This window comes from Chiloscyllium plagiosum, unplaced genomic scaffold (assembly GCF_037043375.1).
Source record: "Chiloscyllium plagiosum isolate Xiang-an unplaced genomic scaffold, Cpla_swu_hap1 HiC_scaffold_19, whole genome shotgun sequence".
NCBI classification, from domain to species: domain Eukaryota; kingdom Metazoa; phylum Chordata; class Chondrichthyes; order Orectolobiformes; family Hemiscylliidae; genus Chiloscyllium; species Chiloscyllium plagiosum.
The window spans coordinates 59,777,232-60,065,589 of record NW_028270157.1 but is presented as its reverse complement, the minus strand read 5'-3'; the positions used below and the strand labels follow the sequence as shown (position 1 = coordinate 60,065,589).

Genomic DNA, 288,358 nt, shown 5'->3' with positions numbered 1-288,358 from the left:
GATCAGTAGCCCAACTACAAAAGGACAGGATCAAAAGGACCGGATTCAATGTGCACATGACAAGTATGCTATGTTGAAAGATGCTCCTGATGATTTTTATTTTAACAGTAGTAGAGTCTGAAATTTAAGAAGCAATCTTCTGATTCGGCATCACTGGTGGGCAGCCTGACCCACTGGGAATGAACGTTAAAAATATACAAGTTTTTGTGCTCAACCTTATCTAAAAACCAAGCACTTGAGTCTCAAATATGTGTCCCCACACAGAACAAAGTCAACAGAGCACTGCGAGAGTGGAAAACTGATTTTTCCTTCTCCAAAGAGAACCTATCACTTGTGAATTGATTCTGTTGTAAATCATTTTCTATATTTTTTTAACGCTTAGTGCAGGAAAATCATAACATAGGCCATTCAGTCCAAAAGGACAACCGAGACCAACTAGCAATCCTTACCCATATTCCTGCTTTTTCAAGAACTATTGTCTAATTCTTTTTCAGGAACTGGGATAAAGTCTAGCAGGCAGTGCATTCCAAATCCTAACTACTCACTTCACAAAAGAAAACTTTGCCAAATAAACCAGAAGCGACAGGAGAGACAATTATTTTATATCTGTGTACTTCACCTTTCGAGAAGGGTTTATATTTATTTACTCCATTTAAGCTCTTCATAATTTTAAACACTCTATCGAGGCTCCTCTTAGCATAAGGAAAACCATCTCAGTTCTTCCAGTCAATCCATGTAACTGAAATCCCAACTCCTTGAAATCATCTGGTAAATCTCTTCTGTGGCCTTTCCATGCTTTGGCAAGACTCTTTGCCTTTTGTTCTCTCTCACTGGCACTGACTGGCATGCTTTGATCTGAGAGAGATTATGGTAATGCAGCCACAGGACTACGAGGAAGTCAGATGAGATCATCATTTTGTTTGATGATTGGGCAAACTAGTTCAAAAGGCAAACGTCTGCCACAAATGCCACACATGGAGTGGTCCCCTGTCTCTCCGGAATGATCTCTCTGATGCCTTGTCTTCAGGGCTGGCTTCTGAAACTTCTAAAACTTCTGGTGTTTCTGAAGCCACATGTTGTTGGAATGATGGATGCCATCCACAGCTGATGTCCCCCATCTGCATCGGTTGTTAATTAGAGTTAGCCACATGATGATTGATGTTGCAGGTTCAAATGTCCCTTTTGATAACAACCTTGCACCATGGAATTGTGAGCATTGCTGATCTCTTTCCACAGGCTACCTCTCCATATAGTATAACCTTGCTCATGCAACTATCTTCCATCCTGTCCTTCTGGCCAAGTCAACAAAGCCTTCATTGCTTGATTTAGCATCAGGTTTCCTAACATGCATGCTTTCAGTGACTTGTCTTTCCATTTAATTCCATGGATGCATCCTAGCCACTGAAAATGGGGGTTATTGATCCTTTTTCTCTTGGTAGATTTTCCAACCTTCACTTGCCATAAAGTGATGTGTAATGGCACAGACCTTAGAGATCATTGATTCTGTGGGTCACTTTATTAATTATCCATGCCCCATTTGTTGGTTGGCCAACATGTTGACAGCTTCTTTTCTGATGCATGTGTTGAGGTCTTTGTCACTGTAAATCCAAGGCAGCAGGAATCACTTTGTCTCCAGTGATTGTCGATAAGTCTGATCACAGATGAAAATAAAACACATTTGTCCTAATGCTGGTTTTCTCAACACAGATGGTGAGGGAAACATGGCATGGGGGCAAACAAACCAGGAGCTGGTCTTCTCTCTGGGCAAATAGTGATGCATCATCAGCATCCTGGTGTTCTCTGATCTGTACATGCCACATTCCTGTCTTGGCTCTTAGTCTTGATAACTTGAGGCATTTGCCATCTATCTTATGTGGAGGAACCCACCCTCTGTGTCTGCAGGGGAAGCTTACGCCAAGAGGAATCGAAATGAAACGGAGTAGTGGCTAAGACACAGCTCTAGTTCATCTCATTCTTGATCTCAAGACAGTCCAAGGTGGACCTGTCAAAGTAGTGCTGTACATGTTATCATGGAAGGACCATGTGAGACAGTGGAGCCTGGGAGGCTGTTGATTTTCTTGGTACCTGGTTGAGACCCAACCTGATCACTGGTCATAGAATCATAGAGCTGTACAGCATGGACACAAACCCTTCGGTCCAACTCAACCACATATCCTAAATAAATCTAGTCCCATTTGTCAGCATTTGGCCCATATCCCTCTAAACGTTTCCTATTCATATAAAGTCATCCAGATACCTTTAAAATGCTGTAATTGTACCAGCCTCCACCACTTCCTCTGGCAGCTCGTTCCATACCTGCACCATCCGCTGTGTAAAAATGTTGCCCCTGAGGTCCCTTTTAAATCTTTACCCTCCCACCCTAAACCAATACCGTCTAGTTCTGAACTCCTCTACCCTGGAGAAAAGATCCTAGCTATTCACCCTATCCATGCCCCTCATGAATTTATAAACCTCTTTAAGGGTGACCCCTCAGCCTCTTATGCTCCAGGGAAAACAGCCCCAGCTGATTCAACCTCTCCCTATAGCTCAAATCCTGGCAACATCCTTGAGTCTTTTCTGAACCCTTTCAAGTTTCACAACATTGTTCATAGTGCAGGGAGACGAGAATTGCATGCGGTATTTCAAAAGTGGCCTAACCAATGATCTGTACAGCTGCAACATGACCTTCCAACTCCTGTACTGAATGCTCTGAACAGTAAATGAAAGCATACCAAATGCCTTCTTCACTACCCTATCTATCTGCGATTCCACTTTCAAAGAATTATGAACCTGCACTCCAAAGTATCTGTTCAGCAACACTCCCGAAGACCTTACCATTAAGTGTATAACTCCTGCCCTGATTTGCCTTTTTGAAATGCAGCATCTCACATTTACCTCACTGGTAAAATCCTTTCAAGGTCCAATAAACAATGTGTAGAGTCTGTTTGCTAATCCCTGCCCTTCTGTTGCAGCTAACATAGGGAGCAGATTATATCTCTCATGAATCTGCCTACCTGAAACCACATTATGGTATCTGCTGTTGGCTAGTCAATGGAGTTTCATTACAATGATGAAGGGAGTAATGCTGAGGAGTCGTAGCCTTTTGGTCTGCCAGCATCTATTTACCAGGTCTACAGATCCATGTGCTTTATTGACAGCTTCATTACCTATTCTCTGCAACCTTCGAACATTTGTTGGCCTGGTGGCTCACAGCAGCAAAGTCCCAGGTTCAATTGCTTTATGCCCGATGAAGGGCTTTTGCCCGAAACGTCGATTTCGCTGCTCCTTGAATGCTGCCTGAACTGCTGTGCTCTTCCAGCACCACTAATCCAGAATCTGGTTTCCAGCATCTGCAGTCATTGTTTTTACCTCAATTCCAGCCTTGGGCAACTGTCTGTATGGAGTTTGCACATCTCCCTGTGTCTGTGTGGGTTTCCTTGTGCAGGCCAGGTGAATTGGCCATGCTAAATTACCCATGGCGTTAGCTGCATTAGTCAGAGGGAAATGGGTCTGGGTGGGTTACTCTTCAGAGGGTCGGTATGGACTTGTTCGGCCGAAGAGCCTGTTTCCACACTGTACAGAATCTAACCTAATTTGTGTCAAAAGTACGCTGGGTTATTTCACTTCCTTTAAATTGTACCATACAGAAACATTAACAGAAAATTTTCTGTAGGCCAGCTCATTGTTCCAAACCTACTTCCCATATAATTTAAATAAATTCTCTTTACCAACATGACCATTACTTTCTGTTACAACAAAGGTTATCAAGAGGAGCATCCAACCTCAGGCCCTGTCAGATATATAAGTGACACAATTTTTTTTAAAAAATCATGAGTCAGTGTTCATTACATTGAAAATAAATTTTGCCAGTTACTGTCCATATCTTCAATGATTGAAGCTTCTTTGAAAAATCTTTTACAAAACCACAAGGCTACGATACTAATCACAATGCTGCAAGTCAGTAAGAAGGAATAGTTTAATGAGATTACTTATTCTACTTAATCAAGCCTTTCACTAATTTGGAAAATATTACTTCAGCACACTTGGGAGCATAGTATACAATTCTAAATTTAAACTTGGCACATTCGGCCTTGGGCCATAATCAATCCCGAGGGCACTATTCGAGAGAGAGGCATATTCTGGAAGCACAGTTTTACACATTCCTCAATCTTTCCAACTGCCCCAAGATAATATTATCCACTGGTCCTTTTTGTCCAGGTAAGTGACTCAGTCAAACCATTCCCTTACACCTGCAAGAGGATAACTTATGGTGAAACAGGAGCAAATGTTTATAATTTACAAGAATTTCCTCATAATAATAAAGAATATGAAAAATACAGAAGCGCAAAGAGGCCATTTTCCCGAACCTACCACCACCCCATCCTCGCACATTCACAGCACTCCCCCAGCCCTTTGCCAATTTTCTCCTCCCATAAATTGCAGAATTTTCTGGGTGAACCCAGTATTTTTAAGGAGGCCCAGCAGGAGACCTTAATAGGATGGGAGGCAGAAATTCAGTTTCCTAACTGTGAGTTGGTGTTTTTCTATTAAGTTCTCAGGCTGTCTGCTTTCCGAACCATCAAGGTCCTGTTCTACATTATAATGTCATGTACACTCAAATGCACCAGTCTCCAGGAATTATGTTCACGGGTGCAATCTTGTTAACTAAAACTAGGAAACGTCTGTCTCCGTGAATCTGACTATATGTGGACCTGCAAAATACTTCTCCCAACAGATTGCCCCTTGATAAGCAAGCCATTTCCCTTTGCAGAGCCTTACAATGTTGGGGTCATTAGCACAGATTGCCTGAAGGTGCTGGGTATTTGATTCAGAGGGGCTGGGGCGTGCGCAAAAACTGGGAGGAGCATATTGTCAAGGTGAGTAAGAAGCTGGTCATCAGTTCTAAGGGTCTCTCTCTGTTGTTGTACATGAAACAAGTCTGGCTCAATCCCCAAACCTGTGCCATTGCAGTCACTCAACCCGTCTTCCACTTCATCTGGAGGTCCAAGTGGACTGTGCCCATCGGGATGCCATGTATAAAGCTCTGGAAAAAGTGGGGGGGAAGACGTTCCCAATTCTGCCCTCATCCTGATGGCCACCTTTGCATGTGGCTGCATCAAGCTTTGTGCAGAATCTCGATACACAAACACCAAGTGTCACTATGTACCGAGATTAGATTAGATTCCTGACAGTATGGAAACCGATTCTACCTGTCTCCAGTGTTACAAAGGATGGGGCTGGCCTTGTTGCAGAATGCTTCAAGTAGTTGCACCATCCAATATGCTCAGGGAAAAACTTGCAAAAGAGAACACTTTTGACTCTAAGTCCATCAGGAAATGGTCAGCACATAGCCTCCTCAATACCCTGAGGGGAAAGGAGAGGGTGGATCATGTCGGGATGTTCCATGAACAGACTATCAAAGTCTTTTGGCAGAATACCTCATCGCCAGGTCTTGCCAACAAGCACCAAGTTATCGACTGGCTGGTAGTGAGAACCTCTGAGATCCTTCATGTATGCCCAGATTCTCACTGCCATTGCACACTGCCCTCGAAGTGACTTTTTTTATTCATTCACTGGATGAGGGTGTCGCTGACTAGGCCAGCATTTATTGCCCATCCCTAATTGCCCAGAGGGCAGATAAGAGTCAACCATATTGCTGTGGGTCTGGAGTCACATGTAGACCAGACCAGGTGAGAATGACATTTCCTTCCCTAATGGGCATTATTGAACAAGATGGGTTTCTCCGCCAATCGACAATGGATTCATGGTCATCATTAGACTCCTAATTCTGGATTTTTTTGTAAATTGAATTCAAATTCCACCATCTGCCACAGCAAGATTTAAACCGGGGGACGAGAACATTGCTGGGTCTTCAAACATGTGACTCCAGATCCACAGCAATGTGGTTGACTCTTGTCTGGGGATAGTGTGAGGCCGCTGGTGGTGCATGGCTTGTTGGGACTGTGTCCTCTTGGAGTCAGGTTGCTTGTGAATGCGGCCCAAAGTGGGTGGTAAACTCCATCTAAGGCTAAATACTGGCACGAGGCCGATAGTCAACAAGTACCGTAAGGGAAAATTGAAAAGGACTGTGGTTACTCTTAACTGCCCTCTGGACAATTAGGGATGGGCAATAAATGCTGGGCTAACCAGTGATGCTCTCATCCCATCAACAAATTTTAATAAAAAAACAGTGGAGGGAAGAGAGTTGCCTCAAGCTTGCAACGTGACGTTAGGTCCTAAGTTCTATTTCTGCTGTAGACTGTGGGATTTGCCCTGTTTTATACACACTCCACAGGGTAAAAGCTAGTCAATTCATTGTCCGAAACAAAGTGAATTCCACTAACCGAAAAGAAAACAATGGCTGGTTGTAAGATGACAAATTGTTTTAACTTTTGAAGACTGCATCCAAACTGTTCACAGCGAAAGCAGGAGTCTCAGCCAGATGTCTGTCTGACAATCCCATTCAAGTGTGTAGGACAAAAGACTTCCCAAACCAAGGGGTATTAGGCATTTACCGATCAACATGACGGGCTAGCTAAATATCTGCTGCTTCCCGATTGTTTGGGTGCGTACCTGTGGAATTCACTCTCATATTAACCAACTTTCACCTCGTGTTGTTGTGTCACCATAGTCTTACTAGACCATAGGGGCTGCTCTCTCATTAGAGACAGGAGCAACTGGTGGTGATTTCACCTGAGGGCCACACCAAGCCTCAGACAAGGGAAGAGGTTGAGAAGGAGTCCTTCATGGTAACCTCAAACCAAGTGATGGGAATTGAACCCACACTGTTAATATCACATCATTCTGTAAACCAACAATCCAGCCAACTGAGCGAGGCCAATTTCACCTCAGTGTTTTGTAAAAGCTTTAGAAGTTCAACGTCGGAGGCTGTGGGGTGACCTTATAAAATCATGAGGGGATGTGGATAGGGTGAACAGCCAATGTCTTTTCCTCCAGGTAGGGGAGTCCAAAACTAGAGAGCATAGGTTTAAGGTGAGAGGGATCTGAGGGGCAACTCTTTCACGCAGAGGGTGGGGAGTGTATAGGATGAGCTGCCAAAGGAAGTGGAGAAGCTGATACAATTACAACATTTAAAAGGCATCTGGATGGGTATATGAATAGAAGGGGTTTAGAGGGATATGGGCCAAAGGCTGGCAAGTGGGACTAGATTAATTTAGGATATCTGGTCTGCATGGACAAGCTGGACTGAAGGGTCTGTTTCTATGCTGTATAACTCTGACTCCATTTAGAAAAGTAATCTTCCTGCAAGTCCATATTGTGTAACCCTCACTGTGAAAATTACATCGCAGGGTTTCTTTAAAATATTAATAACATAGAAGCCACTAAAACGTAACTGGCTGTAATAAAACGAAACAAGTGTGATAATATGGATTGTATCATTGCCACCTCAGTTACACAACCAGTGTCCTGTGCTGAACTGTTTTTAAGTAAATCTGAATTAACAGAGAGAGGTAACTTTTATTTGAGACGCTTACAAGATTTTTAAATCCGTCAATGTAGGAAGTTTTTGGAGATAATGCAATTGGCAGCTTGGAATGTTGCTTGGGTCTGAAAGACACCAATTCCACTCCCCCCTTCCCACCCTGGCCCCAGGGACATGCGCCAAGGGGTAGGCTGCAGTATCTCTGGCAAAAGTATTTAAAATGTGAGCTTTGGCCTTGTAAAATTCACCAGGCCCAGATCAGAATCTATTAAAATCAGCAGGTGACCCCCACCCCATACCTCTGCCAGTGTACACGACCTGCTGCAGAGAAACACCTAGGCTGCATTAAGTAAAGAGCAGAGTTCTAAACCACTCACAATCATCAGAAATTCAACACGTCGAAATCAAGATGTTCAGCAGATAATTGCAATTCTGAAATATATCTAAGAAAAAGATCTACTCTGTCGTTACATTGTATTGTTATCTGCACTGCTGCAGAGAAGTTCATCAGTGAATAGAGTCTCATGAAGCGTCATTGATGTGAAACATTAACTCTATTTCTCTCTCTCCTCTGGCAGCGGCAGAGTAGGTTCATCACGGGGCTCCCCCTTTCCGTCCACTTCTCTTTTATTCCATTTTCTCATTCTTCCATTTTTAAAGTTCTTCCAGGTTTTTTTTAAGCTTACCTTGTGGAGAGCGCGGTGGTGACAGCATCAAAGTGTTGCAAGCAGCTGAGGGATAAGAGTGGTGTGGGACGGCCAGTGGGTCAGGGCAGAATGGGACAGCCAGTGGTCAGTAGGACAGGGCAGTGTGGGATGGCCTTTGGTCAGTGAGAGAGAGCAGAGTGGGACGGCCAGTGGTCAGTGAGACAGGGCAGTGTGCGACGGTCAGTGGGAGAGAGCAGAGTGGGACGGCCAGTGGTCAGTGAGACAGGGCAGTGTGGGACGGTCAGTAGGAGAGAGCAGAGTGGGATGGCTAGTGGTCAATGGAACAGGGCAGTGTGGGATGGTCAGTGAGACAGGGCAGAGTGGAACGGCTAGCGATCATTGGGACAGGGAAGAGTGGGACAGAGAAGAGCGGGACTGTCAGTGGGACAGGGCAGAGTGGGACAACCAGCGGTCAGTGGGACAGGGTAGAGTGGGATGGCCAGTGGTCAGTGAGAAAGGGCAGAGCAGGGTGGCCCACAGTCAGTGGGACAGGGCAGAGCAGACAGCGGCTGGTCAGTGGGACAGGGCAGAGTGAGGTGGTCAGTGGGACAGGGCAGAGAGGGATGGCCAGCGGTCAGTGGGACAGGGCAGAGCAGACGGTGGGTGGTCAGTGGGACAGGACAGAGCGGGACTGTAAGTGTGAAAGGACAGTGTGAGTTGGCCAGTGATCAGTGGGACAGGCCAGAGCAGGGTGGCCAGTGGTCAGTGAGACAGGGCAGTGTGGAATGGCCATTGGTCAATGGGACAGGGCAGTGTGGGACAGCGACAGGACAGTTTGGGATGGCCAGTGGTCAGTGGGAGAGGGCAGAGCGGAACGGCCAGCGGGACAAGGGAGGGCAGATGGCCAGTGGTCAGTGGGACAGGGGAGAGAGGGATGGCCAGCAGGTGGTCAGTGGGACAGGGCAGAGCGGGATTGCCAGTGGTCAGTGGGACAGGGCAGAGTGGGAACACCAGTGGTGAGTGGGACAGGGCAGGAAGTGATCAGCAGGTCCAGAAGAGAGTGGAGCCAGCGATCAGTGGACAAGGCCCTGTGCAGTCAGCCTGTCACAAATGGTGGTCGTTGGACTGGGCCCAGTGCAGTCAACCTGTCACAGATAGCAGTCAGTGGTCAGGGCCCAGTGTGGTCAGCCCGTCACAGACGGTGGTCAGTGGACAGGGCATGGTGCGGTTAGTGGACTGGGCCTGGTGTGGTGAGTGGACTGGGCCAGGTGCAGTAAGCCTGTCACAGATGGCGGTCAGTGGACTGGGCCCGGTGCATTCAGCTGGTCACAGATGGTGGTCAGTGGACTGTGCCCAGTGTGGTCAGCCTGTCACAGATGGCGGTCAGTCATCTGGGCCTGGTGCAGTCAGTGGACTGAGCCTGATATGGTCAGCCCGTCACAGATGGTGGTCAGTGGACTGGACTTGGAGCAGTCAGTGGACTGGGCCCAGTGCAGTTAGCCCGTCACAGATGACTGTCAGTGGACTGGGCCTGGTGTGATCATCGTGTCACAGATGGCGGTCTGTGGACTGGGTCCGGTGCGGTCAGCCTGTCACAGAAGGTGGTCAGTGGTCTGGGTCCAGTGTGGTCAGCCTGTCACAGATGGTGGTCAGTGGACTAGGCCCGGTGCAGTCAGCCTGTCACAGATGGCGGTCAGTGGACTGGGCCCAGTGTAATCAGCCTGTCACAGATAGCGGTCAGTGGACTGGGCCCAGTGCGGTCAGCCTGTCACAGATGGCAGTCTGTGGACTGGGCCCAGTGCGGTCAGCCTGTCACAAGTGACAGTTATTGGACTGGGCCCGGTGCAATCAGCCTGTCACAGATGGCGGTCAGCGGACTGGGCCCGGTGCAATCAGCCTGTCACAGATGGCGGTCAGCGGACTGGGCCCAGTGCAATCAGCCTGTCACAGATGGCGGTCAGCGGACTGGGCCCAGTGCAATCAGCCTGTCACAGATGGCGGTCAGCGGACTGGGCCCAGTGCAATCAGCCTGTCACAGATGGCGGTCAGTGGACTGGGCCCAGTGCGATCAGCCTGTCACAGATCGTGTTTTTTTTTTCTTTTGGCTTATTTATTTCCACCCGCACCCATGTTGTGTGTGCAGGTGTGAGACACAAGGACAAGTTTGCCAAAGGAGAACAGAATTGAGACTATTCTCGGTTTTGTTTGTTGGTTAGATTGTTTTCAAGCGCAGACCGCTCAAAAGCAGTCGGACTGTGAGAATGCACCCGTGTGTTGAGATGCAATACCGCAAGCGAAATGTTGAGCTGCGATCCTATTAATGCATGAAAGCGCCCAGCGAGAAGCTCGAACCCACGACCTTGAAATTAAAAGTCGCATGCTTTACAGACTGAGCCAGCCAGGGCCCAGATGGCGGTCTGTGGACTGGGCCCGGTGCGATCAGCCTGTCACAGATGGCGGTCAGTGGTGTGTGAGCCAGGCTGGGGTCAGACCAGCGTGGTGGAAAGCCCTCAGATTGGAGCCTTTGCAGGCTACAGAAGGGCTGCAGTGTTTATCTTTCAACTTCATTTCTTTATTTCCCTCAATTATATTATGAAGAACTGTAATGTAGCACTTTTAGCTTTTTTCTTGATATCTCTATTTTTGCACCTAGGATTTGCAACCTAATAGGTACTTTGTACCTAAGATGGGTCCTAGTGTGGTGACATTATGCACATTTCACTGTACTCCTGTACTTTTGGTCTGGAGTACATATGATACATATGATAATAAAACCTAATTGTCATCCTGTTTGCCATTTTAGACATGGCAAGCCTTAACAACAAACATTGCTCAAGGTTGAATATGAATATATCATTACACGTCTACAGGACAGATCCTGTACCCCATCCTGATGGGAACATCTGACTGTGGCCTCATTGATGCAAAACATGAGGGGTACAAGACATGCCATCTGGAAGGTAAACATTACATTGGCTCTTCATTGCCTTTTATTGTTGCTCTGAAGTGATTAACAAGGCGCTTTATGAAGGATCTGAGGGACAGATTTACTGCACATTTTTAGCAACAGAACACAGTAGACGGGCAGAAAATGATCGGTTTTCCTTTTTCCTTATGGAGCAGAAGATCAAGAGCTTTTTGTTTTGCTGGGTGATTTAACATGTGCCCAGATGCAGTGTTGGCAATAATTGAACAGCAATATAAATTCAATGAGTGATTTAACTTGTGGCATAGAAGAGCAGCCTGCATTAGCTGACCAATGTGGGTTTCTTGTAAAATGGTGTAGCCTCCATGGCCTTGAGGTTAGGCCATGGGTAAATGAATACATCGCTCTTGTCCACAACTCATTTCTCTGCTGCTCGCTTTAAACAAATAAACGCATCCACTGAAGTCAAAATGGAAAGCAATATCGGGCATATAATCCTCAAATGCTGTCCTTCACTTAGGAAAGCCATATATTTCTGCAGGTACAATCAGCGTTTGCTATCTCATGTGCAGCCATGTGAGACCGATCCAATGGCTTTCCTGTGCTCGAGCAGCCCCAGCTTAAACAAAACGAGTGAAGGCCTCTCAATAAACGGTCAAGTTCAAGTGGTCAGTCAAGGTGAGTATTCAAAAATCAAGACTGTCTACTTGGGAATCCACTTGAGCCGTCAGACCACCCAAAGTTTTTTTTATTCAAAATATAAAACACCACATTCCTGGTGTGCAGTAAAGAAGTTTAATCAATACTGTTAAATGATGCAGAGCAAACCAGTTTTGAAGTGCAATAAACGCTAGGGTAAATCTAACAAAGTTTACAGAGCTCGGCGGATACATTCACAACAGCAGCTTGCTGGATTCATACTGGTTTACTGAAACTAGCCCACTATCGACCCTACGAAGGAGATAAAGGCCGAGACTAAAATGAGCGGTAGATCATCAAGGAAAATAATCTGATGCAGCTGAAAGGTCTCCTGTGCAAAAGGTATTGTGCAAGAAATACTGAATGCTTGCAAAATTTAGCCAAGAGCCAATTTCAGGGAGATTTAGGGCTGGTTTCTCTCCATGAGCTCCAGCAAGGTCTGTCCCACTATTTCACTTCATTAACTATGCCTCATGTACCCACAGTGCTGCTCTCATGCCACCTTGTGCTCAGCAGAGGTGGAAGTATTAGCCACTGACAAGACCTTCAGAGGTTTACAACGCTATTTTACAAAATATTTAAGGTGCAGCTGCACTGCAGGTCAAACTGCAATAGTCCCGGTGTGCAAGTACCATTGCCAACAGAGGCTAGTTCGCATGGGTATGTGCTTGAGTATCCTGGTGAGTGGGCTGGTGCAGAGGAAGGCTGCTGTTTTCCCTCCGGATTGCCAGAGGAGATTCCATTGGCCTCGTTCAAACTTTCCACCTGGCTCAGTTCCATCTCCACCTCTGAAAGAGTGCAGAGCCATGCAGAAATAGAGTCAATGACCTTCTCCCCACTACAGTAGTAAGTGCTATTTGCTTCTCTCTTACCTCAACTCACCCTATCTCTGCCTCTGCACCAACCTGCCACCAGGCTCATGTCCTCACTATTGCATGCAGCTCAGTGGCTCTCACACACGCTATTCCCCAGAACTACCAATATTTTTTGCCCACTGAGCTTCCTATCCTCACACCTCACCTCCACCTGCACCAGCACTAGGAGCAGGGCCAGCCACTCTCATCTCACTCAGTCCCTTCCCCCTCTTGTTCCATTAGAAACTGGCCCACAGTAGGGCGGGGAGGGTATTCAATTGCTCACGTCCTCTCAGGAGGTAAACCCTGTGTTAGCAGGAGGAGAGAGATCTGTGTCTGACCAACGAAGTATGCCAACATTGCCAAGTGCTGCACTGCCCTCCTGTTACCATCACTGTGAATTATTCTTCCCATGTCCAAGTTTCTGCCTCTACTTCACAACTCACTCCCTCTCTTGTCTTCTGAAGCCTCACAGAGAAGTCCCGCATCACAACCAACTCTTCCTCCATCTTCGAGGAAGACATACATCCCTCGAACTGTTCCCTGTAGCCTCCACCAGCTTCAACGTGAGACCTTAGTGAATACTTGAGTTAGATCGGAATCAGGAGACCACTCTGGTGAGCATTTCACTGCCACATCTCTGCGTCTGGCTGAGGAAGAAATGCGGCTGGGTCATTGCCAGTGGGCACGCACCTGGTCACTGACAATGCAGGAGAGGACCCCTGTGGTATTGCCCATTAATAACTTCATTCAGGCAGATTGTTGGACACCGTCAGTAAGGTTGGAGGTGGACATGTGTTTGTGTGTGTGTACGTGTGTCTCTGGCTGTCTCCAGGGGCATGCTGGGAGATGCAAGGGTGAGCCAAAGATCCAACAGAATTCTCATTGGCTGCTGGTGATGGCAGCACCCCCCAGTGGCAGGGTGCCACAAAGAACCTTGTCCTCACTCCTGGCACCTCACACGGAGACAGGGTGGTACCAGGAGGTGCCTGCCCTGGATGAGGTACCACATTTGGCACCTCCGCCCAGAAATCTCCTCTCTGAAGTGCAGGGCTTCTCCATCCTACCTTTGTCCCTCAGTCCTATAGGAGTGTCAGAGAACTGTTCAATTATGAATAAAGCTCATATGTGGATCTTGTGAAATTAACACACACTCATTTACTTCATGATATTGTGGGAAGAGTAATTGATCGCTCATATACAGAATGGGCACTCTGTACAGATGAGTGTCAGCTCTCTTCCTCGAATTCCAGGCATATTCAGTTCTTACAGGGTTACAAGAGATCAATGTTAATTACTGGACAATACAGTTCTGATAACAGTAGATAGTTTGACATTATTGAAATAAGCAAAGTCAATGCTGCAAGGCTAGCAGTATAGGTTAGTAAAGCAATCGCAACAGGAGGTTAGCTAATCTAAAGGCACTGATACAGTAATGGGTACCGTCCTGTTCACAATAGTTCCATAGGGCAGTGGTCATCCATATTGAGTACCCTGGTGCCGTTTAGTCTGGGAGAGCTTTGTGTTGGCTGGGCTCCTGTGGAGACAGAGAGCCTTCGGGGCTTCTGGAGGTGCAGTGCCATTGTGAGGTAGAGAATCCTATTATTGGGTCATTTAAGACAGCCATTCCTAATGAAAGGAACATGTTTCGGTAATGGCTCATTTACTGTCAGTTCCTGAGTGTGGCTAATTTGAAGTACCAATGGCATTGTGGGTAGGCCCTCTTTTTAGCTATAGACAAACAAGGTTTCTGTAAGCAAGTGGTCTGTAGACAAAATGGTTTTTCCTTCTCCCACAGGGGGTCCGAGCTAAGGAGGGCGACACGACATTCTCAGCAAGTCTGAACCTTCTAGCCGCTACAGTCAAAACTGTATCCAAACTCCCAACAGGCTCCCCCCATTGTATCTGCAGACCTCAAAACATAGTGAAAGGGGAAGGAAAATGAAAACCATCTGATTACCTCAAAGTAAATACCATATTTGTGAACATATTTATACTTTATATAACCACCTGTTTGACTGTCGTTTTGGCTATAAAAATGAACCGAGAAAGGCCAACATTCATTTGCATCATGCTATGATAAAGCTCCTTCTGAGGGAGAGCTACTGTTTCCCCCCATTGCAGCATAAGACCTAGTTAGAATTGAAAGTGGTAACCTCAAAATGCTATGAATCCTTTCTAACAGTTGTTAACTTTAACTTCAGACAGGGTTAGTACAGTAAACCCTCTGTATCCGCAAGTTCACGACTCACAAATTTGCCTATTCCTGGGCAAACCCATGCATCTGCAAATTTAACCTATTTTTAATGAGTTCCACACTCTCGAATTTCATCACTCACAGGGGTTCTAAGAAACAGAACCATCGCACCTACAGAGGGAGGAGAGTACATTGTGTGGTAGTAAGGATAGCTAGCCTCTCGACCATTATTTTTGTTGTTACAGCTAACTCACACAGCTGGATATTGCAAAGTGAGCATCTATTTACAAATGTGATAAGGTATTTACAGTGAAGTGCTGGCTATGTACTCGCATAAAGGTTTTCTTCTGCCATTCCCTCCCACTATGTCCCCGTGCAGTCCAAGGGTCTGCAGCTGGGGTGGACGAAGCCCACCTGTAAAGTGGAGGCTGCTGGCCTCTGAGTGCAGGGTGGTCAACCCGGACAGAATGGAAAGCTAGAAGGCCCAGGTATCCTCAGTGTTTCCTGCCCAGATACGGGTTCACCCTCCTCACCATGAACCCTTGCCAGGGGTAAGAGATTCTAGGTGGGGTTGTGGTGGGTGGGGGGGTCAGTCACCTCTGGGATGGTCTGATGGGAGAATTCTAGTGACCTGTATATAGTTTATTCAGCTGGGTAGCAACTGGCACTGCCGTGTCTCCTTATGAGGAAGGGGCACTTTGAATGGAGTCAAGATTACATGTCCCTCTGTGACCGTGTGGATATTGCTGAGCATCAGTGATTGTAGGGATTGGCTGCAGGTCTGGAGGAGTGTTCAGTAGATGCTGAGTGCACTGGCAGTGGCACATAGACAGACAGAGAGAGAGAGAGAGAGAGAGAAAGACGCACACGAGACCTGTCCCCGGACACAGCCTGCTAGAGACTGCAGAATGCAACCTTTCCAATGCTTCCCCTGAAGGAAATCTGGCTCCTTCCTCAAGTGGACATGGGCCTGATGGTCATGATGGACTGTGTAGATGCTGCTTGTGCCGACAGGAAGTGAAAGAGAATGAGTTGCAAACTAAAAGGGTAGAAGCTTGGGGATATTTTCACTGTGGGGGTAATGGGAGGGCAGTGCAGCACTTGACAATAAACCTTACTCAGTCGGGACATGAGGGTCTTGGATCCCGCATGAATGGTTACACTCCTCCCCCACTAGTGCAAATATTCTCTACATGGAGCAGGTCAAGAGACATAAGTCAGGCACCCTACCACCCATCTTAGCTCGCTCCATTCACTTGAGGGATATTTTCTCCTGGAATGAGACAAAGGGAGGGACTGAGTGAGACAAAAGTGGCTGAAACAGCTATTAGTGCTGGTACAGGTGGGCTAAAGGTGGTAAAGGAGTGAGTAGGCAGCACAGAGGACATGTGGTGTCAATGATCTGGGTGGGTGAAAGTGAGCGAGTAAGTGAAGATGCTGTATACAATTATGAGAGTGCTAGACCTTAATGGAATGATTGTGCAGGAAGTAGCAGAGAGAACATTACCTTTGCCAAGTGCAGATGGTCATTGACCTTCACCCCACAATGCTGGGTGTTCCACCAGACCACGTAGATCTCGCTGAGCTGGGGAACAATCTCACAGCAGGCTGGCATGGACTCTGGTGGTGTGGTCTCCTCTGGTTCTGAGGGAAGAGGACAACCCTCCTGTACACAAGTCCGTGCACTGTGACTCCATGTTCTTGTCAGCAAAGCAGAGCACCAAATTCTCTCCACCCATTATATATCTGGAGTAATTCTCATGAGCCGTGCAGGGCAACTCCTGCTGGTCAGCGCTTGACTGGGGGTATGGCAGGACACTAAAGATGGCACTGGTACCAAGGATTCTGAGAGATCCCAACAAAGTGAAGGGTCTGTTTCCTTGCTGTACATCTCTATGACTATACCTCCTAAGTAGAAGGATTCAAAGACTGAGGTATCGTAGAGGTGTGATGTGTGGGTATCGAGACCAGTTTCAGAAAATTGCACATGGCCTCACAGAAAAAGGTCTTCTATGACACTTGGCTAATTTCTGGCAAATCTCAAACTTTGGAATTTCCTGAGTAGCATTAATCTCTCAATCAATATCTAAAACAAATTATCTTCATTCCTTTTTTTTAAAATTCATTCACGGGATGAGGACATCGACATCTAGGCTGCCATTCATTGCCCATCCCAAATTTCCCAGAGGGCAGTTATGAGTCAACTACATTGCTGTGGGTCTGGAGTCATATGTAGGATGGCATTTCCCGTCCCTAAAGGACATTAGTGAACCAGATGGGTTTTTCCTGACAATCAACAAAGGTTTCATGGTCCTAATTACAGATTTTTCTTCGAAAATTGAATTCAATTCCACCATCTGCAGTGGTGGGATTCAAACCCGGGTCCCCAGAACATTTTCTCTGGACTAACGATCCAGTGATAATACCAATTGGCCGTCACCTCCCCTTGCTGTACGTGGTTATCTGCTGTGTGAAAATTGGCTGTTGTGTTCCCTGTATTTTGAATGAAAAATCACTTTTGATAGCTTTTATGTCCCAAGGTTGTGAAAGGTGCTTGCTAAATGCAAATGTTCTTGTTTTTAAAAGAAATATTGAAGAATTGGAATGGAATAGTGTGGGGCTGATCAACCAAGAATTTATTTCAGGGGTGTTTACGTCGGGAAAGGTGTGTGAAGGCTAAATTAAGGATTTATTTCTCTCCCAGTACACATTTGCAATATTCAAGAAACAAAAGATTGCTTCATTCATTATAACCTCAATGAAACTTTTGTTTTAAAAGTTGGAGTACAATCTGTGCACATTCTTTAACTGGCAAAGTTATGGGACTTGTTAGCAAGTGCAGCTGAACTAGATCTAATTGTGTTTGCTGGATATCCAAGGGCATAGAAGGAACTGGGGGCAGGATAGAAAGAGGTAATTGAATGGAAGAAAGCTCATGTGGAACATAGACCTCGATAGGAGAGATGAGTGAAACAGCCCGCTTCTGCAGTGTATGTTCTACAGACTTCAAAGTAAAACATACCAAAGCCCAGTGAATGAATAAATTATGGTCAAAATACAGTAATATGTTTAAGAACTGAAGCAGTGAGTAAAAATAACCATTTTAAACTTGAAAAAGCGCTAACACTGGGTGCCTTAAAATTACTTCACAGAATTTGCTATTCCTACACAAAAATAGAAACTGCTGGCAGAACTCAGCCAGTATCATCGGGGAGAAAGCAGAGTTAATGTTTTGAGTCTGGTGACTCTTCATCAGAACTGAAATGATCTGTACTAGTTATAATCCAAGAAACCCAAACCATACCAACTGTGGCCGAACAGGATAGACATGATACAATTGAATCAGCCAAGATCTCCATTAACTGCCATTCAATCTCCACAAAGAACAAGATATTCCTCATGGTCTACACATTGAAATTCTTGACAAAGATGGTGAAGATGTTCTCAAGTTTGTACTTTGGTCAGAACCAGTTGCAATTGGCTACTAGAGTCATAGAGTCATAGAGATGTACAGCTCGGAAACAGACCCTTTGCTCTAACTCGTCCATACTGACCAGATACCCCAACCCAATCTAGTCCCACCTGCCAGCACCTGGCCCATATCCCTCCAAACCTTTCTTATTCATATACCCATCCAGATGCCTTTTAAAGATACTGCTCAAGTTACAGAAGGATATGCAATAAGTAGAGAGTGCGATTTAAAAATACAAGTACTTGAATACCAACAAAAAAATCTGAACATACACCAGCCTTTGACCCAAGGACGTAAATCTCATACAACATCTTACCCCAGGATCACTTGAAGCATTACATGCTACTAAAAGCATGCTGCTGATTGTGATTGTTACTAGCCCAGGTACTTATTGCCTGTGGATGTTATGTTTATATATAGTTGTAGCAAACATCTTTTAGATTCTTCAATGTCCATGTCCTGTTTCTTATGTTACAGGAGACTACATAAACATTGCCACATCAAGTGAAACACCTTGCCAGATACAAATGCAAACTCACATCAAAGGTCTCTTTTAATAAAAGCCTTTCTGAGTTTTCAGAAACGTGCTCCACTTTCAACCCCCAACTCTTTACTACATCCTGCCCCACCCAACAATATAAAATCTAACCAATTGCAATAACTGCCGAGTTTTTAAATCAGGGGTTTTGGCTGTTTAACCATTAAATGAAGCCACTTAGTAGCTGGGCATACCATAAGGTTACAGAACACTGGTTTCACCCGTAACAGAAGTTGACTGCATTTTCATGTTACATAAAAGTATGGCATAATGTTACATACCACTGCAAATGACGTGAATGTAAACTAATTGGACCTCCATCCGACCAACGTGAAGAATGGGAAACATTGCTTTGAAAAGTCAAGAGACCTTTCCATGAAGAAATAGATAAATATTTGAACAGTAAAGGAATTAAAGATTATGGTGAGTGGGTGGGTAAGTGGAGCTGACTCAATGAAAAAGTCAGCCATGATCTTATTAAATGGCGGAGCAGGCTCAATGGGCCAGATGGCCTACTCCTGCTCTGAGTTATTGTGTTTGTCAGCCAAAAACGGCAGAACAGGAGATCACAAGAAATTTCATGTAAAGTTCTTGATCCTACACAACTCCTTCATTCTAAGCTTATTGAGGAAAGTCATTACTTCACAGGGGTTAAATGCACACATTTTGTTTTGGAGGTCAGGGTAGTTGGGTATATTTTACCAGAGATTAAGTGTGGTATTAGACTGTAATGCTACCCCTCAAAATTGATTTCACTGAGAACATCAAACTCTAATTGCATTTAATCCACAATTTTTCAATGGTTCCACTGAATATATGCTTACATGGTTCATATTTCCAGTTCATTGGGTTTATGGCAGCTGCTTGATTTATGAGATAAAAACACGAGCCAAGTCAGAATAATCATTTAATTTGAAATGCTAATGTAAAAGCCATGCTTTATTTTATACACACACATACACACACACATGCACCATTATGTAGATGTCCAAGTTCTTTGAATGTCTTCGATAAATAACATTAAAAGATAAAATTGCAGAGAACAAAGAAGTTGGAGAATGAGAAAATAAGGAAGAAAGCAAGCAATGAAAACAGGGAGCAAGTTTAAGGAAAGAATCTCAAAACTTATTAAAGGGTAAAATTATTCTACTTATAGGTCAGTAAAAAGATGTGGAACCCTTCAAGATATGAAGGTTATTGAGTTATTATAGGATAAGCAAAAATCCTCAGAGATACTTAAAAGGACTTCACTTCACAAAAGGGAATGATGCTCTGAAGGAATTAGTTAAAAGGGAAATGAGAGATAATGGTTTCAATTTCACAATCAGCAGTGATAAAATGGTGTTCACAACTAATCTCAAAGAATGTCAAGTACAAATATCTACCAATCTCTGTGGTGCAGCTGTCTTCTTTCCCAACGTCAATCAATGTCCCTTCAAATTTTCGAGCAGGATTTGACAGGGTGGGTACAAGAAGGATGTTCCTGAAGACTGGATAGTTTAGAACACACCGGATTGAGTCCAGTTCAGAATCTAAGGAATAAGGGGTATGTCTTTTAGGACAGAGATGAGGAGAAATTTCTTCACCCAGAGAGTGGTGAGCCCGTGGAATTCTCTGCCATATGAAATCTGCTAAAACATTGAAGAATTTCAAGAAAAAAATTGGATATAATTCTTAGGATGTAAGGATCAGAAGATATAGGGAGAAAGCAGGAACAGATTACTGAGTTGGATGGGCAGCCATTATTATAGTGAATGATGGAGAAGACTTGAAGGGCCGCATGGTCTACTCCTGCTCCTATATTCTATATTTGTATGCGTCTGGAAAAAGTCAAGGGGATCACCAAACATCCAACAACACAGATGCCAGCAGTTGTGGTAGGCAGACTAATGATTCATTCTCATAAAGAGCAAACCGGAAAGTAACATATACTGACCATCTTTCAGTTTTTGATTAATTTTATGGACAATGAAATAAATGATTGGGTGAAAGACACTGAAGATTAAGGAAGAAACTGAATTTTCACAAACTGGGTTTCAACATATTTTAAAAATGTGACATTTATCATAACGGAAAAAATATATGATTTGGAGGTGCTGGTGTTGGACTGGGGTGTACAAAGTTAAAAATCACACAACACCAGGTTATTAACCAACAGATTTATTTGGAAGCACTAGCTTTCAGAGCACTGCTCCTTCAGGTGGTTGTGGAGTATAAGATCGTAGGACACAGAATTTATAGCAAAGGTTTACAGGGTGATGTAACTGAAATTATATATTGAAAAAGACCTGGATTGTTTGTTAAGGCTCTCATCTTTTAGAATAGGTGTGTTGGTTTCAATTTTTTCATATACAAATTCCAGAACTTTCTTAAAGTTACATTCTCAAGTGAACTTTAACAATAGGTGCCATGTTGGCCAAGATAATGCATTGAAGGTGTGAGGTGCCCTGTGTGAGGCTGTCTGTGCCCCAATGTTCAGACTGATTTTAATCTAAAAACGGGATTTACAGAATCTTACATGGATTCATGCAGGTTTTGAACAAAATAAAATGCAATTCTGTAAGTACAAATTAACCCCACAAACTTATACGTGTGTGTGTACGCGCGTGCGCCGCATGTGGATGTGTTTGTGCAGGGGGGAATATGAGTGTCAGTAAGAGAATGTGTGTACGTATATGTGTGTGAGTGTAAAGGGGTATATGTCTGTGAGTGAGAGACAGCTTGTGTATGAGAGAGAGCGTGAGTGTGTAGGTCTGTAAGAGTGTGTATGTGTGTATATATATCTGTGTGTGTGTGCGTGTGTAGTGCAGTGGGGTCGCCTATAGTGTGACATGAACACAAGGTCCCGGTTGAGGCCATCCCCATGCTATCAGCCTCTGCCAGAGGGATTTTTCAGCAATAATTGTGAATTTAGTACACCATTTAACTTTAACACTTAGTTCAATGAGCACAACTTCTTCCAATGTCCTTACAAGAATCCTAGCGATGAGGATAAACTTTCACCAGTTCAATGATTTATATTTGATTATTACTTGGAGTGGCTTTAATAGTGTACTCTAATGAAAGTTGATTATAATGGTAGCAATTTCTAAATTTCTACAGTTAAATGCACATGACGAGATTCCAGGAATTACTGAGAGCTTCCCATTTGTAATGAAGGCTAAGTTTAAAGTTTTGCCATCATCACTACTGCAAAATCCAGGTTGCTCTAATAAATAAAAGTGGATATAAAATATCCCTGGGCACTACGCAACGAAGAGCATTCCTGGTATTTTGGTTAATTTTTACATCTCAACCAACAACTAAAACAGATTAACTCGTCATTTGTTCTTTCTGATTTTGGGAATTTGATTTGCATTTAGATTATAATAGTGACTATACTTCATGGGTATTTCATTGGCTATAAAATACTTTGGAATGTCTAATAAATACAAATTTGTCGTCACTTTTCTTTCCCCAAATTTGCCAAGCACATTGGCTGTTGAAAAGAGAGCTGAAAATGTGTTGCTGGAAAAGCGCAGCAGGTCAGGCAGCATCCAAGGAACAGGAGAATCGACATTTCGGGCATAAGCCCTTCTTCAGGAATGAGGAAAGTGTGTCCAGCAGGCTAAGATAAAAGGTAGGGAGGAGGGACTTGGGGGAGGGGCGTTGGAAATGCGACAGGTGGAAGGAGGTTAAGGTGAGGGTGATAGGCCGGAGTGGGGGTGGGGGCGGAGAAGAAGATTGCAGGTTAGGAAGGCGGTGCTGAGTTCGAGGGATTTGACTGAGACAAGGTGGGGGGAGGGGAAATGAGGAAACTGAGAAATCTGAGTTCATCCCTTGTGGTTGGAAGATGAGGCGCTCTTCCTCCAACCGTCGTGTTGCTATGGTCTGGCGATGGAGGAGTCCAAGGACCTGCATGTCCTTGGTGGAGTGGGAGGGGGAGTTGAAGTGTTGAGCCACAGGGTGGTTGGGTTGGTTGGTCCGGGTGTCCCAGAGGTGTTCTCTGAAACATTCCGCAAGTAGGCGGCCTGTCTCCCCAATATAGAGGAGGCCACATCGGGTGCAGCGGATGCAATAAATGATGTGTGTGGAGGTGCAGGTGAATTTGTGGCGGATATGGAAGGATCCCTTGGGGCCTTGGAGGGAAGTAAGGGGGGAGGTGTGGGCGCAAGTTTTGCATTTCTTGTGGTTGCAGGGGAAGGTGCCGGGAGTGGAGGTTGGGTTGGTGCCGAGTGTGGACCTGACGAGGGAGTCATGGAGGGAGTGGTCTTTCCGGAACGCTAATAGGGGAGGGGAGGGAAATATATCCCTGGTGGTGGGGTCCGTTTGGAGGTGGCGGAAATGACAGCGGATGATACGCTGTATATGGAGGTTGGTGGGGTGGTAGGTGAGGACCAGTGGGGTTCTGTCCTGGTGGCGGTTGGAGGGGCGGGGCTCAAGGGCGGAGGAGCGAGAAGTGGAGGAGATGCGGTGGAGGGCATCGTCGACCACATCTGGGGGAAATTGCGGTCTTTGAAGAAGGAGGCCATCTGGGTTGTTCGGTATTGGAACTGGTCCTCCTGGGAGCAGATGCGGTGAAGTCAAAGGAATTGGGAATATGGGATGGCATTTTTACAGGGGGCAGGGTGGGAGGAGGGGTAGTCTAGGTAGGTGTGGGAGTCGGTCGGTTTATAGTAAATGTCCGTGTTGATTCGGTCGCCTGAGATAGAAATGGAAAGGTCTAGGAAGGGGAGGGAGGAGTCTGAGACAGTCCAGGTGAATTTGAGGTCAGGGTGGAAGGTGTTGATAAAGTGGATGAACTGTTCAACTCCTCGTGGGAGCACGAGGCAGCACCGATACAGTCATCGATGTAGTGGAGGAAAAGGTGGAGGGTGATGCCAGTGTAGCTGCGGAAGATGGACTATTCCACATATCCTATGAAGAGGCAGGCATAGCTGGGGCCCATGCAAGTGCCCATGGCTACTCCTTTGGTTTGGAGGAAGTGGGAGGATTGGAAAGAGAAGTTGTTCAGGGTGAGGACCGTTTCAGTCAGTCGAAGGAGCGTGTCAGTGGAAGGGTACTGGTTGGTATGGCTGGAAGGGTACTGGTTGGTATGGCGGGAAAGGAAGAAGCAGAGGGCTTTGAGTCCTCCGTGATGGGGGATGGAGGTGTATAGGGACTGGATGTCCATGGTGAAGATAAGGCGTTGGGGATCGGGGAAGCGAAATTCATGGAGGAGGTTGAAAAGAGAATCCAGTCAAAATGTTGGTATTATGACGCAAGTGATAAAATGTATCCAGGTAACTTTGAAGAAAGCTTCAAACATCAAGTTAAAATATAGGAAGAAGATGGGAAATCTTCCAGATCAATGCATCTGTTGTGCTTAAAGACAGCAACCTTGCTGCAAACAGAGCAGTTTTGATGATGATACGATTAATAAATCAAATATGAAACATTGTTCTGCCCGTTCCTTACTTTCTACTTTCCATGGGACTACCTCTGTTTCTCAAATAACTCCTGGAATCACTTGCCCTCTATATAATGTCTGAGTCTGAATATTAGTTCACCTGTATTTTATACTGACCTGACTCTTTCTACAATTCAACTTTATTAAAGGAATATAGGAACAGGAAGAGGCCATTCAGCCCCTCAAGCCTGTTCTTACATTCAATGGGATCATAGCTGATTTGTGGCCCTCTGTGGGAGATGCTGGCCTAGTGGTATTATTGCTGGACTGTTAATCCAGACACCCCAATAATGTTCTGGGGACCATGGTAGATGGTGGGATTAGAATTTAATTAAAAATAATTCTGGAATTAAGAGTGTAATGAGGATCACGAATCCATTGCCGATTGTCGGAAAAACCAATCTGGTTCACTAACGTTTTAAGGTAAGAAACTACCATCCTTACCTGGTCAGGCCTACATGTTACTCCAGACAACAGCAATGTGGTTGACTCTTAACTGCCCACTGGGTAATTATGGATGGACAATAAATACTGGTGCAATGCCCTCATCCTGTGAATGGATTTAAAAAAACTCCAATATTACCAATTCATCTACCTTGGATTTTAAATTAACAACTGACCTGGCTTCAGCTGCCATTTGAGGAAGAGAGCTCCAAATCTCTACCACTCTTTCCATATACAAGTGCTTCCTAACATCTCTCCTGAACAGTCTGGTCCTAACTTTTGGATTGTACCCAGAGTTCTCGAATCTCTAACGTATTATCTTTATCTCCCCTGTCTTTTCCTGTTTATATCTGAATACTTCAATTAGATCATCCCTTAACCTTCTAAATTCCAGTAGAATCAGGATTATTCTGTATAACATCTCTTAATAATTTAACCCCTGAAATTCAGGTATCATTCTTGTAAACCTCCATTATACTCCCTCCAAGGTGAATACATCCTCTCTAAGGTCTGGTCCCCAGACCCTCTCACTGCACTCCAAGCGACACCTAGCCAACTGATTTACATTTCAAACCTCTAGACATAAAGACCAGAATTCCTTTATCCTTCTTGATTATTTTTACACATGCTAATGGCATTTTAAAGATCTATCCAACCATGATACCACTAATTTAGTGTATGACTTTTCCTTATGATCTGCCCTTTATCCTCAGTTTGAAATTAGGACCTATCTATTCGAATTTCTACTGTAAATAAGGAGTGTAAATTTACTGAGCCAATCTTTCAGGCTTCTTGGTCCTCATTCTGCTCCTTTATTTTCCACTTGCAGTACAGGATTCTTTTGTGTTCTGCAGCCTGGCTTATCAATGACATTTCTTAATGTCCAGAATGGTTGTGCCCTATAAGGATAAATAGAATGGCATTGGACTCAGCACATTCAAGACTCTAGATAATTTTGTATGGCTTTGCTGGGCCTTTGCTATAACAGAGATTGAATCTGTGAAGCTACTTATGCTGAGACTTACGTACATTTTGTTATGACCACGTGAAGACGGGTAAATTTCAGCACACAGCTATATCAACTTTCAATTAAAACATTGTACTAGTCAAATTTAAGGAATTAATTACAAGGCTTTCTTTCTGGGTGAAAGAATGGGACATTTAATCACTTGCTAACCCTAAGGAAAATAACATAACACAACAGCAAACATATGTGCAAACACAGGTATAATGTTTAAAAAGGGAGAAGGGTGTCTAGTACAAAAATAAAATAAAGAACTCAGACTTAAAAGATTGTTATAGGCTTTGAATTGTGAGGATTGAGGAAAAGAGATGGAGAGAGAGGCAGAGATAGAGATCCTTCCAGGATCGAACTTCATTCATTTATTCAATGAATCAAATTTCATTCATTCGTTCAATGAATCAAGGTTCATTCATTATTTCACTTATTAATTTGTTTTCTTTCTAATATGGTTCAATTGTCTATTCCCAAGTCTGACTCTATTTTCTTTCCATATTTCCAAATTCTCATACAAATGCAAATTAACACAAGAGAAATTAACACAGGAGAAGCAAGTTTCTTGATGCCTGACTCACTTGGCTGGTTTTGGTATGTTTAGATAAAATGGCAATTTCAGTTCAGAGAACTTTGTTTATTCCACTGACCATAATCTCTGGTCATGTGATCACTGCAACTACTGCAGTCCCACATTTCCTTTCCACTTTAAAACCGTTTTAGTTAGTAAATGTCTCAGGCACTAAAATCAAATGATTATATTGAAAATTGGTAGTTAAAATGTTACCACTACCAGAACAATACATTGTTATGAGAACAGCCCTGAACTCTTTAACCTCTGCTGTGAGCTGCATCCCATGCATGTACTAGAAACAGCTTTTTCAATTTACTGGCGGATTCTCTGGACCATCACTCAATACATCTGGCAGCGTGCTGCTCAGGCTATACTGCTCTATGTTCTATAAGCGAACGTGCAATCCATTAACTCCAGTATGCCTTCATTTGGTATTGCTGCCCTTGAGTTTTAGCTACTTTTTGCTGTATCCTGCAGATCTTCCTAACAATGCACTTTTAGAATGTAGTTATCTACATTAAAAAAAAGTCACATTCTCTGCACTGTTTCAGGGTTCATAGTCTAATAAAGTTAAAGAATGTCTAGGTAGCTGATATAAACATACATATATAATTGATTAATAAAATAGACAGCACAGAAACAGGTTATTCAGCCTAACTGGTCTACAATCGACAAATGTAATGCTACCACATATATTTCATCCAAGCAAAACAGCATTATTTTCAATTTCTTTCTCTTTTATGTGGCTTGATTGAGTTCCATATTTATCATGCTCAACTCACGTACTGGTTATTCAGTTGGCTGGGCAGCTGGTTTGCGATGCAGACGCACGCCACCATCCTGGGTTTAGTTCCCATACCAGCTGAGGTTAATGTGAAGACCAAGCCTTATCAACCTCGTCTTAATTGCGATGAGCCTCAGATTCAACTCACTGCCAGTCATCTGTCTCTAATGAGCGAGCAGCCTGCAGTCTTCTATGGGTTATGGCAGCTTTTCACTTCAAGCTCCACATTCCGAATTCTCCTTAGGTTATTCACAGCTACCTCAAACTTCTGGACCCAAATTATTTTCTTTCCCACAAGTGGAACCAGGTTCCAAACCTCCATCAAAATGTTATAGGTTTTCATGAATAAAGAAGAAGACTATTTGCAAATATAAGAAGATATCAATGAACTTTCAAAATGGTGTTTAAATCCATCCAATATAATATATCCACAAGACCCTTCACAAGCCTATATTTGATTATCCCCCAATCTGTTCAATCTTTGCCCCTCAGTTCTGATATAATTTGGAGATGCTGGTATTGGACTGGGGTGTACAAAGTTAAAAATCACACAACACCAGGTTATAGTCCAACAGGTTTAATTGGAAGCACTAGCTTTCAGAGCACTGCTCCTTCATCAAGTGGCCTGGTGAAGGATCCGCAGTCAGAAAGCTTAGTGATTCCAATTAAACCTATTGGACTATAACCTGGTGTTGTGTGATTTTTAGTTTTGATATATTCCTTGTAAGTAAAATATTGTGTACCTCTCCACTGTCTCAATATCCTTTTCATGTCCTCAAAACATTTCAGAAAATCTGGAAGAGTCTGCATGGATTCATGAAGCATTAAGCATGCCTGACAAACCTCAGAGTTCATTGAAGAGCTGACAAAGGTGGTGGACAGAAGTATGTCAACGGAAACTGTTTATAAGGACATCCAGATGACTTATTAAAGTCCCACACAAGAAACTGTCAGCTAAGGTGGGAAGCCTAAGGACTTGAGGGCAAATTACTGACCCCTTGTTGGATTGATTGGATTATCCTTGGGCAAGGCCAGCCCACTCTGAAGCATGATTGACATGTTTAGATCCTATCTGTTGATATTCCCATTGAGGGTGAGCCTATTTAATGGGAAAGTTAATACAACGCAATTTATCAGGTTATGGAGGTAGGTACACAGGTTCCCTTCGGTATGCTGCAAATATTGTCTAATCAACCTGCTCAGGCACATTATTACATACCTCTGTAGCAGGTGGGACTTGAACCCAGGCCTCTTGGCTTCGAGGTAGGGTTACTAACATTGCACCACAAGAACCTCTCCATGCTGCATGTCAAACAAGGACATAAGGTGCAAACCAGAGACTGATTGTATTGAACAGCCAATGGGTGGACATTTTAGATAAATATAATCTTGAGGTATGTGCTGAGAAAGGAGGTTAGATACATACAGAGAGTTTAATGGTAATATTCCATTTCCAAAAAGGCTGATGATAAGTGGAGAACGTTTGGGCTAGTAAAGCTAAGGAGTGGTGCATCTCTGAGGTGGAACGTGTGTACCTCATATTACTTATGCTGACAATTGCTTCCCACTTAAAAACAATAATTCCTCCTATAGGACTGGAAGAGATTTGCAAACTAACCTTGAGGTACACTTGTGGTTATGTCATCATCCATCTCCACTCCCATTCTTTGATAGCCCTCAAGTCGGAAAGACACTTTTATATTTATTGAAAAGAATCCCAACATTTATCTCAATTCAGATACTTCAAAGGTTTGTTTCCATGAAGTTTCTCAAACCGATTAGAAACTTACACAGTATTGTTAGAAAGACTCAGCAGAAATCATCCTAGCTTTTTATTTATAGTTTAAATCAAGCTTAAACTCGCCAAGTAGTGAACATTGTAGAGACATCCACCAGAGTTCCAGCAGCAGACAATGACTGGGTCTTTCCATGCTGCCATAATTTCCATAGTACAATGCACTGCTGCCATCTACTGTGCAGATTCCAAAAAAAATCTTCAAAATAAATTGTGTCAATGACAAAAATATGTACAAAGGCAGAAATCTCTATGTAAGGTCAAACATTGAATAACAGAAGCTGCACTTTATCATACCACAAGCAAACTAGATTGCCATACAAATACTGTGAGTACAAGAGGCGAGGAATTCTGTGCACCTCTCTCCCCACAGCCTCTCCATCACCTCCAAGGCACAAATCAGGAGTGTGATGGAATAATCTCCACTGACCTGGACAAGTTATGTTCATTAGAATTACACAGCCATTTCTTCAAAGTCTCTGGGACAAAATCCTGGAATTCCCTTCCAAACAACACCACAGATTTCCCTACCTCCCAATGACTGTAGTGACTCACAAGGCAGGTTACCATCACCTTCTCCAGAGCAATTAGGAATGGGCACAAAATTCTGGCTCAGCCAACATTACCCACCTCCCATGAACAAATTGAACAACACTGAATAAAATGTTCCATTTCGACTTGTGTTTGGCAGAGGGAGATGTCGGGATCCACAACTCTCATAGAAACATGAGAAATAGGTGGAGAGTAGGCCAATTGATCCTTTGACTCTGTTTTGCCACGCCATAAGGTTTGGTTGATCATCCAACTCAGTGCCCATTTCCAATTTCCTCACCCCTTCCCCATGCCCTTTGATCCCTTTAGCCCTCATAACTATATCTAATTCCTTCTTGAAAACATTTAGTGTATTGGCCCCAACCACTTTCTGTGGCAGAGAATTCTGCGGGATCAGCACTTTCTGGTGAAGAAATTTCTCCTCATTTCAAACAGAAATGGCTACCCTGCATCCTTCAACTGTCACCCTCTTGGTTCTCTATAGATGTGGTCTGTCTGAATGCTCACCTCAGAAGAAAAAGGCTGGATATTGGAAACAAAATGCTAGAAATAAACAGCCCAACATCCATCAATAAGAATAAGTAAAGTCAAATTAACGCGTCAGGTGTTGCAGAATTATTTGATAAGGTTACAGTTGTGCTACGTTTAGCTTTTACCTTAATCATTATATTGGCACAGTGGTTAGCACTGCTGCCTTACAGCATTTGGGACCTGGGTTCAATTCTAACCTTGGGTGCCGGTTTGTGTGCAGTTTGTACATTCTTCCCTGTGCCTGCGTGGGTTTTTGTCAGATGCTCTGGTTTCCTCCCACAGTTCAAAGATGTGCAGATTAGATGGATTGTCCATGCTAAATTGCTCATAGTGTCCAGGGATATGCAGGCAAGGTGGATTAGCCATGGGGAATGTATGTTACAGGTCTGGGTCTGGGTGGGATATTCTATGGGGTGGGGGGGGGTCAGTGCCGACTTGATGGGCCGAATGGCCTCTCCGCTGGGTAGGGATTCTATGAAATGGAAGGACAACAGCTCGATGTATCTGCATCAGAAAGTCCCAGGTTCAAATCCTATATCGAAGTTTGAGCCTAGAATTCAGGCTGACAACTCCCTGCAATACTGATGATCTCAGTATTGTAACACCATTAGTCAGCTGAGGTATTAAGTGAGGTGTCACCTACTGCACCAAAGGATGTTGTGAAGATCATGCCTCCTTCAACCAATGCAATCGAATAAACTCATTTATCGTTGCTGATTGAGAACCATCACAGGTGCACTGCACAGCTGCCATTTTTAGAGTCATAGAGATGTACAGTACGGAAAAGACCCTTCAGTCCAACCCGTCCATGCCGACCAGATATCCCAACCCAATCTAGTCCCACCTGCCAACACCTGGCCCATATCCCTCCAAACCCTTCCTATTCATATACCCAGTCAGATGCCTTTTAAATGTTGCAATTGTACCAGCCTCCACCACTTCATCTGGCAGCCCATTCTACACGCGCACCACCCTCTGTATGAAAATGTTGCCCCGTATGTCTCTTTTATATCTTTCCCCTCTCACTCTAAACCAATGCCCTCTAGTTCTGGACTTCCCCACCCCAGGGAAAAGGCCTTGTCTATTTACCCTATCCATGCCCCTCATGATTGTATAAACTTCTATAAGGTCACCCCTCAGCCTCTGACACTCTAGGGAAATCAGCCCTCGCTCTGACCAATAAAGGAAAGCATACCAAAGGCCTTCTTCACTATCCTATCTACCTGCGACTCTACTTTCAAGGAGCTCTGAACCTGCACTCCAAGGTCTCTTTGTTCAGCAACACTTCTGAGGACCTTACCATTAAGTGTATAAGTCCTGCTAAGATTTGCTTTCCCAAAATGCAGCACCTCCCATTTATCTGAACTAAATTCCATCTGCCACTTCTCAGCCCATTGGCCCATCTGATCTAGATCCTGTTGTAATCCAAGGTAACCTTCATCGCTGTCCACTACACCTCCAATTTTGGTGTCATCTGCAAACTTGCTAGCATTTTTACTTATGCAAAGTTTCCTTTATTTTAAGTAAACAATTGTGTGAAGCATTTCCCTGTTAATGTTTGGAGTTTTGATGAAAATAAAAGTATTACTTTTCAATAAATTCATTCAATTGATGAAAAGCAGAACTAAACTGAATATTTTTGTCAGAGATGTAACTGTAGGCTCAGATAAAGACTTAAAGCTGCTGCAACAGCTTCTGGATTTTTCTTTAAATTCCCATCACTAGGCCATCACCTCAATTTGAAGCGATGGCCTAGTGGCATTATCGCAGATTATTAATCCAGAGACCTTGGTAATGTGCTGGGGATGCAGGATTCACACCTGGCAGATTGTGGAATTCAATATAAATTAAGAGTCTAATGATGGCTATTGTTGATGGTAATGATGACGATGCCTGTCAGGAAAACCCCATCTAGTTCACTCATGTCCTTTGGGGAAGGAAACTGTTGTCCTTACCTGGTCTGGCCTACATGTGACTCCAGACCCACAGCAATGGGATCGACTCTTAACTGCCCTCTGGGCTGGCCAGCTACACCCACATCCTCTCAATGCATTAAAAAAAACACATCAGCCAAATCTTGCTTGTTTTAATAATAAGCAAAATGAAGTTTTCGACAGTGGAGCACGAGAAAGTGAATTTAAAAATCATGTTATTAGTACAGATGTAATCATTACAAAAATAAATGCTGTAAATCAGGGAGATGAGAGGGAGAGAGGAATGATTTGGAGATGCTGGTGTTGGACTGGGGTGTACAAAGTTAAAAATCACACAACACCAGGATATAGTCCAACAGGTTTAATTGGAAGCACTAGCTTTCGGAGCGCTGCTCTTTCATCAGGTGGAACTTAGTGCACTTACGATCACTAGGGGAGCGATACTGAACAAACTGATCAAGCTTCATGTTGACAGGTCCCAGGGATTGATGGACTCCATCAAAAAGTTGGCTAATGGGCGAACTGATGCATTGGTTTTAATTTTCCAAAGCTTTCCCCACTCTGGGAAGGTTCTGTCACTCCAGAAAACATCAAATATAACTCCGCTATTCTCGAAGGGAGGGAGGCAGAAATAAGAACATCTATTTGTCAGAGGGAAGGAGTCAAATCAATCATTTTAAGGAAATTATTGTTTGCATTTAGAAAAACTCAGGGTGATCAGCATGAGAAAAGGAAATCATTAAAATATTGAATTTAAAAAAGCTTTAGGAGTTGTTTGAATGGATAAAGATGAGTCCAGTAATGTAATGAATTGATGGGGTGGATAATCAGAGAGGTTTGTTTTCCCAGAGTGGAAAGATCAATTACATGAGGGTACAGGTTCAAGGTGAGAGGGGAAAAGTTTAGAGGAGAAGTGTGGGGAATTTTTTCACCCAGAGGTATTACGACATGGGGTAAACACTACACCCCCACCCCTCTCCCCCAACCCCCGACCCGTTCATTAGCAACACAGAAAAGATTTATCAGGTGGTATAATCTGTGAAAATTCAAGAGGCCAAGAACAATTTAAAGTAAAAATTAACAACTTTATTTCTTAAAGTATAACAGAGAATACTAAGCTAACAACTATTCACAACTCCCTCCTTTAACCTATCTTTTACTTTCCCTTCTATAATACTTGTCCGATAAAACCCCCGAGTAAGATTTACCAAAACTTCAGATTTCAAAACCAGGCAGCAGTCAAATCTTCCCTTTGTATCTTCCTCTGTAGATTCTCTTCTTCTTAGGGATTTCCGTTTCATAGGTCATTGACTGATTAAGGTACCTTTAAGAGAGCTGTGTTTCGGGCAGTCTGTACATGCTGGTGGCTTGGCAGTTCTCCCTCAACTGTTCTAGTTTTCCCCGTCTTATACCCCAAAGCATCAGATTGTGTCATTGGCTTTTACTATTGTCAATACACTCAATTCAAACTTGATTGGAGTTTGGTATTTTTTGGTGTATAATTTAAACTACTTGGCCTAATTTGAATTTGTTTTTGTCTCCAGGCAACCAGCTACCCTAGCTGCCGGACCAAAAGGTTACATTGTATCATGTTCAGAACTCTTGGTGCGGTTTGGTAGTTCTGCTAGCTTTTAACTTTCTTAAAGGTACAGTACTTCATATTAGAGGGTGATGGGTGCCTGGAACACACTGCCAGTGGTGGTGGTGGTGGGAGCAGATGCATTAGTAAAGTTTAAAGCATATCTTGATAGACACATGAATGGGAAGTGAACAGCAGGACAGAAACTTCATAGAACATAGAACATTATAGCACAGGACAGACCCTTCAGCTTTTGATGTTGTGCCAACCTGTGGAACCAATCTGAAGCCCATCTATCCCACACTATTTCATTTTCATCCATATGTTTATCATACGGGCAATAAGTAGTTTGTCTAAATAAGGAATAGGAATCAGAGCAGGCTTGATGGGCCAAAGGGCCTGTTCCCATGTTGCATTGTATTGTTGTATCTTGACAAATTAACATATTACAGATTATTTGCAAAATGGGAGCTTATGGTGTAGGGGATAACATACTTATATTGCCTGAGATTGAAGGGCTGGTAGAATATAGAGTTTGTGTAAATGGGTATTGTTCTGATCAGCAGAATTGCACTCGTAGGTCTACAGGGGCCTCAATCTTTTGCAATTTATATCAATAACTTGGATAAGGCTGACTGAAGGGGAGTGAAGGCACGGTAACTAAATTTGCCGATGCCACAAAGATAGGCAGGACAGTATGTTATGAATAGAACATGAAGAGGTTGCAGTCAGATACAGATTGGCTGTGAGTGGACAAAGATCTGGCAAATGGAGCATAAGAATGAAGTTGACCGCTCTGACAGGAAGAAGAACAAAAAAGCAAAATATTACTTAAAGAGAGAACCATTGCAGAATTCTGAGGTGCTGAAGGATCCAAGTGTGAGAAAGTGCATGAGTGACAAAAGGTTAATATAAAAACAGAAAGTGCTCAAGAAACTCAGCAGGTATGGCAGCATCTATGGAGAGAGAGAAAGTGTTAACATTTTGAGTATGCTATGACTCATTGTTTGGAATCCCTACAAAGAATTAGTATGAGAGTACAGCAAGGGTGGTTACTGGAATTCTTTCCTTTGTTAGCAGAGAAATGAGTAAGAAAGTAAAGATGTTCTGCTTCAGTCATACAGGGTATTGGTGAATATTGTGTGAAGCTTTGGTCTCCTTGTTTAAGGAAGGATGCAAATACGTTGGAGATGGTTCAGAGGAGATTCGCTAAATTGATATTTGAAAATAAGCATGTTGTCTTAAGATGGAAGGTTGAAAAGACCAGGCTTAATTTAACTGGAATTTAGTGACCTAATTGAAGTATGTAAGATCCTGAATGGTCTTGACAAGATGGAAGTGGAAAGAACGTTTCCTCTTGTGGGAATTAGGAAGCATGTTTGAAATTTAGCAATTGCCCTTTTTGAATGAAGACGCAGAGAGGTTTATTCTCAGAGACTATGGATCTCTGCCTCAGGAACTGGTGGAGACAGGTTTGCTGAATATTTCTCAGACAGAGATGGATAGGTTCTTGTTGGATAGGGACATCAAAGGTCATTGTGGGTAGAGAAGAATATGGAATTCTAAACACAAAAAAATCAATGTCTTATTGACGGTGGAACAAGCTCAAAGAGTCCAATGATCTACTTCTGTCCTAACCTTTATGTTCATATATTCTTCCTTTTACCGCCCATGTTTCAACAGCTGATGAAGTCCTCATACTAATCAAGAGCAAACAGTATCTCCATACAATGCTCATCAGATAACTGCTATGATCCTCATGATTGGTCACCAAAGGTAATCAAATTTAATACCTATACAAGTATCCAAGACCAATAGAATCTCTCATTTATAACCTTACAAACTATTTCAAAAGAATGATTTGATGATGAGTGGGTCTCACCTTCAGTAGTTCATTCGAAGAAATTTCAAAGATTTATCAATTCACATTGTGTTCAAAGCAAATATTTACAGGGAACTAACAGGAAAGAACTACCAGGACATATATCTAAGATTCTGCCACTGGATAGAGATGTTGTTTTCACCATATGAACCTAGTCAGTCAGTACATGGCTTCTGCTGTTCCTCAATGTGGAATTGGGGTTCCACAGCATTATTCATTTCTGATAATTGTGTGACTGGGGTCAGTGCACTCCCAACAATGACATCTCTTCCATGGTCTGCGACAGATTCCATTCATTTTCTCTTCCTGGTCTTTATCCATGTGGCTAAGAAGGAACATCGTCAGTCAGCATGGTCAATTTTCAGTTACGTCCCAGCGACACCCCAGATTTAGTTCTGCCATATCGCTTTTGATCTCAATTAACTGCACTTCCACCCATAAATATTAACCCCAGTACAACCTTAACCTCATTTCCTTGGTCAACCTGACCTCAGTATTATACATGGATGGCCAGTGTTGCTTGAAGTGATGTGACAGCCAGCTTCTGTCTGAAATAATTTCAACAAAGATTCTTCACAGAATCCCAAAACTTGCAGATTTTTCAACTGAGCTGCTGCAGACAGAAATCCAACAACTGAGGAAAGAGACTTTTGGCATCACTGCAATTAAGTCCATAAGGGGATTGATCCTGGTGCGATATAGGAGGAGGCACAATTGGCAAGGAGTGCTACTTCAACATATGCTGTTCAATTCTGAAGTGTTTCACTGGTCTTTCCAGGGCAGCTTTGGAGAGTTGCACCTTGTGCAACGCATTGTGCTTCATCCTATGTACAGCATACAAATACATATACTGTATACAACACAAAAGAAGGGAATAGGAGGAGGACTTGATTATTTGATCCTTCAAGCTTACTCCACTGTTCAATACAAATGTGGCTGACTTGCTACCTTAAACCCCCCCACCCTGTAAGATTCCTTGTCTTATTAATTTCCAAATCTTCCCAGCCCCTAGACAAAGCAGGTATTGACCAGAAAGTCGATAAAATCATGCAAGATGGTCGGTGAGGAATTTCTCAATGTCAAGATCAAAAGATGCATTTTGTAACGAAGTGTCAAATGGTGAGATGACATTCTCAGTAGTGAGTAACGTGAGGTCTATTTGCATGCATTGAATCATAGAATCCCGACAGTGTGGAAACAGGCCATTTGGCCCAAGAAGTCCACACCGACCGTCTGAAGAACATCCCACCAAACCCATTTCCCGACATTTCCCCTGACTCATGCACCTAACCTACACATCCTGAACACTATGGGCAATTTAACATGGCCAATTCACCTAAACTGCTCAGACTGATAATTACCCAACTTCACCTCATTGATGTGCAATTTCCCATTCTCCCATCTGCTAAATAGAACCTAGATGGTGACAATTCCGGAGATGGTAGTCAGTGTGATTACTTGGTGAATCCAGCTCGCTGCTGGTTCCTCTGACCTTTCACATCAGTCACCGACAATCCATGGGTAGTGACCACATGCATAGACCTTGGCATGACCGCTCCTTAATTGCACAACTCGATTTGATTCATAAGTTGGTTTTGTACTTGAACGCTGTACCTTAAAGCTCACTGGCACTTGTCATTGGAATACTGCTGCCAGGACACTATGTGCATAGGGAGGTTCAGCTAACTCATGCATTCCACCAGAGTGCATCTCAGGGCTCCTTACGTGTGCTTTTTATGCTTATTCACTTTGCACCTGCTTCAAAGTTCACAGCTTGCCTTTCTCGCTTTGCCTCCTCGGCCAAAACAGACTAACGGTCTTTCTGTCTTGCTTGCCAGCAGTGGTCAGTGCAAAAGGGAGTGGACGTGTTGCTGTAAAGCAGTGAGCTACAGCAATCTCACTCCAGTGTTGTGAACCAGCAGCATACACAGCAAACACACTGCATGTGCCTCAAACAAATGGCCATGACTCAGACTTTAAAGTGTAGGAGCCCTCAGTCCAGTTAGAGCAGAGTGGTTGTGTCAGATTCCAGCCCAGGGGCTTGGGCACAATCAGTCGAGTGCCTGGGGAGATCAGGGTCAGGGATCAGTACCTCTACAGTCAGGGCTATGGGGTCACATTCTGCCCTGTTGGTCCAGTTCAAACAGACAAAGGAGGTATGGGAAGTCAATTGGGGAGTTGCACAGAGATCAGTCAAGGGTCTGGTCAGTCATCAGTCAGTATTGCCTCTTCAAATGTGTTGAAGGGATAGGGGTCTATCTATTAAAAGTCAAGTGGCTGGACAGGGGTTTTTTAAGAGACCAGGAACAAAGTTGGGAAACTCGACTGTTGGCATGAGAGGCAGCATGCTGAGATTTGGATGGGATAAAGATTGCGAGGAAGAGGATACAGCATTGGAGGGAAGGGGATATTACAGGAGTAAGGTGATTGACAGTCAGCAACACCCTGCTTTCAATGAGGGGAACACTCGGGGGTCTCCAAACCAGGTATGTTGATTAGATATGTGACAGCCAGGGGTACAGAGGTGTTGTGTGTAAAGTGAATAGATTGGGTGGGAAATAGGGAAGTTCAAAGCTGACGGGGTCAACAGGGAAGGCTACTGAGAACAGAATGTATACAATTGTGTGTTTCATGATGGTAAGAGGAAGAAATGAATGGAGGATTGGCTAACTAATAGAATACCAAGGGTTTATTTAAAGGGGGCATTTTCAGGATGACAATCTTTAACTGGGGTGTCCACATGAATCTGTGCTGGGGGAACAATTATTTACAATATATTTTGATGTCTTGGATGAGGAAAATGCATGGACTAGACCAAGCTCACAGATGACACAAAAATAGATGGGAAGGTAAGTGGTGAGGATGACACAAGGAGTTTAGAGAAGGATATTGACAGGTTAATTGAGTTGGCAAAAAACATGTTAGATAGAACATAAAGTGTGAAGATACGAGGTCATGCACTTTGGAGGAAGAATAGAGAAGTTAAATGTTATTTAAAAGGAGAATGACAGAAAGCTACAGCCCTAGAGGAATTTGAGAGTCCTCAGGCATTAAAGTCAAAAAAACCAGCATATAGGTTCAATAGGTAATAGGGAAGGCTATTGAGATGTTGGTGTTTACTTCAAAGGGGATGGAGTATAAAAGTAGGGAGGTCTTCCTAAAAATGTACGAGACACTACTCAGATCACGGCTGGAATACTGTCAACAGTTTTGGGCACCTTCGAAAAAATATTCTGGCATTGGAGGCAGCAGTGCAGACCAGGTTCACGAGACCCATCCTGAGTTGGACAGGATGCATTTTGAGGAGAGGTTGGGTCGGTTGAGTCTGTTCTTATTGAAGTTTAGGAGGATCAGAGGCGACCTTATTGAAACATTCAAGATGTTTAGGGTACTTGACAGCTTACAGCAGGAAGGTTGTATTACCCTTTTAAGGAGAGTCTAGGAACAAAGGGCACAGTAGACATCACCCAATGAGGAGGCATTCCTTCTCTCAGAATCTATTCAATCTGTGCAATTTTTTTTACTACAGTGGTCAAACCTTTTCAAGGCCATGATAGACAGATTTTTAATAAGCAAGTTAAGGTTTATAGGGAAAAGTGGATTAAAGATTATCAGTTCTGCCAAATTCACAGACTGGTGGATCCAATGGGCTGAATGGCCTACATTTGCTCCCACATCATGGTCTTAGCCTGAGACTCGGTGCACAAAGCATGATTGTTGTTTCCTGCTATCATACTAGCAGTAACAATAGTGCAATGGAGCTGAAAACAGCTGTGACCACAGCTGGAATGGACCGGGCAAGTGTGCACTGCTGTGAGGGCGGAGGCTCCAGTTTTAAATGATTTGGTGCCCATTAAATAGCAACAGCATCATGCAGACACCCAGATACCACACCTCCAGGACAATGCGGTACGTCAGCATTAACCTACAATCTGGAGGCAAGTCGTGGCCAAACATGGACCAGTTTAGGCTGAAAGGCCTGTCTCCATGCGGTAGGACTCTATAACTCTATAACATCCTTCTCCCTGCACCAGACACAACCTTCCCTTGCCCCTCATACAGATCTGCCACTCCTGCCTGTTGCCGATCCCAGTACCTGCTTGTGCTACAACCCAACACCCTCACACCATCCCTGCAGAGTGTACACACCCCTTCAAACACCAGACCTGATATCTCCCAACCACCCCAAACTCGACTCATTACTCCGTAACAGATTCAGCCCATTGGGTGTGCTCCACCTTGGCGCATATGTTTCACAAACCCATTCCTCTGTCTTCTCCCCATAACCCTTGATCTTCGTATTGCTCATTCCAACACACCTTACCCCCGGAACTCTACCACCCCTCTCCCCCTAACCATCTGACACCCTGCATTTCTGACAGCCCTGTTTCAGATAAACCTTACATATTTACCCTTTGACAGCACCATCAACGTGGCTGTGTGGGATTCCGAAGCTGGGAATTATGGAATGCAGAAGCTCTCTGAGATAAGAAAGGGGATGTAATTTGCCTTCTCCCGCCCCTCCCCCAAATGTTCTACACTGTGAGGGATGGGCAAATTGGATGTACCACTTCTCATCTTTAAAGGAGCATCGATTGGAATCTCCCATCAGAAATACTGAGCTCTTTCTTTTCATAAACACGATTGCTACTGTTTAGAAAGTCCAGCCCGATATTCCTGATCCCAGGCCCTGTGCATCGTTCAAAGGAGTCCAATGAATAGCTCAAATACCTCTGTGTAAGATGAAGAAAAAGAATGGCTGCTGATAGTTATCCAGACTGTGACACTCAGATTTATGTTACAGCTTAGCTATAGTCCAAGATGTACAACAAAGGCAATAATCAAATACAGTTAGTCCTCATTTTATACTGCCCACTATTAAATTTGATTTGTCATTTTAATTTTTGGTACATTTCTTCAAATTGCATTGGCATTTCCAGGTTTAGAAATGGCCTCTCAGTATTGCCTCACTCCCACCCCTCGCCTTGTCTCCTGCACGGCCTTCCCCCCCCGCCCCCCCCATCCTTGTCTCCCACACAGCTTCCCCTCCCATCCCCCCACCTTGCCTCCTGCACAGCCTAGAATAGAGTGGTGCTGTAAAAGCACAGCAGGTCAGGCAGCAGCCGAGGAGCAGGAAAATCAATGTTTTAGGCAAAAGCCCTTCATCAGGAATGAGGCTGTAAGCCGAGGAGGTGGAGAGATAAATGGGAAGTGGGGTGGCGCTGGGGGGAAGATAGCTGAGAGTGTGATAGGTACGTAGAGGAGGGTGGAGCAGATAGGTGGGAAAGAAGATTGACAGGACAGGTCCTGATGAAGGGCTCCTGCCTGAAACATCGATTCTCCTGCTCCTCGGCTGCCTGCCTGACCTGCTGTGCTTTTCCAGCACCACTCTAATCATCCTCTGCATATCCCTGCTCTTGTATACAATTCCAGAGTCCACCTACACAGTGTGCAAGAGTGGGACAGTGACATGGGAATGTTTCCCAGTATAATGACAACAGCAGACCTTTAAAAAAGGTGTCTGCTGACAGCAACAACATTAGCTCTTTGAAACAGTAGGTGGAGTACACCCGACCTAGAGAAGGACATGGGCACATTTTCTCTATGTGCATTGCTTTAGGCATGACAGAGATAGTTACTTCAAAGTGATTATGCAACAGGTTTCCAAGAACACAGAGGTATGGCTGGCCCTCAGAATATTCTGAAAAACCAACAAATTTTGGAGCTTTGCCACAATTTTGAAGCTCTTCTCTCCCATTACCTGTTGAAATGAAAACTTCACGTTCTAAAACATTGAGCTGTTGCACCTATTTCTCCCTGCTCTCCCTTTCCCTCCCCAAAAGTGACTCTCTCCATTCGAAATATCGCAAGGACCTGGTTCTAGGAATGTGGTTTTACAACTGGTACCTCTCTCCCCCATTTACATTTAAATCTGGTTTTGGATTCATGAACTGTAGCTGACTGAATGTCTATGTGGTCAAAACTTCTGTCAAACCTATAATTCTAAGTACTGCCAACAGTGAGAGGATTGAGTGTTTAAATGTGTAAGAACTTCTCCAGTAGAATTCCATCACCATCATGTTCATTTCCATTTTAAAAGTATTTATAGAGCTTAAGCTCCTCAGGGTCACCAATCTGTGCTATCTTTTGTATTTCACAGACAAAATGTATTTCATTTAAAAGCCAATAGAATCATAGAATCTCTACTGCACGGAAACAGGCCATTTGCCCTTTTGAGTCCACACTGACCTGCCGAAGAGTCTCCTGCCCAGACCCATCCCCTACCCGTAACCCTGGATTAGCAAGTCCACCTAGCCTACACATCCCTGGGCAAGTCCACCTAGCCTACACTATGGGCAATTTAGCATGGCCAATCCACCAAACTTGCACAACTTTGGACTGTGGGAAGGAACTGGGACACCTGGAGGAAACCCACACAGACACAGGGAGAATGTGCAAACTCCACAGGGTGGCACGGTGGCTCAGCACCAGAGTCCTAGGTTCAATTCCAGCCTCAGGCAACTGTCTGTGTGGAGTTTGCACATTCCCCCCCATATCTGCGTGGGTTTCCTCTGGAGGCTCCAGTTTCCTCCCACAATCCAAAGATGTGCAGGCCAAGTGAATTGGTCATGCAAAATTGCCTGTAGGTTAGTCAGAGGGAAATGAGTCTGGGTGGATTACTCTTCGGAGGGTCGGTGTGGACTTGTTGGGCCGAAGGGCCTGTTTCCACACTGTAGGGAATCTAATCCACACATACATTTGCCCGAGGTGGGGAAGTGAACCCAGGAACCTGGCGCTGTGAGGCAGCAGTGCTAACCATTGAGCCATCATGCAACCCCTATGTTTGATAAATAATTGTACACTTGCAATTTCATAATGAATTATCTTTTGTTTAAGACTGGAAGATACAGCTTTCAAACACAGTAACAGTTAGTTTAAAACATTTAGTATATGGAATTCACAGCAATCTTCAGCCAGAATTACCAAGTGAATGATCTATCTCTGTCTCCTCCAGTGGTCACCAGTATTACAGATATCAGTCTTTAGCCAATTCGATTCACTCAAGAAATGGTTGGAGGCACTGAATAGTGCAAAGGTTATAAGCCCTGACAATGTTCCAGCAATAGCACTGACGACCAGTGCTCCACAAATTCCTGCTCCCCTAGCCAAACTGTATCAGTAGAGTTGGAAATGTGTTGCTGGAGAAGCGCAGCAGGTCAGGCAGCATCTAGGGAACAGGAGAATCGACGTTTCGGGCATTAGCCCTTCTTCAGGAAGAAGGGCTAATGCCCGAAACGTCGATTCTCCTGTTCCCTAGATGCTGCCTGACCTGCTGCGCTTCTCCAGCAACACATTTCCATCTCTGATCTCCAGCATCTGCAGACCTCATTTTCTCTTCAAAGATCTGTACCAGTAGAGTTACAACTTTGGCATCTACCCAGCAATGTGGAAAATTGCCCAGGTAGGTCCTGTACACAAAAAGGACAAATCCAAACTGGCTGATTACCTCCCCATCAGTCTATACTTGATCTTCAATAAAGTAATGGAAGGTGTCATCAACAGTGCTATCAAGCAGCAACTGCTCAGCAATAACCTGCGCAGTGATGCCCAGTTTGGGTTCCGCAAAGGTCCCTCAGCTCTTGATCTCATTACAGCTTTGGTTCAAAAATGGACAAAAGAGCTGAATTCCAGAGGTGAGGCGAGTGTAACAGCTCTAAACATCAAGGCTGCATTTGACAGAGTGTGGCATCAAGGAACCCTGGCAAAACTAGAATCAATGGGTATCAGGGTGAACTCTCTGTTGGCTGGAGTCATACTTGACACATAGGAAGGTGGTTATGGCTACTGAAGATCAGTCATCTCAGCTCCAGGACATCCTACTGCAAGAGTTCCTCAGGGTAGTGCCCTCAGGCCAACTATCTTCAGCTGCTTCATCAATGACCGTCCCTCCATCATAATGTCAGAAGTGGGGATAGTTGCTGATGATCGCACAATGTTCAGCATCATTCGCGATTCCTCAGATGCTGAAGCAGTCCATGTCCAAATGCAATAAGACCAGGACAATATCCAGGCTTGAGCTGACAAGTGGCAAGTAACGTTCATGCCATATAAATGGCAGGCAATGCCCATCCACCATCTACAAGTGATGGAATGCTCCCCATGTATTTGGATGAGTGCTCAAGAAAGTGGACACCATCCAGACAAAGCAGCCTGCTTGATAGGCACCATCATCTACAAGCATTCATTCCCTCCACAATGGACAGTCAGTAGCAGCACTATTCACAAAATGCCCTGCAAAAAAATCATCAAACGTCCTTAGACAGCACCTTCCACACCCTTGACCACTTCCATCTTGAAGGACAAAGGCAGCAGATACATGGGAACGCCATCACCTGAAAGGTCCCCTTCAACCCACTCACCATTCTGATTTGGAACTAGATCATTGTTCGTTCCTTCATTGTCACTGGTCAAAATCCTCTAATGGCATTGTGGATCAACCCACGCTACATGGACTGAAGCTCATCACCACCTTCTCAAGGGCAACTAGAGACGGGTAATAAATGCTGGCAAGCCAGCGATGCCCACAAGTGAATGAGAAAAAAATGCATTTATCTTTGATTAATCTCAGATAAAGTGTTAATAAAGACAAACAATTGCAATTTTTACCTACTATTCCCTCTTAAACATACACACCATGTAGTTCCTTTGGAGGCTGGCTTTGCAGAAGTGTATGGATGGACCAACCACTTTAATAAAATCAAGAGAAGACAAGTAATTCACTTCACCAAGGTGGATTTGCAAGCTCTTTATGTGAACTCTGGCAACAATTTTTGATTCCAAAAATGATAAAACTTCTGTAAAAAACAAAAGCTGCACAACACATTTCAACTTCAAAAAAGAACATTTAAAGTAATTAAAAACCTCACCTCCTCTAAGTATCTTCTGGTTTCACAGACTCATCAGTAAACTGAAAGGAGGTAATTATAGCTGTGCTCACACTTAACGAATTTAAACTTCTGGATGTGAAGAATTGAACTGACTCTTAAGAATGAAGGGTTAGGTTATGGACCCATCAGTATAGTGAAGTCAGACACAATCAAGATTTTCTTTAAAAAGGATACTGAGGAAACACGCAAAAAGAATGGTGCAGGGTTACGGTGAAAGGGCGTGGGAATGTAATTAGTTGAACTGGTCTATCAGAGAGCTAAAAATCACACAACTGGCCATAATCCAACAGACTTATTTGGAAGTACAAGTTTTCAGAGTGTTGCTCCATCCCTGATGAAGGAGCAGCGCTCCAAAAGCTAGTGCTTCCAAATAAACCTGTTGGACTATAACCTGGTATTGTGTGATTTTTAAACTTTGTCCACCCCAGTCCAACACTGACACCTCCTCCAAATCATGTCAGAGAGCTGACACGGACAGAGGAGCCAAGTGACCTCCTGTTGTGCTATACCTGTTCGAATGATTCTGACTTAAGCTGCCTCCCAATCCAGGTCCTAGAATCAGGCTGCATTGACACCACTGTCACTGCAAATAAAAAGTTTCTATTGATGCTACAGTGGCAGCACCTTGGTGACACACACTCCATAGTGGGTTATTTGTTAGTTGGTTGTTAGTATTCATTGACTTTGCAGAGTGCTTGGATGACCGAATTATCTTTGAAGTCTTCCTGCGAAAAACTAGTTCTTAAAACAAAATACAAGTTTTATGGTCTGCTAATTCTATGAATTAAGAATATAGAGCAAAAGGACACCTTAAATTTCAGGAGTAGGTAACACAGGCCATTCCTACTTTATAGTGTGAAAATCTGTCAGTATTCTGGATATCTTTGGTCTCTCTGAACCATATGTTAGATTAGCCAAGGCTTGTAACTGTCTCTGGGATGAAACTTAAAATAAATTCACACTAGGAACAACTAAAGGACTAAGATTCCATGCCTAAAATGTAGCTTTAATAAGCTCCCTCAACTTGGCTTGCCTCATTTGCAAACTTAGCCATTGCTTAGGGCTTTCTGCCTCTGCTTTTCTTGCTATCTGTCTTCCTTTAGTTTTGCGCCATTTATAGGAGACAAGGTGGAACTTTTTTAGACCCTGTCTAAAAAATGGGACAAGCAGCAGATACAATATTCCTCTTTTGATTGGCCCCACATTTCTGGAAGAAGGTTTCCAACCCCCTCACATCTGGAGCTGTTGTCACCACAATTCCTCTAACCACTGCCACTCTCCCACTTTGATGAACCAAATCAATCTGTGACAGCTTCCTCTCTATGAACATGTGAATACTTCGTTTTTTTCAGAATGGCTTTCACAAATAAACAAATATCCAAAAAGCTTTCCACCTCCCCCCTCCCCCCCCCCCCCCCCCCACCCCCCGGCGACAATATGGAAATTTGGCAGACTGTGACTAAAGTCAATATATCATAACAATAAATCGAAAAAGAATTACACATTGCATTTCATGATTTCTCTCAAACATATTGTTGCATAGCATGACGAATTCAGACTGAAGGACACAGAAAGAGAGTCTCTCATTTCCTGAGGCTGTTTGGAGTCATCAGTTGCAAAGACGCAGCCTTCTTGTGCAAATGGCATTTCCTTGTCCTCTAACCACCGAAACACTAGTTGCTGAGGTTGTGCTAGGAGGCGCCGGTAGCATCCAGGTATGTTCAGTTGCAATGCAGGGATTCTAAACTTGCATCCCTGTAGTCCATCCCTAGCCAAAGTTTCCTGATACCATAATGCAAGTTTATTGCATGGATACTGGACACTGTTACCAGGCATTGGAAGAACGACCTTTAATTTAAAAAAAAGCCATATTACATTCCAATTTAACCAACTATCATTAAAGAATTCATGCTTAAAAGTAGCAGAGGGAGAAAGCAGGTTAGTAACTGTTTAAAAAATAATTTTAAAATAAAATATTGGAAGATAGTATTTGAATTTGTATTTGTTGTATTTTTTTCCGTATCTTTAATTGTACATGGGTAATTTCCATATTAGCCATGAAGACCCAAAATGCTTCAGAGGTAATTCATTGATTTTGAAATGTAGTCGATATTTCACTGGCAAACGCAGCAGCCTACTGGAGTACAGTAAGTTCCCCACAAACAACACAGAGGTTAACAGCCAGTTAAGGAATAACCAACAAGTAGGACGACTGCAAAATTCCCCCTCACATCTCTAAATAATGCCGGATCCTTTCAGGATTACCTGAGAGGATAGATGGGGCTCAAATCTCAACATGGACCAGTGTAGATTAATGTCTTTAAGTCCTGAAATGTGATTTAAAACTCTCAACCTCCTGACTAGAGAGAGAGGAGGGAGGAAGTACAATCACTGGGATAAGGTTCATGCCAAAGTTGATTTTTTTAAAAACTAAGTCAAGGAAATGTGGAGCTAAAAGGCAGCTCCATATATGTTCAGCTACATGTTATATTTTTTTCAAATCCTAAACAGGTATTTCTCATATTTTCCTAGTATCCAGTCAGCAACACCTTCAATAGTCACCTTCAATGGTGAGCAAAGTTGCATTTCTTCTGTAAAATACAGTGAACACCTTCAAAAATCACTCCTATATACTGCTCTTGGAGAAAATAATGAAGGGATGAGTTGGTGAAGACTGAATAAGGGAATTGGCCTTACTTGGTTAATTGTGTAAATGTTTGACTTCAGATCTTCAGCTGTCACAACGTGCACCTGCTGAGAGAAAATAAAAAAAAGTGCAGCACATTTTAATTTGCAAATCTCCAGGAAAATTAAACAGAAAAATACTGATTGGTTTTACTCAACAATGCCGCAGCAGATACTGAAAGATTGAATGTTATTCGCAAACAGTTTTCAGGGAAAGAAATACCAAATTAAACCAAAATACCATGAACCTAAAGTCAATTCCAACGTAAATTGCGGTATTCTTTAACTTAATTCACAGTTGGTGTGTGTAACTTGTGCAACTTGTGGACCTGGACTTAATAACTAAGTGCACACTCCACCAAAAAGTATGATTTGTGATCCTGCAGCAAAATTAACATGAACATTTTCCAAAGTACAAATTCATCCTGCGGTGTGACTGCCACTCGAGAGATCTTAAGGATTATTTACAGCCATTGTATAACAGAAAACTGCTCAGATATGCTGGTAGTTGTACGCTCTCTTCAGTTATAAGTGTCACAACAACTCTTCATTACAAATCAAATTCTAAAAAAAAATGTTTCAAATCCCATACAGGTACAGGCAGTATGCTCTTCATCTTTCAAAACAAATGTGCAGATAAAATCATGTCTCAAGGGTTAACTTAAGTTGCATCTTTGAAATGCTTTTTACAAGCTCAGAACAGACAACTGCTGAGGTGTTGGCAACGTTACAATATAGTTAATTTGTGGACAGTAGGAATAGTTTGGACAGTCCCTTGAGCTGGCTCTGCCATTTAATAAAAACATGGAACATTTTGTAGCAATTACAAGATACTGAAAAACCACCTCGCACCTCCCTCCCAACATCCACATCCACATCCACACCCCCACCACCCCTTCCTTCCATCCCTTAATTCACTTGGTGTCCAAGAGGCCAGTTCTGGTCACCCTGTTACAGGAGGTTTATTATTAAGGGGAGAGTTCAGAAGAGATTTACCAGGACGTTGCCGGGAATGGAGTTTGAGTTGTAAGGAGAGGCTGGAACCTTTTTCACTGGAGCGTAGGAAGGTAACCTTACAGAGATTTAAGATTGTGAGGGGTATAGATGTGGTGAATGGTAGGCGTCTTTTCCCTAGGGAGGGAATTTCAAGACAAGGAGGCACATTTTTAGGGTGAGAGGAGAAAGATTTAAAAGAAATATGAGGGGCTTTTTTTTTTAACACAGAGTGTGATTCGTGTGTGGAATGAACTTCCAGAGGAAGTGGCGGATATGGGTACAGTTACAACATTTAAAAATACACGAATAGGAAAGGTTTGGAAGGATACGGGTGAAACACAGGCATGTGGAACTAGCTTATTTTGGGATTATGGGCAGAATGGACAGGTTCGACCGAAGGGTCTATTTCCGTGCTATATGACTCTATGCCACAAATTAATGAATCAATAATATGATTGCTAAATTGAAGGATTGTTACTGACTACAAGGAAAAATCTCCTCCTCTTCTTTGAAAAGTACCACAGAATCATTTGCATTGGCCTGGTAAAGATAAATTAGGCCTTAAATAAGTTATGAACAATTTGACAGAGCAGGATATCCTTCCTATCAAAAACAACACAGGAAGGTGCTGTGTCCCTGCTGTGTGCTAAAAATTAAATCATTGTCTGGTAGCATTTGACTTGAAAAGGAAAGCTGATGAATGCTGAATTCTTCAATTGTAGTCTAGTCCCAGCCAACATTTGCCGCTTGCTTCCCACTCATTAAGACAAGGCTCTCTGTGTATCTGCTATTAATGCAAGCTTGTATCATTCTCCTGTAACTGCTCCACTGTAAAGACATATCCAGGCAGACTTCCTGCTTAGACATGGTAGCAGACATTGCGAGTGCGTTTTGGAAAATCACACAGTTAGAGTCAACGATTCCTTTGTCTCTTAAAATTTAGGTCGGATGTGATTAATTGCTTGCATTGCTTATAAATACTGGCAGCACCATGCAGAAACTCTCTCATGCAGGGCAATGGGTTAGCGAGTTAGAGATTTCAGAAGATGTTTCCAACAGAGCCACTTGAACTCATGCAAGGATTTAATCCACAGCTGATTCAACAACAACTTGCATTCACATAGTGCCTTGAAATTAGTTAAATGCCCTAGGTTCCTTCACAGCAAAGGGCGATAGATATTAGGATGATTCTAATCATCATCTGGATTTGCAGCTACTTGCAATCTAGATTTCTGTTCTTTAATGTGAAACTGCAGCGGGTCAAGGGGAGGCAATAGCCCAATGGTATTATCACTAGATTATTAATCCAGAGCACCAGGTAATGTTCTGGGGACATGGGTTCAAATCCCACCATAGCTTATGTCTAATGGTGACCACGAAACAATTAACAGGAAAAACCCCATCTGGTTCACTAATGCCCTTTAGGGAAGGAAACTGCCATCCTCACTTGGTCTGGCCCAGGCCCAGGCCTAGACCAATATGCTTGACTCTTAATTAAGGAGAGGCAATAAATGCAGACCCAGTGACACCCACATCCCATGAATAAATATAAAAAGACAACATTTCACCAACGCCTTCTCAAAGGTGTTTATGGACAGGCAATAAATGCTGACCAGTCAGCCATGCCCATGTCCTATTAGTTAATTAAAAGAAGGATGTGTGACAAACCTATCAGAAGGATATTGTGAAACTTGAAAGGGTTCAGAAAAGATTTACAAGGATGTTGCCAGGGTTGGAGGATTGGAGCTAAAAGGAGAGGTTGAATAGACTGGGGCTGTTTTCCCTGGAGCATCAGAGGCTGAGGGGTGACCTTATAAAGGTTTATAAAATCATGAAGGGCATGGATAGGATAAATAGACAAGTCTTTTCCGTCGGATGGGGGAGTCCAGAACTAGAGGGTGAGAGGGGAAAGAATATAAAGGAGATCTAAGGGGTAACGTTTTCATGCAGAGGGTGGTACATGTATGGAATGAGTTGCCAGAGGAAGTGGCGGAGGCTGGTACAATGGCAACATTTAAGAGGCATTTGGATGGGTGTATGAATAGGAAGGGTTTGGAGGGATATGGGCCATGTGCTGGCAGATGGGACTAGATTGGGTTGGGATATCTGGTCGGCATGGATAGGTTGGACCGAAGGGTCTGTTTCCATACTGTACATCTCTATGACTCTAAGTGCCAATACCATCTCGCTTCTTAGTATCAATCTGCTTAAGAACATCACAGTCCATCTTCTCGAATTCTGTACTTGAATTCTCCTTCTCCCAATAAAGACAGATGTGAAGTGTACATTTAACATGCTACCAATGTCCTCCACTCTCATGTGCAGTTTGCATCCTTGGTCCCCAGTTGGCCCCACTTTACCCCTGGTTATTCTCTTCCCCTTGATATACTTTAGAATACCTTGGGAGATTCTCCCTAATTTTGCCCACCAGTATTTTCTCATGGCCCCTCTTTGCTCTCCTAATTGCTTTCTCGAGTTCCCCTCTGCACTCCCTATACTCCTCCGAGTCCCCTGCTTTGCTCCCTCTGTTTTGCGTCCCTCTTTTCCTTTTGATCCAATCCCGAATATTCCTAGACATCTAGGGTTCACTGGGCTTGTTGCGGCGACATGTCGTTCTCATGGGAACATGTTGGGCCCACATTCCTCCAGTACCTTTTTAAACATCACGCCCCTCCAGAGTTCTGCTGTAGAATTACCTTCAAGTAGCTGTTCCCAGTCTACTTTGGCCAGATCCTGTCTTATTTTTAATAAAATTTGCCTTACCTCAATCCAAAACCCTTTTCTGCAGACCATATTTATCCTTTTCCATACCAAACTTAAAAAGTATGGTGCTATAGTCACTTTCACTAAAATGCTCCCCATTGAAACCTCAAGCACCTGTCTGGCTTCATTCCCCAAAAATAGGTACAGCACTGTGCCATCTCTTATAGATCATATCCAATACTGACATAAATAGCTCTCCTGAATATATTTCAGAAAATCTACATCCTCTATTATTATTCCAATTAATATTGGGGTGGTTGAAATCCCCCTAATATAATTGACCTATTTATTACTCTTTCATCATTTACATTATAATTGTGACTGTACTGAGGGACCTATAATACTCTCCAAACAGTGTGACTGCCCCCATTTTCTTCCTAGGTTCTACCCACAAAGCCTCATTTGACCACCTTCCAAGGTATCACTCCTCCTTGCTGCAGTAACTGACCACCTAACTAATGCAACACCACCTACACTTTTGCACTCCTCCCACTTCCAACCCACCTGTCTTTCCTAAAGAGTCTTTCCCCCAGAACACTAAGTTGCAAGTCTTGTCTCTCCCACGACCACGTGAAGGGTCAGGATGTGGCCAGATGAGGCAGGCATGGCAGTTCCCTTCGTTAGAGGATATGAATAAATTAGATGGGACTTTTCCTACAATAGACAATAGTTGCTCTTTTTATTCCACATATTTGTTGAATTCAAATTCCACTATCTGCAGTGAACCCAGAACATTACCTGGGTCTCTGGACTAATAATCTATGTGATAATACCACAAGGGTCAGAGATGGCCTACAAGAATAAAGGAGGAATCCAGATAAGTAAAGTAATAGTTATCCTTGATCAGTGGGACGTGACAATGATAGAAAATCTAACATTGCATATCAGAGGAGGAAGCATGAACAAATTTACTTCCAAACGTAACCTGTTGTAGGAAATTTGATTTGCATCAGGAATAATTGGTAACCCCACATCTCCTCAGGAAATATCAGTGTTGCTGCTTTCCAATGACAGCTATGAGTCTGTGTACATATTCTTGGTGAAGTGGGTGCAATCATTTGAAATGCACTGATTTTGACCAAGCTTGGTTCGAAACTAAAAGGTAAACTGATTTGACCACAAGAACTCAGTTCAAAGTCCTAACTCCTCTCCTCAGAGACCACTAGAATCCAGCGTCATAGTTGAGCTTTTCTGTGAGACATAGCGGATGAATATAGATAAGAAACCCCAACATCAGCAACTAAAATGCATCCCGTTCCAACTCCAATTCATCTACATACAGCCAGACATAGACTTTAAGATGATCAAACTGTTGCAGTAAGAGGCAATGTGAACAGGTCACATTTGGTTTGCATCACCACATCCAATTCAGCTCAGTGCACTAATGTAATGCAGGAGAGGTTAGATTTGAACACTTTCATTGTCTGGCTTGTCTAAAGTGCCAAGGAAATTTGAAAAGGCAAAACCATTTATTTTGTAACATGTTTGTTTTCACTGCTAGGGACAGAATCTGGCATCTCTCACAATGAAGATTAGAATATTTTCTGAACTGATGGAAATAAACACATTGCAAACAATAGGGAAAGGTCGACACTGATGCTCAATGGGAATCATTTCAATATAACACAGAAAAAGAGAAAATTAGATGTTTGCAGTTTCTTAAAGCAGTATGTGTTTCCTTCAATATCTCCTGCAATATATTTGTGGTAGAGTGCAGCAAACAACAAGAACTTATCAAAATAAAAGCCCGGCACTAATTTGAAACCAAAATCAATTTTAAAACTTACAGCATTTTCCTGATTCAATGGATCCCACTCGAGATTATCACAGGCAACTAAGTCTCCCTCTACAACCTTCAAGTCATAAGTCCTCAAGCGAAAAGAGGCAGCTCTATTCCAGACCTTACTGCAATACGAGTGGACGTAAAGTACACGCATGGAGTGTGGTAAACTAAGCCAGGCCCGGGCACAACCCTCCTGATTGTTGCCGTAGCGGTTTAATGCACGCAACATCATTCGCTCTCTTGTTTTGTACTCTGGCATCAGAGCAAGTGTCCCCTTGGCATCCTCTGCAGAAGAGAAAACAGTATTGATATGATGTAGAAGATCTTACAGTGGCACAGTACAGTCCAATGGTGTTTAAACCTTTGCATGAGAAGCCCCTACAAATGTTGACACATCCCTGGGGAACCCCTGTGCTAACTTCCAAGACAGCGTCAGCTGACTGAAGCCAAACAGGAAGCCAAGGCTATTTTGGAATTAAAGTCTGTGAGTCTTTATTTTGCATTTTGCAAGCACAAGCTAATGGCCTGCATAAATAACGGAAAGTAATCCATTGAACACTTTGACTCTGTAGAGCTGATGTTAATTCAATACAAGTTCTTACTTACAACTAACAATCCATAAACATAGCCAGAGTACATGGATTTAAATGTAATTGACAAAAAAAAATGTTTTTTAAGATTTGGAGATGTCGGTGTTGGATTGGGGTGTACAAAGTTAAAAATCATACAACACCAGGTTGTAGTCCAACAGGTTTAATTGGAAGCACACTAGCTTTCTGGTGTTGAATGGTTTTTAAGGTTTTGTTAAATGCAGTGAGGTGATGATCTGTACTGCATCACTTAACAAAAGGTGAAAGTAGATTCACTAATAAACTTAAAAATATTTTAATGAATATATGTTTGAAAGAGAACAATTTGCAGGAATATGGAAAAATGGGTCTAAATGGATGTTCTCTAAAAAGAGCTGATACAAGCACAGTAAGTTGAATGGCATCTGCCATTATTTAAGGTTCCATACAGAATATATTTGATATCAGACTGTTTGTTTAATGAAAGCAACTTACAATCAAAATAAGTTAAACAAAAAATAAAAGAGTGCTGATTGTGGAAACAGAACCTTACCAGTCTGAATAAAATGTCTCTTGGCCTGATTGACAGGGTCATCTCCTTCTTCTGCTGTAAAGACTAAATGCACGGCCTCCACCTAAATAGAATACATATGTAAAAGATCTGTCTGGAATTTTATAATTCATAACTCTCACAACAATAGCATTAGCACTTATAATCGCACCTCTAACGTAGCAAAACGTCATAAAGTGCTGCTCAGGACCATAAGATGATGTGAGCTAGAGAAGGTATTAGGACAGATAGTCAAACACTTGAACAAAGAGTTTAAAGGAATATTTGAAGAAGAGAGGGAGTTAGAGGTGATGAGATTTATTGAGAGTTTCAGAGCTTGGTGTTCGGGCAGCTGAAGGCCCAGTGGAGAAATGAAAGTCAAGAATGGGCAAGAGGTGAGTTGGAGGAGTACAGCGATCTTACAGCATCCAAGGGCTCCAGGCAACTGTACAGGCCAAAGAGAGGCTTTGAAACAAAAGTAGAAAATTTAAAATTGAAGTGTTGCTACACCAGGAACCAGTGTAGGTCCACGTACACAGGTGTGACGGGTGAAGGGAGCTTGAGATAAGTTTTGCCAAGGCAGAGTCAGGCAAATAATCATTTAGCCCTTAGGTGTTTAACCTTCATAAAGGACAAATTGCCACAAAGACTCAGGTAGCCCTTAACTTAGACCCAAAATGGTATCCAGGTAATGTTCGACAGGGTCTTGGCAATCATCATTAATGTTATATAACTTTAAACTAAACCAATTATGAGCAGCCTTCTCCTAAATTAATTTTATGACCAACTAATTAGCAACATATACACAAAAATATATTAAGAATTCAGCAGGCCTTCAACATCCTTGTCATTTTCTCAAGTTCCATTCTGAACCACAAGAGGTCACCGAAAGGAAAAAGACTGAATCTACACCTTACACAGTAAACTGAAGTAAGACCATAGCACGCAGGAGCAGAATTAGACTATTCAGCCCATTGAGACTGCTCCCTCAGAGAGGGGAAGGAAAATCACAGACCACTTTTTTCTTAAAAAAAAGGCAAATTTTGCAATATGAGTGAATTATCTTCATTGTAGACTTTTAAACTTCTCATTCCCAATGGAACCTAATGTTCCAACTAGCTGCTGTGTTTGCCTACATTGGCACAGTCACTGTAGTACTTCACGGTTTGTGAAGCTCTGTGTGGGGTGTCCTTGCTCACAAAAGCCAATGTATAATTAACCTTTCCTTAAGATTCATGCCAGCCACCAGCTTCTCAATCCAACAGTCAGTGTGTTAAAATGGAAAATGCATCATTTTCCACTGGCAGAGGAGGTTTGTCGACACTAATCAAACATTGCCTCCACTAAAGTGGTATTCATTCCCAAAAAACAAGAGCAAAATAATGTAGGTACTGGAAATTTAAAAGAAATCACCAGATATCAGAACTGAAGAAATTTGGAAACCCTATTACATTTCTAAGTTTCCTCAAGTCTGATGGAAGGTCAAACATTAACTCTAGTTTTTCTCCACACTGTCTGGCTAAGTGCATCCAATATTTCCTGTTCTTTCTGGTGTTTATTTGACAGACAGATGAAAAATAACACAGACAGCAATTTTGAATGACAGAACAAACGTCTAACGCAAAATGATTTTCGAGGAAAGAGTTCATCGATGTCAACTTAAGGAATTCTGAATCTGAATGCTCTCAGTATTCACTTTTGATAAATCTACTTCATCAGGCTTTTTCAACCTCTATACTTGAGATTAAAATGTATTTGCAGCAAACACCATTCCTGCAGAAAATATATTGATTTTTAAGGTAGCATTTACAGGACAGAAATATGCCCTTCATTACACAGTTCCATTCTTGTGGATGCATATCCTAGGAATGTCCACCCAATCCTGTCAGCATAACCCTCCATTACCTTCTCCTGCATGTGTTCATCCACTTTCCCCTTACATGCATCATTTGAATTGCATTTTTAACCTTACAAACGTTTGGCAATAAAACAATGTAATGAATATTCCATTCTTGATTCTGCATAGTCACTGATAAAATATCAACTGATCACATGGCAGTATCACTCACAGGTTAAATGCAGTTCTAGGCTAGCTGCACACTTATGATGACTCAACAAAGAGTTGAGAAAGCATAAAATTTCAAGCTGAGAGCCCTGAAGCAAACCACAATCTGCACAGCAGGTGCAAAGTCTGGCATTTTAAGGAACACACTCAGCATTATTTGTTCCTGACCTAAGTACACGTACAGGTGATTAAACGCTTAACATGGAAAGGGGCCTTACCAATTTTCCCTTGAGAAGCGCCAAACCAATCTGATCTGCCTGGACATTTTGTCCCAGACCAAAACGCTGAGGTCCATAGTAGTTCACAAATCCTTTCTCCTGTGGTTGAAAGAATCAAATATACTTATTTGATCAGAAAGGCAGTGCAGACTTTAAAAATGGCGTTCTAGGCACTAATGCAACACTACCAGCTCAAAGACAAAATTTCTATTGGTAATAACCTGGCGTAAGAATGAGGAATAAATGGACACTTTGGAGTGTCTTCGCCAAGAAATTTAACTAAAGCCAGCTATAATGATTTAGCATCCTCACTTTAATCTGAAGATAATGGGGCAATAGAGTTTTTTTGCCAATAATTTATGTTTGAGCAGATGCTAATGGACACTACACTACCTAATTGAGGTGTGATTATGCCTATCTCAGGGAAGTATAGACTGCAGCATAATCACCTTGAGTTTATAATGTCACAATCACACTAATCCCTGGGAAACTGCACACTCAAAATCAGATACCATTGTTTAGTCGGGATTAACAGCCGATCAGGGAGAACAGTCTTGCTGCTCTATTATTTTATAGTGGAAGAACCTACCATGTACAGTATAAATCAGCAGCACGGTGGTTAGCATTGCTGCCTCACAGCGGCGGTTTTGGTTCTAGTCTCAGGTGAATGTCAGAGTGGAGTTTGCACATTTTCCCCATTTGTCTGCACGCGTTTCCTCTGGGTGCTCCGGTTTCTTCCCACAGTCGAAAGATGTGAGGTTAGGTGGATAGGCCATGTAAATTGTCTGTAGTGTCCAGAGACATGCAGGCTAGTGCACCAGTCATGAGAAATGCAAGGTTACAGGGAATAGGTGAGGGGGGTGGGTCTGGGTGGGATGTCTTCAGACGGTCAGTGTAGACTCAAAGGACCGAATGGCCTGCTTCCACACTGTGAGAATCCTATGATAAATACTGCTTGGCCGTAGAGATCACAAACGTTATTAAAAGGTGAGACAAAGTTAGAGCTTTGTTTTCGACAAGGTTCCACATGGGAGACTGGTTAGCAAGGTTAGATCTCATGGCATATGGGGAGAACCAGCCAACTGGATACAGAACTCACTCAAAGGTAGAAGACAGAGGGTGGTGGTGGAGGGTTATTTTTCAGACTGGGGGCCTGTGACCAGTGGAGTGCAAGAAGGATCGGTGCTGGGTCCACTACTTTTCATCATTTATATAAATGATTTGGATGTGAGCATAAGAGGTATGGTTAGTAAGTTTGCAGATGACACCAAAATTGGAGGTGTAGTGGACAGCGAAGAAGGTTACCTCAGATTACAACGGGATCTTGATCAGATGGGCCAATGGGCTGAGGAGTGGCAGATGGAGTTTAATTTAGATAAATGCAAGGTGCTGCATGTTGGGAAAACATATCTCAGCAGGACATATACACTTAATGGTAAGGTCCTAGGGAGTGTTGCTGAACAAAGAGACCTTGGAGTGCAGGTCCATAGCTCCTTGAAAGTGGAGTCGCAGGTAGATAGGATAGTGAAGAAGGCGTTTGGTAGGATTTCTTTTATTGGTCAGAGTATTGAGTACAGGAGTTGGGAGGTCATGTTGCGGCTGTACAGGACATTGATTAGGGGCCATTTTTGGAATATTGCATGCAATTCTGGTATCCTCCCTATTGCAAAGATGTTGTGAAACATGAAAGGGTTCAGAAAAGATTACAAGGTTGTTGCCAGGGTTGGAGGATTTGAGCTGTAGGGAGAGGCTGAACAGGCTGGGGTTGTTTTCCCTGGAGCATCGGAGGCTGAGGGGTGACCTTATAGAAGTTTACAAAATCATGAGGGGCATGGTTAGGATAAATAGACAAAGTCTTTTCCCTGGGGTCGAAGAGTCCAGAACTAGAGGGCATAGGTTTAGGTGAGAGAACAAAGATATAAAAGAGACCTAAGGGGCAACTTTTTCACGCAGAGGCTGGTACGTGTATGGAATGAGCTGCCAGAGGAAGTGGTGGAGGCTGGAACAATTGCAACATTTAAAAGGCAGTTAGATGGGTATATGAATAGGAAGGGTTTGGAGGGATATGGGCTGAGTGCTGGCAGATGGGACTAGATTGGGTTGGGATATCTGGTCGGCATGGACTGGTTGGACCAATGGGTCTGTTTCTGTGCTGTACATCTCTATGACTCTATGACAATTACAACATTTAAAAGACATCTGGATGGGTATATGAATAGGAAGCGTTTGGAAGGATATGGGCCAAGTGCTGGGAAATGGGACTAGATTAGGTTAGGATATCCAGTTGGCACACACAAGTTGGACCGAAGGGTCTGTTTCTTGACTCTTTTTGCAGTCATCAGGACTTGGAAGCCAGAAACCGAACTTGGAAAAGAGACACCAATTTATCCAGCATGAGAAGTGTGTGCTGATTGGTTGCACATGGAGATGTAGCAGGAACTGTCAATCTTAGTTCCCAGATCAGACAGGTGGACTCTGATTTGTCAGAATGTTGTCATGGGAATGCAGCAGAGATTGACAGTCTCCCTGACTCCATGTGATGCAACAAAAACAGAAGGTGCTGTCAAAATGGAGCAGAATTGATGACGGGTCACCAGACTCAAAAGGTTAACTCTGCTTTCTTCTCTGCTGAGTTTCTCCAACAATTTTGGTTTTGGTTTCAGATCACCAGCATCTGCTGTTGTTTGTTTTATTGGTGCAACAGTGTATCTAAGAAGCTACATATATTAATACTCAGCAGCCTGTTTTATGGAGACAAATAAAATTCACACATACACTGCATGCTTTTCATTGTAAAGAAAATGGGTCTCGGCGACTACCATTTACTGTTGTATTTCCATGAGAACACAACCCTGACGAATCAGAGTCTACCGGTCTGATTTGAGATCCAAGATTGACAGGTTCGTGCTGCATCACCATGCCAACCATGGTCCAATCAATCAACACTCACTTCTCACACTATATAAATTGGTGTCAGTTTCTCCAGGTCTGATTTCTTGCTTCCTTGTCCTGATAAGGGCAAAACTACAAGCTTTCACTTTAAGTTTGCTTTTAGCAATGTACAAGTACAGTCCCAATGCAATTTTCAGCCCATCATGGAGCATTTCGCAATACATTGATAGCTATGACAGACTCACTTATCATTTTGCAATGTAACTCAAACTGTCTGAAGATGACAGAGGAAGTATTTTGCACCACACCTGTAATGGAGGATCAGTTCTCCAGGCAGAACGAAAGTTAAAGTTCAAATAACGAGTCAAATTATTCTTAATTTCCAGTAATTTCCTGCTGTCCACTGCTGACTCGGCATGGACTGGTTGGACCAATGGGTCTGTTTCTCTATGACTCTATGACAATTACAACATTTAAAAGACATCTGGATGGGTATATGAATAGGAAGGGTTTGGAGGGATATGGGCCAAGTGCTGGGAAATGGGACTAGATTAGGTTAGGATATCCAGTTGGCACACACAAGTTGGACCGAAGGGTCTGTTTCTTGACTCTTTTTGCAGTCATCAGGACTTGGAAACCAGAAACCGAACTTGGAAAAGAGACACCAATTTATCCAGCATGAGAAGTGTGTGCTGATTGGTTGCACATGGAGATGTAGCAGGAACTGTCAATCTTAGTTCCCAGATCAGACAGGTGGACTCTGATTTGTCAGAATGTTGTCATGGGAATGCAGCAGAGATTGACAGTCTCCCTGACTCCATGTGATGCAACAAAAACAGAAGGTGCTGTCAAAACGGAGGAGAATTGATGACGGGTCACCAGATGCATGTGACACTCTTCATTTCCTCCTTGGCAAACAATCACTTGGTCAAATCTTTAGAGTGTATGATGCAACAACACTGGTTAAAACTCAATGCTTTCAGGGACTTCACCTTGACATTCTCAATTGCTTCCAACACTCGAGAAGTAAGACTGCTGTCAGGGTCATCTTCTTGGTGCTTGCTGACGTTTCTGATGATAATACTGAAATGGTTTCCTTTCAGCTGGCCCACCCGTAAGTGCTTAGTTGCACGGCGCAGGTTATACACTTTCAGGCCTTTGCTCTGGATTGATAATTGCTTTGCTTTTAACCTTGATGGGGAAACAAATTGGTACGGCTGATCATCTCAAAACACAAGCATTTCATTTTATTCCCTCACAATCTACAGATCTAAACTAAAACGCAAGTGAAGGTTTGGAGTTTCACAAATTAAGGTCAGTCGTTTTTGGTTTGGACCTCCTTATCATTTGACAAAAAAAGATGTGAAAGGGTTTGCAGCTTTCAATGCTATGAGGAGGGGAAGGAGAGGAACCAGAGATTTGGACCCACGTAACAACACTGTTTGTTGCAGCCTTGTGAGAGCCAAGGCTGCCATTATAACCCAGATTTTTAAAGGGAGGAGATAAGAGTTTTGCAGACACCCTGACTGTCACCTTCTAACCTTCTTGTGACTGCACCTCTATTGATACAAGACAAAAGATCAAAACCTGGAGAGAGTTATAAACCAGTTGGTGCAACATCTGACAGCAGGAAATTACTGGAAATTAAGAATAATTTGACTCGTTATTTGAAAGACCTTCAACAATTAATGTAAAACATGCACTGTATATAGAAAATCAGTCTTTTACCACAGATGGGAGTGTGCCCTTTTCTACAACTTTGACACAGAATTCATGACAATGTCATGGGGCAAAGTCCATCTGGTCCTCACACCAAACTGTAGTAAGGAACACAGGCTGGTACACATGGAGGCAATGGGGATCTTGCCCACTGGTTGCGGGCTAATACACGACCCCTCAGATTACCCCTTTTAGGGAAGGCATGCCAATGTGAGTGCCAATGTCCACCAGCCAACAGCATACTGCAGTAAAAGGAATAATGTTTCTGAAAGAGTTAGTGTGGTAAACTGCATTCAGCTTCGCCAAATCTAATGTTATCATATAACCTTGGGTGAGGAAAAGAACAGTCTAGCTCAAATTCCCAATGGAGGCCGATGTGCCTTCACTGTCTCCTAGTTAGTCTTAAAGAGCCAATGTAACCTGTACCTATTGCTATCATGCAATAAACCATCTTTGTCAAGGCAAGTACCTCTTCTCATTAAGACTCACCAGTTAATCCTCTACCACAGTTACCCAAAGAAAGCCTTAAAACCCTTTCAGAAAGAAGGATCAGCAGAGACTGGGGTGCATCACGACCCTTAATAATGACATTTTGATTTAATGTTGACAAGTTTCCTATGACATCTTGATGTATAATTCCAGTGCCCCGCTAGGGGCAGTCGAAACTGTTAGCATTCATTTAAAAAGGGTAAGGAGGATTAGTAGCTGCACTCTAGCACAACCATTCCACAGCATATTCAGTAGGGTCTTCATCAGGATCAAAGACCCTGGCTACAGAAGTCTGGCCTACCGAAAGTTGCTGGCCACTGAGAGGGCAGTACCTCTTCTGGACTTGATGTTGTCATCTGTTGCTGGCACTACACCAGCCTGAGGCCTGGATTGAGGAGAAGTCTGGGAACGGGATGGGAAGGTGGTCAAAGGGAAGGAGCTAAAGGGGATGTATGACAGTATGGGTTTTGGGGGCAGGCGAGATCTCAGTGGTCTTCATCTTTCATGATGCCCAGGTTCTTTGATCAGGTACTGGATGGATTTGAACAAGAGACCCCCTACTGTACAATAACTCCCTGCTGTTATTAAACCCTGGTTTAATAACAGCAGTGCTAGGATAAGGCCCTTAAGTAGGCCTCAATGCCCAGTGGAAGATTTTGCTCATGGGTGGACCCAGCATGCACTCCACAGGATGGAAGTGAGAAGGTGGCAGTGTCCACACATATCACCTTCCCAGAGGAATAAATGCCCTCCCCACCACCACAGGGAAGAGCAATAAGTTTTGCCTGTAGTTTCAGGACCTGTTTAGTGATATATTACCTTCAAAAGAGAAGTATCTAAACATTCAGAGACAATGCAAATACATAATTCTCTAAATGTTCAATTTCAAATCTGGGATTAATTTCCAAGGGACTCATTATCCAGTAACATTCCACCACCATGAATATCCATGGCCATTTCACAGCCTTAGTCTTTGGGCAATGACTACCTCAAGTGGTCCCCAGTGATAATCCAATCTGAATTCCTGCAAACCCAAGGCTGAGCTAAGGTCATTCAAATACTACCTGTGCTTATTTCCCCTTATCGAAAAGCCTGCTAATGATAGTTACAAGTTCAAAAGTGACGGGAAAACAATGAATACAAACAGAGATGCTCCCGGGTCAAATTCTCAAAGATTCAGGCACCTTCTTGCATGGACTCTGAATTTCTTTTTAGGATACTTGTACGGTTGAATAAATGGCAGATACCTACATTGCAGAATCATTTGAAACAAGCTCCTCAGCATATAATGCCATCCATAAGAAATAGGAACAGAAGTAGTACATTGAACCTGCTCCACCATTCAATAGGTTCATGGCTGATCCGACATTCCTCAGACCTACATTCGTCAGGCCTCCAGTCTGTAAAACAACCCTCCACCACCACCCTCTGTCTTCTACCATTGAGCCAGTTCTGTATCCAAATGGCTAGTCCTCCCTGTATTCCATGAGATCTAACCTTGTTAACCAGTCTCCCATGGGTAACCTTGTCAAATGCCTTACTGAAGTCTTAACTCTGTTTCGCTCTCCACAGATGCTGCCATACTGCCATTCCCTATAACCCTTGATCCCCCGGCTGGTCAAGAATCTATCTCAGCCTTTAATATACACAAGGACTCTGCCCTGTACCTCTCTGCAGTAAGGAACTCGAAAGACTCACAATCCTCAGAGCACAGATTTGTGCTCATCTCAGTCTTAGATTGGCACCCCTTTATTCTTAGACAATGCCTGTTGGTCCTAATCTCTTCATGAGTGGAGAAATCCGCTCAGCATTCGCCCTGTCGAGCCCCTTAAAAATCCTGCATGTTTCAATGAGATAGAGTCATAGAGATGCACAGCATTGGAAACAGACCCTTCAGTCCAACTCATCCATGTCGACCAATTATCCCAAACCAATCTAGTCCCACCTGCCAGCACTCAGCCAATCCCTCCAAACCCTTCCTATTCATATATCCATCCAGATGCCTTTTAACTATTGCAATTGTACTAGCCTCCACCACATCCTCTGGCAGCTCACTCCATACACATACCACTCTCTGCGAGAAAAAGTTGTCCCTTAGGTCTCTTTTATATTTTTTCCCCTCTTGCCCTAAACCTATGCCCTCTAGTTCCTGGACTCCAACCCAGGGAAAAGACTTTGTCTATTTATCCTATCCATGCCCCTCATGATTTTATAAAGTAATTAAGTTCATCCCTCAGCCCCCGATGCTCCAGGGAAAACAGCCCCAGCCTATTCAACCTCTTCCTATAGCTTAAATCCTCCAACCCTGGCAACATCCTTGTAACTCTTTTCTGAACCTTTTCAAGTTTCACAACATCCTTCCGATAGGAAGGAGAACAGATTTGCACGCAATATTCCAGAAGTGGCCTAACCAATGTCCTGTACAGCCGCAACATGACCTCCCAACTCCTGTACTTATTACTCGGACCAATAAAGGAAAGCATACCAAACGCCTTCTTCACTATCCTATCTACCTGCGACTCCACTTTCAAGGAGCTATGAACCTGCACTCCAAGGTCTCTTTGTTCAGCAACACTACCCAGGGCCTTACCATTAAGCGTACACATCCTGCTAAGAGTTGCTTTCCCAAAATGCAGCACCTCACATTTATCAAAATTAAACTCCATCTGGCACTTCTCAGCCCATTGGCCTATCTGATCAAGATCTCATTGTAATTGGAGGTAACCTTCTTCGCTGTCCACTACACCTCCAATTTTGGTGTCATCTGCAAACTTACCAACTATGCCTCCTATGTTCACATCCAAATCATTTATATAAATGACAAAAGGTAGTGGACCCAGCACCAATCCTTATGGCGCTCCACTGGTCACAGGCCTCCAGTCTGTAAAACAACCCTCCACCACCACCCTCTGTCTTCTACCATTGAGCCAGTTCTGTATCCAAATGGCTAGTTCTCCCTGTATTCCATGAGATCTAACCTTGTTAACCAGTCTCCCATGGGTAACCTTGTCAAATGCCTTACTGAAGTCTTAACTCTGTTTCGCTCTCCACAGATGCTGCCATACTGCTGAGTTTATCAGCATTCTCTGTGTTTGTTTCACATTTCCACCGTTTTGCTTTTATTAAAAGGATTTGGATGATACATAAGATGTGACTCATCAATGCAGGAAATCCTTGAAGAAGACAGAAATAAAAAGAATTATTTTGGGCATCTAATGTGGGTTGGCTATATTTTTCACTCACTAGTTATGAATGAGGAGAGGTTATTACATTACATAATGACATATATTTTGGACAACTAACAAGGATCCTCCGCCTCAGTTAGTCCATGGCCACACCCCTCAGTGTCTGTAAGTCCTTATAGTCCCAGTCCTCCATGAACTCAACATTGTTGTTGCCAATGCCTCCTTCACTGGTTGTGACAATTCTTTTCCCAATGCTGCTGTTTCTTCATTTCCAATGTTTACGCAGCTTCCCCTTGAAGGAGTTCATTCTTCACCTCATAGCACGTTCCACATTCTGACTTCATGCATAAAAACATTTCTCCTGAACTCTGCATTCTTATCATCATTTCTCTCGAACTCCCAACAGGATTTATTTGTGACATTTTCTTGGGTTTAAACATTACTGGATTTTTAAGAAAAAAAAATCATGGAGCAACAAAACGACCCAGAGTTTGATACCACCTTTGTGTGTAGGTTGAAAGGTCAATGAGAGGATTCTTAAAATGGCAAGGAAAGGTTGGGTGGTTGGGGGGATGGGGTAGTGGGGTAGTGGTAGGGTGAACCTGGTCACCATCGTCCTACTACCAAGTTACCCCTCCATTCGAGAGAGATGACTGATGGTGGTCTAACCTGAGGGTCACCATGCCTCAGAGACTGATAAGGAGAGTTCTTCATGGTAAGCTCAGCCAACCATACTACTATGTCACCAATGGAGAATTTGGAGAGTGGCAATTGAGGCCCTCATGGCCAATTACGGTTTGTCTCTGGTGTCTGGCCAACCATAAAACCATAAGATATAGGAGCAGAGTTAGGCCATCCTGCCCATTGCAGGGGTCTGCTCGTCATTCAATCATGGCTATTATGTTTCTCACACCCATTCTTCTGCCTTCTCCCTATAAACCTTGATCCCCTTACTAATCAAGAATCTATCTATCTATCTATCTATCTATCTATCTATCTATCTATCTATCTATCTATCTATCACTGTATTAAATATACTCAGTGATTTGGCCTCCACAGCCTTCTGAGGCAATAAGTTCAATAGATTCACCAGTCTCTGGTTGAAGAAATTCCTGTTATCTCAGTTCTGAAGGGTCATGCCTTCACTCAAAGGCAGTGCTGTGGGGTCCTAGTCCATCCTAGTAGTGGAATCATCTTTTCCACCTCTACTCTAGTCAGGGAATATAGGAGTTGAGGTTGTACAGGACATTGGTGAGGTCTCTTCTGGAATACTGTGTCCAGTTCTGGTCGCCCAGTTATAGGAAGGATATTATTAAGCTGGAGAGGGTTCAGAAGATACTTACTAGGATGTTACTGGGAATTGAGCCATTGGGTTATAAGGAGAAGTTGGATAGGCTGGGATATCTTTCACAGCAGGTCAGGTAGCATCAAAGGAGAAGGAGAATCGACGTTTCGGGCATAAGCCCTTTTTCAGGAATTTATAAAATCGTGAGGGGTATAGATAAGGTGGATAACAGGTGTCTTTTCTCTAGGGTGGGGAATTTCAAGTCTGGGGAATACTCTTAAAGTGAGAGGAGAAAGATATTAAAAAGATATGAGGGGCAATTTTTTTCACAGCGTGGTTTGCCTGTAGAATGAACTTCCAGAGGAAGTAGCAGTGCGGGTACAGTTACAATGTTTAAAAGACATTTAGATATGTACATGAATAGGAAAAAAATGTTTGGAGTGATATGGGCCAAGTACAGGCAGTTTAGTTTGGGATTATGATCGGCATGGACTGGTTGGACCGAAGGGTCTGTTTCTGGGTTTTATGACTCTATTGAAATGTTTACATTGGTGGTATTTTAGACATCCTCTGCAGTGGACTGCTTTGTTGTACGATGCCTTTCTCAATCACAAAGAGAATTGGCAATAAATGCAGCTTTGCTATTGAAAACTGACAATCCAAGAATGAACCGAGAAAACAATATAACTCGGAACTTACTTGTTAATTGTCACATTCTTTACCACCATCGATTGGGAAGTAATAGCTTTCTTGTCCTTGATGCCTGCATAACTGAAATCTGATGCCACCACGTCAAGCTCTGACGCCAGGCAAGCAATAGCTTCCAGGGTTTCCATGTTCACCTTACATAAGGTAAATGCTAGAGGGAAGTAAAGATTCCTGAGTCTTATCTTCATTATTTATAACACACAACCATATCAATTTTAACTATAATTTCTGTTTAACAACCGCAACACTTCTCCTGGGTACCTTGACATTTATAAAATAATAAATTTTATTGGATGAATGAATAGTTCCATTATTTACTGGTCAGTGACTGGGCTTAGGCGCCTTTGACCACTGCCTGTGCTAACCCGGACACAATTTTTGTTCCTAACCACTGGACATTAAATTCATTGGCTGCTATCTCAATTATAGATACCCAAGTCCTTTAACTACATTACAATCTGCAGAAAATGAAGCATATTTGCAAAGTGCCTTATCCACAGCGAAGCTGTGAAAGGCATGCTCTTTCTTTAGCAGTGTTAGTTAAAGACTCACACTTAGAAAATTGAAGTGAATAAATTTTCTTCTTGTGTAAATACCTTCATTGTTCTATTGAATACTATAGTATTGTTTTAAAACTGGTGCATCCGAAGCTGATATAGCCCTCAGTATAGCATTCGGTTCAGTTCTAATCCTTAGACCAGAAACCTTACATTTCATATCCTTAAGAATTAAACCTTTCTTTACTTCTCATGCATTTGCTCCAAACTTCCATAACATATTTCAAGTAATTCTTTGACATTAAATGTTTTCTAAATAAATAAATCACAAAATAAAAAAATCAAAGAAAATTCAATACCTGTGTAAGTTGTCTGGCAATCGTTGGCAGTTCGTTTCCTGCCTGATGTGATTTTGTCTCTAAATCTCACAGTAATCACTGCAGCCCTCTCACTGCTGCCATCTTGCTCCAAAAAACTCTTTGTTTCCACCAGTTTTCCAAAGTACTTGCTAACAAAATGATGGATGACCTTCCGTTGCTCCTTATTCCTACTGGGCTGAAATGTGAACTTGGAACGTCTATCTTTTGCATCTAAGAAACCAAAGAACCCATTGGCTTCTTCATCAGATACTAGTTGGCAGAGTTCTGAATACTGAGGGTCAAGCCTGACCTCAATCTCACCGCAGCTGGTAACAGTCTTTAGAAAAGGAAATTTCTGCCGTACAGCCAAATGAATGGCTGCTCGTTGAGATTTGTCTTCAAAGGTTCCAAGTAAAAGCCTAGCTATGTCTTCTGTCCCCTCCTGTTTAGCGTCCTTACTTTCTTTAACCGAGAAGGCAAATTTTTCCAGATTTTCTGACAGTGAGCTACCCAAAAGCAAATCCAACACATCTCCCTGGGTTTGCACTGAAGGAGAGTTACCTGCAGATTCAGGTAAATTGCTGTCAGCAGTCTGGTTAATCTTGCCTAGTGCGACATTGGCATTCTTCGACTTGTCAAAGATTGGCAAACCGGAAAATGTTTCCGGCGCTTTTTCCGGTTTCTTCAGTCTCTTCTTCTGTGTCGGACGGGGCTTTTCTTGCTCACTTTCAATGTCATCAGAATCCTGGGCGCTATCAGCTCCAATGTCACTGACTAGCTGCCCATGCGTATTGATCTCAGTCACCACAAAGTCGCTGGCAGAATTCTTAATTGTGCCACTGAAGCCAGTGTGATCACTGACCCAGCACGGGGGCAACACATCCATAACACTCTCCGCACACTCTTATTGGTAGCTTGAATGAAAAACAAAAATCACCGGTTTGAATATCAGCAAATTATACACCTGCGGAAATGGAAAGATGACCAAAAATGATTCAAGAACAATTGAAATCTGGAAAGGAGATGGTTAAGAAGATACTCTAGTTATACTGTACACGTGTTCCCTGAGGTTTTGAGTACTGTGGGTAGCTCCTATAAATATTCTAAACCAATCATGATTCTCCAGCCAATAAAAGTGTGGGCAGGTACTTTGAGCTAGCAATTCCTCTTTTGTCGTTTTCATACATTTGTAACATAATATTAGTTGTCACTTTATCTTCAGAGAACTACCACGGACTCAATAGGCCAAATGGCTTCTCTTTCACTAAAATGACTTTATAACACTTCAGATATCAGCTTATGCTCTGACTGAATAGCAATAACAGTAAAATCTACCAACATTTACGAACAATGTTCACTCCCTACTGCAAAGTGATGCATGAAAGATCGATTGTCACAATTTTTGATGCAAGTGAGGGTGCCTTTCCTTTAAATAGACCTCTTCATGTGAGCTGCCAGAGGAAGTGGTGGAGGCTAGTACAATTGCAACATTTAAGAGGCATTTGGATGGGTATATGAATAGGAAGGGTTTGGAGGGATATGGGCCGGGTGCTGGCAGGTGGGACTAGATTGGGTTGGGCTATCTGGTCGGCACGGACGGGTTGGACCGAAGGGTCTGTTTCCATGCTGTACATCTCTATGACTCTATGAAAGCTACAAGAGTCAATCAGTTTTAAAAAACACATTTTCCTTTGAGTCATAGATTCCCTACAGTGTGAAAACAGGCCATTTGGCCCAACAAGTCCACACCGATCCTCTGAAGCATAATCCCCCCCAGACCCCATTCCACTACACTTCCCCAAACTAATGCACCTAACCCACACATCGCTGAACACTATGGACAATTTAGCTTGGCAAATTCACCTAACCTACACATCTTTGGATTATGGGAGGAAACCAGAGCACCTGGAGGAAACCCACACAGACACGGGGAGAATGTGCAAAAGCTGTACAGAGAGTTACCGAGGGTGGAATTGAACCAGGGTCTCTAGTACGGTGAGGCAACAGTGCTAAGCACTGAGCCACAGTGCTGCCCTCAGTGTGGTTCAAATCTCTACTCCAGGGTCTTTCATTAAAATAATTATTAAAACAATTTCCCATATATCGCCCACTTATAAATAGAAATATAAACACAGAATTAATATTTTTTAAAAAGTATCCCCCAGTTAATTCATGTTCATATTCATTTGCTACAATTGATCTCACCAGGGCCTATCACCAGTTGTTTTTGATCGGTTCAGAAGGGTCATAGTGTCATAGAATTCTTACAGCACAGAGAAAGGCCCTTCAGCCCATTGTCAGTGCTGGGCAATTATCTATTTATTTTAACCCTATTTTTCAACACTTGGTCTATAGCTTTGTATACTAAAGCATTTCAGGTGCTCATTTGGGGATTTTGAGTCTGAATCGAAGATCAGGATGTTCCTGAAAATCAACACTCTAAGAAAGTGGCTCTAGAAATAATGGATGCATTGGTGTCATCGTCCAGGATTCAACAAACTCTGGAAGAGTCCCCGCAGATTGGAGGGTATCAAATGTCATTCCAATATTCAAAAAGGGAGTTAGAGAGAAACCGAGGAATTATAGACCAGTGAGTCTAACATCAGTATTGGGGAAAATTCTCAAATCCATTAGCAAGGACTTTCTGGCAGAGCATTTCTGGCAGAGCAGGATCAGTCAGAGTTTCCGTGGATTTATGAAGGGGAAATCATGCTTGACAAATCTATTGGAATTTTATGAAGATGTAACTAGTAGAATTGACAAGGGGGAGCCAGTCGATGTGGTATATTTGGACGTTCAGAAAGCATTTGACAAAGTCCCATATAAGAGATTATAGTACAAGATTAAAGCACATGGGGTTGGGAAGTGTATTGAGATGAATAGAAAACTGATCAGCAGAGAGGAAACAATTTCAAATTGGCAGGCAGTAACTCGTGAGGTACCACTGGGATCAGTGCTGGGACCCCAGCTATTCACAATATATATTCATGATTTGGATGAGGGAACAAAATGTAACATCTCAAAGTTTGCAGATGATACCACGTTGGGTGGGAGGGTGAACTGTGACAAGATGCAGAGATCCTTCAGCATGACCTGGACAGGTTGGGTGATTATGGGCAAATCAATGGCAGATGCAGTATAATTTGGAAGCAAAAACAAGAAGGAAGATAAGCAAGCAGGTGATAAAGAAGGCAAGAGATTTCAAGTCCAAGAGCTCGGATGGGTTGTTGCAGTTATACAGGGCCAAGGTGAGGCCACAACGAGAATATTGTGTATAGTTTTGGTCTCCTTTTCTGAGGAAGGATACTCTTGCTCAGCGAAGGTTTACGTGGCTGATACCAGACATGGCAGGACTGATGTATAAGGAGAGATTGACTCGGTTTGGATTGTTTTCACTGGAGTTCAGATGAATGATGGGTAAATCTCAGAGACTTATAAAATTTTAACAGGACCAGACAGGGTAGATGCAGCGGTGGGGGGGGGGGGGGGGGTGTTCATGGTGGTGGGTGTGTCTAGAACCAGGGCTCACATTCTGAGGATTCTGGGTGGACCATTTAGGATGGAGATGAAGAGTCATTTGTTCACCCAAAGAGTGGTGAGCCTGTGGAATTCATTACCACAGGAAGTAGTTGATGCCAAAACATTGAATGTATTCAAGAGGTGGCAAGATATAGCACTTGGGACGAATGGGACCAAAGGTTATGGGGAGACAGCAAGATTAGGCGATTGACTTGGACTATGACCATGATGAATTGCGGAGCAGACTTTAAGGGCCGAAGGGCCTCCTCCTGCTCCTATCTTCTATGATTAAGTGAGAATTAACTCCAACATGAAATTATATTCAGAGGTACAGGATCACTTCAAAGAGTCAAATATTTAGTAGCACAGGACATACAGGTAAAAATACGATTCTTCTGCCTGTTGGGCAAGTCACAGATTGAGCAGACCTAGCAATCGCAAATATATTTTCGCCGGCACCTTTTTCTCCCCTCTGCATTGGGGTAGTGCCCCTTTAAATCCAGGCGCCTCTGCCTTTCCGCTTCCTTCTGGGCTCTCCGCTTTTTTAGCGGCGGCTGCTCTGAGCCCGGGAGGGGGCCTCGACGCAAAGTTTTACTGCAAATGCCATTCGTGGCCAGGAATGTGCGGCTGCACAATTTGCAATGCGCGGTGAAGCGAACAGCGCAATAAAAAAACACCAAAATGCAAAAGGAAAAGCACGTTTTTGTTTTCAGTGCAAACGGGCACGATCAGAACAGGAGCTTGGTGTTACCTCTCTGTAGGATGCTTGCCCCCCTCTGCGAGCTGGTGCTCACACCCCTGGTTGGAGATAGAGGCTCAATGCAGAGCTTAGAGCTTCATGCGAGGGCGTTAAAGTGCCCTCCCTTCCTTCAATGTCACTCCCAAGATCATTGCTCTTAAAGGCAACGTTCCCCCATTGAGCCAACCCTGAGCAGCATTGTCGCTGACTCTTCCGGGATGCTTAACTTCTAAAGCATAATTTTTATTTTATAACTGATGTCCGGATTGATTGATTTTTGGGAGAAAAAAAGACAAAATTCATTGGTGGGATTTGGGTGTTGCTGGCCAGAGGGTCGTTACGTGTTGTTGTGGGTCTGGAGTCACATTTGGCCAGACCAGGTCCCCCTTCGCTAAAGGGCATTAGAGAACCCAGACGGGTTTTGACGACAATCGAAGGTCACTATTAGGACAGCTTTTTAATTCCCGTTTTAATTGAAGATCAAATTTCGCCCTCTTGCTGTGGCAGGATTTGTCCCCAGAACAGTCATCTGGGCTCCTGGATTACCATTTTGGTGACAGCTTGAAGGAAAATCCAATAAAACTTGCGAATGGTGGTCTGACTTGTATATCTCAAACTGTAGCTCCTGTTCAACCAGTATATCACATTTCCAAGTATTGCTGTTTCTTTTTGGCCACAAGGAATACCACAACTCCACCATCTCCCCAGATCTCTGATCTTCACTTTACTCTGCAGGGTTGGCAGATAGTATATGGCATTTGACGTTATATAAAGTTGTGAGAAGGCTTCACATTAAAATCGAGGAAGAGTTGACACCAAGTTAGTTGGGATATTATGGGTAAAAGGCATTGAAGTCATAGAGCTGTACAGTATGGAAACAAACCCTTTGGTCCAACTCATCCGTGCCAATCAGAAATCCTAAATTAATCTAGTCCCATTTGCCAGCATTTGGCCCCTATCCCTCTCAACCCTTCCTATATATATACCCATCCAGATGCCATTTAAATGTTGGAATTGTACCAGCTTCCACCACTTCCTCTGGCAGCTCATTCAATATACACACCATCCCCTGCGTGAAAAAATTGCCCCTTAGGTCCCTTTTAAATCTTTCCCCTTGCACCTTAAACTTACGTACTCTAATTTCAGACGCCCCTACCCCAGGAAAAAGACCTTGGCTATTCATCCTACCATGCCTGTCTTGATTTTATAACCTTCTGTAAGGTCACCCCTCAGCCTCCGTCGCTCAGTAGAAAACAGCACTAACCTATTTACCCTCTCCTTCTAGCTCAAACCATCCAACCCTGGCAACACTCTTGTAAATCTTTTCTAAACCCTTTCAAGTTTCACAAAATCCTTTGTATAGCAAGGAGATCCAAAAGTGACCTGAGTGTACAGTCTGCCATGATTCTGTTAAATGATAGAGCAGGATGAATGACCATTCCTATTCATAAGATGTTAAAAGAGATTTTTGTTTAGACTAGGGTTTGTCATGAAGACTTTTGAGCAGCATCTTAAGAGAGATACAGACCTGTCAATGAGTTTCTCTTTCTCTGCAAACCTTTGCCATTTTACTGCTGCTTATCTGACTAAGGACATGTGGTGTTTTTGTAATTTTAATATAAATTCTACATTAAATGTATCTATTTAATGTAAGTTCTGTATAAAGACAGCTTGTTTGCAGCAATAACCGGGGTAGTCTGAGAGAGCTCTTAGGAGTGAGAACTGGCACCGCTACTCTGCTAATTGTTTTAAACCTTAGCTCAAGCCTGGTTTGCAGGTATCTATGTTATAGTGTAATATAGATAAATAAAGGTAATTATTTAAACTGTAAGAGTTTTATATTCCAGACTACCATATAGTATAATCTCTGGGACAAAACAAGACAAGCTGACAGTTCAAATCCATTAGGGATTCTCTGAACAGTCTCAAATAGGTACTTTAACAAGAGTTCAACAGGTTTATTTGGTTAAAAATCACACACCAGGTTATAGACCAACAGGTTTATTTGGAAGCACTAGCTTTCAGAACACCGCTCCAGCATCACAACCACTTGATGAAGGAGCAGTGCTCCAAAAACTAGTGCTTCCAAATAAACCTGTTGGACTATAACCTGGTGTTGTGTGATTTTTAACTTTGTACACCCCAGTCCAACACCGGTTCCTCCACATTATATGTTTTGCAAACAAAGCTGACTGCCTCTAAAATGGAGATTCCACCCGCTCTGGTGAACTGGACTGGGCTGCTGGCTTCAGTTCACTGAACTCTGTGGACAGGTGCACTCAAGATCTTCTTGGTATGAATGTGGATCTCACACGGAGTGTTCTCCAGCCGAGGCTTCACTGAGGGAGTGACTGCCGGGTGTCCCTTCTTATATCCCCTTTCTGAACCCTTCTGGAATGTTCTCTGACATCAGCCAATGGTGCCACAGTGTTCAGTGAGTTTAGGCCCGGTTCATCCTTGGTGTACCCATCCCCTTGCCAAGATATGACTGCTCCATGATGGCTGAAACTGGGGATACACAAACATAATGTCTCTCCCTATTGTTCTGGCTGAGTATCTCTTAATGAGTCACAGGTCATAACAACTCTCCCATTGTTAATGTCAATCACCTCTGTTCAATATAATAGACAGGTCTCCCCACCTCCACCTCAATTCTATTTTGATTTAATCCCTATCCTCCCCCTTCAATTTTTTCACTTAAGCCCATTGCACTTGTCAGGTTTGGCTTGTTACTGCTTCACTGACTGCAGTGGTGTTCCCCTGATGGTGGAAAAATTGAATAACATTTTTTGCTCAGTGGTGTCTTTACTGAATCATATACACAGGTGCTGTACAGGTAGTGTAAATGAAAAAAAAATATAGGGGCTTCAGAATCTCCTCACTTCTGGGAATTAAAGAAAGGACAGGTCTGCAGGTGACATCAAAATTGGAGGTGTAGTGGACAGCTAAGAAAGTTACAGATTACAACGGGATCTTGACCAGATGGTCCAATGGGCGAGAAGTGACAGATGGAGTTTAATTCAGATAAATACGAGGTGCTGCATTTTGGGAAAGCAAATCTTAGCAGGATTTATACACTTAATGGTAAGTTCTAAGGAGTGTTGCTGAACAAAGAGACTTTGGAGTGCAGGTTCATAGCTCCTTGAAAGTAGAGTCGCAGGTAGGTAGGACAGTGAAGAAGACGTTTGGTATGCTTTCCTTTATTGGTCAGAGTATTGAGTACAGGAGTTGGGGGGTCTTGTTGCAACTATACAGGACATTGGTTAGGCCACTGTTGGAGTATTGCATGCAATCCTGGTCACTTTCCTATCGGAAAGATGTTATGAAAAATGAAAGGGTTCAAAAAAGATTTTCAAGGATATTGCCAGGGTTGGAGGATTTGAGATATAGGGAGAGGCTGAAAAGGCTAGGCTCCCTGGAGTGTCGGAGGCTGAGGGGTGACCTTATAGAGGTTTACAAAATCATGAGGGGCATGGATAGGATAAATACACAAAGTTTTTTCCCTGAGGTGTCAGAGTCGAGAACTAGAGGGCATAGGTTTTGTGTGAGGGGAAAAATCTAAAAGACACGTAAGGGGCAACTTTTTCATGCTGAGGGTGATACGTGTATGGAATGAGCTGCCAGAGGAAATGGTGGCGGCTGGTACAATTGCAACATTTAAAAGGCATCTGGATGGGTATCTGAATAGGAAGGGTTTGGAGGGAATTGGGTTGGGTGCTGGCAGGTGGGACTCGATTGGGTTGGGATATCTGGTCGGCATAAATGAGTTGGACCGGAGGGTCTGTTTCCGTGCTGCACATCTCTATGACTCTATGATTCTATGGTCTAGTCCTTGTCTGCTTTTGGCCTGTGGTAACTTTGGCCTTCTTGCATTCCATCAGGCCTTACTTTACTTGCAGAAACTGTTTCATTAATTTTATGTTGGGCCTAGTTGAGTTGGCCACTTGGCCGCACTGAGATTCCACCAGAATCATCATCTACCTCACACTGGCCAAAGAAAGATTGGAATCTGCCTGCTACATTGTTTGCCTGTATCCATTCTGCACCTGTGTATGATTTGTTTTTTTATTCATCTGCATGTTGGGCCAGAACATATTGACCATCCATAATGACTTGTTTGAGTCATTTGACCAGCAGATGGACTATGGTCTCAATCTCCTGAGAGGAGATGGTGTGGTGCTTGCTGGAGTGGATGAGGCAAGAGACCTCTCAGGCCTGGCACTCAAAGATTTCATTGATGAACGAGTTGATGACACTCTTGACAAAGAGGGAGATGCTGGTGTCCATGTGGACCTGCTTCAGGTAAGGCCACACCTGGAGTACTGTGCAGTTTTGGTCTCCTTACTTGAGAGAGGTTTTACTGGCACTGAAGGGGGTTCACAAGGTTGATTCCAGAGTTGAGAGGGTTGGCTTATGAGGAGAGATTGAGTAGACTGGCATTGGAATTTAGAAGAATGAGGAGGCATCTTCTGGAAACATTTAAAATGATTAAGGGAATAGATAAGATAGAAGCAGGGAGGTTGTTTCCACTGCTGGGTGGAACCAGATCTAGGGGGTGTGGTCTCAAAATAAGGGGGAGTCGATTTAGGACTGAGCTGAGGAGGAAAGTCTTCACCCAAAGGATTGTGAATCTGGCAAGTGAAGTAGTTGATGCTACCCCATTGAATGTTTTTAAAGGTAATGATAGATTTTTGAACAGTAAAGGAATTAAGAGTTATGGTGAGCAGTCAGATAAGTGAAGGTGAGTCAGCCATGATCTTATTGAATGGTGGAGAAGGCTCAACCGGCCAAATGGCCTCGTCCTGCTCCTAGTTCTTACTTTCAGCACCTTGTAGATATAGATGATGCTGTCTTTCTTCCCGTTGTCCTTGTGCTTCTTCTTACCTTCGACATGCTTCTTGGTTCCTGCTTTCTCTGGACCTTTTTTGGGGGCCATGCCCATGGTCACCACTTCAGGCACATTGTGGATGAAGGTGGAGATATCCATCCCTAATTACCCTGGAGAAGGTAAATGCTACCTCCTTGAACCGCTGCAGTCCTTTGGGTGATGACACACTGTTAGGGAATTCTGGGATTTTGACACAGTGCCAGTGAAGGAACAGTGATATAGTTCCAAATCAGAATGGTGTGTTACTTGCAGGTGACCCATGTGTTGTCTGTTACCGTCCTACTAGGCGGTATGCCATCATGTGCTGGCATCTGCAGGCTACAGAGGGAGATGGTGGGTATGGCTCACAGTGCAGATTGGAACAAAATGGGCACAAGCTTTTTCTGTTAACTGGCGGTAAGTGTCAGAGGTCAGAGAGAGATGAAAAAAACGCATTGAATGGGAAGGCTCATGAAGTATTTTGTAGTGGTCGTAAGTCACAGTATATAAAACCAACATTTTTAGCTGAGTTTTCTTCTCCCTGTAACTGGCCTGGGTTAATGGCTGCTATCTTGGTAAAGAAGGGAATATTTGAGTTTATCGCCATTGGTAAAGATGGCAAAGACGGATAGGGGGAAATCAATGAATGTAGCATCTTCAGATTTCAAAAAGCCTTTAATATGCTGCTGCACAAGAGGTTATTACACAAATTAGAGATGGAGGTAATGTATTAACTTGATTGTGCATGGTATAACTGACAGATAGAGGGAATAAACAGGATAGTTTCAGGATGGTGATCGATAAAATACAGAATGGCAAGGATTATTACTTGAGCCTCAGGTATTTACAATCTATATTCATGACTTAGATAAGATGGCCGAGTGTAACTTTGCAAGCAATTCAATGTTAGATGGGAAAGTAAACAAGGAACAGGACACAAAGAGATTGCAGAGAGATATTGTGATCTTGCAAATTGGGCAAAAACATGACAGGTGGACGTGGCATTGTGTACATTATCCACTTGAGCAAGAATGATATTTCAAAACATAGAATTTTTTTTGATTGATGAAAGATTGGGAAAGGATTGCATTCAGATGGACTGGGACCACCTTGTACGTGAATGTCCAATGGTTAAGATGCAGGTACAAAGAATAATTAAGGCAGCAAACAGTTGTATTGGCATGCTTGGGAAAATGGTGCAGGAAGGTGTGTGTTAAGGTTCCTGGGACAGTGGTAACTGTATAAGCTGCACATGAGCAGAGCTGGGATTGAGTTCCTGCATGGTGTTTTGCTCATGCTGTCAGTGACAGTGATGCTGTTGATGGACCACCAGGAAGTATTTGACACAATGCCACAGCACAGGCTCTGTGAGCAAAGGTCATGATAGAAAGTAGCAACATGGGTGCAAAATTGAGTGATTGATAGCAAGCAGCATAACAATCAATTTTTATTCTAGGTGAAAATTGGTGGTGAAAGAAATACCCATTATACAGAGAATGCATTCACAGTCAAAGTTTGAATAAATTTATTGAGTGGAGAATATATACCAATTTCTTTGCACAATGTGCACAATGACTTAATTTCTGGCCGAGTGACAGTGAGAGTTGTTCATAAATTACCCAATTTGTTCCGAGAGAATGATTTGGCTCCAGTCGTAATCAGACAGAGTCCGAGTGAGGGTAATTACAGGACAGTTACAGGACCAAGTTCCACTTATTCTTCCATCATGTGTGGTGACTAGAGCAATAGCTGAACAAAGTCCATCACTAGAGATCAGTGATGCCATAAACAGATATTAGAGTAACTGAGGAGATAGAGAAAACTGAAAGGAAGTGTAATCCAAAATACCAGTTATAGTCCAACAGGTTTATTTGGTAGCACTAGCTTTCAGAGCACTGCTCCTTCATCAGGTGGTTGTGAAGTATAAGATCATAAGACACAGAATTTATAGCAAAAGTTTACAATGTGATGCAACTGAAACGATATATTGAAAAAGACCTGGATTGTTTGTTAAGTCTCTCACTTTTTAGAACGGTCATGTTGGTTTCAGTTCTTTCATATGAAAAACCCAGAATTTTTTTTAAAAGTTACATTCTCAAATGAACTTTAACAATAGGTGCCATGTCAGCTCAGATAAAGCACTGAAGGTGTGAGGCTAATGTCTGTCTGCCTGTATTCCAATGTTCAGACTGGTTCTATTTCTAAACAAGAAATTTACAGAATCTTATGTGGATCCCTGCTGTTTTTGAGCAACATAAAATGTAATTCTGCAAGTAAAAATTCATCCCACAAACTTATATATACGTGTGTGTGTGTGGGGGGGGGGAGGCGGTGGGAGGTGGAGTGTGAGTGTGAGAGAATGTGTGCGTGCGTAGGAGTGTAAAGTGGTATAGGTCTGTGAGAAGGTGCATGTGTGGGTGTGACTGTGAGGGGGTGTGTATGTGTGAGCATAGGAGAGAGTGCTTGTGCGTGAGAGATGGTCTGCGTGAGTATATGGGTCTGCAGGAAAATGTGTGCATGAGTGTGTAGTGCGACACAAACCCAAGGTCCTGGTTGAGGCCATCCCCATGTGTACCGAAATTGGCTATCAGCCTCTGCTCAGCCTGTCCCAAAGTCCACCTTGAAGGATGGTCCCCTAAAGTTTTGAGGCAGAGGGTGAATTTATGCTTGCAGAATTACATTGTATTTTGCTCAAAAACTGAATGAATCCATGTAAGACAATGTAAATCCCTGTTTTAGAAATAGAATCAGTCTGACCATTGGAACACAGACAGATGGATTTTAGCCTCATACTTTCAATGCATTAACAATAGGGTGCCGTTCAGTCAGCTCAAATAAAGTTCACTTGAGAATGTAACTTTAAAAGTAATTCTGTGATTTACATATGAAAGAACAGAAACCAACATGGTCATTCTAAAAGATGAGAGACTTAACAATTCAGGTCTTCTTCAATATATCATTTCAGTTACATCACACTGTAAACTTTTGCTATAAATTCTGTGTCTTATGATCTTTTACTCCACAACCACTTGATGAAGGAACACCATCCTGAAAGCTAGTGCTTCCAAATAAACTGTTGGACTATAGCCCGTTGAGAGATTTTTTTTTTACTTTGTACACCACAATCCAACACCAGCGCCTCCAAATTATAATTCAAAATAAGTCTTATTTAATGGAGGCTGAATAGGCAGAAGATGTTTTGGTGTGAAGTACAGGAGTGCAGGTACAACATGGAATCAAGGAGGCTAATGGAATGCTCTCTCTCATTAAGAGGGGAATGAAGCAGACAAGTAAGGCTGTTATGCTTCAGTTTTACAGGACATTTGAGAGATCAAATCTTAAAAATTGTGTGCGGTCTTGGTCTCCTTATTTAAGGGAGGCTGTAAGTACATTGGGAGGTGGTGCAGAGGAGCGTTATGATATTGATACCTGGAATGAACAGGTTATCTTCATATGATAAGGCCGGACTTGCTTCTATTGGAATTTGGAAGAGCAAGAGATGCATTATTTGAAGTGTACATGGTGGCTATAGAAAAGCAGCTTCCTCTATGGTTCAGACCAGAACTAGGGAGTATGGATTTAAAATCAGGGGTCATCCTTTACTGACAGAGATTAAGAGATTTTTATCTCTGAGTTTTGCGAAATTTGGAACTCCGGTTCAAAAGATGGCAGTGTTGGAGTCATTTTAAAGGTAGAAGTAGATAAATGCTTAAGCAGGGGAATCAAGGAATATCGGTTGGGGGTGGGGGGAGGAATTTGAAATGCAGACAGATCAGCCAAGATTTTATTAAATGGAGGAACTGGAGAGGCCTATTTCTGCTCTGATTTCATATAAGCAAATCCCCCTAAATGCTATAAGCTAAATAAGCAGAGCAAAATGAAGTCTTTATCTAAAAAGAAAGACAACTGGAGGGGACAGAACAGACATTTGCAAAATGTAGAATGCATGCTTTAAATAGTCTAGCTACTAAAAAAACATTCCAACAATCAGAAACTGCCTTGACAGCTGGCTATGCTGTGCGTTTAGTTTTGACTAACACAGCTAGCACCTGGGATCAGTACCATTAATTAAAATTCACTGAAATTATTAAGAGAAAAACAGCCAGCGACTCAGGAAACTTTGCAAAGTTCAATTTTGCAACTGGTTCCTGCAGGGCACCTTACCCAGCACAGAGGCTTTTAGCAGGTACAAAGGAAGTGAATCAACAGAGGACCTCGTGGAATGTAGAAAATGCAAGTACGAACTTAAGAAAGCATTTTAGAGGGCAAAGAGGAGACATGAAAAATAGCAGATGGGTAATATTTGGGAGAATCCCATGATACTGTATCAAGGGATCAAGGGGGCAATCTGTGCGTGCAGCTGGATGACAATGGTAGGGTGTTAAATGAGTATTTCACGTTTTCATTCTGGAGTGAATGATGTAGGTACAGAATTTGAGGAGAGGGGCTGTGAGGTTCTTGAGCAGTTTGACAGAGGGAGTGAGGTGGTATTGGAGGTTTTGGCGGGCTGAGAAGTAGAAAGTCTCCCAGGTCTCATCTATTGTGTCCATTGCTCTCGATGTGGTCTCCTCCACATCAGGAGACAGGATGCCAATTTGCAGAACATTTCAGGGAACATCTCTGGGACGCACACACCAAACCACCTCACCACCCTGTGGCTGACCAATTCAAATCCCACTCCCCCAAGGACACGCAAGACCTGGGCGGCGTCCACCGCCAAATCCAAGCCACCCGACAACTGGAGGAAGAACACCTCATCTTCCAACTTGGGACCCTCCAACCACATGGAAGCAACATCAATTTCACCAGTTTCCGCATCTCCCCTCCCCTCCCCTCACCTCAGATCCAATCCCCTCTTGACATGTCCATCTTCCTTCCCAGCTATCCACTCTACCCTCCCCATCAACCTATCATAATCACCTCCACCTGCATCTACCTCTTGCCTTCCCAGCTACTCTCCCCACCCCCCCACGCACACACCTGATGAAGGGCTTCTGTCTGAAATGTCGATTCTCCTGCTCCTCAAATGCTGCCTGACCTGCTGTGCTTTTCTAGCACCACTTTTCAACTCTGATCTCCAGCATCTGCAGTCCTCACTTTCTCCCTGAAAGAGCTTTCTTGCCTAATCTTTGAAATAAGCCTAATCCCCTTTGCAGCTTTTGAGCTATAGTCCTACAGGTTACATCACTTAAGGTGCATATGAAAGGAATTTTATGTATCGAGGGTTTCTGCCTTTCCCACCCTTTCAAGCAGCACATCGATTTTGCTGCTCGTCGGATGCTGCCTGAATTGCTGTGCTCTTCCAACACCACTGATCCAGAATCTGGTTTCCAGCATCTGCAGTCATCGTTTTTACCTCATCCATTACATGATGGCTGATAAAAAACATTTCTCCCTAGTCCCCCCCCTCTAATGCTTCTGGCAATCATGTCAAATTCATCATCCAAGTTATCAGTCTTTCTGCTGGAGAAAATAAAAGGTTTCACATCTCTCTTATCCAGGGATCTCCATTTTGTACATTAGGTAAGCCTTCCCTTTTTCAATAGCAAATCTCAGCTATGACTAAGTTAGATAGGCTAAAAATTTCCAATCTAGGAGAAAGTGAGGACTGCAGATGCTGGAGTGGTTAGGTGGAGTGGCAATGCTAAATTGCCCAGTAGTGTTGAAAATGTGTTGCTGGAAAAGCGCAGCAGGTCAGGCAGCATCCAAGGAGCAAGAGAATCGGCGTTTCGGGCATGAGCCCTTCTTCAGGAATGGGGAAAGTGTGCCAAGCAGGCTAAGATAAAAGGTAGGGAGGAGGGACTTGGGGGAGGGGCGTTGGAAATGCGATAGGTGGAAGGAGGTCAGGGTGAGGGTGATAGGCCGAAGTGGGGGTGGGGGAGGAGAGGTTAGGAAGGTGGTGCTGAGTTTGAGGGATGGGACTGAGACAAGGTGGGGGGAGGGGAAATGAGGAAACTGGAGAAATCGGAGTTCATCCTTTGTGGTTGGAGGGTTCCTAGGCGGAAGATGAGGCGCTCTTCCTCCAGCCGTCATGTTGCTATGGTCTGGCGATGGAGGAGCCCAAGGATCTGCATGTCCTTGGTGGGAGGGGGAGTTGAAGTGGTGAGCCACGGGGTGGTTGGGTTGGTTGGTCCGGGTGTCCCAGAGGTGTTCTCTGAAACGTTCCGCAAGTAGGCGGCCTGTCTCCCCAATATAGAGGAGGCCACATCGGGTGCAGCGGATGCAATAAATGATGTGTGTGGAAGTGTAGGTGAATTTGTGGCAGATATGGAAGTATCCCTTGGGGCCTTGGAGGGAAGTAAGGGGGGAGGTGTGGCCGCAAGTTTTGCATTTCTTGCGGTTGCAGGGGAAGGTGCCGGGAGTGGAGGTTGGGTTGGTGGGGGGTGTGGACCTGACAAGGGAGTCACGGAGGGAGTGGTCTTTTCGGAACGCTGATAGGGGAGGGGAGGGAAATATATCCCTGGTGGTGGGGTCCGTTTAGAGGTGGCGGAAATGACGATGGATGATATGATGTATATGGAGACTGGGTGGGGGTGGTAGGTGAGGACCAGTGGGGTTCTGTCCTGGTGGCGATTGGAGGCGCGGGGCTCAAGGGCGGAGGAGTGGGAAGTGGAGGAGATGCGGTGGAGAGCATCGTCGATCATGTCTGGGGGGAAATTGCGGTCTTTGAAGGAGGCCATCTGGGTTGTTCAGTATTGGAACTGGTCCTCCTGGGAGCAGATGCGGCGGAAATGAAGGAATTGGGAAAATGGGATGGCGTTTTTACAGGGGGCAGGATGGAAGGAGATGTGATCTAGGTAGCTGTGGGAGTCGGTCGGGTTATAGTAAATATCCGTGTTGATTCGGTCGCCCGAGATAAAAATGGAGAGGTCTAGGAAGGGGAGGGAGGAGTCTGAGACGGTCCAAGAAAATTTGAGGTCGGGGTGGAAGGTGTTGGTAAAGGGGATGAACTGTTCAACCTCCTCGTGGGAGCACGAGGCAGCACCGATACAGTCATCGATGTAGTGGAGGAAAAGGTGGGGGGTGGGGCCAGTGTAGTTGCGGAAGATGGATTGTTCCACATATCCTACGAAGAGGCAGGCATAGCTGGGGCCCATGCGGGTGCCCATGGCTACTCCTTTGGTTTGGAGGAAGTGGGAGGTTTGGAAAGAGAAGCTGTTCAGGGTGAGGAGCAGTTCAGTCAGTCGAAGGAGGGTGTCAGTGGAAGGGTACCGGTTGGTACGGCGGGAAAGGAAGCAGGGGGCTTTGAGTCCTTCGTGATGGGGGATAGAGGTGTACAGGGACTGGATATCCATGGTGAAGATAAGGCGTTGGAGATTGGGGAAGCGAAAATCATGGAGGTGGTGGAGGTTGTGGGTGGTGTCCCGAACGTAGGTGGGGAGTTCTTGGACTAAGGGGGACAGGACCCTGTCGAGGTATGCAGAGATGAGTTCGGTGGGGCAGGAGCAGGAGCAGGCTGAGACAATGGGTCGGCCGGGACAGTCAGGTTTGTGGATTTTGGGCAGGAGGTAGAAACGGGCGGTGCGGGGTTGTGGGACTATGAGGTTGGAGGTCCCAGCAACATCTTTGTCAGTCTCTTTTCTAGTCCCCTTATCAATTCATATCATTCCTGTAATCAGAACTGTACCCAATACTCTATCTAGTGCTTTATACAGTTCTAATGTGGCCTCCCTGCTCTTATATTCTGTGCAAAATATCCCATTTTATTGCTTAAATCACCTTACGTACCTGTCCGCTGACATGAAATTCACTGTGCATCGCCCTCGCCTCTTTGCCCTCCCAAAATACCTCTCACTTCTTTGGTTTGAACCTTTGTCACCCACCTTCCCACTCCATTGATATCACCCTAGCTATGCATTCTTCTTCCTCAAGCCTGTCTCAAATTTGTGTTATTTATGAAGCCCCCTACAGTTAAGCAATTGACGTATATCTGAAAAGTAAGGAACTTAGCAACACGTTCTGTCCATGGAGGAGAAAATACATGTCAGTGGCAAAGTCAGTGTATGTTTGAATGCTAAAGGTTATAGTAAAGCACACAGAAATTTCAAATTTATTTATTTTTCTCTATATTACAGTCTTAATTTGAATTCCATTTGAGCTCCATTTTTAAAACTCATTACAATGTAAAGGAGGCCAAATTGTACACATTTCTTCTAATCTTTTACAATGCATAAAAGCAGAAAACTTCTGACTTAGAAAATGAGTGGAAAATTCCATGCCCCTTCCAGATAACACAAGTGAACGTTTTGTTTTACCTCTATTTACATTTGCCTTCTGTATGGAGATGGTTTCTAAATATTTCATCAATATTCACAGTTAAACAGTTGCTTGCTCGCAATCACACGAGAAAGTGGCAAACCTAACATTTTGTACACAGGGGCTGGAGACTTTTTAAAGTAAACAGAATCAAGCAAAGAAGCAATCACACTTTACATTGAAGAGCTTGTGTTAGCATCATTACAAAAGTGCATAGTGGCCTTTGTTGTAATTTGTCTGCACAGGATTTTCTCAACAGCCAATTCTAAAATGGTCTGGACAATTATTCACATAATGGAAAAGAAAGGTAATTGGTCCTGAATAAAGTTCTTCCACAGAGAATTACTGCTCAGTCTGCCTTCTCTTACACTTCAATTGATATTACACACCAAGGTTCAAATTGGAACATTGAGGCCTTTGGATTTCTGTCATTAGATTTTTGCACTTTTTGTTTGGTAACTTATTAATATTATCTGTTGCTGCATATGTATTTAAAAAAGACATTTCCTGTATGAATTGATTCCCCCTCATGTTAGATAACAAATCTCTTGCAGACATTTGGACCAGTGTTCTCCAGGAATGTCAAATGTTAATTCTAAACACAGAAAATGTTGACAATCGCTCTACTAAAACTGATGAGCTTTGCTTAACATGGCAAGGTACTAACTATAAAGGCTGTACTTCATTGTAAAAGCAACACAAAATTGCTGTATTGGTGGTCAGCATCAAAATGTATCTTTTTTTAAATTGCTTCCATACCCACAAGGTTATTTAAAAAAACATACAAAAAAATTCAAATAAATAAATAATCCCAAACATGACCTTTTATGTATCACAATCTAAATTCACTCATTTAGGAAAGTGTAACCAGAATTTACAACAATGAAAAGATTTTTTAAAAATTTAAAGCTAGTACTCTGGGTTCTTTTGCAAGTATTAAGAATTAGAGGATCATCTACTTTAGTAACAATAAGTTATTATAATTTCTATTGATTGGTTGATGACAGTCATTTCCTAATACTGCTGTAAGACTTAGGTTTTAACCCATTAACTTTCCAAGAACAATTTCAAGTACAAAGAAATGTGGGCAATATAATTCATTGGCCATGATGCATTGTATTTTCGCAGACTAGAGAACTGCAACAGAAATAATGACTGAAATTCAGCCTCTGAGAAACATAATAGACAGCTAATTTCTGATTAATTTTACTCCCATTCATTTTAATTTGTCTGAAACAAATTTCTGAGTGAACCAATCTTAAAACTTCAAGCAGACTTGTGACAAACCAGCTGAACACAATATTTGTTACAAATTCTTCATTCAAAGATAGATGCCAGATTCAGATACTAGAAGATTCAGCAGATTCTTTGTTTTAAACAAAATTTAAGCCAAAGCCTTACTGGACCAACTCCAAGCACTTTAAGAAAAATAGCTTAACTCCCATTCCCGAGCCAAGATACTAAGTTTCCAATTAAATCCATAATTTTAGAATAAAATTGGCTTTGAGAAATAGACAACACAAAACAAAGAAAATCATAAACTCAAAATATAATATTTTCACTGTCGAGTAGATGGCTTTTAGTCCTTTTTCTGGGGAATACATCCTTCCATTTCTAAAACTTCAGGCCAGCCTTCATATTTATTTGTATTTTTATTATTCTTTATGATCTGTAAGTGGAAAAGATCCACATTAGAACCAGAATGCAAACCAATGATTGAAACTATCACGTGTGCATATCTGCTAATCTGCTTTTTCAAAATGGAATTCGGGTTTGATTTGAGTGAATTTAAAAAAGTTGCCATTCTTCATGTGAATCTGTAAAGTGCAAACAATCAGTTAACTTGTGAGAACAAAGTCATCAATCTGATCCTAACACAGCTCTTACTGAACACTTATAGGGATTCAGTGGGGATAGATGAAATGTAACCAGGCACACAATTGCACGCAATACTTCTCGGTCAACAGAGGTGGAACATAGAAACATTGTTGGAGCAGTGGAAGGTATCAAATGTAGTGCTGGTCAGAGATTAAATCCAGGAAGCATATGTTGTTGTGTGGCTTACTTCCTTACCAGGCATTTACCTGCTGAGCTGAAACATCATTTGCGATCAGAGGTTTATTCCCAATCAATTACTTACCTCAAAATATTAATGTGCTGTCTTTCTGATCAGCATGAAAGGTGAGCAAAGGTTATGCTACTCTTGAGTTTAACACTTCACTGTGTTTCAAAATTAAAAGTGTACAAACATGTTCAGTGTTCACCTAAAAGACATGCACTGATCTCTTTGTTGACAGCCTTTATTTAGCAGAGAGGGATTCAAGTGGGAGTGTGTTTAATCTCCTTCTTTATACCATAAAGGAAAACCACCTTAAAATATTCCAAATTGTACTCGCATGTAAACAGGTCTTGCTCTTGTGCAGTCTCTTCACGAATGTGAATTCAATTAAAAGTACATACATAACACTCTGCTAAGTGCAGATATAAATATTGAAGAAAACTCCCAACAAAACCTTTTTTTTCTTTATTCTAACTATACAGTCTGTAATTTATTTCTCCAACAGCACAACAAACCAACACGGGGCACGATTTAGTGCAGCCACCAGGAAACTGCCACTGCAGAAAACTCAGCTTATTAAACAAAATAACATGTCTCATTGAACTTATAGATTAAGGGAAACAGCACAGAATTTAAGTGATCAGTTTTTTTTTTAAAAAAGGAAAGCAAAGACACTCCTTTTACCTGCTCAAAAGGACTCTTTGATTGAATCCCTTTTGCACCAACAAAAATCCAGTTGTCTCTGAAGGCAAGATTTGAGATGGAGGAACTTCCCAAGTCACTGACAAGTTTCCGTGCTTCATCGTTAAGTCTGCAGCAAAAAAAAACTCCTTTAAAATCAAGTGAACACAATTTGCTTTTGACGGAGTTAATTTAGGTCTACTGAGCACAAACGCTTAGTTCAAAAGCAGGTTAATGTGATTACAAGAATGTTTACTCCCTCCTCCCCAACCAAGGGCAAATCATCTGCCGAATCATCAAGGTACAGCATCAACACCCAACACTGGGAGATTTGGGGTGATGTTTAATACAAACTGCTACTGAACTGCAAAAGTTTATGTCTTTATGGAAAAATGTACACAGGTACTATTTAGGAGCTACACAGGAACCATTTTTTCCTTTGGAAAAAACTCCTGAAAAATAAACATGAAACCTTTACCACATAGAAACAAGAGGAACAGATGCAAAGAAGCACCCCCACCACCTGCAGTGTCCCCTCCAAGTCACACACACAATCCGGACTTGAAACCATATTATCATTGCTTCGCTGTTAGTAGGTCAAATTCCAGGCATGCCTTTCCTAACGGGTGTCCTATCACAAGAATGACAGCAGTTCAAGAAGGCAGCTCAGCATAATCTCAAGGGCAAGAGAATGGACAATAAATACTTGTTTAGAAAGTGAAACCCTTATTTCTTGATATAAAGAAAAAATGTAGACAAAATGCCGAACAGAGAACCACAATAGTGGAATTAATTTTAAAGCTTTGTGCCTTTGCATAATATTGGGATTCTAAAATCCCTACAGAGTGGAAGCAGGCCATTCAGCCCATTGAGTCCACATCGACCCTTCCATATCTGCCCCTACCCCAATCCTTGAAACCCTGCATTTCCCATAGCTAACCTACCTAGCCTCCACATCCCTGGACACTATGGGAAATGTAGCATGGCCAATCCACCGAACCTGCCCATCTTTGGACTGAGAGAGGAAGCCTAGACAGTCATGGGGAGAACCAAGGGTGGAATCGAACCTGGGTCCTGGTGCTGAGAGACAGCAGTGCTAACCACTAAGTCACTGTGCCACCCCAAATTATCCTTGTAATTATGCCTCTTCTATTTGAAGATGAATTTCAAATTTTTGTTTAATACTCATTCACTGGATTAGGGCATCGCTGGATAACCAGCATTTATTGCCAATCCCAGCAGGCAGTTAAGAGTCAACCACATTGCTGTGGGTCTGGAGTCACATGAAGGTCAGACCAGGTAAGGACAGCAGTTTCCTTCTCCAAAAGGACATTAATGAACCAGATGGGTTTTTCCAACAATCGACAATGGATTCCTGATCATCACAGGCTCTTGATTCCAGAATTTATTGAATTCAAATTCCACCATCTGTTGTGGCAGGATTTGAACCCAGGTCCCTAGTATCTGGGTTAAAAGTCCAGTGATAATATCACTAGGCCATTGCCTCCCATATACAGTATTTAAGCTAAATTTGTCTTGACTATTATTTAAACATATGGTGGAGGGGTTTCTCCCTTTCGCACATGGTCAAAAATGATTGTCTGGGTGGACAGCACAGGAGAAATGTCAGGCAAGGCTCTCAGTGTGGGATTGTTGCAAGCTAGATCATTACACAAAGGCCAGGAGAAAAACATTTGCAGTCGCCTCTTTTAAATCACTTCTTGACCAAGAGTAAACACCTCTGCTGCTGCGCAATCTTTAAACTTATTTCCCATTGCAATTTCTTCCTTTACCCCTTCCACCATAAATAAAGTGCAGATTTACAATACCCACAATATTCCTGATGTATATACTTATGCCTCATCTAAGACTGACTTATCCATTTGATTTTTAGAGTTTGTAAATCTTCATATCACAAAGGCCATTTACAAAATTTAAACATACATTATATAATTTGTGGATGCATTTTAACAATGGAGATATTTTTTCATGGAAACTATAGCTCCAAGTAATAGGAGTGAGAGAGAGAGACAGACACACACAGACATAGTGAGAGAGAGAGACACACAAAGTGAGAGAGAGAGAGAGAGAGAGAGAGAGAGAGACACACACAGAGTGAGAGAGAGACACACACAGAGTGAGAGAGAGAGACACACAGAGTGAGAGAGAGACACACAGAGTGACACACACACACACACACACACACACACACAGTGTGAGAGAGAATGTTTGGAAAATGGTTGATTTGACAAGATATTTTTCACAGCAGGTCAGCATTAAATTAAACTACTGACTAAACTGACAAACACATTAATTAATAAAGGAATAGGTAATCACTAACTTGGTTGCACTATCATCATAGGTAGCCATAAGCACTACTGTTCCATCCTGCAAGGTCTTCAGGAAATCAATGAAAGGTTTCACATCTGTGAGAAGAAAAAAATGATACACAGATCAGCATTCACTTTCTCTACATTTACCCATACGGATCCAAATATTTATCTATAATTTGAAGTACAGCATTTAAAGCAAACCATATTCATGTAATAGTAAAAGAGAGTGAACATCCAGAGATTGGCAAAGCACACAGACGTCAAGTAACTGCAATTCAATAGGTAATTTGCCAAGAGCAAAGGAAGACAGTATTTTTTTAAAACTGTATTCTCTTATTTAAATTTTCTTAAAATGGACTCTGCAGAAATTTTAAATTGCCTGTCAGAATAAGGATGCTGTCTGCGTCTAGAAATTTCAAGGAATTACTAGGAATTATCAGGACAAAAGCAAATTCAATACCTATTGGACTACAAACCTCCTTGCATTGTATGACAATTTCAGCCAAGCCAATGTAAAAGACCAGTAGAGGAAACTTCTTTTTCAGCCAGGAGACCATGGCTTTGTACGTGGGAAATCATGTCTCACTAACATAATTGAGTTTTTTGAAGAAATAATGAAGAGGATTGATGAGGACAGAGCAGTGGATGTGGTCTATATGCACTTCAGTAAGGTGTTCGACAAGGTTCCTCATGAAAGACTGATTAGCAAGGTTAGATCAGATGGAATACATGGAGAACTAGCCATATGGATGCAGAACTGGCTCGAAGGTAGAAGACAGAGGATGGTGTTGGAGGGTTGCTTTTCAGCCTGGAGGCCTGTGACCAGTGGTGTGCCACAACGATTGGTGCTTTTCGTCATTTATACAAATGATTTGGATGTGAGCATAACAGGTATAGTTAGTAAGTTTGCAGATGACACCAAAACTGGAGGTGTAGTGAATAGCAAGGAAGGTTACCTCAGATTACACCAGATCTTGATCAAATGGGTCAACTGAGGAGTGGCAGATGGAGTTTAATTTAGATAAATGAGGTGCTGCATTTTGGAAAAGCAAATTACAGCAGGACTTATACACTTAATGGTAAGCTCCTAGGGAGTGTTGCTGAACAAAGACCTTGGAGTGCAGGTTCATAGCTCCTTGAAAGTAGAGTCACAAGCAGATAGGATACTGAAGGCAGCTTTTGGCATGCTTTCCTTTATTGGTCAGCACACTGAGTATTGGAAGGGTTTAGAAAAGATTTACAACGATGTCACTAGGGTTGGAGGATTTGAGCTGTGGGGAATCCCTGAATAGGTGGGGTTGTTTTCCCTGAAGCATCTGAGGCTGAGGGGCGACCTCAGAGGTTTATAAAATCATGAGGGGCATGGATAGGGTAAATTGACAAGGTCTTTTCCCTGGGGTGAGGATGTCCAGAACTAGAGGGCATAGGTTTTGGGTGAGAGGGGCAAGCTATAAAAAGGGACTTAAGGGGCAATGTTTTCACACAGAGGGTGGTGCGTATATGGAATGAGCTGCCAGAGGAAGTGCTGGAGGCTGGTACAATTACAGCATCTAAAAGGCATCTGGATGTGTTAATGAATAGGAAAGGTTTAGAGGGATATGGGCCAAGTGCTGGCAAATGGGACTAAGTGAGGTTAGGATATCTGGTTGGCGTGGAAGAGGTGGACCGAAGGGTCTGTTTCCATGCTGTACATCTTATGACTGTAACTGCAGGATGTTCAGATTTCTTCCCTCAACGATAATAGACCCCCACAAGATTGCAACAATAACATGAGGTCATGTTTTGAAGCTAAAACGTGTGTGATGTGCAAAAAAAAATACAAAAATTCACCAGGGTGGGAGTAAAGAAGCCATCACATTAGAACACATCCTGTTATACAATTAGCAGTCTGGTTTATAGAAATTGCTTGAAACCTGAACAACCAACCAATGAGTTTCCACAATCTTTATTACTATGGCTGTCTTTAAGTATATTCAAGGCTGAGACAGACACATTTTTAATCAGTAGGAGGATATACTGGTTATAGGGAAAAGGCAGTAAAGTGGATTTGAATGATGGATCAGACTGAATGGGTTAGGTGGCCCAATTTGGTTGCTCAGTTTCACGGTCTTCTTTGCCATTTTAATGAGGGATCCTTGGTACTTTTTTGAACAGTCTAGTTTACATACACTGTGTATTTTCACGGGAATAGTTTGAATTGAGAATTCATCAACAAGCTAAGAGATTACATTTTGCCTTTTTAAAAAGTTAACTGCGTTACCTCCACTCCACAGGTCAAAAACTTTAGTGTCCAAAGCACTGCCAAGTTTGCCTGCAAACCATCACAAAAAAGGTATCAACCATAATATACTGAAGCAATATAGAAAAAAAGTGCTTAAAGAAAAAATAAAGATGCACAAACAGTACTTTGCCATAAAATTAACAGTAGCCATATTAATAAATAAATCAGAAGGGCTGATGCCCAAAACGTTGATTCTCCTGTTTCCTGGATGCTGCCTGACCTGCTGTGCTGTTCCAGTCTCACATTTTCAGCAGTAATAAATAAATCAGCCTAATTTAACAGCTCGGCATTTCTTAACAAGTAAAACATCTGTTTTTTGATATTCAGTCTCCAGCTAAACATTCTCCCTTCAAACTTTTAAAAATTGGTAAATCAGTAGTGAATAATATTCAATAATTATGAATCAGTTAATATACAGATTAGTTATACACAAAATTTGAGATGTAGCAAAAAACAAGTAGCTAAGAAAGGCAAATTTGCAGAAAGCAAAACAACTCACTAATATAACAGAAACAAAATATGCTGAATGAAGTAATTTTAATAACTAATGAAGAAATTAATCAAACTGGATAAATTCACTTACCATCTATTGTAGCTATATTCATTCCCCGACCAACATTATTTTTAACACCACTCATTATTCTGGAACATAATGAAGGAGTTTTATCAGATTTATCAAGGGTTATTTTCTAGTTTGCTCCAGTTCTGAAGGCTCACAGGTAATCAAGGAGACGTGCAGATACTGGGTTGACATATCACATGACTAATCCCAGAACTTTTGTTTTGTCCAGATGGTACTTAAATTAATGCTTCAACTTTAATTTTTTTTTGCTCTGGTTGAACTTATCATTTTGCATAGTGAGCAGTGTTCTTCGTTTGTTATGAAAGTGTTTATGAACCAACTAGTCCACTGTCACATTTGTAGTACAAGTGTATTCAGTATAACACCAGTGTAACACATCCTGACCAATATGGAAAACAGAGCAGAAAAAGATTCCACGACATTCTGAAAGGCATACTTTTGCATTTAAATGTAGTGACTTTAAATGGCATTGACTTGAATTTTACCTGTTAAAGATGCAGTGGAAGCAGTATTTTACTTTAGATAATTGATAAATAATAAGGCTTATCCTTCAAAAGACTTATTTTATTTATCATTCTCATCTATGTTGTGAATTACAGTCAGAAAATTACTTTTAGTCCTGCTTTCTCTAAAGAGATATTTTGCTTCTCAAGGTGAAGAACCTTGGTTCTGTGGATCAAACAATTCCTTAGTTTTGCCGTGTCAATAATGTTTAAGAGTCAAGTACAACATTGGTCAAATTCTAGTAAATTTACATAAACCCCAATTACATATGAATGTGGTATACATCATCCATATTAAAGTTTGGATTTTGAACTAGTGAGATATGGTTTTGGTCTGTGTGTGAGAAAGGCTTGAATGATTAACTTGTCAGTATTTCTGGAGCCATTTTTCCCAACAGTATTAGAGAGACACTTCCTGGGGTAATAATGGGAATTTGTTTGCATGGTGAGTTTTAAGTGGACAGAGAAACATTGAAGAGCATTAGCTTGTTTTCAGTTAGAAGATCAGATTTGTTTTTGCCTATGGGTAAAAGTTTGATCACTTCTTCAATTCACAGAAGTCCTCATTGAAATTGATGTATGATACACTTTCTCCAACAATTAGTTCAGAAATGTTAGCAAATAGGTCAACTCGCTGTAAAAGATTTTAGTTGAAATCTCCAGAACAGAAGTATTTGGATAGTACCCTGAGGGATTATAGCACAGAAACAGATCCTTCCATCTAACCAGTCCATGCCAACCATAATCCCAAACTAAACCAGTCCCACATATGCATGGCGCATATCCCTCCAAACTTTTGTTCGTCATGTCCTTATCCCAATGTCTTTTAAACATTGTAACTGTACCTGCCTCCACTACTTCCTCTGGAAGTTCATTCCACACACAAACTACCGTCTATGTTTAAAAAACAAATTGCCCTTCATTCCTTTAAATGTTTCTCATCTCACCTTAAAAATGCCCCCTTGTCTTGAAATCCCGAGGGGAAAGACACCAGTCATTTACCTCATCTATACCCCTCATGATTTTATAAGCCTCTAAGGTTTATTTGCATGGTGAGTTTTGAGTGGACAGAGAAACACTGAAAAGTGTTAGCTTGCTTTCAGTTAGAAGATCAGGATTTATTTTTGCTTAGGGGTAAAAGCTTGATCGCTACTTTAAATTCACAGAATTAACCTCAACCTCCTATATTCCAGAGAAATGAGTTCCAGCCTATTCAGCCTCTCTTTATAACTCAAACCCTCTATTCCTGGCAACATCCTGGTAAATCTCTTCTGAATTATCTCCAGTTTAATAATATCCTTCCTACAATAGGATGACCAGAACTGGACACACTATGCTAGAAGACACATCAACATCCTCTACAGCCTCAACACAACTTCCCAATTCCTACACTCAGAAGTCTGAGCAATGAAGGCAAGTATGCTAAACACCTTAACCACCCTGTCTCTATGTAATGCAAACTTCAAAGAATTTCATTAATGAATCCCTTGGTCTCTCTGATATAGGAGAAAGTGAGGTCTGCAGATGCTGGAGATCAGAGCTGGAAATGTGTTGCTGGAAAAGCGCAGCAGGTCAGGCAGCATCCAGGGAACAGGAGAATCGACGTTTCGGGCATAAGCCCTTCTTCAGGAATGGGGAAAGTTTGTCCAGCAGGCTAAGATAAAAGGTAGGGAGGAGGGACTTGGGAGAGGGGCGTCGGAAATGTGATAGGTGGAAAGAGGTCAAGGTGAGGGTGATAGGTCAGACTGGGGTGGGGGCGGAGAGGTCGGGAAGAAGATCTCAGGTTAGGAAGGCGGTGCTGAATTTGATGGATTTGACTGAGACAGGGTGGGGGGAGGGGAAATGAGGAAACTGGTGAAATCCGAGTTCATCCCTTGTGGTTGGAGGGTTCCTAGCCGGAAGATGAGGCGTTCTTCCTCCAACCGTCGTTTTGTTGTGGTCTGACGATGGAGGAGTCCAAAGACCTGCATATCCTTGGTGGAGTGGGAGGGGGAATTGAAATGTTGAGCTACAGGGTGGTTGGGTTGGTTGGTCCGGGTGTCCCAGAGGTGTTCTCTGAAACGCTCCGCAAGTAGCCGGCCTGTCTCCCCAATATAGAGGAGGCCACATCGGGTGCAGAGGATGCAATAGATGATATGTGTGGAGGTGCAGGTGAATCTGTGGCGGATATGGAAGTTTCCTTTGGGGCCTTGGAGGGAGGTGAGGGGGGAGGTGTGGGCGCAAGTCTTGCACCTCCTGCGGTTGCAGGGGAAGGTGCCAGGAGTGGAGGTTGGGTTGGTGGGGGGTGTGGATCTGACGAGGGAGTCACGGAGGGAGTGGTCTTTACGGAATGCTGATAGGGGAGGGGAGGGAAATATATCCTTGGTGGTGGGGTCCGTTTGGAGGTAGCGGACCGCAATTTTCCCCCCCGACGTGGTCGACGATGCCCTCCACCGCATCTCTTCCACTTCCCGCTCCTCCGCCCTTGAACCCCGCCCCTCCAACCGCCACCAGGACAGAACCCCACTGGTCCTCACCTACCACCCCACCAATCTCCATGTACAGCGCATCATCCGCCGTCATTTCCGCTACCTCCAAACGGACCCCACCACCAAGGATATATTTCCCTCCCCTCCCCTATCAGCATTCCGTAAAGACCACTCCCTCCGTGACTCCCTCGTCAGATCCACACCCCCCACCAACCCAACCTCCACTCCCGGCACCTTCCCCTGCAACCGCAGGAGGTGCAAGACTTGCGCCCACACCTCCCCCCTCACCTCCCTCCAAGGCCCCAAAGGAAACTTCCATATCCGCCACAGATTCACCTGCACCTCCACACATATCATCTATTGCATCCTCTGCACCCGATGTGGCCTCCTCTATATTGGGGAGACAGGCCGGCTACTTGCGGAGCGTTTCAGAGAACACCTCTGGGACACCCGGACCAACCAACCCAACCACCCTGTAGCTCAACATTTCAATTCCCCCTCCCACTCCACCAAGGATATGCAGGTCTTTGGACTCCTCCATCGTCAGACCACAACAAAACGACGGTTGGAGGAAGAACGCCTCATCTTCCGGCTAGGAACCCTCCAACCACAAGGGATGAACTCGGATTTCACCAGTTTCCTCATTTCCCCTCCCCCCACCCTGTCTCAGTCAAATCCATCAAATTCAGCACCGCCTTCCTAACCTGAGATCTTCTTCCCGACCTCTCCGCCCCCACCCCAGTCTGACCTATCACCCTCACCTTGACCTCTTTCCACCTATCACATTTCCGACGCCCCTCTCCCAAGTCCCTCCTCCCTACCTTTTATCTTAGCCTGCTGGACAAACTTTCCCCATTCCTGAGGAAGGGCTTATGCCCGAAACGTCGATTCTCCTGTTCCCTGGATGCTGCCTGACCTGCTGCGCTTTTCCAGCAACACATTTCCCTCTCTGATATAGCCAAGGCTCTACTTTTAATTGTAGAAGTCCTGCCCTTGTTTGTTTTTACCAAAATGCAATACCTCACATTTATCCAATTTAAACTTCATTTGCCACTTGTCAGCCCATTGACCCAACTGATCCAGATATTTTTGAAATCTTAGATAGCCTTTCTCATTGTCCATTGTACCACCAATTTTGGTGTCATCCGCAAACTTACTAACCATGCTTCCTACATTCTCATCTAAATTATTTATAGAAATGACAAAGAAAAGTGGGCCCAGCACTAACCTTTGTGGAACATTACTGGTCACATGCCTCCAATCCAAAGACATCACCACATGAGCTGCTGTTAAGCCAGTTTTGTGTCCAATTGACAAGCTCACCCTGAATTCCACATGATCAAACTTCACTGAATAGACTACCATGTGGAACTTTATCAAAGGCTTTACTAAAATCAGAGTAAACAGTCCACCACTCTGCCCTCATCAATCTTCTTGATTACTTTCTCAAAAAACTCAATGAACTTTGTGATACACGATTTCCCTTGAACAAAATTATGCTGACTATCCCTAATCATTTCTTGCCTCTCCAGATGCGTAAAGATCCTATCTTTCAGAATCACCAATAACTTACACAGCACCAAATTCAGACTTGCAGGTCTGTAGTTATATAAAGCTAAGAATGTTTAAGGTCAGTTGTGTGACTTCAAGAAATAGGCTATCAAGCTCATAAGACCAGGAATTGAAAGAAACAGTTAAGTTAAACAAGTGCCATTTAACTGCCCTAATCCCTCAAGAACAAATGAAAAGAAGAGTGCCATTCAGTCACTGGAGCCACTTTCAGATCAGCCATTATCTAATTGTATGGTCATCTTAACTATTTGCTCAATACCTCTTCATAATACTCAGATTTGTTTCTTAACTCACTACCAATTTAAGACTTAGCTTCCATAAGCACCACCTTAACCGCTTTTGGGAGATAATTCCAAATTTCTACTACCTTTTGTCAGAAAACATACTCAATCACAAATGGTCTAGCTCCAATTTTGTAACCCTCATTCTTGATTCCCACAAAATAAAAACTTTTCAACTGTATTGATTCTATTGAATTATTTTAACGCTTAGACCACCTGTTATCAGATTATCCTTTAATCTTCAATACATCCGTGAATGAAGGCCTCAATTTATATAATCCATCCTCCAGTCCCATGGCAGAAGAGTAGTTTGATATACAGGAATGAAGTCGATGGACATGAGAATGCCTCAGTAGACTAAATTTCAAGGTACAACACATCAGAACATAGCTTCCATGCAATACTGAAGCAGAAGCAAATCAATACTTACATTTTATCATCAACACAGATTTTGGGTCCAACAACATTTGCTGCTCCACTTGCCATTTTAAACGCAAAATGCTTCTCAGGACAAGGCTTTGCGAGACCACATTTGTACTTTGGTGGCTTTGTTGCTGTGACAAAGTTTTGAAAACAGTTTCAAAATAATGTTTTCCCATCTACTAAATAGGATAGGTTTTCCTATCCACACAAATCACTAAAATTTTCAGTCAAGCATTATACACTTTTTTCTCCTTTTTCAATCATGAAGCCATTCAACCAAGATAAAAGCCAAGTAGCATTTGCCACAAACCTAGCTTTACACATTATAAGAACAAAGAACCCTAGATGCTGAAAATTGGAAATGAAAACAGAAAACGCTGGAAGTATCAAAAAGTCAGAAATCAGTTCTTCAGACAAGACACCAACATACTTTCACGTCAAATGACACATCAGAACTGGGAAAAGTTAGAAACATAATGGACCTTAATCATGTCAAATACGCTAGGGCTGAAAAACAGCAAAAGGAAAAATCAGAGATCATGGGCGGGGAAGGAAGGTGGGTGTAAACATTCAATCAGCATATAATAGTTGGGTGCAGTTAAAGGAATTACTAATGAGACAAATAAAGAGTCAAAAATGTGTCCAGAAGTTTTGAATAGCAGAAGAATGAACAGTTGCTGTGCAAAAGGAAAGCAAGAGAAAGTAAATTAAAACTGTCATCTGCAAAGAAAAGGAAACAAAATGGGGTTACAGAATATGGACCAAAATTGGTGAACTCAGCGTAGAGTGCAGAAGGATGTCAAAATACTAATTGAAAGACTAAGTTCTATTCCTCAATCTGACACTGAGCTACACAGCAATACTAATTCAAAGACAGAGATGTCAGCACGAAAGCAAGGGAATAATTGAAATTGCCAGCAACCAGAAGCTCAGGGACACGATTACACACTGCATGCAGAGTGCTTTGCAAAGTAGTCGTTCAATCCACACTTGGTCTTGCTAATGTACAGACTGTATTGAGAGAGAAGCATTTTTAAAAACAACATTCATTCATTCACGGGATGTAGATGTCACTGACCAGGCCAGTGATTATTTTCAGCCCCAAATTACCCAGCCAACCACATTGCTGTGGGTCTGGAGTCACATGTAGATCAAATCAGGTGAGGACAGCAATTTCCTTCCCTAAAGGACATGAGTGAACCAGATGGGATTTTACTGACAATCAGCAATGGTTTCATTCGACTCAAGTTTCAAATTTTTATTGAATTCACACTTCAAAATTTGTCATGATGCGATTTGAATCCAGGTCTCAAGAACGTCACCTGGAAATCTAGGTAATAGTCTAGCAATAATACCACTAGGCCAATACCTCTCCAAATACAGTACACCAAGTTACAGGTATAGATTAATTACAGTTTCACCTTGAAGGAATGTTTGGGACTTGACCAGTAAGGACAGAGGAAGTAAAACAGCAAATGCTGAATCTGCTGTGCTTGTAAAGAAAGCTGCTCCGGAAAAGGGCTGGGGGCTCTGGGGGATTGAGAGAAGCGGACTTGCAGTTGTAGATTGGTACCTTTGCACACTGTACAGATACTTAGTTCACTTAAGATTGAAGAAACAAATGCCACATGAAAAATCTCTACTTAAGTAGTCCCTTGGCGACATGGAACTGTAAATGAAGCATCATTGAGGCAGAAGATGCTCTTTACAGGCAGTCCCCAGGTTGTGAGTGGATTCCATTTGTGAGTCCATCCACAAGTCAGACCACAATGTAGGACAACATAAAAGTAGTTACTTGGAAGATCTTTAAAATTATACACCTATATGGGATTGCGTTCCAAAAGTATGAACTTTCTGAAGTCAAACATTCATAAATTGAGGATCTAGTGTGTTCTAAATTAAGTCATGGCAAGTCGCACATTGAAGTGACAAAATGTAATCCTTCTGTTTGACAAGTTTCAGCTTCCTGTGATAGGGAATCCGGTTTCCTTTGAACCTGGAAGATCACTTAATACCACAACACTTTCAAGGCACATGCACGGCTACATATTTTGGAAGTAGGCCAATGCAGAATTGAATTAATATGTGCAATATAGATCAATGTACTTCATTTGCAGTTAAAGCTGGATCTAAGCAAAGCATTAAAACTGTTGCTGAACACTCCAGAAAAGCTTTCCGAAAACACACACAAATTTAAGGTGTAGCATTCCAGCTAGTGAAGTTTCTTTGGAAGATAACTGAATTAAATTCACATCTTTCTTCTGAGATAAGCCAATTTCCTGCTGCAGCTCAAATGTTTTTCATTTTTGTGTCCAATATTAGCATTATTTTACAAAGTAAACTTACGTTTTACTTCCACTTCAACTTCTGATCCGGCTGCAAAATTAAAACATTAAATGGTTGTTAGCCATATGATTAGTTTACTGATTTGAAGACACATTCTGCAAGCTCACATTTTGAAATTAGATTCTAAATATTTTTAGACCATTATGCACCTTTATGGAAGTTTCTATTAATTTGGAATGAAGCTGTCCCACCGAACAGCAAGGGGATCTTACACCTGGAAAAGTTCAGGATGCTCCATAACGGTTAAAGTCTGCTAATATTGTTCTCACTAGTTTCTTCCACTTCTAACTTACAGGTGATTTGCAGTTTTAAACACAGTCAACCAAACTTGGTCTCTCATTAAAATTATGGACTTCCAACTCTGCAAATTATGAACCATTGCATGGTGCCCCTCCCAATAGCCTTTTGGGTGTACCTACAGCCCATAAGACTGTAGCAGTTCAGAAAGGCAATCGATCACACTTCCTAAAAGGCAATTAGGAATGGGCAATAAATGCTGGTTTAATATTCCGTAAACAAATAAAACAATGTTGCTCATAATATTTTGTTCACAGAGAATTGGGAGAAAGAAAAATTAAACATTATAGGGATGAGTCTCTGCCTGATCCCTAGTGTCTGGAAGCAATTGCTTACAGAGGATCCTGCAGTTAACTGGACTCTAGCAATTAAACTGTTAACCTGTCAAGGTGGACAGGCAGGAGGCTGGAAGAACACAGCTAGCCAGGCAGCATCAGGAGGTGCAGAAGTCAACGTTTTGGAGAGTCCTGAAAAAGGGTTACACTCGAAATGTCGACTTCTGCACCACTTGATGCTGCCTGGCTTGCTGTGTCCTTCCAGCATCCTGCCTGTTTACTTTGGATTCCAGCATCTGCAGTTTATCTCTAATCTGCCAAGGTAGCCAGCCACAGTCAAAGTTGGGAATAAAATGTAGAATTGTTATGGCACACGGGGCGGCCATTAGGCCAGTCATTCCAGCACCGGCTCTCGAATTGCCTACTGCCATTCCTGTCTTCATACCGTAGCCCTGTACATTTTTCTTTTCAGATCAAGGTACGGAAAGGGGAGTGAATAGGAGGCAAACTTACCTAAACATTTATCTAAAGAGAAAACAAAATGCAATCACTGACAAGTTTGAATTCACAAGTAATCTCTCAGCGGCATGTGCAATTTCATCTTACAACAGACTTCTAGTTAGCTCACTTTAGTGACTGAAACTAATTTACTATCTACACCTTCTGTTCAAAACCTCACACCCTATTTTATACTGTGATAAAAATCAATTTGTGTCTGTGTTCTTCAAGTTAGCAGCCTGAAGAACAATAGCTTGTTAGAGATTGGAGCATTGAAGACACAGAAAACACCAATAGTAGCTACATTTGATTTTTCCAGAACAGGGCAAGATGCTGTTGGGAAGTTTTAAATAGGCTACAAAGAATAGTTTGAGGGTCAGTGAACAGCAATTAATAAACAAGTAGTCAAAAGTCAAGTAGGGTCAGAGAAAAAGCTCCATGTAGCGATAGTGCTGCTGGTGGCTGGGTCTTTGCTGTTGGGGATCAGAGAACTCCTTGGAGCCATTTGGTAGCTCCATGCTGCTGAGCAACTAGGGCTCAGTGGAGGCCTCGGGTGGCCTATCAGTCGAGTGGATTTGAAAGGAAGCCATCAGCCATAGAGCTAGAATTATGCCCCAGTGATTAGATGCTAGAACGCAGCCATGCAAATTGAGTAGGATGCAGTCACAGAAGACTGACCAACAAGATCATGACCAATTATTGAGGTAGTCTAAGTTACAGTGAGTCTTGAGGAAAATGTATAGTCTACATCTTTGAAGGGGAAGACTGAAAATCCTCATGAGAGACACAATTATGAAGCAATTTTGTGACTCAGTCCACTAGTTTTTGAATGCTTTGGTGAGAGATCTGTAGGTGTCTTGTTTGCATTTGCCATCTAATGTACAGTTCAGTGTGTTCAACCACACATTGCCTGTTAATTCATGACTATCACATGTCAATTCTGAATGTTAAGATTAGAAAACAGATGTCGCGGATTGCTTGCTTTGCTGATTCTTATACAGCAACATGTAGTCTGTCTAAAAACTTCAGAATCTTGCGGCACTTTTATTTTAGCAAGTAACTGGAATTTCAAATTATATCTACTTTAGACAAGAAAAAATATTGGTCTCTGAATGGGTTTGGTAAAATGTAGGTTCTCATCAAAAGCTGTATCCTAATTTGGAGTCTGGTCTGGGATCTTAACATTGAAAATGCAATATTTCCAGGCATATATAAAAAAAATACTTACCAAGTATTGCTCCCAAATTTGCATCTATTTTGATTTCAAATATTTGTAGTGTGAAATAACCCACAAGCAAAAATACAACACCAGCCACTAAACATTTTATGGAACCTGAAAAAGAAAACAAACAGCTTCAACTTCTGATATCAGTTGTAGGATCCTGAAGTAAAATCATGACCAAGCTGACTACATTGCAAGGTTTCAACACACACACAACTAAGGTACAGTTAGTAAGTTCGCAGATGACACCAAAATTAGAGGTGTAGTGGACAGTGAAGAGAGTTACCTCAGATTACAACAGGATCTGGACCAGATGGGCCAATGGGCTGAGAAGTGGCAGATGGAGTTTAATTCAGATAAATGGAAGGTGCTGCATTTTGGGAAAGCAAATTTTTACAGGACTTATAAATAATGGTAAGGTCCTAGGGAGTGTTGCTGAACAAAGAGACCTTGGAGTGCAGGTTCATAGCTCCTTGAAAGTGGAGTCGCAGGTAGATAAGATAGTGAAGGTGGTGTTTGGTATGCTTTCCTTTATTGGTCAGAGTATTGAATACAGGAGTCGGGAGGTCATGTTGTGGCTGTACAGGACATTGGTTAGGCCACTGTTGGAATATTGCATGCAATTCTGGTCTCCTTCCTATCGGAAAGATGTTGTGAAACTTGAAAAGCTTCAGAAAACATTTACAAGAATGTTGCCAGGGTTGGAGGATTTGAGCTACAGGGAGAGGCTGAACAGGCTGGGGATGTTTTCCCTGGAGCGTCGGAGGACGAGGGGTGACCTTACAGAGGCATGGATAGGGGAAATAGGCAAAGTCTTCTCCCTGGGTTGGGGGAGCCCAGAACTAGAGGGCATAGGTGTAGGGTGAGAGGGGAAAGACATAAGAGAGACCTAAGGGGCAGTTTTTTCACACAGAGGGTGGTACGTGTATGGAATGAGCTGCCAGAGGAAGTGGTGGAGGCTGGTACAACTGCAACATTTAAGAGACATTTGGATGGGTACATGAATAGGCAGGGTTTAGAGGGATATGGGCCGGGTGCTGGCAGGTGGGACTCGATTGGGTTGGGATATCTGGTCGGCATGAACGGGTTGGACCGAAGGGTCTGTTTCCATGCTGTACATCTCCATGACTCTATAACTACAGTATCATTGAAAATATGGTCTTGGAGTGTGCGAATGATCTTGCCATAACAAAGATGCTGTGAAATATCATCAATGTGTTTCAATCAGAAATGGATAAATAATACTGAAAAAAGATCCAGAAAAAAAACTTTGCAACACTGTGCACAAGCATAATACTGGAGTTAAAAGACCAGAATGGTCTGCTAAAGGTCTACTAACAGTAATTTCAAATTCAATAACGTTACTGTACTGTATATTGGTATTAAAATCAGCTTCTGAATTTGTTTTAAAAATCCATTCAAGGGATATGGCCAAGCAGACAACCAAACTTCCAATAATATCTTCGCTAAAGTCTTCAAAGGGTCATTTTAATGGAGTGAATGGAATCTGGAAAAAGCTGAACACAGCCTCCACGGATTGCTGGGAAGAAACCATTGATTACAAGACCAGGAAACACTAAGATTGGTTCAACAAGCGTGACTATATTATCCAGTGCCTCATTAACAAGAGAAAATTTTTCCATCCTTAGTAATACAACATCGGCAAGGCAAAGAGAACTCATCAAGCAACAAAGACAGAGTTACAAAGAACAACAAAGGAAGTCAAGAACCAATTGTGGAATCAAAGCCAACGAGCTACAACTTCTTATTCACAAGCACAACATTGCTCCCTCCTTTTCTCCACCTTCATCGCCACCATGCTTCATGTTATCAAGAACAAGCTTCCCAGTGGTTAGGGACATTGTCGAGAGGATTGACAGATAACTTTTCAACCTCAACCAATTGAAATCCAAGAAGAAAATGACTCCGACCTCACTTGTGACAATGTCATCTCTTCTCTCTCGGTTAAGAATATTCAAGTCTTCCTCGATGCCTTTACAGAAGCATACTGTAGAAACGGTCACAGCCTCAAATCCTTTACCAAACTATTCCAGGTCAAGTTTCGATCCACTCCTCCATTAAGATCAACACAGAAATTCTTCCAAATATGGAACACTTCACCACCTGGGAAGCTACTTCTCATTTGAGGCTGACCTTTATGCAGAAATTTAACATCACATTCAATCTGCAAGATCACCTTCAGATGCCTAAAGGATGAGAGTGTTTGACAACTGACATTCAGGTTGATATTAAGATCCTAGTATATATATAAGGTGTGATCCTTCATGCTCTTGTAGATGGCTCCAAAACATGGACTGCCCAGACAAGTCAGCTCAAGACTCTTAATAAGTAACAAACTTTGTTGGAGATGGATTCTCTGATCAGCAGGGAGGACAGTTGTACAAATACCAGTGTCTTTGAAGCAGCTAACAGTAACCAGCATTGGGGCCACGGTCATCCAATTCCACTGGGCCAGCCAAATGCTTAGGATGCCTCAGTTCTACCAAAACAATGCAAAAAGGCACTTGAATGAGAGGAGGACAAAGGAAGCATTTCAAAGACTCCCTGAAGGTTTCATTCAAAAAATGCAACATATGAGATGTCAATGCATGGGAGACCCTCATACAGAACAATCGATCTGGAGGAAACTCCAGCATGACAGAACAGAATTCTTTGAGAATAGCTTGTGGTAATACCTGCCAAATGTGTGGTCAGAGATGTGGCTGAAGAATTGGGCTCATCAACTACAAAGGGACCCATAGAGGAGCCCCAGAAGAATGAACCAAAACTACATTTGATCATTCTTTGTCTCCAATCCTCCACAATATTGCAGAAGCTCTCAGTCACCCTCAGCTGGATTATTTAAAAGGCATTTGGACAAATATATGGGTAGAAAAAGAAGGGTGTGGGCCAAATGCAGGGAAATGGGGTTAGCTTGGATGGACATTTTAGTTGGCATAACCAGTTTAGGCCTGCCTCCGTGTTGCAGGGCTCTATGACTCTAAGCTGCTCAAGGTAGTGTACCATGTTCAACCATTTCCAGTTGGTTCAATGATCTTTCCTCCAAGAGCACTTCAGAAATTTGTTGATGATTATACAATGTTCAGCACCAGTTACAACTCCTCAAATAGCAAAACAGTTGTGTCTACATGGAAGGAGACCCAGACCACAGCAGCTTCAGGTTTTGATAGACAATTAGCAACACACACCAATACCTATTGCTGAAATTCTCGCACTGCACTGAATCCTGACTCACCAGACCCCTGAATATGATGTTGTGCATGTACGTGTTTGTAGGTAGCGAGAGGTGGACACACGGAAGTAGTTCTGCACCCATTGAAATCACAATCTCCTCTAGCTGCTGGAGACAGCGCTCAGAAGGAGGAACCCTCAATTTCAGGAAAGTTGGGACTTGGCTCATTTCCGAACCAATTCCTGTGGTAAAATGTCAAATTCGTAAGCACCTCTGTATTATTGGTGCCAGTGAAAGACTGCCTGAACACACTTGCTAATTAAGCAATGAGCCACTTGTCCCATCAGAATTCCAAGTTGAACAATAGCAAACCACTATAGACAGAGAACATTCTTCAACTGCATTACTGCTATTTAAATTTCTCAAAAATAATGATCCATATTCCAAACAATAAGAAGTCTGAAGCACAAGCATAAACAGTTGAACATACTCGATGAATAGAATTGAGGGTTTTGCATATAATACTGGAAAAATTATTTACAAATGAACACCAATTTTTCCAGCAGGCACTTGACTTTTGCATTTAAAATATATATTTTCATTCTCTGGTTTATTGCATTATCCTGGATATCGCTGAGCTGGAAGGTTTATTTTCAGACATTTCGTCACCATACTAGGTAACATCATCAGTGAGCCTCCAGTGAAACAGTGGTGTTAGTGACCCACTTTCTATGTGTGTGCTTAGGTTTCCTTGGATTGGTGATATCATTTCCTGTGGTGGTGTCATTTCCTGTTCTTTTTCACAGAGGGTAATAAATGGGGTCCAAGTCAATGTATTTGTTGATAGAATTCCAGTTGGAATGCCGTGTTTCTAGGAATTCTCGTGCGTGTCCCGGTTTAGCTTGTCCTAGGATGGATGTGTTGTCCCTATCGAAGTGATGTCCTTTCCTTATCTGTAAGTAAGGATACTAGTGAGAGTGGATCATGTCATTTTGTTGAGAGTATGGTATTGCAAAAGCACAGCAGGGCAGGCAACATCTGAGGAATAGGAGAATTGACGTTTCGGGCATAAGCCCTTCATCAGCAATGACACTTATTCCTGATGAAGGGCTTACACCTGAAATTTCTATTCGCCTACTCCTTGGGATGCTGCCTGACCTGCTGTGCTTTTCCAGTGCCATACTCTCGACTCTGATCTCCAGCATCCTCACTTTCTCAATTTCTTGTTGTGGCTAGTTTACTGCCTGTTTGTGCAATGTAGTGTTTGTTCCAGTTCTTGCACGGTATTTTGTAAATGACATGAGTTTTGCTTGTTGTCTGTATAGGGTCTTACAAGTTCATTAGCTGCTGTTTCAATGTGCTGGTGGGTTTGTGGGCTACCATGATGCCAAAAGGTTTGGACAGTCTGGCAGTCATTTCCAAGATGTTTTTCATGTAGGAGAGAGTGGCTAGGATTTCTGGACGCATTTCATCTGCTTGTTTGGGTTTGTTGCTGAGAAAACGGCGGACTATGTTCATTGGGTATTTGTTCTTTTTGACTGCGCTGTATGGGTGATTTTCCTCTGCTCTTCATAGTTCCTCTGTGCTGCAGTGTGTGGTGGCTCATTGGAATAATGTTTTAATGCAGCTTCGTTTGTGGATGTTGGGATGATTGCTTCTGTAGTTCAATATTTGGTCCGTTTATGTTGTTTTCCTGTAGGTGCCGGTTTGAAGTTCCCCATTGACTGTTCACTCTCTCATGACATCAAGGAATGGCAGTCTGTTGTTGTTTCCTCCTTTTAGTGAACTTTATGCCAGTAAGGATATTATTGATGGTCTTGAAAGTTTCGTCTGATTTGTTTCGTTTCGTGATGACAAAGGTGTCATACACATAGCGGACCCTAAGTTTCCAAACATACAGACAAAGGAGGACATCACCTCGACTGGGACAACACACACATATCACATTCGTGCGAAACAAAGGCACGCACGAGAATTCTTCAAGATATGGCACTCTAACCAGAACTCCATCAATAAATACATTGACTTAGATCCTATTTATCTCCCCTTGAAAAAAAAAGAACTGGAAATGACATCACCCATCTTAAGAAACCAAGAGCTATAGAGAGGCAGGACATAGCACCAGCTCTTCACCGGAGATCCTCACTGATGAGGTTACTAGTATGGTGTAGAAACATCTGAAAAAACCTTTAAGCTCAGTGAGCTAGCTTACATTTATCATCAACCGGAGCTACAAATCTTCTCAAAATTCGCTAGTTATTCTCAATGTATGTATATGCATTGCTTTTACACATTATAAATTAAAATGAGTGCCTTTTTTCTTCATCATGGATTGCTGCACTTTTGTTTAAAAAGTGTATAGTTTATGCATGATTTTGAAAGAAAATAAACTGTAAGAAATTAAACTTAGCAATGTTTCATCTCAGATTCAGGATCATAATTCCCCATCCAAGATCGCCTGTTTCCCACCTCGCTCAGGCTCAACACAGGAATTATAGAGGAATATACAGGCATTCAAGGACTTCATGTGCTAAGAATTATTACAGATTTACATGCAAAAACAAATTTGTTTCAATTTTGAAATAGTTTAATTATTTCAGTCAACCGAAAATCCTTAGAGTGGATTAATTAGGTACTTTAATTGTATCATTGTGAAAATAGGATGGGATCAGATCAATAAACCATACCTAAAAGTTGGCTCATTCTCAAGAGCACAAATTTGCAATAGTCTGCACCCAAAATTAGGGCAAAATTATCGCACGATAGTGAATCTTATAGTCATTCATAACATGCCCATCTTTTCTTGCTAGTCTGTTGCTGGACCAGTCGTGTAGTTCCTCCTTATGCATGCCATTCATGTAGCAATCTTCGCAGTGACAATGGTAACTTGAGCAATTTGGCCAATGCAAAGAACTTACGTCAAGTTAATTGTTAAATATAATATTGAAAACAAATTTTCAAATTTCCATCATATTTAAAAGGCAAGGATATCAGCACTGGGATCCTGAACACTCATAACGTTGGGATACTCTAGATAACAAGTCTCCCCAAAAGCGTTACAACATTGATGCGAAAATAATGTTTCTCCATGTTGTATCTCTTACACATTTAAAGCACACCCAAAATCTGTTCAAAACATTTTTCACAAAAGTCACTTGTATTGCTGGGTACCAATACAAAACAAATCTGTATAATGAATGAGTAATTCTATCGCATGTCAAACTTAATTTCAGATAGTTGGCATGCTGCTCAACATTGCTGCAATGCAATCAAACACTGACAGGTAAATATTATTCAATATAGTTAATCTTTGATTATTTCTTACCTGATAACCTCATTGTTCCAATTGTGGATTTATGATCTGACCTTCAGCTGAAATGCCTACAAAAGCAAAATAAATTGTTGATTACAATAGTGGAAAATACTTTTCAACAAAAAAAATCATAACAATATTGATGGTTTTAAAATATCATTCCAATAGAACTACTCTGAATCTGTACTTACTTGCAATTCCATATACAAGGTACATTTCCCAAACAGAAAAATTTCAAAACAAAATCAAAAGAATCTGAAGTTAAAAAATCTCACATAAAGTTATAGTCCAACAGGTTTATTTGGAAGTACAAGCTTTCAGAGCATTGCTCCTTCGTCAAGTAGCTAGTGGGGCAGGATCATAGGACACAGAATTTATAGCAAAAGATCAGTGTCATACAACTGATACAATGTATCGAACAAACCCAGATTGCTATTAAGCCTTTAATCACTTAGAATGGGGATGCAGGTTTCGATTGATCTTTGTATGACACTTTGTTCTTTTGCTAAAAATTCTGCGTCCTATGATCCTGCTCCACTAGCTACCTGACAAAGGAGCAGTACTCCGAAAGCATGTACTTTCAAATGAACCTGTTGGACAATAACCGAGTGTTGTGATTTTTAACTTTGTCCACCCCAGTCCGACACTGGCACCTCCACATCAAAGAATCTGAAGTAAAAGGCTCAAACGAGGCTGAGAAAAGTTAGAGTGAAAGTATTGATTATACAAATAAAAAGTTTGAAAAACTATTACTGACTGTGTGGAGTTTGCTCATTTTCTTCGTGTCTGCATGGGTTTCTTCTGGGTGGAGGTTGAAACTTTATTGCTGGAACAGCACAGCAGGTCAGGCAGCATCCAGGGAACAGGAGATTCGACGTTTCGGGCACAGGCCCTTCTTCAGGAATCTCCTGTTCCCTGGATGCTGCCTGACCTGCTGTGCTGTTCCAGCAATAAAGTTTCAACTTTGATCTCCAGCATCTGCAGACCTCACTTTCTCCTCGAAGATTTCTTCTGGGTGGTCCAGTTTCATCCCACAATCCAAAGATGTGCAGGTTAGATGAATTGGCCAAGCTAAATTGCCCATAGCGTTCAGGGATGTGTAGATTAGGTGCATTAGTCAGGGGTAAATGTAGAGTAATAGGACGGAGTGAATTACTCTTTGGAGGGTCAGTGTGGACTTGTTGGGCCAAATGGCCTGTTTCCACACTGTAGGGATTCTATGATTTATTGCAATAACGTATTCTACAGTTTTAAGGTATAAAATGGTACAATAGTCTCATACATCATGAGTAGACAATTCAGCCCCTTGAACCTGCTGCCATGTGATACAATCATGGATGATCTCCTCTGCCTCAACTCTTTTCCTGCGCATTCTCCATAGCACTCGATTTTCTATAGTGAAAAGCTAATCAGGGTTTATTTGAACTGCTAGAACTGCAAAAGTTGAAAAGAACACACCAAATGTGTGGTTAGTTTCAGCAACCCTGGTTTAGGAGGCTGTAAAATACAAATCTGAGTTCCCATGACTCATGGCTATCCACTGCTTGAATGGTCATTATTTTCAATTACTGTAACTACTTTGGTATGATCTTTAAACAATCAGACTTAAACAAAACATCTTTTGTAAACTAGTGACGAAGTAAAATTTTGATATAACTTAATTGCTACATTTGGTGGCCACCTCAGTCTCATCTGGTTCTGCTAGTTGCTGTTTAGTGACATGATAATACATTCTTATCTGGCCTTGTACTTTACTTGCCACAGAAGTAGACTGATGGAAACTCAATAGCATGCAATATTGCATCTTGTCAGCTACAGTTACAAAAAGCAAATTAAGACAGATATTGGAATCCTGAAATAAAATGTTAATGTCAGAGATACACAGCAGGTCAGGCAGCATGTGATAGCAAAATAGAGTTAATATACGTATCATCAGAAGATGAAAGGTCAAACTGAAATATTAACTATGTTTCACTGTCCACAGATGTTGCATATTTAGAATATCTCCAATTTTGTCTGTTTCACTTGTTAGACACGTAATGCTTTCTGCTCTCCTATGGTTAACAGTCCTCTTTAATATAGTGCTTCCACATCTTAGTTATGTAGATGCAGTCACAAATGTGGTGAATGCACAATGTGGTAAGATTGTGTTCCAACTCACAAACAGCACAGCTTTTTGAAGAAGTAACAAAGAGGATTGATGAGGGCAGAGCGGTAGATGTGATCTATATGGACTTCAGTAAGGCGCTTGACAAGGTTCCCTGTGGAAGACTGATTAGCAAGGTTAGATCTCATGGAATACAGGGAGAACTAACTATTTGGATACAGAACTGGCTCAAAGGTAGAAGACAGAGGGTGGTTGTGGGAGGTTGTTTTTCAGACTGGAGGCCTGTGACCAGTGGAGTGCCACGAGGATCAGTGCTGGGTCCACTGCTTTCTGTCATTTATATAAACGATTTGGATGTGAACATAGGAGGTATAATAAGTTTGCAGATGACAAAAATTGGAGGTTTGCGCACACAGCGAAGGAGGTTACCTCAGATTACAATGGGATTTTGATCAGATGGGCCAATGGACTAAGAAGTGGCAGATAGAGTTTAATTTAGATAAAAGTGACATGCTGCATTTTGGAAAGGCAAATCAGGGCAGGACTTATACACATAATAGTAAAATCCTGGGGAGTATTACTGAACAACAAAATCTTTGAGTGCAGTTTCATAGTTTCTTGAAAGTACAGGTAGACAAGATAGTGAAGGCAGCGTTTGGTATGCTTTCCTTTATGGGTCAGAGTATTGAGTACAGGAGTTGGAAGATCGTGGTGCAGCTGTACAGAACATTGGTTAAACCACTTTTGGAATACCATGTGCAATTCTGGTCTCCCTGCAATAGGAAGAATGTTGTGAAACTTGAAAGGGTTCAGAAAAGGTTTACATGGATGTTGCCATGGTTGGAGGGTTTGAGCTATAGGAAGAGGCAGAATAGGCTGGGGCTATTTTCTCTGGAGGGTGAGGGGCTGAGGGGCGACTTTATACAAGTTTATAAAATCATGAGGGACACAAAGGCCTTTTCCCCCCAGGGTTGAGGAATCCGAAACTAGAGGGTAAAGGTTTAAGGTGAAATAGGAAAGATTTAAAAAGGATCTAAGGGGCAACTTTATCATGCAAAGGGTGGTGTGTACATGGAATGAGTTACCAGTGGAAGTGGTACAATTACAACGTTTAAAAGGCATCTGGATGGGTACATGAATAGAAGGGATTTAGAGGGATATGGGCCAAATGCTGGCAAATGGGACTAGATTAATTTAGGGTATCTGGTCAGTATGGATGAGTTGGACTGAAAGGTCTGTTTCCATGCTGTGCAGTTCTATTACTCTAAGAACACCCTCCTTATGAGTCACTTTATTCAAATCATTCAAGGATCATGCAAAATCTAACAAAAACAACTATGTAATCTCCCTACTCATTTATAAGAATCAAAGTCAAAATGCATAATGCCATGATACATAGATTAGATTCAGAAAACATTATAAGGCTTTACAATACACTAATGATCAAAACAGCAATGATTCCAACTTCCAAGAATAAAGAATGGAATAGTGATAAAAGGAGAGGAAACAAAATTGGGGACATGATTGGAATAAACACCAATGAGCCTGTTAACACTGAAATTTACTTTTCAGCTTGACAGATAGAGGCGGTCTTCTTCATGTATTCCATTCCTCAGCAAACCCCTTCAGAATTCAACCACCATTCTGACAACGCAACATTCCCTCAAACACTTACTGAGCTAGATTCGGCTCAATTGTCTGCTGCAAATGTCAAAAGATAAGAATGCAATGGATGGAATCAAGCTGGCATTTTAAACCTTTACCGTTATTATGACATAGCCATTTACATCACAGTGATGATTCTTAGGAACAAACAAAATATGGGCCGGGTGCTGGCAGGTGGGACTAGATTGGGTTGGAATATCTGGTCGGCATGTTGGACTGAAGGGTCTGTTTCTATGCTGTATATCTCTCTGATTCTATGACTCTAAATCTTACAAGTGAAACTTAGACTGGTTACAAATGTCAACTTTATTACCTTAAGAGAAATCTGAGAGTTATGAGTACAGAGATAACGGAGATATCCACACACTGTTCTGCTATACTTTATGTGAAAAAATCTAGTTAAATCCTGTCTCTCCCATTCCAAAATGGAGGGAATCAGGTTCCACATGTTTACCTTTAATTCAAGCTCAAATCAGATCTCTGATGCAATTAGATCTGATTGTTGGATAGCAAAATGAGTCAGAGGCATGGATGGAATATTTACAAGAAAGAGCATTCCATTATTGATAAAGCAGTGTATTCCCAATTATTTTCTAGTGGCACAATGATTTGTAGTTGGTGTGAGATATTGTATTCTAGGTCCCCTTACTGACCCAGGACAACACGGTGACTCAGTAGTTAGCACCGCTGCCTCACGGCACCAGGGAGCCGGATTCAATTTCTGCCTCGGGTGCACATTCTCCCCGTGTCTGCAAGGGTTTCCTCTGGGTGCTCTGGTTTCCTTCCACAGTCCAAAAGGTGTGCAGGTTAGGTGAATTGGTCATGCTAAATTGCCTACAGTGTTTAGGGATGGAAAGGCACAAGGTGCATTAGTCAGGGGAATGGGTCTGGGTGGGTTACTCTTCAGAGGGTTAGTGTGGACTTGTTGGGCCAAATGGCTTGTTTCCACACTGTAGGGATCTATTATTCAACCCACTAGGGGGCTGACAAGTGCTACATGTTTATTAATTCATAACTCCTTTACTAACCGACTCTCAAGCAAACACCACGTTCACATTTCATTCATTCATTCATAACTCCCTGCTATAACACGATTCTGTAGTATAGTCATAGAGATGTACAGCATGGAAACAGACCCTTTGGTTAGATGCCTATTTATGGGCAGTTTGGGACGGGTGAGTTCCCCTACTCAGTGCTATTGGCGCTTTATATGTTGATTTGTTTTCTGGTTTTTGTTGTTTTTTATTTTTAACAATTTTGTATGTTTGTTAGGGGTTTGTTAGGCCTATCGGGGTGGCAGAAGATTGTTATGGAGCATATTCCCCTGGATTTTCTCACAAATATGGTACACCACAAAACTGAGAATTTTTACAAGACATGGCAACCCTTTTTGAAATACCTGGACACAGATTTATCTGCCTCACTAACAAGGGCTTTTATATAGCTGTAACGATTGTATTTCATGAGTCCAATATCCAGGGAGGAAGAACTGTGAATGTATGAGTGTTTTGTTTGGCTGGGCTGAGTTATTACTATTTATTTGTTTGTTGTTAGTTATTTATTTAGTTAGTTAAATAGCTAGTTTAGGTTTTATTTTAAATTTTATACTTCTCTATATATGTTTATACATTCATATAGGAGGGTGGGCTGAGGAATTTTTTTTATTATTTGGGTTTAGTTTTGTACTATTTTTGTACTGTTTTGAATTGCATTGTTTTGTATTTGATGTAATATTTGAAAACCTATTTTTTCTTAATAAAAATATATTATAAAAAAAGTATCGATTCGAGAGGACTCAGGAAATCCCTGATGGATTCAACCTGTAAGCCTCTGTTGGTTCGTCCTGGACATCATACTATGCAGTAGTCTGGAATATAAAACTCTTACAGACAGTTTAGTTTAAATGATTGATGCCATTGGTAAATAAAGGCAATGTTACACTATAACATAGATACCGACAAGCCAGGCTTGAGCTAAGGTTTAAAACCATTAGCTGCAGAGCTCTCTTAGGTTACTCCCCTTATCGCTGCAAACAAGCTGTCTTTATATAGAATTTGGTATTTAAATTACAAAAGTGCCACATGTCCATAATCAGATAAGCAGCAATGAAATGGCAAAAGTTTGCAGAGGAAGAGAAACTCATTGATCGATCTGAGTAAGCTTGACTAATTAAGCTACATTCACATCAAGGTGGAGAATCTTGATCCAGCCAGGCCCAAATGGCTGATTGCTTTGGCTAATTAAGCACCCTTTTAATAGTATATCATAAGGAGAGACTACACTAAACTATGTGGAAAAAGTCATGAGGTAATCTCGCTCAGCTAACATGCCCAGTACCAAAATGGCTTTTGTTTTAAAAAACATCTTAGATTCCCAAAATGCAAATTAAGTTCATACCATTCCCGGATACGACACACAAACATTCAATCCATGACAAGCCAGTGTTCACTCAGATCAGCCTGCCAAGAGTTCATCTTTCCACCAGCTTCTGTCCTGTCTGTGTCCTTCTGTTTCACTTGAAACCTTCAGTCAATGAATGTAATTTATAGAAGAATGTTTTCTCTCTCTCACTCACAAAATGAATATCTTCCAACTTCCTTACTATGTCAGTTTCAGCCTTTGTGTTTTCCTAGCCTGTAAGGGTAATGAAACATTCACCTTCCTGAATAGTCAAGATTTGGGGAGCTGAGCTTCATCAATTCAAATCTGCTCAGTGTGGTATATATGAAAATCTATTAGGATTGTTCTACCATATGCATATTCCACTCAACTTATTAAGTTATTTTCCTACTGACTATGAGTTTTGTTAAGAGTCCTCGATATAATCCAGAATTTTAGTTATCAGACATCCAACTGTGAAATATGTATAATCTTCCAGCCTCCGGTGTGAGAAGGAAGTACTGCCACACATTCCATATGTGAACAAATGTTATCACCTTATTTACACTGATAACAGATGCCCCCGATTCTTCTGAACAAATGGGTCACCCTGTTGGAGGTGTGTCACATGTGAGGCTACATGCTTTCTCATCTGGACCTGAATGTTCAGAGGAGCTGGAACACCAAGTTTCCACCAACATGACTCTAGAATTTCAAGGCTAAATCATTTGAAATAAAAGTGGGAAAAAGGATAGCTCAGATACAAGTATAGAACCACCACACTTTGCCCCAACTCTGCTCTCCCCACATTCCAAGCCTCAGTATTGGATCCATCACTGTTTGTAACTCAGATTAATTTGGATTCAGAACTCAAAACAATATTCAAATAAACAGCAGCTTGAGTATTACAGGAGGAGTTTTACAAAATATCACTGCACATCCTTCCTGAAATCCCAATCCAGTCCCGACCCCAGCCATAGGTCTGTTCCTATCATCATCCCAGCCTCACTTTCCAGCGATTGGCCCTAATGTTCCCCGCAATTGTTTTTATCCTCAAGCCCAGAGGTCCATTCTTTAGCTACTTCTCATTCCTATACCTAAACTTGCACTCTGGTCCTGCGTGGGTTTCATCACATGGCAGAAATTGGTCAGTTCAAGTAATTCTGAATTTACTTGCAGTAACTGAAATCAGCTTTGAGATGGAGGAGCCTCATTCAATAAAGGTTCTGCACAGGGTTTTCTTTTCATATCCTGTATATAGTGATGCATTTTATTCTAAGTTATGCCAGTGAGGAATTCATAGTGCTATACATGAATAATGCCAAACCTCAAATTGATTCTTCTGTGCAAGAAACACCCAAAAGAATCCACGTCTGGCCTTAACTTCAATTCTTATGATTCACTGAAAGCTATGATTTTCAGGTGAATTGTAGAGATAAATAATAAAGTTATTCTACTTTTCTGATGTCCAAGTTATCGAATGCAAAATAGAATGCAATTTCCTCTTGCATACCAAATTTTGCAAGATAAATCAAAGTCCAAGTTGGTCAGGCAAGTCACAGCATGATGTTGTTAGGTGGATCCCATGGCAATTTCCAAAGCCCACACACTAAGTGGCTTGATCCACCCAGTCAGTCAAACTGGGTTTTTTCAAAATCCCTTTTGTGGAGGTATGAAGCTTTTTCATGGATCCTTTGAATGAAGATCACGGTTTTTATCAGGAGCTTTTACAAATGTAGCACTTAGCAGACTTTTACTACATAGACAATTAAAAAAAAGAACAGGAGTAGGCCATCATGGCTGATCATCCTACTCCTGTTTCCACTTTCCCATAACCTTTGAACCCTTGAACGCAAGAACTATAAGCTAATTCCTTCTTGAAACTTGTTGATGATAGGTTGACCTCAAGTCAGTCCAGACATCGTGACGTGTGTCAAAATCTGCACTGGTCATGGTATTCACAGAAAAATGTGCAAAATTTCAATCAGATAGAATGGGTCCTGAAGGTTAACTTGGATTGTTAGCTTTTGGGTTAATTTGCAGGAAATGAAATGGCAAGGTGATTAAAAGTGAAATGTGTTTATAATTAGAGCAACAAAATGTAAAAGCTAGGTGATCCAAGTGCTAAGATAGAACTTTGAAAATGTCTCAGCTACAACAGCAAAAACATTTCTGACAAGACTCTTTTCTATGGGAACAGAGGAGATTTGCTGGGATGTTACCTGGGATAAGGCAGTTCAGTTATGAAGAGAATTTGGAAAGGCTAGTACTGCACATTGTCACCAACTTCTCAAAGTGAGTATGTTTGAGATGCAAGCAACTTTGTTTTGAAGACAGATTTGCAGCTTTGGAACAGTGACAGTGGGACACTGAAGTCAAGCGGCTAATGTAAAGCATGCAGGTTAAGACAACTAAAACCAACGTGGATGATTTTAAACAGTAACCCAAAAAGGCTGCCACTTCCTGAAAGATTTAAGAGTTGGGGACAGGAGCAATATAAATTGAGAGATCTGCATTGCTTCCTAACTAATACTGCTGGCACTGAGCCAACCAGATTGTTCAAGCAAGGCTTATCCAACAGATAGCCTGCAGGCAAAGTACAGACACTGAAATGCCCCCTTTCTCCTCTTCATTATTCATATACATTATTCATAAAAACATATTTACATACAAACATAGTCAATGAAGCAGTTCAGTTCTGTAGAGTAGCAAAAGAAAAACACTGGAGTTTGACTCTACTCTGCAAACAAACAAAGGCATCTCTTACTTACACAAGACTATACTTACACATATTTGAGGTATCAGTGGGGTCCAATAACTGAATGGACCGCCATTGTACTTTGGCTGAAAGACCTCAGACGGTGGTCTTTCCCCACTGTGCCTTGGTGGAAGCTGCCCCAAGCTTTACTGTGTCCCTCAGCACATAGTCCTAGACATTGGAGTGTGCTGATCTGCAATACTCCGTCAAGGTCAACTCCTTGTTCTGAAAGACCAACAAATTTTGGGCAGACCAAAGAACATCTTTTACCAAGTTGATGGTCTGCCAGACACAGTCGATGTTTGTCACAGAGCGTTGTGATGCTGCTGCTCCTTTGTCCTTGGTTTTTCTTTCACAGGGGTCATAAACGCACAGCTGCCAAGAAATCTGGCGTGGATGGGTTTTAGGGCCAATTTGATTATAGCTAACAGGTACTGCCTCAGGCAAAGGCATTCGAGTTTTAAAAAAAAATAACTTGTACAATGAAAGGGGAGTGGCCAGTTCTCCTCGCTCAGCTTTTCTCTGGTTCGGTTTGGTTTTAGCAAGCAGTCAAGTTTTGATGCTGCTGGTTCAAGAAACAGCTCCATAGAAAAAGGTGTTCCATGCTGAATCTCTCTGCCATCTCACTGTCCTGAGACTGTTTGATTTTACCTTTTATTTTTGCAAAGGGGTGTTTTTAGGGATTGTTGCAAATATTCGGAACTGCATCATTAGGTTGGGATAATCTGTTGCGTTTTCGGATAGGTTAAGTTATTCTGTGTTCTTTTGTTTGTATTTCATTTGGTAATCTTGCAAATAAATTCTGTTTTGTTTAAAAACAAGTAGTTGGGCCAACTGCATCACTCCTGGAATATCCACTCTGCACCAACTTGAAACAACTCGCAAAGTTAGCCTCTGGGCTACTTCCTTGAAATGTTTTGAGGGGGTCTGGCCTGGTCCATAACATCCCAGGGAATAGACAGTAAAGCGCAGAGTCTTGTATAACGGAGCTGTTCAGGACAAACCTCGACAAAAACCACTGCATCTTTCTCCAGACTTTCTTTGCAAAAACACATTCCTGAGGCGATTGTTCAAAATACAGACAGTGCGTAACTGGAAGATTTTGCAAAACACTACTGCTCCGATCAAAGGCCACTTATCACCGAGGTTCACAGCTGACTGCTGAGCACAGTGGCTCAGTGGTTAGCACTGCTGCCACACAGCGCCAAGGAGTCTGGCTCAATTCCACCCTCGGGCAACTGCCTGCGTGGTGTTTGCACATTCTTCCTGTATCTGTGTGGGTTTCCTCCGGGTGCTCTGGTTTCCTCCCACAGTCCAAAGATGTGCAGGTCAGTGGATTGGCCATGCTAGATTGCCCATAGTGCCCAAAGATGTGCAGGATAGGTGGATTAGCTCGGGGAAATGCAGTGTGATAGAGTAGGGTGGGTCAGGGTGGCTTTTCAGAGGGTCGGTGTGAACTTGATGAACCAAATAGCCTGCTTCCACAGGTTTTACAATTCTACGACTAATGAACCAAACAGCATCAAGTGTCAGAGAAAGTGTTTGTGACTGGAAGTCAGTGCAGTGTACGTGATTCAACTTAGCCCAGGTCCTGAAGTGGCAATCAGTCTGCAGCATGACATTTGGGATGCTTTCAGAGAGACACTGCTTTTGCTCAGAGGCGAATGCGTCAGGCTGCCAGGGGTGGGATGGGGTGGGTGACCAAATGGAAGTCGAGTATGTCATCACAAGAGGGTTCATTCTGTAGAGGTGGGTGTTTCAACGAGGGACATGGGGGAAATGGGTGAATAATGAACTGGACTGAGCCAGACTATCTACTTATTCTCTTCCTAAACTCTCAGCCCCCAGAAAAGCAATCCTTAAATGCAGGTTCATAAGCTATAGGGGCAGAATTAGGCCATTCAATCATAGCTAATCTGCTCCTCACCCCCATTTTTCTGCCATCCCTCCATATCCCTTCAACCCATTACCAATTAAACATCTGACTAACTCCTTACATTTACTCACTGTCCCATCATGCACTGCCTTTTGGGATAGTAGATCCCACAGATTCACAACCCTTTGGGAGGAGTTTCTCCACAACTCGGTTTTAAATTTGCTCCCCCTCATCCTAAGACAATGACCTCTCGTCCTAGAATGCCCCAAAGAGGAAGCATCTACTCCATGTCTATTTTATCCAAACCTTTTATAATCTTGAATACCTCAGCTTGATCTCTCCTCATTCTTCTAAATTCCAGAGAGTATAGGCCTAAACGGTTCAATCTGTTATGTATGAATTTTAGACAGAGGATTCCAATACGAAGTGAAACCCTGTACACATCTGGCAGGATCCTGATACACTTGTGAAACTCTATGCACCTGGCATTTGAAAATAACAACACTCTGAGTCAGATATATTTGCTTATGCCCTTCTGATAGAGAGCACTTTCAGATAAAGTGCATTGAAACACTTTTTTGATTCATCTACAGGATATGGGCTTCTCTTGCCAGACCAACATTTGTTGCCCATCCCTATTTGCCCAGAGGGAAGTTAAGAATCAACCACATTGCTGTGGGTCTGCAGTCACATGCAGATTGGATAAGGTAAGTATGACAAATTTCTTTCCCTATTCCATGTGATCTCACCTTGTTAGATATGTCTATGAATAGGAAGGGTTTGGAGGGATATGGGTCAAATGCTGGCAAATGGGACTAGATTAATTTAGGATATCCGGTTGACATGACACAGTTGGACTGAAGGGTCTGTTTCCGTGCTTTATATCTCTATCACTCTATGACTCTCTTCACACGACAAACCCCTCATCTCTGGGATCAACCGAGTGAACCTCCTTTGAACTGCCTCCAATGTCACTAAATCTTTTCTCAAATAAGGGGACCAAAACTGTGCACAATACTCCAGGTGTGGTCTCACAAATATTTTGTATAGTTGTAACAGTACTTCCTTACCTTTATATTCTATTCCTTTAGCTATGAAACCCAACATTCTATTTGCTTTTTTTATTACCTACTGTACCTGCATGCTAGTTTTCTGTGACTCATGAACAAGTACACCCAGATCCCTCTGCACCAGAGCAAACTGAAGTCTCTCCCCATTAAGATTATCAGTTGCCTTCGCATTTTTTTTGACCCAAATACATGACCTTGCACTTATCCACATTAATCTCCATCTGCTGCATTTTGACCCACTCTCCTCATCTATCTATATCCATTTGTAAGGTTCTTATTTCCTCAATGCCATTTACTGTCCCGCCAATTTTTGTGCTGTCCGCAAATTTGGCTATAGAGCCTCCTTTCCCTGTATCCAAGTCGCTAATGTAGATTGTAAATAGCTGGGGTCCAAGGATTGAACCCTGCGGCACCCCAATACTTACATCTTGCCATTCAGAAAAAAAGGCATTTATCTTGACTCTGCCTTCTGTCCATCAGCCAGTCATCTATCCCGGCTAATAAATTACCCCATATCCCCTATGATCCAACTTTGTAATTTAACCTTGTTGTGTGGCACCTTATCAAACGCCTTCTGGAAGGCCAGATAAATTACATCTATAGCATCCCCATTATTCATCTTACTTATTACATCTTCAAAAAACTCTAGCAAATTCAAACATGATTTGCTCTTCATAAAACCGTGCTGACTCTGATGGATAGTGTTTTGACTTTCCAAATGCCCTGATTTTGCTTCCTTGAGTCTCTCTCGCCCTCTACTTCCACTTCTTGTCCAAGAAACAGGTTTTACCAGCTACTTGATACTTCCTAATAGTTATTTTTGTTAGTCATTTACAGGAAGAATGAATGCTCAGGCTGAGCGGTACTCACTTCTGTTCGCCACTATCAAATGCATACTGCCAAGGCCAATTTGAAGTTTCCAAACCAGAGGTAAATGAAGTTCAGGGTTAGATAATCAACTCGATGGCACAGCTCAGTTCTCTCCACCTTTTCTTGTGATCAGCACATGGTACTGAGTCCGAGTTTTTCTCTCTGTCTACCTCCAATTATTAATCAAGAAATCATAGGTTTTACAAGTTCTCTCCACTACTTGATACTTTCTAATAGTTATTTTTGTGACTCATTTAAATGGTCAATTAATTGGTTTGGCCTTTTTTCCTGAAATCCATGCTTACCATTATGGCAATACTTATCTTTTGTGAAATTTGGTCATTAGCCCCTAGCGTGAGAGAAATTAAAATTAATCTCTCTCCCACCATCTCCTCATGCAAAAAAGGCAAGAGAACTCCGGTTTAAACTGAGAATTAGGACTGAAAACTTATATCCGTAAACATAAATACGGTGAAACTTTCTCTCAAAGAAAGAGGGAGAGGTATTTTGTTGTTAAACCACTAGCCGCAAACAGATTTCCATTCTTTGTAGCGAAATAAAGGATCAAAATTTTTCCACCTTTAGAGAAATGCATTGGAAGTTCTTTGAACGAAACATTATTTGAGCAGTATATAAGTCCGTAGTTTTATGCCCATCAACGTGAACAGGAAACCGTTTGCATTAAACGGGCAGAGGATGGCCTCAGGAATAAGGCAGATGTGACGAGAGATCAGAATGATGGAGCATCAGCAGAACAAAGAGGTACTGTAGATAAGATGTCGGGCAGCGCCTGACCAAACAATTATGACCATTTCACTCCACATTAATTCTATAATATTTAAAAACATTGATTGCAATCTATTTGAAGTGTCAACCTTGCTACTATAGCCCAAACTCGCAGATGAAAGACCAAACACAATAGCTTTGGTGCAACTCAACTTGTCAGAGGTGCTGTATTTTGCATGAAATGGTAAAGCATGCTGCATGTTTAAAAAGGTGCCATGGCACTCTTAGAGAAGCAGAAATGATCACCCATGTTCCAACCATCATTTGTCCTTCAACAAACAAAATAATCCTGATCGTTCATCAAAGCTCTTTATGAACAGTGTGGCCAAATAGGTTACCAAAGCAACAAAGACCATTACTTCAAAATACATAATTGGCTGGAAATCACTGACATGAAAGAGCAGGCAAATTCTTTCACTTGTTTGATCCATTCCTGATATAATCTTAAACTAATTTTCCAACTGAGATTGGATTAACACTCTAAGCCAGCAACGTCGACATTATCTGACTGAATAAAACGAAAGTGACAAAAGGAGGTAGGGATTCAGATTCTTAGATCATTGGGGTCTTTCCTGGGGCAGAGGTGACGTGCTCAAGAGGGGCCTGATATGCCTGAACTGGAGTGGCAAACAATATTCTGGTGGGCAGATCTGCCAGTAATACAATGGAGGGATTAAACTTGACTGGCGGGAAAGGGTATCCTCAACAGCAGGGAGGCAAATGCGAGGCTGGAAGGAACCACCCAATGACTGGAGGAAGAACGCCTTACCTTCTACCTTGGGACCCTTCAACCACACAGCACCAACTAGTTTCCTCTTAAACTGTCCTACCTGTACTTCCTCCTTCCCTCCTATTCGCTCCAACCTCCACTCCAACCTATCACCATCACCCTCCACCTGCATCCACATACCACCTTCCCAGCTACCTACCCCCTAGCCTCACCCCCACTCCTATTTATCTCTCAGCCCTCTTCCTCCCCCAGACTTTCCTGTTGAAGGGCTCATGCCCAAACGATTGACTCTGCTGCTCCTCAGATGCTGCCTGACCTACTGCGTTTTTCCAGCACCACACCTTTCGACTCTGACTTTCCAGCATCTGCAGTCTTCACTTTCTCCCAGAAAAGAGGCGGCATCGCTCAGGTAGGATCAATGGAATCTCTGGAGGAATATATGGGATACGGGAGTTTACTGAAGAAGGAAATCAGGAGGGCGAAAAGGGGGCACAAGATAGCTTTGGTTGAGAAGATTAGGGTGAATCCAAAGAGAGTCTTTAAGTATATCAAAGGAAAAGAATAACTAGAAAGAGAATAGGACCTCTCAAGGAGCAAAGTGGACATGTATGTGTGGAACCGCAGGAGATGGGCGAGGTCCTCAATGAGTATTTCCCCTGTCTTCATCATGGAGAAAGACGACTTGGGAATTTGGGTTCAGTCCATGTCGTAATAGAGGAGGTGTTGGATGTATTAGAATGTATGAAGGTGGATAAATCTCCTGGTCCTGAGCAGATATGTCCAAGGTCACTACAAGACGCTAGAGAAGAAATTGCAGGGGAGGGGGGCCTGTCTGATATATTTGGTTCATCATTAGCCATGGGTGAGGTCCCGGAAGACTGGAAGGTAGCAAATGTTGAGCCATTATTCAAGAAGGGCTGCAAAGAAAAACCTGGGAACTATAGACTAGTAAGTCTAACATCTGTGGTAGGTAAGTTACATGAGAAGATTCTGAGAGATGAGATAGACATGCATTTGGAAAGACAGGGTCTGATTATGAGTAGTCAGCATGGCTTGGTGTGTGGGAGATCATACCTCACAAATTTGTTAGAGTTCTTTGATAAAGTGACCAGGAAGATTGATGACGGCAGGGCGATAGACGTAGTCAATATGGATTTCACGAAGGTCTTGATAAGGTTCCACATGGAAGGTTAGATTGCATGGAATCCAGGGAGAGCTGGCAAATAGGACACAAGTGGCTGGACGGTAGGAAGCAGAGGGTAACAGTGGAAGGATGCTCGTCAGACTAGAGGCCTTCAACCAGTGGTGTGCCTCAAAGGTTGGTGCTGGGCCCAGTACTGTATTATTTAAATCAATAATTTGGATGAGATTGTACAAGGCATGATTAGTAAGCTTGCAAATGACACGAAAATAGGTGGTATTGTGGACAGTAAGGAAGGTTATCAGAATTTGCAGCAAGATCTTGATCAGCTGGGGAAGTGGACCAAGAAATGGCAAATGGAGTTTAATATTGATAAGTTCCTTGAAAGTGGAGTCACAGGTAGATAGGATAGTGAAGACGACGTTTGGTATGCTTTCCTTTATTGGTCAGAGTATAGAGTACAGGAGTTGGGAGGTCATGTTGCGGCTGTACAGGACACTGGTTAGGCCACTGTTGGAATATTGCGTGCAATTCTGGTCTCCTTCCTATTGGAAAGATGTTGTGAAACTTGAAAGGGTTTAGAAAAGATTTACAAGGATGTTACCAGGGTTGGAGGATGAGAGCTATAGGGAGAGGTTGAATAGGCTGGGGCTATTTTCTCTGGAGCGCCGAAGGCTGAGGGGTGACCTTATAGAGGTTTCTAAAATCATGAGGGGCATGGATAGGATAAATAGACAAAGTCTTTACCCTGGGATGGGGGAGTCCTAAAAGAGACCTAAGGGGCAACTTTTTCACACAGAGGGTGGTACGTGTATGGAATGAGCTGTCAGAGGAAGTAGTGAAGGCTAGTACAATTGCAACATTTAAAAGGCATGTGGATGGGTATATGAATACGGAGGGATATGGGCTGGGTGCTGGCAGGTGGGACTAGATTGGGTTAGGATATCTGGTCGGCATGGAAGGGTTGGACTGAAGGGTCTGTTTCCATGCTGTACATCTCTATGACAATGCTAGTAACCACCCAAAAAGAATCAGCAACTAAACAAATCAGAAATGAGGAATACGTCAATGTAAACTCAGTAGGGAACCACTGTGATATCTGAGAAACGTTGATTCAACATGAGCATGTAGCAAAATTTATCAGCAGAGCAAGAGGAATCTTACAATCAGCATATTCTGAACTGATTTACCAAAAACTAACTCTTTCCATTTTCAAAGCCACCTAATTTTACATCAGACAAATAACCCATTCTCTCCCCGCCTGCAGTTCTACTGCTTTGTGCATCATGTGAGCCACAAGAACCCTTGGTCCAATACTGAGAGAATTTTAAAATTCTCACAATGTTCAAATCCCTCCACAGCCTTAACTTGTAACTACACCCTGGCCTACGAGAAATCTGCAGTCTTCCAATCTTGGTGCTTGCACATTGTGAATTTCTTTTTACTCCTCCACTAACAGCCATCCTTTAATCTGGTTCGGCAGCATAAACTCTCCTCCCGAGTTTGCCACTTTGCTATAATCGTTCAGAAACTCTGATTAAGCATTTAGACCACTATCCTTGGGTAGTAAAGCACTGAGAAATAAAGCACTTAGGAAGCACCCTGCAACATTTTAAGATGTTAAAAGCTATAAAAAATGAAAGATATCACATTGCAAATATTTTGAATAGTTTTCCTTCACATTGTGCACATTCTAAAATATCAGGTCCTCTTGTTTAGTGAAATACTTCTCCATTCTCGATACCTCTGCCCTTGCCCTACAGTGCCCCTGCCCCATTCACCACCAGCAAGGCTGATTCCTCCTCTTCCAGCTTTCCTCTACTCTTACCACTTTCCTGCATGGCTCCAATTCTCGGAGAAAGTGAGGACTGCAGATGCTGGAGATCAGAGCTGAAAACGTGTTGCTGAAAAAGCGCAGCAGGTCAGGCAGCATCCAAGGAGCAGGAGAATCGACGTTTCCTGAAGAAATCGAGGATTCCTGAAGAAGGGCTCATGCCCGAAACGTCGATTCTCCTGCTCTTTGGATGCTGCCTGACCTGCTGCGCTTTTCCAGCAACACATTTTCAGCTTGGCTTCAATTCTCCCCCACAACCCTTTAAACTAGTTCAACCACCTATGTAAAATACTAATAACAGCTTAATAATTTATTGCCTAAATACCCCAGAATGCACGACATACAATAACAGGCCTATTAAAATTTGAAGAGTGAGCCAAGATCAGAACTGAGAATGCATCATTTATCTAATTCGTCCAAATGAACCATGCAGAAAGAGCTGTTTTTATTGCTTAGTTTCACATACTAAGATTAGCGAACCTGGTTGTTGTTGTGTCGCCATCGTCTTACCAGACCATAGGGGCTGCTCTCTCATTAGACAGAGAAGCGACTGGTGGTGATTTGACCTGAGGGCCACCAGACCCCAGGCAAGGGAAGCAGTTGAGAAGGAGAGTCCTTTATGGTAACCTCAAACCAATGATGGGAATTGAACCCATGCTGTTGGCATCACACCGCTATGTAAGTGAAGGGAATGAAGGGCTTTTGCCAGAAACGTCAATTTTCCTGCTCCTCGGATGCTGCCTGACTTGTTGTGCTTTTCCAGCACCACTCTAATCTCAACAATCCAGACAACTGATTCCCAGCGAACACAGTACCAACTACAAGTGGGAAGCTGCTAACACCAGGCCATAGCGCTCGGATCAAAGTAACACAGTTTCTGTGGCAACATCAGTTCTTTACCTTGGACTCTGGAAAATTCCCATCTCCAGTATCTAATGAAGTATCAGACCTGGATCTTTCCTGATCACATTAAGCTCTAAAGAATGTGTTTAAGTCACAGCATTCTGATCTGCAGATATTTACTTCAATTAAACTGGTGCTTTCCTGCTTCATTACAATCATTCCTCTGGTTCAGCAGATTAAACAGTTCAAGCTGGACAGCAAGTAATACTTATATACTGCACCCAGTTGATCATATGCTTACTCTCCAAGCAATGGTTCACCTGTTAAAATCATCTCGGATAAGTTTCCCTTCTTTCTGAGAAGATCAGGCAAGGTGGCCAAGAGCTTGGTGAAAGTTGTTTTCAAAACAAGTTGAGGTTCTATGGTGGCATCTCCAAGTGTCGGCCCAACTAAACAAAAGGGTTAGCCACAGGTGAGGAGGGAGAATGGGAACAGGTGTACTCAATATGGTCCAATCATTAAGTAAAACTGCTTATCACAGAAGTTACTGGAACACCAACTCCATGCCTGGCTTTGGAAAGTAATTGTTTAAAAATAAAATGGAGTAAAACTTCCCTTTTAAATACTGAACGGTATGACAGAAATTTACAGTTTTACAACTATTTTCCTTGTGTATGGATTACTTGCTCCATTTGTGCATTCAGTGAGGATTCCACTTCAGTAAAGTTAGTTGCCACAGTCCAACAGGATCATAGGGGCTGCTCTGCCAGTAGACTGAGACAACTAGTGGTGGTTTAACCTGAGAGTCATGGTTGAGGAGGAGACTCCTTCATGATAACCTCAAGAATTGAACCCATACTGTTGGCATTACTCTGCACTGCAAGCTAGCAGTCCAACCAACTGAGCTAACTGACCCCCCCCATCCCAACTACAACATTACCTAACGGGTTGCAGACCACATAAAACATTCTGAAGATGAAAAAAAGAGAGGTTGCAATAATAGTATCGTTCTATGTGATATGAAAGATGACGGCTTCAGTGCTGAAGAGGCTACTAAATTAAATGCCTTTCCTTGCAATGACATGCTATGCATTACTCCCAGTGTTAGAACAAAACTCTTTCCTGATCAATTCACTTTCTCACCTTTTAACATTATTTTTCCCTCAAGAAAACATTCACAATTACAAATGCAATGTCTAAAGAGTGTGAATTTAATATGGAGATAGTGCCAATTATTGACTTAAGAGTTATAGAGTCATAGAGAGGTACAGCATGTAAACAGATCCTTCAGTCCAACCCGTCCGTGCCGACCAGATATCCCAACCCAATCTAGTCCCACCTGCCAGCTCCCGGCCCATATCCCTCCAAACCCTTCCTATTCATATACCCATCCAAATGCCTCTTAAATGTTGCAATTGTACCAGTCTCCACCACTTCCTCTGGCAGCTCATTCCATATACGTACCACCCTCTGTGTGAAAAAGTTGCCCCTTAGGTCTCTTTTATATCTTTCCCCTCTCACCCTAAACCTATGCCCTCTAGTTCTGGACTTCCCGACCCCAGGGAAAATACTTTCCCTATTTCCCCTATCCATGCCCTCACAATTTTGTAAACCTCTATAAGGTCACCCCTTAGCCTCTGACGCTCCAGAGAAAACAGCCCTGCCTGTTCAGCCTCTCCCTGTAGCTCAAATCCTCCAACCCTGGCAACATCTTTGTAACTCTTTTCTGAACGGAAAATGTGTTGCTGGAAAAGCGCAGCATCCAAGGAGCAGGAGAATCGATGTTTCGGGCATGAGCCCTTCTTTAGGACTCATTCCCGAAACGTCAATTCTCCTGCTCCTTGGATGCTGCCTGACCTGCTGCGCTTTTCCAGCAACACATTTTCAGCTCAGATCGCCAGCATCTGCAGTCCTCACTTTCTCCTAAATCTTTTCTAAACCCTTGTTTTTAAGTCTTTTTTAAAAAAAAGATCTTTTTTAAAACAGTACATTTTACACTTTCCTCTGATGATGCAGAACCACAAATGGTAACAGTGACTAATTTTGTAATACAGTAGCAGTTGTTATCATATGATTAAAGAGAACGTTAGTGAATGTCCCATGGGCCCTGGTGATATTAAGGGACTTGCTGAGCACTCATCATGGAAGAGGCAGTAGCATTGCAGGCTTTCTTAGTTGCAATTTACCTCAGCAGCATTTAACATTAGGCCCACTGCAGTAAATGCTTCTGCAAAGTGGTTATAAACGTGATGAATGGAGTGGCTCAGATGGACTGCAAACACCAGCATAACCCGTTGGACTGATTGAAAAAAAATTTACACTTATCTAGTGTCTTTCACAATGCTGTGGACAATCACCTGATGAAGGAGCATCGCTCCGAAAGCTAGTGTGCTTCCAATTAAACCTGTTGGACTATAACCTGGTGTTGTGTGATTTTTAACGTTATCTAAAGTGCTTTCACAGATGGTTAAGTAGGTGCACATATATAAAAATGATCTGTTTCTAAACAGAATTTAAAGCATTGTGGAAAATAATTTCCTAAAAAGAATGCAAACAATGTTCAAGACAGAGATCGATGGATTTTTCAACACAAAGATATTCAAGGGGTATGGGGATTTTATGTGGAAATAAAATTGAGGTAAAAGATTACCCACGATATTGTTGAATGGCAAAACTGTGTTCAAAAGTCAAACAGCCTGTACTTGCTGTATACCCATGATGGAGTCGCCAAATACCCGACTAATGCCATTTACAAGTTCGCTGATGACACCACCGCAGTCAGCCGAATCTCAGATGGTGATGAAACAGACTACAGACGGGAGGTGGAAGACCTGGAAAACCGGTGCACTGAAAACAACCTAGTTCTCAATGCCAGCAAAACCAAGGAACTCATTATTGACTTTCGGTAGGATGTTACACATGCCCCCCTACACATTAACAGCAAAGAGGTGGAACGAGTGGAGAGTGTGAAGCTCCTGGGAGTGGTCATCCACAACAAGCTTTCTTAGACTCTTCATGTGGACGCACTGGTTACAACGTCTCTTCTTCCTCAGGCAGCCGAGGAAATTTGGCATGATGGTGAATACCCTTGCCCATTTTTATAGGTGCGCCAGAGAGCATTCTGTTTGGATGCATCACTACCTGGTATGGCAACTGTACCATTCAAGATCTGAGACAGTTATAGAGAGAGTGGTGAACTTCGCCCAGACAATCACAAAGGCCAACCTCCCATCTATAGAATCCATCTACCAGGCCCGCTGTCAAGGAAAGGCCACCAGTATTGTCAAAGATCCATCCCACCCTGGCAAAGCTTTTCTACACCTCTACCATCAGGGAGAAGGTACAGAAGCCTGAACATATGCACCAGCCAGTTTCACAACAGTTTCTACCCTACTGTTGTTAGAATACTGAAAGGACTCACAAAACCTCTAGCATTCACCTGGACCTGTGTTTTTGCTGCTCTATCATTTGCTTATCTATGCTACTTAATTATGTGATCTGCCTGTATTGCTCGCAAGACAAAGCTTCTCATTGTGCTCCGGTACACGTGACAATAAATTCAGTTCAATTCTTATTTCTTCCAGGCCCACTGAGAAGAAACAATGCATTGACATTTCTCATCAACAGACTATTTTTGGTCTGGTCCTGTAAATACGATATTTCTATATCCAGGGCAAGCTAATAAATGCAACAGACATGTTGATAAATATTTTAAGAGGAAGACTGAAATGCAGTTTTTCGATAGCACTCTTGTTAAGATGTGTGGCTTTTTATAACAAAACCAATATCAAAATTTAAAAGGATTGGGCAGGTAAGGTAAGGTGGCACTGGGAGGTGGGGGATCTCTGCTGTGTGTCATTGGGCAATGCAGGTCAAACTCTTCATGGTAGACAGGGTGGGTCTGTATCAGTGAAAGACAGACTTTATGTTAATGTTGATAGTTGGGAATCACAAGTTTGATGGAAGGCAGTCAGCTGCTGAGGGAAAATGAGACAAGTAACACTAAGGAGATCTTCAACAGTAGGACAGATGGAAAACGTCAAGGCAACGCAGTCACCAGCTGATGCGAGGTCAGAGGGCAGGGTTATATGCTGCAAGACAGGTGCAGAGTAGCTGAGGAATTTACTCAAGGATGAACAAATTAGCCAGGCTGAGTTTCCAAATTTACTAAAACAAACAAGTGTAATCAGAAAATAATACAAAAGAAAAAAAATGTAACTGCCTTGTCCTGTTTAAGGTATTTGGAAGAATTCAGGTTGAATTGAGAATAACAATGTACACCAAAACATGGCAGGAATATATAAGCTGCATTATGCAGTTTCATGATACATCTGATTTCTCTGCTTCTGCTCCAAATGCATCTTGCCTCATCTAGACCATTTTCCCCCTCTCTTGTAGCTTACACAAGTTATATGCAGCTTAATTTATAACTGTGAACACTTCTAAAATTAACAATTTGAATGGAATTTGACAGCAGAAGAGAACTATCCAGCCGACATACAAGTATATAAGAATTAAAAAAGAACAGTAAGGTAATGATCTGGAATAAAGACAAGGAACAAGTAAATACAAATGCTGGCACTGAAACAAAGTAGTATGCTTTAGGCATAGTCAGGACACAGTGGATGCACATCATTGGCAGAATTGGGGAACAGCACACAGCAACTGGCCAAAGGAAAATGGGCACAGTTGAAGAATACATCTGCTTTTGAAGGAAATTAATAAAGTAGAAAAGATTTTGGGATTTCAATGCTACATTCAAGTGACTGAGAAAGTCAGACACAAGGGTTGAGAGCAAGCCTAAGAAATGTTCAAACAAATTATTTTAGGCATAACAAATAGTGGGGGAAGGAGAGGGGGGGGGGGGGGGGTGGGGGAAGGAGAGGGGGGGGGGGTGGGGGAAGGAGAGGGGGGGGTGGGGGAAGGAGAGGGGGGGGGTGGTGCAGGGGGAGAGAGGGGGGTGGTGCAGGGGGAGGGGGGGGTGGTGCAGGGGGAGGGGGGGGTGGTGCAGGGGGGGGGTGGTGCAGGGGGAGGGGGGGGTGGTGCAGGGGGAGAGAGGGGGGGGTGGTGCAGGGGGAGGGGGGGGTGGTGCAGGGGGAGAGAGGGGGGGGTGGTGCAGGGGGAGAGAGAGGGGGGGGTGGTGCAGGGGGAGGGGGGGTGGTGCAGGGGGAGGGGGGGGTGGTGCAGGGGGAGAGAGGGGGGGGTGGTGCAGGGGGAGAGGGGGGGTGCAGGGGGAGGGGGGGTGGTGCAGGGGGAGGGGGGGTGGTGCAGGGGGAGGGGGGGTGGTGCAGGGGGAGAGAGGGGGGTGCAGGGGGAGGGGGGGGTGCAGGGAGAGGGGGGGGTGGTGCAGGGGGAGGGGGGGGTGGTGCAGGGGGAGGGGGGGTGGTGCAGGGGGAGAGAGGGGGGTGGTGCAGGGGGAGGGGGGGGTGGTGCAGGGGGAGGGGGGGGGTGGTGCAGGGGGAGAGAGGGGGGGTGGTGCAGGGGGAGGGGGGGGGGTGGTGCAGGGGGAGAGAGGGGGTGGTGCAGGGGGAGGGGGGGTGGTGCAGGGGGAGAGAGGGGGGGGTGGTGCAGGGAGAGGGGGGGGTGGTGCAGGGGGAGAGGGGGGGTGGTGCAGGGGGAGGGGGGGTGGTGCAGGGGGAGAGAGGGGGGTGGTGCAGGGGGGGGGTGGTGCAGGGGGAAGAATACTAGCCTCTTACCTGTTCGGACTCGTTGTCAACGACTACATAGAGTTGCGCGATCGGAAGACGCTCGCTCACTTACTATCCGTCCGTCTCTCTCCCTCTCTGATCGTGTCCACTCCGATCCCTTCCTCCGCTGAGACTGAACGACCGAGCCCTTGATGGAAACAACCACCAACAAGGAAGACTGCCCTCCCCCGGCACCGCCACCTGCAGGTCACAGGCGGAATCAACTCACCCTCCGTCGGCACTGCCACCGGCAGGTCACAGGTGGAATCAACTCACCCTCCGTCGGCACCGCCACCTGCAGGTCACAGGCGGAATCAACTCACCCTCCGTCGGCACCGCCACCTGCAGGTCACAGGCGGAATCGACTCACCCTCCGTCGGCACCGCCACCTGCAGGTCGCAGGTGGAATCAACTCATCCTCCACTGGCACTGCCACCTGCCGGTCAAAGGCGGAACACTGAAGTGATTGAAATACTGTCTTTGCCTTTCAGGATGGTGACAAGATGTGGAGAAGCAGGTGTTGGACTGGGGTGTACAAAGTTAAATATCACACAACACCAGGGTATAGTCCAACAGATTTATTTGGAAGTAGTAGCTTTCTCGGAGCGCGACTCCTTCATCAGGTGGTTGTGGGCCACAACTACCTGGTGAAGGAGCAACGATCCAAAAGCTAGTGCTTCCAAATAAACCTGTTGGACTATAACCTGGTGTTGTGTGACATTTAACTTTAAAGATGGCGGATGTCTGCAATAGGAGCAAGTAGTTCTGGAAAGGCTCAGCAGGCCTGACCTTATCTGCAGAGAGGGCAATTGCACTGCTTTTTGACTCAACGATTCTTCTGAACTGAAATTTAAACATTGCAATTCAACTGATTTTTATATTGCTGAAGGGGAGGGATTGGGCAGGAGAGATTAAATAACAAAGATGCCACGAAAGAACAGGCAGAGATGGTAATGGTTATGACAAAAATCAAAACACTTTTCCAGAGTAAGTGTGAATGACAAATAAACAGTTCTTCCCAAAAATTGAAGTTAGTGTTGTGTTCAGAGGGCTGTCTGGTTGGAAGATTCCCACTCTAGCAACTTACCAAACTTGCTTCAAAATCAGATACAAACCTACAATCTTACCAAAGAGAAGGATAAGAGCAGCAGATGCATGGCAACACTCCCCCAGTTGACACACCATCCTTATGTGTGATTTGGAGGTGCCGGCGAATTGAATTGAATTGAATTTATTGTCACATGTACCAAGACACAGTGAAAAACTTTGTCCTGCGAGCAATACAGGCAGATCACAGAGTTAAGTAGCATAGATTAGATTCCCTACAGTGTGGAAACCTCGGCCCAACCAGACCACACCAACAGACACAGGGAGAATGTGCAAACTCCACAAAGCCAGTCACCCAAGGCTGGTATCGAACCTGGGACCCTGGTGCTGTGAGGCTGCAGTGCTAATTACTGAGCCACCATGCCACCCTTTTTTAGAATTATGTACCTTAACCCCTAGATAGTAAATAATAAGTAAATAGCGGCAAAAACAAAAGCGCAGGTACAGGCGAATGTCAAGAGTTTATGAATCCATTCAGTATTCTGCCAACAGTTGGGTGGAAACTGTTTCGAAACTGGCTGGTGCGTGTGTTCAGGCTTCTGTACCTTCTCCCTGATGGTAGAGGTTGTAGAAAAGCATTGCCAGGGTGGGTTGGATCTTTGAGAATGCTGTCGGCCTTTCCTTGACAGCGTGCCTGGTAGATGGATTCTATAGATAGGAGGTTGGCCTTTGTGATTGTCTGGGCTGAGTTCACCACTCTCTATAACCATCTTCGATCTTGAATGGTACAGTTGCCATACCAGGTAGTGATACATCCAGGCAGAATGCTCTTGATGGCACACCTGTAAAAGTTGGCAAGGGTATCGGCCATCATGCCAAATTTTCTCAGCTGCCTGAGAGACATTGTTGGGCCTTTGTAACCAGTGCGTCCACATGAAGAGTTCAAGAAAGCTTGTTGTGGATGACCACTCCCAGGGGCTTAACACATTCCACTTGTTCCATCTCAGTGCTGTTAATGTGTAGGGGGGCATGAGTAACATCCCGCCGAAAATCAATAATGACTTCCTTGGTTTTGCTGGCATTGAGAGCTAGGTTGTTCCCAGTGCACTATTTTTCCAGGTTTTCCACCTCCCGTCTGTAATCTGTTTCGTCGCCACCTGAGATTCAATCAACTATGGTGGTGTCATCAGCGAACTTGTAAATGGCATTAGTCTGGTATTTGGCGACAACATGGGTATACAGTGAGTTCAGTAGAGGGCTGAGTACGCACCCCTTGGGGGGCTCCAGCATTGAGTGTTATTGAGGATGAAATAGTATCCCCAATCTTCACTGATTGTGGCCTGTGGATCAGGAAACTGAGGACCCAGTTGCAGAGAGTGGGGCTTAGTCCGAGATCACTAGGTTTAGTAATCAGTCTCGAGGGTATAACAGTGCTGAAGTCAATGAGTAGGATTCTTACGTAGATGTTCCTGGTGTCAAGATGTTCTAGTGACTTGGAATGTTGGACTAGAGTGTACAAAGTTAAAAATCACACAACACCAGGTTATAGCCCAACAGGTTTATTTGGAAGCATGGGCTTTTGGAATGCTGCTACTTCATCAGGTGGTTGTGGAGATACTCCACCACCACCCGATGAAGGAGCAGTGCTCCAAAAGCTAGTCCGTGCAAATAAACCTGTTGGACTATAACCTGGTGTTGTGTGATTTTTAACTTTGCACATCCTTATTTGGAATTATATCACCAATTTCTTCACTGTTGCTGTGACAAAATCCTGGAATTCCCTTCCTAACAATGTTGTAAACGTCCCTACGCCCAAATGACTGCAGAATGTAAGAGGCTCGTCTTCAGCTTCTCCAGGGAAATGGAGAGTGGGCAATAAAGATTGGGAGAAAGTGAGGACTGCAGATGCTAGAGATCAGAGTCAAGTGTGGTGTGCTGGAAAAGCACAGCCGGTCAGGCGGCATCTGAGGAGCACATGGCCTAGGCAGCAATGTCCACATGCCATAAATTTCAAAACTTTGGAACCACTAAAACCCTACTGTAGCAGAATCAATTGAAAACTTCAAAACTGAACCAGATGTTTATCATAACTCAAATAGAAACAGAGACAGGGCATGTGCATTCAACCTGATCTGAGGAGTTAAATCTCAAGGTCATTATGTCAGAAACATTTAAGAGACACATTCTTTGACTGTTTCTTACTGTGTGACCTGGAAGTATAATGGTTTCAGACTCAAACTTACACTGGATCACTTGAAGCTTGACATAGAATCATAGAGATGTACAGCACAGAAACAGATCTTTCAGTCCAACTCATTCATGCCGACTGGATGTCCGAACCTAATCTAGACACTTTTGCCAGCACTTGGCCCTCCAAACCTTTCCAATTCATCTTCCCATCCAGATGCCTTTTAAATGTTGTAATTGTACCAGCCCCTACCATTCCTCTGGCAGCTTATTCCATACATGCACTACCCTCTGTGTGAAAAAGTTGCCCCTTAGGTCCCTTTTATATCTTTCCCCTCTCACTCTGAACCTTTGCCCTCTCGTTCTGAACTCCCCCACCATTGTCTATTTACTCTATCCACGCCCCTCATGATTTTATAAACCTCTATAACGTCACCCTCTCAGTGAATTTGGATAGCATGTTAATGAAAACATGCCATTCTGTTGTAACCTATTCATTTATAACTAGTCCAGGCTTGATATGTCTTCAGGATTGGTCTTTAATGCTTGTTAGATTCTTACCTGTCCATTTACTGTCCAGAAATCTACTGATTTCAATCTTAAATATGCTCATCAATTGAGTATTGCTCCAAAGTTGAAAGAGTGTATGGTCACTTTAAGATAGAAAGTGTTTTCTGAATTTACTGTACAGCCACAGCTGACAGGGCTCAGAACAGCTAAGAGACAGGCTGTTCCAAAATAGAAACATGTTGACTGTTAAATTGATACCTGAGTTTTGGTTGCTGTTTTGACAACAATTCAAATTTAACCAATTAATTCAAATTATGCCCAGAATACTAAAACCCAATGGAGTTTGAATTTATTGTATTGACAACAGTGGACCAATAACAGGGAACGATGTTGGGGGTATAAGGCACGGGCATGTTGAAAACCAGTCAGAGAAACTGCCCATCGAACCAGAGAGCAACTGCCATCCAAAGAAATAAACATTTATCTCTCCAAGAAATCTCAGAAGGCACTCTCTATCAAAAGATACCTTTTTCTGTAAAAGTGGTAAAAAGTAAGAAGATGACCCAGAGAGAAGACAGCAGAATCAGAAGGACAGAAGGAGTAGAGAATGCACGGACTTTGAGAAATTAAGTTAATGTAATGTTTAATAGTTGTGCAATTGGAGCAGCATTTTTATTGAGTTGGTGTCAGATAATAATTAGTTAAGAAAAAGGGGGCTTGGATTTGTTAATAGTTTTGTATAGTATCACTGTTACAGTTTGGAAAATAAATTATTATTTTTCTTTACATCATGGAAATTAGGAGTTCTCTTCCACTGACACACACTTTTAACAGATTAAGAGGTGAGGTGAACTTTTCTGGGTGTTTGGTTTTAATTAACGGAGGGGTTCAACCTCCGCGTCAGCTGTATAGACATGCAACCGCACAACTTAGAGGGAACATCACTTTACTTGTCAGCTCACCAACATTGAATAAAGTGTTAAATAAACCTTTACTTGAAGAATAGCGACTGAGGCAGAGGCGTGAGATCACATGGAATTAGTTCTTGAGTTTGTAGAGTTTCAGCAAATTGTCTTGCCTTTAACCTTTGTTTTATGTTTATTAAAGCTTTTGAATGTTCACTATCTGAGCACAGACCTGATCTTACTATCACCAAAGTGTGAGGTAATTTGCAGTAAGACATGCTCAATGCATAGAATCCCTACAGTGTGGAAACAGGCCATTTGGCCCAACAACACCACACCGACCCTCCGAAGAGTATCCCACTCAGACCCATTCTGCAACCCTATTAATTTACATTTCCCCTGACTAATGCACCTAACCTGCACATCCCTGAGCACTATGGGTAATTTAGCATGGCCAATTCACCCAACCTGCACATCTTTGGACTGTGGGAGGAAACCATAGCATCTGAAGGAAACCCACGCAGACAAAAAGAGAATGTGCAGACTGCACACGGACAGTCGCCAGAGGCTGGAATTGAACCCATGTGCCAGGTGCTGTGAGGCAGCAGTGCTAACCACTGAGCCACTACCTTGCAACAAAGGGTGCATACCATTTGCCTTCCTCATTGCTTAATGTAATTGCATGTTAACTTTACAGGATTCTTGTCCAAGGTAGGGAACAATTAGATCTTTCATTTACAAGGCACACTTAGTATGTTAAAACATGCCAAAACGCATCATCAGAATGATACAAAACATTTGATACTGAGCCACATAAGGACATATTGGGGCTAAAAGGATGTGACATGATTTAAGGAGAGTTTTGAAGGAGAGCAGAGAGATGGAGAGGTTTAAGGAGAGAATTTCAGAGTTTCGTGCCATGACAACTCACATGATCCTGCAATGACAGAGGCTGTTGGTGCTGCCTCAGAAAGCTAGCAATCCTGGCAGAGAACCCCTGAAGCATGTAAAAAGGCCATTGGCCAGAAATGTGAGCTCAGTCTTCACACTGGGTCCAGGAGCTTGACAACTGGATACCTGCAGGTCCTGATGCCACACTGGGTTACTCATGCAATGCCGTCTTGAAGTGTCAATGCACAAATTGGGGATGATGCTGAGCTTGGCATTGATGGGTACCCAGGAGATGAAAGATGCAAACTTCTACATATGCAGGTGGTTAAGGCGACCTGCATTGAACCCAAAATTGGTCAAATAGCCAAATGGAAGGTTAACTACATGATTCAATGTTGGATCCCCCAGCTTCTGAAACCTTTCAACAGAAAGAGCAAATTTTAACTTTTACTCCCTTTGATCCCAGCAACTGTGTACGTAAAAGCAAAGTACTGCAGATGCTGCAAATCTGAAACATGCATGCAAAAGGCTGGAGAAACTCAGGAGGTCTGGCAGCATCTGTGGACAGAGAAACAGAGTTAACATTTCAAGTCCAGTGATGTTTCTTCAGAACTGAAAACTGAAAAGTTTTCTTTAGACTAGAAAATTTAACTCTGTTTCTGTCTCTACAGATGCTGGCAGACCTGCAGAAGGAACATATTGATTTATAAGAGTTGCATTTCTAACCAGAAGATTTTATTTCCATTCACTTTTGTTTTATAGTCCAATGAAATGAGGGAGAGTAGAGTTCAATATGTCTCTTAGTCATAGAGACATAGAGATGTACAGCACGGAAACAGACCCTTCAGTCCAACTCACCCATGTCGACTAGATATCCTAACCTAATCTAGTCCCATTTGCCAGCACTTGGCCCATATCCCTCTAAACCCTTCCTATTCATATACCCACTCAGATATGTTTTGAATGCTGTAATTATACCAGTCTCCATCACTTCCTCTGGCAGCTTCCATACACGTACCACCCTCTATGTGAAAACGTTGCCCCTTAGGTCTCGTTTATATCTTTCCCCTTTCACCCTAAACCTATGCCCTCTAGTTCTGGACTCCCCCACCCCAGGGAAAAGACTTTGTCTATTTATCCTATCCATGCCCCTCATGATTTTTATAAACATCTATAAAGTCACCCCTCAGCCCCCGACGCTCCAGGGAAAACAGCCCCAGCCTGTTCAGCCTCTCCCTATAGCTCAAATCCTCCAACCCTGGCAACATCCTTGTAAATCTTTTCTGAACTCTTTCAAGTTTCACAACATCTTTCCGATAGGAAGGAGACCAGAATTGCACACAATATTCCAACAGTGGCCTAACCAATGTCCTGTACAGCTGCAACATGACCTCCCAACTCCTGTACTCAATACTCTGACCAATAAAGGAAAACATTCCAAATGCCTTCTTCACTATCCTATCAACTTGTGACTCTACTTTCAAGGAGCTATGAACCTGCACTCCAAGGTCTCTTTGTTTAGCAACACTCCCTAGGACCTTACCATTAAGTGTATAAGTCCTGCTTTGACCTGCCTTTCCAAAGTGCAGCACCTCGCATTTATCTAAATAAAATTCCATCTGCCAGTCCTCAGCCCATTGGCCCATCTGATCTAGATCCCATTGGAATCCAAGGTAACCTTCTTCGCTGTCCACTATACCTCCAATTTTAGTGTAATCTGCAAACTTACTAACTATACCTCCTATGTTCACATCCAAATCATTTATTTAATGATGAAAAGTAGTGGACCCAGCACCGATCCTTGTGGCACACCACTGGTCACAGGCCTCCAGTCTGAAAAGCAACCCTCCACCACCACCCTCCGTCTTCTACCTTCAAGTCAGTTCTGTATCCAAATGGCTAGTTCTCCCTGTATTCCATGTGATCTAAACTTGCTAACTAGTCTCCCATGAGGAACCTTGTCGAACACCTTACGGAAGCCATATAGATCACCTCTACCGCTCTGCCCTCATCAATCCTCTTTGGTACTTCTGAGATATGATTTCCCACGCACAAAGCCATGCTGACGATCCCTAATCTGTCCTTGTCTTTCCAAACATGTGTAAATCCTGTCCCTCAGGATTCCCTCCAACAACTTGCTCACCACTGATGTCAGGCTCACTGGTCTATAGTTCCCAGGCCTTTCCTTACCAACTTTCTTAAATGGTGGCATCACGTTAGCCAACCTCCAGTCTTCCGGCACCTCGCCTGTGACTATCAATGATACAAATGTCTCAGCAAAGGGCCCAGTAATCATTTCTCTAGCTTCCCACAGAGTTCTAGGTGATGCCTGATCAGGTCATGGGGTTTAATCCACTTTTATGCATATCAGTACATCCAGCACCTCCTCCTCTGTAATATGGACATCACTTCTACAGAACTGTGCACTAATGTGCCCCAGGGTATGTCCATTTGGTGATTTCAGCTTTGAAAAGTCTCCAGGCACCCTCCTCCATTGGAGCAGGTTTCAGCGTCTGCTCCAAGAGATTAATGGGCCATTAATTGCATTCCTTTAAAAACAGAGCTGACCTCTGCATATGCAGGTGGCTAAGTCAGACTTGTTGGGAGTTCCATTGAACCTTTTAAAACTGAGCTGTGTGCTAATGGCCATGGCATCCAGAACCTAATGAAAATGGGATTTTCAAATCCCACTTGCAATGCCTTCCTCGTATGACACCACTGGCGGTTGAACATCATGGTCTTGAACTTGAGTTTTTCTCCCTCCATGAAGTTTGCTAGAATCACTGAAATATCTCTGCATTTTCTGCTTTAATTCCAGATTACCAACATCTGCGGTTAGTTTAGATTTTCCAAATGTCTTCTATCCCCACTTGCGTAATAACATAGAATTTATTGTCAACCACAGTAAGCCAACCTCCAGTTGAGGCTTGTCATGAGAAACATGTTGAATAAAATGTAGTGCATTTGCTTACCTAGTGGCTAATCTACCTTTAACCAGTGAGCTCATAATGAAACTCCTCCCAAAACCTAGCAACAGAAGTCAATTATATAATATTAGATGGAGGAGGTAATTTTACTGTTGACAGCATTGAAGGTGGAATTTTTACCCACTATGGATGGGATGCATTCTTGGTTGCTAAGTAGGAATAGAAATTATGAAAGATTCTGTCTACAGCCTTCTAATTCTCTTTAAATACAGGAATGACACCAGGGGATTATGAAATGTTGCACTCATGTTCAAAAAAAAGGAAGAAGGATTAAAACAATTACCACCAATCAGCCTATCATCGGTGAAGAGGAACTTTATATGTGCATTACAGACACAAAGTAAATTGCTACTTGTAAACATATGAATCAACAAGGATTTGTTAAATGTAAATAGAATTTGACTGACTAGGGTTCTTTGATGAAATAAAAGAGAAGGTTGATAAGAGTTGTACAATTAATGTGTGTTTGATGAAATACCACACAACAGGCATGTCAGCAAAATTGAGTTCTGCGGAGTACAAAATTGCATTAGGAACAAAAAGCAGGATGTAGATGTAAACAATTATTTTTCAAACTAAGGTTTCATATTGGGTCCAATGTTCCTTAGTACAGGTTAATAACCTCAGGCATGCAGGGCATAATTTTAAAGTTTGCATGTCAATCAAACTCAAAACTCGTAAACTCAACAATGACTAAATGGTGAGGACAGGAAACAGCTGCAGATTGGTGGAATGGGCTGACACATGGCAAACTAAAGTTGGTGAAGTGCAAAGTGATCCATTTTGATTGGAACAGTGAGATGAGGTGGAGTTATAATAAAAATACTATTTTAAAGGGGGTTTGGGAACCGACAGACTTGGAGAGGTTAACAAGTCTTGAAATTAACAAGTTGAGGGAGCTGGTAACGAGTAGAAAAAGTACACCACAAGAAAGTTATACCAAACAACTGGAAGCACATTTGAGCCAAGCTGTCAAAGCCATCGGTAGAAGCTGAGGAGATTGACTGGAATGGTAAAAGGATGAAGGATGTTAGTGACATGGAGACACTTGAAAAACTGGGGTCATTCTCTTTAGAACAGAGAAGAAACCACCCCAGCCTTAGCCGATCTCTTACTGAAATGTTTCTTGTTGATTCCTGTTGCTCTTTCTAAAAATGAATAAAGAGTGCTGGACTCATGGTAAGATTCTTGGTAGTGTAGATGAGCAGAAAGATCTTGATGTCTGTGTACATAGATCCCTGAACGTTGTCACTCAGGTTGATAAGGTTGTTAAGAAGGCATACGATGTGTTAGTTTTTATTGTTAGAGGGATTGAATTTCAGAGCCACAAGGTCATGCTGCAGCTGTACAAAACCCTGGTGCTGCTGCATTTGGAGTATTGTGTACAGTTCTGGTCCCCGCATTATTGGAAGGTTTGGAAAAGGTTCAGAGGTGATTTACTAGGATGTTGCCTGGTATGGAGGGAAGGTGTTATGAGGAAAGGTTGAGGGACTTGAGGCTGTTTTTGTTAGAGAAAACGTTGAGACGTGACTTAATTGAGACATATAAGATAATCAGAGGGTTAGATTGGGTGGACAGTAAGAACCGTTTTCCTCGGATGGTGATGGCTAGCATGACAGAACATAGCTTTAAATTGAAGGGTGATAGATATAGGACAGATGTCAGAGGTAGATTCTTTACTCAGAGAGTAGTAGGGGCATGGAACACAGTGCCTGCAACAGTAGTAGACTTGCCAACCTTAAGGAGAAAGTGAGGTCTTGCCAACTTTAAGGGCATTTAAATGGTCATTGGATAAACATGTGGATGAAAATGGAATAGTGTAGGATAGTTAGGATTCAGATTGGTTCCACAGGTTGGCGCAATATCGAGGGCCAAAGGGACTGTACAGTGCTGTAATGTTCTATGTTCTATGAAATTCTTATTCAAGCTCCTAAATGCTAATTAGCTCTCCTCTAGACCACACACCTAACTTCATTCTATCATGGAATTAAACAGACAGAATTAAGTTGAAGCATTTACAAAACCTGACATTCCTAATATCTAAAGAATTGTTCCTACAAGGAGTCATATTGGACTCAAAATGTCTAGAGTTTTTCTTTCTCCACACATGCAACCAAAGCTGCTGAGCTTCTCCAGTACTTTCTGTTTTTATTTCAGATTTCCAGCATCCACAGTATTTTGTTCTTATTCCTAAATATTTTCCTGAGAATTGGAAGCAAGTGGTCCATCCGACCAACAGCAGAAATGCTCTGGTCATTGCTTACAGGTGAGAGTACCTTGCATCTTCTCTGACCCTCCTACCAACATCCCTACTTCCCCCTGCCCCCCACCCAACTTCACCTCATCTGCCGCTAGTCTTTAATCATCAACAATCAAACCATCTAGCCTTATTGAAGGTATAGTCCAAGTCAAGTGACCCTCTTCATTTTACGCTAAATTTCAGATTTATTCATAATATCATAATCCCATAAAACATCTTATTTATAGTGTTATTGAGAATTGGAATTTGGGATTATGCAACTGGATAATACAATGTCTGGTCTTGTACTAGAATAGAAACAGAAAATCTGGTCTCTGTAGTTTCGTTACTGTATAATACTCAGGAAATAGAAAGCGGACTAATTATGTTTATGTAAATAACACTCGCATTAACAATAGCATCCTCATAGTGGCGTTAGTTGTGATGTGCAAACTCAGAACAGCCTGAATTCCAAATGCTTCTGCATCATGTTTAATACTTTGTTGTATTCAATACTTTCAGACGAGCTGCAGATATTGAGACAAAAAAAGTGCGAGTGCTGGAATTGCCATGTTTGTCCTCTAAAGGGTCAACATTTACTTTTACTATTCTCTCCCTTTTTATCAACATTTTGAAACTTTTGGTAACAGTGCCTACGTTTTCGGCTAGTTTCCTTTCGTAGTTCATCTTACCTCTTTTGATTTTGTTTGTCATAACCTTTTGCTGATGTTTAAAGTTCTCCCAATCCTCCAGAGTGCCTCATTTTTAGAGTGCATCCTCAGAGTGCATCATTATTTTTGCATTATGATGTGCCCCAGTTTTTGCCTTGACATCCTTGTTAAACCATGGATAATTTTTCATCTTTTTACAATTCCTCTTCCTCTCAGGAATACACTTTAATTGAGAGGTATTTTACATCTCCCTAAGTATTTAACACAGTTCTTCAACTGACCTGCCCTTTAATATTTTTGCCCAGTGCACTCAGGCCAACTCCTTCCTCAGGCCTGAATGATTACCTTCACCCAACACCAAAACTCTCTTACATGAATCTTCTTCACTCTTTCAATCTGAATTTGAAGCTCTTTTATGTTGTGGACACTCCTTCCAAGAGGATTCTTAACAAAAGACAATTTATCAATCACTCTTTGTTACACAATACCAAATCTAAAGTAGCCAGTTCGCTGGTTGTCTCCATGACATATTGTTCTAAGAAACAATCTCTCATATACTCTATGAATCTTCCCTCAAGGATACACTTGCCACATTGATTCATCCAATCAACATACACGCTCAAATCACCTATTAATACCATTATGCCCTTCTCACAAGCCCTCATTATTTCCTGGTTTATATTATGCCCTACTTCAGAAGTACTGTTTAGGGGCCTGTAAATTTTTCCTACCAATGGGTTTCTCCTCTTGCTTTATATTTCCACCCAGACTGATTCAATATTTTCATCCTTGAACCAATATTGTTTCTTAATACTGCTTTGATGTCATCCTTAAGCATAAAGAAACTCCACCTCCTGCTTGTTCTTGTCTATCCTTTCAAAATACTGAGTACTCTTGGACACTTAACTGCCAGTCCTGATCCTCCCATAGCATTTTTTTTTTAGTAAGCCCCTCTGGTCATACCCATTTGTGCTGTCAGCTCATCAACTTTATTCTGCATACTGCGTGCAGTTAGGTGCAAGGATTTTAAATAATTCTACTGATATATACTTCTCTTCTAATATTTTCTTGTGCACTACACTTTCCATCCTTATTAATCCCGGATAACACAGAGTCTCATCTCTATCATTGACTCCAACTGTCAATTCACATTTTGATCTTTTATGATTCAGTTGTTAGACTGGCCCTACCTTCTGCTCACATTCTGACCTACTGCTTTGGTTCCCACACCCCTGCTTTATTAGTTTAAATCCACCCAAAGTGGCACTAGCAAACCTCCCCACCCGGATGCTGGTGCCCTTCCAGTTAAGATGCAACCTGACCTTTTTTGTACAGGTCTTGAAGAGATCTTAATGCTCCAAAAATCTGAAACTTTCTGCCCACACCAGCTCTTTGGCTATGTGTTAAACTATACTATCTTCCTGTTTCTTGCCTTGCTACCACATGGCATGGAGAGTAATCCGAGATTAAACCCTGGAGGCCCTGCATTTCAATTTATGGCCTAGCTTCATGAATTCTCCTTGCAGGACCTCGACACTCTGCCTGCCTGTATCACTGGTACTGATACTTTCCATGACCTCTGACTGCTGACCCCCACCCCCTCCTTTAGTATGTCCTGAGCACACTCCGAGACATCCTTGACCTTGGCATCAGGGAGGTAACACATCATCCTGTAGTCTCTTTTGAGGCCACAAAAATGCTTTCTGCACCTCTAAATATTGAATTCGCAACTACTAATGCCTGCCTGCACTTGACCTGCCCTGCTGCACAACAGGAAGAAAGTGAGGACTGCAGATGCTGGAGATCAGAGCTGAAAAATGTGCTGCTGGAAAAGTTCAGCAGGTCAGGCAGCATTCAAAAAGCAGGAAAATCGACGTTTCGGGCATAAGCCCTTCTTCAGGAATGAGGAGGGTGTGCCAAGCAGATAAAAGGTAGGGAGGAGGGACTTGGGGGAGGGTCGTTGGAAATGCAATAGGTGGAAGGAGGTTAAGGTGAGGGTGATAGGCCGGAGAGGGGGTGGGGGCAGAGAGGTTGGGAAGAAGATTGCAGGTCAAGAAGGCGGTGCTGAGTCCGAGGGTTGGGACTGAGATAAGGTGGGGGGAGGGGAAATGAGGAAGCTGGAGAAATCTGCATTTATCCCTTGTGGTTGGAGGGTTCCTAGGCGGAAGATGAGGCGCTTTCCTCCAGGCGTCCTGTTGCCGTGGTCTGGCGATGGAGGAGGCCAAGGACCTGCATGTCCTTGGCAGAGTGGGAGGGGGAGTTAAAGTGTTCAGCCACGGGGTGGTTGGGTTGGTTGGTGCAGGTGTCCCAGAGTGTTCTCTGAAACGTTCCGCAAGTAGGCAGCCTGTCTCCCCAATGTAGAGGAGGCCACATCGGGTGCAGTGGATGCAGTAAATGTTGTGTGTGGAGGTGCAGGTGAATTTGTGGTGGATATGGAAGGATCCCTTGGGGCCTTGGAGGAAAGTGAGGGGGGAGGTGTGGGCGCAAGTTTTGCATTTCTTGCGGTTGCAGGGGAAGGTGCCGGGAGTGGAGGTTGGGTCGGTGGGGGGAGGGTGTGGACCTGACGAGGGAGTCGCAGAGGGAGTGGTCTTTCCGGAACGCTGATAGGGGAGGCACAACAGAGCAAGTTGTGGTGCCACTGTTCTGGCTACGGTTGTACCTGTAAACAGTACCTAGAGTGGTATAAAAACTTAAAGAACTGTGGTTTCTGGAAATCCAAGACAAAAACAGAAATTGCTGGCAAAGCATCTGTGGAGAGAAATCAGAATTTCGGGGTCCAGTGACCCTCCTCAGAACCTAAAATGCTATAACTGTTTGAGAGGGATCAGCCACAGGGGTAGCATGGCTTTTATTTTGGGCTTTCTAGACAAGAGTTATATATAAGACGTGTCACAAGTGGATAGCCTTGTTGTCCAGCAGACACCTTTGATTTGCCATAGTGGTTCAAAGACAGTTGGGACCAATGGCTGCCACAGAGCAAAGGCATTGCCAACAGGACAATTGGCCTCACCTGCATGATACGTCGCTTGTGATCGCTGCACACTGATCGGATGAAACACCTTTTGGTTCAGGGGAATGGTCGAGTTTAATGGATTCACAGAATTGAATTGAATTGAATTGATTGTCACATGTACCAAGGCACAGTGAAAAGCTTTGTCTTGTCTCTACAGTCAACCTCAAAACTCCCTTGTGCAGCACAGGACTGCAAAATGTTGCTTATATGCCCAATAGGGGGCTTGAAGAAATAAATTATCTTAGCAATGCACACTTTGACAGCCATTGGTAATACAGTTCTGGCCCTGCCTAGAGATTGCAGATGTAACCACAGCAGTTTGCATATTTCTGTCATAGCCTCTTTAGTGGAGGAAATGCTCTCAAGCAAAGGTTGTCACTGAGTTGGTGTGACAATTGCTCTTTAAAGGTACCCCAGTTAGAGACAAAGTCAAGATGGGACGAGGTGAGTTTGGTGAGGCAGGAGCATGCAGAGATGATGGGTCGGCTGGGGTATTTGGGCTTGTGGATCTTGGGGAGCAGGTTGAACTGGGCAGTGTGGGGCTGGGGGACTACAAGATTGGAGGGGAGATCACTGGAGGCAATAAGGGCACAGACACTGCACTGATCCCCTTCTATCTTTTCCCTCCCTCTTCCAGCAGCTTACCTTTTCTGGATGGCCTTTCTTCATTCTTCCCATCATGCTCAATTGCAGTTCCAATGAAAGATCACAGAGTCAAAATGTTAACTTTACTTCTGATTCTAGTTTCAGTTAATCAAAATGAAAGCCTGAAGCAGGATTTGTGTCTTTCCAGTTCAACTTATTTTACTTCTGGCGCTTTCACAGGAGGAGCGTCAGTATGTCTTGTGACCTGCCTATAAGTGAACAGCCTAGTTTGTTACTAAATAGTTGAGAGGCAACTAAATTGCTGTTCTTGCCAGGTCTGACCACCATGTACTCAAAGACCAAAGCAGATTTCTTTCCCAAAAAGATATTCATGAATCAGTTGAGTTTTTACAACACTCAGTAATAGTGTCCTTAAAAGTTTGTGTCCCAGACTTACTTGATTACTAGAATTTAAATTCCCTTGCAGCTGAATTGAGATTTGAACTCATTTCTCTAGATTATGTATCAAAGCCCACAGAACCACTATGTGCCCATATCCTCAAATGCCTATTTGCCACAACTGAAATGCTGAGGTATTCCACGGAATTTGTGATGAAAATAAAAAATACAGCCTCTTTATCAACCTAATATTCTGCAATTATACAATGCATTTCATTTTCTTAGGGTAACCTAAAGTTTTTATACCCAATATGTTTGGTTGATGTTGCACATGTAGCAAAAAAGCAACAAACGTGGACTCCCATTTTCCACTGTCAGCAGGAAGGCAGATGATCATATATTCTGCCTTTTGACCAGGACACCACATGGGAGAAATTCCCTCTATTCATTAAATAGTATCACTGGATCTTTTGCATCTGGGTCTAAAATCTTATGAACAGATGGCACATCTGACAGTGCAGTACCCCTCTCTACTCTTATGTTTAAAAGAATTGATTACACGCTCTGGAGCATGTTTTCAATCCAACTTCTGATTCACAAGCAAGAGTGCTATCTCTGAGCGATAGTTGGGAAGAAAGACACTTTCACACACAAAACATGGCCTTTAATTACTGACAAATGAACGAGTAATTGCTTTTCTTTATAAAACATCAATGCAAAGACAATCATACACATTAGTAATTCAACAAAGCACATTTTTATTTAGCATTTGAAAGAGGGCAACAGATATCTAATTCCCAATTTACTAGCTGAAACTGCTTTTAAATTTGAACTACACCATTTTTTCACACAGAAATACCACATCAAATTATTCTGAATTACTTCAGAAATGACACTTACTAAATTTAACAAAAATAATCCACATGAATGTATCCAGTTACTAACTGGAATCTCTGATAGTTCACCGTTAAAACCCTGCTGCAAATTCTGGACCAATGTTTCTCTTAACAAGCTGGCATGAGCTCAGTTCCAAAGACATGCCTCACTCAGTCTGCCTCCTTCCTGATAACATAACATTTGTAGAATGATGAGCACTGGTCACTTGCTTGGACAAGTTAGTAATGCTTTTTATGGCCAGTTCTCTGATGTGCCCTCCCCAACACCGAGCGCTTTCTTGGGTAGGAAGAACAGTATTTCCAATAGAAACCCCAGGTAACAGAAATTGATTGCAATATTTGCGTATATCCCAAGTTCCTTTTCCCCAAAAAATCTTAGGCAGGTTTCAGTTGGTTCTTAAAATAAATCAAGGTTTATTTTTCACACACCTGCCACTGCAGACCTTCCAATATCAGGGTGGATCCCTGACCAAATGGAGTTGTGTTGTATCTATCATTCTTGTTCAATACAAATAAATAGTGATTAGCTAAGGTTCTCAGCAATCTTTGTGGTTAGTCCTTTCAATGATGAGCAAAGGAAATTGTCTTTTGATGCTCAGGTTGGAGTGCCTGCATCAGGAGGTCTATCAGTGTTATTTTAAAACATTTAAAATTTGATGTGGGGTAAGTTTATTGTTTATAAACAAGAAATATGTAAAGAATCAGAGAGCTGTTATGGTGCAGAAAGAGGCCATTCAGCCCATCTTATCCAAACTGGCTTTCTAAAGAAGCATCTTGATTTATCCTGCCTTTTCGCAAGTTGTTTATATAATCAGACATAATAAAGCAATCATAGAATCACATTTGCTAGTACAGGTATTCCTTCAACATCTTTCAGAACAGCCTTGTTTAGTCAGTGATATCAATGTCCAAATGTAGCAGACTCAGATGGCGATGATGCTGCCTTTTAATGGTCGTCTGGTTCTTGATTCATTTAGTTTATAATCTGTCTCTCTTTGCTTTGCCATTACATTGGAAAACAGTGCCAAGGTAGCACGTCGATGACTGGCCTGTTTCCTGGCTTCAGATAAACAATGGATGCCCTTGGACCTTGTTGTCAAAGTAATGAACTTGCTTGGTTAGGCCTGTACAGCGTACATCTCAGATCCACCAAAAGATAAGTAGCCATCAATATCATAGCTTTATTTTTCTATTGCTGTCAGTGTCTTCCATAAAATAATGCAAGATCTCAAAGTGTTTGATTATACTTCAACTTAGTAACTGAATCTTTAGCATCAGAACAAAAAAGATGAAGAGGTAACAGTGCCAACTCTTGGGAAAAGGAAGCAAAGGGAAGCTGGCTGAGGAATTTACTCGGAAAGTTAACAGACTGCTGCCATAGCCTCCAAGTTGGAAACCTGTCAAGTGAAACAATCTAAAATGTACAGTTAACTGTCTACTGACTTCAAACTAGTTTTAAAGGGAAATTAAATTTTCAAGTACAGTTTATGGATGTGTAACTCAGTAAAATGGAGACAGATGCAGAATACCTGAGTTTAGAAACTGGTCAAATGATCCAAATCAGCCAGATTCCAAATTGTGGGCGATCTATTTGGCCAGACTAGGATCCAGGCAATGAAAATAAACAATTCACTTCACTTCTCCCTTCCCAATGAGGTTTATATTTCTTTCCCACAATTTAAAGAATCAATTACCTTAAGAGCCATATATTTGGAAGATTTGAGGGAAGTGACACCGCAGACTTTGGTGAAGTTATTACTCCACTGCTTGTGAATTTACTTCCCCCAACCTCTCACACCACCTTGACCCAGAATTGCTGTGTTACCCATATTGATTCTATGCAAGAACTTGTCAGTGCCATGTAGAGTTTACCCAGTAAATAAGATTCCACGCATTGTGCTTAAGAGACCATATCCAAACAATGAAAGAAATTACAGGTTCACCATTTTGTTTTTATTAGAAGTCGCAAAAAGGAGACTTGCTATAAATTTGCAAACAGCAACAGGTGGCAAAGGAAACTGTCCAGCAGGAAAGACAAACTGCCAGGAGGAGCAGACACCATATCTTTACACATTTATAACTTGATGACTCAAAGTCCATTTTGCAGAGTTAAGTTGGCAAATAATAATTTGCATTTTCAGCTTGACCAAGTACAGGCTTACTCCAGTAGATCCTGGTTTGGGGGAAAGGAAAAGAAGAATACATTTGACATTAAAGTATGTTTATAACATTTCTCATAGAGTCATAGAGATGTACAGAACAGAAAAAGACCCTTCGGTCCAACCCGTCCATGCTGACCAGATATCCCAACCCTATCTAGTCCCACCTGCCAGCACCCAACCCAATTCCCTCCAAATCCTTCCTATTCATGTACACATCCAGATGCCTTTTAAATGTTGCAATTGTACCAACCTCCACCACTTCCTCTGGCAGCTCATTCCTTACACGTGCCACCCTCTGCATGAAAATGTTGCTCCTTAGGTCCCTTTTATACCTTTCCCCTCTCACCCTAAACCTATGCCCTCTAGTTCTGGACTCCCCCACCCCAGGGAAGACACTGTCTATTTACCCTACCCATGCCCTTCATGATTTTATAAACCTCTATAAAGTCACCCCTCAGCCTCCGTGCTCCAGGGAAAATAGCCCTAACCTATTCAACCTCTCCCTACAGCTCAAATCCTCCAACCCTGGCAACATCCTTGTAAATCTTTTCTGAACCCTTCAAGTTTCACAACAGAGACCAGAACTGCACGCAATATTCCAAAAGTGGCCTAACCATTGTCCTGTATGGCCGCAACATGACCTCCCAACGCCTGTACTCTATACTCTGACCAATAAAGGAAGGCATACTAAACACATTCTTCACTGTCCTATCTACCTGCGACTCTACTTTCAATGAGCTATGAACCTGCACTCCAAGGTCTCTTTGGTCCTCGGGACTGCTGATGAACATACTATTAAGATTTGCTTTCCCAAAATGCTGCATCTCACATTTATCTAAATCAAACTTCTACCACTTCTCAGCTCATTGTTCCATCTGATCAAAATCCCACTGTAACCTGAGTTAACCGTCTTTGCTGACCACTGCACCTCCAATTTTGGTGTCACCTGCAAACTTACTAACTATACTTATGTTCACATCCAAATCATTTATATAAATGCCGAAAAGTAGTGGACCCAGCACTGATCCTTGTGGCACTCCACTGGTCACAGGCCTCCAGTCTAAAAAACAACCCTCCATCATCACCCTCTGTCTTCTATCTTTGAGCCAGTTCTGTATCCAAATGGCTTGTAATAAAACACCTACGCATGGGAAACCAAGATTCCTTTCAGCTCACATCTGTCCATGCTACTTCATAAATAACAGTTGGCTCAACATATATAAAGTCACCAAGAACTTAAGTTTTGTGAATTAGTGGTCAGCTCTGGGATAAAGGAAAAAAAAACTAAATCAGGGAGACAATATCAGTATAATTCAACAGCAAAAGGTTTTGTTCAATCGTGGCTGTGTCTTTGGTAAATCTTACCCTGTGCAATAAAATGTTTTCATAAGCTATGGGGTGACTAACTTTTTATTGATCGCGCATTTGAGGGATAATACTGATACTGTGTACACTTATGGTTTTTTTTATTCATTTATGGGATGATGGCATCAGTGGTTAGGCAGGCATTTGTTGCTCATCCCTCATTGTCCAGAGGCCACTTAAGAGGTAACCACATTGCTTTGGGTCTGGAGTCACATGTCGGCCAGACCAGGTAAGGATGGCAGTTTCCTTCCCTAAAGGACATTAGTGAACCGATAGGTTTTTCCCGACAATCGGCAATGGATCTTAATTGCAGCCTCTGCCATGGCAGGATTCAAACCCAGGTCACCTAGGTCTCTGGATTAACACTCCAGCATTAAGACTACAAGGCTGTCACCTCTCCAAGCATCGGAAAGCAGAAGGAGGCCACTCAACCCATCATGCTCCTTGATAAAAATATCCCGTCAGTCAGTTCACCTCACTGTAATTTCCCATGAATTCATAAAATTATTCCACATTGAGGAAAAGCTAAAGAAAAATCTATAAATACTACTTGAATTCAGTTCATAGTTTCAGCATGGAGTATGGTCACTGTAACTGTACTGGAAGCCAGATAGTTGATTGCAAGATGACAGACTTTCCACAGATTCTCAGATCTGCCTACTTTGGAAATCGCACGGTCACGGCTCAAATGTTGGTGTACAAGAACAGTCTTTTTGCTGTGGAAAATTATCCCCAAATGTGTGCAACCGTGCAGAATGTCCAGATAATTTCAAAACGAAATGCAGGTCACCTTTCTATTCGATGTTGATTAATGTTGTCTGTGATGTAACATTGAGTTGGAGCCCTTTATGGTACAGTAGATATCAACGGCCCATTGAACTTATGTCAGGGTCTTGGCAGAGCTGTCCACTCAGTGCCATCACCCTGCTGTATCCCCATGACCATACAGCTGGAATTCCCTAAAAGTGTTTATCCAATTTCTTTCTAAAGTTATTAATTATCTCAACTCCTCGCACTTATCAGTTTAGAATGTGGTTTTAAATTGGCCACAATGAGTCCTCATAATGGGACAATCTGTAGACTTTTTTTGTGGGGTGGGGTCGAAAATGAAGATCCATGGGATGCGGAAATAAAGTTAAGCCAAGTTTTAGCTGCCACTGCCCTGACTGAAAGCATTTTCAGGCAGACCAGGATCAACATCAATCCTGTTTCAGGCAAGTGATTGTTCAGTAATGCAAATGTTTGAACAATCTATTGTAGGACCTTGAATGTAACTATGAAGTTCAAGAGGGAGAAGAGTGCACTGCACACGCTCCATCCATTTAGGACAGGGAGTAGTCCAAAAGGTGACAGTTGGAGACAGCCTCACTAAAGAATCCTAGATTTTCTTTGATCTTTACACTCCTGGCACTGCAAATAGACTGGGGCTCAGAGTTGGCCTGTGATAATTGGCCCAACCGCTCAGGCTCAATAGCAAACCAGCCATTTCCTGTCTTCCCAGGGCTGGCTGTAATCCAAAGCAGCCCAAGTCAGGAAATGGTTACTGACTTCCTCACTCGATTGCTCTGCTCACTCACAATTGGCTCAGATGGAATTCCTCCTCTTGTTTGATTTGTAAGACTTGTGCACAATGCTCTTGTAACGCAAAGGGCCCCAGTACAAGGTTTGCAGAGGCAAGCAGGTTTGGAGAACCAAGAATGCCTGTTCCATGTCATTATAAAGCAATTTCTTTCCTAACCAAAGTAATAACTCGGCATTTAGGTAAGACCCACTGGGGAGGCTGATCTTGGTCAAGATATTACAGCTAATGACTCTCCCACTTTTCTCCAAGGCACTCAAACATTTGACTTTATTCTCTTACAAGTCACTAGAAGTTTGGAGTTTAGCTTTTATATTGTTTATGAGGAGAAAGTGAGGTCTGCAGATGCTGGAGATCAGAGCTGGAAATGTGTTGCTGGAAAAGCGCAGCAGGTCAGGCAGCATCCAGGGAACAGGAGAATCGACGTTTCGGGCATAAGCCCTTGTTTATGAGGCCAAGGATCAAGAGAAAGTATTTAGGACCAATGGTTTGCCCGTATAAACTTAGCACAATTGGGAACTTGTGGACTCACAATGTGAAAAGTCAAACAAAGTGCTCTGTCAAATAAGCAAAGACATGAACAATAAATACAAGTAAATGAACCATCCTGAGTTCACTCACTGAGCACACTTTAAAATAGATGAGGTACTCACAACATCAGAATCATCATGATAAACTCTTTCAGTGCTTGTTCTGCTGCTGTCCAGATGATCAGCAATGCAGGCCTCATCAGTATTGGTTTTCAGGACTGAATAACGATAGACCAAGGTTCTACACAGAAAGAGAAGCAATTCAGTGGTTTTGGGCAATTCCATACTTATTGGAATGGATAAAGATATTGGATCAAATGTTTAATACCTGATCACCTCAAAATGAAATAAGACGACTGAATCTTAGAATCCTTACAATGTGGAAGCAAGCTATTTGCCCCATTGAGTCCATACTGACCCTCGCAACAGCATCCCACCCAGAGCCACCTCCCTACTCTATCCCTGTAACCTTACATTCCCATATGGCTAATCCATCCCTGGACACTCTGGGCAATTTAGCCTGGTCCTAACTTGCACAACTTTGGACTGTGGGAGGAAACCCATGCAGACACGGGGAGAATGTGCAAACTCCACACAGACACCCGAGGGTGGAATTGTTTTGGGCCACTGAGCCACCGTGTCACTTACAGGAATATCCTGCGATGAACTGGATGCACATTTAGACAGTCCACTAACCAGAAAGCTGTGAACCAGTGATTAAAGTTAAAATAATATCCAAAAGTTAAAAATAAATTGGCAAACTCTTAATTGCTTACTGAATGTGCGGTTTGTGGCCAACTCCTTTATGCTTTTACATTTTAACCTCTTATGTTCCTGCAGATATTGTTGCTAAGAGCTTAGTCTGATGACATGCTTTATAAAGAGCAGAAACTTTCAAATTACAGGTAGTTCTATAATATGATGGTTGCATTCCTGTGCAACCCTGTGTTAGAGAAAAATTGTACTTTAGAAACAGTGCTTAAAGTGTTGCCGACGTAATTGCGTTACATCCAAAACATGTTTTAAAAGTTCGTGCTTTAGAAACAATTCATCAATCGTGTTATAGCGAATTTGCGTTAACAAAACATGTGTTATAGCAGAATGATCTGTAGACAATAACCAGTTCAAATGGAATGGCAACATTTATTCACAGTTCAGTAATAACTGGAAGTAAGATGATCAGTGATCAGAATAACACTGTTTGAAACTAACATCTATGGTACACACCAACATGCTTCCTGAACCAGCTCACTGTGAAATGCATAACCAAAATACTGTTGAGCAGAGATGACTTTCACTTGTTTGACTTTGGAAAACAGAGGTGACTAAAAAAAAGGAAGACCAATTAGAAATGTCAAGCTCTTACCTTCCTCCACACACATATTTCTTAAAAATAAGAACAACGCCGATCATCATCAGCACTGCTGCTGCCAACGCACTTACTACAATGATGACAACAGTAATCTTGGGTAACTGCTAAGAAAAACATTTACAAAATTCAAACAACTGAAACTCATTTTAGTTACATGTAACATGCATAAAGAATTTACACTTGTACAGCACCATACTACATCTAGCACAGAATTTTCTGAAATATAAGCTTGAATGGTAGGATTAGAAACATAGAAACAGGAAAAGTAGTAGGCCCATCAGCCTTCAAGTCTGCTCCACCACTCAATATGATCATGGTTTATGGTCCAACTCAATACCCTGTTCCCATTTTCTTTCCCATACCATATGATCCCCAAGAACTATATCCAACTCCTTCTTGAGAACATTCAATATTTTGGTGTCAACTGCTTTCTATGGTAGAGAATTCCACAGGCTCATCATTCTCTGGGTGAAGAGTTTTCTCCTCATCTCAGTCCTAAATTGTCTACCCTCTATCCTTAGCCTGTGACTTCTGGGTTTGGATTTCCCAGTCATTGGGATCATTATTCCGTGGGTGTTTACCCTGTCAAGTTAAATATGGTGTACTGCTAACTTGCAGCGCAACCCAGACCTCCCAATAGTGAGTGGAAATTTGAGAAAAAAACTTGTAAGGAGATCTCAGCATGGGAATAATAGGGTGGTTATAGTAGGGGTTTTTAATTACCAAACATAGACTGGGACTGCCAAAGTGTTATGGGCTTAGATGGAGAAGAATTAGTTAAGTGCATACAAGAAAATTTTCTGATTCAGTACATGAATGTACCTACCAGAGAAAGCGCAAAAACTTGGCCTACTCTTGGGAAATAAGGCAGGACAGGTGACTGAGGTGACAGTGGGGGAGCACTTTGGGGGGCAGCGATCATAATTCTATTAGTTTTAAAATAGTGATGGAAAAGGATAGAGAGGATCTAAAAATTAAAGTTCTAAATTAGAGGAAGGCCAATTTTGACAACACTAGACAAGAACTTTCAAAAGTTGCCGGGGAGGGGGGGGGAGGGGGCTTCGTAGGTAAAGGGACGGCTGGAAAATGGGACACCTTCAAAATTGAGAAAACAAGAGTCCACAAGAAATATGTACATGTTAGAGTGAAAGGCAAGGCAGGTATGTGTCGGAAATGCTGGATGACTGGAGAAATTAGGGCTTTGGTCAAGAAAAAGAAGGAAGCATATGTCAAGAACAGACAGCAGGGATCAAGTAAATCCCTTGAAGAGTATAAAGGCAGGAAATGTATACTTAAGAGGAAAATCAGAGGGTAAAAAGGGTACACAAAATAAGTTTGGCAAATAGGGTTAAGGAGAATCCAAAGGGATTCAAAAATAGATGAAGGACAAAAAGGTAACTAGAGAGAGAATACGGCCCCTTAAAGATCAGCAAGGCCGTCTACATGTGGAACCGCAGGAGATGGGCGAGATATTAAACAAGTATTTTTCATCAGTGTTTGCTACAAAGAAGCTATTGAGAATGGGGAAATAAATAAGGACATCTTGAGAACTGACCATAATTCCAGAGGTGGTGGTGCTGGACGTCTTAAAATGCATAAAAGTGGATAAATCCCAGGAACCTGATCAGTTGTACCCTAGAACTCTGTGGGAAGTGAGGGAAGAGATTGCTGGTCCTCTTGCTATTTGTATCATTAGTAGCCATAGGTGAGATGCTGGAAGTCTATAGGCTGACTAACGTGGTACCACTACTTAAAGGTGGTAAGGAAAAACCAGGGAACAATAGAGCATTGAACCAGATACTGGTAGTGGGCAGGTGTTGGACAGAATCCTGTACGACAGGATTTACATGTATTTGGAAAGGTGAGAACTGATTAGGAATAGTGAACATAGCTTTGTACGTGAGAAATCCTGTCTCATTAACTCTCACTGAGTTTTTTAAAGAAGTAACAAAGAGGATTGATGAGGGCAGAGCAGTGGATGTGATCTATATGGACTTCAGTAAGGAATTTGACAAGCTTCTTCATGGTAGACTGATTAGCAAGATTAAATCACATGGAATATAGATACAATTAGCTATTTGGATACGGAACTGGCTCAAAGGTAGAAGACAGAGAGAAGGTGGTGGTGGTGGAGGGTAGCTTTTCAGACTGGAGGCCTGTGCCACAAGTTTTGGTGCTGGTCCACTGCTTTTTGTCATTTATGTAAACTATTTGGATGTGAACATAGGGGGTATGGTTAGTAAGTTTGCAGATGACATTAAAATTGGAGATGCAGTAGACAATGAAGAAGGCTACCTCAGATACAGTGGGATCTTGATCAGATGGGTCAATGGGCCGAGGAGTGATAGATTGAGTTTAATTTAGATAAACATGAGGTGCTGCAGTTTGGAAAGACAAATCAGGGCAGGACTTATACACTTAATGGGGAGTGTTGCTGAACAAGAGACCTTGGAGTACAGGCTCATATTTCCTTAAAGTGGAGTCACAGGTAGATAGAATAGTGAAGGCAACATTTGTTATGCTTACCTTTATTGGTCACCACATTGAGTATAGGAGTTGAGGAGGTCATGTTGTGGCTGTACAGGCCATTGGTTTGGCCATATTTGGAGTAATTCATGCAATTCTTGGATGTTGTGAAACTTGAAAGGGTTTAAAAAAGATTTACAAGGGTGTTGCCAGGGTTGAAGGATTTGAGCAACAGGAAGAGGCAGAATAGGCTGGGTTACTTTCTCTAGAGCTTCGGAGGCTGAAGGGTGATAGGCAAGGTGCTCTCCGGGGATGGGGCAGTCCAAAACTACAGGGCAGAGAATGTTGATTGTATGGAATGAGCTGCCAGAGGCAATGGTAGGGGCTGGTACGATTACAACATTTAAAAGACATCTGGATGGATCTATGAATAGGAACGGTTTACAGGGATATGGACCAAAAGCTAGCAAACGGGACTATATTTATATAGGATATCTGGCTGGCACGGAAAGGTTGGACTGAAAGGTCTGTTTCCATGCTGTATTTCTTTATGACTCTAACACAAAAACTTGATGGTATACACATACATGCCTGAATTCCATATTGATTCTGCGAAATCCTTGCCCTTTCATAAATGTAATCCCAATTTCCTGTAACCACCTCAGAAATATACAGCTCATACAAATTTCCTACAGTGATGCAGTTCTGAATAGGGTGGTAAACTTATGGATAAAATTAATAATGAAACTAAAACCACACTTTTGTTTTTTTTATACGGGAGTGTTTTTTTTAAACACCAAATTACTTCCTGAGGAATTAAATGTTTGTTTTTGTTTTTAAATGTATCAGATTTTAAACAATTACAGACTTCCATTGTTGCATTTTCTTATATGCACCGTACCTGTGTGTAAATGATAGCTTGATATACTTCTTTAATTTCTTCGAGCATGGAAATTAAGCAAACAAAGAAAACTGAGCTACCCTTGAGCTCTGATTGTTCACCCTGATTTTACCCTTCCGCGTAAACTAACTTTACTCTCAGAAAGTCTTGAAGTTATTATCCAATGGGATGATATTGACTTAAATGTTGACATAAACTCATAATTAGGTCATTGCAGAAACTTCTGTATCAGTACATGAAATCGATTTAGAAATTCTATTACTGTTGTTCACAGTGTGGAAACAGGCCCTTCGGCCCGACAAGTCCACTTCGACTCACCGAAGAGTAACTCACCAGACCCATTCCTCCTATGCTATATGTGCCTAACCTACGCATCCCTGAACACTCTGGGCAATTTAGCATGGCCAATCCACCTAACCTGCACATCTTTTGGAATGTGGGAGGAAACCGGAGCAATCGGAGGAAACCCACACAGGCAGGGGGAGAATGTGCAAACTCCACACAGATGGTCACCCAAGGCTGGAATCGAACCCAGGTCCCTGGCACTGCGAGGCAGCAGTACTAACACTGAGCCACTATGTTGTGCAGGGAAACAGCCATTTTGCAAGTAGCAAATCTGCATTTTTGATAGCTGAGAGGGGACTACAGAAATGATATTAGAACTTGATATACTTCTTTAAAAAGATTGTCTTGGTCCTTTGAATTTTCAATTGAACGACAGGAAAAAATTTTTGGGCGGAGGAGTGGAGTGGTGATGGCAGTGGACTAGGGGTTGGTAGTTTTATTGCCTTTATCTAAAAAATGGAATCTCTTAATAAAAATTCAGCACACTTTTCATACAGGAATCTTAGCTTAGATCATGTTATCAAATAGAAAGAATACCAATCTTACACCTATTTCATTTCCTTTCTGTGTCACACACTTTTGGAGTGGCTCATAAAGGTCACTGCTTAATGCATTCCTCTATTTTGTACAGAGTAACCAATCCCACACATCAGTAACAAAGTAACGATCCCACACATTTACTAATACAATTAATGTGAGTTATCCAACCAAGATAAACAACTCAAAATTATGATGGTTTCTTTAAGCATGATACATGTCATGAAATAGAAATCTAAATGGATTGGAACAAAACAGAATTAAATGTTATGCAATGCCCATTGACTGCAGGTTTCTGTCAAGTTGACTATTTTGCAGAACTAAGTAGAAACACAAAGCTTCCATCTAATCCTATTATAAGAGGGGGAAAAACAAAATCACCTCTGACAACTATCTCTGAAACTCAAAACTGAACTAAACTTTATGAGCAGCTGATCATACCACAAAATCTTCCCATTATTTCAAAATCTATTTAATCAGTGAGTCAGCAATGAGAACTAATCCATATCTGAACCAAAGTAGGGTAGTGGCAGTGGTAATGTCAGCTGATTAGCAATTGAGAATCCAGGTTAATGTTCTGAGGACATTAACTTCTAAACATTTATTTTTAAATCGCTGAGGCCAAAAGGATGCTAAATTTGTTTGTAAATCTCTGGCTCTAAATTTATTATATATCAGTGTCTGTGGACAACTACAAAATGTGAGTTGACCAGGAAATGTGCAGGCGCACAATTCCAGACCTGCTACATCAGGATGTAAAATATGCTTTCGACACCTTACACAAAGGCTGCATGGCAGAGAAGATGACCGATTCTGAAAAGTGGTTCAGTGATGAGGAATGAGGATTGGGAGAGAGGGAAACATGGGATGGTCACACGGGACTGGGAAGCTGTGTCCTCCCCCACCCTGTTTCCTGGGTCCCGGGTTGCGTTCCAATTCTTTCCAGGTTCCAGGATGTATTTCCCCATCCCATCTGGAATCTCCCTCCTCCATCTGAAAACTTAAGTGCTACACAGGGCTCATGTGCTGGTGTCAGCAAACAAAGACATGTATACACATAGATGAAAGAAGACAACAATCAGACCTCACAATATGTATTGCATCATTTCACTGTTAAAGTGTATAGCCCATAATATTCCATCCATTACACTCAGTGTACCCACAATTACCTAAGCTGGTAGATGGTGCTTATTCAAGAATTTCCCCTGATGCTTCAGCCAGAATCTGCTCAAGCATACTACCAAGAATATAAATGGATAAGTTGTTCTTCTTTCCATACAGCTCAGCTTACTTACAGGATCTTTCAGTGACAAAACCTTCTCACATCTCACGTTTGTGATTTGTTCTGATCGATTGGGCATGAAACCACCTTCACATTTATCACCGGGAACTTTTCGATACCTTTAAAAGATAAAAATTCATATTTTTAGAAAAGTTCTGTCATTAATATATCTTGGTAGGAGATCATAGACCAGCTGTGATGACAGCAGTTGCCTTTTCCATTCTCTGTAGAGATGACTCAACTACAACTTTACAGATATTTTACTTTGAAATAAGAAGTTCTCATGGTAGCAGCAACCAAAAGAAGCAACCATTTGTATGTGCAAGATTATTTTCTTGTATAATACTTTCCTTCAATTGTAATGATGATAAAAGTACATTATGTGTCAATGCAGATAAATTCAAGCATTCAGCAAAAAGAGTATGTGAAAGTCATTTACTTTTACCCCTAAGTTTTTAGGATAATTGCCACAAAGGAATGGCCCAATGCCTCTGTCCACACTGAAGGTGAATTTTGTGCTCGTGGTCTGCTATTAACAACATAACTAACCAGAAAGGAAATTAGTCTCTATTTAGATTTGAAGAGTTTTACAGCACAAAATGAGGCCCTTTGGCCCACCAAGTCCAGCTGGCCATTTAAGCACCTATCTGTTCTAGTCCCGCTTCCCAGCACTTGGCCCACAATTTTGGAGAGACTTACTTGGCCTTTTACTTTCTCGATCAGTCTCTCGTGCAAGACCTTGTGAATATGCCTTACTGAAGTTCTATATTGACTATCTCCACTGCATTACTCTCATCCACACAAACAGACACTTTCTCAAAAAATCCAATCAAACCTGTCAGACATGATCTCCCCCTGACAAAGCCATGTTGACTATCTCATATTAATCCTTGCCTCTCCAAGTGGAGATTAATTTGGTTCCTCAGAGATTTTTCCAACAGTTTCTATACAACCGATATCAGACTCACTGCCCTAAAATTCCCTGGATTATCCCTACCATCCTTCTGGAACAACTATACATTAGCTGTCTTTCCATCCTACTTCTGTATCCAAATAGAATTTGAAAGTTATTGTCAGAGCTGCTGCAATTTTCTCCCTTGCCTACCACAGCAACTGGATATATCTCATCTGGGCATGTGATTTATTCACATTCAAGCCTGATAAAACTGTGAATAGCTCACCTCTCATACTAATTTGTTCAATACATCACAGTCTACCTTTCTGATTTTTGTACCTTCATTGTTCTTCTCTGTAATGAATACAGATGCAAGGTATTCATTTAAAAGCTCAGTATGCCTCCTGGCTCCACACATAAATTGCTGCTTGGGTCCATAATGAGCCCCACTCTTTCCCTGGTTATCATCCTCTAGTCCTATTAAACTTCTAAGATGCCTTTGGATTTTTCTTTGTTTTATATGCCAGTGTTTATTCATGCTGCCCTTTCATATTACTAATATCTTTTTTTAAAGTAGCCCCCTGCATTTTTATATTTGGGGTTTTATATTTCAGAATCCTCAACATCTACTGTAAGCTTTTCTTTATTCAACTTGCACGTTCTATATACTACAGTTCTCTGGAATTTTTGGTTCTACTCTTCACCTTTCCAGGAAGTTATTGGCCTTGCATGGTCAACCGTCACTGCTCAAATGTAGATTTTCCTACAAGTCCACTTTGGCCTTCCACAATTTAAAACCTACATTTCTGGTCCTCTGTGGTCCTTTTCCATGCTTACCTTAAATTTTTACAGAGTTTTGGTCACGATCACTGAAATGTTTTCCCTCTGACACATTTACCACTTGCCTGACTTCAATCTCTGAATCGAAGTCCTGCGCCACCCTGTCCCTTGTTGGAGTTTCTACATGCTGGCTTTAATAAAGTCTCCCAGATACATTTTAAGAATTCCACCCCCTCTAATTTGTCTATCCTAGTTAATGGTGAAGTTGAAACTCCTATTATTTTTACATTTCTCTGAAATCTTTCAGTATGTTCCATTCTGTTTTAACAGAAACTACAAAAAGATCATGTATTAAAATGAGCAAAAGGTTCATATTTGTTTACCAGCAACATTTCTGATGTAACGTGAATTCTTGCTGTCTCAGTAGATAATGTGTTTTCAGTACCTTCTCTTTTTATTATAATTCTCACCCCAAGGTTTCTCAGAGAAGCTATATTGCCACACACCTGGAGCCTTTGACAGCTAACGTTTCAAATATGGCATCCAATGACACTGAGTTAAAAACGAGAGAAGCTTCTCTGTCAGAGGAAGAAACTCCTGCTTCAAGTGGACTACTAACAAACTGTCTTTGAATGTAGTCACAGGATTGTGCAGATTATTATAAATAAGCTGAAAAAGTATAAATTCAGCTAGTAAACAAATAATTTAGTAACCCACATCCAAGAAGTTAAACCTTTAATAGTAGTTACCTGCACGTTTAGAAATGTTGGTTAGAACACATGGAAATTAAATGGAATCCTCAGAGGAGGTAATTCACCTGAATGCTCAATTCTGTGAATGGTACCTAATTTTGCAGTTACAAGCAGAAAGGTGAACTCTCAGAGCTGCTACCTGATAAATTCCAAGTCGTTTTATTACATTAATGCTGCATCAGTGGTTTATTAGCTTGCATTCTCTCCAATGCATACGTAAGTATATAGACTGTTCTCCAAATGACAAGCACCATAAAGAATAAAAATATTTAATCAAGACCTGTGAAACTAAGAAACTACTGTTTAATACCAATTCAAAAATTCTCAGCTAGCTTCATGCAGTGTTGTATATAGTAACTCAGAGAATAGTATTAATTGCTTAGGTCTTAATTGTTTATACTATTGCTTCATTTTCTATCAGTTCTACTTCTTCCCATAATTCTAATTTAATTGTCTTTTCTCACTGCCCTTCTCTGTTTCTTTCTGTATTTTATTTTGATTCTTTCAGATGTAAAATCTTAAGGTGTTATGACATGTTGGGAAAAGGAGCCAACAGGAGAAGCAGGCTGTTTTGAGTTGGGGGGTTATATGGAAACTGCAGCATTCTTCTAAATCCTTTCCATCAGCACTCATGCTCTTCCACCTCCCTGCCTCACCACATTATCCTTCCCTTTCCTTTGCTCCTCTGAGAACTGTTCATCAGCTCTAGGTTAGCTTCATATTTTTACTATGGTAGCTTATCCACAGCATTTGGTCTAGCTATGCCTAGACTACAAAGGACAAATTCCAGTTGGAGTTAATGCTCTAATTATTGTATAGTTGCTGTTAGAAAATGTGTATTTTGACCAAGAATGGAATCAAGTCAGCTTTGACGATCTAAAGCGCTGATAAAGTCTGCTGATGTCTTTGTACCATTCATGTAAAACAGGCCTTCCAATTAGGTGGTAAATTGGTTTACAATATACAGAGTATTAGATACTACTTTGTTTGTATTACTCACCCCGGGAAAAGACCTTGTCTATTTACCCTATCCAAGCCCTCAATTTTATAAACATTTCTCAGCTCCCAATGCTCCAGGGAAAGTATCCCCAGCCTGTTCAGCCTCTCCTTGTAGCTCAAACCCTCCATCCCTGGCAACATCCTTGTAAATGTTTTTTTGAACCCCTTCAAGTTTCATAACATCCTTTCCGTAGGTAGTGTTTATTGGATGACGAGGTGTATGCTTATACTTTATAACTCTTTAAATGAATATGAAATATCCTTAAGGAGCTAGCTTTCTAAAAGTGAGTTGCTCATAATATGTGTATCCTCGTCACAATCCATCACCATTATGAGAAAAGACATTTTTTTAAAAAATGATATTTTTATTAAAATATTTTTCAAATCTTTTACAAAACAGCTATATATAAAAAACAATACCAAAATACAAAAAGATAGAGGCAGTACAACAATGTCATATCACAATACTATTAATAATAAACTACCTAGTATTCTACCAGAACAAACATATCTACATAACTTAAACTAAACTACAATCAAATTAAATAAAAATTAAATTAAGCTCAATTCAAATTAGCTTAAATTATATCACATTACTTTATTCCATTTCACTCACCACACCTCCACTACCACCCATGGGAGTACCAGTCATTGTACCCGTATTTTTTTCCCCTCCAGCTTCCCCCTCCCAGGGCCCCCACAGGTGCCCAAACTAATTTCCACAGCTATATCACAACCCTGATTAATATTGCCGATTAAGCTGTGTCAATATAATTTGGAAAGGGCCGCCACGTCTTATAAAACTACTCCGTTTTGTGGTGCACCATATTTGTGAGGTAGTCTTGGGGGAGATACTCCATCACCAGCCTGCGCCACCCCATTAGACCTGGGGGTTTTTCCAACATCCAATTCATTAAAATGTTCTTCCTTGCACAGTGGGTAAGAATGTTACACAGTCTCTTCTCGTGTTCCCCAGAGAAGGCAAATTTGGCAACCCCAGAAGAAATACTAGGTCCAATTCCCAGGATTGACTTCAATTCCCAGGATTTTTTTCAGCTCCCTTTCTATGGCACACAAGTACCTCTGGATCTTACAACAAAGTGTGCCCATACTAATTTTATATTTGGGACACCCTGGAAACGCTCCTCTCTTGAACTTAGCTAGCCTCTCTGGCACGATATGAGCCCTGTGTAAAATCTTCAATTGCATGGCCTGCACTTTGTTACATATTGAGATTTTCTTTACATTTTCCCATATTTACAATAAAATATCCTCTCCTACTTCCTGATTCCAAGTCCTAGAGAGTCTCTCCACATCTCCTAAGGCACATCCCTTCTGTAAATGATACAGAGTATTAACTGAAAGAGCGCCCGTGCACCGGAGCACTCTTTTCTCCACGTCTGACTTGTAAAACTGAGCCAGGAGCATGGTCTTCCTTTGTATATAATCCTGATTCTGAAAGTACTGGAAAAGGTCCTATTAGACAATCCATATTTCTGACTTAACTGACTAAATGACATCATGACCTCCCCCTCGAATAAATCTCCCAAACGAGAGATTGCCTTATTCTCCAATGCCTTAAAGCCAGAGTCCATTGCCCCAGGTTTAAATCCTTGGGCTCCCACCAACAGGGCAAACGATGAGGTCTTAAGCCAATTGCCCTCATCTTGCCTCATTATCCTCCAAGCTTTCACCGTATTCCAGTAATTATGTATAGTTAGCTTTATACAGCTAGTGGAAGGAAGGGGTAATAAAAATTCCCAAATATAAAAAACTTTTTGACGACCATCTAAACGGGAACTGCATTCCATCCTTCAGATCAGGCACCTTCACTAATCCCCCAACTGGCACAGCTTCCGATTTTGAGAGGTTGATCCTGGAACCCGAAAAACTGCCAAATAAATTAATTTTTTGAATCAATCAAGGAACAGACTCCTCCGGACTGGCCAAGAACAAAAGGAAGTCATCAGCATTTAGAGTGATCTTATGCTCCCCCATTCCCACTCCTAGCCCCACTATTTCAGGAACCCTCCTGATAGCCTTGGCTAATGGCTCAATTGCCAAGGTAAATAACAGCGGTGAAAGAGGACCCCCCTGTTGACTACCTCTCCCAATACTAAAGTTATCTGAAGTACAGTTTGTAATGACTGTCACCTTAGGATCATTATACAACACCGCCAACCACCTAGCCAAGGCTCCCCCAGACCGAAGCGCTATAGGACCCCAAATAGGTATGGCCATGCTATCCAATCAAACGACTTTTCCGCATCTAGGGAGACCACCAAACCCGGGATCAATCTTTGTTGGTATACCTGTACTATGTTCGTACCCTCCTGATGGAAGAGCTATGGCCCTTGTTAAAATCAGCCTGATCGTCTTTTACAATATAGGGCAGGACCTTTTCCAACCTCAGGGCCAGCACCTTTGACAGAATGTTAAGGTCTGCATTCAACAACTAAATTGTATGAAGCACGTTCTTCGGGGTTTTCCCTTCTTTAAAATGAGGGAGATATTAACCTCCCAAAGAGAAGACTGAAGACAGTCCTGTGTATGTGAATAGCTATACATCCCCCAAAGTGGCTCCACCAACACCATTAATGAATTTCTGATAAAACTCACTTGAGAATCCATCTGGCCCCAGTGCTTTGCGACCCTGGAGATTCTTGTACTGTCATAGCGTATTTAACAGGGAGACCTGTTCCGTGTTTATACTGGGGAGGTCCAGGTTCTCAAAAAAGGACTGCATTCTCATTGCACTGCCTTCGCCGCCCTCCGACTGGTATAACTCTGCAAAGAATTCCCTAAATTGTTTTGCAAAGAAGGCCTCTTTTTCTTTTCCACCTGTGTGTGCAATGAGTCAAGAGCAGCCTGGAGAGTCGTGACCCGTTGCAGTTTGACCAATGAAGGCCTATTATAATATGCTTCCTCAGCTACCTTCAGCCGGGTTTCCAGCATCCGTTGCTGCTCCTCCCACTGCCTCCTTCTCGTCATTGAGTACGAAATGATCAAGCCTCATAAACATGCGTAGTGGCCTCCCAAAGTACTGCCGGATTACTGGCCATACGTGAGTTGATACCCCAGAAGGCCCTGAACTCTCTTGTAACGTACTCAACAAATTTGTTATACCTTACCAGGAATGGGTTCATGTGCCAGTGCCTTGCATCTATTCCACCACCCTTGATTTTAACATCTAAATGTTATCATATATATACTATCATATGGTCTAAGATAGTTATATTCCCAATTTTATAAGCCAATATTCTGTCCAAACAGACGGCAGAAGGAAAATGTCAATTCACATATGGCTCTTGTGTGGGTTGGAATAAAAAGTAAAGTCTCTTCTATTAGGGCAGAGATGCCTCCATACATCCACTAATCCCAACTCCTCACAAATGTCTACCAACTGCTTAGATTGCACGAGCATACCTGCTTGGTCCCTTGGCATCCAGTCTACCCTGGGATCCATTAAAATCTGCTCCTATGATCATGTGACGCACCCCAAGATTCATTAATTTAGCAACTGCATCAATTAGAAATTTAAGAGGGTGCGCCGGGGGACAATAAACATTCAGGATGCCATACCCTTCTCCATGTATTAGAACTTTAAGAATGATGAACCGTCCATGTTCATCCTTAATTTCCTCAGTTACCTGGAATGGAAGGTTCTTTCTTACGAGTATAGCCACTCCTCTACTCTTAGAGCTAAAGGAGGAGAACAATACTCTGTCATCAACCCCCTGCTGCAGCTTCAGATGTTCCTTGTCAGTTAATGCGCCTCCTGCAGCAGGGCAATGTCCACCCTTTCCTTCCTAAGGCTTGATAGCACCTTCTTTCTTTTAATAGGGGAATTGCTCCCATTTACATTCCAGGTGCACCACCTGAACAAATCACTAGCCATGGTCGTCCAGGGCAACCAGTGTTTCCCTAGGAGGAGGAAGCTTATCTGAGGTGCGGCGAGTGAAAAAGACATTAACTCTATAAGGTCTAAAAACTACTACAACTAAAAAAACTAACAATTGCATTTAACTTAAACAAACACCCGAAGTGATTAATAAATCAGGTTTTACACAACAGCAGTATGAAATCTTTAAAACTGATAACCACAAAAAAGGGAAAGAGGAGAAAAAAAAAGGGGCCGACTAAGTTAAGAAGAACTGTACCATTGTCCGTAACGGTGCCCCTTCCCACCCCACTCCCAACCAGAGTCCTTTATTTCAAAGAGTTCATTAAGTCCTTTTCCTTTTCTACTGAATCAAAATTATATATTGCCCCTCTGTGAGCGAAACGCAACACCACCGGGTACCTCAAAGAATACTGAATGTTCAGATTCCTTACTTTTCTCTTAACTTCATCAAATGCCATTCTCTTCTTAATTATGGCTTAATTGAGCCTTTGTATGTTAAAGCCTATGGATCTCTTCCCACTCTTCTTGCTGTTTCAATCACTAACTGTTTTTCTTTATAAAGCTGGAGTCGCACTGCAATCCGATGGCCTGCTCCACGTTCACCATGCCGAACTCCAACTTCAGCTGCAGGAACCTCAGGAGCCACTTCTCCAGGAAACCAACGAGATCCTTGCCTTCCTCACACTCTAGGAGACCCACGAGCTGTAAATTTTTCTTCTACTTTTGTTTTCCAGGCCATCTACTTGTTCCTGAAGGACCTAAACCTGGTCTTCCAGTGTTTGGATCTTTCCTCCTGAGACCTCCGGTCCTCTCCTCCACTATTTCTACTCCGGTTCAGTGTTTGAATCTCCTGTTCATGCTTTTTCAGCATGGTAGATATTGGCTCCATTGCTGCTTCAATCTTTTCTCTGTATTTGGCAAACTGTGAGACTAAATGCTGCTGCTCCTTTAAATCCAAAGGGGCTGCCCCGGGAGTTTGTGCAATGGCTGTGGGCACCCCTGACACAGTAGGGAGTGCCCTGCTTGACGTACTTCTTTCGCTCCTTTTCCTTCATTCGCCTTCATCCTGATCTTACAGCCATCAAACCACAATTTTAGCAGGTCCAAATGTTCAGTAACTTTATATTATCAATTTTTCTCCTGGGGTGGTTAACGTGGAGGGGTAAAGTCCCACCTTTCCAGAGGGTATGGCACAGAACCCAGCATAGCAGACACTCAGATGGCTGCCATCTTGGATCTCCCAGAAAGGTACATTTGATTATTCATAGTCTGTGATCGCCTAGTGCATGGATACTCGCCCCTTTACAGTTTTACAGTCAATTAATAGGACTACTGGCAAAACATTTTCCTTCTCTTTGCTCTCTGCATGGCCTAGCAATGACAGTAAAAACTTTTATTGTGGTTGTTGTACTGATTTTGGGAGAGAGTGAGAGTGAAATTGTTGGGAGCTATTTCTGCATAATAGAAAATAAGATTCTTAAGTGTAGTTACTGTTAAAATCTAGGCAATTTCAACATTGCAAGCACCCACAAACATCAGTGTGATAAAGACCACATAGCTATTTTTAGTATTTTGATAGTTAAACAATTGAAATATAGTAATACCATGGGATTTGTTTCTACAAATCTCATTCAAGAGGTGCAGCACTCCTTCAATACTGCACTAATATGTCAGCCTTAATTTTGACCTGGAGTTCTGAGGGTGGAACTTGAATCCATGGATCTTGAGTTGTGCATGGCTTCTCTACTGAAGCATACGTGACATATTGTTGGGTATTGGACATACTGGTCTATTTGGAACGTAACATTGGAGTATTCAGCTCTGGTTACTGTTCTCAATCATGGCTGATCATTTACTTAAACATAATTTTCCTTCAGTATATGCTGGGATACCATTAGTATCTAGAAACCTATCAATCTGCCTTGAACATACTGAGCTTCCATAACCCTCTGGGGCAGAGAATTCTGAAGTTTCAATACTCTATGAATGAAGAAATATGGGACAAACCTTGGGACTGAGTTGAAGAAGAAATTCTTTTCATCCCCAGTGAGGTGCCAGAAGACCAGTCACAGGCCTCCAGTCTGAAAAACAACCTTCCATCACCACCCTCTGTCTTTTACCTTTGAGCCAGTTCTGTATCCAAATGGCTAGTTCTCCCTGTATTCCATGAGATATAACCTTGCTCACCAGTCTCCCATGGGGAACCTCATCAAACGCCTTACTGAAGTCCATATAGATCACATCTGCCCTAATCAATGCTCTTTGTTACTTCTTCAAAAAACTCAGTCAAGTTTGAGAGACATGATTTGCCACACACAAAGCCATGTTGACAATCCCTGATCAGTCCTTGCCTTTCCAAATATATGTACATCCTGTCCCTCAGGATTCCCTCCACAGTAAATACTGATGCAAAATACTCGTTTCATACCTGCCCCATCTCCTGCGGCTCCACACAAAGGCCGCCATGTTGTTCTTTGAGGGGCCCTATTCTCTCCTGGTTACCCTTTTGTCCTTAAAGTATTTGTAAAAACCCCCTGAATTCTCCTTAACTCTGTTTGCCAAAGCTATCTCATGTCCCCTTTTTGCCCTCCTGATTAACCTCTCAAGTACACTCCTACTGCCTTTACACTCTAAGGGTTCACTTAATCTATCCTGTCTATACCTGACACATGCTTCCTTCTTTTTCTTAACTAAACCCTCAATTTCTCTGGGCATCCAGCAGATGTCACACTGCACCTACCAGTCTTTCCTTTCACCCTGACAGGAATATACTGCCTCTGGACTCGTGTTACCTCATTTCTGAAGTCTTCCCATTTTCCAGTCGTCCCTTTACCTGTGAACATCTGCCCCCAATCAGCTTTTGAAAGTTCTTGCCTAATACCGTCAAAATTAGCCTTCCTCCAATTTAGAACTTCCAACTTTTAGATCTGGTCTACTTTTTTCCATCACTATTTTAAAACTAATAGAATTATGGTCACTTGCCCCAAAGTGCTCCCCCACTGACACCTCAGTCACCTGACTTGCCTAATTTCCTAAGAGTAGGTAAACCTTTGCACTTTCTGTAATAGGTACATCCACATACTGAATCAGAAAGTTTTCTTGTGCGCACTTAAATTCCTCTGCATCTAAACCATTAACAATATGGCAGTCCCAGTCTACGTTTGGAAAGTTAAAATCCCCTACCATAACCACCCTATTATTTTTACAGATAACTGAGATCTCCATACAAATTTGTTTCTCAATTTCCCGCTGACTATTATGGGGTCTAGAATACAATCCCAATAAGGTGATCAACCTTTACTTATTTCTCTGGTCAACCCAAATAACTTCCCTGGATGTATTCCCAGGAATATCCTCCCTCAGTACAGCTGTAATGCTATCCCTTATCAAAATGCCACTCCCCCCATCTCTCTTGCCTCCCTTTCTCTCCTTCCTGTAGCATTTGTAACTTGAAACATTAAGCTGCCAGTCCTATCCATCCCTGAGCCATGTTTCTGTAATTGCTATGATATTCCAGTCCCATGTTCCGAACCATGCCCTGAGTTCATCTGCCTTCCCTGTTAGGCCTCTTGCATTGAAATAAATGCAGTTTAATTTATCAGTCCTACCTTGTTCTCTGCTTTGACCTTGCCTTCTGGCACCTCACTGGAGATAACAAAAATAGAGGTTACTGGAAAGTAAAGCTCAGCAGACCTGGCAGCATTTGTGAACAGAAATCAGATTTAACGTTCCAGGTCCGGTGACTCTTCAGCCTATTCCCGCCGCCCCCCCCCCCTCCCCCACCGTGCTATAGCTCAAACCATTCAACTCTGTCTTGTAAATCTTTTCTGAACCCTTTCAAGTTTCACAACATCCTTCTCATAGCAAGGAGACCAAAATTGCACAGTATTCCAAAAGTGGCCTAGCCAATGTCCTATACAGCCGCAACATGACCTCCCAACCTCTGTACTCAATACTCTGACCAATAAAGGCAAGCATGCCAAATGCCTTCTTCATTATTCTATCTACCTGTGACTCCACTTTCAAGGAACTATGAATCTGCACTCCAAGATCAGCAGCACTCTCCAGGACCTTATCATTAGGTCTACAAGTCCTGGCCTGGTTTACCTTTCCAAAATGCAGCATCTTACATTTATCTAAATTAAACTCCATCTGCCAATCCTCGACCCACTGACCTATCTGATCAAGATTTCTTAGTACTCTGAGGTAATCTACTTTGTGTCTACTACACCTCCAATTTTGGTGTCTTCTGCAAACTTACTAACCATACTACCAATTGTCACATCCAAATCATTTATTTCAATGACGAAATGCAGAGGACCTAGCACCAATCCTTGTGGCACACTGCTGGTCACACACCTCCAGTCTGACAAGCAAACTTCAAATAACACTCTCTGCTTCCTACCTTCGAGCCGGTTCGGTATCCAAACGGCTACTTCTCCCTGTATTCCATGTGATCTAACCTTGCTAACCAGTCTCCCATGAGGAAAGAGAGTACTCATTCTTTTCTTATTTATTCCTTTCTCCCATCTTATTCCCTCAGCCCCATAAGTGTTAGAAATCAGACTGTCTCACGTCAGAAATATAAATTTCAGATGTGGTTGCTCCCGGTATATTGTATATTGGGAGTTTTTAATTATATGTAAATTCTTAAGTTACCTCTGAATAGACACCACTGAAAAATGTGTTTGTTGCACGAGGTGGCGTATGCTTGTACCTTATCATACTTTAAATGAATATAAAATATTCTCTAGCAGCTTTCAAAACGTGGCTGGCTCAGGAAGCCTAAATGGAAAGGAATATCATGTATCATTGAACACAAAATAGGCCCACGACTCGTGGCATACATAGGTTAGTCCCAGCCCAGAACGGAGTTCCACACACCCATCTTGGAGAGGGGGCGTTTTTTATATATCCAGAAATGCTCTTACACACAACTCTCCTCATCACCAAATCACTACGGTTTTTCTTTCATTTATTAACCACCACCAGTAAATCATCCATGTTTCCGATTGAATAATTTACATGCAAAGCTATCAAAAGGTGAGAAAGAGGCAGGAAGAATGGGAAGGCGTGAAATCAAAATGCAGTTGGATGCGAAGATAAAGCACCATGGTACCCACCTCTCTCTGGAGGTATTAGGAGTACTGATGGACATGCGGGCTCCCTCTAAGGATACCCAGCTATGAGCGTCCTCTGATGGAAAATGGGAGGACTCCAGCGTAGAGTTCTCCACTGCTGATCCTCAGTACCCAGTGGTAAATAAGGTTCATAAAAGGTTCAGGTGATGCGCTGCTGCTGGGCAGGCCATTGCCTGTTACCAAGCCCATTCTCAATGAGCTGCATAGGGAGATTAGTGATACGCTATGGACCTTGTAAGGGTATTCACATCCCTCCCTGTCGGAGTCTGAGGGCTCTCTTTTGTTCCTGCGACAACAGGGCCTCCTGAGTCATTTTGTCCATGGCCTCATGCCTGTTGCTTTTGCAACAAAGTAAACGTCTTTATGAGTTCTCGCAATCCTTAGGACTGACTCTCAAGCTTTTCGTGGGCGCGTTTCCCCTCTGCAAGTTGGTGAGAGTGGCATACCCATCAAAATAATCGCCTATATTGAGAGTTCCCACCAACAGAGCTGGTCAACTTTTTTTTCTGGAGTCTTCCCCCCAGTTTTGACCATGTACAATACCGGTCCCTTTTTCCTTTTAAGGATAACTCCTGGAATCCTTGGACAGCTGACACTGAAGGGTCCACATAAGGGTCCATCTCTTTCTACTGATTTTTGAGTCTTAGTAAAGACTTCAACTCTGTTGTGTTCCTTGGAGTTGAAGCCACTTTCTGTGGCCGCACCTTCTCTTCAACAAAGTAGAATCTGTCCTTGTTGACTCTGTACCCAAAGGTACTGTACCTCACTTACACACTTTTCCCATTTAAGCTGGATGCCAGCCTCAGAACAATGCTGCAAGACCTCTTCCAATCTCACCACATGTTCTTTTGCAGTAGCCCCTAAGTTTAAAATATCATCCAGATAGACTGCCACTCTGGGTATCCCTTGGAGGATGTTCTCCATTACCCTTTAAAAGATGGAACAAGCCAAAGGCACTCCAAAGAGTGAGTGTACTCAAGCAGTCGTTTGAGTATTTATAGTAACAGACTTCCTGGATGATTGCTCAGGCTCCAACTGGAGCTACATGAGACTTATATCCAATTTATAAAATATGGGAATCCCAGACACCTTTTCATACAAGTTTTCTACAAGTGCATTAGATAACTGACTAAGCAGGAAGTTCTGAATGTCAACTTATAACCCCCACAGAGGCAATCCAAGTTGTCAGGTTTTACAACTGGGAGTACTAGCACAGTCCATTCGGCAAATTGTGCTGGGTGAATGATGCCCCGTTCCTCTAGGTATTCCAACTTGGCATCTACGCTGTTGCACAGGGTATAGTGGATCAGTCGTGCCTTGAATTACTTAGGTCACACCTCTGGTTACCTCTAGATCTTGGCCCTACCCAGCTATTGGCCCTGCCACCATTTTATCTTCCCGAGGCCCTCTTGAAACACTTCAGGATACTTCCCAATGACTACATAAAGACGACTAGTTAGCATTTTAAAAATTTGCCCCCAATCCAAGGGGATTTACTGTAGCCAGTGCCTTCTCAAAAGTTGGGACTTGGTCCTTGCACCACAATTAAGGGGTATCGGACTATCCGTTGCCTGCATATAACTGGGATTGTACTGGTCCAAATAATACGCAAGGGCTCCCCAATACATGTGGTCAATCTAGTCTTGATGTCTTGCAGTCTTCAAGGCAAGATGCCCAGTTGGAGTTTCCTGAAGATTTGCTCTCCACCAATAGATACAGTGGAACCACATCAAGGGGTTGGCCATTTACCTAATTTTTTTTGTCTTAATTGGGACACTTTGGGAGTAGCGAAGTTAGTTAAGAGATTAATTTCTCATAAATCAAAAGAAAAAGCATTCAATGTGGTGAAGATTAGTGGGAAGCATTTAAAAATCAACATAGGACAACTTAAAAACAATAACAGGGAGAAGATGGAACATGAGGGCATGCTAGCTAGTAACATAAAGACAAGAATTTTTCTTAGCTATCTAAAAGGTAAGAGAGAGAGAAAAGTGAACATTGGAGCACTGGAAAGTGAGGCTGGAGAAGAAATGGAGAACAAAGAAATGGCAGAGGAATTGAATAGATACTTTGCAACAGTCTATATGCTAGAAGCCACTTGTAGCATACCAGAGCATCAACTATGTCTGTAGTGGGCACCACGAGAGGGAATGTTCCAGGGAAGCTCTCCGGACCAGAGAGTCTACACCCTCGGGTTCTGAAGGAGAGAGCTGAGGAGATTGAAGAGACGTTGGAGGTGAACTTTCAGGAAGCAGTGGGGTCAGGGATGATCCCAGATGACTGGAAAATGACAAACTTAACACTTTTTTAAGAAGGGAGGTTAAGCAGAAGATGGGAAATTGTCGGCTGGCTAGCCTGACCTAAGTCATTGTTAAGAGTTGAGTCCATTATTAAGGATGAGATTGCAGAGTACTCAGTATTGTGTGGTAAAACAGGGCCAAGTTAGCATGGCTTCATTGAGGGGTGATCCTGCCTGACAAATCTGTGCAGCTGGGACTTGAACCTGGCCTCCTAATTCAGAGGTACGGACATTACAAGAACCCTTGACCGGAGTCTGCTTTTTCTTTCCTTTCGTATATTTAACATGTTTTTCTAATCAACCTGGTCAGGAGATGCTGTTACACATCTTTAGAGCAGATAGAACTTGAATCTTGTCCTCCAGTCCAGGGATAGGGACACTATCACTGCACTGCAGGAGGGTCTTTTTTTTTAAAAAAAAAAGTATTATTCCATGGGTTTTGTACGGGTTCCCACAATCCCGGTGTCCCTGATAAAGTTTCTTCATCGTGTATCTTCAGACTTAGATGCGAGAGGTAATGTCTCGAACCTCTTCTGTTCCAACAAAATAATCACACTTTGAAATTACTTCCTTGGCTATAAAAATTATTGGGGGATGTTTCGTAGTTGTTAATGGCACTATAATAAATAGCAAGGTCTTTTTTTTCTGGCAGATTTGCTGGTGAAATGTTCCATTAAAAATGTAAAATAACCACATGCCTGCTACAAACAAGAATAATCGCATTCCCATTGCCTCATGAGGGAATTTTCACATTCAAAGGGCAGGAATTTAGCTGCTATTAACAGAGAATGAATTATTTTGATGTTAGTAACATATTAAGAGGTGAACTGTACTCAATTTGAATATTCAGTCATTGGCAGTAATTTATTCTAGTTAGGACAGGCTTTGCATAAGTACATTTTTGTCAAAGATGACAAGTTCTGAGTTCTCTGCGAAGGAATGATAAAGGCTAGAAAATCACTTATGAGTAGAATGGGTTTGATTTAAAAAAAATTGGTATAAAAATTAATCAGACCAATTCCCAGCTGCACAGTGCACATCTGAGATTGCCAATTTTGCAAGCACTCCTGGAGGTTTCATCATACGAGCTGTTATCTCTCTGCTGTGCATCAAATAATAACGAGTGTATATTCTCACCTGAGTCCGGGCATCCATACAGAAATTCTACAAGTTTAATCAATTTTACCAATCAGTAAAACCCAAAATTATAATCCCTGAATAGTCCAGAACAATATGGTCCACCTGAGGCAATGTGGGTAAAGTCAGAGTCCCGAGGGACCAGAGGGCTGCTCTCCCATTAGAGGGAGATGACTGGTGGTTTAACCTGAACGTCATCACGTCTCAGCGTGGGGGGGGGGGGGGGGGGGGGGGGGGGAGGTTGCGAAGGGGAGTCTTTCATGATGACCTCAGCTGGTGGCTGGTGCGGGAATCAAACCCATGCTGTTGGAGACAGTGAGGACTGCAGATGCTGGGAAGTCAGAGTCGATAAAAGCACAGGACTTATGAAGGCTCCTGTCCGAAACGTCAACTCTCCAGCTCTTCTGATGCTGTCTGACCAGCTTTGCTTTTTCCAGCACCATATTTTATCAACCCATCTGCTGGCAACACTCCGCATCATCCATCCAACTGAACTAACTTTGTCAATGCAGATTCATTATCAGGTGTTTACACAAAGTACCAAAGGCACGTTGCAAAAACAAACTTACCCTTGTGTTTTCAGCAGCTCTTCTTTTCCTTGTAAGCAGAATTCCAGCACATGATCAGCCAAGTCAGGCTGCTCTACACATTCATCACTATCTCCTTCACGGTAGTAACCAAAATCACTGTGTGAGAACAAAGGCGAAAATATTTTTTAAACTTATCGAGACTTGATGAACTCTCTCTTCTGCATAGACAATGAATATAATGCGCCTCACTAAATCAAATACTGCATCTATTTCATTTGATGATAAAACACATTTTTCCTCAAACAATAATTTTACGGTGAAGAGGGCAAAGGAACATGTTAATTGAAAATGAATCCATTTTACCATTGTAGAGAAAAGCATTGTTTCCAATTTCAAATTTTGATGCACAAAATACAGATATAACTCAAGAGTGCAACACTGTGTGCTTCTGTGTCACATGTGAAGCATTTTGATCCGGGATGCTTTCAGATGCATTCACATCATTTTTTTTTAAACCGGGCCATTGGGTTACTGATTAATTGTTCCAAAGCTTTGAAAATGCAGCCTGGAGATACCAAGAACACCCGCTCATGAAAGATTTTCAAATCAAGTTAGCAGCAACAAAAATAGGATGCAAGTGGAAATCCCAGCCTTTTAGTTCTTCTTGTTAAATTTTGGACTTGGAAAAAGGTGACAGCCTTAAAAATAACCTCTTTATACTGGGACATGATTTCTTCTGTTGCAGTTTATAAACTGGCTTTAACTTTAAGCAATGCTCTCAATTTGTTCTTACAAAACCCCTTTGAAAATGCATTGATCCTTCAAACAATCTGACAAAATCTGTAATCCACCCCTCTGATTGAATAAAGGCAATGGCACTGTGGATGCTGGAGATCTGAAATCAAAACAGAGAGTGCTGAAGAAACTCAGAAGGACTGGAAACATCTGTGAAGTGAGAGAACCAGAGAGTTAACACTTCATGTCCAATGACTCTTCTCCGGAACTACTTCTGTTCCAAAGAGGAGACATACCAGTGTCAAAACGTTAAATGTGTTTCTCTCTCCATAGATGCTCTCCAGATCTGCTGAGTTTCTCTAGTACTGTCTATTTTTATATTACATCTGATTGAATACTATTTTGATCTACCTAATCCAAATATCTCTTTCCCCTGTCAGGTTTACCTGTCAGAAATGACTCCCCATTGCTAAGCTTGCTAGTTGCAAATGTCTCTTATTTTGCTAATCTACCCCCCTCTCCCAAGGTCCAGCTGCATGCAATAATTTGCTACTTCAGTATCTACTGACTTCAAAGAGTGACCCAGAGAATCCTGCCACAGCATCCTATGTAATGAATCAAATCATTCCTTAGAGTGAGAATACAAAGTTAAGGGTTTCCTCAATTGTGGTTTCTTATCTGTGCTTCTCTACGTGGATCCATGAAGAAAATTAAGTGGAAATAACTTTTTATTACATAGACCAAACCATAATTGAAAATTGGCAAACTATATTGAATATAAAACTCACATGTCATTAAGCGAGACACACAGAAAATGAACAGAATCCTAAACACAGACCTTTGTTGAAATTGCTGAACTTGAAATTTTTCAAGTGAACATCCCATGATGTTAAGAAGTATCACAAAACCAGATTGACATATTCAACAGAATAAGGTAACAGACTGAAGTATTTAAGAAATGCAACAAACGAAACAAGTTGAACAAGCAATTTTGACACATACCACATGTAGTCACCCTTTGTGCACGGGCATAGACTTTGTTCTTTGTTCACAATATAGTCCCTTCCATTTCTGCAAACGGAGGCCTTTGCAAGCCTCTGGTATGTTTCTCGATATCCCAAAATGCAGCCATCATTTTTCTCACCAGCGTCTGTGGAATGAGCTAACCACTTGACATAATCCTTTTCCTGGCCTGAATGAAGAGCAAAAAATTCCAGTTTAGCAAAGGCATTTTCAACAACTGGAAGATTTGGATGGCAATATTTTTTGGATCTCAACCTTACATGCAGTGAATATGTAATCAGGAGCAGAGACTAATCACAGAGAAGTCACTAGCAGCACAATCCAATTGGAGGGGTCTCAGCATCATCTCCCAGTGCCTCAAACACAGCATGGAATGAGACAGATAGTGTCAGAATCGAGCTGCTTTTTAACGTGGAAACATTTGCGAATGTTCTGAAGGTGCAAACTTTGGACTAAATTTAGACTGCCAATCAGGACCAGCAGCTAGGATGCCAAAGCATATACAAACAGTGATGTGGGGTAACTCTATTAAGAAATGAGACACACACAATGCACAGGATAACCAAATTAAGAAATGGAGAAGGCCACTGTCAGTGGTTCACTCCCATAAACATTTTACATGCATTCTTTACTATCTACGAAAAGGACAGTACCAAGTTCCTGCAACACAATTACTATACAGGAATACAATTATTAGCCTACCAAAAGCCATTGTGTTGTGGCCTTTGCCTATTTAATACCATCAAGTCATTGCTGATATTGAAAGATATGTAAACTGTGTACATGTGAAATTTGGTAGAGAAACAGCATTGGACTGCCCAGCATTGGCTCCTGTAGGTTTTATTCACTTGTGCGATGTGGGTGTCGCTGGCTGGGCCAGCATTTACTGCCTGTCCCTAGGTGGCGAGCAGTGTTCTTGAACCACTGCATTCAATGTACCGTAGGTAGACCCATAAGGCTGAGAGGGAATTCCAAGATTTTGACCCAGCAACAGTATAGGAATGGCAGTATATTTCCATGTGAAGATGGTAGTGACTTGGACGCAAATGGTGCAGATGGTGGTGTTCCCACATATTTTCTGCCCTTATCCTTCTGGATGGTAGCAGTTGTGGGTTTGGAAGGTGTTGTCAAAAGGATCTTTGATGAATTTCTGCAGTGCACCTTGTAGATGGCACACTGCTGCTGTTGAGTGTCAGTCGTAGAGGAAGCAAACGTTTTGTGTGGATCTGATACAAATCAATCAGGCTGTTTTGTCAGAATGATGTCAAACTGGTGTGCTGTTGGAGCCACAGTCATGAATTGTGCCTTGGAAAGGCTTTGGGAAATCAGGAGGTGCATTATCCACTGCAGCATTCCTAGCCTCTGACCCGATTTTGTAGCCACTGCGTTTATGAGAGTGCAGTTGAGTATCTGATCTGGTAATACCCAGGATGCTGACAGTAGGGTCTCAGTGATGGTCACATCACTAAATGTCAAGGGGCAGTAGTGAGATTGTATTTTGCCAGAGATGGTCATCGGCTGACGTGTGTGGTGCTAAAGTTACTTGGCAATGATCTGCCCAAGTCTAGATGTTGTCAGGTCTTGTTGCATTTCAACAAGGTCTACTTTGTCATCTGTAGAGCTGAGGACAGTGCTGAACATTGATGATTGCACCGTGACATCCCCACTTCTGACCTTATGATAGAGGGAAGGTCATCAATGAAGTAGCTGAAGGTGGCTGGGCCTGAGCAACTACCCTTAGGATCTTCTGCAGAAATGACGGATCTCCAACAACTTCAACCATCTTCACTTGTGCTGGTATGACTCCAACCAGCAAAGAGTTTTTTCCCCCTAATACCCACTGATTGCAACTTTGCTTGGGCTCCTGGATGGCTTGGTCAAATGAGGCTTTGATGTCAAGAACTGACACTTCCACCTCACCTCATGTTCTTTTCTGGCCTATAATTCTGCTCGGCATAATACAAAGCATTTCTATTCCCTCCATTAATACGCTCTAACTGATCCTTGGCCACCTTGGAGCTTCTGTAAATGCTGAGAGCTTTCTTGGGAATACATTTCTCCTCATTAAACAGAAATGTTCTCATGGCAGGATTGCATATGTCTAAGATACTCCTATCTCTAATTCAGCTAAATGGATCATTGTGCTTACATGCTGATCAGCAGTCTCCACACTACTTGAATGCTGAACTAGGGTCCGAGTGCTGAAACTTTATAACAGACTATCTCTCAGACATTTCACATCCAAAAGGAAGTTGGCTGATTGATTCACGTGTCCCGACCTCTAGTATTCTGAACCCTTTTGCCTTGCATTACTTTAGCACTTGTGCAACTCCAGGCTGATATACCTCCAGGAGAAATAAGATAATGACCAACAAACAGAAGTTGTAACTTACAGTCTCTCGTTAGGAGCTCCTCAAAATCGATGGTTATTGACAGCCAAGTTGTTGAATAAATGCTTTCCTGTCTGTATCCCCAGAGACTGATATTCATTGACTTGGTTCCTGGTTCTGACACAAGCCCCACAAATATAAATGAATCATTTGTGAAGGTATAATTTTTCCAGCATTGTCCTTCATCAGTTGAGTACCTTTTTTAACAAACAAAATGGCTTTAGTTGCTGAAGGTGTACAAAAAAATCATACCGAAACAAATATGGATATTAACTGATGGTCAGCATCAGTCAAGATAAATAGCAAGATCTACTTAAGTGGACTGCATTCTATCTAACTATTTGTCCAGTCTGGTTGAACTGGCTCAAAATTAATCTCACATTTTTAGGGCTAGAGATCAATTTGAACAGTTTAAAAGTGATCAGCCAATAATAGCAAATTTTACACCTTTAATGTCTAAAACAGGCAAACACGCTTAAAACATCCATTTTGCTTAAGAATGCCTCATCACTGATATACATTTTAAAACTTATGAATGGCTCAGTTTGCTTCAACATCTTTCAGCTGCTAAAAGTTAGATTACTTGCATGTTTAATGTATACAATAAACAAGCATTCAATAATTTGCTTAGAAAGAAAACAACCTACTTTACAGTGTGTATGGCCTTGTCTGGATTGGATTCCACTGCTACAATTAAGCCGCCTGAGTCGAGAATGGCATAAAAGTGTGGGCCAGTCAATGCTTTTGACCATGTATACCCTCCATCATCAGATACATAAACGTCTGGGATCATTGTAGAAATGGCATCTCCTACACTACCTGTCACAATGGATTCACAAAGATAAAGATTTCTCTTACTGATGAATCCAAAGACAAATTGACAGAAAAGGTTAAGCTACAAGTCAAAGCTAAATGTTATTAAAAGGATGACTTACCATGGGCTAAAATCAATCCAACTGCATTTGCGGCACTGAGTGGGAGTAGGGGGACCTTCAGGTCCTGAGAGATGCTGTATGCAGCGTGGATGTGAAGGTTACACTATAAGCAAAGACAAGCACTGCATAAGTTACATGGCAGAAATACTGACAAACAGCTCAGTAAATTAATCTTTAGGTTGACTTTGGATCACTGCCTGTTGGATTTTACATGTAACTACTCTGTATTACGTGAGAGCTACAAGAAACAACTGATTTGATATCTTATAGTATTTTCACATAATAGGCCACCTGTAAGTGAACAAAGCACATATAGGAAGTACTTAACACCAGTAAGAAAGACCAGTCATATATGCTCAGTGCTACTCTGAAGATTGTTGAATGGAAACAAATTTTTATAAGCTTTAAAAGGACATTTAAACTCTTAACCATGGTCAAGGATAACCTTTGTGTAGGTGAGAAATCATGAGAAGAGAAAAGGAGAATTAAACAACTAGAGTTCATGATTTCAAGTAAACCTGTGCGATCTTTGACATGGAAACTGTACAACAATAAAAATTTGTTATTTCTTTGAAATCTTCTTTTGCAATGTTTGGGCAGCACGGTGGCTCAGTGGTTAGCACTGCTGCCTCACAGCACCAGGAACCCAGGTTTGATTCTAGCTTTGGGCAACTGTCTGTGTGGGTTTCCTCTGGGTGCTCCGGTTTCCTCCCAAAGATGTGCAGGTCAGGTGAATTGGCCACACTAAATTGCCCATAACGTGAGATGCATTAGTCAGAGGGAACTGAGTCTGGATGGGTTACTCTTTGGAGGGCCGGTGTGGACTTGTTAGGCCGAAGGGTCTGTTTCCACACTGTAGGGAATCTAATCTAATCTAATCTGAAATGATTTTAAAAAGTGTTTCAAATATTTGCATAAATTGTTCTGGAATCAATTGTAAATTTTCTGGAAAGCAAAAGAAATAATCACCTATATGACATAGCAATCTTTGATCTGGCATGAGTTATGAACAGAGAATTAAAATACAAAAAAACAATCTGGCCAGGCAGAGAGGAAAGCACCGGGTAGAACTGTCAATCTGTTTGCTGGTGTAGATAAGATGGCCCCCTTCTACATTATAACAATTCTGTCATTCCACAAAAGCTGAAGGGTAAAGTTGCAGATGCAAGGTGAATGCAAAGAGAGACAGAAAGAAACATATAATTCATGTGAGGAGAGAACATCAAGTCTCTACAAAAAAATGTTGGTTTTCTGTTCGTAAACAAGAGGAAACATAGAAGTGAAGCAGCCCTTAGGGAAGTAATGGGCAAGCAAACAACAGGGCTGAATGCTTACAAATGCTGTAGATAGTTCAAGCACGCAATAGAGGATCAGATCATGGTTGAAAAAAAAAAACCCATCAAGATGGATCCAAGTGTTGGGGGTTCAGTGCATTTGCAAGGCATTAGTACAACCAATTAATCCAGGAACTATGGATGGAATACACAGACAAATGAATGCAACTACAGGGGTGACTTGATTGAATTGGAAAGTCAAATTGCACATGGTGTCACTTTCCTCTGAGCATTGCGGGTGCTTTTTTAGGTAAGACCAGGCGAGAAATATCTTCATTGTATTGATTGCTTAAAGTGAACTCGACACCTTTTTATTGATGTATCATTGGCCTGGTAATTCATGGTTAACACAAATTAAAATTAATGTAACTTAAATCAGCAGTTATAGAATTGAAGCCTTATCGGTAATTTCTTAATTTAAGCCCTGCTCAGATTAATGAGAAGTTGCACTTGACTTACAATGCCAAGAACCCATAAGTGAAGGCTATCCCCCTTGACTTAGAATCATAAAATTCCTACAGTGTGGAAACAGGCCCTTCAGCATAGCAAGTCCACACCGACCCTCCGAAGAGTATCCCACCCAGACCTATTCCCCTATTACGCAATACTTACCCCTGACTAATGCACCTAACCTACACATCCCTGAACACTATGGGAAATTTAGTATGGTCAATTCACTGAGCTTGCACATCTTTGGATTGTGAGAGGAAACTGGAGCACCTGGAGGAAACCCACGCAGACACGGGGAGAAAGCGCAAACTTCACATAGACAGTTGCCCAAGGCTGGAATTGAACCTGGGTCCCTGAGGCAGCAGTGCTAACCACTTAGCCACTGTTGTGAAGTTGGCTATGGAAGTTGCCCATACTTCTCTCCCTGCAACAGCAAAAAGCTTCTGTTCTCTCTCTCTGCCAGAATTTTCTCTTGATGTTCTTTTCTCCTGGACTGGATAAACACTGCATGTGAAACAAATCTATTTGACTGAATTTGCCTTTGCCAAGGGTGTGTTTATAGGATGTTACTACACTGGAACAGTTAATGTTTAGTAGTTAAATAATCTATTATCGTGTTAAGTTTTTCAACAGAGTTAAAGCTGTACCAATTCTTCTTTCTTTTGTTTGTATTTTAACTATAGGGTAAGAATAAAGAATGCTTTGCTTAAAGTCGAGTAGTGTAACCAATTGAATTACATCTGGAACACAGCACCTTACACTTGCCTTTAAATAAGTTAAAAATTCGTCTAGGCCAGTTCCTTGATATGAAAATGTGTTGCTGGAAAAGCGCAGCAGGTCAGGCAGCATCCAGGGAACAGGAGAATCGACGTTTCGGGCATAAGCCCTTCTTCAGGACCTGAAGAAGGGCTTATGCCCGAAACGTCGATTCTCCTGTTCCCTGGATGCTGCCTGACCTGCTGCGCTTTTCCAGCAACACATTTTCAGCTCTGATCTCCAGCATCTGCAGACCTCACTTTCTCCTCAGTTCCTTGATATGTTTGAAGGGAGTTTGGTCTGCTCCAGAAAACCATTCACCATACTGACTTGGAAATATATCAATGTTTCTTCAGTAGTGCTGGGTCAAAATTCTGGAACTCCCTCCCCAGTGGCATTTTACTGAAACCTACTGACCACTGTGACCAGGTTCTGAGATTTTGAGCTTACACTAAACGACACAGCAAGACAGCAGTAATATGGGCCTGGTACCTCTGGCTGACATGGCAAAGTGCAAAATGGCAAGGTAGGACAATGCAAGCCAGAAGTGCTCTGAGCATCCAGGTAGACTCAGAATGAGTGAGCCCAAATACAGCAAGTGAAAAGCACAATTGATGCAACCTGGTCCAGTGCGAACAAAAAGAATTACAGATGCTGAAGACCTGAAACGAAAACAAATTACTGGTGAAACTCAGCAAGTCTGGTAGAATCTGTGGGAAGAAACAGAATTATCATTTCAAGACCACTGAATCTTCATCAGAATTGATAGCAGCTGGGAAAAAAATGGTACTTAGACTGAAGGCAAGGTTAGTTGTTGGGAGTGGGATGCAGGAGTTGACGGGTGAGGGGTGGGACACCAGGTAGGTGAAGATGGAGCTGAGAGACACAGAGAAAGAAAGCTAGAAAGATAGCAAGCAAGAAAGCAAAAAAGAAATGGTGAGAGCGTAAGCAAGAGAGACAGAGACAGAGAGAATGACCGTGAAACAAAGGGAGACAGAGAGAGGTGAAAGGGTTAAGTAAACAAGGGGATCATGGATGGCTGGCCAGGACAGAAGCGAAGCTGAATAAGTCATGATGAGGAGAGCACAGAATGGGTAGTTTATGCTGAAAACAAACCATGTAATATCATAATAAGCCCAAGAGGGGGTGAAAATGGGTGACAGTGCAAAAAGCAATCAATGTCATAACAGGACTGGATATAGGGATGAGTAAAAACATGGAAGCATGGAATAAGGTTCTAAGGAACTGAATGTTGAGTCCCAGAGGTTGCAGAAAATGAGTTGCTGTTCTTTGAGCTTGCACTTGAAGCACAGTGAAACACTGCTATAGTCCTGTGATAGAAATGTTGGCATGGAAAACGGTGGTGTATTGAAATGGCAGGCAACTGAAAGCACTGGGTCATTTTTATAGGTGGAGCATAGCTGTTCTGCAACGTGGTCACCTAGACTGCATTTCGGCTCCTCACTGTAGAGGAGACCACACTGTGAACAGCAAATACAGTAGACTAAGCTGAATGAAGTGCAGGTAAATCGCTGTTTCACCTGGAATGTCGAGGGCCTTGGACAGTGAGGAGTTAGGAGGTACATGGGTAGAACTTACACCTTCTGCGATTGCATGGGAAGGTGCTGTGGGGATGTGGGTTTCTGTTAAGAATGGAAGAGGAGTAAACATGGGTGCCCTGGAAGGAACAGACCCTGCAGAATGCTGACAAAGGAGGGAATAAGAATGTTTCTGGTTGTGCCATCCTGCTTGAGGTGATGAAAATGGCAGCTCACACTCCTTTGGATGTGGGAGGTTAGTGGGGTGATAAGTGAGGACTGGGGGACACCATATTTATTTTGAGATGCCTGACACTTTGTTATGCTCCAACATATGGCACCCTAAAACAGAAGGAGCCACCTCGTGTGGATGAGCAATTAGGTAATTTCTAATTTCATATGGGTGCTCTGCAAAGACAACAAGTAGAAGCAAAGCATTTTTAAGTCTGACAAGCAACATTATAGCATCCTAAAGCTGTTACATCGTCAGAAGTGTTGAGCAGTCACTCAGAATCTTCACTGAGATATTGATCATCGAACAGATCAGAAAAATACCTTTCACAAATGGATTGACTTGAATAGAAGACTTTTGTTTTATAATATTTTATTTTGTTCTAATAAGGGCACAAGCAACAAATAATTAAACTGAACCTGACAACAGGAGAATCGAGTCCCCTTTCTTCTGGACTGAGTCAGATGCTAAAAAAAAGATACCTTCGACAAATGGCATAGAGGTCCACATATTGAAAGTACAGCCCTTGGAAAGGCTTCAACTGGCTGACAGTGCACTGTTTTGTACAGGATGGCACTGCATATTTGTAATTTGTGAAAATCCTCTGAGTTACCCTCACAAGCAACCATGTATGTGTCAGATTGCCCTGTGGTTGCAATTAGGCTTCACGCCATGGTGAATCTCTCAGCATTTCCCACCACTGGACACCTTGGATGAATGAGGGAAGAAGTTAAGGTTGGACAGCCGCTGCAAGGTCAGGACTGGCACTTCAATCATTGACAGCTACATACAGTGAGCAACGTGCCCTAACTTCAATATAGTCATGCTTGGACACAAAGCAAGCAGCAACAATTGTAACTGCGCTCCCTGATCACCAAGTGCCACTGAATTGCCATTGAAGCACTACCAGAAAAGGATGCTTTATAACAGCAAATCTTTTGTACTAACCATCTTTGAATCCTTGGTTGTGTCACAATGACTATTGTCCGGCTTTTTCAAAGGTTTCCACTCGCCTCCACTGTCAAATGTAATCACTGATCGAATATTGTTATCTACAAATGTGTTGAAAGGGAGGTTATTAGCAGGAGAAGAAGCTCCATGACTTTGCTGATGATTACTTGAGAGAAAATGCATTTATGTAATGACAGGAATATTAAACCACTGCTGAACAAGTTTATTACAGGGTGTCTTAATCAGCAGTACAGTGCCGTCAATGTATTTGTGAAAGGACCAGCATCTATTTCTGGCGCTGGAGCTGGACTCCAATGGCTTCTCCAATGTAGAAAGCACCACACACTTGCAAGCGTGATGACACATTCCCATTCTTCACAGACAGTGTCTGGCTGTGGTAGAGCCCCCTAGCAAACAATGTTCCCTTATTCACCTAATATATCCCCGAATGAAGATCCTAATTATTAAGAGCTGAATTTGTTCACATCAGTTGTCGTGTGGCGTTGCCCTGGGATCAATCAACAAAATGGAGAGTGTGGCTTTCAGCTGTCTCTCTTACTGCATGATTCTCCAGTTCTCACCATCTCAGTATCATCCTTTCACATCTGCTCTCCTCAATTAATTAGTTCTTCAGCTCATCTCCACTGCCTCTCTAATTAGACAATGGAAGGGAGTGGACAGAAGTGACAGTGGCTTTAGTGAGAATCACAGTAAGTAGAATGGGGAGCTACAATGGGGGTAGCACCACACTACAACACTGCAGCCTGGGATTACTCAAGGTCGATAATAATGGGGTAGGAATAAGGGATCAAAAAAGGTGCTGACAATAATCATGAAGGGTGTAAGGTATATACCTGGCAGCACTGAAAGGGAAGGGGCTGGAGATTCAGATGTTTCAGACACAAGGAGTGGAAGTACTGAAGGTAAAAGTGTGGAAATCAGGATAAGTTAAGTTATTATGGAAGACAGAATATTGCTTGAGTTCTGAGAGTGCTGGGCGTGCAAGTGCTTCAGAAGTAGTAAAAAAACTCTGGGAGAAACAAACAGTCTTAATTGCTGTTTACATGGTTGACATCTCCGAGTCAAAGTCCTGTAAAAGTTTGGGCACTAGAGTCTGTGGTGTTTTAGTTATACTACAGCAAACTTTGTTTTATCTGACACCTTATGAATGGGCACTCTTGATAAACAGGCAAAAATTGTATACCTCAAAGACAAGAAGTTTACTGTATTACCATGATCTAACGCGATGTATGAGTAGTCAGTTGAAGATGTGCATGAGAAGGCTCTCTGCTGGCAAGTTTTATTTAGGGTAATGTTGCATTATTATTTAAGTGATTTATGCAATAAATACAGTAAAACAATGACGTGTATACCCCCTGAATTACATTTCTATTACTTAGTCTGTGTTTTTATATTGATTATGTGGATCTCTTGATCACCCGGAATATCTGATCAACTGGCATACTCCTGGTCTCACAGGTGCCAGTTAATAAAAAGTTTGCAATATACATATGCTTATACAAAACAAAGATCTGACCTCCATCTGCAAACTGTGAGGATATACAAGAGTTGCACTTAATTGGATTGCACCCCTTAATTGAGGTTACACTGCAAGTATCAATGTCTGAGCGCAGACTTTATGCAACTGTGCTATTTACAATAGCAGAATTGTAAATTCTTTAAATTCACCCTTTGGTGTTAAATAAACGGGAAATATAAATTCTGGCCACAATCCTCTTTAGGCATCAACATAATTCACCATGATGCACATCATGCTATTTTTTGAAGCCTCTCTTCAGGGACTTCAGCCCTGAAGGACTGCTACAGTTTTGAAGGCATGGTCATTCAGATAAACATTAAACAGTGCCACCTCATTTGTACACTAAGATCCCATGCTACTATTTTGAATAAGAACATGGGAATTCCCCATTAGCTTGGCCAATATTTATTTCTCATTCAACATCTCTAAATCATTACTTGGCCATCATCTCTGTTTGTGTGACATTACTGTACACAAATTGGCTTTCATTCTTCTTTCTTGCAATAGGAACAGCGCTTTCAAAATACTTAGTTGTTGTAAAACACTTTGGGCCATCTCCAAGTTGCGAAAGGTACAATATAAAAGCAAGTCTTGCCTTCCCTTACAAGCCAAGTATTCACGAACTGTCAAAAGGCTTATTAACTCAAATCTGATTTACTTATGAATTTCTGAAGATGGGATACTTGAATTCTGCTTCATAAACACACTTTAGAGCTTTCTTCAAACATTCTGAAAAACTACAGGCAGAGTGACTAGCTTAAAAGTAGAAAGCTTTACTTTAATTAAAAAGACCAGGAAACTGTGTATTTTTACCTTCATCCAGCACATTGGTGATGTAGACTCCACGTAGTGACGTAACATTTGTAAAATCAGTTGTGCCACTTGTGTCAGAAAACAAGTGACGCTCCAGAGACTTGGAGAATAGAATTCCTCGATCATCAGAAGTGTAGATTGTACCAAACCCAGTATCTAATGAAAAAAACATTAAACTTTAAACAGTTGTGTATGAAATCTTCCATTTAAAACATGCTTGCTAAAGAGAGAATATTACAATGTTTCCTCGTGATAGGTCTCAGTTCAAAATTCCCAGCGAGACCTCATTCAATCTATCCAAAGTACAATAATATCCACATATAAATTGAGGAAAACTACCCAGGACATGGTGGAGGTTATCTGAGAACTATTGTGCATGCACATGGCTTTCAACAAATGAAGAACAACCATGATGCAGAATCAAAATACTGTGGGCACCGGATGACACATATTTGCTAAATAAACCACTGACAGTTATTAATTGGGGTTGGGTGCTGCCATCAATACTCTCTCCAATACTGAAATGAAGGGACTGTTCAATTCTCAGTATTAGAGGATGAACCACTTGCAAATCTCAAGAAGAGGTACTTGTCTTAAAGACAGAATGTCGCTCATTGCTTGAGACCATTGTAACTTGCACATTGCTTAGTTAGACAATCAGGAGCCAGAGGTGACATGTCTCACTAAATCAGAATCTGGAGCTGGACTCCTCAAACTATAACCAAGACTGACAGACATCATCAAATGAAGTGCAGCGCAATGTAATCTCCAACATTAACCCCTTTGGAACAATTACACCATCCAACCCTGGAAAGCTGAAATAATAACCAGGTGCTCCAAATAACCAGCAGGTCATTAACTTGTGAGCAACACGCTTCAAAGTTGCTGATTTCCAACATTGCTAATAATTTGCTACTAAACTCTTAATCCTGCTTTTACTTTCATTTCTTTTTGTCCAGAGTGTCAGAGAAACCAGATTCTCCACTTTCAGGACTGCCAAATAGTTGCATATTGATCCCTGACTTCAAATACCAATGGACACTGTGTTCAGTTGATACCGACATCCAAGATGAAGTCATCTTTCTTCAGTTCTTGTTCTTTGCTGCCAGTGTTGTATTATTACATTTTATGGTACCTGAGAAAAGAGGCAACCTTGACTCCCAAATTTAATTAGCCGTCAGATGGGTCAATGGACTGAGAAGTGGCAGATGGAGTGTAATTTAGATAAATGTGAGATGCTGCATTTTGGAAAGGCAAATCATTGCAGGACTTGTACACTTAACAGTAAGGTCCTGGGGAGTGTTGCTGAACAAAGAGACCTTGGAGTGCAGGTTCATAGTTCCTTGAAAATGAAGTCACAGATAGATAGTATAGTGAAGACATTTGGCATGCTTTCCTTTATCGGTCAGAGCATTGAGTACAGCAGTTAGGGGGTCATGTTGCTGCTGTACAGAACATTGGTTAGGCCACTTCTGGAATATTGTGTGCAATTCTGGTCTCCCTCCAACTGGAAGGAGGTTGTCAAACTTAAAAAAGAGTTCAGAAAAAATTTACAAGGATGTTACCAGGGTTGGAGGATTTAAGTTGTAGGGAGAGGCTGAATAGGCTGGAGTTGTTTTCCCTGAAGCATCGGAGGCTGAAGGGTGACCTTATAGAGGTTTATAAAGTCATGAGGGGCATGGATAGGATAAACAGACAAAGTCGAATCGCTGGGGCGGGGGATGCCAGAACTAAAGGGCATAGGTTTAAGGTGAGAAGGGAAAGCTTTAAAAGGGACCTAAGGAGCAAGCTTTTCACACAGAGGGTGGTGTGTGTGTGGAATGAGTTGCCAGAGGAAGTTGTGGAGGCTGGTACAATTGCAACATTTAAAAGGCATCTGGATGGGTATATGAATAGGAAGGGTTTAGAGGGATATGGGCCAAGTGCTGGCAAATGGGACTAGATTAATTGGGATATCTGGTCGGCATGGATGAGTTAGACTGAAGGGTCTGTTTCCGTGCTATATTTCTCTAGGACTCTAACCAACAGTCCAGGAAGCTCTGATTTCAATAATGAAAAGGTAACCATCCTATGGAACTCTAGCTAACCACACTGACACACCTGAAACAAGTGTGAATGCAACCTTTTGACGACAACATTGCTAAGGCATCAGCACAAAAAGGGCAGTACTGTAATTGGTCATTTTCATTCTGATACATTGATGCATATACACATTCACACACATAATGAATCATGTTTAGTATACTTATTGAACAAGTGTGCCATTTATTTTTAAAACAAGTAAACTTAAATATTACTTACTGCCAGGTTCATCCACATGCATGAAGATCATTTCACTGTCTGCAGCAAGTATAGAGTAAAACTGGAAAACAGAGCACCCACTTAAGATTACTCATGTCAGCGCTTGCCTTTATTCACAGTTACACACATTGCATTTGCTTTGAATATGAAAAGGATAGACTTTAGCTCCATACTAAGTGATTAGATCATTTGCTTTGTTTCCCAATAATTTCTCTCCAAAGAAAGAAAAATTCTCTTAAAGAAATAATAAAAGCCTGAAATACATTAGAAGTCCACCAACAGGTGGTTGGACAGGCTTGCGTTTAATATACTGTACATTCCTTCCAGTGACTTTATCCATCTTTGCACCTGACACATGAAGCTCTTTCCCTCTGTCAGAGGGGACAAAAACTGCTTGGATCACAAAGCACTTCTTTTTACCTGTATAAACTGCCCCTTGTCACCATCTATTTCCCCTCATTTTCTTGGGCTATAAAGTAAGAGTGAATAGAAATAAACTCTTTTGATTAGAAATAGGATTACAAATCAATGTATTCCCTCTGTGGTTCTAGCAGCATCTGTGAAGAATGAATGTTTTGAGTCTGAAGACAACTCTTCAGAGTACAGTAGTTACAAAGTCATAACAGATTGAAACAATGTAAATGTTTCTCTCTCCATATTGCCAGACTTCACGGGTTGCTCCAGCACTTGGCTTTTATTTCAGATTTCCAGCAGCTGTAGTTCTTTGCTTTTATATCCAGGGGTAATCCTGTAATTCTGCTTTATTAATCACAAATTACAACAGTAATCGTGTATAGCAAACCTTCATGTTTTCTCTAGATGAAGAAAAATCTTAAAATTTCACAATCCCACCATATCACACTATACAGTTCTCTTGTATTCAGACACATGAAATCCTGTCACATTAGATTACCTCTGATGTCAATATTTAAACACAGCAGTAAGAAAATCAGTGATATAGAAAGAGGGTGGAAAGTAGATCAGCCATAATACAGCAGGTCAAGGTTGAACAGCCACATAATTCATCTCTACTCCAGGTTCGAATGTTCTTAAATGCAGTAGTTCACAACTCTTGTTGGCAAGAAGAAAAAGCCCCGGGAGATTGAACAGGATAACAAATCATTGCAGCTACATTAGGGCAGTAAACACAACAATCCAAGTTGTTTAAATGCAATCTCTGACCTCTGGTGGAGACAGTGAGTACAAATTGGATATTGCTGGGGAACATGGAGAAGTGTGGCTAAATACAACAGACGCTTCATGGGTGACACCGGCTACGTTGAAGCACAACAGTGAAGCAAACTAACAGATTTCAATTGCAGAATTGTTTACACCAATACGAATACAAGAATTTATAATTTCATCATTGCAATTAGAAGTTAAAAAATAGCAGTAAAAAAAAGTCCAGTGGTATTTTTAATTAAATATTCAACAGGAATTACCAGCAAAGAAACTTGTGTGAGAGGACAACTGTATGAATAAATTTAAGGATAAGGAAAATTAGGAGCACATGATGCACAAAAATCCAAAGAATCAACGTAATGAATCTAAATAACGATCTACACCACTGAGTATATGACAAACACTCAAGGGAACTTGCAAATTATGTCTGTGAGCCCTTCTTTATCGCTTGGTATGTCAGCAAGTTCCCCAATAACAGACCTATTTGTGAAGCCTTTCCTCACAATTGCTCAGAGAAAAAGATTCTGAAATGGTCCCTCCCACTTTTGAACTGATAAAGAATTGAATCCCTGCCAATCGTTTCGGTTCCTGGTCTCAACTATTCAGACTTGCCCAATACAGCTGGACCCCAACATACCCGAACTTGGAGAGGGGAAGGGAAGAAGCAACAATATTGACTCCGGGTTCGTCTGTGCTGCACTGATGAAAAAGAGTAGCTTCTACCAACAGAGTGAATATAGCCCAGACTTAAATGCAGACTTTTTGAAAGATATACTTGCTGTCATATACATAATGTTAAAAATCATATCTTTGTTCGGATTATATCTATTTGTATGAATTCAGACAGTGTAAATCAGTCTTCAACCAACTCAAAACTGTCCTCATCCTGAAAATGTAATTCAATGCTTCCAAACCTAAACAAAACTAAGCTTACTGATAAACAGAAGCACTCTTCTGGAATACAGATATTTTAAAAAAGAGAAAAGTGGAATTTTATAGCCCAAAAGGAAGCAATTCAGCTGATTGCTTTTGTGCGTGCTGTCAGAAAAACCTCTCCAATTGGGCTTACTCCATAATTCTTACCACAGACCTCATGGAAAGTGTAGAAAATCATTTCTATACTCAAAAATAGCAGTTAATAGATGTCTATTCTTAGGTCTGGGGGCCAGACTTAGTGGCAATATCTTTAAAGAACAGAAACAGAAAGGAAGACTAAAGCAAATTTGAAAGTGATATAGTATTGAAACACAGGGTAGACAGCGGAATGAGAGGATGTGAGGATAGAGAAGCAGATTAAGTCAGCAATTCACATGTTGCTGGGAATGTCAGTCATATCTTATGCATCAGATTGTTCATCAAAATGGTAGGCAAAGCTGCTGATAGTTGTCAAATTATCTTTTGTGGAAAATAAGTCTGATCTATATACTGGCATCCATCTTTTAGTACATTCTATTATTTCACATCCCTCATTTCCTAAAGTTGCTGTTGTTACTGCTTCATAACTTACAAGCAGTCAGTAGACTGAAAGGGAGGTACGATTTTGTTGAATTTACCTGATCATGGCTAACAGGAGGTAGCTGAGCTTTATTCCAAGATTCACCCTGATCAGCAGATACATAAACAGATCTGGGCAGCGACTGAAAATAAAAAAATAATCATGTCATTCACTGTTCAAATGATAATTTTGCCTTTTAAAGATATGCCTAACTGTACACACATACTAGTGACATACCAAATGTATCAAAATGAATAAGTAAAATTAGACAAATCAATCAGTGCACTGGAGTTCAGAGATTTGAATTAAGGTTTGTGCAAATTCTCTTTATGTGAAATACACACAGGGTTAATTACTTGAACGATGTAAAAACAATATTGAATTAATTCCAAACTTTGCTCAGTTTTGATTGATTTTAATTTGAGACAATTACAAAGATTTTAGTGTCAGAGACTGTGCAAGTGAATATGTTACAAATCTATTGCTTTTCACACTAACCAGAAACTGTAACCTGTGAGGAGGTCAGCAAAGATTATGCAATGTAGAATTTGAAAATGCCAAGTACGATACTACAGTCTGCAAATGCATGCCATAATTAACTCAAGAAACACAACAGCTTGACAAAAAACAGACACTAAGTTTAAAGTGGAAATATTGGCAGAGCAGATCCAAAGCTTAGTCAAAGAAGGCCTTTAAGTATCACGTGCACTTGCTTTAGCTGTTTTACGTTTATCAGCCTATTAATACTGGGATTCCATGATACACATATCAAAACATTCACTGCTACTGAAAAGCAGATTTACTTCAACGGAACTACCAACACTTAATTTTGGATTGTCTGGTACCCTAGAGCAGCCTGGTTTGATTTGCCTGCTGGATTTTCCATCTGTGAAAACGTGTTGCTTCTGCTCGGTGCTTTCTTACGGAATAACCAAGGTGGACGTGGAACTTGCCACATGATGCAACAAAGAGAGAAGAACACATGCTTGATGCCCATCTTCTGCATCAGTACCAGAGCAGTAATGACTCATAAAGGGAAGTATAATATATCTGTGCTAATTCACCTTGCACGCACAGACTTCACCATATTCCATGCACTTTGCACTAAGTGGTTGTTGTGGGAGATTAGAAATGTTGTTTTTGCAGGTGGGGGGTAGGGGTGGGGTGTTAATTCTTGTAGCATGTAGCATACTTAAGGCTAAGACTTTAATGAATATAGAGGGTCTTTTAAAGAAAATAGTTTTAAGCTAGGAAATAACTTTAAAGGGTTGTAGCTGACCACAAAAAGAAGCAGCAAGAGCATTTCACAATAAAGCTTATAGTATGATAAGAGAAACTGCATAAAAGAACAAGCTGTAACAAACAAGGAACAAAGAATGCAGACAAGGACAGCAGGGTGGCCAGATAAGAAAATAACTAACAAGTGAGGTAATCAGCTTATGTTAGGATGGGAAAAGGGAGGCGTGATTCGGCAACTTGTAAATTAAATAAGAATACTAACAGGCTCTGTTTTCGCGCGCATTTCTGCTCGATTGCAGAAGCATCCGGATCTTGCAAGACTGTAATAAATTGTTCTTGTTTCCAAGGCTTTGTCTCAGGCTGATTGATTTATGAGTGAGTTCTGTTTCTCGCAATTTGGGGGCCTCGTTCAGGATCCAAAACTCCGACCGCTCGACACTCTTGGGACGATGGGGGAGGTGCATCTCGCCGATTTCGGTGATCTCCGACTCCCTTGTCGTTCGCGGTTTGGGCGAGTACGATCCGGACTGGGAGACCCTGGAAACAAGGCAGGCAGATGCGGCGGGTTCGGTCGGGCAACTCTTGTGCACAAGACCCGGGTAGGGAAAGGTCCTAAAGGATATATCTAGGCGACCGGGGGACAGTGGTATTTGCTGCAGGAACTGCTGCAGGACGGGGCACACTGAAATGACCAGGTAACTCTGTGCACAGACCAAGGTAAGAAAAGAGACCTTTAAGTATTGCCTTTGTGGTCGGGACGTACAAAAGTACGGGGAATTGGCGATATATAAAATTAAGCATATGTCCATGGAAAACAGCCCGTGTCAGAAGGGCTAGTAGCTGAAGGGCTACTGAGGGTGCACTTCGTAACTAACTTATGGCCAGACGTCCAGAAAAATATTCAAAAGTTAGAGAAGTCGTTGCGGGAAGCTCAAAGTGTGTGTGTGTCTGTGTGAGTGAGTGAGTGAGTGAGTGAGTGAGTGAGTGAGTGAGTGAGTGAGTGAGTGAGTGAGTGAGTGAGTGAGTGAGCGAGCGCTGTACAGCAAGTAGAAAGTTTAATCCTTTGTGATTCGGTTTGAATGCACATTTGTTGGTTGGTGATTGAATGTTTGTGCTTTGCTCACTGGAGCTTGAGATCCGGGACTGTTTTGAATCTGATTTCTACTATGGAAAGTTTAACATGATTTCTTTTAAGATTAAGGGTTTTACAGATTATGAAATAAAATGTTAACTCCTGTTCTTTTTACAGGTCATGACTGCCTTACTATCAGTTCCTAACTAATTTCTTTTATCCTTACATAAAAGTGATTTATGGAGAACAGTTGAAGTCTCAAACAAAAAAGCATATAATTGGTCAGATTAATCGGATGAGTAAGGTGTCTAGTCAGGACCCTGAAGGGGATGTGGAGGAAGGAGACACCGGACCTCGTTAAGATTAATTAAATTAGCAACAATGGGAGGCACGGGGAGTTGCCGGTGTAATGATCGATCTGTAAATAACGTTAAAGGGGATATATCCCGCTCAACAGTTCTTTGGGGAGAATGTTGGGTAATTGGGAACACAACTCCTGGACGCGGGAGAAAGATAAGGCTAAAATGATAAACTATTGTTGTTTCGTTTGGACTAGAGAAAGTATTAAGGCGCCTGGTATTTTCTTTGGCCCAAATATGGGTCCGATGAGGATTGGCTGTGTCAAGATCTTAATATATAAGTCAATTGGAAAGAAACATACAGTCAAGAAGAGTCAGAATATGTGGCTTGTTGGATAGGGAGCACGGGAGTAAAATTACGTCCCATGAATACGGAGGAATAAAAAAAAATGAAAAAGGGAAGCCACAATGGGATCCCCTAACGTGTTTGCCGCCCCCACATACTACATATAAATGTAAAATTATGTCCCTTACGAGAGGTTCCGATTGGGGAAGGTACAATCGGATATATAAACGCTCCCTTAACTAGCAGTGAAGTTAGGGCCTTTAAAAAGGAAATGAAAAGTTTAATAGAGGATCCGGTTGGACTAGCCAAACAATTAGAGCAATTCCTAGGGCCTAATTTATATACCTGGGGAGAACTGATGGCAATTTTAGGAACGTTATTTTCAGGGGAAGAACGAGGTATGATTAGGAGAGCGGCTTTATAGGAATGGGAAAAGAAGCACCCAGTTGGGGAAGAAGGGACCCCAGCAGAACAGAAATTCCCAAATGTTGACCCTCATTGGGAAAATAATGACAGAGAAAATAGGGAGTCAATGCGGGATCTACGAGAAATGGTAATATTAGGAATTAAAGAGGCGGCAACTAAATCACAAAATTTTGTTAAGGCCTTTGAAGTATGACAAGAGAAGGATGAAACCCCTTCTTAAAAGGCTCAAGGAGGCCACAAGGAAGTATTCGGAAATGGATCCCGATAATCAGATAGCACAGGGACTCTTAAAGGTCCAGTTTGTAACTAAATCATGGCCGAACATACAAAAGAAATTACAGAAATTAGATGGATGGAGTGAAAGACAGATTGAAGAACTGTTATGTGAGGCACAGAAAGTGTATGTGAGAAGGGAAGACGAGAAGCAGAAACAGAAAGCCAAAATGATGATGGCGGCAGTAGAAGAAATAACAAAAAGGAGAATGGGATCAAGGGATAACAGGAAGGGTAGGGGAGGACATGAAAGACAAGGGTCAGATACCCGGGAAAGGAGGCAACAGACAGGGTGTTACCATTGCGGGAAAGTGGGGCATTTTAAACAGGAATGCCCGGAATTAGCATGAGAAAGGGAAACAGTTTCCCTAATGACCTTAGATGATGATTAGGGGAGTCAGGGGTTCCTTCCTCCTGAGATCCACCGGGAACCCTTGATAAATTTAAAGGTGGGACCTGAAGGGGAGGAGGCAGTATTTTTGGTGGACACGGGAGCGGCACGGTCATCCCTAAGTTTTAGACCTACCGCCATTAAATTGACTAAGGAGTATCTTAAGGTTTCCAGAGTAAAAGGTAAAGAATTCCTGGTGCCTATTTTTGAGCCAACCCTAATTAGAAAAAATGATGAGGAAGTGATCGGACAATTATTATATATTCCTGACACTGGAAGTAATCTATTAGGTAGGGATTTGATTATATTGCTGGGCTTAAAAATTGGGGTGAAGGATAGTGCAGTAACTGTAATGATGGCTAAGACAACCCAAGGAAGATGGATCCTCTCAGATGGAAGGGAGTTATTAAGTAAACCAGTCATGAGAAACATCCTAACCACCTTGCACCAAGGCAGTCATTGGGGCTCCCAAGCTATGTGTGACATAGTGTTAAGGAAGTACGGATATAAAGGGATATACACATTAGCCAAGCAGGTATGCACAGGATGCCCGACTTGCCAAAAGATTAATAAGAAAGTAACAAGAGGGAGGCCAAGAGGTGGAAGAAACCCTGGGGTAAGACCTTTTCAAAGAATACAGGCAGATTACACAGAATTACCCACAGTAGGGAAACAAAAGTACTTATTAGTCCTAATGGATCACCTGACTGGGTGGGTGGAGGCATTTCAAATGTCCTCAGCTACTTTGAAGGGAGTAGTGAAAACTCTTTTAGAACATATAATTTCTCGATATGGAGTGGTAGCAAGTATAGATTCAGACCAAGGTAGCCATTTTACCTCTAAGATCATACAAGGAGTAATGGCGGGATTAGAAATCTCTTGGGAATTCCAGTCCTTGGCACCCGCCTTTCTCTGGATGGAGGAACGAATGAATCAAACCTTAAAGAAGCAATTGTCTAAGCTAGTCCTAGAGACTCAATTACCATGGACAAAATGTTTACCTATCACGTTGCTACGCATTAGGACCACGCCTAGACGTGATGTTGGCCTCTTTCCTTATGAGATGATGTTTGGATTACCTTTCTTGGGTGGAAGAGGGGAATTACCAACTGTAGAGTTCAATGATAAGTTTTTAAAGAACTATATTGTAGCGCTCGGCTCTTCTTTGTATGTCCTTCGGAAGAAGGGTCTGTTGACCCAGACACTTCCACTTGAGTTCGCCGTACATCGAATACAACCGGGCGATTGGGTCCTGATAAAGACCTGGAAAGATACCAAACTGCACCCAATCTGGGAGGAACCATTCCTAACCCTTCTGACTACTGAAAAGCCGTCCGAACTGCTGAAAAAGGGTGGAGTCATCACACTCGTGTTCAGGGCCCAGTGGACGCTCCTTCCCCTCTGGCAGAGTGGCAAGCACATCCTACAGACAACCTCTGAAAATCAAGCTGAGCAAAAAGAATGGACTGAGATAAGAGACTATTAATATTGGTTAAAAAACTGTATCCCAAAACAATTCTAAATGTTGCATGGACACACTCCTCCCAGATATTTAAAGGGTTAGGGAATAGACAGATAGGGTTGTGAGCTGAAATGAATGGTCAGCTTTATATTGTCACGATAATATTGGCGCCAGCTGCCAAGGTGTGGGGTGGGAAAAAAATCATTTTACCGCTTTATGTCAGAATTATGCTAAACTAAACGGGCATACTGACTGTTGGGGTGTGCAGAGATCCCACACCATGGGGAATCTGGAATTCCTCTCACGGTAATATCACTTACCAAAAAAGAAGTGTACGATGTACAACAATTTGACTCAGGCTCAAATGATTCAAATCTCCAAGTTGTAAGGGGTAATTATAACTTTGCGGGGTGGTTCCTTCGACCAGCCTCGAAAACTCTGGGTGCTATCGATGGCCTTAGAGTTTCCCCACCGAAAGGAGCAGTAAATACCGCTTGTTTCTGTAATCAGAATGATACCGCACCCTTCCAATTAGGAAAATTATCTTGTGTCTACACCAGCCAAGCCACTGCCACGACCATTCCCCAAGTATTGAATGGGATATATTGGGTGGGTGGCTTAAAGGTCTACCCATTTATCCCCGGCGAGAAGTACGTTTGGAGTGGCGGATGTAACAGGAATGGGTGCTGGGACCATCCAGTTCAGACACTACCTCAAAACCAGAAAGGATGGAGGGCTGCTGCTACCTTGCCTATATAATTCCCCACTTGAGGCTGTTAAAGAGAGCTTCAAAAATACCTTGGAATAAACAGGGAGGAAGGAGAGTAACCCGGAAAGTAACCGAAGGAGATCGCCTCCTCTGGACTTTGATACCTATGTATGGGACCGCTCGAGCAGGAGTAGAAATACAAAAGTTGGCGATTTCCCTGGAAGAGTTGGCCAACAATACTGCTGATGCGTTGGCCGAAACCCAATCCCAAGTAGCAGCCATAACAACCGAAATGATTGCCACTAGGCTAACGACCCTTCAGAACAGGATGGCTCTGGATTATATTCTAGCAGAGAAAGGTGGTACCTGTGCACTAATTAGAGAGGAATGTTGTACGTACATACCTGAGGTCTCCTCTAACATTACTGATATCTCCAAACATGTGCGAAACAAAATCGCCAAGATAAGGGAGGCCGGTAATCGGAACTGGAATGAAAAAGGATGGGAATGGGGGAAATTGGGGATTGACTGGTTGGGGAAGGTGATTAGTCAATTTGGCTATCTATGGATTATTGATATTAGTGGGTCTAGTGGTAAGGTTCAATGTCCTAAAATGGGTAATGAGCCGACTGATGACATCCCTTGGGGAAGGAACCCAAATAAATCATCAGATGCTTTTACAATCAGCAGGTGATATGCAACAAACAGAAAGTCAAAGGATGCTTCTAGAGTTCGAGGGACGAACAACACAAATGGAAAATGTAAGATTGTGAACCTCATCGCCAAAAGGCGTAAGAGGGCAGAACATAAGAAAATAAATTAAAGGAGACTTAATAAGTGCAAAAACAACAGTTAGAGAAAAAGAAAAAGGGGGAATTGTGGGAGATTAGAAATGTTGTTTTTGCAGGTGGGGGGTAGGGGTGGGGTGTTAATTCTTGTAGCATGTAGCATACTTAAGGCTAAGACTTTAATGAATATAGAGGGTCTTTTAAAGAAAATAGTTTTAAGCTAGGAAATAACTTTAAAGGGTTGTAGCTGACCACAAAAAGAAGCAGCAAGAGCATTTCACAATAAAGCTTATAGTATGATAAGAGAAACTGCATTAAAGAACAAGCTGTAACAAACAAGGAACAAAGAATGCAGACAAGGACAGCAGGGTGGCCAGATAAGAAAATAACTAACAAGTGAGGTAATCAGCTTATGTTAGGATGGGAAAAGGGAGGCTTGATTCCTCAACTTGTAAATTAAATAAGAATGCTAACAGGCTCTGTTTTTGTGCGCATTTCTGCTTGATTGCAGAAGCGTCTGGTTCTTGCAAGACTGTAATAAATTGTTCTTATTTCCAAGGCTTTGTCTCAGGCTGATTGATTTGTGAGTGAGTTCTGTTTCTCGCATTGTTAGCTTAACCATTCCAAAAGACACTTGATGGAGTTATACAGCTCTTCAAGTTACCTAATGAACTAACACATTAGGTGTTACGACCAGATCCCAGATGAGCTTCCCTAATTTGTTACAATCCCAAACTTGATCCCTCAAGTTATGAACTCCTGGGTGAGGAAGGATGAACTGGCTCACTGTGGTCATTCACCTGCCCCATTGATGCATGCAAAGTTACTTTTAAACGGACCCCTTCACTCCCAGACACAAAACAAACTTGTGTTTTTAAAAATGCTAATTTAATCAGGTTTTCTTGATGTAAAAAAAAGAGTGAGATTATCTACTAAGTGTGAGAAGAACTGCTAACACAAAACATGTGTGCAAAAATCATAAATAAGAGGCCAGGCCAAACAGAAAGAAGTTTTCAAAAAAAATACGTAGAACCCATAGATCCATAGATTCGGTTTCCGTGGTTTCAGTTATCTGCAGTTTACTGCTGCACAAAAAATATTACATTGAACATTCCAGAAATAATTTCATGAGGCTGCCGGGAGGTAAATTTCTCATTTAAATGATAGGGTTCGCTAATAGGGTCTTGGAATGTATCACCCGTGGATACAGGAGACACCCATATACAGATCAGTCTTTGTATGGATTGTTGAACATTGCAGATATTGCAGTGGAGGTGACAAGTAGTGTTGACAATTGTAGTTGAACAGTCAATTTCAAGATTTCTGGCTTTGCAGGTTGACTGAAACTCTTTGTCCTGATTAATTTCAGTATCACTTGGTATGAGAGAGAATCTTTTCCCTTTTATTTCACCTCTAGTGCAGGAGTATTTTAAATGTCTGTTCTCAGAGCCATGACTCTCACAGCATACTTATCCACGCACCTGGATGTCAGACCACTGACACAGATTATTGTTGCAATTGATTTGCCATCAGTTTTTTTGCATATTTCTTGAAGGCCAAAACACAAATATTCTGCAAGTGTTAGTTTTCTGTTAGGAATGGAGAAGATAGTCAGCTCCGTCATTATTTTTTGTGCTACCTCCCTCTCTCTCCTTGTTTGAAATTTCCCTGACATTCTACAGGCATGACATTCCATAGGTTGCATACTGGGGTTTGGCAGCGAGCTACTGAATTTACATATGCGGTCCTTTTGTGCCTCAGCAGATTTTTTTAAAGAACATATTTTGAAGCTATAAGTTAACAAGGTCCATGGTGCTTCAGCCATTGTGACTCATCGTTGTAACATAGGACAGATTTCAAACAACCTACACTCTCAGTACGATATTTTGTGCATTGCAAGAGATCAGCTAATCCTGTGGGGTCAGCTGACCTCTTTTACCCAAAAAGTTAGCGATTACTTCTCACAACATCCAAAGTCTGAGCTGAAAATGCAACTTTAGTAAACCCCATCCAGTTCAGCGCAGATTGTTTATATTGCACAGGATTAAGTGAAACTGCATTGAACATTTTAACCATGGCCATTGGTAAAAAGTTAGACAATTAACACTCTGACAGCAAACCTGGGAGCCATTTCCAGTCAAAAACCTTCTTGCTAGAAGTTTATTAATAATACATTCAGTTTAAAAAAAATTGTGTTCTGACGTAATCACTAACATCTCACACAGACGTTGTTTAGGCCACTGATACCTAAATACTGCGATGTTACATTCCTGAGGCCCTCATGAAGATGAAGATGAAGCACAGATATATCAACCACAATGATGGACACGAATGGTGAAAACTTTTATGCCCACGTCATCTCATTCTGATGCAGTTTTTGATACTATTTCTTTACCTTGCTGCTTCTTAAGTGAAGCCAGAGTCCTGGCCTTAGCAATGATTCTTTTGTATGAAAGACCATTTCATCACCAGAACCCTGTACTGAACTTCCATCTTCTTACTTCTGTGAAGACTATTTTTCCGTCATTGCTTTCTCCATGAGATCGGTTTCTTCCCTGCTCTCTCTTTTCAAGGCCGAAGCATAACACTTCATGTAATTGTTCCTCACAGTTCAAGCCCATAACATGAGCAACCAGCCTGGATACCCTTTTGTGCACCACTTGAATGGGAGCCAAATGATTTCTTCATAACTTGAATGCAATACTTCAGTATACAATATTTCAGTTATAGCTTAATCAGACGACTGATTAAACTTCAGGATATTAGCATAAAATCGCAACTCGTGGAATTGATAATTAAGGAGAAGCAGCTCAGATATAAACAAGGAAAACAGAAAGTGCTGGAAATACTCAGCAGGTTCTGGCAACATTTGAGGAGAGGCAAACAGAATTAATAGCCCAGATATTCTGACAGGAATTCTGCAGGAATTGGCTGGGAGGTTGAATTTTCTAATGGGCAATTTCTCTGGTATTTGGAACTCTCTTTAAGAGTCAAGAGAAGTTGGAAAATTTGAAGAGTTGCGAGTCACTTAAGCTTAATAGTTAGCCAGAGAGAGCTGCTTACTGAACTTGCAATCTCTCTCTCCCTCTCTCAGAATGTAACAGTCATTGAGGGGGTTGCTGCAAGGTAATGTGGGTGAAAAAAAGGGAGGGGAGCATGGGGAGACACGAGAAAAGGATATAAATTGATGAATACCTCAGATTCTGCTTCTGTACACATCCTAATTACTCCATGTCTGCAAAGGCACTATGTGGCAGCAACAACTAGTAAAGGAGCTAGTGAGAATGAAAAAACATCCCTGGGAAACCCAAACTCCGAAAGGCAAAGGCAACTCCTTTTGTTTTGTTAGGGTTATCAGGAGAGAACAAAAAGTGGCTTATTACACAAGTGGCTATCTTACCTGGTTACTGATAACGGAGGCAAAGAGGAAGCGGCCAGCAAAACCAAAGGAGTAAACCTTCGTGAGAAGTGTTCTAGATGTTTTTCCAAAATCTGTTGTCTTCTTCAGTTCCAGTACCCCTCTTTCGTTTTTATCATCTGCAAAGTAACATCAAGGTGTTTAATCATTGGACAACTGAATGGTGTTTGGAAAACATTTCATTCATGTATATTTATTTCTGACATTATACATTTTTTAAAAATTAAGATTAATCTATAGGCTTGATTCTCTTAGGAATTGGATGCATAGCGAACAAAGAATACATTGGATTCAAAACTTAATTCTAGTGCCTGTGTCAAGGACAAATTGCATCCTTTCATTCTCACATAGAGGCTTCTTATCACTGGAATCCCAGATATGCTTTAGAGGAACCACATCTGTTAGCTTAGGTCTGAATATCCTGACAGATGGACATCGCTAACTACATTGGATGCATTGGACAGCACAAGGTTCTAAAACTACCTTCTAAAAACACAAATGAATGTGTATCAATTTCTATCTTTGTGATCTTTACTGAAGGTAAATAAATAACATTAATACAATATTATCACTGTAATGGGGAAATTATTCAAATTGAATCCAGTTTTACAAAATAGTTCTGAAACATACAAGTCAGAAATAAATAATTGTTTTCAAGTTTCATTTAACAAGACTGACATACATGGTTAGAAAATACCTACCGATTACCTTTAAAATATACCCACCCATTAATTTGACTCATCCAGCTCATTTAAACTCTGTAGCCTCTCAATAGGAAGACAGCTTGGGGCAGGGTGACACTAGGCACACGGACACACAAGATGGCCACTGAGCCATTAGTTGGCCAACTTGACACACAAGATGGCCGCTGGATCACAATATGAAAAGAAATAGCAGAGGAGATACAGACACTGCCTGGGGCCACCAGAATACCAGCACAATGCACTCACAACCCAGTTGATTAGTTTAAAGGTGGGTGGGGGACAGAATACACATGAGTAACGAAGTGTGCCCGAAATGTCTGCGTCCAGCCAACATAACACCTTTTATAGAAATGCTAACACTTTGATACAGACTCAATACAAAATGCTAATAGCCATGGCTGCAGTAATCGTCCTTCTCAGGAAGAGCGATTAGCGCCCATTACTACAACAATGGATTTCCGTGCAGATATTGAAACTGACAATGTCTACACTGAAACAGACAATGACCACGCGGAAATTACCAAAGGCTGTGCTGGAACTGACAAAGGCTGTATCAAAACTATCAATGATTCTGTAATGATTGCGATAAACTAACCATATTACAAAGACAATAATCTTATCACTGACCTATTGTATCACAAGATGTATAAAAGTTTCTTGACATGTGCTCTGGGTCAAGAGAAGATTAGATTATATTCCCTACAGCATGGAAGCAGGCCCTTCGGCGCAGCAAGTCCACGCCAACCATCCGAAGAGTAACCCACCCAGACCAATTCTCCTACCCTATACTTACCCCCGACTAATGCAGCTAACACTATGGGCAATTTAGCATAGCCAATTCACCTAACCTGCACATCTTTGAACTGTGGGAGGAAACCGGAGTACCCAGAGGAAACCCATGCAGACACAGGGAGAATGTGCAAACTTCACACAGATAGTCACCCAAGGCTGGAATCAAACCTGGGTCCCTGGCGCTGTGATGCAGCAGTGCTAACCACTGAGCCACCATGCTATCCCAGACTCGCAGCTGACCACAGTGCTGTTGGTGTCTTTCTCTCCCCAGAGCTCCGTTATTTCCTTGTGCAATAAACTCTGTCATTGAATTCCAATTCTGACTCCGAGACTGGTGCTTTTCCCCCACAACACCTCCAAGATCATGTAAGACTGAAGCCATGGACCTCTCTTATTTAGTTTCTCTGGCAGTGGAATATCATTTAAGTAAACAATCTCACCTTGCCAGGTTAGAAAGTGTAATCTTCAAAATATTAGCAATTCTGAGTGTTCAGAATTAATATATCATTACTATTACATCATTTTTCATATAAAGGGTCATCAATTTAAGACTGAGATGAGGAGAAATTTCTTCTCAGAGGGTCGATAGCCTTTGGAATACCTTGCCATAGACAGATCTGGGGCAGAGTACTTGTTAACATTTAAAGTGGAGATGATAAGAGTCTTAATCAGTAGGGGAATCAAGGGCTACAGGGGAAAAATTACAGTTAAGTTGATATTAGACTGCCACATCTGCCATGATCTTATCGAATGGCAGAGCAGGTTTGAGGGGCCGAATGGCTTTCTCCTGTTCCTATTTCTGGATGCTCTTATTCACAACTTATTCTTGTTAGCGAATACATCAAATTTTGTGCAAGAATGAAGAGTTTTTCAGTTTTAGACCCACGGGCAGCTCTGTTGTCACCACATTCACCCTTTCAAAATTGTACAATTAGTAAACTTCTAACTCATAGTTTGCTATTTTCCAATGAGCAATAAAAAAAAGTGCCATGTAAACTATTTGTCAATCCTATAGACAAGTAATTAAAGTTAATCTCAGACTGAGCTTCAATAATCTGGACAGACTGATGCACTTTGTTTGGTACGATCTATCTGTCGTGCACGCAAAAACAACACTTTTCATTGTATCTTGGTATGTGATAATAATAAATCATATTAATCTGGAATTACAATGAATGCCAACACACACAACAAACAGACGCATTTGATGGAGTAATGCTTTAAAATCTCGATTCTCTCCCACAAATTTGAAAATGTCATATCTTTTATTAAGTGCTGAACAGAATGGATGAAGATACATTTTTGATGTTCTTTCATACAAGTCAAGCCACAAAATCTAATTTTCAGAATCCAAAGGATGTAACAAAGTCATATATAAAGTTCCAGGAACTAGCAGGAAAATAAACAACCAAAATATCAAAACATAGAAACTGGAAAAATACAGTATGGTGCAGAGGTGGAAAGAAGTGACTGGAGAGAGAAATTTGGAAAACAAATCTCTTTATTTCAGAGTCATAAGTACACACACTTTTCACTTTCTATTTTCAATACAAATGTACATATATCTATACTGGAAGAGCAAAAGAAAAAGCATTATTACATAAAATATCTTTTATCTTCACAAGAGCTTCAATCACTGCTGGATTTCAGTGCCATTGGATAATTGTGATTCTAAAAACAAGATAATCATTACAGTGACACACATTAATTATCATTGTCTCTTTGCATCACTGTGTCAAGGATCTAAAAAAAGCTTTGAACTTCAAAAGGATTCTCCATTCTGTATCATGGGTGGACAGGGAGAAGCACATCAAGCTGAGCAACAGTTGCACAGTAATTGTGAAAATCATTCTGATGACTAAAGTGGGTGCTTGGAGCAGTTCAGACACTGGCTTCTGACTTTGCAGCAGTGAGCAACTTCTTAATGTGCAAGGTAAATTTGCAACTGCATATCTGTATGTTTTCAGATTGTACACTGACCTGGATATCACTACTGTTTCAGAAGTTGGCATATGACACCAACCAATCGGCTGTCTAAACAGTGACTAAACCTGGTCTCATGTAGTCTACACCTCCGGCAGCCCAGTCAGGATCAGGCAGTGGACAAATAGTTTGGTCTCTTTTTCGTGAAACGTAAGGCGTCCATCAATTTTTGTCCATTCTAAATAGGTCATTTCACAGAGCAGTTAAGAGCCAACCACATTACCGTGGATCTGATGTGGCATGGAGTCAAAATCAGATTAGGACAGCAGATTTCCTTCTGAGCAGGACATTAGAGAACCAGATGAATGTTTTATGTCAATTGATGGCAGTTTCACAGTCACCATCATTGAGATGAGCTTTCAATTCCACATTTTATTAACCAAATTTAAATTCCACTAGCTGCTTGGAGGACTTTAAGCCCATAGGCCCAGAACAATAGCCTGGGTCTCTGGAATTTACTTCACTGACATTACCATTATGTCACCATCAAAAGGGTGAGGGCACAAGTCCTAACTTGCCATTGTTGGCAGCATCTAAAGACTTTGCAATCTTCTCAGACACTAATTCTTTCAGGGATGAATTCAACAGATTTTCGACATGGAAGAAGAAGATCCATCTGTCAAAACACAAATGAAGAAATTTTATTAGCTCCATTTGAAACACAGCAAATGTAGGAGGACTCTTGCAGAAAAGCACCAAATAATTTAACGGAACAATGTGGGTAGGGGGACCTGCAAATCATCAAGTTAATTCCACCAACTGAAGTGTGGTCGAACTCTCATAGCTAACTTCCAATCCCAAACCAGTTAGTAAATTTTATGTCAGAGGAGAATCATGTTTGATTGGTACCAGTGTCAATATGGGAACACTCTGGATTCAGGAAACACCAACTCAGGAAAGAGAAAGTTAGAAAAGGCAGCAGTAGTAAGTTGATCAGAGGCTAGCCTACACCATCCAGTAAACATCCTTTCTTAAGAAGGCTGTCACTGAGGGGATGTAACAAGCCAAGAACCTGCGGATCGATCCCCATGTACTCCCATAACGTAACCATGGAAGGTTTTCCCCCCCAGCATTCAGATCATTGGTCAGAATGGAAGCTAAAACTGAAAGAGTTCCCATGATTATTTCCTGCTCCCTCCTCACTTCCCTATCCTCAGAAGTCATGGGCTCCACTTGGAACAGGCAGAACTTTCACTCACCATAAACACCAAAAGGGTCTCTGGGTGAGCTCCCATGTCCTGGCTCTTCCCTAGGTTTTGGCCTCCACAGACCTGTCTCTTTCAGGGTCTGCCTCCCATCTCAATGCCAGTGGCCCCAAGGTTCTTTGCAGTCAGAATACGTTTCACATGTTTTCACAAATTTGCAAACTAATCTTTACCAAGTTGATTTGTCATAGTATTTACATAATGTTCCAACTGTAAAGGACAACAGTTAATAGAAATAAGATGCACATTTCTCACTTACCAGAGAATTCTAATCATGAGGGATAATATTGCCTTTATCCAGATTTGATGATGATGTGCTCAGGCCAACTTTAGTCCATTCTTAAATATAAAAGCTTCTTGGCTTCTTCACTGTAATGTGCCATCAACTTTGATCATTGTTGCTCTCTCTTTGATAAGTGGAAATGCTTTAAACCTGCTTCACGAAATCTTGGAAGCTGTGTTGACTGCAGGCATAATCAATGCTCAAGGTTTCATTTGCACTCGAGAGCATTCTTTATACAAGAAAAGGCATCTTAACACTTGACTTGAACAAATATTTCTGCTTCAGAAACGTATCATATTTGCACTGGCTTTGCACTTCATTTTTGACCCATCACCAACATTGAGGAGAAAGTGAGGACTGCAGATGCTGGAGATCAGAGCTGAAAATGTGTTGCTGGAAAAGCGCAGCAGATCAGGCAGCATCCAAGGAACACGAGAATCGACGTTTCGGGCATAAGCCCTTCCTGAAGAATGCTGCGCTTTTCCAGCAACACATTTTCAGCCTTCACCAACATTGGCAAGAAATGTCATATTATCTGGTGCAGGCCAATTGCCTCACTTCAACTTATCAAAATAAAATATGCAGATAAAACAATGAATTCAGTGCCACTGGAGTGAGATTAAGAACATTTATCAGAACATGCAATGTTGCAGCTGTGTGCTAACTGGATCTACCAGAACAAAGCCACCTCAACTCCTTCTATTACCAGTTTCACCTTTCATGTGCTGACTTTGGCGTCAGTAAAATTCTAGAGGTATTTATAATAATCTACTAGTAACTATACAAGTGCAATTCAGGGCACATTGAAATAGGGGAGCAAACTTAAATCGAACAAAGTAATACAATAAAGGCAAAAGTAAACCAGTAATGACCCTGATCAATTTAGTACTGATTTTGACGGGATGTAAAAGAAGTAGCAGATTTGCTTTTGCATATTTTGTGCCAAGTCAATTTTCAACCTTCCTACATATCAGTGATATTCGATTACCGAGAGTATCAGACACAAGATCAATCCTGTTTCAATACTGTTCATGCAAAGATGGGGATCATACAATCGTTCGTGTGTGTGTACGTGTGCATACAAACAAACAACGTGGAACTCAGATGGACGAGACCACGTAACAGCTTACAGGGGATCAAGGCTGAGATTGTACAACAACATATACAGCAATGGTAGCATCGGGCCACTGAGAAGGGCTTGTGTAATTCCTTTATGACAGGCAACATTGAATATAGTTTCCAACATTTTTCCAAAGAAAACTACCCGGAAGACCCTGACAATGGGCACGTGTATCAAATCATCACAATTACATCTGAACCATTGATAGAAACATATTTGTACGGGGTAAAGACAAAAATATAGGGAGAAAAGGCACATACACAGTAGGAGAGAGAAGTAGTGAGAACGTAGAACACAGAATGTTACAGCGCAGTATAGGCCGTTCAGCCCTCGATGTTGCGCCAACCTGTGAAAATAATCTGATGCCCACCGAACCTACACCATTCCGTTATTATCCATATGTATGTCCAATGCCCATTTAAATACCATTAACATCAGCGGGTCTACTACTGTTGCAGGCAGGTCGTTGCATGCCCCAACTACTCGGAGTAAAGAAACTACCCCTGATATCTGTCCTAAATCTATCATCCCTCAATTTAAAGCTATGTCCCCTTGTGTTAGCGTTCACCATCTGAGGAAAAAGGCTCTCATTGTCCACCCAATCTAACCCTCTGATTATCTCATATGTCACGATTAAGTCATCTCTCAACCTTCTTCTCTCCAACGAAAACAGCCTCAAGTCCCTTAACCTTTCCTCGCAAGTCCTTCCTTCCATTCCAGGCCACATCCTAGTAAGTCTCCTCTATACCCTTTCGAAAGCTTCTAATGTGGTGACCAGAACTGTACACAATACTCCAGGTGGGGCTTTAACTGTGTGTCGTGTACAGCTGTAGCATGACCTCGTGGCTCCGAGACTCAATCCCCCTACCAACACATCATATGCCTTCTTAACAACCATATCAACCTGGGTGGCAACTTTCAGGGATTTATGCACCTGGACACCGAGACCTTTCTGTTCATCTACACTGCCAAGAATCTTACCATTAGCCCAGTACTCTGCATTCCTGTTACTTCTTCCGAAGTGAACTACCTCACATTTTTCCGCATTAAACTCCATTTGCCACTTCTCAGCCCAGCTCTGCATCTTACCTATGTCCCTCTGTAACCCACAAGATCCTTTGGCACTATCCACAACTCTGCCTACCTTAGTGTCATCCACAAATTTACTAACCCATCCTACACCGACATCTGGATCATTTATAAAAATGACAAATAGTAGTGGCCCCAAAACAGATCCTTGTGGCACACCACTGGTGACTGAGCTCCATGATGAACATTTCCCATCAACCACCTTGCTCTGTCTTCTTTCAACTAGCCAATTTCTGATCCAAACCATTATATCACCTTCAATCCTGAAACTGTGTATTTTGTGCAATAGTCTACCGTGTGGAACCTTATCAAATGCCTTACTGAAGTCCACATACACCACATCAACCACTTTGCCTTCATCCACCTGTTTTATCACCTTCTTGAAGAACTCAATAAGGGTACTGAGGCATGACCTACCCTTCACAAAGATGTGTTGACTATCCCTAATCAAACTATTCCTTTCCAGGTGATTATGAATCCTATCTCTTATAACCTTTTCCAACACCTTACCCTCAACCGAAGTAATACTCATTGGCCTATAATTACCAGCGTTGTCCCGATTCTCCTTCTTAAATAAGGAAACAACATGCGCTATCCTCCAGTTTTCTGATATTACTCCTGTCGTCAATGACGACATAAAGATCAAAGCCAAAGGCTCTGCAATCTCCTCCCTGGCTTCCCAGAGAATCAGAAGATAAAGACCATCCAGCCCAGAGGTCTTTTCTATTTTCAGATCTTCCAAAATTGCTAAAATCTCCTCTTTGTCAACCGGAATCCCATCTAATCTTGCAGCCTGTATCTCCATATTCTCACTAACATTGCCCTTTTCCAATGTAAATACTGACGAACAGTATTCATTAAGCGCTTCCCCTCCTCAGATTCTACACAAAACTTCCCACTACCACCTTTGATTGGCCCTAAATCTTACTCTAGTCATTCTTTTATTCCTGATATACCTATAGAAGGCCTTCGGGCTTTCCTTGATCCTATCCGCCAACAAGTTCTCATGTCCTCTCCTGGCTCTTCTCAGCCCTCTCTTTAGATCTTTTATGGCTAACTTATAACTCTCAAGCCCCTTAACTGAACTTTCACACCTCATCCTCACATAAGCCGCCTTCTTCCGCCTGACAAGAGCTTCAACTTCTTTAGTAAACCATGGCTCCTTCTCTCACCAACTACCTCCCTGCCTGATAGGTATATACTTCTCAAGGACCTGCAGTAGCTATTCCTTGTATAAGCTCCACATTTCAAGTGTGTCCATCTGCTGCAGTTTCCTTCCCTGACTCTGCATCCTAAATCTTGCCTGATCGCATCATAATTGCCTTTCCCCCAGTTATATCCCTTTCCCTACAGTATATACCCATCTCTGTCCATTGCTTTTGTAAACATAACCGAATTGTGGTCACTATCGCCAAATCGCTCACCTACCTTCAAATCTACACCTGGCTGGGTTCATTCCCCAGTACCAAATCCAATATGGCATCGCCCCTTGTTGGCCTGTCTACATATTGTGTCAGAAAACCCTCCTGCACACACTGAACAAAAACTGACCCATCTAAACTACTTGAACTATAGTATTCCCAGTCAATATTGGGGAAGTTAAAGCCCCCATAACAACCACCCTGTTACTCTTGCTCCTATGGAGAATCATCTTTGCTATCCTTTCCTCTACATCCCTGGAACAATTCAGAGGCCTTTAGAAACCCCCCAACAGGGTGACCTCTCCTTTCCTGTTTTTATCCTCAGCCTAAACTACTTCACTGGATAAGTCCAATAACCTGATCTCAGCTGTTGAATTACTACCCTTGATTAACAATACCACACCCCCACTCCCCCTCCCCTTTTACCATCTTCTCTGTTCTTACTGAAACATCTAAATCCCGGAATCTGCAACAACCATTCCCGTCCCTCCTCTAGCAATGTCTCTGAAATGGCCACAGCTTCGAAATTCCAGGTGCCAACAAATGCTGCGAGTTTACCCACCTTATTCTGGATGCTCCTGGCATTGAAGAACACACATTTCAAACCAACATCCTAATGGTTGATGCCCTCTCACGACCTTATAAACCTATCTCTGACTTCACTACCCTCAACCACCTTTACACTGGAACTTCAATTCAGGTTTCCATCCCTCTGCTGCATTAGTTTAAACCTCCCCGCAGAGCATTTCCAAATTTCCTCCCCCCCAGGATATTGGTACCTCTCTGGTTCAGGTGAAGACCGTCTTGTTTGTAGAGGTCCCACCTTCCCCAAAAAGAGCTCCAATTATCTAGGAATACAAAACTCTCCATCCTGCACCATTCCTGCAGCCATGTGTTCAGCTCTGCTCTCTCCCTGTTCTTTGCTTCAGTACATGAGAGACAGAGACACTCACATGCAAAGTGAAAAGGAAAAGACAACGTCTACCTGCAAGAGAACAAGGGAAACAATTGCATTCAAGGGAGAGGCACATTCGGTTGGATAAAGACTGAGAGAATTAAGACAATGATAGGATTAGTCAAGTTAAAACTGACGTGGGTTATAAACAAAAAAACTTTTAAGAATCAATTAACTTACAAATGCCATTAGGATGAGTCGTGAAGAATATGGTATTTCCAGGTCCCCTAAGAAACAAATAACATACAATATACATTCAGAATACAATTACCAGACCAATGCAACACTGGCATAATTTGACCATGTGGTAGACTGTTCATCTGCAAAAACTAAACAAAATGTTATGTTATGCATGCAGGCCTTTGTTTTTGAGAGTCATTTTCTCTCACTGCTTTGACACTAAATAACTCAGTGAGTAATATGTGATGTCAATGCAAGCTGTTCTCATAACTAAGGTAAAAAGAAAACATCAAATTGAAAAGGGCAATCAGTGGAGCATATACCTCAGCCACACTGTGCTAACTCAACATTCTTTCAATTAGATATTTCTTCTTTGTAGTTGGGAAATGATTCAGTCAGGAAATAGTCTCAAAGTTAGAAAAAACTATTTTTAATCAAGAGCTTCCCTATCATTGGGGAAGCTCCAGGCAATTCACAACCAACAATTTGCTCAAAACGATTCTGCTTGCATTTTGTCAGTTGTGTCAAGTTCCACTGCATCTTTGCAATAAACTAAATCAAGGTAGACAAGCAGGAGGCTGGAAGAACAAACTAAATCAATTCTTTCTTGGGCCATGCCTTATTAATCTACCAGGTTTCATGAAATCCAGCCACAGGTTTTTGAGATATGTTATTCACAAACAAACAGATTAACAAGTAGGTACATAAACATTATCTCTCCGCCTTCAGTGATAAGGTATAGTTGCATAAAATCTATTGACAATATCTGCTGTATAATAGTGGGCACTGTAGATCAAAATAATTCATTTTACCTGAAGCATGAGAACATTTTTCAGTAATAATTGTCACTTCTTTCAAAAAAAGGGAAGGATATCGAGGGAGAAGGAGTAAAAGCATGTAAATAACGTACTGGTGCACGTCAGCAATATTTTAACTGAATCATGGAACTACCTCAAAAGTCAAATGATTAATTTGTTTTTTTTGTTGCTATAATAGCTTGAAGTGGTTTAGAGAGAGCTTCAGAGAGCTGTAGAAGTAATTTTCTAGTTTTCTCATTATTGATCTTTGATGTAACTCTATGTATAAATAAACACACACACACACACACACCTCCCATGGAAAGGAGTTCTCTCATGATGAGACAGCTACCATATGTCAGGCTGGCTGGATGGACCAGGTGATCCCTTCCTGGCCATCTATTTGGTACAGTCATAGCATCTTTAAATGAGATAAGACACTATTGTCACAGAAAGAGACAGAGCGAGCACGAGAGAAAGAGTCCAGGGAAAATCTAATGCTTCAAACTGCTGTACAATTTTCCTAAACAGTGCTGGAACAAAACACATTTTCCATAACATATCTTACACAAGATCCATTGCCAACATTTTGTAAAAAATTGTTAACTTACCATGAGAATGCATAGACAAATTTATGAATCGTTGACCAACTTATACCAAAGTTCTGAGAAAGAAACAGTGTATGCTGCAATAAAAGGAAACAATATCAATGTGATAGCTTCCATGAAACAAAGATTCTGAAATTTGTGCAACTGCCTTCTGACTTCTAAGAGATAATTAGCTACAATAAAAGAAAAATATAAATTTTTTAAAAAGTCATCAATTTTGCCTTGGCATTACTCACATTAGTACTGTGGGCCAGCAGAAGATCTGAATTGGAGGAATGATAGTGCATTGGCTGGCCAGGGTGGAAGGGCAATTGGACAGAATCAAATGTTTCACCTGAATCAGACGATCGAATTATTATGCCACCTTTATTTCCATGTCTGAAGTATTTTGGTTCAGCAGTCAGAATTACCTTTTAATTCAAGATAAAGAAGCACATGATGAATAGGGCTTTTTCATGTTGTTGAGAAAGGAAATTTCTTGTTTCAACCCTTTTGAAAATTCTTACCTTCTTGGAATGCTCTGGTCCTACATTAATTCCAAATTCCTTTCGTATATAATAGTTGTTGACAAGACTCGAAACGTCAGTAAATGTTTTCCCATAATCCTTGCTGCAATTCAAAGGACATCACTTATCTGCACCTTCAGCTAAATACAAATTAATAAAAAAAAAAATTCTTTCCCAGGCCCTTCACCTGAAGGGATAGCACCAATCATATATATGCTTTACTTGCTGAGGGTGAAGAGGGGAGACAGCACTGAATTAGAATTAACACAAAGTCCATTCTCTAAAATGCTTAGAAGGTGGAAGGATGTGAAACACGAGGTAAAGAGCAGCAGAAAAATATGCATAAACAACAAGGAAAGGAACTGAAAAAGACATAAACATTTAATGGAGTATGAAACTGAAACAAGAGAAAAAAATGGACAAAGCAAATACAAATGAAGAAGTGGGAAGTAATCCTGATGCATTAAATGTCTTCAATGGTTTGAAAATTAGCATGAAGAATGAATATACAAATATTTGAACCATACTTAGTCTATCAAATGTGTGAAGCCACAAATAGTGTTTCTGCTAAAAGAGTTCATGCAAACGTGTCAAGCATTTCCAAGCTACTGCCACAATTTTGAATTCATCGGTTTTTAGTTTTCATCCATCAAGTACAATGAAGCAGAAAATCAGAATGATACAATATATTCCTTCTCATGACACTTACTGGCTAAACAAGATGTAGTTGTAACTTGTTTATTGTGCAATCTTTTTTTAAGAGCTTTCATTTTTATTTGTAAGATGATGCTTATAGATCAAATATTGCTCATTGCTGAAGCCAAGGTCAGCATGCATAGCTGAACCCAAGAAATATCAAAAATTAACCTCTGACCTCAACTGCGTATTCCAAGACAGCTACCAGGGCAAGATGAGTGAGCATCCACACAGCTCTCTCCAACCCATAATAAAAAAAACACCTTAGATATATTTGGAAGAGGAGAGAATTGTGGTTGGAACAGCATACAGGAGTAAGTTAGGACATGAGATCACAAAACATATAGGGTCAGGAGAATTAATTATGCTCCTCTTCAACAAAGGTGTTAGTCCTGCCCGATCATCAGTAACACGTATTGCAGAGATGTTCTTTCAATAGGTTTAGGTCATTCATTAACTATTCATAGTACCTAAGAACTAAAGGAAGAATATCCAATGAATTTGAGTGTACCCAAGGCACAGGCTAACCCACAGCTGGATTAGTCTGTATCTGCATTATACCCAAGATATAGTCACAGATAAAACAATTACTTCGTCAGATTTCATCACCATTTAATTGTAATGGATAATTAAAAGCCCAATAAGAGTAAAATGCAACTTTGACAGAGGAACAAATCTGAGTTCATTTTTATTGATTATGAATGGTGTAACCACCATTTTCTACTTCATGCCACTACAAAGTTGAACTTTACTCTCTTAATGGCAGGCAGTACTCTCTGGACTGAAAGTTTCTTATTGCTGGTTGAGTTCCAGATTGATGGATAGATAGCCTTTCCCCTATTTTAAACTGGAACAAGTGGTAAATATGCTGCATATCATACACACTATCTGGTATTCCTTTCATGCGAGTTACATGCTGGGGGGGGGGGGGGGGGGGGGGGGAAGAGAGAGAGCAGAAGGAGGGTCATACTAAAACCACATTGCGCTTTCTACATTGTCACAATATGGTTATCAGGCACTCAGGGTAAGGAGTGAAAGATGACCCTTACTTAATGTTACCATCTGGTGGTTAAATGATGTGCTTTGCTCCTGTCAGCATTGGTGAATTTGTCAAATTCACAACTGAGAAAGCTTAGCAGTCATTGTTAGGAGTTGTTACAGGTAATGTTCCCTAGTGCACTGACCTTCCCTTTTCCCAACATTATGCCATAAGAAACCCATCTTGGCTAAGTTGTTATGTTATAAACATCCACCAAGGTTTTTGGTCAATTGATGAGAGATAAAAAAATTCCGTCAGACCGAACATTGATCAGGATTAAAAGCAGGAAGTGTTGGAAATATTCAGCAGATCAGGCTGTATATCTGGGCAGAAACAGAATTAACATTTCAGGCTGATGATTTGTCATCAGAACATCAGCACTGATGAAACGTCACTGACAAAGGAAATTGGATAGATGGCACCAAGATATGCTATGCAACCCTTGACTTGACTCTCGCACAAACATGTCCAAACTCTTCATTACAGCTAATGCTCTCTCTTAATCTAACAAGATCTCAGCATCAGGACAGGACCCTATTCAAGAATGCTATTTAAAGAGATCATTAGGTTGAGTGCTGGTTTATTTCTTCTGGTTGTTGCTTCAACTTTACAAGAATTTGGTGTTGTGTATTGAGGTTGAAGTTGCAAACAGCCACAAGGAGTGGTGTGACATGGTGTGAAGGAGTCTTTGCTGACTTCAAGTTTCTGAACAAACTGCACCCAGACAAGGTTGCGTGACTCGGCCAATTCCCCCCAAAATATGGCACGACGATAGAATGCAGATGAAGAGGAGGAGGAGGAAGAACAGGTAGATGCTCAACAGGAAGCTGTAGCTCTTCACTGTATTCAAGAAATAATTCTGCTACCTGGATCTTACTGAGGAACAATTTTTACACTTCACTAAGATGCTCCTTTCTGAAATCTGTCACCTACTATGACTGCATCTTCAGAGCAGATTACAGACCACAGTGCCAATGGCTGTGCAGAGAAGTGAGACTATTAAATTTAAGTGTGGCTCCTCCCAGGCTGGCGATATGCTAGCACTTGATGAACCAAAACCTAGATACTAGACGATAGGAACACTTAACTGACATCACTCCAGTGTTGAATCCATACCTTTCTGTGCTGTTTGCCTACAAGAATTGTGATCGAACAGACTGAGCTGAAATAATACTTCCACTGCTTGGAAGAGTCCTGCACTTATCAAGGCAGACATTAAGATTCATCTTGGGCTGCAATCCCTCACCACAAAGAGGCAGCCTTTTCCAGCAGGTACACAACACGTAGTTGAATGGTCAGACCACAAGAGAAACAAAGAAAAAGTTCAACCAACTCAGGCCTTCTATTAGTTGTACTGTCTATAGAACATACATCTGACTTTGATCCAAGTAAACACAACTGCAATTTCCCATTCATCAACTATCCAGTCCCTTACTTTCCTATTTTTCTAATCAAAGCATCGGTATGATTACAGTGCAAAAGTAAAAACCACCTCAAACTAAACATTACAAAGTAAATACTAAAACCAAATAATTCCACATTTCATACTGAAGTCAACTGAAGTCAATTGCCTTAGTGCCCAACTTCTGGCTGCCCTTGGTTTGGCTATTCAAAGGCTGCTGATCTTCAGTACTGGAGATGGCAGATAACCTTGGAGGGTATCATTGAGCAGCTCACAGCCTATAAGTTCCCAGCTAAGCATGGGGGACAACAGGACCGGCTGTATCCAGGTCCTTGGGGCTCAACTTCCAGCACTGATCTCCACTACCATTTAAGTATATTCCCAGAGGGTCTCTGACTCTTTTCAGAAATAAGCCATCTCTCCAGTGCATTGTCCAGAAACCAAGATTCTCTTTGTTGTACTTTTTAATTCAGTGCTGCACAACCACCAAGATCTGTTCCAGCCATAATCAACTGTACCATTGAGAGGTACAGTCTAATTTTAAGTTATAATCACTGGGCATGGGTTAGCCACATTTGGGATCCTCATGTTTTAGACCTGTGCCTACCACTTATACAGGCATGCCGGTTGCTCTGCACTTATTATTAACTGAGACTTCAGGAAAAAAGATCTCTCAGAGTCTTGCTCAAGCCCTGAGCAACAGCATTTCACAAACTTGAAATCTTCTACATGTACAAAAGTAGCAGTTACATAGAAATGCCATCACCTTTAAGTCCCTTCCAAAGTCACACTTGGATATGTTATTCTGTTCCTTCATAGTCAATGGATTAAACTCCTGCATCTCCTAACCTAACAGCATTGTGGGAGTATCTTCAATGCACTGACTCTAACAGCTTGAGATGGCAACTCATTGCCACCCCCATCTCCAAGGGAAACCAGGGCAACCAGGTTACTGGAGGAAATGTTGCCAAGATCTCACCTCCTGCAGCACAATTACTCACATTTTCAGAAGAGTATGATCAGACCCCCTTTTCTGAACTGCTGGGTAGAAAAAAATCAGTGGCATTGTCTTACCTTCTGTACAGTCGTGAGGATCCACCAAAAAACAACCAAGCAACTGGCAAGTTGAAAGTAGTCAAAGCAAGAATGATCTGCAAAAAAAGTGCTCATTTTAGTGCTAAAGTACGAGATAGTGGAAAATTTATAGTTAACAAGTAATGGTTATGTTTAAGTTTATTAGAAGGGGGAGGGGAGCAATGCAGCAAGTATGTTTTCTCTCTCTCTCTCTCTCTCTACTCTGTATATGCATGTGTATCCTCACTGCAAGAAAAGTAATCATAAATACCGAGGGAAAGTTTATTAAAAAGGATTAACTGTCACAAAAAGATCTACTATCAAGGGAACACGTTCTAATTTTCTCAAAGCAAGATAATCAAAATGAGAATTTAGTTTATAGAAATCTCATAGGGTCTTTTAGGTCTTGTCATACAGCAGGTTTTCATATAGCTTTAGCACAGCTCAAGATCTCTACTGCTTTCTAACCTTGCATATTGCACATTTTGAATGAACATTACTACTTCCTGCACTTGACATACTCCAGAGGTGAAGAAGGGCTCAGAACAGAGAGAGGTGCAGTGACACTAATTCTGGAATAGGTAACAAGCAGAGACAATCGGCAGAACATGCCCTTCAGTGCTGGAAATCTCCATGGCACAATGCCTGAACATCCATACTGCAAAGAAACATCGGTTTGGCATACCTTGGAGGAAGGAAATGACTCAACGCTCATGCTGACAGGGGCAGGTGTGTGCGCGTGCGTGTGTCCTTTTGTCCAAATTGACCAATGACCTGTCCATAATTACCTGCATTGGGAAGGTTTGAGTAGCTACGATGATTTTTAATGGCCAAAATAGCTTTCAGAAAAGTGCTTGGAGATGACAACTTGGAACTAAATCAACCTTGCTGACAAGTTATTTACATTCCAAGAGCCAGTGGCATAACTATTGACCAGCTGATCTGCCACAGTAATAGATTCCTTCCCCCAAGTTTTGTCATTCGAGGTTGGGGTCTTTACATACTCAGCTCCAGTTAACCCTTCCCTGACATTATAGTAGTCCTACCTGAAGAAGCAGCAGGATGCTTCTCAATGCTCTACAGCTTTAGTTGGGCAAAATCCAGTAGTATCAGTGCACACAGAGTTCCCAGGCCTTAGTTCTCTAGCTTTAGGGGAGTGGGTTATGTCCCTATAGAGAGAAAGTATACACTATGTATAAAACAATGAGAAGTTTGAGCTAAATAGATACGAATCAGAGGTTAAAACATGGAAGCAGCAGAGGGAGGAATGGAGTGAAATGGCAAGGAAAATTGGGCAAGGTGTATACCACCTGATTTGTGCCCAAGATGAATTTGGTTCTCTGAGTCAGAACATTCCTTAGTGCATCATAGTTTTAAATTTTACAATTTCTCCCTTCCTCTGGGTGCATATTTCAAAAGGGAAAGTGCTTCCACAATAATAAACACTAACTTCTTTAAAAAGGGAATGAATTGATCATTTAACTGAGTAAATAATAAAAATGACCATTAAAAAGCACCAGACAAGTTTAATAATGAAGTCCATCTTTATCTTTCTGTTTAAGAAACAGAGCAAGAAAGAGAAAAAGAATCAGTCCCAACTCATCAGCACCAGGAAAGTGGCGGCAGCTGAAGCTGAGCTAAGGAGTTAGGTAAACCTAATGTTGACATTGGTTTGCATCTAGTGAGGTGGCTTCCACAAAATTCGCATGCGAATCGGTGTCAGAAATGAGTTGACTTTTTGCCTGGGGTTTTATCGTCTTAAAGCCTCTCTCGCTTCCCTACTGCTATCTCTTTCCTCCTTTCTCCTTCTTCCTCACTCTCTCATCTATATCCTTTCCATGTCTCTCTTACTCAGCCCCTTTAACTAAGGAAATAATCCAGGGGTGCTTTGCACTCCGTATTAGCTCACCAGCATCATTGGCCCACGAGAATACATTTTGCAATGAAATGAAACTGGCCAAATTAACTTTTTCTGAACAGACTCACTTTGGTAAAAGGCAGTTTCATCTATAAAACTGAAACAAAAGAAAAATTAATAGGAACAACCTGACAGCCTGACTATCAAGCCCTCTTATCATCATGGACTGACTCGCAGCTCTCCACCCCCGTTTAACTCTTGTTGCCTTCTCCCCATGGTGAAACTCTGGTCTCTTTCTTCTCGTCCTCAAGCCTGAGGCTCCCTGAAAGCCCTGACTTGGCCATAGGTTCCCCATCACGGTTATGGGCCCTAGACTGCTCACAACTCCAGGCCCAGGACTCATTGCAAAATCTTCCACTTAGCTAGATTTGAAACCCTTGCTTCAAATACAACTTGCAGAACACAAAAAATACAGCATGTAAAAACAATTTGTGCATTTTGCATATTTTTTCCGTGATCTATTTATTAATTATGGAAAATCCATGAATTAAATGTAAATCCTTCTACTGGTAAAGCAGATGTCAGGCCATATGAAATAGTCTGGTAGGTCACATGTGGCTTGTGAACCTGAAGTTGGGCATTCCTAATGTAGATGGCATGATGAATCTCAGCCGAACAATGTGTAAACTCTTGCAGAGAGGTGAAATATGCTGATAAATGCATTTCAATGACTAACAGAACAATTTTCTCCTGCAGAAGCTAAGAACAATATAACCAAACATGTTCTGTTGAAGGTGTTTAAAAACTGGCAGAGCAGGTCATTCCACATCACAAGGTAATGGCTAGAAACTGGTTCCACTTGAAACTGAATAGTGTTATGACTTAAATCAATGTAACTTTAGTCACCCCACCTTCTAAGCTAAAGAAACCATGGAGAGGTATGCACAAAAAAAAAGGATAAATTGCATTTCTGAATATGCTGCAGATAATTATGCCATTTTAAACTCAAAAGCAGTTCCATTTTCAGGTACTAATGCATTGCAATACTAAATATTGCACAAATTATTGTATGGCTTCCCCACTTTGATTTATTCTTGGTAATGGGGGGGGAGAGAAGGATGAAAAGAAAGGCTTCCAATCACAAATGTGTGTATTGAATATTAATAAATTAGCTAATCTGAACCTGTAAAAATAGATATTACAGGGGAAAGGCAACAAAAATGGAGAATAGCTCAGCACAAACTTATAAGTCATACACTTAAACTGTGAAATGACTCAGTAAAATTAACCACTTAGTAATTTGTACAAAATATAACACCCTTTCAGATGGATGTTGTGAAACTTGAAAAGGGTTCAGAAAAGATTTGCAAGGATATTGTCAAAGTTGGAGGATTTGAGCTAGAAGGAGAGGCTGAATAGGTTGGGGTTGTTTTCCCTGCAGCATTGGAGGCTGAGGAGTGACCTCAAGGAGGTTTATAAAATCATGAGGGGCATGGATAAGATAAACAGACAAAGCCTTTCCCCTGGGGTGGGGGAGTCCAGAACTAGAGGGCATAGGTTTAGGGTGAGAGGGGAAAATATAAAAGAGACCTAAGGGGCAGCTTTTGAACTGTCAGAGGAAGTGGAGGACTCTGGTACAATTACAGCATTTAAACAGCATCTGGATGGGTAGATGAATATGAAGGGTTTAGAACATAAAACGCAACAGCGCTGTATAGGCCTTTCAACCCTCAATGTTGCACCGACTTGAGAAATCCGAGGGATATGGGCAAAGTGCTGACAATGGGACTAGATTGGGTTGGGATATCTGGTCGGCATGGACGAGTTGGATCGAAGGGTCTGTTTCCATGCTGTATATCTCTATGATTAAGTCACTTGACTTTTATGAACAAGTGCAGAGAGCATAAGAACATAGGACTTAGAAGCAGTAGGCGGCCTTTTGGCCTTTCGAACCTCCTGCATAATTCAGTAAGATAATGGCTGATCACATTTTCACTTTCCTGTCTGCACCCCATGATCCCCGCTTCCATTACCTATTCAACTCTGTGACAACTCAATTGACATTATGAGACAAGTATGAATAATTCAAATCCTCCTAATCTGTAGAGCTATTTTGCACAATTTCACTTTGTAGCCATTGTACCTTTCAAACTCTTGTGCCTCTTATGATTGTATGTATCGCTATTTGATCTTACCTTACTGTTGCCAAGTTGCTTAGCTTTATTGGCTTTGATATGGATGTGGCATAGAGTCTTAGAAATGTACAGCATGGAAACAGATCCTTCAGTCCAACCCGCCCATATTGACCAGATATCTTAAATTAATCTAGTCACATTGCCAGTCTTTGGCCCATATCCCTCTAAACTTTTCCTATCCATAAACCCACCCAGATGCCTTTTAAATGTTGATAAAGGACTTTGACTTCCCAGCATCTTCAGTCCTCATATCGCCAAAGTGTTGTAATTGCACCAGTCTCCACCACTTCCTCTGGCAGCTCATTCCATACATGCCCTACCCTCTGCATGAATAAGTTGCCCCTTAGATCCTTTTAGACCTTTCCGCTCTCACCTTAAACCTATGCCCTCTAGTTTTGGACTCTCCTATCCCAGGGAAAAGACCTTAGCTATTCACCCTATACATGCCCCTCCTGATTTTATAAAGTCACCCCTCAGCTTCCAATGCTCTAGGGAAAATAGTCCCAGGCTATTCAGCCTCTCCCTATAGCTCAAACTCTCCAACCCTGGCAAGATCCTTACAGATCTTTTCTGAACCCTTTCAAGCTTCACAACATCCTTTGTATAGAAGAGAGACCACCAGTGACCAGTTTCTTTTAGAATGTGCTTATGCAATCGAAAAGAGAACAGTAAAAGATGCAATGATTTTGTCAAAGTTTATTCTGAGTAACTCTGTTACATAGGACTCTGTGGTCTACAGGCTACTCCCAGAGAAGTGCACAGATGTAAAAATCAAATACAGTGAGAAAATCAATTAGTCTGCTTGAAATTTGCTGGTCGCCCAGCACAAAGAATTGTCCCAGTGTGGGAGTGTTGTGGATGGACACGTTGCAAGGTCTAGGACGAAATGCTGAAGGTTTCAATCACATTTGCGGCAGCTACAAAGGCATAGTAGGAAAAGGCCTCTGGAAGGTCTAACACCTTTCAGCCATAAGATGCTAAGGGGCTGGAAACTGGGTAAAATCCTTGATCTTCAGTTAAATATTAATTGCAATTATAAATGCAATTTGCAATATGTAGTTTTGTAAGAAATTAGCTCACACCTTATTTAATGCCAACTTTCAATTATCATGTAATACACTATTATAAATTCTATGAATAAGTATATTTTTGGCAAAAATCAAGGGTCTCCTAGGCAGAAATGGGAAAAGGCCACTACCGGAGGCCTTTCAGTCACAGCAAATTAAAGAGCTGAAAAACTCTATAGCTAATTTTTGAACCACACTAATAAAATGACTGGTCATCTATTTCTGTCAGTGCAATTCAGCTCCATTTCTCACTGACAGAATCAGATTTACACACATGTTTTATAGATGTTAAAAGGGAATCTTAACTTTGATTGATTAAATATTTTATATTTATTAAAATTATCTCTCAGTCTTTTGTCATGTTATGCCTGTTTTTTGGACACTGAGAAGTTTGAAGTGGAGTAAAGCCTGCGTTATTGCTACAATGAATGGTCATATCTATTGACAATTTTATAAAATTGTAGGAGCAGCAGTTTTTTGCTCCCAAAGGAGACTTTCTTTGTTCTTAGTACATGAACTCTCCAAATACTTGCCACCGTCAAAGTGAAACTCATTGTTTGTATCAGTGGTGAACACAAATGGAACAGCACAGAGGATGAAAGGCTACATGAATGGGATATGGCGTAATGGTTAGAAAATGGAGAGGCTTAATAGTATGAGGTTTATGCAAGGAAAATGGGATTGATGTGGTATGAAAGGTGTGGGCTTGAAGGCCTAGCAGTATTTAAGATAACTGCATTAAAATCCTGGAGAAGCAGAGGTCGATCTTGTAACTTGCCCACCTCAGCACTTGCCTGCCTTTGGCTACCTGTGAGATGCCTTCAGAGATGGTGGGCCCAAGTCTGTCCCACTGCATCCTCACCACCAATCCTTTAAATGAAAACATGGCGGGATAAGATATTTTTGGAAATGTGCTAAGTCAGTAAGTTTCTCAACCTAACATTCCTTTCTCCTCCATGAAAATCCAACTCGCCATGTCTACTAAATGCTTGGGTTCTGTCAAGTCCATCATTAGTTATTATTATACTATTAATGGAACACATCTGTTGCCCAGTTTTCCTTCTTATTATAATACCTTAAAATCTGTCTGCATAGGATTTGTCTGTTAGTGCTCTATCCACATTCATATTTTGGCCATTCGGAAATGTCTAAGCTTGTTCTTTTGATTCCAATAGCTTCACCAGTAATATTAAGTTAGGAAACGTGCTTCCTCATAATGGGTTCCCTACTTCTGTCATGGATGAAAATCTGAAGTGATTTTGATGATCGGGGAATCTCAATTGGAATTCATGGTACAATACAGTATCTGGAAGGTACAGCATCGAGCCTGCCCTGCTATCCAATATGATTATAACTTATCGTATACTTTAATGTCTTTTACCCACTTCATTCCCATCTTTAGTAAAGAATTTCAAAGTTTGAAAATCTCCTAGTAGAAAAGTTTTACCTCATCACATACCTAAGTGGTGTTCCCCCTTATTTTTAAGTTGTGCCTCATGTTTCAAGACTTCCCCAACTAGAGGAAATATTGTAACTGCATCTACCCTGTCTATTCCTTAAGTATTTCATCTCTCATTCTTCAAAACCCTAGAGAGTCCAGGCCCAGTTCAACCAATCTCAATTCAGAGGACAGTCCTGCCATCCCAAGAACAAACCTTGTGCACATTTGTAGCAATATCTTTCCTGAGATAAGAAGACCAAAACTATACACAGCAAGCTAAAGTCATTGTCTTTGACAGTTTTGATAAACTCACTGCATTCAAGAAACTCATCATCATCTTCAACAGTAGGTCTTGATTTTTACCACATGGTAGTAAACATTGAGTGCAATGTTGCACAGCTAACTGGAATACCTTAAATACTCAGTAGCATTAATTCTGCCGTTTTGTGCTAATAACAACTTTCTGCACTTGTAAATGCATAGGTTACAATCTATGATACAACCCCATAGCTTACCGGTATTTTTCAAGAGCACAGTTATCTACTGGAACAAAGGGATCATAGAATTAGGCCTCCTCATTTAAGACAGGATACAGGGTTCTGGTTTCCTCACAACAAAACTAATTTTTTCAGTTTTTGGTTAACTTTTCAAATGAATACAGAATGCAAATTGTCCAAAAACAAACACACCATGAAACTGCTGACTTTATAACTGATAAAAACATTTGCTTCATTTTTGTAAGGGCTGTACACGATTGCTGTGATGTATCCTACTCATTCAAACACACATGAAAACATTAACTTACCCCAGTTCCATCTCCGACCCAAGCCAACGTTACAGTAGAACCATCATCGTCGTCAAATGTGCACTGAATGTAAAAAGAAAAGTTGTAGAAAATGATTAAAATTTATAAAAATTTAACCCAAAACAATTTATAGTTGAATTGAGGTGACCAAGCATGTAGAGGAGAGTAGTGCATTTGATGTAGTTTATATGGATTTCACTAAGGCCTTCAACAAGGTCCCACATGAGAAACTGATAAAGAAGGTAAAAGCACATAACTTGGCAAGTTAGATCCAAAGTTTGCTTTATGGCAGGAGACAGAATGGTAGTAGAAGACTATTCTGTGATTGGAGGACTGTGTCCAGTGGTGTACCACAGGAATTGGTGCTGGGTCCTTTACTAGTTGCAATGCTCAGGAGATGATGTAGTCAAAAAAAATGTGGCATTGGAAAAGCACAGCAGGTCAGGCAGCATTCGAAGAATAGAAGAATTGATATTTTGGATACAAGTCCTTCATCAGGAATGTATTGGGGATGATTGGTGGCTGAGAGATGAATAGGAGGGTGGGGTAAAGGTAGCTGGGAAGGCGATTGGTAGATGGAGGTGGGGGGCTGATGGTGATAGGTCAGAGGGGAGGGTGGAGCCACCCATGTGCTCCGCCCTATCACCATCACCTCCCCACTTGCATTTACCAATCACCTTCCCAGCTACCTTGCCCACCTCCAGCCTCCTATTTCTCTCTCAGCCCTTCTTTATGAAGGGTTTATGCCCAAAACATTGATTCTCCTGCTCCTCGGATGCTGCCTGACCTGCTGTGCTTTTCCAACACCACAATTTTCGACCCTGATCTTGAGCATTTGCAGTCCTCACTTTCTCATAAATGATGCAGATGAGAATGGGGCTGCAGAGGATGACATGTTAGTTTGCAAATGACAAGATGACATGAAAATTGGTCAGATGGTTGAAGGGGGAGGAAGGAGATCTCAGAATACAGGAGAATACTGAACAATTGGTCAGATGAGCAGATTAGTTTGATTATAGATAGTCAGCATGGCTTTGAGAGGGGCAGGTCATGCCTTTGAGTAGTTAATCATAGTTTGATTAAAGATAGTCGTAGTTTGATTAAAGATAGTCAGCATGGCTTTGTGAGGGGCAGGTCATTCCTCACAAGCCTTATTGAGTTCTTTGAGGATGTCACGAGACAAGTTGACGAAGGTTGAACAATGAATGTGGTGTATATGGCTTTCAGTAAGGCATTTGATAAGGTTCATTTCGGAGGTATGGGATACAGGAAAACTTGACTGACCTAAATAAGGCAGCGAATGGTAGTGGGTGGAAAATATTCTGCCTGGAGGTCGGTGACCAGTGGTGTCCTGCAGGGATCTGTTCTTGGGGCCTCTGCTCTTAGTAGTTTTTATAAATGATTTGAATGAAGAAGTGGAAGGGTGGGTTAGTAAGGTTGCCAATGACACAAAGGTCAGTGGTGTTGTAGAGAGTGTCGGGTGCTCATGCAGATATTGACAGGATGTACAGCTGGGCTGAGAAGTGGCAGATGGAGATCAACCTGGTTAAATCTGAAGTGATTCATTTTGCAAGGTTTAATCTGAATGCTGAATACAGGGCTAAAGACAAAATTTTTGGCATTGTGGAGGAACAGCAGGATCTTGGAGTCCATGTACACAGATCCCTCAAAGTTGCCACCCAAGTTGATAGGGTTGTGAAGGAGGAGTATGGTGTTTTGGTTTTCATTAATAGGGGTATTGAGTTTACGAGCTGCAAGGTTTTGCTACAGCTCTATAAAACCTTGGTTAGGCCACACTTGGAATATTGTGTCCAGTTCTGGTTGCTTCATTAGGAAGGATATAGATGCTTTAGACAGGTTGCAGAAGAGATTTACCAGGATGCTGCCTGGATTGAAGGGCTTGTCTTATGCAGAAAAGTTGAGTGAGCTCAGGCTTTTCATACTAGAGACAAGAAGGAAGACAGGTGACTTGATAGAGGTGTACAAGGTAATGAGAGGCATAGATAGAGTAGTTGGCAAGAGGCTTTTTCCCAGGGTGGAAATGGCTGTCACGAGGGGTCATAATTTTAAGATGAATGGAGGAAGGTATAGGGGAGTCATCAGAGGAAGGTTCTTTATGCAGAGAGTGGTGGGTGCGTGGAATGCACTGCCAGCAATAATAGCAGAGACAGATATATTAGGGACATTTAAGCAACTGCTGGACAAGCACATGGATGGCAGTAAATTGAGGGCTGTATGGATAGGTTGATCTTAGATTAAAATAAATGCTTGGCACGCCATCGTGAGCTGAAGGGCCTGTGCTGTGCTGTACTGTTCTGTGTTCTATTAGTGACAGATAAAACTTAACCCTGACAAAGGTATGGGTGACATAGTGCTACCAAAATAACAAGTAGTAACAAGAAAAATAAGTACTCAACAAGTGGCAGGCCACTAGGAAGTTCACAGGGATCTTCAGATGTTTGTCCCAAGCAGGGCAGGTTAATAGGCTGTTAAGAAGGCATAGAATATATGAGCAGGGAATTAATGTACTTTTCATAGTTCACAGTACTGTGCTTAGCTTTGGTCACTGCACTATAGTGAGGATTTGATTGCACTGGAGGGATGCAGAGGAGATTGATCAGGATGTTGCCTGGATGCAGCAGCACTTCAGTTCTGAAGAGGGGCTGGATAAATTGGGTTTGTTTTCTTTAGAGCTAAAAAGGTGTACAGGAGACCTGATAGAGGTATGTAGGATTCAGAGGCATGGACATATTAGACAGAAAGCAGCTATTCCCTTTAGTTGAAGGGTCGATAAGAAGAGGGCATAATTTTAAAGTGAAGAGGTTTTGAGGGAATCTGAGGAAAACATTTTTCATCCAGAGGGTGGTGAAGATCTGTAAAGAACTGCCTGGAAGGGACATTAACAACCTTTGAAAAGTACTCAGATGAGCTTTTGAAATAGCATAGCATTCAAGGATATGGACCATACTGCTATAAAGTTAGATTTGTGCAGATTTAGCATATTTTTGGTGGCACAGATTGAATGAGCTGAAGGGCTTCTTCTATAAAATATGATTCTTTTATTTTCTTGAGGCATTATCAACAAAGAATATTTTAAAAAAACATTTTTCTTAAGTAGTAAGCGAACTGTAATTCTAAACTCCTGGCTTTTGAAAATAGCCCAAGTTTGCTAATAAAGACAATTTGTTTAGAATTCACAATAATGTAAAAGCTGGAAATTATGTCACACAATGTGAATAGGTTTACTGTCAAACAGGTCAATACTTAAAAGTTTCCATGAAGTATATGGATAAAACAAAGTTAGAAAGACTTCTAAGTTCATGATTGGTTTCAAGAGGCCTGATATTGTTAAGCTGTCACATTGAATCTTAAAAATCACACAACACCAGGTTATAGTCCAACAGGTTTAATTGGAAGCACTAGCTTTTGAAGCACTGCTCCTTCATCAGGTGGTCGTGGAGGACTCAATTGTAAGACAGAATTTATAGCAAAAGTTTACAGTGTGATGTACACAACCACCTGATGAAGCAGCAGCGTTCCGAAAGCTAGTGCTTCCAATTAAACCTGTTGGACTATACCTGGTGTTGTGCGATTTTTAACTTTGCACACCCAATCCAACACCGGCATCTCCAAATCATGACGTTGAATCTTGCATTATTTCCTCTAAATGTTCATGGATGTTGTTGTGTTAATTCACAAATCTGTGCCTAACACTTCCAGAACTGCCCATTTAGATCTCTCCATTCACACTGATGCCCTGGACACAGCGTTAAAACAGCCTAACCATAGTCACAAAAGACATAGCTCATCATCACAATCCTTATTCTTCTCTACATTCCTGCAAATTTTGATTTAGGCTATCCTCCTCCAAACTGTATTTCTCTTCATTCTATCCCCAACTCAGGGACAGAGACCCAGTTTCAAATCTTACCTGCCAATATACCTGAGCAAGGTGATTGAAACATTTGTCCTCCTCCAAACACCTTGCTAACCAGCTGGCTGGTATTATCCTTGCTCATTGGCTCCACTCTTACCTATCTAACTAAAAAACTGTGTCATGTACTGGCTAATCCTCACATCATATAATTATCACCTCTGAAAACTGAATGATGTCTATGAGAAAGAACAAAGACTTAACACCATTCACATGCTCAGAAGCACAACCTTATTATCACCGCTTCCTGTCTGTTGTCAGGCTGTCTTATCCAGCAACTATACCCAGTGTGAAACAACAATTAATTCCAATGAAGACAAACTTTATCTTAAGCCATCTTCTACTCCACCACTTAAGTGATTCATTAGTCACCAGTTCTATTGTCCTTCCAGGACACTGTCCAAGTCTGAACAGCCTACTCGCAAACTCAAGGTTATGAGCAAGTTTCTGAACTCAATCTGCTGCGGCACTACTCACTTACACTTACTTCTCATTCTCCTAAATGTCAATGCATAAAGGCCTAACCTGTTTTATCTTTCTCTATATGGTAACCCCTTCATCCCAGGAATAAGTTGAGTGAACTTTCCCTGAATTACAAGTAGTACAATTATATCCTGGCTTAAATAAGGAGACAACAAACCTACACAGTACTCCAGATGTTGTCTCCATTTCACCTAGATTTATTCTGCCAATCAAATGGAATGGTTTGTCTTGGATAGAGTTGAGCTTCTTAAATGTTTTAGAGCTGAACCTGTCCTGGCAAGTGGAGATTATGCCAATAACTCCTGACATGCCTTGCTGATAGTGGACAGGCATTAAGGAGATACGCGAGTCAGGCACAACAGAATTCCTCACTTCTCACTTGCTCTTGTAGCTCTATTTGTTATGATGCCAGCTGATGTTACCATTGAACAAGTCAGACTGTAGCATGAAATCTGACACGCTAGATCATTTTTTGTTTAGTTAATTAACACAGTGCTTTATCACTGAGGTATATTCACAGGAGGCTACAGAAGAAACCAATTTTAGAAAAGCTTTCCAATATAGAACACAGTTAGAAAGACCTTGAAATGCACAGCAAAAGAAAGTTTTCAAACTGTTTCCTGACGCCCAACACAACAGAGATTCAAATCCAAAGAAATAATGTATCTATCAAATCTTCAAATTCTAGAGTGATAGAGTCACACAGCACAGAAACAGACTCTTCAGTCCAACCAGTCCATGCCATGTATAATCCCAAACTAAACTAGTCCCACCTACCTGCTCCTGGCTCATATCCATCCAAACTTTCCTTATTCACATACCTAACCATATGTCTGTCTTTTTAATGCTGTAATTGTACCAATATCAACCAATTCCTCAAAGTTCACTCCACACATGAACCACCCTCTGGAAAGAATTTGCCCCTCATCCTTTCTCCCCTCACCTTAAAAAAAGTGCCCTCAGTCTTGAAATACTCCATCCTCAGGAAAAGACAACTATCACTGACCCTATCATACCCCTCATTATTTTATAAACTTCTATCAGGTCGCCTCTCAACCTCTTTCACTCCAGTGAAAATAAGTCCCAGCCTATCACATCTTTCTTTTTATCTTAAATCTTCCATACCCAGCAACATCCTGATAAATATTTTCTGAACCCTCTCCAGCTTTAATAAAATCCTTTCTATAACAGGGCAACCAGAATTGGACACAGTATTCCAGAATGTTCTGTACAGCCTCAAAATATCAACTCCTATACGCAAAGGTCTGAGCAATGAAGGCAATAATCACCCTGTCTATATGTGACTCAAACTTCAAAGAATTATGTACCTGCACCCCTAGGTCCCTCTATACTACAACACTACCCAATGCCCTGTCATTAACAGTAAAACTGTTTATTGTTCCAAAATGCAATACAGACAAACGTCGATTATCCAGCATTCAAGTATCCAACTTTCGGATTATCTGGACAAGATCTCAAGGTCTTGATACTTGGCTAACTATGTTATCTGGCATTCGATTATGCAAACGAAATACACCCTGCCTGTGTCCTTAGGATAACTAAGATTCCTCTGTACTTTGCATTTATCCAAATTGAACTCCATCTGCCATTTTTCAGCCCATTAATCCATTTGATCAAGATCTCTTTGTAATCTTAGACAATTTTCTTCACTATCTACTGTGCCACCAATTTTGGTATCATCTGTAAACTACTAACTAGGTCATCTATATTCTCATCCAAATCACTTATATAAATGACAAACAAGAGACAGCTCCGAACCCATCCCTGTGGAACACTGCTGGTCACAGGCCTCCAGTCCGAAGAGCAAGCCTCTACCACCACTCTGTCTCTTGCCATTAAGCCAGTTATGCATCCAATTGCAAACTTGCCCTGAATTCCATGTGACCTAACTTTACGTATTAGTTTAAAATTAGATTTTTTTTAGATTAGATTACTTACAGTGTGGAAACAGGCCCTTCAGCCCAACAGGTCCACACCGACCCGCCGAAGCGCACCCACCCAGACCCACTCCCCTACATATACCCTGCACCTAACACTACGGGCAATTTAGCATGGCCAATTCACCTAACCCGCACATTTTTGGACTGTGGGAGGAAACCGGAGCACCCGGAGGAAACCCATGCAGACACAGGGAGAATGTGCAAACTCCACACAGTCAGTCGCGTGAGGCGGGAATTGAACCTGGGTCTCTTGCGCTGTGAGGCAGCAGTGCTAACCACTGTGCCACCGTGCCGCCCACACTGTACTATGTGGAACCTTGTCGAGGGCTTCACTAAAATCCAAATAAACAACGAGGTAAAAACAATGACTGCAGATGCTGGAGACCAGATTCTGGATCAGTGGTGCTGGAAGAGCACAGCAATTCAGGCAGCATCCGAGGACAGGCAAAATCGACGTTTCGGGCAAAAGCCCTTCATCAGGAATAAAGGCAGAGAGCCTGAAGCGTGGAGAGATAAGCTAGAGGAGAGTGGGGGTGGGGAGAGAGTGGCATAGAGTACAATAGGTCAGTGGGGAAGGAGATGAAGGTGATAGGTCAGGGAGGAGAGGGTGGAGTGGATAGGTGGAAAAGGAACTGGGCAGGTTGGACAAGTCCGGACAGGTCAGGGGATCGAGTTGCTGGAGGTTAGAAGCTAGGATGAGGTGGGGGAAGGGGAAATGAGGAAACTGTTGAAATCCACATTGATGCCCTGGGGTTGAAGTGTTCCGAGGCAGAAGATGAGGCGTTCTTCCTCCAGGCGTCTGGTGGTGAGGGAGCGGCGGTGGAGGAGGCCCAGGACCTCCATGTCCTCAGCAGAGTGGGAGGGGGAGTTGAAATGTTGAGCCACTGGGCGATTTGGTTGATTGGTGCGGTGTCTCGGAGATGTTCCCTAAAGCACTCTGCTCGGAGGCGCCCAGTCTCCCCAATGTCGAGGAGACCGCATCGGGCCTCCTCCACCGCCGCTCCCTCACCACCAGACGCCTGGAGGAAGAACGCCTCATCTTCCACCTCGGAACACTTCAACCCCAGGGCATCAATGTGGATTTCAACAGTTTCCTCATTTCCCCTTCCCCCACCTCATCCTAGCTTCTAACCTCCAGCAACTCGATCCCCTGACCTGTCCGGACTTGTCCAACCTGCCCAGCTCCTTTTCCACCTTCCACTCCACCCTCTCCTCCCTGACCTATCACCTTCATCTCCTTCCCCACTGACCTATTGTACTCTATGCCACTCTCTCCCCACCCCCACCCTCCTCTAGCTTATCTCTCCACGCTTCAGGCTCTCTGCCTTTATTCCTGATGAAGGGCTTTTGCCCGAAACGTCGATTTTGCCTGTCCTCGGATGCTGCCTGAATTGCTGTGCTCTTCCAGCACCACTGATCCAAATAAACAACGTCTACTGCTCTGCCACCAATCTTTTTCATAACTTCCTCAAAAAAGTCAATCAACAAATACGAAGGGTTTAGAGGGATATGGGTCAAGTGCTGGCAAATGGGACTAGATTAGGTTAGGCTATCTGGTTGCCATGGACGAGTCTGCTTCCATGCTGTACTTCTCTAAGTGTCTCTCAAACTTAGACTCAATTTTCTACTTAACCAATTTTCTTTAAGTTCTCTCCCATGAACTGTGGAATCTTGCATGAATGCTCATAGAAGAGTTTGAACTTTCTTAGCTTCTGATGAGGAGAAAGTGAGGACTGCAGATGCTGGAGATTAGAGTCAAAAAGTGTGGTGTTGGAAAAGCACAGCTGGTCAGGCAGCATCCGAGGAGCAGGATGAAGAGCTTATGCTCAAAACGTTGATTCTTCTGCTCCTTGACTGGCTGTGCTTTTTCAGCACCACACTTTTTTACCTAGCTTCTGATAACCTGAGTTTACAAACCAGACATATCTAGTCTGTAAGTTACACAAACTAAACTCTGAGTTAACTGTATTCTTTCTGAAGTCCTGTAAGAAGAAAAATTATACTTGCTTCTGACGCCAAGAAGGTCTCCTCTGAACTGCCCTAAAATCTCTCAACCTCTAGGTTTTCTAAATTAAAATCAATCCTCAATTATTCTGAACTCAAAATAATCTAATGGCCTTCATTACTTTGAACCACCTATAAGACCAAAACGTGTGTAGGAGCAGAATTAATCCATTTGCCCCAAGTTTTCTCTGCCATTTGATCATAACATGTTTCTCAACTCCATTCTCTTGCCATCTCCTTGTAATCCTTGATCCCCTTATTAAATCAAGATCAAGATCTGAAGTAAATTACCAAAGTATGAATAATTTTCCAATAATAAACCAAAAGGGCATAGAGCCACTTGCTTTCCAAGCATTGCGAGAGTATAGTCACTGTTCTGGATGAACTTTTTGACTTTTTACATATATGTGTTTCTCAAAAGTAAACACGTCACTAGTTTTAAATCCAATTTTCAAAAATTAAAATATATAGTGTATATACTTTTCATCACAAAGTACTCATATTGCAGGCCTGGTTTATGCTCTGATCAATTGGCAACCCTCAGAATGTTGATACTGAAGGGTCCAGCGATGATAATGACATTGAATGTCATGAGATGATGTTTGGATTCTCTCTCATTGGAGATAGTCATTGACTGACACTTAAGTGGGTTGTAACATTCACATCACCCAACAGCTCAACGCCATTGAGGTCTTGCAGTGCATGGATACAAACTACGCCAATTGCAATTCTTCAATCATCAGCCAACTTTCCACTTCTGAGTGTATGAGGAATGGATAATTTCTGTTGAAGCCACTGAAATGGTGGGTCCGAGGACATTACCCTGAGGAATTGCTGTCATGTCCTGGGACTGAGATATTGACCTCCAACAACACAACCATCCTCCTTTGTGCTAGGTGTGACTCCAACTAATGGAGACCTTTCTGCTGATTCTCATTGATTCCAGCTTTTCCTCGGGCTTCTTGATGCCATAAATTGTCAAAATGGTGCTTTTATGTCAAGAAAACACTCTCACCTGGTCTCTGGAGTTCATATTGTTATTCCTTGATCCAAACATAAATAGATATCAGAAACTGAGATGACCTATTTAAAACTAAATTGAGCACAGAGTAGATCAGTCATTCGTAAGTGGCAGTTGATAGCACTGTCAACTACCCCTCACACTACTCTGCTAGTGGGATTGAGAGAAGACTGTGAGAGGGGATGTTGCCATCCTAACTTGCGCAGCCACTCCAAATTTCTGTGCATGCCAATTGGCATGATGGGTTTCAAAGTTGCTGCTTTACATAGAGTTTGGAGTTCCATACCCTGCCCCCCCAGAGGGAGCACTGTAGGAGACTAATTGTCTGGGTTGGAGTTGCCTAATTTGTGTGTACAGGACAGACCTGGGCAATTTTTCACATAGCTGAGTAAATGCCATTATTAAAATTGTACTAAAACAGCTTGGTTAGGTGCATGCCAAGTTCTGGTACACAATTTCAGTACTATTGCCAGAAGGTCGTCAGGACCTGTAGTCCTTTTAGTATCTGGCATCTTCAGCCATTTTTTATTATTACATGGTTTGAATTGAATTGGCTAAAGACTGGCATCTGTGATGCTGGGGACAGCAAAAGGAGACATCCCGCTGGTCACTTCTGGCTGAAATGTTTCAGCCTTGTCTTTTGCACTGATGTGCTGGGCTCCCCCATTGTTGAGGATGTGGATATTATATCACAAACATATTTCAAGTACCAATCAGCTACACTGTTCAAGCCAAATGCAGACAGATAGGAATCAGATTTAAGTTTGGAATTGATTTATTTAAGATTATAACCTGAATGACTGCACCAACTCAAATTCAGTTTTTTAAAGCCTAAAATTCCACTCAGATTATCTTATAACTTTCTTCATTAATCAGATCCTCTTCTGACCAATAGCAATGATTCAGCTTTATTGGTCTTTGAATCACACAAAACTGATTTATTTCCTTACACTGGAAATAATCATCATTTTTGGATTATGTAATTGACAGTTTTAAAATGCTTGCAAATGTGCTTGGCAGGGCAGAATGGATAATTGTGTGCTTCCAATTAAAGCCGAATGACGGATTCCTTATAATCACTGATAAGGCTCCTTCAATATCATCTTCTAATCCACAACCAAGATGACCCCAAAGGATTTTGGCAGCAGAAAGATGCAAGCATCACCACTTGCATGATCCCCTCTGAGCCACTCACTATATAGTTCCTGAATTGGAACTATATTTCTTCAGTGTCACTGGGTTGAAATCCTGGACCTCCCTCCCTCAGGGCACTACGGATCAACCAGCAGCACATGGACTGCAGAGGTTCAAGAAGGTAGCTCACCACCACCTTTACAAGGACTACTAGGGATGGACAATAAATACTGACGTATATCCCAAGAAAAGAAAAATTCAAACGTCACTGCGAATAATGAATGAACAATTATCTTCATTCTCCAAGATCCCCATTGTTGACTATACTATAGGGACAGTTTGATCTCACTTGATACTAACTGTGCAGTAATAACATCAAAGCACAACTGACAGAAAGCAGCTCTCCAAATTAATCAGGTACCATGACTCTCAGATAAAAGGCACCACAGTGACACATGCTCCAATGAACAAAATATGTGAATCATAGTGTAGACTTCAAATTAAAACAAATACTAAATAAACAAATACTAAACCTAAACTGGGGTTTCTAAAAAAAAGTTCATCTTTTAAGTTTTCTGCCTCTTATACAGGGGCAGTTAACATGTAAGAGAAAGAAAGGTCGTATGTCCAACACTGTTTGAATCCAGTCCAACTGTTTCACCAATTGATTTCATTGGCTGAGAGCAACAAGCTTTAATCTCCAGAGAGACACAAGTTGACAATGAACTAACAACCTGACTGAAGATGATGGGTTATAAACTGTTAAAGAATGTTATATATTTACAATTCTGTAAGATTTAAAATCTTTGGATTTGTCATTAGGATAACTGGTCCTTTGGTCCATGTGGGAATATTGTTCTGGACGAGGCCAGACCTCTCAAAACATTTTTTAAGCAGGTAGCCCAGAGCATAACTTTGCTATTTGTTTAGCTAGGTGTATAGTGGATATTCCTGGTGTAAATTAGCTGGATCAACTGCCAAGTTTTAAACAAACAAAATTTATTTACAAAATTACAGAATGAAACACAAAAGAACAGAAAACAGAATATGGATAACTTATCCTATCCAAACCCAACCTAATGATGCTGTTCTGAAATTACTTGCAACAGTACCAATATACACATCCCCTAGTATAAACAGTAAACAATGGCAAAGACAACTTACAGTTTCCCCTGTGACTCTTTCTTAACTCACTCCCAAACTGAATTGAACTGCATAGCTAGAGAGTTGGCCACACCCCTTGACTATACCAGATTCTCAAAAGACCTTTCAAGCTTTTGGCTTGAAGCACTATCTGTTAGAGTAAACAACAAGGTCACAATGAACAATTCAAACTTCAGACACGATGGAGCCTGGCCAATTATGCCTATCTGAATAAAACCTCAAGGGCAAAGTAACCTTGTACCAGACCAGCGTTGTGACAATACAATTCCTCATTCTACAAATCTTAGACCTACCTTCACTTATTCTAACGAAACATGAATCATATGCTTGTTTTCCAATTCATGGTTGCCATTTGGTGGGCAACGTTTGTATCAGGGGCACTTTTGTTAGAATGCTCATGTAGCCTCGTCAACTAATTATCCTCAATGCAATCAAGCAATTGCCACAATTCTTCTGTGACACACCAAATTCTCAAAGCAAAACAACATTTGCGAAAGGTAAGGTTCATTAATGAACATGTTTAAAAGCTAAGGGACCGAGAGATACAAGCAACCAATAAAAGCAGGATCACGTCAGCAAAGCAATGAAAACTGCAACCAAAGCCTTAGTGATTCTCTCTCGTGGTGCAGAATTCAGTACTATTAAAGTTAGATTAAACTTAGGAGCCTGGTGAGATGCACTTCACTGTACAATCAGCAATAGATACAATCTCTATTCTATAATAAAGATCAATGCTTTAGATTATTGCAAAAATGACTCACTTAGATGATAGGAGAAAGTGAGGACTGCAAATGCTGGAGACCAGAGTTGAAAAATGTGGTGCTGGAAAAACACAGCAGGCCAGGCAGCATCCGCAGTGCAGACGAATCGACGTTTCGGGCATAAGCCCTTCTTACTTAGATGATACCAGAATACATGGTAATTATTGAAAGACTGAACAGGGGGGTTGGGCTTTTTTTATTAAGATGACTTACAAGAGGCAGGTTATAGAGCATTAAAATTAAGTTTTGTTCGACAGGCTATACACGGAGATAATATTTGCACTTGGGGAGAGAGTGTCAAACTAGGAACCACAAACACAAGATAGCCACAATAAAAGGTAACAGGGAAATAAGGAGACAGAGTGTTTAAGATGTGAAACTCAGTACCAAAGAAACGGAGAATGTCAGAGAAACTCATCAGGTCTAGCAACATCTGTGAAAAGTGAAATAGAATTAACATTTCAAAGAACTTTCAGATGAAATCGTGCCAGTCTTGAAATATACATGGTTTCTCTTTCCAGAGATGTTGCCAGATCTGCTAAGTTTCTCCAGCATTCGCAATGTTTGTTTCAGATTTCTGGTGGTAATTTGCCTTTGTTCAGGACTACAGGAAGTGGTTTAGGCAAATAGCTTCGATCTTTAAAAGAAGACTATGTATGAAGCTGATGAGAGAACATAAAGACTTGCTGAAAGGATCCGATGAGGTGGATGAAAAAAAAGACTCCCATGCAGTACGAGAACCAACAAAGACTAGTTGGACTGAATGACCAGTTTCAGTGCTCTATATTTCATGTAAATTAGTGATTTGAAAACTTAACATCCTCAAAAATTGAGAATATGCAATTCACTGCTGTAATAATTTTTAAGGGCTGGGCATTTTTTGTGCATTTCACATTACCCACAATAAGGAAAATGATAATCATTCAATTGGGTTGTGAAACAGTAATTAGCCCCTGAGAATAAAGCAGACTTCCAACAAAGAGTACTATCCTGTTAGGATTAGAAGAGAAGAAAGGGAAGGCTGGTGATAGCATAAATTCTGTCGTAAGTCTTGGGTTGAAAAGTATGCTTCTGTGCTACAAACAGTTGGTGGTGGTGGTAATCACTTGCTAATGAGTTGGCTGTCCACCTAAGAAATTCCACGTAACTGGTCATGGGTTCTGTGGGTCCCTCTGTGGCTGATAAACCTAATCCTCGAACCACATCTCAGACCACACATTCAGCAGGTGTTTCCAGGAAATAGAACTGGTACTTAAGATCATTGCTGTTAACGACAGACCCACACTTCTGCAACTGTTTGCTGTTTGGTATCCTCTGGTCACTGTTTGGCTTCCAACTGCATGTTTATAGTTTCCTTTATCTCATTTCTGATAGCAAAATTAAAAAAAGAGTAGAGAAAGAATCCAATAGTATGGAGAGTCTGACAGTTCCTTGTTTAAAGTTAACCAATGTAGGACAGGCCAAGAAATCGACTCTGAAAACCTGACACACCTTTCTGCAATTCATGGGGAAACAAAACAGGGTGATTATAAAAACACGTGTGACAATGTTTGATGCTGCCTTGAATCTGTAAGCTTCATCAGACCTTACAGAAGTTCATAAAATAATGAGGGGTTATAGAGAGGTTTAATGGTAGTTGTCTTTTCCCTCGGGTTTCAAGACTAGGGGACACATTAAGGGGAGAGGAGGAAGACTTAAAAAAGATGAGGGGCAAATGTTTTACACAAGAGAGTGGTTTGTGCGTGGAATGAACTTCCTGAGGAAGTGCAAGATGTGGGCACCATTACAACATTTAAAAGACATTTGGATAAGTGCACAAATAGCAAAGATTTGGAGGGATATGGCCAGGCACAGGCAGGTGGGATTGTTTATTCTGGGATTATGTTCGGCATGGACTGGTTGGACCGGTGACTCTCTAACAATGAACACATTAGTTCTGAAACAAGTTTTAATTACAAAGCCCTCACTAAGTGGTAAAAAGAGGCCCAGTTTTGTAGATGCATCCTCTACTTTCTTTCTCTAGCTCTGCCTACATTTGTCACAATTTATACACTGTTAGGTCATCCCAAAATGGAGGTTTATCCATAGCCTTGGCAAACATTAAAAGGCGCACATGGCCAAAGTTATGAGACATGATGTCTTGTGTCTGTGAGCATCTGTAAGCATCTCATTCCAGTGGATCTACATGGCCATTCAACTAGAGTGCCTTCTGGAAGATCACGGCTGTGCCAACATCTGACACCAATTTTCCTTGTCACTGCTAGCAATGGGAAAATTCACTGCTTTGTGGAAAAATGTAAAGATAACCCCTGTCAATGTAAAGAGAAATCCTATCAACTAAAGGAATAAAATGGAAGACTTGCATTTGTATAGATCATTTCATGACACCAAGACATTCAAGAAAGCTTTATAGCCATTGAAATACTTTTTAAACTGTTAAAAATCACACAACACCAGGTTATAGTCCAACAGGTTTATTCGGAAGCACTAGCTTTCGGAGCGCTGCTCCAGTTGACGAAGGAGCAGCGCTCTGAAACCGAGTGCTTCCAAATAAACCTGTTGGACTATAACCTAGCATTGTGTGATTTTTAATTTTGTACACCCCAGTCCAACACTGGCGTCTCCAAATCATTTTTAAACTGTGCTCACTGTTGTAACTTGTTGCAGCAGCATATTTGCAGAATAAGCTGCAACAGCTATCAAACTAAAAATAAAAATGTCAACAGAGGGATAAAAACACCCATGACACTGAGGGCGTATTGACTGTTCATTTAAAATAGATGAATATAGAACTCGCCCAAAAACATACTACGAGTGCATACAGGACTTGAATTTAAAAGGACATTTGACAGGAACTCATAGCACTGCACTCAATAGTTGGAACATGTTAGGCAACAATTAATCATTGTAAAGGTTTTCCTAAAACAATAATGCTCCATCATCATCATACACTTCTACAGCATGTTGAACAAGGAGAATATCCCCAAGATTTACACAAAGATACTGGAAAAAGTGGACGCAATGCCAAAGGCAGATGTAGGAGGGGTAATTCAAAGATCTGATCAGTGAGGTGGGATTTGAGTGGTCCTCAAAAAGGAGAGGAAATAGATTGAAGAGCAAAGGAGTTCATGGAAGTAATTCTAGCAAATCAAAATAGTTTGTAGAAGATATATCTACTACAAATACAAAAAGGCCATCATATTAGTGATAGTTATTTCATACGTTTTTGCACAGAAACGTGGTATACTTTTTCCATCTTATTAAACTGAAATTTTCATATTTGCATTCCACATCTATTTATAGTAGAGATGAGATCAGTGCAACAACTCAGTGTTGTGACCTAGCCACCTCAATATTAGTTAGTCAGCTTAAACTAAAGGGAAACTGCGTAGAACACTTGAATACCATGTACCCTATTAGAGGGTTTAAACTAGGGGGGATAGGAACCAGAGCTACTGATCAGAGGATCAGGTAACTAGTGGAAGGCTTAGGAGAGATAGGTTCTTTACACAGAGAGCGGAGGGGTGCGTGGAATGCACTGCCAGCAGTGGTAGTAGAGTCAAATACATTAGAGATATTTAAGTGATTTGTGGATAGGCACATGGATGATAGTAAAATAAAGAGTATTTAGGTTAGTTTGATCTTACAGAGTAGGATAAAAGGTTGGCACAACATTGAGGGCCAAAGGGTCTGTAGTATTCTATGTTGCCACTTTCAAGGAATTATGAACCTACACCCCAAGTTCTCTTTGTTCACGAACACTCCCCAGGACTTTACCATTAAGTCTTGGATCTTGGAGATTAGTTTGTTTGGAATCAGTGTTGAAGGTAGAACTGTGGTCAACCTCTGATACTTTCGTCAATCAAATTAAATCTGCGCCTTTTGGTCATCAATCCTAGAGTGTAGTTTTCTTTATTCACCATCTCAGCCTTGAAAATGTTAAGCAGTTGTGAACAACCCCTTACACCTTGGGCTTCTTCTAAATTGTACTATTTCAGCATGTATTGACTCTGCTCATGCTTGGTGACAGATTTATATCATATATTATTGAACTTAGTTTAATTCCACCAGCTTATGACTTTGAGATCTACTTTTTATTTTCTTCACTGGGTTCTACATTTGCAAGTTTCAAGTCTGAACCCAAATTGCAGACATTCCATTCCCCAGCCCCAAAATGTCCCAGTCATTAATATACAACAACAACAGCCTAGTATCAAACCATTTGGGATACCCTTCAATCCAAAGATAAACAAAAGTTGCAGTGAATGGTTAGCTCTTACCCAAATCCATGCTTCTATTGCCCCTTTTATTCAAAGGGTTCCAATGTTTTGAAAACCCTAATATGTACAAAGGAGAGAAAATCTCAGACTAGGATGTCCCAGAATTTTAATCTTAAGATATTACACTTCCATTTGCTGTAATTAACAGGTGTTGAAAAAAGAGACAGATTGCTGAAGCTTTCTGATCTTCATTAGGGCAAACATAAGAATGCCAAATTTCTAATATTCACAATCATTTCTGTTCTAGGCAAAATGGGTAGATTAGATTAGATTAGATTCCCTACAGTGTGGAAACAGACCCTTCGGCCCAACTAGTCCTCTGAAGAGTAACCCACCTAGACCCATTTCCCCTGACTAATGCACCTAACTCTATGAGCAATTTAGCATGACCAATTCACCTGACCTGCACATCTTTGGACTGTGGGAGAAAACCGGAGCACCCGGAGGAAACCCATGCAGACATGGGGAGAATGCCCAAAGATTGCTTGGCAATGTGACTCGAACTGGACAAGACATTGCTATGGAGAAAACAATGGGGAATTATAGGTTTCCCAAACTCCCAACTAGTTTCAAAGGAAATGCATATTCTTGAAGGTGTTTAAAACAACAAAAATAACCACTTTAAGACAAATGGTGAGGCTCATAATGTGGCTTATTTATGCTTTCTCAAAATGACATACATTCATGACCACCTGATACAGAAGTATGTAATAACATCTCTAAACAGGATGATTCAATTTTTTTTAAAATTTCCTCATGTACAGAGACCTGTTCTTGGCTAGCAGCTATTTCACATCTCCCTCTATTTACCACCTTTAAAAAATGGATTTGCAATTCTTTCAAACAAGTTGATCAATAGATGCAATGTCTTACTAAGGGTGACTGAGGTCAGGGCTCCAGTCAACTAACCAACAGCCAAACACTAAACAACAAAGTTGGCTTCTGAAATAAAAAGATCAAATGGACTAAGAGACATTCATGGTGAAAAGTTAATTGGTCAACACCTTTTCATGAGTCAAAAAAAAAAGCTGCACCTTTACTCGTAAAATATTGCAACCTGACATTTGTATGATAAACATGAATGCCATTACACAATGAAGCTTTATAACCTTTCAAAGCTCATTGACTCAAAGTTGAAAATATCATGAGACTTGTGACCCAAAGGTGCAACAGCTGATGGAATTTAGACGAAATTAATAAATCTGGAATCATTGAACATAGAATACAGCACAGAACAGGTTCTTCGGCCCTTGATGTTGTGCCAACTTGTGAACTAATCTAAGCCCATTCCCCCTACACTAGCCCATCATCATCCATATGCTTATCCAAAGACTGTTTAAATGTCCCTAATGTGGCTGGCATGACATTTCACACCCTTATCTCTCTCCGAGTATAGAACCTGCCTCTGATATATGTCTCAAATCTATCACCCCTCAATTTGCAGCTATGCCCCTTTGTACAAGTGGATGTCATCATCCTCGGAACAATACTCTCACTGTCCACCCTATGTGATCCTCTCATCATTTTAGATGTCTCTATTAAATCCCCTCTTAGCCTTCTTCTCTCTAATGAGAACAGACCAAAGTCTCTCAGCATTTCCTCATAAGACCTTCCCTCCAGACCAGGCAACATCCTAGTAAATCTCCTCTGCACCTTTTCCAATGCTTCCGCATCCTTCTTGTAATGGGGCGACTAGAACTGTACACAATATTCCAAGTGAAGCCGCACTAGCGTTTTGTACAGTTGTAGTATGACATCACGGCTCCAGAACCCAATCCCTCTATCAATAAAACTTAAGACACCGTGTGCCCTCTTAATAGCACTATTAACCTGGGTGGCAATTTTCAGGGATCGGTGTCTATAGACACCAAGATCCCTCTGCACATCCACACTACCAAGAATCTTTCTATTGACCCAGTATTCTGCCTTCCTGTTATTCTTCCCAAAGTGAATCACCTCACATTTATCTGCATTGAACTCCATTTGCCACCTCTCAGCCCAATTCTGCAGTTTATCCAAGTCCCCCTGCAACCTGCAACATTCTTCCACACTGTCCACCACTCCACCGACTGTCGTGTCATCTGAAAACTTACTAACCCATCCACCTATGCCTGCGTCCAAGTCATTTATAAAAATGACAAACAGCAGTGGTCTCAAAGCAGATCCTTGTAGCACACCACTAGTAACTAGACTCCAGACTGAATATTTTCCCTCAGCCACCACTCGCTGCCTTCTTACAGAAAGCCAGTTTCTAATCCAAACTGCTAAATCACACTCAATCCCATGCCTCTGCATTTACTCCAAAAGCCTACCATGTGGAACCTTATCAAAGGACATACTGAAGTCCAAGCACGACACATCAACTGCCCAACCCTCATCCACATGCTTGGTCACCTTCTCAAAAAACTGAGGCTCATGAGACACGACCTGCCCTTGACGAAACCATGTTGACTATCTCCAATCAAATTGTTGCTTGCTAAATGATTATAAATCCTCTCTCTTATAAACCTTTCCAAAACTTTTCCTACAACAGATGCAAGGCTCACTGGACTATAATTACCTGGGTCATTTTTTACTGCCCTTCTTGAACAAGGAAACAAATTTGCACTCCTCCAGTCCTCTGGTACTAAACAAGACAATGTGACTCAAGGATCAAGGCCAAAGTCTCCGCCATCGTGGCTTTCCAAAGAATCCTTGGATAAATCTCCAAGGAGCCTTATCTACTTTCACATCTTCTAGCATTGATAACACCTTCTCCTTACTAACCTCAATCTGAGCCCTTATCACAGTCTTCTCCTCTACAATATTCTCCTTTTCCTGAGGGAAAACAGATGAGAAATACTCGTTTAGCACCTCTCTGATCTCCACAGAGTCCAAACACAACTTCTCACTTCTGTCTTTGACTGGCCTTATTCCTACCCTAGTCATTCTTTTATTCCTCACATACCTATAGAAAGTATTAGAGTTCTCCTTTATTCTACCTAAAGACTGCTCATGTCCCCTCCTTGCTCTTCTGAACTCTCTCTTTAAATCCTTCCTAGCTGATCTGTAACTCTCCATCACCTCATCTGAATCATTTCATCTCAACGTCACACAGGCCTCCCTCTTCCACTTAACGAGAGATACAATTTCTGTAGTAAACCACGGTTCTTGTACCTTATCACTTCCTCTCTGCCTGACAGGAACATACCTATCAAGGACACGCAATATCTGTTCCTTAAACCAGCTCCACATTTCGATTGTCCCCATCCCCTGTATTTTGCTATGCCATTCTATGTCTCTTACGTCTTGCCTAATTGCGTTATAATTGCCCTTCCCCTATCTATAACTCTTGCCCTGTGACATGTACTTATCCCTTTCCATCGCTAAACTAAACATAATTGAATTATGGTCACTCTCCAAAGTGCTCTCCTCCCACTAAATCAAACACTTGGTCTGGTTCATTACCAAGTACCAGATCCAATGTGGCCTCCCCTCTTGTCAGTTCTTCGACATACTGTGTCAGGAAACCCTTCTGCACATATTGGACAAAAACTGATCCATCTGACATACTAGAGTTATAGCATTTCCAGTCAATGTTGAGGAAGTTAAAGTCCCCCATAATGACCGCCCTGTTCCTTTCACTCATACCCAGAATCGCTTTGCCAAATCTCTCCTCCACATCCCTGGAACTTTGCAGAGGCCTATTAAAAAAACTCCCAGCAGTGTGACCTCTCTTCTCCTGTTTCTAACCTTAGCACATACCACCTCAGTAGACAAGTACTCATTAAAAGTTCTTTCAGCCACCGTATAATATCCTTGACTAACAAGGCCACACCTCCCCCTCTTTTACCATCTTTCCTGATCTTAATGAAAGATATAAACCCTGGAACACGCAACATCCATTCCTGACCCTGCTCTATCCATGTCTCCGAAAAGGCCACAATATCGAAGTCCCAGGTACTTATCCATTATGCAAGCTCACCTACCATATTCCAGTTACTCCTGGCATTGAAGTAGACACATTTCAAACCAGCTTGCTGTCTGTCAGCACACTCCTGTGACCGTGAAATCCTCTCCATGTCCTCCCTACTCACATCCTCCTGTGCACTGGAACGACACCACAGGTTCCCATCTCCCAGCTGAGCTAGTTTAAACCCACTTGAATAGCACTAGGAAATTTCCCACCCAGGATATTAGTACCTCTCTGGTTCAAGTGAAGACCATCCGGTTTGTGGAGGTAATGATGAACTTTAAATGGTCATTTTTGTAAAACTATCTATTTCACTATTGTCCTTTTTAGAAGGAAATCTCCCCTTCCTACTGCGTCTGTCCTATGTTTGACTCCAGTTCCATAGCAACAAAGTTGACTCTTAAATGCCTTTTGAAATGGTCTCACAAGCCATTTCAGTTCAAGGACAATGAGAAGATGGGCAATAATCACCCACATCCCAATGAAAAGAATTAAGGAAAATATTGAAATGATACAAGAAGCAGTATATAAAATAAGGTGGAAAATATAGTACATTTCCAGATATTTTTGTCTCAATCTTGGAGAAGGATTAAGGCAATGAAGACAGTATAAAAGAAAATTATTATGACATCAGGAATAATAGACTTTAGTTCTGAGATTAAAGAATCAGAGATTTTCTCATTTTAATCAAAGAAATTAAAGGATGTCTAAAAATTATAAGTGACTTCATCAAATCAAATAAGGCACAACTATTGTTCATTAGTCAGAATGTCAGGGTAGAATTTGAATTAAAATGTGAATGTGCGTAAAAAGCTGATTTCCAAAACATTAAGACACAAGAAGATAAATCATGAGCAACATGTAAATAATCTCTATTGACATATACCAACAGATCTCATGGAGTTGCTCAAACTGAGTCAAGGTTACAAAGTTGCAGGGTGTGTTAGGGACATGTGCTCAATGATAAGAGGTTATAAAGCATACACATTTCAACTGAAATAATTTTGAAAAGAAAGTTCTGTGAGAGAAATGATAGAACCAGTGGTTCATGTTTGCTTCAAGCTCAAACTAAAATAAATTGCAGTTTTCACCTATTCTAATTTGATAAAAACCATAACTAGACAGCTGAGGAAAATGGTAGCGGTGATGTCACTGGATTAATAATTCAGAAGGAGACAAACAGCATTCCCAGAGTGCTAATGCACTGGATTCAGAGTGAAAATCACACCACAGCCGTGGTGTGAAATTAAAGTCTGAAATTGAGAGTTAGCCTGAGTAATTGTGCACAAGGGACCACCATTGGTGTTGTAAAACCCATTTGGTCCAGTTAAGGGAAGGAAATTTGCCTTTCTTACTGGTCTGGCTATGCTGCAGAACTGGAGTCACATAATGTGGTTGACTCTTAACCTCCTTCTGAAATGAGCGAGTAAAACAATCAGTTTAAGGTCAATAAATTCAGGTTTTACCAACAATGCCCAAAAGATGAGAGGAGAGAGAGAGGGGCAATTTTTTTTATACACAGAGTGATTCACATGTAGAATGAAATTCCTGAGGAAGTGATGGACATGGGCACCAGTACAACATTTAAAAGACATTTGGAGAAGTACAAGAAGAGGAAAGGTGTGGAGGAATTTGGGCCAGGAGCAGGCAGGTGGGACTAGTTTAGTTTGGGTTCATTTTCAGCATGGACTTGTTGCACCGAAGGGTTTGTTTCCATGCTTTATGACTATGACTCACAAATGAATGAAATTAAATCAAATGACTGCATGTTTTACAGGGAAGTAGGACCCTGAACTGTGATTGACAAGGACTTTCAGTTTGTCTTTTTTACAACAGAGGTTTAGTTTATTTTTTATTTGCACATTTCCTCTTTTCTCAGATATATCTGCAATTTTTTTTGCCAATTTAGGCACAAGTTTATGATATGGTTTTTACATCAAAAAATGTTATTTAGAACCCCTTTTCAAACTTGGACAATTACACAATCCTTCCAGAAAGTGTTACCATTAAGAACACAAACAACCATTGTTCATATCAAAAAAGGGATTATTTAGAGTGCATAGAAATAAAAGTCTGATTTCGCTTAACCTTTCTTCAACTGATCCATTTTTACTTTATTTGCAGTATATCTATGCAAGTGTGAGCTGCCAGTTAACATACATATACAAATGCTTGTTCTCAGAATTTTAAGAGTTCGTGTTTGATGTTGTTGAAATATCACACACAAGTTGACTTCAAAGAATGGTTTCTCTGTGTTCTATTTTATTAATTTTTCATTGGAGGACACAGTTTTAAAAACCAAAATATTTAGGTCCAATCAGTCTTGCTCATATTTTCAGAAGCTTTGCACACAGATGGATTTTGAAACCTGTAGCTATCTCTGTGCTCTATGCATTGAAAACTGCAGCTTCCTCAAATAAGAATGTGGGAAATATTTAATTGCCACTCCTCCTGCTTTTTTGGATGAACCATGTGACTTTGATCTCAGCCAAATAAAAGTCCTATTCTTCATCATACAGTTTTGCCAGCTGTGGTAACTTTCTTACATCAGAGTTGAAATGTTGCAGGGACAAGATTCCTTCCAGAAACCCAAGCACAAACTCCAGGCTGAGACTCCAGTACAGTACCGAGGGAACTGTGCACTCTCCAAAGTGAGAGTGAGATGTTAAACAGCAACCTCATCACAACCTCTCAGGTAGATGTGAAGGATTCAGTGCTAATGTTACTAAGAACAATGAATTCTCCCCGATATCCTATCCAACACTTATCCCACAATCAACGCCACTGTCGCATTACATCTTGTGGCCATGCTTGCAATTCATTTATTGAAAATGACAGCAATTTAAAAGTAAAGCACTTTGGAATGTCTCGAGATTGTGAAATGAGGCCTTGTAAAATGATTGGAGAAAGTGAGGACTGCAGATGCTGAAGATCAGAGTTGAGAGTGTGGTGCTGGAAAAGAACAGCAGGTTAGGCAGCAGCTGAGGAGCAGGAGTGTCAACGTTTCGGGCATTGTTGCCTGATGATGGGTTTATGCCCAAAACATTCCTGCTCATCAGATGCTGCTTGACCTGCTGTGCTTTTCCAGTACCAAACTCTCGACTTGTGAAATGATGGTTGTTCTAATGTCTGCCTTGCATGTTTTTGATAAAAAATGAACGCAAAATATGACATGCAATATTGTGATTACAATGGTTCACAAAGTCGAAGACAACACCATTTCAATAGAATTAAGTATCTACAAGATAATTGCAATGTTATTGAAGATACAAACTGCTAATTAAACACCTGCTTCTGCCCAGAAGCATTAGGACACATAACATACTGTAAACAACATGTTAAATTGTTGTACATGTACAATTTTTGTAATTGATAATAATTGGGAAATGGTTAGTACCAGATACCCAATTTAAATGATTGCCTGACAACTTAATGATTAAAACATCAGTTCAAGTGTGTAGGGACTATCTTTAAAATAAGGCAAGAAGAGTACAGAATTCAAAAGTGGAAACCAAATTACCTCTAAATGCTTATTCCAATTGTTTTTCCCAGCTCAATAATCTTACATCACCATAAAAGCACATGTGCTCTTCAACCTTGGCTAGTAATATTTTTCAAGTTTTGTATACAATGCAAACAATGAAAGTGTCAAACTTAATTTTTTTCTCCTTTCCTGTCACATATTCACCATATTTTCAGAGAATCTTAATTCCTAAAGGAGGCCATTATGTCGCTTTTCTTTATGGCAGCTATTTGAATGTGCCAGCTGAATAGATCCAACTCTTCTCCATGTGGCTTCAAATGTTTTTCTTCCTTTTGCACTTAACCACTTCTCCTTTGAAAGATATAATTTAATCTCTTTGACAATCTTTCAGATCACAACAAGCTACTACATTAAAATATTCTCTAATTTCCTCACTGGTCCATTGGTAAATCTTAAATCTGAGTCCTCGGGTTATCTATCCTCTGCCATTCAAAAACATTCTTTCTACTCTATCAAAATTTTAAATACCTTTAAAATCCTTGTTGATAACAACTTTAATGTTACATGAAAATTCAAGCAGTGTAACAACGTTCAGATATATTCAACACAGCCCTCACAGTTGTGGCACCTTATGCATCACAAGAAATACAGTCCTTGCGCAGGAGCCATGGAATCTCCAAGGAGAGGAAAGGAGGTAACTTTTGTTTTAACATAAAAATGTCAATTCGGGTAAAACAAAATGAAAAGTTATCTTCTGACCCCTTTAGGCGATTATACTAAAATGGGAGGGGGCTGTTTTAATTTTCAGAAGAGCTCACACAAGATCCCCTGAAATTAGGTCCAATTCTTATTTGAAGGAATGTGATGAGTCAGTCACCAGAGTGAAACAGCAACCTGTTCCACCAGTTTACTAAACTAGAAACCACCCAACATTTAACCTAATTTCTGCCCTTAAAGAAAAAACACTACACTGGTCCTCCCTAGCCCATAATTAATCTACAAGGTACATAACCTAACCGTTCATTACTTTATGAAACATGATCAAATCTTTCCTAAATTTTACAGATAACATCTTTGGGACTAGTTAGCCAATGTGTGTAATTAAGGTGTTTTTAAACAAGGCATTGATCTTGTGGCTCTTGGTTGCTCCTTTTTCAAAGTGCATTGAACTCCACAATTGGTTATCAAAACTGGGCATAGTATTCCGTATATAATGAAAGTTCACAATGGGAAAATTCTGTTTAATTGCTAGTGAATTGACTTTTGCATAGATTTTAAGATGCTTGCTCCCTTCAGATATAATTTAACAATAGTTATAGACCTTCAAAGGCTCATGCTCTAAAATATCCACATCTTGTTTTTTTTTAAAAATGACACTAGATTTCCTTCCTTCCTTTGTAGGAGGCACATATGTTTAGCACTTGACCTCTCCACATTATAATACAAGTATCATTCCAAACACTGGTTCAATTGCCTATTATGTTAAAATCTACTGATATTAGTTGAGGGTCCTCTATAGTTTTAACTCTTAGTGGGATCTTAGGATCATCTCAAACATCTAAAGCAATGAAAATAATAAATCAAATACGTTCTTAACACTAATCTCACTGTAATTAGTCTACAAGCAGATTCAAATCCACCGATGTCTAGAGGCATATCGATTTGAGTCAAAAGTAATTTTTTTTTAATGTGCCACAGATCAACCTACATTTCAATTTCTAAGATTTAATGACTGTGTAAAAGGTAAAAGCCTCAAAAATACGTGGATTATATGAATAAAGTATAAGCAAGTGTCTTTGAAGCCATGTTGTACAAATAAATAAAACAAATCAAGGAAACAAAGGGACACTGAATGGCCCCAGAAGCCACTGATAAAATACTAAAGAACAGGGCATTCTGGAGATATGGAAAGGGAGGAACAGGATTATAGAGTCATAGAGATGTACAGCATGGAAACAGACCCTTCAGTCCAACCCGTCCATGCTGACCAGATATCCCAACCCAATCTAGTTCCACCTGCCAGCACCTGGCCCATATCCCTCCAAACCCTTCCTATTCATATACCCATCCAAATGCCTCTTAAATGTTGCAATTGTACTAGCCTCCACCACTTCCTCTGGCAGCTCATTCCATACTCTGTACAATGACTTACCAGAAACCACACCTAAAAATTCAGACACTCAAGCTAGTTTCACTTCAAATTAAAATAATTTAGTCATTTGTGATTTTGATTCTTGCTGTTGAAATTTCCAACGGATAAAATCTAACGTTGAGAAGCTGAAGGGTGTTATTACAGAAAAATATGAAAGGCTTTGTTAGCTTGCCATAGCTTAAACTAAATTCTAATCACAAGATTAAAATTTTCTTTTATTATCAGAATGTATAAAACACGTGTTGCTTCTTGATATGCAATTAGAGACTATTCAGTATGTATGATATTGCATTCACAAGCAATAATCAGTTGACACTCTTTTGCTATGCTGCTTTACACCAGTGGGCGAAAAGCTGTATTTGATCACTTTACTTATTTATTTGCAAATTAAGCTTGAAGCAAAAGTGACTGGGCACTGGGCTAAATAAAAGGTCAAAACTCATTTTCAGCAACTTGCTGTGATGCTATATCCAAACCACAGCAAAGAGGACTGAGAGTTTGGGTCATACTACAGCATGGTACTAGGAGGATGACCAGAGATCCTGACCACAAGAATGAACCCAGTGCATTGATGTATGGTAGCCATTTTCTCTATAAGGAGGCAGAACTGAAAGGCAATAGAGATGGTTTATAAAGAAAAACATTCCATTCAAATTTGTGTCTTGATGCAAATACCATGAGAATAAAGATTTAATCTTCAACACATTAGTATAGTTACTAAATAGAACGGATGACATCATTATACAGAAAAGCAACATTTTTTTTTGGGACAATATTTCTGCTGTGCCATTGTGTATAGTGTTAGTCCACTAAATGCAGCCAACATTTATTGTAGCAATGAATAAAGTAGGCTTAAAAATATATGCCTAAAGTTGAAGGACTGAGGGGATTGTGCAGACCAGGGCTGAACTAGATTGACTGAACCATAGCAAAGAATTCCTCTAATCTACAACATGCAGGTTCAGCTTGCACTTTGGTGTGATTTTCCCTTCAGCAGAATATTTTTACTGATGTGGCAATGCTTATGTTATCTTCTGTAACATATAAAGTGACCACAGATACAATGATATTGAAGAATTCAGCAGCATTTTTTACAACTAAGTATTATAAACATTACATTCCTCTGGCACAGTATGTCTGGGTTAGTATGAGACTAAGAGGAACATACTTCCTATAGATAGTGTCATGCTTCAAGGCAAGATGGAGTAGGAAATCTTTATACCGTCAGTTCACATGCTACACTAATGATACACTAACGATATTAATGATCATACCTGCTAAAGTTAGACTGACATACTGTTCATGACACACAACAGATTTGACTGCTTATTTATTTTTAAAATTTCTAAAGCCTAAAATTCTCCACTTATTTTATACAACAGTCAAGTTATTTAAATTTTAATTAAGTTTCATTTTTCCTGTCTTGGATATACTGACAGAAATTAGGCTATGGACAATTGGCTCCAGATCTTGCACATAAAGCTTTTTTAAAATCAAATTTATTATTTTCTCCTCTCTTGAAGGCACTTTATAGAGTCATTCAGCACAGAAACAGATCCTTTGGTCCAACTCATCCATGCCGATCAAATATCCCAATTTGACCTCGTCCCACTTGTCAGCATTTGCTCCGTATCCCTCTAAACCCTTCCTATTCATATACCATCCAGATGCTTTTTAAATGTTGTAATTGTACCAACCTCCACCACTTCGTCTGGCAGCTCATTCAATATATGCACCACTCTCTGCATGAAAAAGTATCTCACAGGTCCATTTTAAATCTTTCCCCTCTCACCTTAATCCTTTTCCCTCTAACTGTGGACTTCCCCACCCTAGGGAAAAAAATTCCATGGTTATTTATCCTATCCATGCATGACATGATTTGATAAACCTCTAAGGTCACCCCTCAGCCTCTGACACTCCAGGGGAAAAAAAGCCCCAGCCTATTCATCCTCTCACTCTATCTCAAACCCTCTAGTCCCAACAACATCCTTGTACATCTTTTCTGCACCCTCTCAGGTTTAACAATAGCCTTCCTATAAAAGCTTGATCAGAATTGTATGCAATATTCCAAAAGTGGCCTTAGCATAGCCACAACATGACATCCCAACTTTACTAAGTTATAGCTCTACATGTGGCTAGCATCCACTACTTCCTCAACCATTCTTGATACACAAGCCTCCACGGTGAATGCTTAGCTCAGCACCATCAGATGCTACTGTACAATCCCCAACTGTTGCTGAAACCCTCATGATGCCTTTGTTAGTTATCTCTAGGTCTGTTTATTGTCGTCTTCTGATCAACCTACCATCTTCCACCTTCCATGTACTTGAAGTCATCCAAAATGTTGTTGGCCATCTCCTAACTCACAGAAAATCCTATTCACCAATCTCCATGAACTCACTGATGTTGGCCCCCAGTCAGACAACACCTCAGGTTTATCTCCATTGTCTCGCCCCTCCCAACTCTGCTACTATGAAAATATTGAAGATCTCTCCATTCTTCTAATTCTGGCCTATTGCTCCTGCACCTTTGCCAACCTTTCCTTTAGCTACCTAGGTGCTAAGTCTGGAATATCCTTATTAAACTTCTCTGCCTCACTACCTTGCTCTTGATCAAACTTTTGGCTATCTACCCAAATGTTTTACATGACTTGGTACCAAAATTAGTTAAATCATGCTCCTCAAGATGCTTTACTACTGGTATGTAAAAGGCAGCATATAAATAGAAGTCTTTGTTCTTGTTGTTGCCAAGTCAGATGAGTGAGCACAGACTGGGGAAATCACCCTTATCTGCAACTAAAGGACTCAGTACCACATTGACCACCCCCATACCAACTGCATCAGAACTGGCTCCACTATTACAAACATGCTAATCTTGAAGGGGGGGGTGAAGTGGGCAGGTGCTGTAATTAGAGAACAACATATCAGTACTCAGGCATTGGAGCCGTCAGTTACCTTTGGTTGAAATGTTGAGGATGTCTTTGTAATGTGGCCTGTACTCTATAATTAAAATAGTTAATCCTGTACCTCAGCATTCTTCCTGGTGAAAGAGTTTAACATTACAAAGAGCTTTCAACCATATTTCAGACAAAAATATCATCTGTTCAACAAGTATAATGGAGTTGTCACAGACCATTTTGGCGTCCATATAACAAACATGCAGGGACCTGTTTTCACGTTATGCCTGCATGCAAAGGGTAATCTAAATTGTTTCATAGCAGAGTATTATTTTTAGTAAAATCATCTATTTTTCACAAGGGTTGCAGAACAGCGATAAAATAACAGGTGAAACCTTTTCCATCCTATTCTTGGCTCATTTTCTCCTGCAAGTAGCTGATTTTAAAAAAGTTTGAATTTGTAAGGTAATGCATGTTGTCAAAAGAAGAAGAACAGCACAGTTCTGGGGAGTATGCAAACACCAGGGGCTGCATTTGCTTTGATCTTTGAACTTGGCAGGAGACATTGAGAAAGTGGGTTGCAAAGTTGCAAATCTTAGGTTTCATAAATGAGGCATTGAGTACAAAAGCAAGGAAGTTACGTCAAACCTTTGTAAAACATCTGGTTAGGTTTCAACTAGAATATTGCTTCTATTTCTGCTATCATGTTTCAGGAAAGATGCGAGAACCCTTGAGAGAATGTAAAGCTTGGAGGAAATTCCTCATGAGTGGAGGATTTTAGCTAAAACGTTGCATTGGAGAGTTTAGCTTTGTTCTCCTGGAGAAAAGCAAATTGAAGGGATAGAGGCGTAGAATTTGGACAGGTTTGAACAAGGTAAACAGGAAAAACTTTTCCCGTAAACTGAAGCACAAAGACTAGGGCAGAAATTTTACATTCGACCAAAAGTGCAAGGGGAATGCCAAGAAACAGCATGTTTTATTCAGTTGGATACAACGGCCTGGACTAACTGCCCATTAAGATTTATCTCAGCAGAAATAATAACATTCAAACAGGAAATTGGATGGGTAATTGAAGAAAATAAACTTGCAAGGCTACAGGTATAGAGCAGAGAAATAGGACTGAGCATATTGATCTGCAGGGAGCCATCATAGACTTAAAGCTACATCACCTCCATCTGTTTCATATGTGACTCATACAGGTTACAGTGCAGAAGGCTGGTGTATATGTGCGGATTCTTAACGATGTTATAATCAGGTAAGGAGGGTGATCAGCTCCTCTCTTTTTCACATTATTTGCAACAAATATTTTTATTTCCCTTTTTAAACACATAACTTTCACATTAAACACATAAATTTCACATTTCAATTTTTAAAAAAAAACTTAACTAGACGAAGAATGAAGGGAGGCTTTTCTAAAGTCTCCTTAAGTAAGAGGAAGGAGAATGTTAATATTGACTATCCTTCCAAAAAGAATAGAAATGTGTGTGTGTGTGTCTCTCACACACACACACACACACACACAAACATACACACACACACAAAGTATCTTCCAGTTCTTGCTGATAAATCCACTTTTCCTGGTCTCTACTCTCTTGCTCAGGAACAGGTATTAATGAAGGTCTATCTGCAAATTCCTGAGTCTATTCATTGAGATGAAAAGAAGACTGTACAGTATTCAGATTGGAAAAACAAAATGTGACTTCCAGAAAAGGTGCGAATCAACAAGGAGATGCAAGTCTGAGTGCTGATCTTTATTTACTGATGGATTTCACTCAACCTAGTCAGATGATCACAACAGCTGTTTGAGGTCATTATTTGTCCTTCTTAAAACAACTTTTAGTCCATGAAGATCCTCGGTTTAAAAGTACAGAAGTACAATACTGATGGTCCATTTTCAGTGCAATTGCAGCAAGAGCAGTCAAATAATCCTACTATCTTGCTTTTTGTCCATTATCCAGTACTTCCACATCCTATTTGCGTAATTTACAGTTAAACTACTTATGGAATGAACTTCCAATATCTTTTCAGGTACACCTGGATTCTAACATCATGAGAAAAATAAAATCTTATCTTGCCTTTGGAATTTTTGTGAAGATCTATAACCATGACGTTTTATTCTTTTCTGTCTCATGCATTCTATCAATCACTCCTTAACCTTTTTTGTGCAAAGAAGAAGAGTCTTAACTTTTCCATTGATTCCTCAGGACTGAGGATCCTCATATTTAGTCACATTCTGACAAACCTCCTCTGTAGTCTTTCTAAGGTCATTCTATCATTCCTGGCACATAACACCTAGAACTGACAATAACATTCCAGCAGAGGCAAACTCAATGATTTATGAAGTTCTAGTATAATTTATTTGCTTTCATATCCTATGCCACTAATTATAATCTAAGTAATGCAAGGGACCTTTTAACTGTTTAAGCAATTTGCCATATTTAAGGATTTGTGTATGTGGGCAACAAGGCCATTTGCTCATTCATACTTTTCAAGATCATGCCATTACTTGAATTTATATAGTTAAAAATCACAGCCACCTGATGAAGGAGCAGCACTCTGAAAGCTTGTACTTCCAAATAAACATGTTGGACTATAACCTGGTATTGTGTGATTTTTAACTTTGTCCACTCTTGTTCACAACCAGCACCTCCACATCATTCAATTTATACATCGATCACAAGCCTAACATACATTGGCTTTGAAATTCTTCAAGGTATGTATTTCTTAAGTACTACCAATGTTGTAATATGGTAAACACAACACACAAGCTTCCATAGACAGCATGAAAATAAATGACCAGATAATCTGTTTCTTTGGTGGTGTTGGTTGAGGGATAAATATTCAATTGGATATGTGGGAGAATGCCTGGCTCTCCCTCAGGTAGTGTCAAAGGATCTTTTACATCCAACTGAGAGGGCAGATGCACTCTCTGTTTAGCATCTTATTCAAAAAGATAACACCTCGGTGCAAAGCTCCCTTGATACTGTGCTCAAGTGTCAATCTTAATTAAAAAGGTCAGGTCTCTGAACGCAGACATTGTCAATGCGAAGCAAAAATGCCATCACTAAACCAAAGCTCTCATCTTCCAAGAGCAAATCTAGTTCAATCCTTGATCAATGTTGAGCAAATTGATCTCAGTGGTAGGATGGCTGGTTGGAGAAAAGAAAACCATGCGACATTCATGCTACTGATTAATGTCCAGAAATGCACTTATGTGTATTTCAAGTATGAAGAGCATTGGGCATCACTGATGTCCTTATCCTAGTCACTGACACAGACAAGAACTACACAACAATATCAGATAAATTACTAATTAATACAAAAGAAATTCATTAAAAAAAACCCACTCACCCAGAGAGCAGTTAGAATACTATCACAAGAAACATTCAAGGTGAATAGCATAGATGCCTTTAACAGAAGATGCGTAACACATTAAAAAAGAATAGAAGTTTAGACTGAGATGAAGAGCAGAGGGGGATGGCACTTGTGAAGCATAAAAACTAACATAGGCAAGTTGGACCGAATAGACTAATCATCTGCTAAACTTTCTGTGTAATTCTAAATAATAACTATACTTTAAGAAAACTGGTGCTAATTAAACTGTCACCCAGCAGAGGCAATCCCTTCAAGAAAAGAAAAAAAAATCATGGCTAAGTGAGCAAGATGGTAAACAAATCTGGTTTGAATACCTGAACTACATCAGAAGCACCAATGTGCAATCATTCAAAGGGTGGTGCTGCACTGAAACTGTGCTTTACCATACTGGTGAATCACAGATAAATATTCTATACCAATATTGTAAAATGTAATAAAAATAATTGCATGTTATAAATATCAGCTGGTTTGAATATGTATGCGTCTTAATAAGAGGCATCACAATCTGAGTTCCAGCTGACTTCAGAAAATCAGATGAAACTTGCTTGTAACTCATGACAGTATCCAAATCTCTTAATTGCATTCCAGAGGGGCTTTTTAATAGTAACTGGAAATATCTCCAGGATTGTTAAATATGAAAAGGGTTGTGATCTTTATTCTGGAGACTTGCCATTCTTACATGCTGCGGCCATTTACACTGGGAAATAGAATTCACCATAACATTGATTAAAATTGTATCCAATATTACATGCTACAATATAGTTTTAGTTAAAATCAAATGATTGAGTGCAGCATCTTTTAATCATTGCTTGCTGTCATTAAACACATAAAAGATACCATAAACAGGTAACTGTATCCAAATAGTCTATGATTACATCAACCAGTTTTCCAATGAAAAAGTCACATGTTAAGGAAGTTGCAAGATGACATAATTATTAACTTGAATATTAATTGGTACATGACATTTAGAAAGGACAGAAGGTGGTAGGAAAAGCAGAAGAGTGGCTGTGTGAATTACTGATGGTATTAGCACAATCGAGGTGAACAATCTAAGTTCGGAAAACCAGGATGTGGTAGCTATTTGGATTGGGCTCAAAAATAATAAAAGGCAAGAAGCTGTTTGGGAGCACAGCTTACAAGCCCCAAATAGTAAACAGATATAAAGAAAGAAATAATGGGAGCTTGTCAGGAAGGTTTAGCATTCTCTTATGGTTTATAATGCGAGTTCATAATTTGTTGCTGTCTCATACATGCTTGGCAGCCCATATTTAAAACCTTGAAAATTTATAGCAGAAATGTCATACTGCAGGAGTATATTCAAAATATCCAAAATATAAATGCCATACCCCAAAGTCCTTAAACTTGTTTATATGTAGCCCAATATATATTTGCTAACACAATAGTATGTGTAGAGCCATTATTTGCAAGCGAGGCTGTGCAAGAAAATGTCACAATATTGTTGACTTTTGCAAATGGTGGAAATAGCAAACTGTTCATCCTCAGGTGCAGTTTGCACTTTGACTCCAGAAACTGTTTTTTTTTCCCCTTATACTTTTCTGTTCTTAAACCATAGCGAAGTGAAAATTAGATTCACAGTCAAGTAAATATAGGGGGATAAGCAAATTCATGAAGGGCAGACACATGAATCAGAACCTTAATGTACACTATAAACAACCTAATATTGTCTGCCTTGGCATCATGGTCACAATCTCACCATCACCAAAAGGTTGTAGATGCAAGTCTGCTGCCATCAACCTGAGCACATAATCGACGCTGACAGTTTAGTGCAGGATTAAGGTGATTTTACACTGAGATAGACACAACCTTTCAGATGGAACATAAAATGAGACTCCATGTGCACATAAAACGTCCCATCACACTATTTGTAGAGCAGGAAGTTTTCTCATTGTACAGGCCAATATTCAAAACATGACTGAAGTAATAACCTGGTACAATGACTCAGTGGCTAGCTCTGTTGCCTCATTGCCAGGGATCCAGGTTTGATTTCAGCCTTGGGTGACTGTGTGGAGTTTACACATTCTCCCTGTCTTTCTGGGTTTCCTCTGGGTGCTCTGGTTTCCTCCCACAGTCCAAAGATGTGCAGGTTAGCTGGATTATCCATGGGAAAACAGGGGTTACTAGTATAGGGTAGGGGCTGGGATTTGGTTGGGATACTGTTCAGAGAATTTGTGCAGACTCAATCGGCTGAATGGCTTCTTTCCACATTGTATGGATTCTATGATTCTAGATTATCTGATGATTTAGCTTCATGATGCATTTCCTATAGTCCAACACTAAATAGATTTCAATAGTACTTGGATGCCAAGTGCTTTTTTGGAATGCTTCAATATTGTGAAAGTAACAATATAAATCTAAGCCTTTAACTTACCTACCCTTATTTTATTTTTAAAACCTGATGCCTCCACCTTCAAAAGCCTTTCATCATCCAATCGCCTGTTGGTAATTCCCAGAACTGTTTGACAAGCAAAAAGAACTCTGTTCTAGCTAAAATCTGAACCAACATTGTCATGATAGACCAGACACCAATCATTAGGATTAAACTGACAGTCTAAACGAACACCCCTCCCCACTCCTAACAGCATTGAATACTTAAACAGCTTATTTTGCTTGTACATACAAGAAATGATGAAGTCAAAAGCCTGACCATTTTATCAAGTGCTTCTAACATACGGAACTTTTACACTGTTTATACCAAGATGCTATGCAACATACTTATTACAGTGCACTCTCTCACAGTTTAGTGTTCAAAACAATCAGGATAATATTACCAACCATACCTCAAGTTAATATTTATTCATAGTACCATCATTTTTTTTAACATCTTCAAATCAGGGTTAGAAAAATAAACTCAAGCAAACAATGTACCAAATTGTAATACAGATCAGAGTAAATTAAAGGTATCCTGAATTACATGCATTACAAAGAGTAAAACATTCCCTTCATTAAAAGCAAATAGTCGTTCAGCCAAAATAGATTATTCATCTCCTGTTTCGCAATTCAATGACAATCATGGCTGATCTTTATCACAACTCTGCCTTGATTCCATATCGTTGTCTTAAAATAAAGCTATCTAACATTTCAAAATAACTGCTTATTTTAATAACTACAGGATTTAACTTTTTTTTAAATCATGCACATAATCTGGTATTGTGTCTGAGGGTCATCCTCAATTATCAATAACTTTAAAAAGCTCACTCTTTATTCTCAGAGCCACACCATTTAATAATTACCTACTGCACAGCAATTGTATGTGGGCTGGATACCAATGTTTATTACACAAGTTCCTTTAAACTAAAATTAGTTGTGACTGAGCCCTAGTAAAGGTAGCTGTTAGGAATGAGATTCAGGCGTAAGGTTGATACACAACACACGTCTGTTGAGAGGACAACTATGATCAATTTCACTTAGAGCTGAGACGCAACACAACAGGCTGTGCTGGCAAGCCAAAATTGAACAAGACTCACTCCAAAGCGAGTGAAATTTGAAATCCGAGAGTGTTCCACCCCAAGTAAGGACGGCATGTTCTAGTTATGAACTTTGTGTGTAAAGTATTATCGGTGGCCATTTGTCAAAACACTGACAGGAGAGATTTTTGAAAGTGATGAGAGTTGTCCCACATGAGGAGGAAAAAGGGGTGGGAAAAAAAATCAATCCTAAAATACTTCTGCTGATTAATTTTGAATGATTAATAAGCAAGACACATTTAGCGGTTTTTTTTTATTAATCTGGCCTGGTCAAGGGTCCCAGAGTAATTATTGATGGCCACATTTGTCAAAACTTGAAAAAAATCAAAACACTGACGGGTGATTTGTTGGGAGTGACAAGAGAATTAAGGTGGGAAAAAGCAAATCTAAAAAAGTCTTCTGGTGAACAGACAATAAACAGGACTCATGTTATGGGTGTTTTTGTTTAATTTATTGTGGTCTGTGGCCCCAGAGTAATTACTTGGTGGCCACATTTGTTAAAACTAAAACAAAATCAAAACACTGACCGGAGATTTGTTGAAAATGATTGGAGAGAAGGTGGGAAAGGTCAGTGCTAAAATGTTCTGCGGAACTATTAGTAAACCGGAGTCACCTTGTGGGTGTTTTTGTTCAACTTGGGCTGGTTTGTGACCCCACAGTTATTACTTGATGGCCACGTTTGTCAGAAAACAATAAGAAATTTAAAAAAACGCTGGCCAAGAGATCTGTTGGAAGTGACAAGAGTTGAAGTGTGGAAACGTCAATCCTAGAAAAGTCATCAGTTAATAAAGAGGACTCACCTTGTGGGTGTTTTTGTTTAACTTGGCCTGGTCTGAGGCCCCAGTCCCACAGAGGGACACCCCTCCCTCTTGCTGGGCACTGCCACTGCGGGGGGCTTCTCGCTTGTACCGGGAGGCGCCCCTAAGGGTCGCCAGCTGCTGGAAGACCTCGACTCGGTGGGCAGGTAACTCGGAGAAGTCTCTCTTGTGGTCGCAAGACACCGGGCAGCCAAAGAGCAGCGCGACGACGACGAGGAGGAGGCGGCGGCAAGCGGCGAGACCCGCGGCCATTCCTTCTTTCCAGACAACGATTTTGTTTTTGTTTTGAAACAACACCCTCACCGACACAGAAAGGGGAGGGGGCGGAGGGAGGGGAATGAGGAAGGGAGAGAGAAAAATAAAACAAAACTCAAAACAACATGAGAAACAAGGAAGTAAAAAAGAGGTAATCGGGGGCGGGCTGGGTGATGCTGTCAAAAGTTGGATGTCCGCCAGCACCGTGTGTCCGGTTGCTAAGCGGCTTGGGCTGTTGCTATGAGATGATGCGATAAAGGCTCCCTGTAGTGCACCTGTCACCTGTACAGCAGCCAAGTGATGACAAAACAAATATAAAACAATATCCAACATTCACTCCTCAAAGTCCCAGCCCCAATTTCGGAGTTGACTTTATTCCTCTTCCTCCTCCTCCCTTGACCATGTGAACACGCCCCACTGACCTGTGCTCTCCACAGCAATGCAACTATTTAATGCTATTGCCCTGTTACATCACGGGCCCCCTCCCAACCAACCCCAATGAAGGGCTTTTGCTCCAAACATCGACTCTCCTGCTCCTCAATGCTGCCTGACCTGTTGTGCTTTTCCAGCGCCACACTCTTAGTTTTGATCTCCAGCATCTGCAGTCCTCATTTTCACCTTAACACGCCCCACTGACCTGTGCTCTCCACAGCAATGCAACTATTTAATGTTATTGCCCTGTTCTATCCCGGTCACTCCTGCTGCTGCTACAACCGCCGACCACCTTAACACACCCCACTGACCTGTGCTCTCCACAGCAATGCAACTAATGTTATTGCCCTGTTAATATCCCGGTCCTCCTCCTCCTCCTCCCTTGACCACCTCAACACACCCCACTGACCTGTGCTCTCTACAGCAATGCAATTATTTAATGCCCTGTTGTATCCCGCCCAAAAGAAGTAGGGAACTTCCAACTTCAGATCTAACTCTACCGCCTCATTTCTCCTCCTTTGCACTGACAGAGGGTGTCCTGCCCAATGAATGTTCCCCACCCCAAAACGCAGATTTCAAGAATCCATAATATGTTCCCTTGTTCACTTACAAATGGTGTTTTGCCCAATGTCTGTCACGGAAACGAAACGAAAGAAAGAAAACAGCTCGAGACGAGCGCACTCACTATGCAAATCAGCATCCAAATCTTCATGCAAAATCGGAGGAATAAATGTAAGCTTTTAAAAAAAACAATCCCAGGCTGTTTTAAAATTGAAAAGGAAGACTCGCAAATTCAAGTCAGCAGGAAAGAAAAAGCCTCTGATTCAGGGGCATTGGTCATTGCCGTAAGTAAAACATTGCATTTGTGGGACAGTAAGGACTGCAGATGCTGGAATCCAGAGTCAATAGATGTGAAGCTGGAAAAGTCAGACTCGGAAAGTCAAAGTTTCGGCCCGACTTTCCTGCTCCTCGGATGCTATCTGACCTGCTCTGCTTTTCCAACTTCACATCTATTGACTGTTGCATTTGTGGGAGTTAACTTAGTCTGATTTACATACACTGTACACGAATGTAACCTGCAGTGGGGTGGTGTGGTGAAGGTGGGTTCAAAATAATGTCTTTTTGTAGCTTTATTGTTTTTACGCAGGTACTTCTACAATTTCACAGACATTAATGAATGAATGGCTGGTGTGGAATTATGATTTGGGTACTAATTTTGAGTACAGCTCAAAAGGGTAATACATTCTATTCTATGTTCCATTCTACATTGACCAGGGGAGCATCTGAATAATCAGGACTAGAGGTTACAAAGCCAAGAGCAGATAGACAGAAGTATCAGGTCATGTTATCATGGCCTGATACTTCTGAAGTATCAGGAAATAGGTATAAAATCAGTGGAAATAAATATCAGGAGCAATCTGTAAGAGGCACCTGAATTGATATTGCTATTTTACACTTCCATCTAAAGTCAAAATTACTTAATACAGAACCAAAATACCTGGACTGCATGTGCTCAAAATCTAAAATAAAAGCAGAAAATGTTGCAAATACTCAGCATTTCAGACTGCATCTTAGGAGAAAGGATCAAATTTAATGGCCCAACATTTGAGAATTGGAGGGTCTAGAAAGGACCATGAGGACATCTGGGTTGGCATTGACGGAGCAATAGGAGGAGGGTAGTTAAGAGTGTGTGAGGTTGAGGGCTGTAGGGACCAATATTTCACAAAAGAACTGAGGATAAGTCCCAAATCTCAGGGCCTGGTATTCAGCAGCTTCTGTGGCTACCTCATGACCTGAATCAAGGGCAATGCATTCAACTCCTTCCTGCATGGGCCTCCTGGAATGAAGATCCTGCCATTCAGGTGAGTTTTTACCAAAGTGGCTGCACTGAGCTGGGGGTTTTTCAGGTTCCTTCTTTCCATAATGAAAATCTGGGCCAGCATTTCAGGTTGAAGATTCCTCATTAGAACTGGGAATGGTTCAAGATGTTTTAGGTAAGGGAAAGGTGGAACTGTGAGTAAAGATCGAAAAAAGGAAAAGACTGTGATAGGGCAGGAGACAGTAGAGTTAAATTACCAAAGATTTGGTGCCACAAGACGCAAGGGAATGATAATGAGAAAAAAAGTCATAGAGATGTACAACATGGAAACAGACCCTTCGGTCCAACTAGTCCATGCTGACCAGATATCCCATCATAATCTAGTCCCATTTGCCAGTACGTGGCCCATATCCCTCTAAACCTTCCCTATTCATATACCATTCCAGGTGCCTTTTAAACGTTGTAATTGGACCAGCTTCCACCACTTTCAATGGCACCTCATTCCATACACCCACATGAAAACGTTGCCTGTTAGGTCCCTTTTAGATCTTTCCCCTCTCACCCTAAACCTATGTCCTCTAGTTCTGGACTCCCCCACCCCAGGGAAAAGACTTTGTCTATTTATTCTATCTATGCCCCTCATGATTTTATAAAGCTCTATGATGTCACCCCTCAGCCTTCGACACTCTAGGGAAAACAGCCCCAGCCTATTTAGCCTCTCCTTAGAGCTCAAATCCTCCAACCATGGCAACATCCTTGTAAATCTTTTCAGAATCCTTTCAAGTTTCACAACAGCCTTCCGATAGAAAGGAGACCAGAATTGCACACAATGTTCCAAAAGTGGCCGAACCAACATCCTGTACAGCTGCAACATGACCTCCCAACTCCTATACTCAATGCTCTGACCAATAAAGGAAAGCATACCAAACACCTTCTTCATTACCATATCTACCTGCAACTCTACTTTCAAGGAGCTATGAACCAGCACTCCAAGGTCTCTTTGTTCAGCAGCACTCCCTAGGACTTTACCATTAAATGTATAAGTCCTGCTCTGATTTGCTTTCCCAAAATGCTGCACCTCACATGTATCTAAATTAAACTTCATCTGCCACTCCTCAGCCCATTGGCCCATCTAATCAAACACTCTTTGTAATCTGAGGTGACCTCTTGGCTGTCCAGTACACTTCCAATTTTGATGTTATCTGCAAACATACTAACTATACTTCCTATGTTCATATCCAAATCATTTACATAAATGACGAAAAGTAGTGGACCCAGCACTAATCCTTGTGGCATACCACTGGTCACAGGCCTCCAGTATGAAAAACAAACATCCACCACCACCCTCTGTCTTCTACCTTCGAGTCAGTTCTGTATGCAATTGGCTAGTTTTCCCTGTATTCCATGAGCTGTAACCTTGCTATCCAGTCTCCCATGGGGAATCTTGTCGAATGCCTTATTGAAGTCCATATAGATCATGTCCACCACTCTGCCCTCATCAATCCTCTTTGTTACTTTTTCAAAAAACTCAATCAAGTTTGTGAGAGATGATTTTCCACACACAAAGTCATGTTGACTACCCCTAATCAGTCTTTGCCTTTCCAAATATGTGTAAATCCTGTCCCTCAGGATTCCATCCAACAACTTGCCCACCAATAACGTCAAGCTCACTGGTCTATATATCCCTGGCTTGTCCTTACCATTTCTCTTAAATAATGGTACCACGTTCGCCAACCTCCAGTCTTCTGGCACCTCATCTATGACTATCGATAATGCAAATATCTCAGCCAGAGGCCCCTAACTTCCCACAGAGTTCTAGGGTACACCTGATCAGGCCATGGGGACCCTCTCTCACTAGTATCCTTACATACAGATGAGGAAGGACACCACTTCGACTGGGACAACACATCCATTCTAGGACAAGCCAAACAGAGACATGCACGAGAATTCCTAGAAGCATGGTATTCTAACCGGAACTCTATCAACAAGCACATTAAGTTAGAATCCATCTACCACCCCCTGGGGAAAATAGCAGGAAATGACATCACCACCGGAAATGATGTCACCACAAGAAATGACATCACCAACCCAAAGAAATCCAAACATATAAATAGAAAGCAGGAATTATGTGCGTCTCGTTCACATCCCGCACCTCTGCCCTCAGACCCCACCCCTCCAACCATAACAAGGATAGAACAAGGTGCTTCGCCTGGATGCCCACTGAACATGTTGCCTAGTAGGGTGATGAAACATCTGGAAATGAACCTTCCAGCTCAGCGAGCAAACCTACATCCAGGTCATGCATTTCAAGACATCCATCACTTCCTCCTCTGTAATATGGACATTTTTCAAGATGTCACCATCTATTTCCCCACATTCTCTATCTTCCATGTCCTTTTACACAGTAAACACTGATGCAAAATACTCTTTTAGTATCTCCCCCATCTCCTGAGGCTCCACACAAAGACCACCTTCCTGATTTCTGAGGGAACTTATTCGCTCCCTAGTTATCCTTTTATCCTTAATGTATTTGTAAAAAACCCTTTGGATTCTCCTTAAAACCATTTGCCAAAGCTATCTCATGTCCCTTTTTTGCCCTCACGATTTCCCTCTTAAGTATACTCTTACTGCCTTTATACTCTTCGAAGGATTCACTCGATCTATCCTGTCTATACCGGACATATGCTTCCTTCTTCTTCTGAACCAAACCCTCAATTTCTCTAGTCATCTAGCATTCCCTACACCTACCAGCCTTTCCTTTCACCCTAACAGGAATATATTGTCTCAGGACTGTCATTATCTCATTTCTGAAGGCTTCCCATTTTTCAGCGTCCCTTTACCTGCAAACATCTGCCCAAATCAGCTTTTGAAAGTTCTTGCCTAATACCATCAAAACTAGCCTTCCACCAATTTAGAACTTCATCTGTTAGATCTGGGCTATCCTTTTCCATCACTATTTTCAAACTAATAGGATTATGGTCACTGGCCCCAAAGTGCTCCCTCACTGACACCTCAGTCACCTGCCCTGCTTTATTTCCCAAGAGTAGGTCATGTTTTGCACCTTCTCTAGTAGGTACATCCACATACTGACTCAGAAAAGTTTCTTGTACTCTTAACAGATTCCTTTCCATCTAAACCCTTAACATTATGGCAGTCCCAGTCTATGTTTGGAAAGTTAAAATCCTCTACCATAACCACCCTATTATTCTTGCAGATAACTGAAATCTCCTTACAAATTTGTTTCTCAATTTTATGCTGACTATCACAGGGTCTATAATACAGTGCCAATTAGGTAATCATCCCTTTTTTCTATCTAAGTTCCACCCAAATAACTTCCCTGGATGTATTCAGGAATATCCTCCCTCAGTACAGCTGTAATGCTATCCCTTATCAAAAATGCCACTCCCCCTCTCTTTCTTACCTCATTTTCTATCTTCCTATAGCATTTGTATCCAGAAACATTGAGCTGCCAATCCTGTCCATCCCTGAGCCACGTTTCTGTAATTGCTATGATATCCCAGTCCCATGTTCCTAACCATGCTCAGAGTTCATCTGCCTTCCCTGTTAGGCCTCTTGCATTGAAATAAATGCAGTTTAATTTACCAGTCCTACCTTGTTCTCTGCTTTGTTCCTGCCTGCCCTGACTGTTTGATTTGCTTCTTTTCTCAGTTGTACCAGTCTCAGATCGATCTCTTTCCTCAGTATCTCCTTGGGTCTCACCCCAACCTTACTAGTTTAAACCCTCCCGAGCAGCTCTCGCAAATCTCCCCTTCCAATTCAGGTGCAATCCGTCCTTCTTGTACAGGTCACTTCTACTCCAGAAGAGATTCCAAAGATCCAAAAATGTGAATCCTTCTACATACAACAGCTCCTCAGCTACGCATTCATCTGCTCTATCCTCCTCTTCCCACCCTCACTAGCTGGTAACATTGGAAGTATTCCAGATATTACAGCCATCAAAGACCTCCTTGTTAAATTCCTGCCTAACTTTCTATATTCTCCCTTCAGAATCTCATCCTTTTCCCTTCCTATGTCGTTGGTACCAATGTGTGCAATGATCTCCTGCTGGTCCCTCTCCCCTTTGAGAACATTCTGCACCCTCTCTGTGGCATGCTTGATCCTGGCACCAGGGAAGCAACTCACCATTCTGATTTTTCACTGCTGGCTGCAGAAACATCTGTCAGTGCCTCTGACTAGAGAGTTCCCTAACACAATTGATCGCTTGGAACCCGACGTACACCTCATTACATTAGAGCCTGTATTGATACCAGAAACTTGGCTGTTCATGCTACATTCCCCTGAAAGTCCTCCTACGTTTTCCAAAACAGCATACTTGTTTCAAATGGGGATAGCCACAGAAGACCCCTGTACTATCTACCTACCTCTCCTACTTTTCTTGGAGTTAACCCATCTATGTGACTGTATCTGTGGTTTTTCTCCCTTCCTATAAATGCCATCCATCACACCCCCTAGCTCTTGTAAATTCCAAAAAGAGTTTTGGTTTTTAGGTCTGTTCATTTTCAGACGAATGGATAATGGATACCCAACCTGTATAAAAATTGGATGATTCAGCATCTTGAGACTGTTCCTCCATTCAATTAAATTATGGCTGATTTGTATATTAATCTTATTTGGTTCCATAACCCTTAATACCCTCCATGAAAAAAAGCCTTATTAATCTCAGTTCTTACATTCTCAATTGCCCAGCATCAACAGTTTTTGAGGGAAGAGAGCTTCAAATTTCTGTTGCCTTTTGTGTGAGGATATGTTTTCTGACATTAATCTGAAATGTTCTAGTTCTGATGTTACATATCTACCTTTCATCTTAACCCTAACCTTAACTTATCACATTATTTAATCATCTATTGTCCTATAACTTTTAAAATGTGAGTTAAATTCTCAACCTAAAGGAATTGTGCAACAATATTTGACATTTTAAGATATTTACTATAACAAACAAATTAATAGCAAAATTTACTAAATAATATTTGAGTAGGCAGTATATACTCTAACTACAGATACCTTCTAATTCCTAATCAGATACCTTCTAATTCCTAATCTGACTACTATGATGTAGGTTACCCTGGACGTTTTTCCTTCTGGTCAAAGCGAAGCGAATTCTTCAGCTTCCAGGTTGGTCTCTTTAGGCCAAGCACAAAATCCCACCTGCATTTTGCCCAGTGAGACTTATTGATTCTATCCCTCTGCTTACTCGTATCCTTCTCTCCTTCCCTTAAATTCTTACAGACTGTTTCATCCTGAGATGTCTTCAGGATAGAATCTGATCCTAAAGTGGCTTCCTAACGTCCTTCCCCTCCCAAATCATATTGGCCTGTATCCAGATAGAAATGCTAATTAACAATCTTTCAAACACTGTCACCCCTCCAAACTCCATTCTATCTTTGAATTAAATAGTCTATTTTAAGTATAATTGTAAACAAAACCTAATATTCCTGACTCTTCCCTGGGAATTGAAAACATACAGTCTATCCCAATATATTACAGGTGCATTGGTCATTGCTTACGAATGTGGATATTTTCGAACTCCTCAGTGAAACAACCTTTGACCTGACCTGCCCTCCTTTCATCTTTAGCAGCTGTAACACAAAAACAGATCATTGACATCCTTCATTCCTCCATCTTATCCTAAATTAAAGACCCAACAATTTAGAAAACTACATATTACACATCAGGTTCCCTCTTAATCTTCTAAACTCAAGGAAATACAAATTGAGTCTATACAAACTGTCCCAGTAGTTTCATTTCTTTGGTACCATAATTTTACAATAAATCTACATTGCATCTCTCCAAAGCCATTGTACCCTCCCTTAGGCGCAGTGCCCAGAACTGAATGTAATGCTCTAAATGTGGTCTAACCAAATCTTGAAACAACTGAAGTGTAACTTCCTTCCTCTTGTGTTGCAATTTTGTTGAGATAAAGGCCAACATCTCATTAGCTATTTACTTTTATTTCCATCTGCTGGATTTCAATGCTTACTGTGTATACCCTGAAATCTTTCCACTTCTCAATAGTTCCTAAATTGTCATCATTTAAAAAGATACTCTGCTGATTTACATCAATTAGCATGATCGTTTAAATGCTAGGCAATGCTCAACTAGAGTTGCAGTCAGGCATGGTTTACATAAATTGTAGCATTTTGAGTATGATCTATTATGTACCCAGGATGGACTGTCAATTCTTATTTTGTCTCTCATGTAAGAAATAATAAAGCCTATCATACATCCCTCCAATAAGAAGGTTCATACTTCTGATGCTCAAATTTACTCACTTTGTCTTGACTCATCAGGGTGGTATGGTAACTCAGTGGTTAGCACTGTTGCCTCACATTGCCAGGCACCCAGTTTAGATTCAAGCCTCTGGAGACCGTCTGTGTGAAGTTTGCATGGTTCACCACCCCAACCCCCCCCCCCCCCCCCCCACTCCCCACCATATGTGCGTGGGTTTACTCTGGGTGCTCCGGTTTCCTCCCACAGTCCAAAAATGTACAGGTTAGGTGGATTGGCCCATGTTAGATTGCCCACAATGTCCAGGAACATGTAAGCCATGAAAAATGCGGGGTTACAGGGTTGGAGTGGGAATGTGGGTCTGGAGGGTCAGTGTGAACTCGATGGGCCAAATGCCTGCTTCCACACTGTATGGATTCAGTGTTTCTATGACTGCTATGCAAAATTATACTTGCATAGGAAAATAGATTTTCTTCCCACAATACACACTGACAAGGAAAGAATGAAAACCCTGCTTTAAGAATGGAGGCAGCTTTTTTTTCTCATCCAAGTCTCTGACTTGCTATTTTACTTTCAAAATTATTGGCTGTTTTATGTTCACGTGTTCATACCCATTTTTTTTAGTTGCCTTTAACTTTAGCTTTGTAAAAGCAGCAGGCGAGTATGTGCTACAGAATCAATGATAATATTTTACTTACCTTTATTTGGCTATCCAATGGATGGGGTAATGAGATTTATGTGTAGAGTGGGACTGGCAGTGTCGTCAGGGAATAAGTGTAAACCTGCTCCACTAGTGTTGACATAGAAACTGTTGAGTGCCAAATCCTGATCAGTCCAACAGGGAATTAGATACTTAGTGGCCTGCTGGTGAAAATGTGACATTAGGTTTTACGTATTTCATACAGATGTTTGTTTGATTCCATCTGGCAAAATGCAAGTAACTATTTATTTAGAGTCATAGAGTCAGAGAAATGTACAGCATGGAACCAGACCCTTCGGTCCAACCCGTCCACGCTGACCAGGTATCCCAACTCAATCTAGTCCCACCTGCCAGCACCCAGCCCATATCCCTCCAAACCCTTCCTATTCATAGACCCATCCAAATCCCTCTTAAATGTTGCAATTGTACCAGCCTCCACCACTTCCTCTGGCAGCTCATTCCATCTATGTGAAAAAGTTGCCCCGTAGGTCTCCTTTATATTTTTCCCCTCTCACCCTAAACATATTCCCTCTAGTTCTGGACTCCCCCAACCCAGGGAAAAGACTTTGCCTATTTACACTATCCATTACCCCTCATAATTTTGTAAACCTCTATAAGGTCACCCTTCAGCCTCCGACGCTCCAGGGAAAACAGCCCCAGCCTGTTCAGCCTTTCCCTATAGCTCAAATCCTCCAACCCTGACAACATCCTTGTAAATCTTTTCTGAATCCTTTCAAGTTTCACAACATCTTTCCGATAGGAAGGAGACCAGAATTGCACGCAATATTTCAAAAGTGGCCTAACCAATGTCCTGTACAACCGGAAAATGACCTCACAACTCCTGTACTCAATACTCTGACCGATAAAGGAAAGCATACCAGACGCCTTCTTCATTATCCTATCTACCTGTGACTCCACTTTCAAGGAGCTATGAACCTGCACTCTCTTTGTTCAGCAACATTCCCTAGGACCTTACTATTAAGTGTATAAGTCTTGCTCTGATTTGCTTTCCCAAAATACAGCACCTCGCATTTATCTGAATTAAACTCCATCTGCCACTTCTCAGCCCATTGGCCCATCTGGTCAAGATCCTGTTGTAATCTGAGGTAACCCTCTTTGCTGTCCACTACACCTCCAATTTTGGTGTCATCTGCAAACTTACTAACTGTACCTCTTATGCTCGCATCCAAATCATTTATGTAAATGACAAAAAGTAGAGGGCCCAGCACCGATCCTTGTGGCACTCCACTGGTCACAGGCCTTCAGTCTGAAAAACAACCCTCCACCACCACCCTCTTTCTTCTACCTTTGAGCCAGTTCTGTATCCAAATGGCTAGTTCTCCCTGTATTCCGTGAGATGTAACCTTGCTAATCAGTCTCCCATGGGGAACCTTTCCAAATGCCTTACTGAAGTCCATATAGATCACATCTACTGCTCTGCCCTCATCAATTCTCTTTGTTACTTTCTCAAAAAACTCAATCAAGTTTGTGAGACATGATTTCCCACGCACAAAGCCATGTTGACTATCCCTAATCAGTCCTTGCCTTTCTAAATACATGTACATCCTGTCCCTCAGGATTCCCTCCAACAGCTTGCCCACCACTGATGTCACACTCACTGGTCTATAGTTCCCTGGCTTGTCCTTACCACCCTTCTTATACAGTGGCACCACATTAGCCAACCTCCAGTCTTCCGGCACCTCACCTGTGACTATCGATGATACACATATCTCAGCAATAGGCCCAACAATCACTTCTCTAGCTTCCCACAGAGTTCTAGGGTACACTTGATCAGGTCCTGGGGATTTATCCACTTTTATGCATTTCAAGACATCCAGCACTTCCTCCTCTGTAATATGGACATTTTGCAAGATGTCACCATCTATTTCCCTCCAGTCTATATCTTCCATATCTTTTTCCACAGTAAATACTGATGCAAAATATTCATCTAGTATCTTCCCCATTTTCTGCGGCTCCACACAAAGACCGCCTTGCTGATCTCATCAGCAGGAACAATGAGTCTGCATACAGCGAGAAATTGCAAAGGCTAATGGACTGGTGCAGAGCTAACAACTTGTCTCTGAACTTGGACAAATAGTTGTTGACTTCAGGAGGGCAGGGAGTGACCACTCTACACTGGACATTGACAGCTCTCCCGTGGACATCGTAAAGGGCACCACATTTCTTGGCGTACACCTGGTCCCTCAACACCAGCTCCATAGTCAAAAAAGCCCAGCAGTGTCTCTACCTTCAGGCTGAGGAAAGCCCACTTCCCACCCACCAACCCCCCCCATCCTCACCGCATTCTACAGAGGTTTCATTGAGAGTACCCTAAGCTGCTGCATCACTGCCTGGTTCGGGAATTGCATCGTCTTCGATTGTAAAACCCTACAACGGATAGTGAGGACAGCTGAGAAGATCATCGGGGTCTCTCTTCCCTCCGTTACAGATGTATACACCACACGCACATCCGAAAGGCTACGAGCATTGTGGAAGACGCCATACATCCCTCACTCAAACTCTTCTCCCTCCTGCCATCTGGCAGAAGATACTGGAGCATTCAGTCTCTCATGGCTGGTCCGAGCAACAATTTCTTCCCCCAAGCCATCAGGCTTGTTGACACAGTATAATCGGACTATTTCCGATCTGAAATTCTTTGCACAATTTCGAATTGCTGCGAGTACAATGTCTATTATTTATCATTCATCTATTACACTGTAACTTGCATGTTTTGCACTTCTTAAGAACTTAATGTTGTGTATGATTGTGTAGTTTGCATTGTCCGTGTAGCACCTTCGGTCCTGGAGGAACGCTGTCATGTTTTTACTGTATCAGTTGTATATGGTAGAAACGACAAATAAAAGCTCCTCTACTCTAGATACTGTATATATAGTATATATGAATATTCCGTCAACTCGACCTATGTTTATGTCTATAACATGTTGACCTCTACCACTAAAGATGGCAAGAGGCAATGTTTTTGCCTCTGCCTGGTTAGAAACAAGATATCTCAAAAATGAATGAATATATTTTAACAAAACTTGATACACAGATAGAGTATAGCCTTACAAAAAAATAATATTGGTAAAGATATCTGGATTTTGGATTTTTTTTAAAGGATCCATTTACATTGGGAGATTAGATCAATTTTTTGAAGAATATTGTTGTTTTGGTTTATTTAGAATATTTTGGCTCTTTTAAGATGTTATGGATTGTCTCAGGTAGAATTTGTCATGGCTGACAAAATTTGAGCAGTATTTCCAGAGCAGATTGTTGGATGTGGATAGGCTTGATGTCTCCTCAGTAGGATGGAAGTCCTTAACATTTTTTGGCTTTGTAGTTACAGACCATCAAACAGGCAGATAAAAGACTGAAGAAAGAACTCTGTAATAGTAATAATGTTAAGTTAGCACAGCCTGTTACAGGTATGTATTCTGCTAAGTGCCCTCTCCACTTGTCTTTTTTTTCTTTTCACCTGAATTGTAAGAGCAGCTTGGGTTGATATTACACGCTATTCACATATCAAGTTGTTATTTTGTGCCAAAACAGTATAAGGGTACAACTTGCACATACTCTATTTGGACAAAAGTAGAAAAATGCTTGCATAACATCAAATGTCTTGTGTTGCCTCTGCAGTGGAACAGTGTGCCACACAGTAAGACTGTGCCTACATGAATGTAGATTTTTGAGTGAATATTGTAAACCATAATAAGCTCCAGAAAACTCATTATGTGGCATTGTGTGCACAATGCAAAGTGGCTGGCATACAAGAGGGTATTGGAAAGAAACCAAACCACACCTAAAATTGGACTTTTGCAAATTATTCTGGCTCATCTGTGTAATGGAGAATTCCAAGTTATGACCTTCCTTTCAATGTCAAACAGTATGTTTGGGGCCATGCAGTAACCTGTTTACAGACAGCTGGTGCACTACGCAGGTGAACCAGTAAACAGCTGGTAAAGAAACTTATGCATGAAAAAGGCACATAAGTGTTTCCAGACAAACTAAGACCTTATGGCATTGAGTCCTTGCAAACCTCATTGCAACACTTCTGCCAGGATTAATACCCTGGGGCAGGTTCTTACATGCATCATTGATCCTGGTTTCGTATTGACTGCAATTTGATAAATCTGTGGAGGTTTGAAATTTAAAGTCAAAACAACATTGATACACACCCAACTATTGTGGAAAATAAAACCTTAGTTCTGTCTTAATGAGAGGGTTTTTTAAAAAATTTGAATTACAGGGTGCAATTTGGAAACAACAATCATGAGGTAAAGATCAGAAGAAAATTCAGTGGAAAATTTATAAAAGGCTTTTGATGCGTAAATAACAAGAGATTATTTCCAGGCCAGTGAATTTGTATTAAGATTGTTAATAGAAGAATAAAATGAACAACGTTCTTCATTTTGTGCTTAAAGCCAGTACTGTACTACCTTTTTCGTATTGAGATACCAGTCTAAATTATGTAAGGTTGTGGTTGTGGTTGCCTGCACATACATTGGCCCTGAAGCTGTTTGCTCTATCTCTCTCAATAAGATTCTTATACTCCTTATGTACAGTAACACTTCTTTATTTACATCTGCATACAATAGGTTCTCTAATACAGGCCTCTAGTATATTGTCTACGAGCTCTCTCCACATGCTCATTCATATAATCATGGAATCCATACAGTGTGGAAACAAGATATTTGGCCCAATGAGTGAGTTATCTTCTGCTCACTGATGTCAGTCATGTAATCAGTTACGTCATCTCGATTTTCATGAATCTCATTCTAACATGTTACCCCTAGTTTCTCTCGACTTAATCCACAGTACTGCAGACATTTACTAAATTTTTACAAAAATTCATTTGTGGGATGTTGATGTTGCTGGTTAGGCCAGCATTTATTGCCCATCCCTGGTTGCCCTTGAGAAGGTGGTGGTGAGCTGCCTTCTTGAACCGCTGCAGTCCACCTGCTGTGGGTTGACCCACAATGCCATGAGGGAGGGAATGCCAGGATTTTGATCCAGTGACAGTGAAAGAACACTGATATATTTCCAAGCTGGCAAGTGGCTTGGAGGGGAACTTGAAGGTGGTGGTGTTCCCATGTATCTCCTGTCCTTGTCCTTCTAGGATTTGGAAGGTGCTGTCTAAGGATCTTTTGTGAATTTCTGCAGTGCTTCTTGTAGATAGTACACACTGCTGCTACTGAGAGTTGGTGGCAGAGGGAGTGGATGCTTGCAAATCAAGCGGGCTGCTTGATCCTGGTTGGTGTCAAACTACTTGGGTGTTCCTTGGGCTGCACTCACTCAGGCAAGTGGGCAGTATTCCATCACACTCCTGACTTGTGCCTTGTAGATGGTGGACAGGCTTTGAGGAGTCAGGAGGTGAGTTACTTGCAGTATTCCTAGTTTCTGACCAGCTCTTGTAGCCACTGTGTTTATGTGGTGAGTCCAACTGAGTTTTTGGTCAATGATAATCCCCAGGATGCTGATAGTGGGGGATTCAGTGATGGTAACCTGTTGAATGCTAGATCGTCCCTTATTCTTGATGGCCATACTCTAGTATTTGTGTGGTGCGAATGTTACTTGCCACTTGTCAACTCTAGCCTGGATATTGTCCAGATCTTGTTGCATTTGATCATGGACTGCTCCAATACTTGAGGTGCTAAACATTGTGCAATTGTCAGTGAACATCCCCACTTCTGACCTTATGTTGGAGGGAAGGCCATCAATGGAGCAGCTGAAGATGGTTGGGTCAAGGATACTATCCTGAGGAACTCCTGGACAAATGTCCTGGAGCTGAGATGACTGACCTCCAATAACCACGGCCATCTTCCTATGTGTCAGCTATGACTCTAACCACCGGAGATTTTGCCCCCTGATACCCATTGATTCCAGTTTTAGCTAGGGCTCCTGGATGTCACACCTAGTCAAATGCAGCCTTGATGTCAAGGGATTTCACTCTCACCTCCCCTCTGGAATTCAGCTCCTTTGTCCATGTTTGAACCAAGACTGTAATGAGATCCGGATCTGAGTGGCCCTGGTGTAACCCAAACTGGGCATTACTGAGCAGGGTATTGTTGAGCAGGTGCTGCTTGATAGCACTGTTGGTGACACCTTGCATCATTTTACTGATGATTGAGAGTAGACTGATGGGATGCTAATTGGCTGGGTTGGATTTGTCCTGCTTTTTATGCACCGGATAAACTTGGCCAATTCTCCATTTTGTTGCATGGATATCACTGTTGTAACTATATTGGAACAGCTTGGCTAGAGGAGTGACAAGTTCTGGAGGACAATTCTTCAGTACTATTGCCAGAATATTGTTAGGGCTCGTAGCCTTTGCAGTATCCAGTATCTCCAACCATTTCTTGATATCATGTGGAGTGAATTGAATTGGCTGAAGACTAGCATTTGGAATCGGGGACCACTGGAGGAGGCCAAGATGGATCATCCACCCAGCACTTCTGACTGAAGGCCGCTGAGAAAGCTTCAGCCTTATCTTTTGCACTGATGTGAGGGGCTCTTCCATCATTGAAGATGGGGATATTTGTGGAGCCGTCTCCTCCCAAGGGTTGTTTAATTGTCCACCATCATTCATGACTGGATGTGGCCAGACTGCAGAGCTTAGATCTGGTCCATTGGTTGTGGGATCACTTAGCTCTGTCTATCACTTGCTGCTTATGCTGTTTGGCATGTTTGGTGGCTTCACGAGGTTGAAACCTCATCTTCAGGTATGCCCTCCTGCCTCACCATTGAACCAGAATTGATCCCCTCGCTTGATGGTAATCATTGAATGGGGGATATATGAAGCCATGAGGTTAGATTGTACTGGAGTGCAATTCTGCTGCTGTTGATGGCCCACAGATCTTCATGGATGCCCAGACTTGAGTTGCTAGATCTAATTGAAGTCTGTCCCATTTAGCACGGTGATAGTGCCACACAACACGATAGACATTATTCGTAATGTTAAGGCGGGACTTCATCTCTGCAAGGGCTGTGTGGTGGTCACTCTTACTAATACTGTTATGGACAGGTGCATCTGCAGCTGGCAGATTGGTAAGGATGAGGTCAAGTATGTTTTTCTCTCTTGTTGGTTCGTTCACCACCTACCACAGACCCAGTCTAGCAGCAATGTCCTTTAGGAAAAGACTAGCTCGATCAGTAGTACTGTTGCCAAGCAACTGTTGGTGGTGAACCTTGAAATCTTCCACCCAGAGTACATTTGGTGCCCTTGCCATCCTCAGTGCTTTCTTTAGGTGTTGTTCAACATGGAGGAGTACCAATTCATCAGCTGAGGGAAGACGGTAAGTGGCAATCAGCAGGGGATTTCCTTGCCCATATGTGATCTGAAGCCATGAGACTTCATGGGGTGCAGAGTCAATGTTGAGGACTCCCAGAGCAACTGCCGCCTGACTGTATATCACTGTGCCACCACCTCTGCTGGGTCTGTCCTGCTGGTGAGATAGGACATATCCAGAGATGGTAATGGTGGTGGCTGGGACATTATCTGTAAGGTGTGATTCAGTGAGTATGACTGTGTCAGGCTGTTGCTTAACTATTCTGTGAGGCAGCTCTCCCAATTTTGGCATGAACCCCCAGTGTTAGTGAGGTGGACTTTGCAGCATCGACAGGCATGTTTCTGCGTTGTCTTTTGCCAAGGTCAATGCCAAGTGATCCGTCTGGTTTAATTTACTTAAAAGTCTTTATAATCATTAATATCATTATTAACATTATTACTGCTGTCATCATCTCGGATGCACCCCAAACCCCTCTTAAAGCCTGAATGTCACAAGTCCAGATGATCTGAAACTCTGACTGGATGTCCTGATTTGTTTTGCCGGTTGCTTGAGTTCAACACTAGAGTGATGGTGTTATATCATGCCTGAAATTGCCAAACTACTCTGTACAAACTCTGATGTTGTTTTGTTTTAGGTGTCCCACAAGTAAGATCATTGTCATTAGTTCCTAGTAAATACCTTCTCAGGCTTTCTGGCAATAAAGGTTCTCAGTTGATATGTTTCTCTGATATGCCTGGCTTCTGATCTGACTTTGTGCCTCTTAACCAGACTTCTGCCATGGCTTTAATGTTGATAGACTTGTGCTTTATACCTAGAGTTGTACCAGCTCTGCTAATGTTTGCTGTAAGGGCTTTTCTCAACTGGCATTACCTTGTGGTTTTGAGAGGTATATTTGAGGTTGTGTTCTAAAACTAGTACATCTGTTTACCTCTTAATAATTTAAATGATGATTGTCCATGATTTAATATTGTTGCTGTATAACTGAATGAAGATAATCCATTCTGGATTCTAAAGGATCAGTGACTTCCCCGTCTTTACTCTCTGCGTCTCCCCATGAGACTGAGAATGGCGTGAAAAGCCTATCCCAGATAGCCTTGCGTGTTGTAAGTAGATATGCTGAGCATGATATTAACATCTTCTTTCAAATTAATGTGATATTCCTGCTTCAACCTTTGAATATACAGGGTATTTGGAAATTCTTGCCGAAATTCTCTCCCAACATTATTCTGATGTACCATGTCCATTCTCTTTAAGAGATTAAATGAATCTGCTTAACAATGAGTTTGCTGTTTCCTCAGTAGATATAATGTTTCACCGAGATTTTGAGCTCTGTGACTAAGCTTTCTGATGATTTGCCCATGCACCTGAAGATGTGTACCTCCTGTCCCCGAGAGTTTTAACTTAGCTAGAGTCCAGAGTGAGGTGCTGGAAAAGCACAGCAGATCAAGCAGCATTGCAGGAGCAGGAGAATCGATGTTTCAAGCATAAGCCCTTCATCAGGAATTCCTGATGAAGAGCTTATGCCTGAAATGTGATTCTCCTGCTCCTCGGATGCTGCCTGACCTGCCGTGCTTTTCCAGCACCACACTCTCATCTCTGATCTTCAGCATTTGCAGTCCTCACTTTCTCCTAGTTGATTTTTAATTTAGCTAGTCTGACACTTGCAGACTTGAACCATTGCAAGCTGTCTGCTAATATTGAAGACGGCTTGCAGTGGTTCAAGTCTGTTGGTGTTGACGATGCTTCTGTCAAGTTTAAATTCACTTTTAAAATCTTGTATCTTTAAGTTGATGGTCCAGAATCTGTTTTGTCTCTCTTTGACCTCCCCAGGAAGTTTTTTTTTCAACTTTTGTTATGGACTTTTAACTTCATGGATGGTCTCTGTGTTTCTTGATATCCATTTCTCTAAAAATTTTCCTTTACCTTTTGAGGTGATGATGATGCTGCTAACTTCCAATATTTTGAAGAAGAAAGACACATTTGGATGACCCTGAGTGTGTGAAGAATTACACTATTACCAATTTAGTATTGCCAGTCATTGTCGCAGTATAGCACACTTACATGTACTGCAAGCTCTGTATGTTAATATACAGGTCCATGCTCTTTGCAGACAGAACCAATATGCACACACTGCACCTGTTTCAATTAAACAAAATAGGCGACAGTCATTTGCTGGTTCACTTCTCAGGGCAATACCTTGAGAAATCAGACAACCAGCTTGGTTTGAATTTTGAAGAAAGCTTGGCAGTTAACAGTCAATCATCTTTTACTGCTACATTCTCCAAGGGAATGCCTCTACCAATCAGAATTTATTGGCACTCTCCTCTCATGCAGAATTAGTATTATTTTTCCCCTTTTGTTGGTAGTCTTGTGAATTGTCCTGATGAATCCAAGACAAAAAGCTTTGAAAGATGTCTTTTTTTTCAGAAAGATTCCAATTGTGTACTACCAAATACCTATTTACAATAATATTGTCTAAATGTTCCAACTGGCCACACTTTTAGTGCCAGCTCTCAATGTTGCTGTAGTGATTGTAAAGGTCAGCCAGCTGGACATCATAGATTATGAGTTCTCTGATTTGGACTGTTAATCTGCTCCAATCATGGAACCCTGCTGACAGATAAAAGGAGGTGTGTCAGAGATTCTGGCACTAGCTAACTCTGATGAGGCAGTACTCGATTCAAGGACTCTTCATGTGTAAATAAAGCGTGACTTGGTGACGGGATACTGGCCATTGTGGAGTTATTTCATTTGCATTTGTGATTCTGTTTGGAAGTATATTTTGTACAATCTAATATGGTGATGACCTGCATTCCATCTCTTTCTAACCTTTTGATAGATTATGTTGTCACTCCCACAAACCTAAGGTCTACCCATCCAACCGTATCAGAAGAATCTCTCATATTTCCTTGCAATACTGACTGATTTTGTGCTTGCTTGTGAGAAAGTTCATGTTTAGTAATAGCCTAATTACTTATTTTTAAAATTCTGAACAAAGTTTTATTGAACCTATCAGGGCTATTCCTTCAACATAGCTGTCATGCAGTCAGATAATGCCACCTTGTCATTTTTTTGTAATAAATGTCACAGTTTCATTGACATTTTAGGTTGCCAACACTGATTCGTCAGAACATTTTGAAAAGGCAGTTAAAGTTCATCAGAACTAAATAGGTTGGAGGGCAAGGCCCTTGAGCTCCCTAGTACCAGTGATTGAGATGTTGATTCACCACTGGTCACAAAGCTGTCATATATACCATATATTGTGGCATATGGTTAGTCCAACACACCTGGCAATCTCATCTTATTTAGCCTCAAAAATCATGTTTTCTGTATTCTTTGATCCTCCCCTTTCAGCCATGATATCCTACATTTGCATTATTACTCAGACTTAATTTTTTTTCTCTACACTGCAGGTTTCACCGATCAGAGCCTTCTAACTGGATGCAAGGAATTAATCAGGCAATACACACTGTGTTGCGAAAATGTGTGAGAAGATAAGACACATACAGAACAGATGCCAGCAATTACAAAGATTACAACCGAGTTCACCCATGTTGGCAGCGCACTTTTAAAGGTGGTGGAGTATATGTCAATCTCCACTTTTGAAGGAATATTTGAAGACTTCAAATTGTTGTCTTGTATACAGTCATAAACAAGGTGCTAAAATGTTCCTGGTGCTGTTTGTAGCCACTCCTGCCAGGAGATCTGCTGTCATTAGATGCAAGCTTGTCTGTCTTGCACTCTCCCACATATCTACCTTGCCTTGACTGCAACCACTTTGTAACATCCTGACCTTTCTTTCTGCTGCTGTCTACTTTGCATAGTGGAAGAGATTAGAGCATTCCAGCTCTTATGAAATGGCCAAAATATTCACACTTTCTTTTCTAGATGTCAATTTAATTATTTTAAGAGTTCCTTTTGCTCATGCGATTTCAAGAACCTCTTCACTTGTCTTTTGTTTCACATACCAAATTTTTAGCATATAGTTTGGCACCTCCATTTCAAAGGCCACTATTTTCTTCCACAGTTCTTTATGTATTGCCATGACCACAGGTCAGAACCCCAAAGGCCGAAGGGCATTTATATCCCTTACTTTCAAAATGTGTTTTTTTTAAAGAAGACTGCCCACAGAGATAAAATAATTTCAGGCATAAATTCAGTGGCTGGACTGGACCAATTCTGTGTGGGACCAAAGGAATATAATGCCTAACGCTGGTCAAAAGAAACTTCAAACAGACTGGTCTGTGATCTCTTTTGACAACAAAGATGATGATGGGCTGACAAGCCCTGCTCAACAGCAACTTTGTCCTTGCAGATTGTGTTCCAAACTGCAGATTCGTTTTGTATTTTCCCCTTTGAAGAATACATAATGACAGGTTTGAAAAGCCAGTTTTAACTTTACTGGAGTGAACTAGTGGGACTGTACAGTATCGTATGTACCCACTTGGGTTCCATTATTAGTTTGCTGTGATGGTCATAGTCAGAGAGCTATCCTGTACTTCTATGATGCAGGTATAGAGTCTCTCACTCGGAGTGCTGCAAACAAATTTGACAAAACAGGGAATTGGGACACAGGAACTTCAACCAACCTGCAATTGACTGATCAACTACTAATGTCAACCCTCGTGGTAATTTCACTTGCAATGGTCAGGAAGTTCATTTATCCATTCTTCACAAATTATTCAGCGTCTGATCAGTATAATATGTTTTAACTTTTATTCTTTTGAATTACTTCTTATTTTTAGTCTCTGTGTATGTGTATTATATCATTCTTCTCGTGTTTAGTAATTAATTCCAGAAATTTTGACTGATCTAGGATCCCTTGCAAATTAATCTTGTTTTAGTCAACCAAAGGGGGAGATGAATAAAGATGGGGGTCAGTTCATTCGTACTTCCTTGGCAGTTTAATATTGTGGGGTATCTAGTCTGGAATCATAATGGATTGGGGAACGTTGCCTGGATCCAGGTTTCCAAGGTTTACAGGGAAGTGAATAGATTGGATCATAGAATATAGAACATAACAGCGCAGTACAGGCCCTTCGGTCCTCGATGTTGCGCTGACCTGTGGAACCAATCTGAGGCCCATCTAATCGACACTATGCTATTCTCGTCCGTATGCCTATCCAATGACCATTTAAATGTCATTAAAGTTGGCAAGTCTGCTCCTGTTGCAGGCAGTGCGTTCCATACCCTTACACTCTCTGAGAAAATAAGCTATCTCTGACATCTGACCTCTATCTATCATCCCTCAGTTTAAAGCTATGTCCCCTTGTGCTAGCCATCGCCATCCGAGGAAAAAGGCTTGTCACTGCCCAACCTATCTTATGGATTTTATTTTCTTATTACAAGCTGGAGTTTTCTTTCTGTTAAAACATCCTTCATAAAATTATTTCCGGCTATCTATCCTTCTTCTCACTTCTGCATCACATGTGTGGTCATCTATTATCATTTGTCCCAAATAGACAATTTTATTCATTTGTTCCACTGTGACACTGCAATCCTTACTCAGGTATCTTAAAATATATTCATCTACTCACCATTGTTTTTGTCTTTTTGTTGTTCATACACAATCCATATACTAAACAATTGCTTCATACTCCAGCTCATCCCACAGAGTTACTATTAAGATTC

General features: G+C 41.6%; 3 protein-coding genes and 1 pseudogene across 5 annotated transcripts; 1 reads left to right on the top strand and 3 right to left on the bottom strand.

The window, feature by feature from the left end:
* Positions 1-45,660: 45,660 nt before the first annotated feature.
* On the bottom strand, positions 45,661-71,385 carry pus7l (pseudouridine synthase 7 like). Of its 2 annotated transcripts, none has more exons than XM_043709083.2 (9): positions 71,277-71,385; positions 67,007-67,920; positions 66,142-66,301; positions 59,757-59,955; positions 55,873-55,971; positions 53,593-53,674; positions 52,475-52,755; positions 46,941-46,997; positions 45,661-46,091 (listed from the first exon to the last, which is right to left on the bottom strand). In XM_043709083.2, exons 2-9 carry the CDS (start codon positions 67,890-67,892, stop codon positions 45,741-45,743), a joined length of 2,115 nt encoding a protein of 704 aa, XP_043565018.2. In that variant the 5' UTR covers positions 67,893-67,920; positions 71,277-71,385; the 3' UTR covers positions 45,661-45,740. The 2 variants fall into 2 exon arrangements, with proteins under 2 accessions (XP_043565018.2, XP_043565020.2); XM_043709085.2 differs by having other exon boundaries at positions 67,007-67,970; positions 71,277-71,370.
* Positions 71,386-84,169: 12,784 nt separating this feature from the next.
* On the bottom strand, positions 84,170-132,619 carry fam3c (FAM3 metabolism regulating signaling molecule C). The gene is made up of 10 exons (XM_043709087.2): positions 132,471-132,619; positions 108,728-108,783; positions 102,216-102,320; positions 99,918-99,947; positions 97,579-97,702; positions 92,325-92,383; positions 91,721-91,771; positions 89,469-89,553; positions 87,131-87,257; positions 84,170-86,056 (listed from the first exon to the last, which is right to left on the bottom strand). Exons 2-10 carry the CDS (start codon positions 108,738-108,740, stop codon positions 85,967-85,969), a joined length of 684 nt encoding a protein of 227 aa, XP_043565022.1. The 5' UTR covers positions 108,741-108,783; positions 132,471-132,619; the 3' UTR covers positions 84,170-85,966.
* An 18,103-nt stretch (positions 132,620-150,722) lies between these two features.
* LOC122559514 (sortilin-like) lies at positions 150,723-267,522 on the bottom strand. Of its 2 annotated transcripts, none has more exons than XM_043709089.2 (22): positions 267,362-267,522; positions 265,972-266,526; positions 229,086-229,148; positions 221,720-221,796; positions 217,509-217,611; positions 217,239-217,412; positions 217,006-217,079; positions 215,598-215,644; positions 205,848-205,984; positions 195,501-195,584; positions 192,766-192,826; positions 190,465-190,620; positions 188,109-188,212; positions 182,851-182,953; positions 182,563-182,734; positions 181,919-182,112; positions 179,505-179,694; positions 177,807-177,923; positions 161,344-161,449; positions 155,794-155,900; positions 154,551-154,668; positions 150,723-150,964 (listed from the first exon to the last, which is right to left on the bottom strand). In XM_043709089.2, exons 1-22 carry the CDS (start codon positions 267,386-267,388, stop codon positions 150,950-150,952), a joined length of 2,784 nt encoding a protein of 927 aa, XP_043565024.2. In that variant the 5' UTR covers positions 267,389-267,522; the 3' UTR covers positions 150,723-150,949. The 2 variants fall into 2 exon arrangements, with proteins under 2 accessions (XP_043565024.2, XP_043565023.2); XM_043709088.2 differs by having other exon boundaries at positions 155,794-155,903; positions 267,362-267,516.
* Positions 201,277-202,432, top strand: LOC148146791 (endogenous retrovirus group PABLB member 1 Env polyprotein-like; annotated as a pseudogene).
* Positions 267,523-288,358: the final 20,836 nt, after the last annotated feature.

What these genes read in the sequence shown, in the direction of transcription:
- pus7l (XM_043709083.2), bottom strand. Translation starts at nt 67,892, where the DNA reads ATGGATGTGTTGCCCCCGTGCTGGGTCAGTGATCACACTGGCTTCAGT. An exon ending in TTGCCAGACAACTTACACAG is followed by an intron (nt 66,302 to 67,006) that starts GTATTGAATTTT and finishes ACTTCCCTCTAG; the next exon opens with CATTTACCTTATGTAAGGTG. An exon ending in AAGAATGTGACAATTAACAA is followed by an intron (nt 59,956 to 66,141) that starts GTAAGTTCCGAG and finishes TTCCCCATCAAG; the next exon opens with GTTAAAAGCAAAGCAATTAT.
- fam3c (XM_043709087.2), bottom strand. An exon ending in AAATTTGGGAGCAATACTTG is followed by an intron (nt 99,948 to 102,215) that starts GTAAGTATTTTT and finishes TTAATTTTGCAG; the next exon opens with CCGGATCAGAAGTTGAAGTG. An exon ending in TTTTGACCTGTGGAGTGGAG is followed by an intron (nt 89,554 to 91,720) that starts GTAACGCAGTTA and finishes TTCTTCTCACAG; the next exon opens with ATGTGAAACCTTTCATTGAT.
- LOC122559514 (XM_043709088.2), bottom strand. Translation starts at nt 267,388, where the DNA reads ATGAAGATTTGGATGCTGATTTGCATA. An exon ending in GACTCATCCTAATGGCATTT is followed by an intron (nt 205,985 to 215,597) that starts GTAAGTTAATTG and finishes GTTACTTTGCAG; the next exon opens with ATGATAAAAACGAAAGAGGG. An exon ending in CACCAATGTGCTGGATGAAG is followed by an intron (nt 188,213 to 190,464) that starts GTAAAAATACAC and finishes ACACATTTGTAG; the next exon opens with ATAACAATATTCGATCAGTG.